This window comes from Hippopotamus amphibius, chromosome 4 (genome assembly GCF_030028045.1).
Source record: "Hippopotamus amphibius kiboko isolate mHipAmp2 chromosome 4, mHipAmp2.hap2, whole genome shotgun sequence".
NCBI lineage: Eukaryota > Metazoa > Chordata > Mammalia > Artiodactyla > Hippopotamidae > Hippopotamus > Hippopotamus amphibius.
The window spans coordinates 96,116,483-96,404,840 of record NC_080189.1 but is presented as its reverse complement, the minus strand read 5'-3'; the positions used below and the strand labels follow the sequence as shown (position 1 = coordinate 96,404,840).

Genomic DNA, 288,358 nt, shown 5'->3' with positions numbered 1-288,358 from the left:
AAATTAAAAGAAGAATAGATGTGATCAAGATGTCTTTCAAATATGTCCAAACATACGGTTCCTTGAAACTATCCTTAAAATCAGTATTTTCAATATTTTTTACTGATTGGCTTTTAAATCAGATTTTTTTGTGAAATTTTGAATAAGAATTCAACCAAAAACTTCAGCAAATTTTCCAATACTCATTATCAAATTTTAATTTACTTTCAAATTATGTTTACTTTCCCAGTAAGAGATGGATCATTTCCATATTGTATTAGTGTGCTAGGGCTATACAGTATCACAGATGAGGTGCATTACGCAACAGGAGGTTATTTCCTCACAGTTCCGGATGCTAGAAGTCTGAGATCAAGGTGTCAGTGGAGTTGGTTCCTCCTGAGAGCCTTGAGGAAAGCAACTCACTGCTTTAGGGCTCTCTGCTTGGCTTACAGATGGCCGCCTTCTCCCCATGCCTCACACCATCTTCCCTGTGTACGTGTCTGTGTCCATATTTCCACTTATAAGAATACCCGTCAGGTTGGATTAGAACCATCCTAAATGTCCTCACTGTGACAATCACCTTTGCAGTAAACCTTTCTCCAAATACGGTCACATTCTGAGTGACTGAGGGTTAGGACTTCAATATAATTTTGGGAGTGGGGGGTGGGGGCACCCTTTGGCTCATAATGCATGCCTAATTCACAACCCAGTATTTACAAGACTTTAAGTAGCAATAAATCCTTTGAATTAAAAAAAAGCAATAGATAATCTCTTTTTGCTTGACATACAGTGGCAGTTTTATTTTGAGCATTTAGCTCTTTTTTTTCTTCCCCTCCTGAATTAAGTTCAATGGTATGGAGTAATGAAAACTAAGAACTATATTTTCAAAATCTTGGTGTTATTTTCGGAAAATAGATATGTTAACAAAGCACTCAGTAAGCAGTGTCTATACAGTGTTAATTTTCACACTAATTACATCCGGGGTTTTCATCCTTTGAGATGAGCAAACAAAGTTGAAAAGAACTCAAAAGTTTGGTCTTAAAAGTGTGATAACCTAGATGGGTGGGATGGGGGGGAGGGGAATGGGAGGGAGGTCCAAGAGGGAGGGGATATATATACACATATGGCTGATTCACTTCGCTGTACAGGAGAAACTAACACAACGTTGTAAAGCAATTTTACTCCAATTTAAAAAAAAAGCAACTGTTTCTTACTGCAATGAAACAGCCAACATCAGCCAAGGCAACTACAGATCCAGAGCTGTAACTGTCAGTTTGGAGTTGATTTTGGAACATGACCAATCTCCAACTTCATTCCTTTATACTAATTTATCAGTCACACCCAAGTGCAAGATGCAAGGCCTTATGCTTAGGGCCACACTATTACCTCCACTGAGCTCTGATTTCCAGGCACAAGTTGGTTCCTGATCGCCTAGAAATAACTTTTAGCCTTACTGTTTTAATTCATGGAATTCTACTAGTAATTATGTCTAATTAGAAAAAAAATATTCCTGAGAAAAACAGCATATTAATTTATAAATCTTGCCTGAGATGAACTATTTTGGTCGTAGTATGTCCTTGCCTGACAGAATATCTGATTTATGTGAGGGTAAGGCTGCAAGTAGATTCTGAGCATCTACAAAACAAGAGAAGAAGCAAAAGTAATAGCAAGAAGGAAAGGCCAAAAAAAGGGGCTAAAATCTTGAAAACACAAGGTGAAATCCCAAAAATGTACTTTTTTTGTCACATTAAAATTTATAACAGATGTTAAATGGATATTTTAATGTGCACATTTGTGTAAATATATACATATAATATATATGGTTTATATATTATATATATAAATAAAAAGTGAGTCAAAGAAAATTTAATTCAACTTAATCATATAATAAGGAATAGTACACCAAAGATAAGAATGAGAAGACTGTGCATTTTGTTATATACACTGATTTCAGAAAACTTGAAAATTGTTAAAGGGAGGGGAAAGGTTATTTTTTTATAAGAAATAGTTCATGTTAACTTTAAAAGCCGGTCAGCCTCATTGAAATGTTTTGCATTTTAATCCCATCTAAGCTCCTTATTCTTTGACTTTGCATGAAGTGTTTTTAAACAAAATATTCCCAGCAGTTAACCAAATGCCTATTTTCGGGCTTGGATAATTTTATGAAAGAGAACATTTATCAGAGCACATCTATTCCATCTATTACTTTGTATCCCTACACTAAGGAAATCCCAGTGTCATTTAATTACCTTCTGCATTTCTTTGAGAGTTTAAATGTGAAAGTGAGATGGGAAGACAGACAGCTGAGGAAGAGTCACCATAAAAGAAGACGCAAAGCTAAATGCAATAAACCTAATCTTGAACACAAATGCACACAGCTGTGCAGTCCTCAGGCACCAGAGAACCTGTCTAAGTGTAATGCAATAATAAGGAAAAACATCCATGTTCTCTAGAAAAAACTTCTCCATTTCTTCCTTTGCTTTCTTACATAAAGAAATCTTAGATCACAAGATCTAATATGTATTTAGAAGTGCTTCCTTTCTTTGAATGATCCTTCAGCCTTGAAAGCCCAGATGAAAAAAAAAAAAAAAGGATGCCTAATTCTCATTCCAAATGTTACCTTATGCTGAATTATTTCTGTGGCATACAATACTCAAGGATAATAACTGGACAATGAATTATGACAACTTTTTAGAAACTTTAAACAATTTCTGGAAGATCTACATTAGTAATATATAGCCATACAAATATAACCTAAGGTCTATCATCACTTCTTCTTTGACAGCACTTCCCACATAATTTAACATACCAAATAAACTTAATTAGTTTAACATCTCTCCTTTACAAGGTGAATCATAAATCCTTTGAGATTTTCCAGGGGCCCTCTTGGAAATCTCAAGGTTACTCTGAGGTCAAAAAGATGCCATTTAGAATGTGATTCTTCAAAGTTGTCAAAAACATCAAAAGGTGTGAATATTTGACTAAATAGGATCACCCAGTTACCATGAAATAATATTTAATTATTTGACCAAAATCATAATAGAATATTTTATAGACAAATACAGAAGTTTACATAGTTGTGAACAAAACTTAGCTCTTTTAGTATTCAGAAGACTGGGCTTCCATAAGTAATCAAAAACCTAATTAAAAAAAAAACCTTGAAGAACAGTAAATTAATTGGTAAAACAAAATCTTTGCTGTCCAGGTAGATTACTTACAGGGTAAAGAAAATTTATTTTCTTTGTTTATAATTTCTTGTTATGAGCAGACCAATAACCTGATAAAATGTCCTTTTAATAGAAAACCAAACTCTAATTTTGCAAGTGTACTTTTGATATTAAAACTGATTTTTTTAAAAAACTTAATCCATTCCAATTTTAGCAAGCTTTACCACATATAAAATTCCTTTCCCAAGATTCCTTTTCCACAAAAATTCTAAAACTTTTCTTGTATCCCTTCAGTTTTTGTCCTCTTCTGTTCATTATGGAGCAATCAATCATTCACTTAGGAGAAAATCACTCTTTTTTTCTTTAACAAAAAGGCATCTCGATACCTCATACTTTTTTTTTGCCAAAAGCACATCCTACTTTCCTTGCATAGAGATGTTTCTCTATTATTTCTAGTAGTTTTAACTACATACATTAATTACAATTCTGATCCCTTAGAATCCCTAATTCCTACTGAAAACTGAGGTAAACAATTGTGGACTACATGTTACACTAGCATTCTGTGGATTGACAAAAGTTATAAATGCATTTCATAATTTATAGAAATATGTTCTTCCTCATAATAAGCTTTTCACTGGCACAAAACATGTTTACTAATAGGCCCAAATATCTTTAGTCCCTCTATAAAAGGAAGCCAATAACGGATAAAGCTATGTTCAGTAATTTGTGTTTCAGTATCTTATTTGTAAATGATCTAAATATTCAATGAATATTCATCACTTATTTCAGTACAACTTTATCAAGTTGTCAAAGATTTTTGAAACTATTTTTAAGTAGACATACTATAAAGTATAACAATTATTGAACAGTTCTTATATCTATTTGACTTCTTTATCTGAGTTACATCTCTGACTTATGTTTAGATTACTCATGAAAATTTCATAACTATCATCTGTTATCTTTCTTTCTGACAAATTGTTCAATAGATATAATGCAAGCTTATTTGACCTTTAGTAAATCTAGGTAGAATAAAAGTTGCATATCTGCATTATATTCAATGCTGGTAACTCTAAAGACATGACTGTTTTAATCGAACCAACAAATTTACACAAGCTTTTATTTCTGAAGTTCATCCTAGATTACATAAGCTTGAATAGACCTCTTTACAAAAATGCACTGAAAGGTTAAAAAAAACACACATTTATAACAAACATACATAGTCATACATAAATATACAGACAGATGCAAAAAGAGATCTTATAGCTTTTGTTTTAAATTTTTAATCATGAGACAGGTAAGATAGTAGAAAACTCACTAGTTAATAAAAGAAAAGCTGGATCCAAATCATGTTTCTGGCAGATGTCATAAGTTAAGACTACCTGCTCAGATAGCTTAAAGCTTTTAATAAATTTTTAAAGTCTTTTAAGATTTTTCATTCGCCCAGTTTCCAAATAGCCTTCCTTTTTTTTTTTTTTTCTTTTTTTCTTTTTTTTTCCTTCTGATAAGAATTACCTCCTGAAGTTTGCATTTGAAACAGGTGCAAGTTCCTAGAGAAGACTGGGTAGAACATTTACATCTCAAAGGTACAGGGAGGGACTTCCCTGGTGGCACAGTGGTTAAGAATCTGCCTGCCAATGCAGGGGACTTGGGTTTGATCCCTGGTCCTGGAAGACCCCACATGCCATGCAGCAGCTAAGCCCATGTGCCACAACCACTGAGCCCAAATGCCACAAGCACTGAAGCCCAAGCACCTAGAGCCCATGCTCCACAGCAAGAGAAGGCACCAAAATGAGGAGCCTGCCCACCACAATGAAGAGTAGCCCCCACTCTCTACAACTAGAGAAAGCCCGCAGGCAGCAACGAAGGCCCAACTTAGGCAATAAATAAATTTTTTAAAAAAAAAGGCGCAGGGAAAAAAATTTAAGTTCCTCCAATGACTTTTGCTTCCCAAATCCCTACTTTTACAATACCTGAAGTCTTTATAGATGAGTGGGAGAGGCTCTGTGATTGGTTAGAAAGGATTGGTGGGCTTTGAATTGCTTCTAGAGATGCATTTCTGTTCTCGTAAAGATTCAATTTACAAGACAAATACAGTTGTTTTTAATTCCTCAAGTAACTGGGTTGCAACCTGAGTGACATCAAAGGGCTGATTCACCATCCATCTAAATTATCTTCAATTTGCTTCTTTAGATCAGGGAGAAAACCTTCAACTAAGATGGAAATCAAAAGATCTCTGTTCTAGATTTAGAGCTGTTTGGAATGTTTTTCTTTCCCTCTGGGTATATGGTTTCATTTAGTTTAAGGTAGAAGGCCTGAAACAACGTTCCTATCAGGCTCTGAATATCAGTTTCTGACCATAGAGCTACTTAAAAACAAAAACAATAAAAACAAACACTTTCAAGTATCTTGTCAGGTTTCAGCTGGTACATACAGTAAATATTACTGGCAGCACTGAACAACCGCTTGGCTACAAGAAGTATCCCCAAAGAAGGTGCAGAATATACCACCCTCCCAAAATCCAGATCCATGCCCAAAGATAGCAAGAGTTAGACAGTTCCCCTGAGAGCTAGCAACAGCAGGTAGGACCCCAGCTGCAAATGGAGTGCAACCCACATTTCTGTCTGGCCATATCTGGGGGGCCCCCAACCTCATGGTTGCCAAGCCAAGTACTCAGGACACGAAGACAAACAAGGAGACAATAACTATCCCTGGGAGAGAGACAATAACTATTGATAACCAATGGGTCTGGATTTAGAAACAAAGGGACAGCATGAAATTTTACCATCACCTCTTGACTGGGGACTACAGACTGGGATCCCAGAGAGCAGACTTGAGTTAGAATTCTTATCCTTCACTGGCTTCTGCCAGTTTTCCCAGGATTCCATCTGCAGAAGCCTAAGATTTAAAGTTGAGAGTGTAGCTCCAGTATTTACCAGAACTAGTCAAGGTTTCTATTTATTTTAATCTTAGTTTCTCCTAGGCTGTCTAAGGGAATAACTAGTAGCAGTCTATCAGAGAATCCCTCAGAGTCCTATCATATGGGAGAGTAGAGTATAGGGGTATCTGGAAGGCCACTAACTTTTTGGACTTTTGGGACTTCCCTGGTGGCCCCGTGGGTAAGACTCCATGCTCCCCATGCAGGGGGCCTGGGTTCAATCCCTGGACGAGGAACTAGATCCCTCATGCATGCTGCAACTGAGAATTCTCATGCCACAACTAAGGAGTCTGCATCCCGCAAGGAAGATCCCATGTGTCGCAACAAAGACCCAGCATAGCCAAAATAAATAAATAAATATATATTTTTTAAATTGCAATTAACTTGGTGGGCTTTTGTTTACAATCCTGTGGTCTCTTCAGAGTGAAAGGCAATTCAGATAGAGGATTAGTAGATTGTGAGCACTCAGATAAAGGAGGATAGAGGGGAGTAGCAGGAGTCAGGTCAGTCTTACAGTCTTTTGTTTTCAGTACCTCTTGTGTTTTTAATTTTTATTAGCCCTTTGCAATGAATCTTTTAAGAAGCTATTTTGCAATCTTGAAGCCTTTTGGAGGCTTCTGCATGGTAATGGAAATAGGTACCCCATTCTGTTTCTTTGATTTGGGAGCCCTTGCTTTCGAATGGACTTCCTCGATCAACAATCTTACATAATTGGAACATTCACCATAATGGCCATTGTAATTCTAGGCTGTCTTGAAATATTGCCATTTATGTAGATATCTAAGCCATCCAGGATCACAGTGCTTAGACATAAACTAAGCAGGTGTGCCAGAACGTGGCATGCTCAATTTTTGAAACCTGATGCCATTTTTCAAGTCTTTGGTCTCTCAGAGCCAAACTAACACCTAAGAGGGATGTGCCACTGGGTTGGGGATTTTGTTACACAGTGTGCCTTGTTGCATGAAAATTTTCTTGAGATTGGCAGGTAACCTAGTGTCTATTTAACTCATTCTGTGACCAACTTATCCTAGCATTGGAGTCAGAATTAGGATCCAGTGCTCTAACAGCTTTTAAGTGCTTGATCTATGCCCATCAATTTTATTGCTTTGGAGAGTCCCATTAGCAACAGATCTATTGTTCCTTTCACGAGAAGATTTCTTTATAGTGGGGGATACCATAATGGCTTTTTTATTAAGATAAAATTGACATATAACATTATGTTAGTTTCAGTTGCACAATATAATGATTCAATATTTGTTTATACTGAAAAATAATCACAATAAGTCTAGTTAATACCCATCACATACATCGTTATTTTTTCTTGTAATGAGCATATCTAAGATTTACTCTCTTAGCAACTTTCAAAAATACAGTAGAGGGCTTCTCTGGTGACACAGTGGTTAAGAATCTGCCTGCCAATGCAGGGGACTTGGATTTGATCCCTGGGCTGGGAAGATCCCACATGCCTCGGAGCAACTAAGCCCACGTGCCACAACTACTGAGCCTGTGCTCTAGAGCCTGTGAGTCACAACCACTGAGGCCACGTGCCACAACTACTGAAGCCTGTGCACCTAGAGCCAGTGCTCTGCAACAAGAGAAGCCACCCCAATGAGAAGCGCAAATGAAGAGTAGTCCCCGCTGGCCGCAACTAGAGAAAGCCCATGTGCAGCAACAAAAACCCAACACAGCCATAAGTAAATAAATAATAAAATAAACTTAAAAAAAAAAATAGAGTATTATTAACTATAGTCACCATGCTGTACATTACATCTCCAGGACTTTTATTTTATAACTGGGAATTTGTACCTTTTGGCCCTTTTCACCCGTTTTGCGCACACACATACACCCAATCCCCCACTCACGCCCCATCCCCTGCTTCCCCACGCCCGCTTCTGGCAACCATCAATTTGTTCTCTGTATCTATGAGCTCAGTTTTTCTTCTTGTTGTTTTGTCTTTTGTTATAGATTCTGCATATCAGTGAGATCATAAAGTGTTTATCTTTCTCTGCCTGACTTAGGATAATGCCCTCAGGATCAATCCATATTGTCACAGATGCCAAGAGTTCATTTTTTTTATGGCTGAATAATATTCCATTGTGATATATATGGTGTTGATATATATATATATATCACATATATCATCTCTCTCTCTCTCCCCCTCTATATATGTAGGGGTGGAGAGAGAGAGAGAGAGATCTTTTTTATCCATTCATCCATGCATGGACACAACATTGTTTGCACACTTTGGCTACTGTAAATAATGCTGCAATAAACATGGGAGTATATGTATCTTTTTGAGTTCAGGTTTTCATTCTCTTCAGATAAATACCTAGAAACGGCATTACTGGATTATACTGTAGTTCTATTTTTAATGTTTTCAGAAATCTCCATATTATTTTCCATAGTGGCTGCACCAATTTACATTCCCACCAACAGTGCTTGAGAACTCTCTTTTCTCCACATCCTTACCAACACTTGCTATCACCTGTCTTTGTGATGATAGCCATTCTGACAGATGTGAAGTATCTCACTGTGATTTTCATTTGTATTTCCCTGATGAATTAGTGATGTGGAGCACCTTTTCATGTACCTGTTGGCCATCTATCTGTATGTCACCTAATGGCTTTTAATAGTCCAACTTTTGTCTGCTTAATTATGATGTACCATTGATCAAAACAATTTCTTGTCTTAGTTAATTCTCCCAGGTCCCCCAGCAGTTTGTACTATGGACTTACCTCAAGGTTTTGGTGAGTCTCTTCATGGCTGTCATGTTATTTTCTTTAGATTGAGGGGTACCCATTTTTTCCCTTGTTAAAATAATCCCCCCTAATTTAACCAGACTTATTGCTTCTGGCTGCCTGTGCATAGTTCCAGAGACCTGTCAGGACTGCCCAAAGGCATTTCCCTTATAGATGAGTTTGACCACAAACCCAAATGTTATGGCCCAGTAAGTCTCACCACCAAAACCTGCAGTCTCTCACACCCCAATTTTCCCAAACCATGAAACACCTGCAGTCTTTCATGCCCCGATTTTCCAAACCGTAAAAAAACTGGAGTCTCTCACACCTTAATTCTCCACCCGAAGTGATCAGAACAAACTCGAAGAGCTCAGAACACAAAATAAGAGGAGTTTGACCGGAGATAAGCTTACCAGAGATCCCAGAGGGTAGCTGAAGAGGCAGCGAACAAAGAGGATTTCCTGGATACCGCCACTGGCATCTAGGAACAGTCCCAGCAGTTTCAGAAGCTGTCTTCAGGTCCCGTCTCATTGCCAAAACTTTCAAATGACAAAACTAAAACAATGTAGTAACGAGTTTGCTGTCCTTTATGCAGAGGAAGCTCAGAGCATCACAAGCAGTGCAGAGCTCTCGCCAAGGGCCGCTGGGTAAGAATGAGTTCTACAGGACGTTAGCGGCAATGGTCAGGCCACTCAAAATGGCTATTCTCTCGCTCTCTGTACATCCCCTGCCCGACCAATGCCTGCTTCACCTAAATCCTACAGTGCACCCCTGGCGTTCCTACGTGCTTGCCCCAGGCCCCAGATGGTAATTATCCTTATCAAAGGGCCGGTGAAGGGCGTGCTCCTCTACTGGTTTCCCTGGTAACTGATGAGCCCACCTGACATCAGTTCCCCCACTCCCGCAAAGACTGTCCTGCCCACGGGTCACTGCACATGGTGGGGTGTAGCTCCAGCACCTTGCTTAAACCATTGATGTCTCTGTCTCTGACTCCAGACTCTTTCTTCGGTCTTGAGGCCCAACACAGGGCTTAATTGGCTAGGCTAGGAGGTCCTAGTTTCTAGAATAAGGTAAACCAGCTGAAGCTGAGTTAGAGGCTCATGATTGGTGTTAGGTTTCCTTGGCAACGAATGAGGTAATTTCTATAAGTGTAGACTTACCTTTAGATTTGTGATGTGGTCCTTATCACTGGGATAGCCTCCATTTTGTGGGTCCTGATATAACCATTAACTTTATCGGAGGTCTTATGAAAAGTGAGGAGAGGTTGTCAGATAGACAGGAGAGGAGAGGCTGGGGGCCAAGGACACACTTGATAGAGGGAAAATGATGTGCACCTGAGGATGCCCCAGGCATCCTCTCCCCATACCTTGGGCTACACAAAAACTCTCCCATCAAGCTTAGAGCAAAGTAAAAAGTAGGGGTGCAGGTTTGATGGCATTGATGAGCTTCAAGGGGTGATAGGTAAGAGGAACTGAAGAGAAGAAAAAAGAAATAAATAGAAATAAATGCCTGTCAATCTGATAGTAGAGTTTCTGCACCTGCTTAGCTTTCTTTCTTTTTTTTTTTTTAACTTATTTTTACTGTGTGGGGTCTTAGTTCTGGCATGTGGGACCTTCCTTGCAGCATGCGGACTTCTTGGTTGCAGTATGCATGCAGGGATCTAGTTCTCCCACCAGGGATTGAACCCAGGCCCCCTGCCTTGGGAATATGGAGTCTTACCCTCTGGACCACCAGGGAGACCCCCCTGCTTAGCTTTTTTAAGTGCCGATGTATCTGCATGTATTTAGCTAAAGGACTTTCAAGATTGTTATCACATTTATGTAGCATGATGCTTCAAATAGGAAGTGTTCTCCATGGAGCTCACCAATTTTTTCATGTTGGCGTATTGATAGAGTAGGTTATTATAGAGAAATTTCATATTTAAAGTGTTTCTCTCATGTAAGAGAATACTTAAAAATAGTGAGTTAAATTATTAGTCTCGTTAATAGCATACTGATGTAGAGACTGAGGGAGATTAAGATTCCTAATCCCTGTATTTTCAAAATATGACTATTATTTTAAAAGTTCTGTCTTCTTTACATACAAGCTTAAAAAACAGTATGGAACAAACAAAAAAAAAAGAAAAAAATAGTATGGATTACTAAAAGCCATGTTCAAATACAGTATAATAATAATGATAGAACAATTTAATGATGTGCCCTTAAATATAATAAACTATTCAGAAACTCATAAAGTATTGGGTTGGCCAAAAAGTTCATTTGAGTTTTTTTCTGTAAAACGTTTTTTGTCTTGTTCCCACAAGTTTTAAATAAGTTTACAAAGTCATACGCATTTCACTGGAAAATATGGTAATTTTTTTTAATATGAATTATTTTACCCCCAACAGTTGTTTTTTTATAGTAACTGGTTACCCTAAAATTTTTAACTTAAAAATCAAACTGAGACAATTATAGAAATCATCCAGAATCAAACCACAATTACCTAAACTACTTAGCTAACTAGTTATCCTGATAGTAGACTTAAAATTTCACTTTAATTGGGTACCAAGGGCTAGACTCTCAATTTTGTTTAAAAAGAAATGTACATGAACGAAAATACCACACAGTGGCATTTGCAAATAGGCATATACAAAATATAATATATACAACCATATGTTCTGCATTTAATTTATTTTACAAAAGGCTAGAATTTTTAACGTGTGCTACCGTCACATTTACTTGCAGTTTTCTGCTAATCGTGGGAGATCCTCTTCAAAAGACTACAAAGTATCACGAGGTGCCTCGAGTTGTATTTAAAGGGAAATTAATTCTCTGGAATCTGCATTTGTCTTTTTAAATGACAACAGACTTGTCTCAAGTGTGAAATCATAAATTTAAAAGTTAAAAGGCCTCTGGGGTGCAGGGCTAGCAGTTGTCTCCGGATGAGGAGACCACTGACAACGGCAACAGATGACAAGCCTCAATACGTTGTTGTGTGTGTCCACGTGAAATTTGTGGAGAGAGATTTTAATTCTCTTCCTCTGTGGCTGACATGGTTTGTCTTCTAGAAGAGAAGCCATTGTTATCAGTGTGTAACTCAAGTCTCTAGGATGTGATTACATACTTAAGGCATGAAGCATGAGCAATGCTTTCAACAGTCCCCAGGGACTAGCTTAGGCCCTTGTGACTGATCAACAGGGGTAACTGTACTGGTTATAATCCTCACATTACATTCCAGAGGGAAGTCATCACTGAACCCTTAGTTTAGTAAGTTCTGTGATTTGTGTCAACAGTGAAGACATACTGATCTTCACTGGACAACTGTATACAGACGTATCATCTAAAATGCTTAGCCCAGGGGGGTAAGAATGTATCTTGGTCTCACTATTCATTCAGCGACAGCTGACAATTTGGCAGCAATCTATGTTATGCTAAGATTTCCTAACACCCTTCCTTGTATTCCTTGTATTGTTTCATAGGAGCCTGCTTGAGGAGTCACGATAGTGAAAAGCATCCTTTGAGAATCAATTATTAAAGCAATCATAGGGTATATGTCTATCACTAAAAAAGAATCTCGATGCTGTTATTTCTGTGTGAATATGAGAGGAATATGGGAGAAAAAAAGTCAATGCCTGGGTAAAACTTTCATAGACAACTGAAAATCTTTGTTTCCACATGTTTGAAATACATGCTTTTTCTCCTGCTGAAAGGGTATCACACATTGCCTTTGCGCATTTTCTAACAACCGATGTACAGTTCAGAGATGTATCACTTACAGCTTCTCCTAATAAGGACAGAAAAATCTGGAACCATCTAATAAGCATAGAGAATTAAATAACTTGTTGCCATATGCAGAAATTTACAGTCTGTCTTTGCATAGTTCAGTCTTTTCTCTTTACTGGATCTGCCTGTGGAAATATGTTAATCTGACTGTCAACATCATGTGTTTGTTCTGAGTCACTGATTACTGAATGCTGAAGTGAGCATTTTGTTAGTGTGTTTTCCTTCTAATCATGCCAGTGTTTCAATGTTTCACTGTTTCCAACTGTGCTTTCTTCATCCTTGGTGGATATAATCTGCCTCGTGTTTATTCAAATGCTCTCTTTCAATACACCTAAAAAGTATCACTATAATATTTTAAGAACTTAATTCATGTCACATAAATATTAGTGTGGAAAAAAAATATGGCACTGCTAGTTGTGAACAAATTCTATCTCAAGCCTCACAAATTCGTACCCCAAGCTTTCTCATTTCAGCTATTTTTTTACTGTCAGTAGAATTGGTTTATTCTTTTATCTAGGTCATGAGCTTACATCATTAGCATAGCTGAGTTTCATTCTAATCAACTGCTCAACAGAGTTATTACTGCATTATTAATATTGAAATCAGAGTATTCAAAGCAGCTAGGAACTCTCCAAACACTTAAGGGGCACAACAACATGTAGATATCCCAAGAAGATCAAAAAACCCATATTAATTATGCTGCATTCATTTAGACCACCTCGTTGCTCTACCCACACAGTGTGGTACGTGAATGAGAAAAAAAAGTAAAAGAATAGAAAGAAAGAAAGAAAGAGAGAGAGAGAGAGAGAGAGGAAGGAAGGGAGAGAGAGGGGGGGGAGAGGGAGGGAGGAAGAAAGAAGGGAAGAAAGAGAGGAAGAAAAAGAATGAAGAAAGGAAGAAAGATAGAAAGAACCTTCCAAAAGCTAAATAACTAAATGGTTAACATTTATTTAGTGCTTAATATATGCCAGAAATGTTCTACATGCTTTGTATGAACTGACTCATTTAATTCTCATCACAACCCAAGAAGTAGGTTGCAATTATTCCCCTCACTTAACTAATGAAGACATTGAGGCCTAAAGATGTTAATTACTCGAAGATGGCAAAACTAATAGGTAGGAGAGATGGATTTTGAACCCAGGCAGTCTGACTCCAGAACCTAAAATCTTCACCACTAAGTTATATTGCCTTTCCAGTATGATCTGAAAATATAATAATAGCTGATGCATTCACATAGCTGTTGATGTACATGTTTCTAGATAAGAATGCTGGAAAAGTTCTCAATTGGGAGAGTTTCCTTTTCACCAGTCCTGCACTCAGTGGTAGTAGAACCTCAGGTAAAGTTGTTGCTATTACTTAACTTCTAAGCCCTTACTCTTCGCCTATCAAATCAGAACTATTAATAGCACATTATTAATATTAATATTTGCATTTTTACCTCATGATGATATGAGATTTAAATGGGATAATACACATAAAACAACTGAGCACAGCACCTGCCACAGAGAGAGTGAACTGCAACTACTTCCAATTTTGAGTGATGGATGTAAAGTCTGACGTTAAATACAGAATTTATTTGCCTTTGTTTTCTGTTTGTGAGTCTACAGTTCTGCCAAGTAGATTACTTTGAGCATAAAACTTTTCACTTATTCTCAGTACAGCATAAAAAATAAAATTAGTAACAAAATGTGTGCTTATAGTAAGAATTGTAAAGACAAAAAGAGAAAAATATCATGGAATTTGAAGTTACGAGTAGAGTTGGAAAAAATATATATATATCTTCATTTTAACTAAATTTTTATTAGAAAAGATATTCATGCCAGATTTTATGTGAAGTCTTTGTAGGAAATATAGGTTAAGGAGCTTATGTGGTTGAAAATTTTAGATACACAAGGCTGAAAAAAGCTTTGAAAATAACTAAAGAAGAATCTGCTCAGTGAAGCATGTAATGGGAAAAGGAAAAAGATTTTACAGATTTTACTTTGTTATAACTCATTTTCTTGTGCATAGCACATCAATATCCCTCACTTGCCTTGCTCTAACCTGGGGAAAGCAGTGAATCCCATAGCAAACGCTAGAGATAAACTTAGTAAAATTTGTTTAATCAAACTACTTAATTTTTTTTCTTCTGCCCCTGATGTCTTAATGTTCCTGGTGATTTACTTCCCAAGATGTCCACTTCATATTGTTTTTGCTGGATTATTGGAATAGAGGACCCTTTCATTGTTGTTTGCTTCACTTGAGTTGAGATGGAATGGTTCCAGTTGTGTAAACAGCTTTTGGTGATCTTCCAGCCTTCTTTCCAATGCCCCATGGAGATGCAGTTGATTAAGCAGGGCACAGCGTGGGCAGGTGCGGCACACAATTCCCCCACAGTTCTACCTTCCCCCTGTGGGCTTTATGTCGGATTCTAGTCCTAGCTCTTTATGGGTTCAGACAACTAATCATAATTTACTTTGAGGTGATTTGGGTCATGTACACAAATTGCAGAGAGAATTAAGTTAATAGAGTCCTTCTATTGTGTGCCTGGCCAAAGCCAGTTCTCCAGAGAGCAAAGACTAATTGACTAGGTACCTTATGCATCATATGCTCAGAGTGAGGGACCTAGAGATAAGAGCAGTAAAGCAACTTACAGTATCCAATTAACACGGAGGATTAGGCTCTCCTTCTGCCTGAAATTTATCAGCAGAAACAGTTTTTATATCTGATGGAATTTCTTTACATGTTTGCCTTTTTTTAAAATGGGAGGACTGTAGAGATAGAAAAGGATTTCCTTGGTAAAAGAAGTATTTCCTATATCACTTATATATTAAGATTTTCATCTATGAATAATTGTTTTCATAAATCTTATAAAGACAGTTACCAAGAGCTAGAAATTTGTCACCCACATATAAAATTTTATTAATATACAAAAATTATTTTATTGAATTTAAATGTCGAAAAGAAGTTTACATTAAATTTTATTTGTAAAAGTTGTACTTGAAGAAATTTATCTTAATTTCTTTTGGACAAGTAGTGCAATTTTCTTAATGATTTTACATGATAGAATCTTCTAGAAAAATAATTATGGACTATAATAAAATTTAAAACAATCAAATACTAAGCATTTAGCTTTCTGTTTCAAACAATATTCAGATTAGGCCTACTGTCATAATTCATTGGGAATTTTTCTGTAATTATACAACAGCTAATGCATGTTTAGCTATAATTAATATATCAGATATTGAATTAAAATTTTAAAGTGTGATATTAGGCTTCCCTGTGCAATACTATAATGTATAGAAATTTAAAGATGTTATTTTAAAGTATGTTCATCTTTCCTGTGAAGAATGATCAAAAAATCATGAGATTTTCCCTATGTTCATTAGAAAAAGATCATTTAATTATCTTCTTTGCCTTTTTTTAGACAGTGTAAGTTATTACTAGTGTAAGGAATTAATTTAATGAAAACTGTTTACACTGAGCTATATATATAAACACTATTACATATTCTAATAACACTAATACATATAATATATATTATAAATACATATTATACACAGAATAGACAATATATTGTAATAACACTAATATATATGTCAGTGTCAAAATTGGGTTTATAAATCAATTAGTATATTTTAAGTTCACAAATAAGTTTTAAACATCAATGTATTTATAAGTGAAATCAATCACACCAATTTAAACCATTGCTCTTGGTACCATGTTCTATTCAAGTTGTTTAGTCTTATAGTATGCCAGACTTAGCTTTTCTTTTTTCCTACTCTGAAATAAGGTAATTTCTGTATGTTTGCAGTGAATCAGGACCTTTGGACACCACAGACAAAGTTATATATTTCCTCCACCCTACTAAAACATATGTATTCCTCTTTCATTTTACTGTTAGAATTCAGAGCAAGGAACAAGAGAGAAGGTCAAAGTTTCCATTCTCTGTGATACCCTTGACCAGAGGCAGAAGAGAATATTGTTAAAGAAATTTTTGAAAGGAGTCAACTTGTCCAGAATGTTTTCTCAGAAATTCAGCCTTAGAATTTCTGTCCTGTATAAATATCCCATACAGACACTAAGCCTTTCCCCAGGACATAGCACAGAGTTTTCCACATGCAACGTGTGACAAGTCTTCTTTATAAAGTTTTTTTTTCAACATGAATCTTTCTGAATTTATAACACAGAAGAATAAGACTTTATGGTGGTTTCTTGGGAGAGTTGGAGGAGAGTAGATTTTGCCAATGTTCATTTCCTATCACTTGTATTAGATAATGTGTTTCTTTGAGGAACCAAAGTATTCTTTAATCCTAAAATAGATTAGCACAGCATAATGGACTAAGAGAAATAATGCATTAGAAATCTGGGCTCTACAATAAGTTCCTCTACATTTAGGTCATTTAGGCTAATAAAATATTTTACCATTAAGTATTTATTTCATTTCCTACACACAAAAATAGTGACAAAAGGGTATATTGCAAGAACAGAACATGAAATTTCTTATAGGCTATACTTCCCCTCATTATTTATGTTTTGGTCTCAGTAATTGCAATGAGCTTTTAGATAAGTACCTCAACTTCAGTGAATTTGGCTACCAAACTAAAATAAATAACAAGGGTGCCTTTCTGGCAATCAAATAAAACACACTAGTAAAATAATCACTTTTTTATTCTTCCATTATAAAAATATTTGACTTTCAGTGAATATTTGTTCTACCCACCAAAGACCAAATTTCTACTAAAATAAAAAGAAAGGAAGGAAGGAAGGAAGGAAGGAAGGAAGGAAGGAAGGAAGGAAGGAAGGAAGGAAGGAAGGAAGGAAAAGAAAGAAGGAAGGAAGGAAGGAAGGAAGGAAGGAAGGAAGGAAGGAAGGAAAGAAAGAAAAAGAAAGAAAGAAAGAAAGAAAGAAAGAAAGAAAGAAAGAAAGAAAGAAAGAAAGAAAGAAAGAAAGAAAGAAAAAGAGAAAGGAGCTTCCATTGCCTTTAAAAGTATTTCCATTCAGTTCTTTAGAGTATTGGGGTGACAGGAGATGGAGAATTGACCTTTGAAAGGGATCAGTTTTCTTTATAACAACTCAAGAATCTCCAACATTTTTTAAAAAAACAACCAAAAAACATGTTATTCAGTATATTTCACAACCTAGCACGTGCTTGAATGACCCATGACCATAACAAAGCATTAGAATTGACATAGCAAGGAAAAAATATTTTTGAAAAGAGGTTGTTATCAATAAGCAAAGAATTTTGATTTAAAGAAAATATACTCTGAGTAGTAAGGGTTTCAGGGAAACAAACCATAGTTGTGACTTCCTGCAGGAAAGGCTTCCTACTTACTGTTTTGTTTGGTTCAGGACTTTTTCTACTTACATCTTCTTTACACATCCATAAAAATCTAGAAACAAAGTAGACCTGATAAAACATGTCAATAAACCATCAGGTTGTTGTCTTTATGTGGAAAAGAAAGCGTAATGTAATTTTTTCGGTGTTTTGAAAAAATTTCAGAAGTTGGAATATAAATTTCAGAAGTTGAAAAAATACAAACATATGTACACACAGAGCACACACATATATTTGTCTATGTATATATAATGCAATGAGATGCATATAATGTATTTAAAATTAATTTAGAACCAAGTATTTCACTTTTGTTGTAGAGCAGGGATAAGCTTTCTATATTCTGTTTTCTTTCACTGTCTATCCCTCTTCTCCTGTTCATTCTCATTTTCACTGAGAAAAAGAAAAGCAGATTTAGACTGACAATGGTTGTACATCCCTGGGATCAATAACACAATGCTTGCCTGCAGTATTCGTTCACCCAGAGCCATTTTTATATGACTTTTCAACTGGCTACAGGACTGGAACTTCAAAATTATGAAGTGTCAGTATTTGTAGGAGACCCATCTAATATTGATACTATTTGGGGAATGTGATCTGACACTTTATCGGATATGCTGCTGCTTTATAATAAACTGTGCTCTACCTTATGACTAGTGCCTTTATGTCAGACCACTCCTTCTACACGTGTGGAAAGATTAGAACCTTCTTATAAATGCTGGAGTTTTCCTGAAAGAACCAGTTATCAGTGTAAAATGTAAATTCGAAAAGGGCAAATGAAGGCCATTCCATTTTGTGCACCAGCATGTCCTCAGAGCCTGCTACAGTGTCTGACACATCGGAGGTATTAATGGATATCTGTTGACTGAATAATAGCACATGAAGATTAAAAAGTCCACTGGGTAGTCGTACTCCATTTCATTGTACTTGCCTTTGCCCATAAATATCTTAGTTATGATAGGCATTTTATCTTTGAAGTTATGCTCACATTAAAAGCAGTGTAACCAGAGCATCTGGGATGCTGTCTCCCGGGCTGCAGTCTTCATTTTGCCCCAAATAAACTCAATTTGCAACTCTTAAAAAAAAAAAAAAGTAGTGTAATCATCTAGAAAATAGTCATATTTCTACCCATTGTTCAGCCAAGTAAAAAAAATCTGACCAGAATAAGAAAATTCAGATATCAGTGTTGTTGAGAGTCACGGTAAAATTATCTGGGTGGTCATCCTGTTACTTTTGAGTTCCTGCTCTATAATTTGAACAATATTTCCGGTACAATTTCACCATAGCTATGTGAAAGCTATTCTAGCATTAATTTATTTTTTAAAATTAAACCATAACTGAACTAGAACTGCTTTTTAACTGAGTTCCATCTTATGAGTAGTTCCACAATGTTAAAAAGTGTACAATGTTAGTTAATATGTCATTTTTATTAGGGTGGCCCACTGAAGAAACTTCCTCTAGTAAGCCTACAAACTGTATATTTATTGGATAAAGATCTTTCCCAAGATATTTTATTTTGCAATGTTTAAACTGTAATGTATCATCCAAGAAAGAATATTTTATTGTTGCTTGATTGATCTCTGTGCTTGGATACACTGGTGAGCACCTTTCCTTTGAGCCTTAGTAATTAGGGGAAAAAAGACCTCACTATATAATCAGCCCCATTAGACCCTGATTTCCAAATTAGCCTTCTGGAACTCTAAATTCTGCTTAGCGATTTTAAGATTTTAGTTTGGTAATTTTGGCTGACATTCTATATGAGCTCTACAAAAGAAACGCATGGCTCCAAAACCCTCCTTTTGGAGACCACCAAGCTAGAATCTGCTTACAACTTAGTCCCAATAGAAGTAAATAACCCTGTGTTAAGATTTGTAGTTTCTTTTGGAGCTCACAGCTCTCATATGTTTCTGGTTTACATAACCACCCATGTCATTAGAAATAGTGAAATACAAGGTTAAAATACCCAGAAGTGATGAGAATTGTAGTCATAATAGAATCATGATATTTTTAGGAACATGTCAAAATTCAAATGGCAAATGCAGAATTTTAATAAGGTAAACCTCACTGAGTGGTACCATGACTATCATAGCAAATCAGACTCTTTTGAAAATGTTTACATTAACTTTTCATTGCTATCAAATTTTGTATTGCTATCTAAAATTCTGCATTAAACTTGGAAATATATTCTGTTCTACATTTCACAGTAGATTTGTCTACATAAATGGAAACACTAGGCGGATAGAGTAAGTAGTGAATTCATTTCTTTCATACTTTCCTTTTCCCTGCCTGTGGTTTAGCTTAGTAAAAAACCCATCAAATATCATACATTCAACTAGATCTGAGAAACATCTCTCCTTTTTTCCTACAAAAGACTATTTTTCTGCTTGCTAATGGGTCACTTTTATCATCACTAGTGCAAAAGAATTTCAGATAATTTCCCTGATTTTGTTTGTGGTTTCTCTGTTGCAGGTAAATATTACCTTATTTGTGAAATGTTTAGTAAGAGCTACCGAAATCATCTTTTTCTTCATGTAGCTATTTAAGAAAATGTTTCCCTTTTGCAACTCTAGAATTTGCTAGTTTTATTTTTTTCCATTTTATATTCTTTACTTAAGAATTTGCACTTTGAACAGGGACTCAAAATGCATCCCAAACTTTACAAATTGACAAAAAACAATAATCTAAAATAATCTTTGGCCCTTAAGATAGGAAGAAATATGTGAGATCACTGAATATAAACCTCTGATATTTTCAAGTGAAGAAATTCACTCCCAGAGAGATGACATGCCTAAGGTGTCAGTGAGATATAGGAGGAGGTACCCTTTCAGATACAATTGGATAATTTCACAACATTGCAACTGTTCCATTTTTATAAAGTGCAACTTCATTTCATTTCCTCTGTCCCTGACCTCCTTAAAATGACTACTGAAGTAAACACCTGTTTAAAGTATAGAATAGCCAGTAGATGGTGTTTTTACCAAGGATCCCAGAAATCTTGTTTAAAGATGCTTATCTAAGATCTCTGCATGTGTCTGATAGCAAATTGCTGTTTTCCAGCAAAGGTTAATGGGTACCTGTTTGGACAGGAGCAAAGCACAATTTTTTTTTTTTTTTCCTCTGAGGACAAATGTAAAAGGTGCCTAGAGAAATCTATGAAGGCTGTTTCCAGACTTGTGCAACACATTTGATTAATGGGAGGTAAGGTCTCTGGCCACTGGGAGAACAATGGAAAAACAAAGGAGCATAGATTGAGTCTCAGTTGACGGTTGCCAACAAGAGTTCTTGTTTTATTGCTGCTCCCCTACTTCTAGTGCAATGACACTGACATTCTTAGCCACCCCGCCCCTTTTCATGACTCTAACTTTCAGCCTTTTAAGACTGACTCCAATGACAAAAGGAGCTAAGTGTAAACAGAATTCTTTCCTTACACACTATCTAAAGAGGAAAACGGTGTTTCAGTGTAAAATAAACAGAATATAACTATGACATTTATATAATTAAGACACAGTTATTAATACAAGGAATTCTTATATTTTTAGGTGGTATCAGTTTCTCATTTTCAGTGATTTAGACCTATGCTACCTGGTAACCTGAAATTAGGAATTAGACAGACATGAGTAGGTCATGTATACTTAACCATTTCTGATTAACAATTACGATAGGTTAAATGTCATACCTTTAGAGTTTATGGGGAGGAAATTATTCTCACCTTGAAGACATTACACATTTGCTTTGCTTTATTCTTTGTCCACTCATTCAAGTAACATTTATACATGACTCACAAAAGTCAGGTGTTGTGTCAAAAGGATAACAATTCTGTATTTCTAGTCTTGACTTTTGTCCTGAAGGCCAGCTGAAAAAGTTCAAGACATTTCCTTTTTAATACACTATTATCAAAAAAAAAAAATACCCTATTATCTTCCTTCTGGGTTTCTGATTTCTGTAATGATACTTCCCTTAACTTACTTCTAAGATGTAACTCTTGAGCCGCCTATAATTTCTGGCTTCCTACCTTCTCCCGTAGTTACTCAGTAGAAAAGTGACATCTTTTTCCTCTCAAAATAGTTGTATTTCGAGGACTGGTATTTCAGACATCATTCATAGACTCCCTTATTGACCCCCTTGCCTCCTCTCTCACCTTCTCTGGGCTAATATACACTAAAGGCTGATGAGTCTTCCTCGGACACTCTCCAATCCTGTCTCACACAGATTCAATAATTTCATTTTTCTTTGCTTGAACAAACAACTTTAATAGCTTCACATTAACACCTAACTAAAATTTTTAGACTGACATCCAGTGTCCTCCCTATTTTGGCTCCAGTCTTATCTCACCCAGCATAACTTAGGTTACTCCCCTAAACAGACCTTTGGCTCCACCTGTATAATCAACCTTCTGAACTCTAATCTTGCCAACCGCATTCCTGATTTCGGGTCTAGTGCTATACTCTTATTTTGGAAAGTTTTCAACTCTCTTCAACTACTTAAAATTGATCTACATTACAGTGTCCACTGCAAGGCCTATGAGAATTATATTAAAAGGATAATTTTTATTTTTAATTAAAATTTTTTTAAAAAAATTTTATTTAAAAAATTTTTTTGGTCATGCCGTGCGGTTTGTGGGATCTAGTTCCCCAACCAGGGATTGAACCCAGCCCCAGAAGTGAAAGCACCAAGTCCTAACCACTGGACTGCCAGGGAATTCCCTAAAAGGATAATTTTTAGATTCAAACTGTTTGGGTTCAAATCCACACCCTGCTCAGCAGAGTCTAAATTAAGCTGATGTGACAATTTCCACCACCACAAGGGGAAAGTTGCCTGAGATGAGGCCAGTATAGATAAAAGCAGAGCCTGGAGGTAGAGAGATGAGTCCTGATGACTTCTTCTGAGTGACTGCATTCACCATAAATACAGATTTATAGCGATTCTACCTGCCTAGATGTTTTTGGTTCCATGAATTCATCAATTCCTTTTTTCCCTTAGCCAATTTCAATGACATTTCAGTCATTTGTAACAGAAGGAGTCCTAGCTAGCAGTCCTTATCTGACCATTGTATTTTTTCATCATGCTACATGGAAAGTCAAACTAAAATAAAAAGTGTCTTGATACTCTCGAGTTATATCCTTGACCTGGACACCCTATAACCTTTAAACATTGTTAATTTCTGTCACCTCAGGATTTCTTTTTCTTACCCAGGGCTAACTAGCCCTTTGTCTTTCCTCACACTGTCTCAAAAAAAAGAATCTTTAGGCTTAACTAAATACACTTATGCAAATCCTGACATCTCAGTGATCTTGATAAGAGTTTATAGAGATTATTTTGTTAGAATATGTCTTTTTTTAAGGGCATGAAGATAAAAACACACATGTAAAATGGTTTTTAAAGAACCTGAAGTACAGTAAACAATAAAAAAATGCTAAATATTTTTGTAACTATTATTATTATTAGGAATTCCTTCACTGTGTCCCTATATTAAAAACCTTCTAAGTGGACCAAGATTTATTTTGGAGAGGATTGAGATACTTAAGAATATTTGAACCAATACTTTATAATAATTTTATATTATTTTATCTTCTGAATTATTCATATTTTCTAAATTAACTCAAAGTAAACACCACAAGTGGGTGTTAGTAAATTCACATCTGAAGTTAATATTTAAGTCTCAAATTGGAGAAAGCACTTTTTAAAAAAAGTTTACTTATTTTGGCTGTGCTGGGTTTGTCGCATCATATGGGATCTACATTGTGGCATGCATGCGGGATTTAGTTCCCTGACCAGGGATCGAACCTGGGCCCTCTGCAGTGAGAGCGTGGAGTCTTACTCACTGGACCACAATGGAAGTCCCAGAGAAAGCACTTTTGCAAATGGAAATACTCTATGCATTAAGATGTATTAGTGTAAATGTACTGCTATTACTGAGTGAAAATTTGCATTGACTCAAGCGGAATATAAAGAAATCAGCATTACGATTACAGCTTAGCGGTTACCATCAATAGCTAGGGATGATGTGAGATGCTGAAAGTACCATAAAGATGAAAAACATGCTGGTGAATTGGAATGTGACACTACACAGGAAGTAAGCAGTGACATAACTCAACAAAAGGCCATTGGGAGGGAAAGAAATTGGTGCTGAAGAGGAAAAAATGATGGTAATTTACCAACATAATTAAAATTTCCTTTGTGAAAAGTAATTGCAAATAATTCACACACCATGCATGCAGCAAAAGATTCCTGTTTTGTCCAATGGAAAGAGTATTCACAGCTAAGACCTGAAGAAGATAACAGTAAATAGTAGGCAACAGTCAGTGAGCAAAATCTGCACACCTCTTCCGTCACAGTGAGTTAGACAAAGGACATTAGGAAATGTGGGGACTTCCCTGGTGGCGCAGTGGCTAAGAATCCGCCTGCCAATGCAGGGGACACAGGTTCGATCCCTGCTCCAGGAAGATCCCACATGCCGCGGAGCAACTAAGCCCATGGGCCACAACTAGTGAAGCCCACGTGCCTAGAGCCCGTGCTCCGCAACAAGAGAAGCCACTGTACTGAGAAGCCCACACACCGCAACGAAGAGTAGCTGCAGCTCAACACAACTAGAGAAAGCCCGTGAGCAGCAACGAAGACCCAACCAGCCAATAATTTATTAATTAATTTTTAAAAAATGTGGAATTTGGGGAGTCTGTAGAATTTTACTTATCATATACCACTTAATACTGTTTTGGTTCATTTGGGCTACTATAATAAAATACCACATATTGGGGTGCTAGTAAACCACAAACATTGATTTCTAATGGTTCTGGAGGCTGGGAAGTCCTGGATCAAGGCACCAGCAGCTCAGTATCTGGTAAGGACCCCTTCCTGGTTCATAGCTGGTCATCTTTTAGCTGTGTCCTCCCATGGCAGAAGGACTGAGGCATCTCTCTGGAGCCTCTTTTATTAGGGCACTAATCCCATCTGTGAGGACTCTACCCTCCTGACCTAACCAATACCCAACAGCCCCCCCTCCAAATACCATCACATTGGGAGTTAGGTTTCAACATAGGAATTTAGGGGAGACAGGGGAAACATTCAGTCTATAGCTCTTACCTTGCGGTTACTATATATTTTCCCTTGTCTATACATCTTTTCTGATTATTTCAGGTAAGAGCAAGAGAGCTTTGACAGCCATGCCTGTCCCATATTTCAAATAGTCCTGAGAAACTGAGACGGGTGAATGAAAATGAATTATAAAAAATTCTTTGGTTGCAAATACCAGAAACTAATTCCTGCTAACTTAAGCAACACAAGAATTTACCAGGTTGTAAACAGGCTCAACAACAGGCTTCCTAAACATCAAAAACAGGGAAACTCCTGTAACTTAAAAGGCAATATCATCAGGCCAACACCCTCTGAATAAATCCTACCCAAGTATTTTCCTTTCTTGAGCCACGCTGCTCAAGAATCAAATTCCAGAGTCTAATTGACTTAGCTTTTGACAAATGACAAATCCTTGGCCAGGAAAAAGAAGGGTGCTTTGCTTCATATTCCCAAGACTAAATCTAACTATGATGAAAGAGACCAAAAAAAAAAAAAAAAGTGCTGAGGGCAGCCATAAATGCATTAAGTCATCTACCGAGAGAACTCATTAAATAGATAATTGATCCTAGTGCTACATTTAAAATTTTTTTATGTGAAAAACTGTAATATCTCAAGCTGATTTTACCATTTCTTTAGATACATATATATGTTTTGGGTGAAAAAGTATTCAAGGAACAATATTGATGCGCTCATTGGTATAATAAAAAGTTGTCCAATTTCAAATACAAATTTATAGCTTTTAATAAAAAACAGCAAGCTTCACTCCTTCTGAGTTTTAATTTCCACGTCTGTGAAATGAGAGATTGGGACTAGATAATCTCCAACTCCTACATTCTTTAAATCTATGAAGAAACCCACTGCAAGCCAGTCTCAATTAAAATATTTTTCAGAGATGTTTAGAAATTAAAACTTACCCTTTGATATTTTGGCCTGTGATCCAGAGTGGCTGGGTTTAGGGAAATGGGTCATGATATGAACTCTTTTCCCTGAAGTTAGGAGTAAACCTCTGATGTCTATTCTTTGTTCTTATTAACTGAGTAGTCTGGTACAATTCATAAGAGCAAAGTTGTGAACTTTCTGAAGTAAGTACAGTTAGGTATCTTGAAATTAATGAATAAAAAAACAACAATTGATATTATCAGATTTTAGCTACTGCTTTTCCTCTTGCTAGAGTTCCCTATTCCTTACTTTAAAGTATGAACAAAAAATAGGAATCTGATTGACACAGGCACTAACACCAGAGATAGTCCCTTATATTTCTCAGCAGATATTAAACAAACATTTTTTTAAGCTCTTTATTGGAATATAATTGTTTTACATTCTTGTACCAGCTTTTGAGGTACACCAACGTGAATCAGCTGTTATTTATACACATATCCCCATATCCCCTCCCTCCCGTGACTCCTTCCTGCCCTCCCTGTCCTGGCCCTCTAAGGCATCACCCATCATTGAGTTGATCTCCCTTTGTTATACAGCAACTTCCCACTGGCTATCTATTTTACAGTTGGTAGTGTATATATGTCTATGCTACTCTCTCACTTCATCCCAGCTTCCCCTTCGCCCCCCCGCTCCCCCAACCCCGTGTCCTCAAGCCCATTCTCTGCATCTGCATCCTTATTCTTGCCCTGTCACTGGGTTCATCAGTACCATTTTTTTTTTTAGATTCCGTATATATGAGTTAGCATACAGATGTTTAAATGTTTAAACAAACATTTTTGATGGAAACAAATCCTCATACATGTTTGTATGATGTCAGGTCCTATAAATAAAAATATAACAGAGAACTTAACGCATGATAATTATGGTTTAGAATACATACTTTAATAGAGGATGTCTTTGGTTTCTATTATTCCAACCCTTATAAGGAAGCCAAAATTTCCAGTGAACCTCCAAGACAAAGAAACTGTTTTAAAACAGCAACAAAAAGAGAAATACACTTGATAATAAAATTTTAAGTAATATGTTAATGGCAATATTTGGTGGCATTCCAATTTCTGTGGCCTGTGTAGTTTGAAGTTTACAGACTTTCAAAAGCATGGTAGGGCTGCAGGGAAGGAGAGGGTGGAGGAGGAGAAGAGAGAAAGTGAAAGGTTGAGTACAGTGAGGAAAAAAATAAAAGCCTATCATTTAAGACTCAGTGGCTAAGTTTACTTACTTCTAGTTTCTCCAGTCAATCCAAAGCAAATGAATGCATTTTTAAATTAGCTATTTACAGTTTGTGATGAAAGAAAGTAGAATGTGTTAAACCAAATAACTGATGATTAAATGCTGTCAAATCAGCATGGAGATGTCTTAACCCATTAGTCATTATTCATTTATTATTGGGTAAATTCAATTCGACAGTACATTAGTGAACTCTTTCTTAAATGTGGAGTCTACTTACCATAGGTCTATTTTCTGGTATTTAATTATTTTTTATTACTATATAGGTACCATAACCACCTGTCATAACTTTGGGAAAATAGAGAATGAAAATAAATTGAAATCCATCACTATATTATCCTTTAATTCTGTATTAGTTTACTTTCCTCTGGCTTGTCCTTCGTATGTATACGCAGCTCATAATTTAGCATGTGAATTTTTGGAATGCTAGTACTCTCACTTAACACTATAAATAAACATTTTCAAATTATAAGAATGGAAAGCATACCCACAATATCTAGTGGCAACATAATATTCTGTCCTGTATCAGATGTCCCAAAATTTATTTAACCACCACCAATCTTGGACTTTAAAGCCAATTTCCATTTTCTTTGTACAAGAATTAATATCGTAATGAAAATTACCTCAGTATATTTTCTTCCGTATTTCCTTAGGATAGTTAGGACACTTTTGGATTCACGTGGTAAAGAATACAAATATTTTTATATCTCTTGTTTCACATTCGCAAAGTGCTTTCTGAAAAGGCTGATTACACTCCCGCCAACAATACGGAACTTCATTTTCCTCTGACAATCTAATGAATGAACATGTGGGTACTTCATGGTTGTTTTGGGTATTTCTGAGCAACCTTTTGTCCCCCATATTTTCACTACTTGTTACTAAGTGTTCTATTTTCTGATTTATTACTGCTTTATTACCACTCCTCATTTATCGAAGGAGCCTTTTTGCTGACTTGGGGGCGCTTAAAATCTGTGAGGTAAAACAATGGTCTCAAATCGTGATATGACAATCCCAATAACATTATCGGTCTCCATAAGAACGTATACACACTTACCTTGTCCTAAACATGAAGTATGGGATGTGAATGATAGCTTTAATCACTGGGAATTAATAAATATATACAAAAATATGGATTGCACATGTGAGTATACGCTCTTTACATTTGCTCTCATATTGTAATATTTCAAATAAAGAAAATGTCACACAACAGGAACGTGAGATAGGCAGACGCGTGTGTACATATGGTTATAGTAGATTTCAAAGTAGATGGGTTAGTAAGAGGAGAGGTGGGTCTGTCAGCGATAAACTATCTTCCATAAGGAAGAGAAACACTGTTGACTCTGCCATTGAGAACCAGGGCTTACACTTCCGTTTAAGAGACACGTAAGTGTGCGGTTATAACTAGGGAGCGCTGGTTTTGTTGTGACATTGTTCAGAAAAGGGTGTGTTCGGTGGCAAAGTATCTGAAAGAAAAATGAAACATCTAGTCATCACTCAAAGTTGTTATTTTATCAGCATAACAGGCAACAACTTGTTTCACTAATGTGTTTTTAATGGTGTCATAGGGCTCTGACAAGGCTTAATGGTGTCGTTCGGGTGCAAAAGGCTTTTCTATTGTTAAGGATGAAGCATGAATAGTTAGTTGTAAAAAATTTGTGGTATGCAAGGTGTGGCCCTGAGCTGATCCCATACCCAGCAAGTCTTTGTGTATCTACACCCACCCGGATGGTATGCATGGGGGGAAATCTGTTTGTGGCACTTACCTAGGAATCCTCTTGCTTTATTTAATATTCTGCTAATTACTTTTACCTGTGCTCAGTAATTGCATTGGCAGCTTTATCCATCCAGGATACCCAGACACAAATATTTTCAACAAAATTTCCTAGAAGAGTAATAGAAGCTCTTTGGGGGTTTTCATGTTAGAAATCACAGTTTAATAGTCTTTCCTTCTAGTACTAGAGAACTATATGATTTAAACAATCTAAACAAATTCTGACCTAATATTGAACTTAACAAAAAAAAATGCCTAGAAACGTCCTTAACAAGATATTCTAATGTCTAATTAGAGAATGCCTTATAAAGAAATTTTCATTCAGATTTAATTAGGCTGCACAGATTCACACCTAATGTTGTAATTAACAATTGCAGAAGCTTCCATTTTCATATGAAGACCTTTAAAATACTTTCATTCAATTCCTGGAAAGTACAAATCATTTTTAAACATAAGAATTTCAGCTTCTCCTATTTTACCTTCTTAATACTGTTTTTTCTCCATATTTTATTTTATGGTTGAATATTTTGACCCTGTTTTTCTTTTCTGGTTTTTAAAAATTAAACAGATAATTGGTTTAATCATTTATTATAAGCTATAAGCTTTTTATAAGTATTAGAAGCATAGAAAAGTATCAACGAAGTGAGTTGACTTGAATAATCTTCCAAATTTCCCTGCATCTAGCCTCATGCCCTGAGGATAAAACTTCCATTATTTATTGACGTAGTTTTACAATTAAAGGCCTACTTTCAAAATGCAATACCTTTAGGCTTTATGTTTTTTAAGGCATTAAGATAGTAGTTTATAAAGACTAACTCTACAACTTACTTCCAAAAACCCTAGGGGATTGGGGAAAATACTTTTAATTGGGAAGACATGAAGAAAGAATCACGGGACCCCGTATTATGCTAAGAGACATTCATGAGCTAAGGATAACTGGAGAGCTAAAGGCAGCACAAGGTCATTGATCACCGTGGTGAAGAGCAGAGGTCCCCAACCCCCGGGCCGCGGACCAGTTCGGGTCCATGGCTTGTTAGTAACCGGGCTGCACAGCAGGAGGTGAGCGGTGAAGCGAAGCTTCATCTTCCGCTTCCTATTGCTCCTCTGCCGCTTCCCGCCGCTAACCATCACTCGCATTACTGCCTGAACCATCCCCATCCCCCACCAAGGTCCGTGGAAAAATTGTCTTCCACAAAACCTATCCCTGGTGCCAAAAAATTGGGGGACCGCTCGTGAAGAGGAGAGAGGTCATGCCAAGATAAAATGGGACCCAGAAAAAGTCTGCTGATTTCATATTTTTCCAAAGTTGTCTGTGCATATTTAGTCACTCATAACTTCAACTCTACTATAATCCTGCAGATAGTCTGAAGAGGTATTTTCATGTAGTAAATGTAAAATGCTATTCTTCATGAATAAAGAAGGCACCAATAAGTCTACAGAAAATAACATTTGAATTGGAATTTGTAAGTAAAATTGTATTGTCCTTGTGCCTAATGCCATATATTACCAACAACCAACTGGATTTAACGGTTGTGAATAAGGTCTACATTTTTAAAATGTAAACAGTCAATGCTTTATAGAACAAGTAAATGTCTCACTATTAATCAATATTAAATTTCATCAAGACTTCTTCCTCAAGGGAAATTTTTGATTATCAGATCTCTTTCTCACTGATGACACTTTGTACTATTTTGTTGCAATCTGGCAAATATTTGAACACTCGTGATTATTCTTATTTGGTGTATTTAGACAATGAACAGCCTTGGTACATGCTTCGAAGAGCTTATCCAGAAGAGAAGACACACAGGTAATCAAATAATTTCAGGTACATTTTTGTAAGTACTGAGATGCATAGAATACTATGAAGCACTTAGAATTCTTCCAAGAAGATGAGATACTTTGAGTTAAGGTGAGCCAAGAATGGGAGTGATGAGGGAGCCAGGTTTGGACTGTAAAGAGTTTCAGGTAGAGATAGAGCAAAAGGGACAATGGTACAGACATAAGACATAATGATGGGTAGTTAGAGGGTGTTCAGTATTGTTGAAATGTAAAAATTGATCAGGGATACTTGGGATAGATGAAGCTGAATCCAGGTGTTATATGTCATTATGCCACCTTGACCGCGAACTAGTGATCGTTATGAAGCAAAGGAACAATGTGGTCATATACATTTCAGATATGATACCCTGGAATAGTGTGAGAAATTAATTTGGGGAGATCCTTGGAGGGGAAAGAACAGAGGCTGGGAAACTAAAGGTGTGAAAAAATCCACAGGAGAAAGATTAGGGGCCTGAACTAAACATATGCTTTTGGATACAGAGAGTGGAGGGACAGATTTACAAAATGTGTAAGGTATGGTTCACAGAACTCTGTAACTGATTGGGTGGCAACAGATGAGAGAGTTGGAGGAATTTAGGGTGGCTGCCAAGTGAATGGTGAAAACACCATCCAAAACAGGGGATACTAGACCAGAAGTGACATGTTGCATGTGAGGTGTCACGGGAACTCCAAGTACAGATAACATTAGGCGATGGGTTTTGTGAATCTGGATCTCAGGCTTCCTGACTATTAATATCTGCTTCCTTCTTCCATACTGCAGTATTATAACCTTTTTTTTTTCTGAGCTTGTCCTTGTCACTATTTGCCTGGCTGCCCTTCTCCTTATGGTTTCGTGGTTGTACTGTAAAGTCTCTGAGGATAGAAACAGCGTCTTATTCATGTTTCTTCTAATAATTAGCACAATTTCATGTTCTTTTTGGCACTCAAAATATATTAAATCACTCCTTTCATTTGTGAGACACTGAGGTTACAAAGATGAAAAACAGGCACAGTCCCTGCCCTCAAATGGCACACAGCATCACTGTACAAACAGACAAACACATAATTACCTTTGATACCTATAATATTGAAGGGGCCACAAAAGCAAGGAAGAAGTAACTATTGAATGGATCTTGCAGAAAGTAGGAGTGGATAGGGATTTTTTGAGATGAGTTTACTGTGCAAAGCCCTATAGGGCTGCTGCTTTCAAGATGCCACTGATGCTGTAAAATGTAAAGCCTAAATGAGTAAGCCGCCTCATTCCTCCATAACACACAGCCACTCCAAGAAGACATAAGCCTATTTTTTCCCGCATTATTAGTTACAGCTGACACTGGCTCAATTCCGTAATATCAGATGTGGATTTCAATTGTGCTCAATTTTGTTCTCTTATTCCCTGGGTCTTGCCCTACTCAGCATGGTCAAAGCATACTCACCAGCACCTTGTCCCCATACTAATCCACAGACGGGGGAAGATAGAATATAGGGTAATTTTCCTTCTAAAAGATATTACCCTGCAGTTGCCCACATAAATTCTACTCATAGTCCCTTGCACAAATTTATTCTCAAGACCAAAATAAGATAAAAGGGAGGACAAGAAACAGGTTTCTAGCTGGGCTGCCATGTGTTCTGAAGAATCATGTGAGTTATATTATCAAAGGGAATGAAGGAAGAATAGATCATAGGGGGTTATATCACCTTCTCAGCCATAATCACTTAATCCCATCATCATCATACCCAACTGAACCATGATTATCAGAAATTCTATCACATCTATGAACTCAAATTGTTCATCCTATTCTCTGACCCAGTAATTTTATCCTTGCAGTTCACTTGCTCTAGTATTCCTCGCTAATACAGTTCTTCAGATGATCCATGACCTTGAGCTCCCTTATTTTTTTTCATTACCAGCAGCTTCCTCTTCTCTTTTCCTTGACCAGCTTAGAATTCTATGATCTGTTCACGTAATCTTGGCATGAAAATAATCTTAGTTCCCCTGTCTTCTTCTAATTGTATCACAATTACATAACAAAAGTCCAACTGCACCTGAGCCCATTTATCCATCTCCTCTGGGCCTACATCTTAGCCTTTAAACATTTCTGGAGAAAAATTAAGAAACACAGATGATTGACTTCACTTTATTATCATAAATTTCATGCAGGCAAACAATACCAGCCAGAGATGCTACTATATTTTCTTTGTAAACTTTTACATTCTCAGGCTCTAAGATGAATAGGGGATACTTCCTCTCCCTGCAAACTTCTTGCACCTTCAGGGGCACCACCCTGAACAATTCCAAGGGCTTAATTCACAATGAAAATGATGTTCAACCTTGAACACTCTCCTTACCCAACCTTGTGGCTAATGGCCTCATACTTCAAACATGAATTCCGCCATTTTTTTCTAAATGAAATTTATTTTACTTTTTCAATGAATTTTATTATTTATTTATTTATTTATTTAAGTTTGGCTGTGCCACATAGCATATGGGGTCTTAGTTCCCCGATCAGGGATCAAACCCATGGCCCCTGCATTGGAAGCACAAATCTTAACCACTGGACCACCAGGGAAGTCCTAAATGAAATTCAGAAGTCAGCCTACAGCTACCAAGGTTTTCCCAAGAGAAAACAGCGCTCCGCCTATCAAAGGAAAGTCCAGACCATGCACTTTTACTCTAAACTCCACTGCCTGCAAACTTCTCAGGAGATATGTTCAAACACTTCCCAGAATCTTCAACTTCATCCTCTCTAATGGTGTAGTCCCATCGGCATACTCTATCAGCTCTAGGACATACTATGTCTTCCTTTCCATCTGTATCATCCTCCAGATACTGCTCAATTTTTCTGCTCTCTTTCTCAAAAACTCCTAAAATTGAGTTCAAAACTTTCAAATTTCCAGGTATAAAATAAATGTCATGGCAACGTAATGTACAGCATGATGACTATAGTTAAAAAACACTGTACATCTTGACTCTATTTAACAATTTCTTGTTCATTCTCTAACACATTTAACAACTTCTCTCATTTGTTCTTTAACACAATCCAGTCTAGCGTCAGTCTTTATAACTACACTGGGGTCACAGTCTCCAGTGGTCTCTATACCACTATACCACATTGCCAGATTCAAAGGACTTTATTTGATTATCATCATACTTGACTCGGGAATATATATAACAGTTTGACCTTTTGCTCCTTCTTGAAGTTCTCTTCTCTCTCATATCAAGCTCTTTGAATTTGCCTCCAGCTTCATTTGCTGGCTCAATCCCTTTTTCTCAAATTATACAAAGTACAGTCTTAACCTCCTCTCATGTCTATTTACAGTTCTCTACCTGGGCAGTGATGATATTCCCATAGCTTTAAATAGTTGCCTCATGCTGTTAACTGACAATTTTACTTCTTTGATGAAGATCTCTCTTAAGAGAGCCAAATTTATATAACTAACTGTCCCTTTGATACTTTGAGTGGGATATTTTAAGGGAAAATCAAAGTTAAATTATCCAAAACAAAACTCTTGATTGGGCTTCAATCAGATTCTTCTCTGTTCCTCCTCATCTGAGTAAATGCTGTTATAGTTCACGTATTTACAGTATCCCTAACTGAGAGTAATTTTTAATTTATTTCTTCTCTTACCACCTCACACGTTCTCCTTTATTTCCTACATATATAGCAACATAAGGCGTTTTAGCATCTACCTTTCTTTGTAATATATTTTGTACCTATACATTTCTATCTTTGCTGCTAATAGCTCAGCTCCAGCTCTTTTCATCTCTTGCTTGGCCTACTTTTATTTATTTTTAAATTTATTTTATTGAGATATAGTTAATTTACAATGTGTTAATTTCTATTGTACAGCAAAGTGATTCAGTTATACATATATACATTCTTTTTTATATTCTTTTTCCATTGTGGTTTATTACAGGATATGGAATACAGTTCCCTGTGCTAAACAGCAGGATCTTGCTGTTTATCCATTCTCTATATAGTATTGCTTGGACTATTTTTAATCACTTTCCAACTGATTTCTCATTTCTATGTTTTCTCTCCTCCCATTCACTCCCCACACAGCAACTAGAACATCCACTAACATATCAATCAGATCATACCATCTTTATGCAACTCCAGTGTAAATTATGGACTTTGGTTGCTAATGATGTGTCAGTGAGGATTCATTTGTAACAAATGTACCACTCTGTTGGGGGATGTCGATAGTGAGTGGAAAAGATTGTGTGTGCATGTGCGGGGGACAGGGGATATAAGGGAATTCTCTGTACTTTCTGCTTAATTTTGCTGTGAACTGAAAACTGCTCAAAAAATAGAGTTTATTAATTTTTTAAAATTAATACTTGTGCTACTCAAGTTTCAATTGGATTATATATTTCTTAGACGCTATGGACATTTTATTCAAAGGTAAAGTGGTTTGGTGAGACACTCAGCCTCTTATAAATACCTCTTAGCTTTTTACATATTAGATAAAGGTATAACCACAAGACAGGAGAGACAAGATAATGTAAATTGATTTTGACTCCAACTACTAATTTAAAACTCCTGTAATCTCAGCCACAACACAATACTACCTAAAGCCAAGTAGCCTCAAATCAAAATGAGTTCCATTCCTACTCTATGCTTAAACCTAAGCTAAAGGAGCTTACCACTTCTCTGATACGAAAGCCCACATGGGTCTCTGCATCACCTATAAGAAACAGGTACGCGTGATAGCATTAAGTCATTAAATCACAAGTTAATAATCCTTCAAAATTACTTTTGCCTCTGGCTTTATATTCAATTATAAAAATTATGTTAAAAAGTTATAACTCTGAGAGAGAGTTAACCAAGTTCACTAGGCCTTCAAACCAGCTGAATTAATCTTTTTCTTTATATAATCCCTTAGATAATTCAATTTTTATTTAATTTACTAAAGCCATAATTTCTCCTGGGTGTTATTTCAGAGAATTTTTCTGGGGGAAGAGAAGTGAGTGTTGAATCTTAAGAACCTAATAAAGAAAATTATACTTTTGACTTTGGTTTCTTTCAGTTATGAAGTTATTTCTGGGTTCTCCCTAAAACCACATACTAACACATATTTACTCATATGAGTACATGGGATCATTTTATATGGAAAATTGGTAAATCCACAATTGCTCTTCAAAATTGCCGGCTAAAGAAGGTGTGATGTTTTCAAGGGACAAGGATGAGAGTGGTTTGGAGCAGGGATTTAGAAGAAGCCTATTATATAACATCTGACATATGTTCATTTGTTCAATTTTGTTCAAATGAATGAGTCTATATAACAGATAATGAATGAGTCTCTATGATGCATTATGATTAACTAAAGGCCATACTTTATTCAGATTTCCTTAGTTTTAACCTAATGTTCTTTTCAATTCCAGGACTCATCTTTTTGACACCACATCACATTTAGTCATCACGCCTCCTTAGGTTCTCTTGGTTGTAGTAGTCTCTCAACCTTTCCTTGTTTTTTAATGACCTTGACAGTTTTCAGAGTTACTGGTCAGATATTTTATAGAATGTCCCTCAGTTGATATTTGCCTGATGTTTTTCTCATGATTAGGCTGAGGTTATATGTTTTGGGGAGAACGACCACATAGGTAAAGTGCCATTCTCATCACATCATCAATAGGTTTTAAAGATTTATCCATACTGAAAATGCACAGCTCTTCAGCTTGTATATATTAACTTTAATTGTATTTGTATATCAATATTCCAAAATGTATTTAGTAATTCTATCATTAATGGAGAGTGAGACTACTTCCAACATTTCAAAATTGCAAACAAAGCTTGAATATCACCTTGTGTGTGGTGAGATTCTCCAGCATATACAGGTAAAAATAGAGTATGTGCCTTTTTATCTTTGCTACCTTTTCCTTTCAGAGTGATTGTAGAAATTCATACTTCATAAAAACAACAGTATATAAGGATGTACTTGCTCTCCATACTTGCCATCATTTGGTTTTGTAAGGTTTTAAAATTATCGGCACATTATGGATGTGACAAAATCTTTCACTGTTCTAATCTGCATTTCCATGATCATTACTGAGTATATTTGTAAGCTGTCTGACTAATTGGTTATCCTGTTTTATTAATCAACTGTTTAAAGCCTTTGACAATTTTGCTATTGTGTTAATGGTTTCTATTCTTTTTTCATTTTATTTTCTCTTATATTAATTATCTTAATATTTTTGTTTAAGCCTCTGACCATCTTTCAGTTTTGTTGATTGTCTTTATTCTTTTTCTATAATATTTTCTTTTTCATTGTTACTTTAAATGTTTGTTAAAGAACCTACTTTGTGAGGTTATACTTAGCCTTTTACCTATGCCAAGTAATAATACTTTATTTATGCATATAGCAAATACCCTCTCCCAATCTATGGCTGGTCCTTTCTTTTGTATTATGATTACTTGAGATGCATGTGTATCTTTTATTAAGGTACTCAGGTTTTTTTTGGATTTTCAGTTTGTGTGCTTTGTGTCTTATTTAAGAAATCTCCTTGCTTTAAGATCATAAAATTATTTTTCTTTTATAACATTTAAATTTTACTTTAAAAAAATTATTTATTTATTTATTTATTTATTTATTTATTTATTTATTTATTTATTTATTGCCTGTGTTGGGTCTTCGTTGCTGTGCGTGGGTTTTCTCTAGTTGCAGCAAGCAGGGGCTACCCTTCATTGTGGTGCGCAGGCTTCTCATTGGGGTAGCTTCTCCTGTTGCATAGCACGAGCTCCAGGTGCACGGGCTTCAGTAGTTGTGGCTTGCGGGCTCTAGAGCGCAGGCTTAATAGTTGTGGCGCACAGGCTTAGCTGCTCCGGGACACATGGGATCTTCCTGGACCAGGGATCAAACCCATGTTCCCCACACAGGCGGGCAGATTCTTAACCACAGCACCACCAGGGAAGTCCCAAAAGTTTTGCTTTTAACATTTATGTTTTATTTACCTTAAAATATTTTTCTGTATGATGAGACAGTAAACTATTTTTTTCTAATTTTCTCAATTTTCAAATGTCTATGTGTAGAGCTCCACTTTTGGGAGTGCGTGGGGGAATGTGGAGCACAGCTTGTGTACATCACCTCTGTCAGTGATTGTACCCTGGGCTGCAGGCTGTCAAATGCTTGTCATATATTTTATCTGTTGTTATAGAGTTTATGATGGGGGTGGCTAATCTGATACCAGCTACATCATTGTCATTGATTGTGGGAACTGAATTCAAGATGTCTGTATTTAGAAAGGTTACCCTTATATTTTTAATCTTCATGCTTGTCTTAAAAGAAAATAAGACACTAATCAGTATCTCTTCTTTTTCCAAACAATATAATGACTGTAGAAAACCTTAATCCCAATTGCTCTTGTCATCTCATATCTGTAGTTTTAGTTTAATATTATCTTGTCATTATCATTATTGTTTGACCCAACTCATTGTTATTTAGATAGTCTCCATTTTGTTAGTTTCTTAGTTCATCATAGATTCTCACATTTATTTCTTTTCCTCTGAGATTACTTTTATCTGGCAATTTTCCATGAGGATCTGTTGCTGGTAAAACCAGTATTTTTTTATCTGAAAATTTATTTCACTCTAATTTTCTAATGGAATCATAGTTGGAGTACTATTCTAGTTTGTCAATGATTTCCTCTCAACTCTCTAAAAGTGTTTGTTTAGCTTCTATCATTTAAGAAATTTAATCTCAATCAAATTTGTGTTTCCTTTTCTTTTTAGATATCCCTTGTGATTTGATTATTAAAATCTTTCTTCTCTCTTTGATTTTTAACTTTTTCCTATGAAATGTCTAGACATAACTGGGTTTTTTTTTTTTTACTTATCTTTTTCATTGCTCTGTGTGTTTTCAAAATCTGAAGATACATATCCTTCATTGATTACATTCTCACCCATTAACAACCTGAATATTATCTTTATTACATTCACTCTGTTTTCTCCATCTGGAACTTTTTTTAGTTATATATTAGGCTTTTTCCTTCTGTCTTCCAATCTTTTATTTTCTCTCATACTTTATGTTTTCATGCCTATCCTATATAATTTCCTCAGATCAATCTTCCAGTTTTCTAATGTCTTCTTCACTGTACTTAATTTGATTTTTCAAATTTATATTGAGTTTTAAATCCAATTAATGTTTTATAATTCTGTAAATTCCATTTGGCATTTATTTAAATCTCTTTTATTATATGAAATATATCATGCCTATAAAAGAGCACAAAATCTTTATCACAGTTTAAAGACTAACCAATATAGCCAGAAGGTTGCTTAAGAAATAGAAAATTTTCACCCTACAGCTGATCAGAATCACACTGTCAAGATTGGGGGTGCCAGCAGCTCAATAAATGTCTCTCAGCTGGAAAAAAAAAAAAGAAAAAGGAAATGGAAAATTTTCAGTAAGTTTGAAGTCTTGTATATGATCATTCCTAGCCTCTTTCTTCTTACATCTATCCCCAGAGGTAATCACTATCTTGATTTATATTTTAACTTTTAAGTAAATGAAATTACTTTAAATGTGTCCTTCAATTATATTCCCTACTTTCAATATTCTTGCTTTTTAGATTTATATATTTTGTTGCAGGCAACTATAGTTCTTTTACTGTTATATTATGTTGCATTTACACACTTTGTGTAGACAGGGAATTGAGATGTTTATATATTGGGGTTCATAAAAATAATGCTTATGAGCATCCTTATACATGTTTCCTGGGTCTTAGATACAAGGCTCTCTAGGGTGTCTACCTAGGAGTGGAATTTCAGACCATAGGAAATACTTATCTTCAAATTGACTAGGCATTATCCGTTTTCTGTAGTGCTTGTAAGGACATACTTGCCCATCTTCATTTTATAAGCATTCCCATTATTACATATCATCACCAGCACTTGGTATTTTCAGACTGTAAGTTATACAAATTGGACATACATACCTACTAAGATATATCTCCTTGTAGTTTGAATTTTTATTTCCCTAGTTACTATTGAGGCTTAACGTATTTTCCTGTATTTGTGTGCCATTTATTTTTCACCAATGAGGAGAGCACTTATTACAATGGTACCTTTACATAATCATTTGAAGAAAATGGTTCACATTGTCCTGTGAGAAAACCTGAAGGAGGATGAAGTGCCTGGAGGCCTCTTTAATCTTCTGTAAAGTTATGAGCAGCTCTGCTGTGTGAAATACTTCCAAACGCACTCCTGCTCTCACTTGTTGAACATGACATCTCATCTGAATGAAGTGTAACTCAATCTGCCATGAATAATCTTACCTTTGTTGTGTTTAAAAATATGCTATTAGCAAAGCTTTCCCTAAGCTGTTACCACAAATTATAAAAGTGAAGAAGGCTCCTATGTAAAGTTTTCATGACCAAAATCAAAATGTGCATTGCAAAAATAAACGTACTTATGACAGAGATAAAGTTGACACTGAATCTTGAGTACTGTTATGGAGACAAATAATGGATATATTTATTAACAACTACTCCAATTATACTGTTTTTTTAATCCATATTTTCTACACCTTAGATTTTTATGTCATTTTTTATTATGTTACCAAACCCTACTTTCCAACAGATTTTATTCTTCTACTTTCACCTGGTTGTTTCAAATTATGACACGGTCAAAGGCAAGTTAACGAGTCTAAACAGTATATATATATGTTTTGTTATTCTGTGAGAAATATTTTAATTATAACTTTGGTAAAGAAATCTTTCTAAGAGAAAAGATAATGAGAAATAATCTATAGCTTTTAAAATAGTATTTTTGTTTTACTCATTTACCTCTTATAAAAGAAAAACGTTATATAAAAGAAAGATAATTACTCACTTATTTAATCAGCCCATTTTTTAAGTTCTATTTCATTTAAAGCTTAACTGTAACCTAAGTAAGACAAATGTTTAAGATTCATCTGTGTACCAAGGATGGGAAACCAAATGTTACAATAATTTCAATTTAATTGAATGTGAAGTAAACATAAGTAAAGAAGGTATTCTACTAGTATTGAGAAAAGATTTTTTTGGAGAAAACCAGGCATTGTAACTATTAAAGCTTTTAGGATATTTTCTTTCTTGATGCTATTTCTTGAAAGTAGGCACACGGATATCTGAATGGACAATATAAGGCTACGCTTAGAAAGCTATATTTAAATTTCCACCAGTCCTTATTTAGGGCACTATACGAGATTTTTCTTTTTTGTATGTCATAATGTAGGCACTGCATCTCTATCCTGTCTCAGCAGATCTGCTTGTTCTTGTCATTTTCGTTCTACATTGGCCAATGATACACCCTTTTTAACTTTATACCATTCCATATTCCATCACTGTGCTTTTGAATCATAATGCTTGTGTGCCAGGGTTTTATATTTTTCCAAAGTTCACACTTTGGGTTCAGTGTCTCCATCTGCCAAATAAGCATTTCCAACATACTCTGTAAATTGTAAATTGTTGCTACATTCCTTAAAAAGAAAAGCTGGCCTCTCAGTGCTTCATTTCAGTAATATAAGAGATAGTGTAGATCACCCAGGCTTTGGCCTGGAAAAAAAATAATTTAGGTTTGAATGTTACCTGAAATGTACTCCTCCACCCTCCGCCATTTGTTACTTCCTATTTCAGACCACCAAATACTTCTCTGGGCTATTCCAACTTAGAGTTTTGCAGTTAATTGTATTACCTACATATGGCTTGCATCAAAATAAAGAATGTTTTATAAACATAAATATAAGAGCATAAAATTATCATTAAAAAGAGAAAATATACAAGTATTACAATCAATAATTGAATGATATATACCCTAAGCTTATCATATCCCCATAACTTTATTAGTACATTACTTTCTTGAAAGAAATACCTATACAGAAAATGAATGCTGCTAACTATTATTGCCAACAGCAGATTGCTCAGATATGATTTACACAATAAGAAATTCTGAAATGGCAAAGTCTTCAGTGGAAGGATGGTAGAATAAATTCAGAATACAGCCACTTCACACTCTTTTATACATAATGCACTCCTAAAAAAAGAGCTACAAGTCAAATATTTAAAACTTTTTATAGACGTGTTTCATTTAGAAGATTCCATTTTTAGTTAGTTAAAAAAAAAAAGGATTATAAAATCCACTAAGTATGAGTGCAGGTAAAACTGGTGAAATTTGAATATTGCCAGTGGACTAAACCAATGTCCATTTCTTGGTTTAATTTTGGAGTAGAGTATTGCAAAATGTTACCTCTGTGGGAAACTGGGTGAAGAACACACTGCATTTCTCCGTACTAGTTCTTGCAACTGCATGTTAATATAAAATTATCTCAAAAATAAAAATCCAGTAACCCTACCTCTTTCTTCAGACACAATTTTTAATTATATACCACTAATATTTTGTGCCTATTCTTTATCTGGGATACTTGACTCAAAACTGCTAGGTTGACAGGCTTAAGTCAAATTAGAATGCAATTGACAGTCAAAGGTTCACTCCTTTTAAAATACCTAATTATTTACAGTTTATCTTACATTCATTTTATGAGACTTACTGTCTTTAACACTAGTGACATCATATTTCTTTCATAAAAACTCAGAACAAAGCATTAAAAACATAAAATATTTAAATCATTAAACCAACAAATGCACAGTGTTCTGATAGAGTTGATGACACTGTAAAAAGGAGTTCTTGGGTTACAGACAGTATCAGCAGGAAATAGTTTGTGAAATGTTATGAATGAATCTGGTCGTAGTAGTTTGATACGTAAAAGCCAATTAGAATTGTCCCAATTGACACCCCCGAAAAAAGTGGGGTGTCTGAAGCCATGTATGAAAATCTGGGGTAAACGTTGTGGAATGACATGAAGTCTAAAGGGGTGGGGCAACCTTAGAAAATCTTAGTGGTACAAAAGGAACTCATAATCTAAGATGTTTTTAAGAAGAAATTGACTAGCCAGCTCTCCCATTTCCCTCACCTGCTCTCTGCCCTGCTCCCCATACTGACTTCACCGTTTGTGACAGCACTCCCTGCTACTCACAGAACAAACAGATGTCTCACACAGAATTGTGCCTATATAGCCACATTTCCATCTTTTGGAACACGGTTAAGTGTCTCTCATTATTCTGGGCTGATTCCTCCACTTGTGCTTCAAACTCATGGACTCCCTTTCTTCTGAAAAATTTTCTATCAGTATTGTCTTCTCTTTCACCCATATCATGCATGTAAGCCTTTCAATTGACTCCTTGTCCTCAACTGATACCTACTCAGACGGCTTCTATCAGAAAAACAAACCGAAAACAACAAAATCCTTCCTTTGAATATATATTCTCTTCTAAACATTACCTTCCTTCTCTGAGAAATGCCCATAAAATTAAGATGCCATAGGTATATGGTTAGCAGACTTAATCATCTTTTAAAAATAATATCCACTCATTAGTTAATTAGATTCATTCACAGGGAAAAATGAATTTTTAAGTCATGAATAAGACAGGAGCACTCTCTTTGCTTTATAAAATACCCTAATTCCAACACAGTAGAACACTCAAATGCTACTAGACAAGAATGATTTCCATACATCCCAAAGAACTCACAACAGTAAGCAAATTTGGAAGAGAAATAACACACACACACACACACACGCACACACACAAATATATATATTTCCAATAGTAAGAGAATTGTGATGATCCCAGACAGGGAATTTTTCTAGAGAAGGGAAAATAACACTGTTGTCCACCACTATTATTTTCCTCTTCCTTACTATGCCCAAAGGTGCTTGCTGAGAGGCCCTGGGGCAGTTATGGCCTGTCTGTCTGAAGACTTTGCTGAAGTTAATGACATACACACCTGTGCCAGTGCCTATTAAGCTGCCCTAAGCAGCTGAGAAATTCCTTAGGCATCAGTGTTTATCTGAGCCCCTGAAGGCTGCTTGAACAGAGGGTGTCTCTGCTAGATCAGATCTATGATAGAGAACCAGACAGCGATGCACAGGGACTTTCCCCCCACCCCTTATTTTTCAGACCTTGTTTTGCCAAGCTATAAATTCTAGAGGAAAAATAAAGTAAAAATGCCATTTACCTCATTATCTCCTAGAACTGTCAAAATCATTTTAGTTATTTATTAATTTTTTAATTGACATAGAATTGATTTACAGTGTTGTGTTAGTTTCAGGTGTACAGCACAGTGATTCATATATATATATTCTTTTTCAGATTCTTTTTTATAATATATGTATGCTTTTTCAGATTCTTTAGTTTTTTTAAAGAAAACTATTTTATGATCTTTTAACACAATTTCTCTGAAAATAAAATTTATGCTGGATAATTATCTCTCTCTATCTGTGATTAAGGGGAAGAAGTTTTAACTTTATAAGACTTTCGAGAGTTTTTCTGGGTTCCTCTACGCTTAAGTCACATAAATGCAGCCTTCAAGCAACTGTCGTTCGAGATAGCTGAAATGTTTGCCAGTCATCAATTCCAGTGCTGTAGATGTTTGCAAGAGGACCACTCCTCTCTGCACAATCTTTTAGTTATCTTCCAGTTTCTGCTTCACAGTTTCTTCCTTCTGGATCTCAGCAGAGTTGAAGGAGGATATGCTGGTGATAGCATGATCTACTCCCAGGGAAGTTTTGGGCTTATATCTCTCTGCCCTTTTCTAACACTTTACTAAAGCTTCCAGCTTTCTCTTCTTTATCACAATCTTCAGGGCATGTCCAGGATCATTATGAAGACAACAGATAAGTGTTAGATAGTAAGCCCTTCATCTTGGCAGGTGGCCCTACTGGGCTCTCTCAGCAACCACATCCTCTCTGCTTCCAGAAGCCTGAAAAGCTTCAGTTGAAGCTTTTACTGTTTTCCTTAAACACTTAAGAGAAAAGCTGTAGACAGCGTTCCTTTTTACCTCTAGAAACTTCATGTTGTTACAGCGAAGAACAACTTTCTCTAACATTTACCAATATACAATTATCAAATTAAGGAAATTTATGAAATACTATAATCTAATATACTTTCTTCATTCAATTTTTAAAACAGATGTCCCAATGATGTTATTTATAGCATTTTCCCCTGATCTGGATCCAGTTCAGACTCTTGCATTGCCTTCGGTCACCATGCCATTTCAGTCTCCTTTAGTCTGGAAGAATTCTGCAACCTGTCTTGTCTTTCACAACCATGATATTTTTGAAGTACAGGTCTGCTGTTTTGTAGAAGTAGGAGCTTTTATTGTCATCTTTATCCTTGTTACTTTATCTCTTCTTCTATATCAGCCATCTTCACTGGTAAAACTAGCCTCCCCCACCATGTCCCATCCAAGATGATTACAGATGTCTTTCCTTTCTTCTCTCTACACATCAATATCAATAATTGAACAAAGTTTGAGAGGGTGAAGGTTGCACAAAGGGGATATAGGAAGCTTACCGTATCTTACAAAAACAAAACTGGAGTGTCCACTTCACGGAAATTACTGACTAATTTGGAATTGCCGGGATTGAGTTCTGAGTGCTCACAACACCCCAGGATGGATAATTCTAGCAGCCCTTTGAAATATGTTTCTGGAGTTTAGGAGAGATATTGGCCTGGAAATGTATTTGGAATAAATCTACACAAAACTGATAGATATAGAAAATGGAGCAAATGTTACAACATAATAAACAAGTTGTAGAGAAAAGAAGAAAAAGTAGAATTCTGAGAGTGTCTACAATTAGGGCAGAGAGAGGAGGGGAACCTATGAAGACACAAATGAAGAAAAGTCACAGTGAGAGAACTAGAAAAAGATTTATAAGAACAACTACCAATATATCAAGGAAGGAGCCCTCCTCAAAGGGGAAAGAAAAGGTGTAAAATATCACAGGAACAGAGCTCAAAGTGTTCGAGGGCTGGAACCAAAGCACACTATTAGGAGGAAGTTGTTCTTGTTGAGTTTGTTGCAACAGGACATGAAAGGAAAGCTGAGTGGGGATAAGAAAATTCAAGAGGCAAGTAGAGATTACTCCTTTGTGCCCTTTGACATTGAGAGGAAGGAGAGTGGTTTAATGATGACAGGAGAAAGTAAAAGGTTTGAGGGAAGGTATTTTGATGTAGAGGTGAAGTGAGCATGCATGGAAAGTAGCAGCCAGCAAACAGCCAAGGAAGAGAGGAGAGCTGCCAAATTCAAATTCAAATTCAAATTCAATGAGCAAAGGGACTCAGCATTTTAATAGGAGCTTTAATATTCATAAGAAAAAGTAGAAGATGGACACGGAGAGAAGATGACAGATACTAAAACATCTCACATTAGATGACCTCAGTTTCTGCAATGTAGAAAAATGATATATTGATTGCTTTAGCAGCATAGGGTATAATGACAGAATATAAAAGTGATCCGAAGTACTGCTGGTAATTCAATAGGTCGTCAACATTGAGGACCCATGGAGGACTGACTCCATGCATATGCACTGAACCCAAAGAGCTGCCCAAAATTAACAACACAGAATATGTCGTGTAGAGATGCCCAAGGTTCTCATTTTGGTAAAGTAAGTGAAGGAAATGAGAGATTCTTAGGGTTCAAGCAATGCCATTGCTGAAATGACTGATCATCATAGAGACACGTGATTCTGGAAAGGCTATAAAAAGCTTAGTGAAGAAAGGCAGAGTGAAATGCAGAGGAGCCTTATGCTGGCAAAAAACAGGCTGAAGGATTGGAGGAAGTGAGCAGGAAAAGGAGGCCATTGATTAAGAGGCAGAGATACAGATGGATAGTCAAAGCTGTTTTGTTGTGCAGTGATCTGGAAGTACCAGTGGGAAGAGCAAAGTATACTGATTGCATGTCAATAAATGAACCACAGAAACAGAAGGGGTCTGAGTTTTGCCATTCACGATAACTAGGTTTTACTGAAAGCAGTTAAGATGAGATTTTTCTTGAAAAGCAAATGTACACTGATGCTTGCTTACATTTCAAACCAGGTTCCAAAGAATGGGGTAGAAAGTAAGGAGTACGCTGGCAAAGTGGGTAGTTGGAAAAGAATGATCAGCAGGAATAAGGGAAGAAAAGGATATAGAATTAGGTTAGATCAGAAATGTTGGTTAAGGAGAGGGGAAAATTCTAAATATGATAAATATGTAATCGGTTATTGGAAGAGTTTTTATATTTAATCATTTCCAGTGTTCCATTTGGAACACTAGCATGATAAAATAGGACTATAAAATTTTTCTCACTTTATTTTGATTTTTCATCAAAGACACTTAGATATACTCACATTAAAGTTGGACACATTATCAAACAATAAATGTGCTATTTGGAGTTTAGCAATAATGCTTTTATTAAAAATAATTATTTTATTAAAAATAAGTTTTTGTGGATAAGATCCAATGGGGTAGAAATCCTAATCCCACTGAATGTTCTTGAATATGGAAACTATTTTTATATGATTTTATTGAATCAAATACTCAGTTACTGGAGGATGTTTTAAAAATTAGCAATGAATCAAGACGTATTTAATAATGCAGCATTTTAAGTATATTTTTAAAAGTATTTGTGTACTCTGACAGTGAAATGCTGGTTGACAAAATCATTCTAAGACAAAAGGATTATCTCATAAACCAATATTTTTTAAAAGATGTTTATCTTCTGAAGGCCAACTATTATATGTGATTTCAAGACTTCTAAATTATGGTGACATATTTTCTTTTTATTAAACATAGAAGGGCTCAATTTTATAACTGAACTCTCCTGTTTCTTATAGTGAATAATGCTTGGATTCAAAAAGAAATAAATACAATGGAAACAGGAAACACAGTTTTCAGAAAAAAGTTGATAAATTGAGATTTTATTTTATTTAGGAAGTAAACTGCATAAAAAAAAACATTGAAACTGTCCAGGGATTCCTCAGCTCCCTTTTTTTTTCACTTTATGGAATCCCTACAGAGTATGTTTGGGCCAATATGTTGTGCCAGGTAAGGCTTTGTATAAAGTGGACAACCCAGTTGTCCTCTAGGATTAACAGCGCTATAAACAAATGGGTCTCAAGGCACTTACTAGGTTTAGTTTGCTGTTGTTTGCCTCTGAACCTAGAGCAATGAGTTGCAAAGTAGGTATGTGGCTTCCTCTCTCTTCATCCTTCTCATAATTCTCTCATCTCTGCTCTCATAAACAATGGAATCACAAAAATGGCCAAAAAAAAAAAAAAAAGGAGAATAGAAGAGGTAAAATTAAACATCAGAAGAATATAGTATCACTAGGCCCTTTTGAAAAACAACTGTCCAAGATATGTGGGTGGTCAAAGAAAAGAAAAGAATCAAAAGACTGCATGAAGAAAGAACAGAATTTCAACTCTGCAGCCTGGAAGGCATCAATACCAGTTATCTGATGAGATTTCCAGATCCTACACTGGAAACAAATACTGATGTGTACCAGTAGGTTTTCTGTTAAATCTTAAATGTCTGTCTGTCTCTGGCTCTCTCTTTTTCTCCCTCCTTCTACCTCCCCACCACTTCTCTCTATATATACATGTATATATATAGATATGGATATAGATAATCTGGTTTGTTCCATTTTTGGAAATACACACTGCTTAGTTGATGATAATAATGTAATTAAAAAATGAAAATAAAGTCATCATTCAGAAAATTGACATTTAGTGTAGAAAAATATCTGGATAATTATATTTTTCGTTTTATCTGGACATGCTGAAATTATTTAGACACAAATTTGTAACATGCAGGATACATACTAACTTTTCATGACAAATGTTTGACCAGAAAAAGAAAAGTAGATACCCCCCAAATACCTATCAGTATGAGAAACATATCAAAAACTCAAAGAAACATAGAAAAAAGTCAGTTTTAAGTGAACATACTTGTTACTTTCCTGTATAAAATTTATAAAAAGTATAGTACAACACTGTGTCTATGACCAATTTCATATATTATAACAAACATTAGAAATGAGTGTTTTCCTGTGTCTGTATGCCAACTTGATTAGTATGAAAATTAACAAGGAATGCAAGAACAATATCTTAATTTATAAATTATTTGATTCACATATCTATTGCCAATGCTGACATTTGTTTTTAATGTGATTTGCCTTGGAAAAATATATTGTGATCACATGCAAATAAAAGACTTTTGTATTATTGCACAAAGAATCAGAGAGAAATTACACTTATAAATAATGAGGTCTTAAAAATTTCTTCACGACAAATTAGGTAAACAGAACCCTAATTTATGAAATTCATCATTTATGTGTTTTCTACTAAAGGAATACCAAGTTTTTATCTATAAACTATATATAATGTAAATATATATATATTTACATTATATATATTCATTACATATATTACATATGTTTCAAATTAAATGTCATATGAATTGACAATGTTTTAAAGTATTTTTATTGTGTTCAAACAGTTTCAGCCCTAATTCCTATACCTTCTAGACAGAACGTTTACAATTTTTAAAGATTTTCCAAGAGGATAAATGCTTTGCAGTAAAAAATGAAATACAAAGGATAAAAAGAGTCAATTAACTCAATATCATTTTTCAAAAAAATAAACTGTAGGAAAGTATCTCAATTATTGTTTTTACAATCATATTTTATTATAATTTGAAAAAGCACAAAGGTCATTGTGCTTAATGCACACGCCTTATAAGGAACCACAAGGTTTTCTCCTTTGCCATCAGTTATCCGCTGATGTCTAGATAAATCTTTACAGTACCATAAATTTCCAAAATATAAACTCAATAAAAGGCTACATGTCATGTACTTTGAAAACATCTGTCCTTACCGTCTATAGTATTTCTGTACCACAAAGGAGACCATGTTTAACCTTCACTTTAAACAATACAATTAATTTGATGCAAATCAAAGACTTTTCTTGGATATGAGCAGAAAAAAAAATAATCAGTATCTTAGGCTTTCAATGTTGAAACTGGAAAACTGCCTTTCCCTTCTTGTAACCATTTCATCAAAGCAAACTATGAATTCAAAATCCTTCTTGCTACCACAACTACCACAAAGCCTGCAAATATGCTATCTGGGGTCCTTCCACAACCACAGAAACTGAAAGAATATTTGATATCATTTATAGTTTAACTCTATATTTAAGTAAAGAAAGAGGTCATCAAGTATAAAATGTGTCTCATTTAATAAGAATGTGAACTAGTTTTATAAAAATAAGGATACTGAATTATCTCTGGAGTGAAGCTGAAAAAACTCCAAGTTATTACCATTTTCATATGCAATATGAAGTTGCCATTTTAATTTGTCAAACCTAAAAAAAAATAAAGGATGGAATGTCTATATCTTAGGATTTTTTGAAACTGAACTCTTGATCCCACCTCTTAAAAAGAATTATGTTTAATAGACTGTCGTATAAATCCAAGCTGGTAAAGAGTATTTACAGCAGAAAGAATGAATAAAACATATGAAAGCCATGACATTTTAAACAGACTTAATACTGTAGACAAATGTATTAATAATGCATTTGCAGAAAAATATGGGAATTTGGGAGGGGCTAAACAAAGATCCTGACGATGTAATGATAAATTGGTGAAAGAGAAACCATAAATGTAATTCAAGGAAAATTTCTACTGCTTTTAAATCAAAATTAGTACAATGTGGAAGTTTATAGTCCTATTTGTATAGTTTTGTATTTGTATTGTATTTATAGAGTATAGCAAGTGAAACTTCCCAGCTAATATAGTTAATATCTTGATTCAACATGAAATCATACAATCTATTTTTGCTTGTTTAGAAATGCATACTAACATCAAAAGCTTAAAATATGCCAATGCAACTTGCTCTAGTAAAATTCAAGACATACCTGGCTGTGAAATGAATGTTGATGTAGCATAAATGTATTAATTGCTGATGTTTGTCTTTAATAGCAGTCTTTTTTTTTTTTCACAATTTTTTAGCTTACAGTGCTTAGGATAACTTCACAGTTATATCTTTCAGACAAAGTGAACATAAAATCCTGAAAACAAAACAGTAGCTATTAGACGTGTTTAATATGAGGTCTCTGTGTTAGATTTAAATAAGCTGCTGAGCACAGTAAGCTTTGTGGGACCCATGACTTCCAGCCTCTTCTACTAAATGATCCTAACCAGTTACAGAGAATCTTCTGAGAATTTACTCAAAAGATGATGTATACTCATGGGAAACATAATTTAAAAATTAAAGAAGAGTATAGCCTAAAGTGCAAAATGTCTCCCACTGAATTCCTCCTTTATTCCAGAGTCTCCAAGATCTATATTGTATTTACATACATTTCCTTGAATATTTAGTATTGCCACTGTATATACATAAATATTTTGCTTTATACAAATAACTCTCCTCAATCATATTGTTTGCATAAAAATATAGATTAACCATATGTCCATATTAGTAATATAGATCTCTCACATTCTTTTAAACAACTATGTATTTTTCCACTATAGTCATACATTAAAATGTATATAATCATTCATGTAGAAATGGACCTTTCATTTGCTTCTAGTGTTTTCTTATTACTTTAATGATGAAATGAAAAGGCTTGAACGTATATATCATTGCAACTTATTGGAGTACATTAGTAAGATAAATTTTTAGAAATAAAACTGTTAGCAAATATTGATTGAAAAAATAAATTTCATTAAAGATGTCTGCAAATCAGATTTCCTCAATCCGATGTCGGCAAATTTATTCAATTGATAGATTTTTTTTAAATAAATTTATTTATTTATTTATTGGCTGCGTTGGGTCTTCTTTGCTGCACACAGGCTTTCTCTAGTTGCAGTGAGCGGGGGCTACTCTTCATTGTGGTGCACAGGCTCCTCATTGTGGTGGCTTCTCTTGTTGTGGAGCACTGGCTCTTGGTGTGCAGGCTTCAGTAGTTGCAGCACATGGGCTCAATAGTTGTGGCTCATGGGTTCTAGAGCACAGGCTCAATAGTTGTGGCACACAGGCTTAGTTGCTCCGAGGCATGTGGGATCTTCCTGGAGCAGGGATTTAATCCATGTCCCCTGCATTGGCAGGTGGATTCTTAATCACTGTGTCACCTAGGAAGTCTGATAGATTTTTAAAATAAACACAACTAAAGAAGAAATGAGTTCCTATTAATATTGATGTTATGGATTGAATGTTTGTGTCCCTGACCAAGACTCATTCATATATCAAAGATCCAAACAACACTGTGGCTATATTTGGAGATGGGTCTCTAAGGAAGTAATTAAAGTTAAATGAGGTCATAAGGGTGTGGCCCTATTCCAGTAGGATTAGCATCCTTATAAGAAGAGACACCAGAGAGCTCACTTGCTCTCTTTTCATGCACACAACAAGGAAAGGGCACATGAAGGCATAGCAAAAAGGTGGCTGTCTACAGGTCAGAAAGAGTGCTGTCACCAGAAAGCAACCAACTGACACTTTGATCTCAGACATCTAGCCTCCAGAACTGTGAGAAAATCTCTCTCTGTTGTTTAAGCCACCCATTCTGTGGTATTTTGCTATGGCAACCCAAGCAGATGAAGACAATTGACGTTTTTGTCACAATTTTTCTGTCAATTAGATTGAATAATTACCTCAATCAAAACTTGCTGATGGTTACCCAGGAAAACTTTTAAACTTTCAGTCTGACTAGATATGATTTGTTAATAGCCAATTCAGTAAAAACTATATATATGACATATATACATATACATATATATATATAGAAAGAGACATATATATACACACACACATAAAGATAACATAAGTGGTAGAAAAACAAATTCATGTTTCAGGAAATGTAATTCACTACATATGGTTCATGTTCTTTCTTAGAAGGCATTTGTCTTTTTACGAAAATCCTCACACTCAAAAGTGTTTATAAAAACTAAGAAATGAGAGGCTTTTCTAAATATGAAAAATAACAAATGAAAATAAAGTCGTAGTATAAAGGAAGAATCATTAAATGCATGTGTATTTATAGTCAAATGATCACTATTTCATTGAATGTCTATTAATAAGCTATTATTTCAGCATCCATATAGAATAGAAATCATTGCTCACGCAACAAAACATTTTAGAAGTAAATTGAATATATCTATTCATTATATCCTCACACTTCTACATCACTCCCCCCTTCCCCCCCCAATAAAAATCACAAGCTGGGAGTAAGATGAGAAAGTATTACTACTGAAACTTCACAGATGAGGAAACAAGCTCAGGGAAATTAGCATAAAGATATGAACCACATGAAGCTTGTGTTCTTTCACCTGCAATGCACTCTATTCTTTCTTTCATACACCTTCATATATGTGTTGAACAAACATTAATGCATTTCCATTCTATGTTAGCACTGTGTGAGAAAATAATTGAGGGAGGAACACAGTGGTGTGGAATTGGAGGAATAAATGGGTGGTGTAGGCAGGGTAATAAATGCTCTGACGGAAGTAGGCCCAGAGAGCAGGTAATAGACAGCTGACAGTCTGGAGAATATCAAAGTCTTCCAGAAAGGGTGATGCTTGGATTGCTATTAAAGGAGCCATGAGAATTACCCAGATAAACAAGAAAATGAGAAATCTAAAACAGTTCTTATCAGACTTCAATTTCCAATAATATGAAAATGTTGGATAGCTTACTGCCTCAAGGCCCTCCCCATGAGAATATATGTATACAGATAAATACTTGTATCCATATATTAACTACATTAATATTGACATACTTACATGTATATAAATTTCCATATCTATAACTATATTTATATACACACATATTATATATTTACATTTGAAATCATTTCTAAATCCATAGTTATTGAGGCCCATGAGTTCACTCCCCACTTACAATCACATTACAGGGTTTATTCTAGTTTTCTATTTGTAACTTCCTTCTCTGAGAGTGGGAAACTGAGGTCTCATTATTCTTAATTAATTAACATAATTAACTCATCCTGCATACTAACCAACCTCTCATTACCATAGCTACCCAGCTACTCAACCCCTATGTGGACACCTTGTTTATCAATTCTCGCACTAGGATAAACACCATCTTCAACCCATTCAGGTTTTAATATCCCATACTAATTCACCCCACGTATAAACATCTCAGCCTACTTGGGCTCTGAAACCCCACAGCAAGCCATCCCTCCACAGGGATGTCCCACACCAGGCCACCCTATCCCTTCACAAGTTGACTGCCTCATTCTGCTTTTTCTCTCAACATCCCTCACCAGGCTGCACCTCCAGGTGAGCTCATAACTTGTTCACTGTACTACCCTCCCACCTTTCCCCAAAGGCTATAGGACTGTATCATTCAGGAAGAGAAAGAGGAAGGAGAAGGGAAAGGAGAAAGGGAAAGAGGAAGAGTCACAAATCATAAGAACACAGCTTGCTCTTTTCCCTTGGAAAATCAAGAGCAGGGATTCTCAAAAAGGAAAAACTTCAGATTCTGTGGTTTGAAATGCACAGCCAATATATAATTTGGAATAGGAAACAAATGTATTGTTTTCACTATATGAACTACTCAGAGTGAAGCTGGACAGAATCTTGAAGCTGGATAAGGATAGGATCTTGTGGTGAGGGGGAAAGGAAGTAAGACTTTGTATTTATCGAAATGAAGCATGGGTTTAAAAATATTGCCATAGAGGATAGGCATCTTAGTGTTTAGGAAATACGGGTTTTGCTGGCTTTATTCCAGTCAATATTTATTAGCATTGCAGGCTGAAAGATAGTTAGAGGACCCTTAAATCATTCAACACCAGGAAATCCTCAATTCCCTTAAATTCGAACTCATAATACATATATTATGTTTAATATCATTATATATGATGTTTAATATCATTATATGTGATGTTTAGTATTACATATAATGGTTAATATCATTATATATAGAATGTTTAATATTATAAAACTTCCTTTACAATGAAGTAGTATTAGGGCACTTGCATGAAAATCTATTAGAAAATCATTAGAAAATGATTAATTAGAAAATCTAATTAGAAAAGCTAATTAGAAAATCATTTTCTTGTTACTTTTTAGTTTTTAATGAATATTAAGTATTCAAACAAATCAGAAATCAACAGAGTGGAAAGCTATAGTGTCCCCATTACTAAAGGAGGTCTTATTGATAGAGTTACATGATGGGGGGTTAATTCCATATATTAGTTAGTGACCTAACTCCTGCTTTGGGGCCACTTGAACATGTTTATTTCCACATATAAAAACTGTAACAGAAGGGCCACATCGTAATGTTCTTCTTCAGCTAAGAAATAATTGAAAACTGCCTTTAAGATCTACAAGATGTCTTTTGAATCATCAATCTCAAGAAGTTACCTTAAGGAAAATTTCCTAAGAAAATCAGAACATGTACAATTTTTAATTATAGTAGTATGCTATATATGAATTTAAATGGGAACCACCTGATGTCCAACAATACAGAATTGGGTGGAAAATTATTTCACAGTGATAAAGTGGGATATCATATAGTTTTAAAAGCTATTTGAAGTAGATATCAATTAGGAAATAATTGTTTTATATGTTTTTGAGTGAAAACCTAGTATATAGCAGTATATATTTTTATATTAAAATTAACATAGATATGCATTTGCACATAGAGAAAGGCCCGATTGGGTATAGATCAAACTACTATTATGTACTGGAGTTTCAAATGGTTTTACTTTTATTGTTTTCCTTCAAATTATTCTTTTGTCCATTTTTTTCTCCATTTCTTCAACAAATATTTATTAACTCTATCGTGTTCCAGGATCACTTCTTTCCTTGAAATAAAGATAATATATCAAGACCTTAGTATCCTTCCTAGCTGAGTACATACGTCCCATCTCTTCTTATTTATAATTATCCAAAAAGGCACCTGAAAAAACAACCTGGAACACCTCAAGTTATACCCTGAGTGATTTAAGCCTTGGAAAACATTAAAATCAAACTTAGCACAAAGCAGATCTTTGAATTTGACCTTTAAAAATAAGAAAATTCACTTAATAAAGGGAGAAACTTTATCTCTGAGCATATATGAAAATTCTCTGCCCAGGAAACTGTGAAGTGTATTAGCCTGAATTGTAGGTACACAGTGGATGATTTAAAAAATCAATATATCTCTTTAGCCATTGTATTAAAACCAAGGAAATAAAATTTTTATATCCTGATTTCTAGCATAAAAAACTCTAAATGCTAGAAAAATGTTATTCTACCTATCTAGTTCAATTTAAAACACAGTGAATTTGATTAACTACATTTATTTCTAAATTTACTTTGTGTGACCAAGTAGATTAATTTGAAACACCAATGTAATGATTACAATGTAGGAAGGTGATTACAAACTACAGAAAAACAGTCTTTTACTTTAATGTTCCTGTTAAGCACAGAGAATTTCAAGACTAGTAGCTATTACACCATTTACTTTCTATAAATTGGTGTAGGTGTTTGTGTTATAAACAATAACACATTATTAAAAGGAGTTAAGGATGCTGCAGTAGCTTGCAAACCAAGGAGTGTGACTTCATGAGAAGCAGCTATATCTTCTTTACGTCGATCCAGAGCACTAAGCTGCCTAAACAAGATGAGGGCAGTACTGGTACTGTTTACATTCTTCTTTTGCTCTAAATTGGGAAAAGTCAATAAACATCAGCTGAGATTTAAAGAGTTACTTTCTCTAATCTGTACTGTATCACTTTGAATTTTGACTGAAATAAACATTCTCCTGAAGTACTACTTTTGGATTATGATAAGAGCAGTTTTGCAAACACTTCTCCATATCATGGACTACGATCACAGAATTTTCTGGTCGGATGCTGTGCCTCTCTCTAACACAGAACCGTGAGGTCTACTTGTGAAGTGTTACCCTCACCCCTACAGTAATGTTACGATGAGATTGCTCCACTATCTGCTATATGACAGCTCAGCTGCTGCAAGCTTTTATGACCTACCCAACCCCTCATCTGCAGAGGATACAAGAGGCTTTTTCAATTTCCCCTCTCTATCATCTATAGCGGTTTGACTTATGTAGATTCAGACACAAATGCAGGTATTGCTGCTTTGGCTCCTGCTGATGACCAACCTACCCCGGGGGCAGCAGTACGTAGGAAAGTGGCAGTAAACAAAATCAGCCCAATTCTGTCATTTCTATGATGTTTAGAAAAGAGACAGATGCCTTGTATAAAGGTCGTTTGCTCTTCAGGCTGGGGAAACATAGAAACTCTAGTTCTACGTTGATTAGTTGGAGGGGTCCTTTTTATTATGCTGTAGGTGAAAATGTGAATTTGTGTATTTAGTAAGACATGATTGAGCCTGTATGGAAACCAGTCAAATATAATAGTTGTCTGTGGTATAATAAGAGGTCCATCACATAAATTGCTAGTTATAGGTAGAGATTGAATAGTTTTAACATAAAATAATGAATTTCATTTCACTCATGTTCCTGTTATACTGAAACAAAAACCATAGCAAGCAGAACTGTTTTAGAAAATTTAGATTGTAAGGTCCAAAGCCTGATATGAGCCCAAAGTCTACTATGTGTCCATTAGGAGGTGATATTTGGAATGACTAATTTGTAGGCAAAGTGAAAACTCGAGAACATTGAAGCACTTTATTTATGTAGTCTTTCACTAGAGATGGATAGCTGTCTGTACAAATCTGTGTCCTTCTGTTATCACAGAAAATTTCAGTCCAGTCCTCCTTGCATCTAGAAGGGGCTGTATGTTAATCTGTCCTCATGAAACACAAAAAATCAAAGTGTGCTTTTTACGGACCAGAGCACTTAAAAAGAGCTTGTATTCTCCACTTTCCTTTTCTTTTCTACCAGCTGGATGCACAAAACTCCAGGCTTAAGGGATGAAGGAGCCACAAGATAGAAGAAGCCTGATTACCTAAAAATCCACACAGAATAAAATTGCCCACCGACTGGGAACAACTGTATCCAGCTGATTGACACGTGAGCCACAATTAATTGTGTTAAGACACAGAAATTTGGGAGTTATTTAAGAAACCACCATTACACTAACAAATACAGTTCTCTATAATAGTCAAATAATGATTTGGGGCAGGGGAAAAGGTAGAGTACTGGAAAAAAGAGGGAAGGGATGAGTAGAGGTATGACTGAGTTTTTGCTAATGTGTGAACAAAATGATCCCCTAAACAGTGATCCAGCAAGTACTGGATTAGTTAAAATGTGCATATTCTCCTTCTGCCCATCACTTTAGGCAACGTTGCTGCTGCTTTCTGCAAGTTTTCTGGGCCTCAGTTTTCTTAACCACAAAATAAGAAATTCCACTGGGTGAACTGTATACTTATTGATTCTTTCAGCTATAACACTCCCACTCCATATTTCCACTAACACACGAAGCAATGTACTCTGAGTTACAAGGCGACCTAGCATTTCTCGGAGATGAAGAATTGTGCTATAGAGTAACGAACACAGCGCCAGTCACCTACCAGGATTCCAGGGTTTCCTCTAGCTGACGGCAGGTATTTAGATGAGTTACTTACATTTTCTGGACTTCCGTTCCTTCACCTATAAAGTAAAAATAAAGGTAAAATTATCTCTAGGTTTCCTTTAAGCTCTAGTATTCAGCAATTTATAAACAGTCCAATTTGTGTGATTTTTATGGACATGAAAAGCCAGGCCATTAGTGTGCTTCTGAAGGAAAGGGCATAGCTTTCCCTATCAAGTGCTATCAAGAAGTTAGGCTAAAGTCTATTCACCCGTAAATAATTTTTAAGAGACCATGACATTTGCATCAGCCCTTTTCTCACTTATCATTGTGGTCTTAGGAAATGTCCCCTGAACAGCAAGGCAGAGGCTGCCGAAGTGCAAGTTTATAGTTAGCTCCCAGCCCCTAGGTGAGGGTCACATTCCTCACTGATGATGCTCTCCCAGTGCAGGAGCTCCTCTGGGGACCGAAATGCAGGGCAAGGCAAGGCCTTCCCTCCCGTGAGGCAGAAAGGAGGGCTACTCATGTCATGACTAGCCAAGGGGGGGAAGATCAACATTTTCTCAAACTCAGCTTTGAAAGCATCCATTAATGCTACCCATGTCTTTACAACAGCTCACATGCTCCATACACAGAGAAGTGAATCAACTGAATGCATCTTTCAAAAAATGTCAGTGGAAAAGAAAAAAGAGGGAAATGACAGGTCAGTGTAACTCTTAGTTATTAGTCGGCCTCTGTGTGTGTGTGTCTGTGTGCGCACAAGCGCGGGTGTCGGGAAAGAGAAAGGGGGCCAGGGAGAGACTATTTATTAATACAGGCATTGCATTGGAATAGTTAATTTCTACCTATCTCCAAGCACACACCTTAGGTAATTTTTCTCCATTAATTTGAAATTTAAATACAAAATTCCAATTTTATCTCTTGCTACTTACAAAAGAGCTTTGTTTGAATAAAATGTCAACTCACTGTCAAAAGGATAAACACAAGAAAATGTTTAGCTTCTCAGGGGGTGAAAGTGGTAGCAAAATAAATTTGAGAGATAAAGACTTTCCGGTTTTTTTTTTGGTTTTAAGGGTGTGTATTCTATAAATGAGAACACACATTAGGATAATTGGACTAGTAACGTACACATCTTGAGAACGGACAACTAAATTTGATTGGGGATTTCTAAACCTCACTGTAACCTTAGCAGTTTTATTATCTGCAATGATTATATTTGTTTGCCTCTGCTTCATGCCTTCAGGAAAGACTTTCTTGATGGCTATTAACCTACATGTGATAAATGTGAGGAGCATAAAAAAGAATCCAGCTTGAAACTTTATAATTACAGAATGTGGTTTTTGTAAAAAGGGAATTTGACACTTAAGTCAGCGCTATTATTTCTTTCCTTTTTTTCATGCTACCCATGACATTGACTGCTAAGTTAATTTTAATATAGATTTTCTCTCCTGCTTTTTCCTGTTACCTATAACATTATTTGACATTCTACTTGAGGCATCTTATTTGTCTGCATGTGTTGTGTATATGCTTCATGTGAGTGACATAATATGAGGAATTGAGCTGTTACATACTTAGCTATTTGTTTTATATTTACTTATTGAGAACACCAAGCATCATAAACTATCATTGATAATTATCAGATGAGAACATCTTGACAACCATCTTGGATGGTATGATGTAGAATTTAAGAACACAAGGTCTGACACCAGATAGAAGTTTTCAAATCCTGGTCAGTATGTGGACTTTGACATATGATCTATCCTTTCGAGGCTTGTTTTTCTCAGGTGTAATGGGAGGGCACATTGGAGTCTTAACCATTAAAACGATGCAGTTTCTACTTCAAGAAATAGAGTGTTATCTGCATTTCTATTTTACCTCCTTTTGCACTTAATTTGCACTTTAGTCATATTCTTTATTGAGTTGCTTTTTACTCATATTTTCTTCTCTTCCTAACGTGGGTATCTTCTATCCAGAATGAAACTGCCTGGTTAATCAATGGGCAGTTTAGACCAGGACTCATCATTTCTTCTAAATGATGGTTAAATGAGATCCATGCTAGTTTTGACTATTTCTCTGCTGGGGTCATGATATTGGAGTGCAGGTCTGCTTGAAAAGATCTGAGGTCAAGGCCCTCTGGAGTCTCCCATCACTTTTCTATCTGACCCTGACCCTTATTAAAAAAGAAGTGTATTTTGCTGCTGTGACTTATTCACTGCTCTGACCCAGTTGTCTGTTGAAATCTTTGTCCTACAGTTTGTGCAACATGATTCTCTATAATCCAGCCTTGGCCCCTCTGACCTGAACCAACTGATTGTACCATGAGTTTAAGTGATCACTCTACTTGGATCAAAGAAGGAAAGAGCTCCTTTCATTCTGTGTCAATACCGTCTCAATAGTTGCCTTTCAAACAGCACTGTCTCTTTATCAGGCAAAAGTAAAACATTAATTTTAAATTTGTAGTCTCCTTTAAATGTGACAAAGCCCATATATATCTACTATCTTTTTTAATTCCTTCTAAGAAAAGGACAATGCAGATAAAGCAGGTATGTTATCTTAATTTTACACACAAGAAAGCTAAAACCCAGAGAGCTTAAATGAGTTGCTCAAAGTTACAGAGTAACCAGTGTGCAGAACTGAGACAAAATCTCAGGCTTTTTGAATCAGAAATCTCTTTTTCTCTTTCAATAATCATATGACTGACTTGAGCCATTCAACAAGTGTGACTCAAAATGAGGAAAGACTAAGTGCCAATAAACATTTTTTGTTTCTCTTTGGGAGAAGTGTGGCCAGAAATAACATAATGATAAATTGAACGTAAATTTATGAATAGAACTTTGACGGGAGAGAAAAAAAGATTGCCCCTGAAACTCTGCCACCCACATGTAATTTTTATTGAAATGTTTCTAGGCTGACTTGTTGATATAGCCAAGAAACCAAAGTGTCACTAAAAGAGTGAATTGTTTAGGTACATGGCCACAACACATGGTGTCCAGATCTGACTCAGAACATCTAGGATATATTACTAGTTGTTAATGTAAAGACTATTGCACCTGAAAGAATGACATTAAGTAAATAAAAAAATAAATTTACTGGTTTTTGTCTTTAAAGTTAGAAGCAAACAAATATATTTGAGGGAGAGATTACTGATAATTTGCTAATGACACAGCAGATAACATATTTAAGCCTTGACGACTTAAAATTTCCTATTGACAAAATTGGGATACTATTGATGAAAAAAACCCATGAGCCAGTTGTGGGAGCCTTTAAGCGTGTTCTTTATTTCTATACTAATAATTTATAATTTAAAGTATGTTACATTAGTTATTTATTTTTCTTACAAATTTCCTTTGATATGGTTAAACCACACTGCTAGATGTGATATGGAATACTTTGCATGTCTAATTATAGAATTATGCAAATCTCCCACCAGTATTACTACCTCTCCAACGATAAGGATATATTTGATCCTACTCACATCATTGAAAGACTTCTATAATGTGGAATAGCTTTCCTGTGAGTGCATACCTACATGTGGTTGCGTGTGTTAGGAGTCTGTGTACTTCTATTAGGAATCTTACCTACAAATGGATATTTTAATCTAACTAATTATTTTACTAGATATATTGGCTCTATGAAATAAACTGAAATTCCATATAATTATTATATGACAAAAGAATAACTATAGAATTGGTAATATATTTGTGAGCAAATAAAAATACCCTTCATCCTGTATTCACAGACCAATGTGTAGCAGGTATGAATAAAGTACTTGAAATACAAACATGAATAAAATATGATCAGTGTCTATTCTGAGCTCTAATTCATTGAGGTCATTGGCCAAGAGGCCAACATAACCCATTCTGCTATTCAGTAGTAGAAACCTCTGCATGCCCCAAAGGGCTCTTTTCTTTCTCTCTGGGCTCTAGAGAATAAGCCACTTCTTTTCCTCTGGCAGCTGCTACTACAACTCTTTCCCCTAGGGTTCTTCACCACCAAAGCCTGGATCTACAGAGGATGTGGCCTTCTAAGCTGTATACCTCTTGCTTGCTACCCCTTGAATGTGAACGTGGAGCCTCTTCTACTTACAGTTTTACAATTAATCATGATTAAGAAGCATAGAGGAGACTTTCCAAAATAAGTGCATAGACAATTCTAAAATCCATATATTCTACTTCTCAATTTCAAGTGTATTTCAGAATCACTTCATATTTTAAAAATGCATATCATGGGGTCCACCCAGGACCTATTGAATCAAATCTATGGTATTGAGTGCCTGGGAATTTCCATATTTTAAACAAGTCTCCTGAGGGATAAAATCTTTAAAATCTTATAATATAGCCTCTAATTGTAGATGGTAAATAAAATTCTAGGACATTGGTCTTTAAAGTAGGGTCTTTAAACCTTACTTGCTCGTGACAGGAGAAACTTTTATGTATATCTAAAGTAAATAGTTAAATTATTTTCTTAAAGCTCTTATTGAAGATTATACTACTAATACAAACAAATGAAATACAAAAAAGACAGCAGAGCTGACATATCTTCCCCAAGTATAAACCCTTTGAACTGTACATCATGAAGTAAAATCAATGATGATCTCATCAGATATATCAAGCAATCATATAAAAGTATCCAAAATTTTCAAGACTGTGAAATATGGAGTCAAATCAAAGATAGTCAATGGTGTACTTCCAGTGAAAAACTAAAAAGTACATTAAAATATTATTTAATAATTATTTTATTCCTAATTCCTATTTTATGAATGTTTTATAATGTGCATAATATATTAGTACAGTAGTAAATGTACCTCATTTATAAATGTACATGTTGGGATATGTTCAGATCAATTTTACTCAGAAGTGTTCAGTCACATCATCAAAAAGTTTACAAACAATACATGCTGGAGAGGGTGTGGAGAAAAGGGAACCCTCCTGCACTGCTGGTGGGAATGTAAATTGGTACAACCACTATGGGCAACAGTATGAAGGTTCCTTATAAAACTAAAAATAGAACTACCATATGATTCAGCAAACCCACTCCTGGGCATATATCATATGATATCGCTTATATGTGGAATCTAAAAAAATGGTACAAGGAACTTATTTACAAAACAGAAATAGAGTTACAGATGTAGAAAACAAACTTGTGGTTACTAGGTGGGGACGGGGGAGGGATAAGTTGGGAGGTTGGGGTTGACAAATACATAAAATAGATAACTAATAAGGACCTACTGTATAGCACAGGGAATTCTAGTCAATACTCTGTAATAACCTATATGGGAATAGAATCTAAAAAAGTGGATATATGTATATGTATAACTGATTCACTTTGCTGTACAGCAGAAACTAGCACAACATTGTAAATCAACTACACTCCAATAAAAATAATTACCTTATGGTTCAATTAAAAAAAATAATGAAGTGTGCAGTCAGAAAATTCTATAGACCAAATGTAGAGACCTCTTCTTTTATCCAATTAAAGGATTTTTTTTCACAAAGTCTCCACTTTTCATGCATGAAAGTCAATCAAAGAAGAATCATTGAATGCTCTTTTATCTTAAATGAATAATTTGTGTTTCTTTGGGACTCCTACCCAGATGACACTATTTGGGCACTCAGCCATGGCCAGGAATAACTTCCTTTTTTTGTGGACAAATCTGTAAATGGCAAAATAATTAGCTAAGTAATGATTATTATTAAAGCATACAACGCTGTGAATGCTACCGCTGATTGCTGAAAATGGTGAGACCACAGATTAATAGCAGTAAATGATAACAATAATAATTTAATGACAGCTTTATGGCAAGCATTGTGCTAAGAGTTCATCAAAGGCAGTTATTTCCTCTATGTATAAATGCAGTATCAAGGAAACTAATCGCTTGGTAGAGTTGTAAAAGACTTCATAAGTGATATCATTTTTACTGGTTCTTGACAAATAAATGGGTGTGTGCTTAGGCACCTCTTGGCAAGGTACATTCCTGGACAAAGTAGCACCACAACAAAAGAGTCCTCACAGGTTAGTTCCTAGGAGTTAGAACACTCTCATTCACCCATCCTCTATTTTACTGGCTAGGTCTTACTCTACTTTGTGATACTGACTTTTCTCAACTTATCAGTCTTCCTTGTCTATTGACACTGTTGCATTCAGTGTCCCAGAACACATATCTTAATTTCTCATTTAATTATTTGTCTGTAATCTCCAAACCTTATTTTCACTAGGCTATAAGATCTGTGAGAACAAGGACTGTATCTCTCTCACTCATTTTTATCTTTCCAGTCTAGGAGTATGTAAACATATAGTAAGTATCAAATAAATATTTGTTGAATGAGTGACTAAATATATTAGTCTGGCTTGATAACAGGCATATGCAATTATCACCTAGTGGTATCTAGACACAGTAAAAATAAATACTAGTTTGGCCTAAGTTTTGAAGGCCTCTAAGTTAATAGAAGGCACAGCACTATGGCTAAAGAAGTATAGATAACCGGGAGAGAATAAAAAGGTACATATCAGATTAAAGAAATTGGTCCTGAATCCAAGGTGCTCCAGACTCCAGAAGCTTCAAGAAATGCAGGCAATTTCTTGATGCTTCTTTATTTCTAATATGAGAATAACAATAACATCTTTCCTAGGATCTTCACAGAGGTAGATGTAATATGAAATTAATGAAGCTTATGCTTCAAGGCCTATGATTTGCACGGGTACTTTTCAAGCCCTAGTTAATGAGTATAGGACAATTGAGAGTAGTTACTATTCACTGTTAAAGAAAACCTGAAATGTCCTAAAATCTTACAGCTTTTATATGAAAAAAAATTTAGTAGAATTTCCTGCAATAATCCCAAATGTTTATATGAACTTGGCTATAACAAGTTAGAAAGCTAAAAGGAGCTTTCCTAAATGATCAAGATAAGATACAAATTTTAATAACCTCGATAGAGAAAAGACTGATTTTTTTCTTATTCTTTTCATGGAAAAAATTACAAAATTATTGTCATATGAACAGGCCAAAAAAGAATCATAGGAAGGGACTCTCCTGATGGTTCAATGGATAAGACTCCACACTCCCAATGCAGGGGGCCTGGGTTCAATCCCTGGTCAGGGAACCAGATCCCATATGCATGCCACAACTGAGTCAGCATGCTGCAACTAAGAGTCTACATGCTGTAACTGAGAAGCTGGCATGCCACAACTAAGACCTGGTGCAGCCACAATAAATAAATAAATAATAAAATAAATTTAACAATATTAAAAAAAAAGAATCATAGGAAAATGCGTATATGTGCATTGTCTGACCAGTTCTTAGAATGCTGTATTTGGGGTTATATGCAGAAATAACTATTTAAATCATGATTATAAACAATATATGTTCAATTAAAAGAATTTAATAGAGGAACAATCATCTTATTCTCACAAGAGTAAAATTAAGTAACATCTTTCTCTTTATTTGTCATTTGTTTCTTCCCTTCCCTAACAAATGATACTAGAGAGGTCACCCTAGGTACAATTCATAAAACACGGCATTTTATTATAAAATGTATACAACTAAAGCATATTTTCTAATGATGACCAGTGTTGGAATGTGAAAAATGTCCTGTTGCTATCAATGTACAATGCTGACTCAGTGATTTTACTCTAAAGAACGGATCATGTTTGTTAGAGGAAGAAAGTGCCGACTAACCAAAACAATGTGCGTATTCGATTACTCTTCTCATTTGATATTTGACAAAATAAAATGGTACCTACCCAAACCACAATGTCAGGTTACGTATCCAACTGAGTTTTGTTTATTTGAATCCGTACACAGGATTATGCACGTATGTGGGTTTATGTTCCCACAGCCACAGATGGTAGCCACTGAATGCATGACATTTTTACATGGAGGCACATGTTTTCAATGATGCTAAGCTTAATAATTTATGTATTTTTTTATATAGCCCATGAGACTGAAAGGCAGCCAAAGAGAGCCACATCTAGAAATGCTGCTGATGTAAACTAAATTCAGTTGAGTATAATGTTGTGCAAACAAAATGAAAATGAAAAATAAAACGTGTATCAGATGCTGTTTTAGTATTAATGAAATACTGTGGGTCATAAAGGTGAAACACATCATGTGCTAATATTAAAGGATTAAAGGGAGAATAGCTTCTGTTTAATGCCCCAGAATACTCTCTTCTCTTGCCTTCTTGAAAGATTACATAGCACTACAGAGGAGAGCATTCTTTATCCATCTGTGAAGAAATACAGACTGTGGCAGATGCAGGAGAGCCATCAATACACTGAATAATTAGAAAATAGCTCCCTAGAGAGACAGAATTAAAAGGGTTACTGTTTAAAAAACAAATACTTGCTCTGCAATTACAATAAAAACAAAAAACCTTTCTTGAAACTTACTGGAGAGAAATTTTTTTCTTGAAATTAATATTTAGCTCACCTGACAGCATATAAATGAAGCGAAAAATGTCATATTGGAATTTAGCAGACTATACTTTCCAAGGAATTTCAACTGTTAAAGCTTAGTATCTCTTTGGGTACTTTCAGCATTTGTAGACATTATTCAAAAGTCTGGTAAAGTCTTTTCCCATGCTACTACTGCAAACAGAAACACTTTTTAATTCTTTATATGTGTGTTTATAAACTAAGTGCACTATTAATTAACTGCTTACTAATAAAAATACGTTGTAGGAAAGACAATGACCATACTGGTGAGTCCAACATATGCTGACTATGATTCTTTAACACCAGTGCCATAAATTGCTAAACATCTGGGAAAACTGATTGTATAATAATACTAGTATTAAAATGTCTAAATGTATTCTAATATATTTTCCTATAAACTGATAATTTATAACTTCTAGGATAAATCTGAAAGGCTAGAAAAGAGTTCTTTTAAAATTTGACAAAATAAGCTTTCTTATGGGCAAAATTGAGACAAGTCATGATTCTGCCGAATGCGCTGTAGAAACCATTATTTCATGACATTTCATTTAACAGATATTTTGCCTGAAATGCAATTGTATGGTATAAATTTGCTATAAATTAAGTGTAAATGAAAAATATCTAAAAACAGATAATAAATAGTGCATGTTTTGGAAATAATAACATAAATTCATAAATTAGAGTGTGGAAGAAAATCTTGTTACCAAACCTGAAGTTTTAAAATTAAAAATGTTATCTTTGAGAAATCATTGAACAAAGGTTAATTTACTCCAACTGTACAAATTTTTGATATTAAAAGAGGGAATATTTTTCAAATGTCTAATTACACAAACACACCCACACATGCACACACATATAATACACAGACTTTTTTTTTTTAAAGCTTAGCCCATAACAAAGCTGCAAATTGGAAGAGACCACACAGGTACCATATTTCTCAGAAGAAGAAACAATTAGCTCTGAAATCTGCTTCAGGGAAAGTACTAGTTTAATAGGTACACACTGCTGTTCTGAGGCTGGGGATTTTCCAGCAAGCACCATTTTTGCTCTTTTGAAGTGTTTTGATGTTAAGAATCCAACTATTATATGAAAGTAAATGCTCAGGCTTTCTATCTTTCCCTAAAGGTGTGGGCTACATGAGTCCTCTCTAAAAAAAGATATCAACAAAGGAGAAGACAAAGGGAAAATTTTGAATTCAATCCAAAAAGGCCTTCAAAAGAGATTAGCAAGCAGCAGCAGAGAATCAGAGAACAGAAACAGTCTAATCAATGTTTAGAATTGGGCTCCATTTCTCTTTATATTTTCATCCATTTTTAGGAACTCATTTTTGTGGCTCAATTTTTTAGAAATTCCTTAAACTTGCTTTTAGGCCTATTCATCCTCCTTGGTTAAGAGCATTGATGACTGCTGTGCGTGAGATTCTGAGCTGGGACAGTAGAGAATCATGGAATGCCCTACTTAATTTTTCTTAGCATCATAAACCTTGCTTCCCAACACTTATCGCAGTGCTAATTTTACATTTATTTGAGAGTTAATTTAATAGTATCTGTCTCTCAAGTAAACCAAGAGTTGAGAAATTGTTTTAACTCACCATCTATCTCTAGCATCTGCAGTACTAAGTCATAGTAGGCATTGAACATAACATTTGATGAATGAATAAATAAATAAAAGTGGAGGTGACTCTCACAAAATCCTTTGGCCTAATCCTACTGAAGACCATAGTAAGTAATAAACCTAATACTCCTGTGGATCATATGTTGACTCATATCTTATAGTATCTGCAGATCAAGCAAATTAGATGGAGTAACGCTAGGCATAAGTTAACTTAGCAGGGGTTTTTTTTGTTTTTTGTTTTTTTAATTTTTTGCCCTCGGTTTCTTTAGAAAAAGTTTCCATCTCTAAATATTGTCTCTTTCAAAATAAACTTTAATGCTATTGAATGTTTATTTTTAGATCTATTGTAAATGTGCTAATTAATTCTTCAAACTGGTTACTAACGTAAAAGAAGATATAGTCCGTGATATAATTTTATTCATTTCAGACTTACGCTTTGCATCTAGTTACCTGGAATCTTTCATCCTTGTACCTTTCCTATGTGAATCCCTAATGATCCTAAAATGTTTATGCACATACGGGTGATTTCCAATTAACTCTGGAGTGTCAGATGACTGGGATTTGAGATATTTACTACAAGCATTAACTAAATAAAAGAGGAGTAAGCCTATATTGTATCGTTAAGGTAGTTTAAAAATAACTTTTCAATTTAGAAATTATTTATGTTATGACTACGTAATTATTAGCCAATGTTTGGGTAGGTGAGAAAAAGGTGTAGAAATATATGTTTTATTATCAATAGGAAGGTTTATGAAGTATTCACTAGCATTTGCTAAGAGAAGTTGTGGTATGTGATAGAATTAGCACAAAATGGATTCTAGTTCAGGGTCATCCAAATAGCTAATGGTGCAACCTTGGGAAAACCATTCTGACTCTCAGTTTATTGTCTGTAAATAAGCAGGTTGGATCAATAAATGCCAAAGCTAAAGTTCCACAGTTTTCTATAGCAACAGCAGGAGTTATCATTCTAGTTCTGATATTCTTGCAAATTGTTGAATGGAAAACCTGAATACATTGTAAATAGTTTGCCAGGTTTAATAACCAAGACAAATATTGAGAAATTTCGCAAAGAGTAGTTTTTTGTTGTTTTAAAGAAAACTTATTTTAGTTGACCTTGATGAGAATTAAGTAGGTAGACTCTGCATGTAAAATGTTTAGAGCCTTAGAGCTCAAAAAGTAGTTGATCACTTATTATTGGAAAAAGAAAATCTTAGTCTATTGAATTGAACAGCTTGAGTTTTAGAGTTTGTACTGGTTGGTAATTTGATATTAAATTTTTATTTGGGAGGAAAAGGAATAAATTATTAGAAAATGTCAAAGGAAAGGTGGGATAAGGAAGATAAGATGGAGAGATGATCAATAAAGAAGGATAGTTCTTCTTGCTCGTAAAAGCTTTTAGGTAATTGGTTGGTGAGAAACAGAGCATATACTCAGCGGTGACACATTTTGATGCGTTCACCTCTCCCACTTCCTCTCCCTCCTCCTTTCAGAGGCCTTCTCCTCTTCATCCTGATTGACAAATGCCTACCTAGCACTTACCAGGGGACAGACTGTATGCAAACTATAATGACTGATTTGCCCAAAGCTTTAGTACCATCACACCAGTTGTACTTATGTGTGTACTGGTGTGTGTATGTGTGTGTGTGTGTGTGTATTATATCTAAAATCTACACTTTTCTACATTACAAAAAATAAGTGGTTTTCTCACAGGCCCAGTTTTGCCATCAGTCATATCAGCAGATATATTTCTAGTTTGTTCTGTTGAAGAAAGTTAATGCTCAGACTACTCTATGCATTCATTTTGACTGATATATTTCATTGTTACTACTTATTAAACTGAAAAGTGGACCATACATAGTGTTGATCTGGGGTTAGATAAGACTAATAGGGTATAAAGAAGTCTGATGGAGAGGAATAGACCAGTAAGGGTGTAAGAGAGCCAATTGCCCTTGACTATATTCAATTAGGATGTTCACATAACTTCTTATACTTGTCTTTCCTCAGATGTACTGATCTCTCAAAGTCCAAAACAAAATTCCCCTCTTCCAAGTAACGTATCTAGGTATTTATAATGACGTGTGGATTTTCTTTGCTGGTTAAAGCTGTGTGTGTGTGTGTGTCTGTGTGTGTGTGTGAGAGAGAGAGAGACAGAGAGAGAGAAGGAGGAGGAGAGGAAGAAGGATACAGTTTATAAGTGTCTTGGCTTACTTACTTTCTTTGCTACTCTTCTCTTCTCACATTTCCCAGTGGCAGTGTAGGGTGAGATGTGATGGAATAGGTGAGAATAAGGGGAGCTTATCACCTTCTCAAAGTCACCACTGTTGTTTCTCCAGGCTCAGATTTCCAATTTTTTTGATACTGTACAAAGGATATGCTGAATTTACATTTTGCAAAATGCTGAATAATCAAGTAGCAAAATCAAAATTAGGCCTAACCTAAGGCCAAATCCAAATCTCACCATCATAGAATGAACTACAAAATTAAAAAAAATTGAAAAAATATTTAAAAATTAATTATCTCCCCCTAAAGATAATGGTTATTTTTTTTTAAGTTTGGCATTATAAAGCACTAATTTTTTTAGCATGGTCCATAACTTCTTTGTGCCATTACCCTACCATAAATTTGCAATATCACATGGATGCTCAAATATGATGCTTGTTGGCTGCTGTAATGATCATAATACAACAATTAAATAAAGCAAGGAGTGTCTCAACTTGTTTTGACACATTATATGTTAAATTTTTTTAATTAAGTGATGTTTTACAATTGATGTAGTTATCAGGTAAATGTAATTATGTGAATCAAATGTTTACGATGTTTTGTAATTAATAGTTACCAAACTTTCTTTCATAAATTACTGTGTGCAAGTTTGAAAATTGAGTCTGAGTAAATTAGTATTCATTAGCATATTACTTAAATGAAACTACAATTTTGAAAGACAATGCTCACTCTATTCTGAGGTCAGTGAAAGAATTGAAGATATTTTCACCTAACTCAGATGGTAATGCTATGACTAACTTATTATTTTCCTTCCTGTAGTGAATGACCAATATAAAGACCTATCTCCATGTTAGTTCCAGAATTTGAAGACTGGTAAAGGTGAATTTCATTGAGGCTATCCACAAATATAATAATTTTTAATACTTAAAGTAAATACTTACTTACTAAATGTTTTCACAAAGTTAACATGATTTCCCTAACTTGTGTTTTTATTTATAAATGCATGTACAAAGTTACCTGAAAAAAAAATCGTTAATCCTTGGATCGAGATATAGGGCAAAAGATCAATGTAATTGGCAGGCAAAATAAAAATAAATAACATTTCTGAATTTCCACCTGGATCACTACTTTCACTGAATATACACTTTGTTGAAGACCTTTCTTGGAATAGAATGATTAATAGAGTCTTCACAGCAGGGATCACAGGAAACATTTGCATTCTGAAAGAATACCATTTGGATTTCTTCTATAGCTGGTTTCAGCAAACTGTTTTCTCTGCAGGCAATCATTGGATGCTATTAAGTACGTGCTATCTGAAAAGTACTGCATTAAAACATTTGTTGACGCATCCTTTTCAACATGAAAGCTGCTACTCTACCTTGGTGGAACATCTTGCATAAATAATGCCAAGGAAGTGATAAAACCTCTCCTCTTTTATGGAGTTAGGCTGAAAGAGAATTATAAGAACACCCCATTATCTTTCTGCTTATAACCAGTAATTTTGTCACATGTCACTTTAACCACTTTCTAAACATATAATTAAAGGATGTGAAATAAATTACGATTATGATTTCTCAATTAATCATAACCTTCACTGTGTCTTCTATTATCTATGACAATTGTAAAACAATTACTAAATTTCCAAGCTACAAATATTATTAGTTTTGTGAGATTAAGAAATCTGTTGGTAAGGAAGTAAAGCAGAAACAATTTATTTAAAATGATGACAACATATTAACCACAGAATCAAGCAAAAGTTCTGCTACAACAAAAATTATGTGGAACTAGGTATGTGGCACGTAGCACTTCTGAATCGAACGCTAAGTCTGAAGCTAAACTTTAATGACTACATAACATATGGAGTCTTTCCCTCCCTCACTCCAGGCTAGTGTCCAGACTTATCTACATTCTGGTGAGGAAATGCTGTCCAGATGATCTTCTGGACATCTTCTCCCAAACTGGTGATATTATTTTAAGTATCTGAGTATCTTCCTTCAATCTTCACACCTGGAAGAAACCTCTTTAGAATTTAAGTATATGTAACAAGGGTAAACTTTTAAAAGCTCTGCATGTGCCTCCCTTCCACCTTTCTGAGCCGTTGGCCTTCTCCTGGTTTCCCCACACAGTCTGTTTCCTGGCGTCTTGGAATTTGTTCCAGAAATAATGCATAGAAAAAGAACGATATTCTGCATGTGATTTTCAACAATGGGATTTTGCAGCAAGCAATTGTTTCGGAATGTAGGATTTTCCTGAAAGAGAGTTAATTGTCTATTTCCCCCTCATCCTTTAACATGTTCAGAGCCAAGCCTGGCTCGCTGAACCAAAGAGTTTTATACATAAAGTTATCCATATTTGGAAATAAGAAAATAAGGAAAATCTTGGTGCTTTCTAGCCAATGGTGATTAGAAATAAGAATAGAGAAAGAAAGCAGAGGCATGAATCAGTCAAGTGTATCCCAATGTAGGCCTGGAGAGGGGAACATTTGTTAGATAAGGCAGCGTGGAGGGAGGCTATGCCTTCAACCAGGTACCAATGTGGGAAACTCACATCATCTTGGTGGTCTGTCTGAAAAAGGCCCTGAAATGTGACTTTTCTCAGAAACTTTTTCTCTTGGTACCCAGTTTAAAAGACATAGGTAAGAGCCTGGAGAGACTGCCAAAGTCAAGCTGCTACACAAGAAACTGCATTGATTGCTGCAGAGGAAATCACCTGAGTTGAGGCTACACAGGCAGAGGCGCCAGATCTCAGTGTTTCGTAGAGCCAGTGAGAGCTGAGGTAAGCCTGGGACAGTCAGGAAAGGCTACCAGGCCTGGTGAAATCAAAAGATCACTAGTTGCCCCAATCATGGACTTTAGTGAAGAAGTCAACTGGGCAAGTGAGTGACACTTGGGGTGTCACTCACTTGTAAGGGGGTAAGAGGGATGCTCTGGAGGGTAGAAAAAAATGATGTCATGCTCCAGAACTTTGGTATTTCTCTGCTGCTTGTGTGGCTACCCAAGCACCAGGCCATGCTTTTAGGGAAAGAAGCAAAGGCAGGGACAAATTATCCCAGAGTTTGGTCACTTGTTTATCTCAAAGAGATTGAAAACAATATAAAAAGAAAGTCTAAATTATTGATTTTGGCTAAGATAAGTGAGGGGAAAGGAGAAGAGGAGAAAGAAAGGCGAAAGAGATGGGGAAAAGAAGAAAAGTAAAAGGAAACTTTTTTGTTTTAATTTCCTTCTGATTACTGATGTTACAATTTATTAGAAAGTTTCAAAATACCTTTGAGGTTTTTTTCAGAGTCTAGAGAGTACCAAGAAAAACTGTAACAGTGAATTAAATTCTTACTGGATTGGAAAGAATGAAGCCAGGAGTGTTAATAGGGGAAAAGGATGTCAGAAGGCCAATGCCTACGGTTAAAGGAAGAAAATACTGAGTGAGACTGGGGAACTGAGCCTGGTTCCAATGAGCTCCTCACTTCCAAAAGCCTCTATTCAGGACACTCAGTCTCCTCTTAGCCTCACTCCTGTGCATGAAGCCTCTTTTCCCCAGTTATGTTAATAATCAGTCACATAGAAGGGAGAAAGCACTGGTACCCATCACTGCTAGAAGCCTTCTCCTTATACCATAGTGAGAGAACTAAATACGCCTTCTCCATGGAAGTGTTACATATTACATAGTAGGTTTAGGTTACATTGCACTGGTTTAGGTCTGGGGGCCACTTCTAGGAAGAATTGACTTCTAAATCCAACAAAATTAATAAATGACTTTAGAAGGCTATTTTGAAGTGGCTGACAGTCTGTTTTTACCATATTAGATCAAAAGCTGTCGTTTGAAAGGGCTATTCATTCAAGTGCTTTGGAGTAATAGTCAGTTTTAAATGCCTTTAGCAAGTTGGAAAAGTCATTGCCTTCAGATGACTAACACGGGAAAAGTCAATTAAGTAATAGTCTATTCTAGTCTACCAAGCTTCTTCCCTGCCAATGCCAAAATATAAATTTATTTTTCAAGAGCTCAAAGGTTTTAAGAAGTGTTCTGTATTATGAATTAGTTATACAAAAAAATCTTTATTGTTAAAGACCTTTTCTGTTTAATGTAGATCACATAAGACAAACAATTTTCAACTATTTCTCTCACCTGAATCTTCTTCCTGTGATTCTATGGGTCATACCTTGAGTTCAGATCCTTATTACCCTGGAATATTGTAATTATCTTTCAGAAGGACTTTTGGCTTCTAATTTTCCCCACTTCTAACACATGCAATTGGCAGACTAGGTTTCTTAAAGCAAGGAGCACTGACATTGCTACTGTGTTCAAAGCTTTTTGTTTGTTTGTTTTGTTTTTTTCCAATATCTTTCCTGTTAAATTTGTGAAGTCCTAGCTTTCTTAGTCAGGCACCCAAAACCTGCTTTGATATCTTGCATATCCAGCTTTTCATTCTGGCTTCTTACTTTCCACTTTTATCCTTATTTCAGGAAAATTGGACATTTTCATATTCTCCTTAACACACTGCCCCCATTCCCACATCAGGACTTGGTTCACATGGTTTCCTTATGAAATAGCCTCACTTTGCAGCCTCTCCCACTCACACCACCACATTTTCCAGGTGCTTATGTTCTGCTCCATCTGGAAGGACCTCACTCAAAAGCCATCTTAACTACAGTCTATCCATACACTTACTTTATAATCTCTTCTGTACAATCTTAGGTTATATGTTTTCTCTGAACTCCAACGGAATGTTTTTAGTCTTTTTTGAAATATCTCTTTCTCTCTTCAAAGGGTTAGGCAAAACTAGAGTTTTGGTTCATTTAATCAGCCCATGAAAACATATGTTATATGAACATATTCATATTTCCAAAATAAATGAGGCTAAAAACATACACCATGCTGTTTTTCTTACCAGCACACCCCCATTCTTCTGGATATCTATTGCATACTTCCACTCTCTCCTCATTAAACTCACTCCAATCTTCACCTCAGCTACTGGTCTACATTAGTAAGAAGAGAGGCAATAAGAGAACTTCCTTACAGCCACATGGATGGACCTAGAGATTATCACAGTAAGTGAAGTAAGTCAGACAAAGAAAGACATATATTATATGATATCGCTTATATGTGGAATCTAAAAAATAATTATACAGATGAACTTATTTACAGAACAGAAACAGACTTACAGACATAGAAAACAAATTTATGGTTACTAAAGGGGAAAGGGGGGAAGGATAAATTAGGAATTTGGGGTTAACAGATATATGCTACTATATATAAAATAGAGAACAACAAGGTCCTACTGTATAGCAAGGTAACCATATTCAATAACTTGTAATAACCTATAGTAGGAAAGAATCTGAAGAAGAATATATACATTTTTAATATAGGTGTATAACTGAATTACTCTGCTGTACACCAGAAACTAACACAACATTGTAAATCAACTAAACTTCAATAAAAGTAAAACGAAGAGAACTTCCACAAGCTCACAACAAATCTTCTACTCAGTAACCTGTTTCTGAGTATACATAACTCTGCCCTGTCTCATTTTGCCACAAATTCTCCTTGCTCTTATTAACAGTAACTTTTTACCTTGGGTACTAGACCTTGTTTTCTCTTGCCTCTGTGCCGCCATTATTCCAAAGGTTCTCTTCTAATTCTTTGTATCTATACTATATAATTTCCATTGGTATAAAACCATAAAGTAATTGTTTTTATGAAAAAAAGGAAAATCTTCTGGGTTTCTGTGGAATAATGACAGCAACCAACACTGGAATCTTTCCTCACAACCTCTCAAAATACGCATATGGAACAAGAAGGGACGCACGTGAAACCACCCTTAATGCATTCCTAGATCTTAACGAGGAGACAGAAAATACCACCATCCTTAATTTACACAGAAGTAAGGAAACAAACATCCACAAATGAGTAGGACCAGATCTGGAAGCTAAGCGTGAGGAGCAGACTGAACAGAAACAAGGAGAGGTGGGGGCCAAGCAACAGCAGAAAACAAAACGACCCATGTGAGAGAGGGTCCTACACTTAGATACGGAGAAGAGGTCACAGCATGGGCTGCTAGGGAATTATGAAGAAAGGACTTAAAAATGCAAGTTGAGAAACTAGCAGTTTGAGAAAGGCGAGGCATAGCTTCTGAGAGAACGGGAGGCATTCCTTGGGGTGCTGGTGGGAAAGAGCATACAAGTGGTAGACACTAAACCTTCTATGGAAAGAGAACTGCAAAATCAGAAGACTTACCAATTCTTCTTTTCCCTTGAAATGAAAGAGCCATCTATGAATAAAACTGCCTTTAACTGTACTCAAAGAGCTTAGAAACTAAGAAATGTAAGAATCCACATCCAGGGGCTTCCCTGGTGGTGCAGTGGTTAAGAATCCTCCTGCCAATGCAGGGGACACAGGTGCAATCCCTGGGCGGGGAAGATCCCACATGCCTGCAGAGCAACTAAGCCCGCAAGCCACAACTATTGAGCCCAAGTGCCACAACTACTGAAGCCCATGAGAACTTAATTAAATTATCTTCACTCTTTGAATTTTATTAATATAAATAAAGCTATACATTTTCTTCTGATTATCACTTTAGAGCCAAATTCTCAAAGCAAAAGTTAAAAAAAAAAGGAAACCCTAAAACAATAGCAAGAAGCAAATAATTAATGCATGGCAAAAATGAATTAATTTTAAAATAGAAAACAGTACAATTAATAAATGAAAAGGTTGTTTTTGACAACAATCAAAATAATTACTAGCCCACCTAATCAAATCATAAAAGAAAGAAAACATAAACATAGCAATAAATTGTAATGTAAAAATCATTGAAACAAAAAATAAAAATTAAGTGACTGTTCAACTCTATGCAGATAAGTTTGTAAGCTTAAATGAAATAGATAATATTCTAGGAAAACACAATTTACCTATATTTAACCCAGTAGAGATAGGTTAAATTTCAATAGAAGGAAAATGTTAAAGATTTCTACCAACCCTTCATAGACCAGATATTAACAAGTATATAATAGTACTCATGAATAATCTGAGAGAATCCATGTTGAAAGTTAAGGAAACAATAAAAGAATTCAGAAAATTAGCAAAATATAAAATTAATATGTAGAGAGCAGTAGCTTATACATATATTAACAATACCCAGTTAAAAGATATAATGAAAGTGAAAGTTAATTTACAATATCAGCAACAATGTAAAATATTTAGGAGTAACACTAAGAAATGTACATGGCAGTTCCCTGGCAGTCCAGTGGTTAGGGCTTGGAGGCTTTCACTGTCCCAGGTTCAATCCCTGGTCAGAGAACTAAGATTCCGCAAGCCATGCCTGGTGGCCAAAAACAAAACAAAACAAAACAACCAAAATAGAAAGAAATGTATAAAACCATATGAGAAAAGCATTAAAACATTATGGAAAAACACAGAAGTAAACTTGAACCAATAAAATGATGTTGTTTGTTATTGGTTTGGAAGAGTCAAGGTCATAAATAGTCAATTCTCCTCATCTTGCATGATTATTTCCTATATGAATCTTAAAAGCAACTTGTTTACCTCCATAAACAAGATTAACTATGAATAATTCTATGTGTCTGTCTTCTTTCACTAATTATTGCTTTTCTGAAGTTAATGTACATTGCTGCTATAGTTGTAGTTTATTTTTATTGCTATATAGCCTTGCCTTGTGTGAATTGCCCACAGTATATTATCCATCCTATTGCTGAGGATAGTTTGTATGGTTTCCATTGTGAGATTATTTCAAATAATTTTGTCATGAACATTATTGTACATTTACTTTGATGAACATATCTATACATTTTTCTTGGGCTCAATCTATGCATAGAATTGCTGGTTATAGAGTATGCATACATTTAGTGTTCGATAGACAATGTTAAAGTTTTCCAACATGGTTGTAAAAATTTACACTTCCACCTACAGTGTACAAGAGTTCTGATCCTTCCATCCTTAGCAACTACTGGCATTTTGTCCTTTCATTTTGGTCATTCTGGTGCGTATGTAGTGGAATCATATTGTGGTTTTAATTTGCATTTCCCTGGTAGCTGCAGAAGTTATTGGCCCTTTAAATACCCTCTTTTATGAAAAGTCTGCTCAAGTCTTTAGACCATTTTGTACTACTTCGCCATCTGGTCCTTGGTTAGATTTAGTCAAGAGAAAAATTTGCAGAAGATCAATACCGAAAAACAAGTGCTTTGTGCTTCTGGGTCTCAAAATGAAGCAGGTCCTGGTAGTTTTTGGCAATTGCAGGTGAAAAAAATAACTGAGTCAAAGTGTTTCTAACTCCAACATTGCAGAGATAACACCTTAGAGCAGACCAGTCCTGGTCAAGGCAGCACATCTTAGCAGATCCAATATGTACTGGAAGATCACACCCAACAGAGATTGCCGCTTTAGAGCATTAGTAGAAGCTAATCTCTGGGTCTCATTCTTCTTCTCCTTTTCCTCTTCCAGACCCTCTCCTTTCTGTTGTTGCTCCTTCCAACATTTTTCATCCATTTACCTATATCCCAATTCCCTATCTTAAATGCTTTTGGCTTGACAATTAAATGCTTGGATTGGTTTCTGTATTCATACCTGGCTCATGAAGGGCCTGAGAAACAGAAAAACAAAATGATATATTCAGGCATGTTCATGAAGCATTGTTTGTAATAGCAAAGTACTGGAAAAAAAACTGGCTATCAAGATGAGAATGGGTAACTCATGATGTATTCACACGATAATATAATTAAAAGCAACAAAAATGAACAAAACAACAGCATACACAATAGGGAAGATGAATCTTCGATACTGCTGAGTAAAGAAAGTATCAGAAAAAATCTATTTTTAGGAAGTTATTATTATTTATACAAAGTTAGTAAGAACAACACATCATGTTATATATTGTTTAGAGGCATATACATAAGTGCAGAAAAAAAGAGAAAATAAGCTCTAAATTTAGAATACTGTTCATTTCTGTGTGGTGAGCAAAGGGATGGAATCAGGGAGGGACATGAAGAAAATTTCAAAGACAGTCATCATTTTCTAGTTCTTAGGTTTGCTGGCATATTCTTCAATGTGAGTTCTAGATTATTGGGTGTAAGCGTGTGTATGCTAATTTTTTGTATTTCAAGTGCCACACAACAAAAGTAATTCTGAGAAAAGAAGGCATTTACTGTCCACTCAAGTTTGGAGCCAAAAAACAAAACGCCCATTATATACATGATTATATATCTAAGTCTATTTTCTGGGCTCCTAATTTATTTTATTTATTTGTTAACTGTTATCTAACCAATACCTCACTGTTTTAATATCATAAGCTTATAATGTTTTCATAGGTAACATTGGCAGATCACCATTTTTAATATTGGACATGCTATCAATCATATCATACTTACAATATTGACTTTCATTACTGTGGACCACTTGTCTTTTATTCTTAACGAGTGAAATATTAATTTCTTGATACATTTTTAAATGGGCATCATTTTGTCTTTTAAAACTCGTTCCACTCAGAATTGGAAATTTTAAATATAGTAGAATTAGAGATAATTTTTAAAATACACGTATTATCACAGACTTTTAATGTAGATTCTTTTGGCAAACACATGAATAAACTTTGGAAAGTAAAACTGTGCTTGACATAGGGAAAGATAATTTTACTGAAATGTCAGGTAGAAAGAGAATGCAATTTGTTAATAGCAGTATAGCGGTTTATTATTATTCACTAAATTAAAGCAGATAAAATTAAAACCTTCAACTATTTTATGAATGCATGTTCCTTGCAAATGACAATTCCAATAAAGTATACCTGTGCTTCCAGGGTCAGAATGACCATTGAACTAGATAAACTTAAAGCTACAGGATTCTGTTTTAAGCTTGTAACTTAGAAAAACAATAGCTCCGTGTTAAACTGGGCATTTTGGAAAGTTGTATTTGTTCTTTCTGATAAGTGAGATACAATGCAGTCTATTTCAGCAACAACTTGCTAAAGTAAGGGTGCAGATTAGGAAATGGCCTACTTAATACACAAGCAGATGCAATCAAATGGAAAATATGTGATCTGTCATTTTTTGTATATAAAATAATCATAATGTTAATCATAATTATTAATATTATTATTATAGGGTTGGACTAAGGATTTAGCGTTCTGGCCTGTTGTAAACCTTTGACATTCACTCAGTTGCTAAGTTATTTAATTGATAGTTACATGAAAGTCACTCTCTTGATCAGCAGAAGTCATTTCCCACTAAACCCATCTCCACTCTGCTGTTTTAGGACAACATGGTAGGCTTTTTTTTTTTTTTGTAGTGAAATTAATTATATCTGTAAATCATAGGATGTAACACATTTGTTATATTTTCATTTCTGAAGAAACAAGAGGAGAGAAAAAATATGCAGAGAATGAAAATCAAGATTCTCTTAACTGCTTTATTATACGTTTTACTTTTTTAATGGAAAAATAAGCATCATTCCACAGCTAAAGAAATATTAGAGGCATAAATACAGTAGGAAAGGAAATCATGAATTTTCTCCTATTTGTGGAAACTGACGGTTTAAGTTTGTCCAACATAAACCTCACTATTTAGGAAAGAAATTCTATCTAATGCATTTATTGGGAAGGTATTTTTATAATATCTGTAAGAACCTGTGGGTTATTTTGGAAAATCTTCCCCCGTTTTTAGGGATACTGATTTCGTTGTGGCTAAGCTGCTGCTGTGACCTTGAACAAAGCAGAAGTCTTGGAATGCCATCCTGTTGTCTGCGCGGACCTGTTCTCTCTAGTTACTGCACAAAGGAATAGTTTAATTCCGCTTGGAATATAGGTATGTTTGAGTTTCAGGAAATAATAGAGCACTGTTGATTGGTTGTGAACTAGAACAAATAAGCCACAAGAGGGCATATTTTTCTTAGTTTCATCACCCTTAAATAAATAAGGCTTGCCTCAATTAGGTATCATAGGAATCCTTCCCCCTCCCCCATTTTCTTAGAAGAATACACTCTGTCTAAAGCATGATCTAAGGGTGGCGTGCTGGTGGTACAAGGTATTAAGAAAAGCAAACTTAAAGATTTTTTTTCTTATATGATGTATAGGAAAGTTGTTTATTTTTCCTTAAAATCTTTCCTTGGGGATGGTTTGTTGATATAAGAACATTGTTCAAAATAAAAAACAAAGAGTCATTTATTTGATTTTAAACCCCTTCATTCTGCAATAGCTCTGTGGAGTCCTATATCAGACACAGAAAGCCTTTCCAGCCTCTAGTGAGTGTTCATAGTCATGGAGGTTTTCTTTTCTGAGGTCTCAGGACTTGGGCCAAAGGGGTTGGGCTGTGTTTTTATTTTTATTTTGAAGTGCATTCCTGCTGAATTTAATTATTCACCACACCCCAACCCAGCTAAGTAAATATAACCTTAAGATTCTGGCTTGGAAAGGTTTTGAAAAATAGCTGATTTTTTTTTTCTTCTTCAGAAAAAGGCTCTATAGCAGGGTGCTGTTTTGCAGAGGGCATCGAGGCAGGAGTCAAAAAGTGGTAGGTGATAACTCCATCTTTTTGGCCTTCTTTTCCTCATGTATAACATGAGGGCCAGAAGGGCTTCGAGGCCTCTTCTAACTCTGAAAGTTTATGATTATTTATGATGTAATAAGAGTTTAGAACACAAAGACATTACAGTTTCACATTCCGATTAACTAACCATAAACTATCGTCTGTCTTTATTTGATGAGGAGAAACAGGGATCTGTTTACTCCTGAGAGCGCTATGCATGTGCAACTAATCCTGCATTAAAGATAAAAGTCAGGTGTGTTCTTTTCCACTACTAAACATGATACAATGATCTTAATATGTAACTACCTAATGATCCAGTGATGAGTGAATTGTCATGATCAAATGAAACAGATGGGAAAAAAAATCTGCAGTTTATAAGGGGAAAATATCTGATAGAAAAGTAGGAGGTGGGTGAGCTGCTTTCAACTCATGCCATCACTTGTTTCACTTAGACACAAACTAGCATATATCCTAGTTTTCTTATATGAGTATAACAACATTTTTATCTGTTGGTCCCGATACGTTAATATGTGGGAAAACATTCATAAAGTAGTATTTATTATAAGGCAGAGAGGTTTTATGTCTGACCACAGTACAGAAGTGAACACTAAATGGCTTGGGTTTCATCTCCATTTTCTTGTCTCTGTGCAAAGAACTTTGCAATCTCTTTTATCTATCTTTTTTTCTTTTAAAGTCACCAGATTTCCATATGCTTTGTGAATATTAGGCTGTACACAAAACCACCTTCTGCTGAAAGTGTAGTCAAATCCTCTGAAATTCTACTAGATTTAAATTCTGGACCTGGTAATTACCTTTCTCCTGTCTTCTGGGCAGAGGTAGCTATATGTGGAGTTGGAAAAGCCTAGAATATACCTATTCTATTCTTTCCCATCTCTGCTACCTTCCTTTATGGCTCCCAGCATAGATGATGATTCTTGAAATTCTAGAATTAGCACTTTATTCTTTGCCTTCATTCAGTATTAAAATATAATCCTTTGCGAAACAGTGTATTTGATACTATCTAACACACATCTACTACCATACAGTAAGAATGACTTGGATTCAATCTGTGAGCCCTAATGATGATGGGTGAGGGGTGGTATGTTACAGAGGAAGAACCTGGACCCTCAAGACAAGTTTACTTAATCAACAATGTTTCCAAGCACCTGCAGAGTATTTTGTTTTTCCTTTCTTTCTTTTTCTCCCCTCAGATTAGAACAGGCATAGCAGCAACAATTAGGTAATTCTAAATGATGATACACACATCTCTTTCAGTGTAATTAAGGATCACTTACTGAATCCTGAATAGTCACCCTTGAAGACAAGCTAAACTGTATAATACACATTAAGTTTTAACAAAACTTAATGTAATATAGACTTTTCCTACTAGGTGTTATTTCAAGGATCAGATAGGGTATTAACCAACACTATAGGACAGATTACCAAATTGCTTTTGGTAACAGTAAATTTCAAACTCCTAAAAAGAGTTATAAAACCCTACTGGTGGGATCCTGTAGAGTTAGTAGAAATTTCAGAAATAAATTCAGTGACTAATTATTGTCATCACATCCACTGTTTTCATCAACTCATCTAACCCCCAAATATTTGCTAAGCACCCACCATATGCAAGACACTCAGAGAAGTACTGTGAGGATTACAAAGCCCTGGACACAGCTGAGGCCATTCATCACAACTGAGCTGTGTGGTTGACTCTGCCTGCTGCGTGTTCAGAGTAATTAAAAGGAAAGAAAGCACAGAACCCAGTTTCCAGATGTTGTCTTCTCGTGGTATGTTCAGTAAATACAGTCTAAATTTGTAGTCAGGGTACTTCAAACCAAATCAGTTCAATACAATTCACAGGCATTGTTTTAGGAGCTAGGGAAACAAGAACACAAAACAGGCAATGCACTTGTATGTGATGCAGACAAATGCATAACTTAATATGATATAACATGAAAGGGACTTATTTAGTAGTGAAATCAAAGTGCTTTGGAAAAACAGGAGGGAGTGATTAACTCTACAGGGGCTTTGTGGAAAAGGTTGAGACAGTAGCAAAAGGGAGATGTCATTTGGCTTGAGTATATTAAGCTAGGATTTTAGACAGGAGGGGAAAAGGGGAAATCCAGAGTTAACCACAATTGTACTTAAATACAATATTCTGGCCAACAAACTGACAAAATTATTAGAAAATTAATAAACAGAGTAAAAATCAAAAACTATTTATCACGAACCCACCATGTGCAAAACCCTAAGCTATGTTGTGGGAGGCAAACAGGTATTTTGTCCTCACAGTGAGCTTGCAATTTGGGCTGGGGGCAACGACATAAACAAATAAAATATAAAAATATTTTAATGTGCAACAAACACATCGAGTGTATAGTTAATTATAAAATGCGTGGTATAACACTGAATATAAAGCATTATAAATGTGGCTATAGGCTGGAATAGTCTGTAGGGCTTTAAATTTCCCTGTAGCCAAAGAGGAAAATTATGGGGTTGGTTGGTTGACAGTCAAAACCAAGGTTACAGCGTTGGGGCAGTATGAGACACAGGAAAGAACCTTGGTCAGAGTTAGGAAACTTGAGTCCCTCCTGAGCTGGCTCTGCCACCAACCATCTGTAACTTAAAATGACTCATTTAGCTTTGGTGGCCCTCAGCTCTCTACTGCACAGGGAAGGCTGAATGAAGTGGCTCCTCCCCCAGACCAGTTCTTCCATTGTTGCCATTGTCTGCTCACTGCCCCCAAACCAAAACCCCCCTTGTCATTTGCCAAGGGAGCTCAGGGACCTTACAAGCTGTGCTCTTAAATCAAGCTGACAAACGCAGGACCCCGCGGCTGTTTTCTACGGCTCCACCCCAAGTCAGTTTTGTGTTTGGGACTAATAAGTGCAAGGTGTGTAACCACGGACCTAGAGTTCCAATCACAAAAGGATTAACCATGCAGCCAATAAGGCCCCAGTTCAGGACTCATCACTTGCACAGGCCCTTTCCATGTCCCTGAGGTCAGCCTGACAATGAATTCATGTCATATGCTTTTCTAAAATCTGTAGAATTAAGCTATTTCTGTAATAGTTTTCTTAAAGAGGATCCCACCTCCAAATCGTGTGAGTTCCAGGCTCCACAAAATGTGCATTCACCCTGGTCCCCATACACTTCCAAGTTTTCTATTGTGTGACCAAGGTGCGAACAAATCTACAAGGAAACCTAAGGCAGGAATAAGTGACATAATCCTGCTGGCCTCGTATGAGGTAAAGCGGGGAAAAAAGACTTACATCTTGTGTGTGTGTGTGTGTTTGTGTTTTGTTTACCTTCTGCTTGGTCCTTCTTCGGTGCCAGCCCCTTAGTGGAGGACTGATATCTGTCGCTCATCCCCCATGCCTGCTCTTTCAAGGCCAGCAACAGTGGATCGGGGTTTTATATACTGCAACACAGGTACTCTTTTTGAGGCTTAGAATTTTTGAGACAACGTTTGTCCTGTTTCTACGGCTGGGAGTCCTTGGAGACTTTATGGTATAGAATAAACAGGCCCTAACGCCACCCGGGCGCGGGCTCAAACATCAGAAGTTCCTTTACATACAGAGTGCCCTGTCCGGAAAAGCATCCCCCAGCGCGGCCGGAGCTGCATTTAATCCACGCTGCTGACAGCCTGCGCGCAGACGGGGATGGACTTTTGCACGCTGGGGAGGACTGGCGTGCGCACGGGGAAGGGGGGGCCGAGGGCTGGGGGAGGAGATCGGAAGGGGAGAGGTAATCCCCGGCGTTTTGAGCATCCCCTTTTTAGAAAGACCGAGTCTCTCCCGGGACAGCTGCTGCGGTCACACCACAAACTTAAAAGCCGCCCTCCCTCTCCGAGCGTGCCTTTCCTCGCCACCCTCGCCTCCCCACAGCTCCAGCTGGTGCCTGGCTCCGCGCCGCTCCCGGCGGCGCGCTCGGGGGTCAGCAGCGCCCCCTGCCTCCCGGCCTGGCCTCTGCGACCGCAGCCTCCGTGCTCCGCCAGGGCCGCCGGCGGCTCCGCGGCTCGGCCAGGGCTGCCGCTCAGAGGAGGAGGTCGCGCCGGTGTCCCGGGTCGCCGCCTCGCACGCCCACCGCCTGCATCGCCGTCCTCCCTCCGGGAAAAAGCAGCGGGCGCAGAGAGAGGGAGAGAAGAGTCGGCGGCAGGTAAGGCTGGATTGGGGCCGGGCGGGTCACCTGCTGCTCCGGTGGGAGGGCGCGTTGGGGACCACGGGGTTCAGTAGGGGTGACTGGATTTGGGGGTGGCCGTGGGTCCGGAGTGAGGATGCCGAGCGGCCGGGAGATAAGGAAGCGTTCTGGGGGCGGAATGAGCGCTCCGGAGCCGATGGGAGTGGGCGCGCCCGGGGCCAGACGGCGAACGGGGCGCCGAGGCGCTGACGGTCCGGGCGCGCGGCGCGGGGACAGCGTGGCAGCGGGCGCAGCCCCCACTCGCCGCCGCCGCCGCCGCCTCAGCCCGAGCTTTCCGCGCCGCGCAAAGTTTTCCTCCCGAGACGCGCCCGGGAACTTCGCGCGCTCTCCGGCTCCCTCCAGGCCGCCGGCGGCCGCGAGCGCGTCTGAGCGTGCCCCCCTGGCTCCGCCGGAGGCAGGTTCATTCGCGGACGCGGCGGTGGGGACTGTCTGACCAGGACTTGACCGAGGGCGCCTGCGCCCCCCGCTCGCTCCTTCTCCCCGACGGGCTGGGGGAGGGGACGGGGAGAGCGCGGCGGTCGTGTGTGTGGGTTGTGGTGCTTTCGGGGAGGGATGGGCGACGCCTTTTTTCCCTGTGAGGGAACCGCGACGCTCCGTCTGACGGGAGCGTGCATCCTCCCAGACGCTGAGGGCAACGTTGGAAGCAGACACCAGCCTCAGAGCTGGCTGACTGCGAGAGGCGGTTCCTGCCAGACGCACTCTTGTGGGAGCGCGGCATCCTCGGTAGCCTCGGCTTGGCTCGCTACGAAAAGGCCCGGATTTGACTCCTGCTGGGAACGTAGCCGGGGGGATTTAACCCCCGCGGCTGTTTCCCCCAGGCCCCCCCACGGCGCGTCGGGAGTTGACGCGTTCCTGGGCCGTCCTGGCAGCGCCCGGGCCGTTTCTCGGCCCCGGTTGATTCATCCTCCTTCCCTCCCGACTGGAGCTGCGTCTCGTGGGCTGAGTGGCTTCGCTCTCGCCCCGGCGCGCTGGCGGGGCGGGGGGGACTTGACGGGAGGAGGCGGCGCCGCGCTCTCGCCACCGGGCTGGACTCGAGGGGACCGGACGGGAGCTGCGCGCCCCGCGGCTGGGGCCGCCGAGGTCCCCGATTCCGACTTACGGAGATTGGAGTTAAACAGGAGAACTTTTCGCCGTTTAGCCCAGAGTGAAGCCGTGATAAAAGGCAAATGTCTCCCTGAGGACTTTTCTTTCCCCACCAAAGCCCCTCTCATCCTTCCTTAGCTTGTCAGTGCCGTTTGCAAAAGAAGGGAGGGGGAGCGGGGACTGAAAGTCTCAAATTTAGCCGAAAAGGTTCTCCTCCCGTGGGGTGGGGGTGGGGGTGTGCTCACTGAAGGATGGAAAGGGTTGAGGGGAAGGTAGAGGAGACGGGATGAGACCCCCTCCTGGGTCTGGTGCTGCTATTGTGTAGCCATGGCAACCGCCAGGGCGAGAGCGGTCAGAGCCTTCCGGGTTCTGCACGTGGAAAGAAAAATGTGAAGGGTGGGGAAGGGAGAGAATCACATGTCATCACTCCACTGTTGCCTGCGCTTCTCCCGCTGTTCTGAGGCCAGAGAGCCGGGAGGATGAGCAGGAAGGGTCTGGGTTGCATGTGAGCGGCCCCAGCCAGGAGTTGCTTGAACTCTGTCTCGCCTGGGAGTCAAGGAGGCTCGCCCCAGCAGCTAAAGCTGTCCAGAAGAGACATCGTTGACAGGCTACAAAGTGATGGTTCAAGTCCGGGAGATGGGAAAAGGCCTTGGCCTTTGAAAGAGAAAAGGCCAGGAAATACAGGAAGGTGATGTGGGAAGAGATAAGAATAGCATCCAGAGGTAGCTGAGGGACAATAACATGGTACTGATCTGGACTGCCAACATTTCACATGGAATTTGCCCATTTATGAAATGGAAAATTGGTGGAGAAGGGAAGGGACACTTGTCAAATACTTACTGCATCCTAGGTACTTTGTACATTATCATGATTAATATTCTACACAACACTCTGTGAAGTTTTATTATTATTATTATTATTTTTAGATTGAAAAAAACCCAGACACACAGAGAGTTAGAAATGTCTGCTGTTGCATTTTGGCTTTTGCAATTTTAAGAAAAATCATAATTCTTAAAAGTGGTATTGGTAGTTACAGGAGTAGACAAAGCAGTTATTCTTATTTTAGAGATGAGAATAATGAAATGTAAAGGTGGTAGTTGATGTGTCCAAATACAAGCTAGTAAGGGCAGAGCTGAGACTGGAACTGTTTAACCTGGATGTAGGTCACCTTTTAAGGACTTCAGGCAGCTTTCTACAACCCCACTGAAAGGGAGGGTCTTTCTGAGATCAGTTTGATGCATTATCTGTATATTATAATTTACAGGGGAAGAACCCCAAGAATTTAAATGGGATCCAGGGTTGAGGATGGGTATGGGTCACATCAAGTCTGTAGGCCAAGAATCTTAAGTACATGATATTAATAATCTATATTTATACAGGTCTTACTGTACTTATAGGAATTATTAGTGCCTTCAGTAATATTTATAAAGGAAAAATGAAAACAAAAGAAACATATTTTTCAAAAAGTAACACCGTGGCTGGGCTGAGAAAATTTCCTGAAATTAATGAAGTTTTCCTTAGTCTACTTATTGCCTTCGTGACCTGAATATCTACAAACTTACTTCATATTTCGGCACCACTGTTTCACCATTGTAAGAGTCTGTGGCCCATTCACTTGGGAAGAGTAATAATTTGACTCCTGTTACCCTCCTGCTGACTCTCTGAGAGGGGAGGTCAAGGGAAAATGTTTGACAATGCAAAGTGTTTTGGAATTGTCAGGAAACCATAACCCACACCAGCAGAAACTAAGGGTAAAAGATAAAGAAATAATTATGTACCTTTTCTTTTGCCTTTTTGCAGAATTTGCTTTTATAGTTACGTCTTAGTTGATGAATTAGCTTTATAATTTTGCATGGGGAAAATGCACAAAGATAAACTGTATTTTTAATCTCTTTTGTGTGGAGGGGGGAGGGCTGGTAAGGGTGGGAGTGGGAATTATTTTTGGTGTCAAGGAAGGTCAGGAATATAAACAATTACAAAGGCAGAGGAAGCACATGTACTGTTTCCAGTGACAGGCTAACAGATCAAATATAGGTTTGAACTTGAGTCACCAAGCCGAATTACTCTCACATCTTTTCTTTTCCAAAACTAGGAAATATATTGTTTGGGGTCGGAGTTAAATTAAGACAGGATGTTTCATGCCGCGCAGTTTTTATTCCTCATACTATGTTCTTGTTCCATTGGTTGGGTATTTGTTAACTATTAAAAAGTTGATCACAGACCTGAAAGTGTCTCTGAAGATTCCTCTGGAACTGGCAGGTATCTCTGTGGCCCAGTGTCTGTTTTTCTGCTTAGATGGCGTTACTGGGTTAAGTCTTTCCCATTTTTTTCGGTATTTGGAATATCAAGTTCTCAGTCTCAAGGGGAAACATTCCGATTGGTGCTGATTTAATGAGTATTAGTATGTCTTCAGATTCTTTGTTATAGCTTCATTATTTTAGAAGAAAAAAAAAACACGTGACTGAAATTTTCTGTTCTGTCTGGGAAATATAATGCTTTGATGACATGTTCTTTGGGGAGCATCCTTGTCAATTCATAAATGATTTAGTAAACCATGAGTAACCATTGCTCTGTTTGAAAAGTTATTCTTTCTGTATCTACCTGGAGCTATATAGATAACTAAGTAATGTAGTAAATATTTCAAGACTCAGTAACATATTCCTTGAAGGGAAAAGATACATCCACATTTGTGAAATAAGTAGTAATAACAACAATAAAAATGACTGACCATGGGCAAAACTTGTTCATCACATACCTTGCTACCTCAAAACTTAGTTAAAAAATACTTCCTTACTCTAGGAAATCTTGGCCAAAATTCCTTTGTATTTTTATGTCTCATCCTGCCTTTTAAGCTAATATTCAAAGTTTTCAGTCATTTGCTTTCTTATGTTATTGTTTATGATTCGTAACTAGATCATAAGAGTCTCGAGGGAAGGATTTGTCTTCTCTTTGTATACTTACACTGAGAAGAAACTGCAACACCTTGAAATTATTTTGAGATTTAAGTAATAATAATGAGGTGTAGGGCTTCCCTGGTGGTGCAGTGGTTGGGAATCCACCTGCCAATGCAGGGGGACATGGGTTCGAGCCCTGGGCCGGGAAGATCCCACGTGCCAGCAGAGCAACTAAGCCCGTGCACCACAACTATTGAGCCCACATGTCACATCATTGAAGCCCAAGTGCCTAGAGCCCGTGCCCTGCAACAAGAGAAGCCACTGCAACAAGAAGCCCATGCACCACAACAAAGTGTAAACCCTGCTTTCCGCAGCTAGAGAAAGCCTGTGCACAGAGACAAAGACCCAACACAGCCAATAAATAAATAAATTAATTAATTAATTTAAAAGATATAATGAGGTGTAGTTAAATTATTAGACATTTACAAATATAAATTATTAAAGACAGAGTTAAGTACTTCAAAATGTTGAGATGTAATGATATTCTGCTCATATTTAGATTTTAAATGATTTTGGTGACAATCTCATCATTAATATTTGATCATTTATCTCCATGTTAATAATAATATTTAATAATTTCTAATAGTCATGAACCAGGATATCTTTAACTAGCCTGCTAATCTTTCACTGGTAAATTTAGATAGCTCATTCTTTTGCCATGCTCAATGAGCCACAAATACTACCCTCCCATAAAAATGTATAAAATAAGTAGAATTAAATTACCAAGTGTTCACAGAAGAGTTTGTCTCTCTGCGTCTGTTATGCTTTTAGGTATATCGAGTTTTCTCATTCAGCAATTAGAAATGACGTACTATATGTCCCTTGTTTCTTCTATAGGGTATTTAACATAATAACGTCAACATTTTGTGTTTTTAGTATGTTCTACTAGTTAATCACAGGAAAAAATGGGAACATTTGCTGTATTTTTCTAATTAAGTAGAATTAAGCACTATTAAGTGGGACTATACTAAGAATAAAGTCAAATAAAATAAGCAAAAAAGTCAATTATTAAGCATCTTACAAGAAAAATAGTATTATACTTTCATGGAAAATAAATAAAATTGTATAGATATATAGACATGCCGTTATTCACCTACCATCAAATAAATGTCCAATTTACTTTTCCTATGCTGATTATGCATTTTACTTGGTCTTTTGTTTTAGTAGTCTTTTATAGATCTTAAATGGCTTTTAAGGATTATATTGTTATATTTGATCCCAGAATAAGCCTATATAGCTGGTACCTAATAACTGAGTTAAATATACATAGTTTCAAGCATACATATATTAGCAGAAATTAGACTAATAAAATTGCTCAGTAGAGATACTGTCTTTCTTTATGTTAGTGAAGAGACAGAGAAATAGTATAGTCTATGCATTTAATATCAGCATGTGTGAACTGCTTAAAACAATGTCCACCAAAAAATACCCCCTTATTTACAAAGTCCCATAGAAGACATTAAAAAAAGAAGTTATTTATTTATTTATTTATTTGGCTGCATTGGGGCTTACTTGTGACACGCAGGATCTCCACTGCGGCATGCGGGATCTTTCCTTGTGGCGTATGGGCTCCAGAGCTTGCAGGCTCAGTAGTCGAGGCACGCAGGCTTAGTTGCCCCTTGACGTGTGGGATCTTAGTTCCCTGACCAAGAATCTAACTCATGTCCTCTGCATTGGAAGGTGGTTCTTTTTTTTTTTTTAAATAAATAAATTTACTTACTTATGTACGTGCTTGTTTGTTTGTTTGTTTGTTTGTTTCTGGCTGTATTGGGTCTTCATTGCTGCATGCGGGCTTTCTCTAGTAGCAGCCAGAGGGAGCTACTCTCCGTTGAGGTGTGCAGGCTTCTCAGTGCAGTGGCTTCTCTTATTGTGCAGCACAGGCTGTAAGCATGCGGGCTTCAATTGTTGTGGCTCAGTAGTTGCAGCTTGTGGGCTGCAGAGTGCAGGCTCAGTAGTTGTGGTGCACAGGCTTAGTTGCTCTGCCGCATGTGGGATCTTCCCGGACCAGGGCTTGAACCCATGTCCCCTGCATTGGCAGGAAGATTCTTAACTACTGGATCACCAGGGAAATCCGTGCCTTCATTTTAAACATGTTATATTGATAGCTGAAGCCATGCCTAAAGATGTCATAATCTCAAGTTATGTCTAAATAATCTGGTTTTCTTTGATGGAATGTACAAAATCAGTGTTAGGCTTTTCCTCCTCCTTTTTTTTTTTTTTTATCCTTCTCATGAAGATCAGTCCATACATATGACGTTCAGGCATTTCTTGTGGTTTGGTATTTGCTGTTGCTGCTTTCAAATATGGTTTTGCTCTTTGTATCTAAAATGATTGTTCTATGAAAGAAAGAAGTGTTTTTCTAAGGTAAAAAATGAATACTATTTTTACTTGGAGGAACACTTTCAATTTTGAAATACAACACTTCATTTCAAAGATAACTATTTGGAACTCTCAGAATTCTCAGTTTACTTGTAATACTAAATAAGTGGTCAGTAGAAGTTGATACAGATTTGCTTTTCCTTGTTGAAATGGGGTGTATATTCTTTTAGAGTTTTCATTTTTATAGTAATGATTTTCACTACAGATATAATTCATGATCATTGCTGAAAAACTAGTAAATACAAGTAAGCATAGATTAAGGAAATGTTAGTAAAAATTTATCCATAAATCTACTACACACAAATATATATTAATTCTTAGCTTAAGCATGAAATTTATTTTAAAAATAAATTTTGTATTTGACAGCTAGTGCCTAGATCTCATTTTCTAATATTATTCTCCAGTGAAAGGAACCAGGGATCCTCCGAGAAATAGCTGATTCTAGGACTGGGGCAGGAAATGTATGTGAGCCTATATCATCTCGTGCCAAAAAATAGACAAGTGTTCCCAAAAGCCACATACACTCTCCACACCACACACGCACAATGGTAGGTGTAGGTCAAAGAGACATAGGAGCCAATTGAAAAAGCTCCCAGTGGCCAAAGCTGGAGTAATTTAAGAAAAAAAAAATAAGCTAATAACCTGGTAGAACCCAAGGTAGAAAATAAATATCCATGAGACCATGCTAATGTAAGTAAATAATGAATAACTTAATAAATGAAGGAGAAGAGACAAGTCTCCCATCCAGTAGAATTTCAAACAATTTATGTAGATACGCTGCCCGCAAGGAAAGGGAAGATATAACTCCTTACTTGTGAAATGAGCTGAGTATGGTCACTTCCTCCAACGAGTACTCAGTATGGAAAGAAGGGAAAAGGTACTTTAAAGTGAATAAGCCTAGCAGGGACTGTGTCAGCCAAGTGATCAGGGTCAATCTCAACAGTCCTAAAGCATGTTGTTAATATGTGCCCTTGATATAAGGGATGAAAAGAACACTTTCCCTCTCAATCTCTCTCCCAGTCTCTCTCCCCAATACCTGTAACCCCAATAAAACCAGGAGAAAAAACATCAGACAAATTCCAGTAGAGGGACAGTCTACAAATATACTTGACCAGTACTCCTCAAACCTGTCAGGATCATCAAAACCAAAGTAAGTCTGAGAAACTGTTGTAAACGAGAAGAAGCCAGAAAGACATGAGCTAAATGTAATGTGGTGTCCTGGATGGGATCTGTGAAAAGAAAAAGAACATTAAACACTAAGGACATTGGAATGAACCATGGACTTTAGTTAATAATAAAATGCCAATATTGGTTTATTCATTGTAACAAATGTCCATACTAACATAACATGTAAAAATAATAGGGGAAACCGGATGTGGATTCTTGGGGAACTCTTTGCACTATCTTCTCCATGTTTTCGTAAATCTAAAACTGTTCTGAAAAATAAAGTCTATTTTTAAAAATTGTATTTGAAAGCATATAGATTAACCATGGTGAGAAACTATATAAAAAGTGAACCTTTCTCTGATCAGAAAGGTTAACGTCATTCAATTTATTCCCCTAGTTCAAGGTGCAACTATTCTACCTTTTTTTTTCCTGTTGATGCTAAATGTAATAGTTCTCATTAGAATAAACACGTATTTTGAATTAGTTGTACTCATAATTACTGATTTTTTCAAAATAAAATGTATTACTTGGATTAATAAAAATTTTTAGATCACCATTGAGGTAGTTCTCATGCAAAGACAGCTATGTATCAGTCACGTCCTATAAATCAATCTTAAATATTAGAAGAGAAGGCACACTTTTTTTCTACTTCAGTCTTTGCTATTTTATTGACACGCTCTATCTTCTGAGCCAGATGTCTTCAGTTCTTCATGATGATTGTGCTTTCAAAATTCTTGCCAAAACGGCTCAATGCTTGTTTCTCCTCTTTGAATCTCAAGGACATCTGCTACGTTAAGTATGTGAAAGATTATTCCCTATCAAATGTTATATGTATAATACATATATCATTGCTATTTTGAAAATTACAAATATACCTAAGAGGCTACTGCATCCCCTCAAATTCCTAGAAGCTGAGACTTAGATGTGTTCCAGAAATGTAGCTATGGGCTGCCATTTCCCTTTCTGTGTGTGTGAGTGTGTGTGTGTGTGTGTGTGTGTGTGTGCGTGCGCGCACGTGTGTGTGTGTGTTTTCAATGCTTTCCTTCACTTTATATATATATATATATATATATATATATATACTTTCTCTATATATATGAAAATCACATATTATTCCTTCTATTCCCTGTGTTACAAATGGTTGAGTATTTTTTAAAATTCTGAGTTTTATTCTCTTTCAGTAAGCTCTTTTGCTTATAGTTGGACCAAAAGTCCTGTCATTTCACCTTTCTTATCGAAGCTCTTATACATGCTAATGTCTTATTTTTTATCTCATATTTATAATTATTTAACAATTACCTGACTCTGCTTTACAGTTAACTGCTTTTTTTGTTGAATTTGTGCTCTACTGTGGCAGTTGTTGAAAAGTTTAAACATGCTTGTATTTTTCCCTGTTTTTAGTTTGTGTGAGTCATAGCACACAAAAAACATTTCAAGAACTTGTTTGGGAAAAGCCATGGAAACCAACCCCAGAATATGTGACTAAAGGGCCTCTTTTGGGTGATACCCCACTGAACTTCCTGAAATAATGAAAATATCTGAAAAAGACTCAGATCAATATGACTAGTATGCTCTGGGCTCTCATTGGAGTCTCACATACAAGGTCTTCATTTTTGTTACATAGGTGAATTGAATACAGTTTTTTAAAAGAGAGATCCTGCCTATGATAATTTAACTCATTTGAAAAGAGGAATGGGACTTCCCTGCTGGCACTTACCAATGAAAGGGACATAGGTTTGATCCCTGGTCTGGGAAGACCCCACATGCCGCAGAGCAACTAAGCCCATGCGCCACAACTACTGAGCCCACGTGCCTAGAGCCTGTGCTCCACAACAAGACAAGCCACCACAATGAGAAACCCAAGCGCTGCAATGAAGAGTAGCCCCTGCTCGCCACAACTAGAGAAAGACTGCGTGCAGCAACGAAGACCCAACACAACAACAAAAAATAAGTTAATTAATTAATTAATTAAAAGAGGAATGAAGAAATATAAAATTCTGACCAAAACCTTTAGAAATGCACATACCTAATTTGCATAATAGAGATAGTGCAATTTACATTTTTGCATGGACTCTCATTGTCTCCTTTTTTACTTCCTATCAACATACTTTCAAGTAATTGATGACTTATAAATACATAATTATAACTAGAGTATTATTTTTTTAAATCTTTTCGAATGAAAAGAATCATCTCAGATCTCATCAGTTTTGAGGTTTGACAGCTTATCAAAAGACAAGTTTTTAAGATAGTGGTGAAATTGTATACTTATCAACTTTACCCTTGACATATATTCTGATTCAGAATTCATTCTTTTGGCCACACTAGCTTCTGTCTTATAGCTTCAAATTGAATTAGGGAGTTATAAGTTGCTCTCCAAGCAGGTTGGTAGAAGGTTAAAGTAGCCAGACTATTCTGTCTGCAAAAGTATTCGCATCATGAAATAGTATAAGATGAGTTATGTATAATTTTAAAATGGGAAATTGATATAAACCAAGAAATTATTGTATCAACTTATGAAGACTTTTATCACCTGTGAAGTAGCTGTTCAAAAGCATTTGTACTGGATAAACAGATGGGAAAATAACATTTCTGTTTCTTTGGCTTGATTCACATTTCACCGAGCTGTGGGGATTGTTGTCTTAGACTACACTGTGATGAGGTCTGGCAGAGAGTGTTCATTGTTCAGGTTTTAAAAAGGGCAAGTTTTTGGCAGAAGTAACTTACATAGAAGAGGAATGCTATGCTTGCATATGTGCACTCAATAAACCCTTCAGAGAGCTTGGGCTGAGATACTGGGATTCCTCACTTCGCCCTACCCCCAGTGTCTGGGTGTTGAGTGGTTGGAGGCCTTCTTTTGTTGTGTCAATATCACATAGGCCTTTTCATAGTTCAGAAAGTGGTACTTTTGATGCATATATCAAAAGTTATTAGAGTACAGTGAATAGTCATTCATATCTTGTGCACTTTCACTTGGGACTTATTAAAATAAGAACTACATTCAGATCTGCTTTCCCCTAATAGTTATCAAACACATAACCATCATCTTCTCGAGAGCCACCAATCATTCTTTTTATATATTTGTAACCCTCAGTTATTTCTGTGAATTAGAAATGACGATTTAGACTTTCCTTTTTTTTCCCTTTACTTTATTGTGTACAGGCGGTATTAAAAATTGTGCTTTAAGTGGATAATGTATTAGGATGAGCAGAAACAAAAAGTCTTGTAAATTCCACAAGTTAATAAACAGGACAAACTAGCATCAACCACATGGGCCTACAGTTTCTGTCCTCTTTCCTCAGGGGGCTTTGCACTGATTTCTCCTTTCACTTGAATAATTTTGTCTTCTCCTGGCCCCCAACCAAAGCCCACTTCTCTAGCCACCGTCACATATGTCCATTAAATCTTGCTTGGAAGAGTGTTTTTTATTCAAATTCTGCTCTCTTCTCTGTAAGATCTTTTTCAATTTCAATAACTATTACTCTTTGTCTCTTACTTGGACTGTTTCTCAAGAATAAGGACCAAATGGTTGCTACCTTGACATCTTTCTTCATACTTCCATGCATATTACCAAATCTTGTACATAGTAAGTACACAATCTCTAATACTTAAATATAAATTAATCTATTTAGAATCCCTTACCTGTTTTCTTTCTCTTGTGGCTACTTTAGATGTGTAATTCCTCATAAAGTTTACTTCACATATGCATTCCTTCATTGTAAAGATTATTTCACATATTCATATTACTTCTTGATGCCTTCCTATCTTGAATTCCCTTTTCATCTTTTCTTTAATTCAAGAAGTATTTGTTGAGTGCCTGCCATGTACTGGGCACTATAACGGTCACTGACGAAATACAGATGAGAAACCTTGGCTGCAACCATGAAGTAGATGATCGTAAAAGAACTCTTTATCATCCTAGGTCAAATCAAATCTCTTTGTGATATTAAATCCAAGAAAACAAAGGGCCCTATTCATAGTCTTGGCCTTTTCTCTCTGCACCCTTTTCTTTAATTATGCATTCTTCTTCCTTAACCTCTGCTTTTATCAGTGTGGAGACTGTGCTCAGAGTATTATCCCCATCCCTGATTCCTCTCTTGGGTCCCAGGTACATCACCACACCACTGCAACACCTGTGGGTTAGTCTTCATTGCTCCACACTATATCCTTATGAAGGAGGTCACTCTGGTAACTGAAAGAGTCTGATTAATGTAACTTTAAACTGAGGCTTTCAAGTGTGGGGGGAAATGTGGTGCAATGGTTAGGACTATGACATAAACATACTACTATGTATAAAATAGATAACTAATAAGAACCTACTGTAGAGCACAGGGAACTCTACTCCATACTCTGTAATGACCTATATGGGAAAAGAATCTAATAAAGAGTAGATATATGTATATGTATAACTAATTCACTTTGCTGTACACCTGAAACTAACACAACGTTGTAAAATCAAGTATACTCCAATAAAAATTATTAAAAAAAAAGACTATGCCCTATGAAAGCAGACAGCTTGAATTCAGATCCTGGCTCTGTCACCTCTGAGCTGTGTGATTTAGACAAGTTACCTGACCTTTCTATATCTGTCTTCCGTCTTTTAACTGGGGGTTCATGAAGGCACATAACCTCATGGGGTTACTGTGATGAATAAATGCGTTAACATAGGACAATCAAAATCTGTATGGCGCATGACAATATCTGTGTGTTATCCTTCCGTTATCCTACGCAGATGATGCAAATTACACGTCAGATTCTCACACCACCTACACACTGTTCTACTGCCTTCTTGTTCTTTATGTGCTGTTACATTCATCCCATTCAGAAAGAGTCCTTTGGTGACCTCCTTCAGGTATATTCCTGGATAAGAGAATGACATTTTAGGATTGGCTATTACTACCTCCTTCTTTTGCACAGTAGTGTGTCTAAAGAGACATAATTTGGGGGCACACTGCAACAGACCGTGCTATAGGGATGGGAGGGAGAATCCAGGGCAAAGGAACCCTTCAATACTAGCTATCTCAGAAGCAGCAGCTAGTTATAGAGGCTAAATAGTAAGTAATAAAATCCTTTGGTGCCCCATCTAAATTTCCAGGTTGATTTTGTAGCATCCCACCATTCCTTAAGCTATCTACTACTGGATTTATAACAGTGCATATTTCCATGCTCAAGTGCTTCATCCCCAAATAAACAATACAGATTTGTTTAACAGCCTCCACATCCCCCTGCCCCTGACTTTTTTTTTTTTTTTACCCAGTGCACAGATATTTCATTGGCCCTCCAGTGTGGGCTTACTGTCATTCTAATGCCCTTGCCCACAGCTTGCTTCTGCTGTTTGATCAGCACCTTGTCCCTGTACCTCTGCTAACCAGTTATTGCTCTTGAAACCTCATATTAAATGCTCTTACTATTGTGCGGTTTCAAAATATTCTATTTTGGTCCCGTTTGTAAGGAGTGAAGGGAAACAAAGTGACCCGATTCACTACTCATCCACTAGAGGATCTGGGAATTGGCCCAGTGACAATCTCTTGTAGTGCAGTCTCGTGTCCAGGGACTAGACTTTTTCTACACTCTATACCATTGCTGAACTTGCTGCCCTCATCCAACTACTGAGAGGTCCCTGGATTCTTGCTCCCTAAATGTTAGGCTTCAGGGGACCTTGCGAGGACCTTCAGTACAGCACTATGGAATCAAGTTGCCTAAGAGAAGCATCTCTCGAGGAGGAAGTTTAAGAAGAGCTCAGAGATAAATGGGTAGCTCCTGCATCCAGATATAAGCAATCTAGTACACAAAGAACAGCTTAGTCCCATGCTGCCTCACCTTCTTGGCAGTCCTCTGAAATGTAACTAGTGGAAGCAGCAAGTATGTTAATCAATGATATTTTCCAGAAATTGAACTTAAAGGTCACTCAGCTTCTGAGCAAGTGGAAGTGAAACTGAATAATGTTCTAGTTATTTTATGGGAAAATACTTTTCTAATGCTGTTCTTGGTGTTGTTTCAGATTAGTCTATTCCCGTAATTTCCACTTTTGTTTATGAGTGCTCATCAACATACTTTATACAAATAACTTATAAATTGTATTCATGTATTTTAAATTATGTATCTTACATATATCATATTAATAACAATATGGAAGACCCTATGTCTATTTCACAGAAAGTGAAATGTTTCAGAGAGAGGATAAATAGGATTTACTTGAAATAATTTCACTTGCAGTGCTCATCCCAGGAGTATTAAATATTTTCCTGTGGTTGCAAATAGATGTAAATGGATGTAAAATGTTTCATCTCTACCTGTCTAGATAGATAGATGTATAGATAGGTAAATCCTTAATATGTGGCATTTTCTATTCCTTGAGTTCTTAAGGATGATTTTATTAGAGCACATTATGAGGAGGAAACAATTTTAAAAACTAGAACCCAGAGTCAGTTTGGTTTGTTTTGTTTTTGTAAATTCACTCTTATTCCTGTTGGTTTTTTATTACTTTCATGAGTAAATATTTATAAATCTCTTGGCTTGTCTCTTGATGAGATTTTTAAATAAGGGAGATAATTTATATTGCTTTTCTAAGTATTTTGCTGGGGCAGGGGAGTTTTTTTTTTTTTCCCAAATGATTACTTTTAAGTGTCATTTATGGATACCAGCCAGGCTAATAGTGGTTTTCTGGGTAGTTCCAAGGTCATTAAAAAAGTGTGACCTGGGCCAAGGTCTGTAGTTCAGGACTGAAGATGGGAAGGTGGAACAGTCCCAGGGTTCTTGTGTATGTTGGTCTTTGGGGGCCCCTATGATTCCTGGGTTGTATCTGACGGCTCGCCCCTTCTCTAGCTCTGTCACTGGTTCCCCTTTCTCTTCCTCCCACTAATTGCACTTTGCTCAGGGTTCTGTTCTTTTCTCTCTACAGACTTTCCTCGCTGATCCATTCACTCTCCTCATTCCCGTTATTATTTAGATGAGAAAGACATAAATTATCAACCCTAACCTCTCTCATGGTCTTGATCCCTCTGCCAGTGCTTTTTCCAGTAGACTCTAGTCTAAGGCAATTAATCATCCACTTAACAAGCAGTTTAAATTCTTGTTATGATCTCATCATGTACTTTCTTCCATTCTGGTTGTGGTTTTTGTACACACAAGTGTTTACACTATCTCGTGGTGGGAAGGGAGCACGCTTTGGAGTCACAGTTTATTATTTGGGAAAATTCGTTGTTCTTTAACTCAGCTTTGATATAGTCATATATTGAAGTGGGGTAAATGATCGTTCTGTATACGAAACACATGTGAGTATTAAATGAGACAATGTAAATAAAGAATCTTTCCCAGTGCCTGACACCATTGTTGTTTAATAAATCAACACTAATAGTTTTATTTCTTCTCACCAATATACATTAAACATGTTTTACTGGTTATAAAAACTTTGAAATGCCAGGAAACAGACTTTGGATTTTGTTCTGTAGGCAGTTGGGAGCCACTAAAAGTTTTTAAATCATGAAATAACCCAAGAATTAGTATTTTAGGAAGATGAACCTAGGAATAATTTTCAGAGAGACAAACTAAGAGACTCTTTGTAGATAAAATCGGGGCTGCACTAACACGGTGATAAGAATAGAAAATAAAGGTACTAGAGAAATACGAGGTTATCACATCAGACTTTTACTGTTTGTTATTTGTGTATTTCGTGATTTTGCCCTGTTACATAGTCAAGCATTATTATTATAATGGGAACTTTGCTCTCAGCCTGACTCAGAACTGTTTTATATTCCTCTCAGATCATAGATGTGTTAGCATTAAAACTTTTTCATTGATGTTATGCTTTTTGAAACCAGTATATATTGTTTCCAGAATTAACAATGCAACAAGTAATATCTTCCCACATAGAAGGTCTGAGATCAGACTTGATCTCAGCAGGATATAAAACATGTCATGAATTTTTTCCTGTTAAAGGAAGTTTTAAATATTTCAGGTTACTAAAATAATCTTTAGATACAGAGGATGGAGAGTTTGTGTAGACAGCAACTTTCAGGCAGATATCACGACACTGGAAATATAAGCCAATGACGATCTTAACTAAATATTTAGTTTGTGAAATAAAATAGTGAATCCTCATTTTATTGTCATGTATGTTTAGCATTGAGTCCAGTATTTCTCATGCTGTTCATCCTTTTGTCTTTTTTTTTTAACCTCTTGGTATCCTGTCTATTTTTCAGAAACTAATGCAAAGCTCACGTTCTTCATCAGAATAACAATTTATAAAACATAAACAAGTTCAGTAAATTATTTTCCCTGTCATACATATTTACATTTCATAATAAATTATTGTAATTTAAAATACATTTTATACCTTTAGCAAACCATCAGCTCATAGGGTAGAGATGTTATGTCCTCATCTGGTTCATTCTCCTTGACACCTAGCACAGCAATCAGTCTTTGTTGATTTGTAATTACAAGCAAAAAAGTAATTAAAGTAGAGCTGTGAGCATCGAAAATAAGATCCTGAGTCACATGTAGCATCAGCAAACTATTATTTTGTTTAAATGAGTAATGAAATAGGTTCTTCGGCTATTCTTTTCAGTATTAGTTAGAATCTGAAAATCATAGAATGATTTTTCTTCTCTCAATCAAAGACATCTAAAATAAGTCTCGTAGATAGCAGTAGTTATTTAATTAAAAAATATGTTAGGTGGTAGATGAACTTTCTGTACCATTAAGTTAATATGCTATGGAAATGGTCTAAGTACTCTATTTTGCCTCCTTACTGTCAGTTTAATTTGGCTTTCGATTACCTGCATTTGAAAGAGTGTTAAGAACAAAAATTACTGTGTGAAAGTGGCAGACAACCTGTTAGTTTAGGAAATAGTACTCCTAAAGTTCAGTTTTATATTCTAAGTGTATTGAATTTGTGCATATCCAATATGGAATTTTTGAATTTCTCTAATATGGGTGTATTTTGTTAAAACTTATTTAAGAGAACTAGTACCTGAGGGCTTTTGTTTTTTTGTTTGTTTTAATTGCATCTGGGAAATGGAGTGTAAGCCTGATAAATTATCAGTCTCAGGATACCTATTTTGAAATGCCTATAAGTAAAAAAATTATAAATAGCAAAATAATTTTTTATCTCATAGACTCAGTGATATTTCAGAATGAAAAAACAACCTGAGAGGATGAGTCCAACTTCTTAATTTTACAGAGAGGATTGAGGATGAAGTAATGTGAGTTCTTCCTTTCCTCCCTTTCTCCCTTACTTCCTCCCTCAAACATGAAAGAACAACTTCTGTATTCAAAGATTGGTGCCAAATGTTTGGAGAGGAATGGCCCCAGGCTTGGGTAATTCATGATCAATGTCTGTAAGACACTAGTGGTAGTGTGTTCATAGGCACACAACTGAATCATCACAAAGCTGAGATTATAGCTGAAGTCTTTTCGCTCCTAGAAGGGCAGGCATCCTACTTTTTACTGATGTCGACAGATGATTTAGAAAATAAATTTAATGTGTTCTGTGAGAATTGTTGACACTTAGATCCAGGCAAGGTAATGACTGATAGTCACATAGTGACAACCATTTCTGAAAGAATATATTAATTTTCTTATCTGATAATCAAAAAGTCTGTTCTGGTTATGATCACCAATGCTATAGAGCTGCCCTTGACCTGATCTCTATCTACTTTCATTATAAAAAAAAAAAGGTACATTTATAAATGTGTTCCTTATATTAGTGCTGTAGAATTTACAATGTATGTATCCGTGTATACATACTCTTATGCATACGAGGGTGAGTCAAAAATTATCCGCACTCTGGCTGTAGAATTTACTTTAACTTTTAGAAAAGACAAATACATCATTTTTCCTCATAATCTCCTTGCTTTTCAATACACTTTGTCCATCTGTCGACAAGCTTTTGTATTCCCTCATTAAAAAATGTTTTAGGCTGAGCTGTGAGCCATGAACGCACCTCTGTCTTCACTTCATCAGAAGTGAATGTTTGTCCTCATAGGACTGCTTTCAGGGGATCAAACAGGTGAAAGTCTGATGGAGCAAGATCAGGACTATAGGTGATGTTCTTTGTGACAAAATACTTTCTCCGTACTGAGCACAAAGTCTTCAGTAAATAGCAGCACCAGATATATCCTCCGACGACAAATAACGAATCACTGCACGCTGCTCTTCTTTCATGCAAATCACAAGTGGGGCATCTGTTTTTACTCACACTGCAGTTACAGATGAACTAATGTTACACATTCACACCTGCACAGCAGTGACTGGGGAGACATAGCCTTGAATGGAAAGCGCTGATAAGACAGTGCGGCCAACAGAAGTTTTAATATAACCAGAGTGCAGGTAATTTTTGACTCACCCTTGTACATACATATGCATATATCTGAAGGGGAGCAAATATGTCGCCCTCCAAAACTGCCTCTTTGATATAAGGATTATCTTGACCTTGTTCTTTTTAAGAGACAACAAGTATAGGAGAAGCTCTGAAAATCCAGTAAAAGTTACCCTTTTGTAAGAGAAATTTACATTTATAAAAGAAATATCATTTCTAAGGGTGTCTTTCACTCTGTACCAGGAAGAGAAGGACGCCTGAATCTCAAACTCTTTTCACTGCAGAAGGCAGACTTACACCTGCATAACAACCATACCCCTGTCTGGTAACCTCCCATAACTGCCCTCCCTCACCCCATATCTTTCTTTTGCCTTTAGCTGAAGAAGGTATTTAAGGTGGTAGCTTGGATCATTTTGTTGAGTTAGGCAGTTTTCCTGGGTATCTTCCATGTATACAGGAGGTATACATGTCATTAAACTTATGTTTGTTTTTCTCCTGATAATCTTTTCATTATGGGGAAAGGGGGCCATCTCAGCCAAGAACCTCGAAGGATAAAGGGAAATTATTTTTCCTCCTCTACAGTGTGTGTATATATACGTGTGTGTATGCATATGTATGTCTGTCATGCAACATGTTAATCCTTTAGGATATGTGTTATATATACTATATATGGTTACGTAAATATAGTGTATGTATAGAATATAATTATATGTATATATGTGTATATATAGTACATATAAGATTAACATGTTAGATGATAAAACATATAGTGATAATAAAGTTTTGGAGAGGAAAAAATCAAAGCACCGAGGCAAAAGATGGATATCCTGCTTTCTCCTATAAAGCAGTTTTTGTAACAGTAAATAACATGAAAGCACATGCTGACTGAAATTCTCCTCTTCCGGCTGTAACACTCATTCCTTGAAATTGCCTGTTTTCCAGTCTGTATGGTCTATGAAGGCAGGAATGTATCTGTCTTGATCACCATGCTCTCATCATCATGCAAATAAATAAGTATTAAAGAAAGGAATGATTCTTGTATAGGATGAATGTCTGTGAAGTGTCCTTTGTGATGCTCTCACTGGTTTATGACATTCAAGGAGGTTCTTCCAGACAACCTGGAAGTCTTTGATTTGCTTTCTCTTATTCGAGTTTACACTGTGACTTACATTGTTGTTATCTGTCAATTTTTGAGTAACCTCATCATTCAAAAAACCTAAACCAGAGGTAGTTTTATTTGAAGGCAACTTACACTCATGGACATTCTATAACTTCTTTGTAAAGAGAGGCTTTTGGTAGTAACTCAGCTATTTTAAAATAAAAAAGTAAAAATAGATCATACTTAAACATTGTTAAAAGTCGTTGAGTAGTATTAATTTCAGGTGGTCTCGGCCCGGCAGCGGCTTGAAGCAGGGTTTTGGGCTCCCGGCCAGTAATTGAGGTCGGGATTGAGGTCAGGTCGTAGCGGTAAGAGCACTGAATCCTAGCCACTAGACTAGTGGTCAGTGACAAGGCCCTGGCCCTACGGCTTTGCAGAAAAGAATTCCCACAAAGATGGAAAGTAGTGAAACAAGTAAAGTATTTATTAGGAAAAAAAAAAAGAGCAGAATACGTGTGGATAGACACAGGGGCAAACTCAGAGAGAGCCATACCCTCGTGGCAGTTTGAATCACTTTTATGGGGCAATTCTTCCGTGTTTCCTTTGACCAATCATTTTTATTTGCCTGGTTCAGAGTCTGTATTTGGTGTATCTCAGGATTTTCCCATGTGCGTGCGCGCATCTCTTAGTCAAGATGGATTCCACCAAAGAGGCCTATGGGTGGGTTTGGCCACTTGGCATCACTCCCCTTTTGACCTCCAAGGAGGCTTTCTATGCATGTGTGGTCAGGGGAGGTCTGCTGACTTGGAGAATGAGGAATATGTGGTCTCTTCTCTTCCATCTGGGCAGGGCCCAGCCTCCTCTCTCAATTGTCCTGTTATTCCTGTCTCGGAGTATGGGTCCACAGGGAATGAATTCAGACTGTTTGTCCTGGGGGCCCATCTGTCTCCTGCCTCAGTATTTTCTGTTCATTACCCTGAACAATTTGTTGTGAGTAGCTTGTAGAAAGGATGAAGCTCTTTGGGGACGGGTGCCTAACTGCACATCTCCCTCCACCAAAATGCTAAGTAATAGATTATGTGGGCAAAAAAGGGTCTTTTCCACATTTTTAAAATATGAAACTCTGATACAAAATGCTGTCAAACCATTCAACTATAGTGTAGACTTTAATCCAAAATTAATGTCCTTATCAAAAGTATTCATGTTAATAGTATCCTTTGCAGTTACTGGTTTGTTGTTTATAGTTCTTTGTCTGTGGGAGGTGGCCTTATGTAAAATGTTGCCACTTTCCATTCATCATCTGGGTGTGAACAAAGAAAAAGATAACATTTTTACACAATATCATGCTTTCTGGATGTGCTCACTTTTAATAATAGAAACCAGAAGAAACATTTCCCAATGTATTCATCAAAGTTCTACCAGGAAGCAGATGTGCAGTCTTATTTTTCTTAATCATGTATTTATTTATTGCATTACATCTTTCAGTTGTGAATATTTTCCTGTAGAGGGAAATTCCATCCTTCCTGGAATAATAATTCCCTAAATTTTATACGTATTTTTTTAAACTGATGAGTTGATGTGAAAATACACTGTCCCTTCTTAAATATATTGATCGTATCTCTGTATAAGGAGAGCTTGAGTGCTTATAACTCTTCCTGAGGATACTTCTCTGGTATAAAAAAAAAAAATTCAGGGAATTTTGGGGGGAGTTAATCATATTTCTACTAAAAGTCAAACAAATGGATCTCCAACAATAGAATCAGCTTCATGGAAAATTTTAATATCATCTAAAGGTGAAAATTTATAGTAACTCAACCTCCTTTCATTCTAGCTCTTTCTTTTCTTCACTCCCGTTGAAGAAATCTGATTTGTCCCCATCAGAACATCCCAGCCTTGACTGTCCTCTCTCTTTCCAGAATCTCTTGGTTTCATTTATCTATGTATTCAGCCTAGTATCTCCAGATCAGGCATTTCAAACAAAAATTTTCAGCCTGCTGTAATTGCTGATGTAGTTGATATAGTTTCCTCCATAATGATGGATATGCTTGTTGCGGCTCTTTGATCTCCACATGGGTTTCTGTTCATCAGGGTCTAATGAATTACATGCTCATTCACAAGCCCATCCTTGCTGGTGGATATTTCTCTGGACCAAATAATTTCTGTTGGTCTCAGAACAATGTTCAGGCAAACTCTTGACAAATCTGATCATTTATACTCACATTCACAACACCTATACGCCATCACTTAGACTATGGTATGATCAGTTGTTTTGGCCATAGTCTATTATATGCTACACCCTCCTGTACAAAACCGCCAACTCGTGTTTCTTAACCTCTTTATCTTCCTGGCCTTCAAACATAAAATGTGTAAAAGAAAACAGGGTTTTATTTGCTTAACCTCTTTATTTCTTTTGTCACCATTCAACTAGTAATCTGGATTTAATTAACAATCATCCCTGATGCAACGTAGAGCATGTGCGTTGGGTTTCTTGACCTGGGTTCCCATCTTGACTCTGTCACTTATTGGATTGTAGCTTTGGACATCTAATTTCATCTTTCTGTGTTAGTTTCCAGAACTGTAAAATGGAGTAATAAGAATATCTAATAGGATACTGTGGGGATTAAATCAATCAGTGAGTTCGCAACTTAGAATAGTGTCTGTTCTTTAGTCATCCCTGCATAAATGTTAGCTGCTGTTGTTATCACTTTCCTTTGCGTTTTATTTCCAGTTAGTTCAGCAAGTTTTCTTAAAATTTCCCTCTTTTTATTCTCACTGCCTACATCATGATTCAGACCTTCATGATCTTTTGCCTGTATTATTTTAATAATCTCCTAATTCATATTCCTATTCTCATTTAATCATAAGCTCTAGCTCTAACTAACTTAGAATGTTGCATTCCAAAACCTCTGTCTTGGTTAGGAACACTGTATTTGGCAGGATAAAGATTTTATAGAAAAATATATAATCTATGCAAAACTAAAAATGGCATTAAGTATTATGAATATGTATGTACGTGCGTGTATGTGAACTCTTGTACTAAATAAAAGTGAAGGCAACCTCATTCTAACCACATTAGATACTCATGGTTATTAAACTTCCTTATGTTGCTAACCATCTTGTTGGTACCTTCCTTGTTGGTTAAAAAACTACTGAAGTGTGTGATATGCTTAGGTATATATTTATATAATTTTCTGTTAGGGAGACCATATACCTTTTAAAATTTGTGAACCAGTTTGCATTTTCCCTAGATTTGTATATGTATTTTTTCTCTACCGTATCATCTCTCTATAAATTGAGACTCCTTATACCACACACTTATTCCTGTTTTATTCGAGAGGCATAAGGAATAGTTGATGCTCTTTTGTTTAAAGGGAATGACCAGAAATGAACTTGTGTTGTGAATTTTTAAAAATTGCTGTACATATGCATCAAGTTACTGAAAAATCACAAGTAATGAAACCATTGTGGGTAAGACATGATTTTCTCCAGATAGTGCGATCCTTTCAACACCAACTGTACTCTTATGCTACTGTTATCATCCATTCCCTGCCAGAGTGATGGCAGAATCCAGTTTAAGTGCTTTAAATTGGGACGATCTGGATTTAATCTAACTTTGCAGCTTAGATCACACTTAGCCACACTTATCTTAGCCACATGAAATTATAACATCACCTCTTTTCTTATGTTTCTTAAAATATTACCCACTCTCAAATTCCAGCTGAAATGATATCCCTAGTATGAAATTTTCATAGACTCTACTCCATTCCCCTCCCATCTCAGTTAAGAAATAATTTTTAACAATTTAGTTCATATTTTATATCTCTTTTATAGCACTTACCTCCTGACTAAATTATAGATATTTGTATACATGTTTTAAGTACAGTTATCCCCTTGAGTAAAGGACCACATTTTATTGACCAACTACAAACAAAATACAGTGGAGTTGGATCTTATACAGGTTCTAAGTTCAGTATTTAAAGTTAAAATTTCATCTTTTAAATATTATCCAGAAAATTCACTAAAATAGTACATAAAATGTATTATACAGCATTTGTGTGTCACATTAGGAGCTGACATTCAGTCTCCCAATAATATGTAACACTGAAAGTTTTCCTTCTACGGTGGATCAAGTCATTGTTTCTTCACTTCAGCACAGATGAAGTAATTGGCTTGTATTTAGAGGCTGTGTTGTCTGAAAAAAATCCAGGCCTCTTTAAACATGAAAATCAAATACAGCTTGATGAGATGTTTATACCATGAGAACTGAGAATGACTAAGGGAATTTCTTTTCTTTCCCTCGAAATTATTTTTAAAAAGCTAAGTGGTCTAAAAATCCTTTCTATTTTCTTGGTTTTCCTGAAATTTGGTTGCCACTTTTGCAAGGGCTTGGATCGGTAAGTAGGTAGATAGGTAGGTAGATAGATAGATAGGTAGATAGATAGATAGATAGATAGATAGATAGATAGATAGATAGATATAGATAGAGGTTTGGGTAAAAATATACTAGTTTGGAGGACTATATCAAATTTTAAAAATTCTGTGCATCAGAACAAACAACAGAGTGAAAAGGCAACCTATGAAATAGAAGAAATAATTGCAAATCATGTATCTGAAAAGGCTTAATATCCAGGATATGTAAAGGACTCCTACAACTCAATAACAGCAACAACAAAAAACTGATTCAGAAATGAGCAAAGGATTGAATAGATATTTATTCAAAGAATATTTAGAAATAGCCAATAAGCATATGAAAAGATGTTTAATATCACTAGTCATTAGAGAAATGCAAATCAAAACCACCATGAGTTACCACTTCACATCTGTTAAGATGGCTAGTGTCCAAACAATAGAAAATAACAAAGGTTGGTGAGGATGCAGAGATTTTGGAATCCTTGTGCACTGTTGGTGAGAATGTAAAATGATCCACCTGCTTAGGAAAACAGTATGGAGTTTCCATTAAAAAATTGAAAATATAATTACCACATGATCCAGCAATCCTACTTCTGGGTATATACCCCAAAGACTTGAAAACAGGCTATCAAAGAAATATTTACACACGCAAGTTTATTGTGACATTATTCATAATAGCCACAAGATGGAAACAACCCAAATGTCCATCAGTGGCTAAATGGACAAATTATGGTGTGTATATACAATGAAAAGTGATTCAGCCTTAAAAAAGAAGGAAATCCTGTCACATGCCACAACATGGATAAACCTTGAAGACATTATGATAAGTGAAATAATCCAGTCACAGAAAGACACATGGTGTACAATTCCACTTCTATGAGGTATCTAAGTAGTCAAACTCATAGAAGCAAGAAAGTAGAATGGTGGTTTCAGAGGCTGGGGGAGGGAGAAATGGGGACTTGTTCGAGGAGGATAGAGTTTCAGTTTTGTAAGATGAAAAAGTTCTGGAGATCCTGTTGCACAACAGTGTGAATATACATAACAATATTGAGTTGTACACTAATAAATGGTTAAGATAAATTTCATGTTACATGTTTTTTTCAAAATGAAAAGTGATTTAAGAATACTAGCTTAATTAACTAGTTTAAATCTAGGATGCTTGCCATCATATGATGTAGTGGCTCAGTTCAAATTATTATTCAAGAAGGGTTTTACAATAGAAACATTGTTAAAAGAGCAAGCTTTTACTCACACCTTCAAGTTCAAATCCGTGCTCTGCTACTGACTGACTATATGATCTGAAACACTAGTTTAACTTTTCTGAGCATCACAAACTAATCTGGATTAAAAATATCTACCTGCAGAAGCTTGAAATGAAATGCATTGAGTTTAGCACATAGTAAACATTCAAAAAAGGTTGTTTATTATTATTATTGTTGATGGTTCCACTTAAAAAACAAACATTACTTACAATGCAAGTTCAAGGCTTCTTTGTTAGAACAGACATCTGTGACTTTACTCATTTCAATTTATATTTGGAAGATAGGCAGGATTTTTTTTGCCTACTATTTTTGAAAGGGCATTCAGACTTGAAATGCTTGATTATTTACTTGAATCTGAATTGAAACACTTGGCTAGTTGAAGGCAATTCTGGGAATAAGAAAAAGGGCCCCTCTCTGAATGATTGAAGCTGGATTTCTGAATTGGGTCTTTCAAAAATAATAAGGTTCTTTGCCCATTTTCCATGAATTTACATGTTTCATAGAAAATTGTTTTGGATCAGATAAATTTTTAAGTAACATCTTTCATTTTTTCATTACTTTAAAAAATGCAGCCTTCAGTAATCTTAATCGTTCTCATTCTCTTTACATCCTTTCTGTTGGACACTTGACTCTTTCCTCATTTATTTTCCTATCATGTGTACCATTTTTATAGCCTTTGTTTTTTTCAGATTCCATTCCTTATTTTTCAAGGGTGATATATATACTCTCATGAATTTTTAGAAATTTAGCTTTATTTTACTATTCACTTTCTCACAAGCACTATGTTCTTTGCCTTGCAAGAATTTTCTTCCTAAGTTATGATTCTTTTGTGTGTTGAGTGGTATTATTTTCTGCTTTACACAGATGAGGAAACTGAGGCATAGAGAGATTATGTAACTTGCCCAAGTTCCCGCCTACTAAGTGTAAAGAATCGGACGTGGACCCAGGCGGTTTGATTCCAGGGCTCAGGTTCTCCAGTGCTAGACAAATATTACCTTATTTTCTTGGAGAGGCACTTTCAAAGGCTGCCTTATCCCCCCTTTCCTTTATTCTCTATATGTTTTACATTCCTACTCATTTCTTTTAGAAATTTCCCCCTTCCCTTCAAAATGTAGATTTACGTTTTAAGATATACTGTTTTCCCTCTCCAGTTGCTGCCTTTCTTACCGCATCTTTGTCCTTCCAGGTCACTAGCTCACTCCTTGGCCTCTGAACCTTTGCCTTGTGATAGTCGTTCGCTGACTCAGTTCCTTTACTTCTGTCTTCCAAGGAGTCTGAGCGTTTTAAATGTTTTTTTTCTTTTAGTCAGTTCCAAGATGATGTTTGCCTTTGGTAAGTGTATTTTCTCTAAGCTACTGGAACCTTCTGTTCTGCAGATTGCTTCTTGGTGCATTTGAAACGAAGTTGCCAAGTTTCTTTTTGTGCAAATGCTCACTTTTCAGTTCCTGGAAACTCGAGTTTCCACTCTCTCCACATTTTTCTTCTTCAAGTTTCACCTCTCTCTCTCCTAGTATACCTCTACCATATTGTTTTCTCTCCACCCTAGTTCACTTCAGAATATCCTCTTGTTCCGAAGGCTTCAGTCGAGCAGAACCTTCCACTGTCTTTTTTCTTATAGTGGCAAGAGTTGTATTTTAATCAACTATGATATGTCATTCTGTGAAAACAAATGGCTACACATTATGGAAACTTCAGCAACCAAGTTTGGTTATTATTTTTTACCTATCTACTCCATCTGTTTCTTTCATTTCTCTTATAAGAACTGTGCCTTAATGATTCCCAAGAAACTCATGATGAGGATGGGGCTTTACACAGAAATCACTCTTATGTGAACTCTAAGTGCTTATTGGTGCTGTGATTTTGCACACGAATCATGTAAGAAATCCAGGGCAGTGGAAGGATTACTGGGCATGCAGTCAGAAGATGCCAGTCTTTGCTGTTGGTGGTTCTTCTTGTCAACTTTATTTTAGCTTCTACAGTATTTCCTCTTATTCTCGGCTTTGTTATTTGTAAAATGGAAGATTAATAATACCTAACTCCAAAGGTGAGGTTCAAATGAGACAAAAAGCACACACGTGTTTTACAGTTTGGAAATAGCTATACAACAGTTGCAATCGATTATCATTAAATTGACTCTCAAAGCACAGAGATGAAAGTTTGTCAAACACGTAAAAATTTAAATGAAAACGAATGGAAAATATGACCAGCACTGTATAAGAAGTTCATTTATTTACTTTTCTATCGAACATTAGGAGTTTTCTTAAAATTGTGAAATCTGCACTTTGGGTTTTATTTAATGAAAGAAAACTTCTACATAGCCCTATGAATATTTGAGTGTGTGAGGGTGGTGGGTAGCATGTTTTGCTGACCCAAATATCGTAATCCAAAAACAATACTGTGCGGGTAGTTCACAGTTTCTTCATATGATAGGATGCTATTCCAGTGTGATTCGTAGGGAAAACACAGATGGCCTACAAGGACAGGCAGCAGCACGTATCATTACGGATGAAGTTCCACCTGGGAATCCTTTGCTTCCTTCTGGGAGGAGTCATCTCACTCCCACAGGAATGGTGATTTCAAGGTTTTATATCTACCCACTTGCCGAATTAAATAAGTGACTCATTTACGTTTTAATTTTTAAACATACTGTATTGCAAACCAACACATAGAATCACTGGAAGCCATATTATAAGGATTTATTATCCTATTTTATTCCCTTCTGAAAACTGCTGAATTACTATACCATTTCAAGCCATTAATTAATGAAGACCTTTGTATGAACCAAATATGGAGGATAAAGCTACATTTTTCAGTTCTTTTGAAAATTGAGCTTGAACTGTTAACATGATTCCAGTTTTTTTTATTCTGTTGATTGCTTTGTCTTCTAGAATCGTGGTAACCATCTGAGTGGTCAATTGCTTGTATCTTACGCATACAGACTGATATCAGCTGTTTCTCAGGACGTGCCTTGCTCCATACCAGGTGAACAGCTTTTTTGCTTGTATGTTTTTACTTCCCTTCTTAATTTTAGGGTTGCCTTCTTTTCTCTCTTATTGCAATTATTCTCTATAAACGTCTCCCCTTGGTACCAGGTTAAATAATAATGTTTTTCCTCTAGATGATTTATGTCCTTTGCTGATTGTAGATAGCTACTTTGCCCAGCCACTTGTTGCGCTGCCAGGATGTGCTCATTTAGTGCTTTAATCTTTTATCATAAATCATTTTTCTCTGAATCTTAATCATTCTTCCATCATATCTCTGAACTCCTTCCAGCTTCTCTGCACCTTTTGGATAATGAGGTGCCTGTTTCTGAGCACCGGGTGCGGTCCCATCAGTCCTGTCTAGAAGGGTCCCATCACCTCCAGGCTGCTGCAAAACCTTCTTGTTCCCTGAGGTGCTCATTAGGGAGATGATGCCTGTCTCTACAGGTAGAGTCAAGCATGGCTTCATCTGCCCTGTTCTCCTGCAGCTCCCATCTGGCTAATTCTTTTTCCAGAGTGAAAAATCCCAATTTCCCTCCCCCTTTCTCCCTCATTTTCTTGCTCTCTCGCTCTCACTGGAAGCCTGTCCCTATTGTTCTTAATTGTTTTTATTTTACTCATGCTGCCTGACTCATGACCTAATTCATCTGTTTATTTCCCCACTTCTCTCTTTTTCTTGGTCTAACTTAACATCTCCCCAGTTCCACCATTTTCGACTTGGTGCTAATAACAGTCTCTGCCACTCTGATTGCACACGCATCCATGTCTTAACCAAATCAACTTCTTTCACTCCTCCATGGGAAAAGATACTCTTATTCCCTTATGTTTATCTAATATCTTTTTTTAATGTCATTTTTTAAGGAGTCAATAAGTAGTTTGGCATTATTCTGTTAGGCTTGAAAATTTAGTTTTATCACAGTTCCTTAGAGAATTGAGCTATCCATTATGTTTAATATTACTGTTTGCAACTTAATAAAATGACATTTAGTTCAGTTTTTAATCCATAAATTATATGTTTTGGGGAAAGATACGATAGGTATAATGTCTCTAAATAGTTACAATGAAAATCATGGTTTGTGTTTCTTAAATACTTGTTAGTCCTTTCTTCCTTTACTCTATTCTTCCCCGCCTTTCCTGCTTCCTTCCTCCCAGCACATGATGGTTCCTGAAGTCCTGGCGTCTGCAGGATAGCGTGAGGGAGAGAATGCAGCACCTGTGACTCTAGACCCTGCTCTAAAAGTGATGAACTGTGTGTAGCCTCATCGAATCACTTACATCGTCACTTGTGTTCTCATATATAACAAGAGCTGGCTTCCAAAATGTGATGATTAAGTGAGAATAAGGCAGCATTTTATTCACAAAGTATAGGGATATGAGAGAGAAATTCCAAAGAAGTTTTGGTCAAATAGAGGAGGACCTCGAAAAGTTGTACATGAAACAGCAAAAGGCTTCCCGTTGCTTGCCAATTGAATTTTACCAAAACCTTCAAGAGGATGAATGTGGTTTGGGTAAAAATGGAGAACAGAAGTGAGGGAGGTTGGGAAAGTTGCTAGGAAAATATTATAATAGTCTAGGAATTAGGTAGTAAAGACAGATAAAGATTAGGGCTTGGGGGAAAAGTTGAATCAGGTACTGTGGATTTGGGAAACAAGTTTAAAATCAGTGGCTGGTCACCAGTGGTTGGCCTGGGTCTTACCACCTGGACTAATGGCTAATCCAGGCTCCTAAACACCCCTCTGAAACTTGCTGAAAGGGAGTATTTGGAGATGGTGGCGAGGAATTCTTACAGTCCCCTCAGTTACTTCATATGCTTATACCTGGTTGCAGAATTTTCAGGTGAAAGAGCCGTCATTGTCACAATGTTAATTTGAGGGTCTAGTGTGACTAGGAAATGGAGTAACCAAAGGGGGTTAATGGCCCAAGAGACTAGGATCATGGAGGGAAAGACCAGTGGCTGCCGCAAGGATTGATGTGGTTAACCCCGCAGGCAGACACAACAGGCACGGTTGGTGGGAATGGGTGAAGAAGGAATTCTGAGCTTTTGCTTTTAGTAGAATAGAAAAACTTCTGAGTGATATTGCAAGTCAGTGTGCTTTAGGTAACTAAAGTGAAAAGTTGAGAACAGGGTATTGTTGGGGAAAGGAACTACACCTCTGCCAGCAGAGATTGTGTTGTTTTGTTCTCCTGTGTTTTCCCCAGATAGTGGTGATGCATTGTAAAGCTATACGTTAGTGCTTTTCATTTACTTGTAAGTATCGGGAAAGCAAAATACAAAAGTAGAGGTGGCTGATCACCTTCACGCACAGGACCCAGACCTCAGAATATTAGAGTGAGCACTTTAGGTAAAATACACAGGGTTTAGATAAGGATCAAATAGTGGAGAAAAGATGCGTGAATTGTACAGTGAGGCCTGTTTAGGGACACCAAATTGTTAACTTCTTCGTAGAAGCATCTATGAAGGAACTTAGTCTCACTTAGGAAAATGAATTAAAAATCATTCTGTTAATATTTTGAAAATGACCAGAGTCTTTTATTCAAGTTATTTTCATTCAGTATACTACACCAGTATTTCAACATTAAAATCAAAATTGTTACTTGTTTGATATTAACATAATGTATTTACTGCCAAGTTTTTAGTATTGACTTTCTTTAGCCATCTAAGCAAATTTGAATGAATCTCTGTTTCATAAAATGAAGAGAGAATCAAAACCCAGATCTTTAAAAAAAAAAAAAAATGGACTTAAAAAGTAGGCTTGTGTCCGGATAGTGAGATTTTCTATATCTCAAAGTGGCATTTGTTCCTAAAGCATGTCTGCTTCTCTGCACAGTGACTTACTGTATTTATCTTTATAAAGAGTAAACTATTATGCAAACTCACTTCCATTTGGGAACCGTAGTGCCAAGTGTTAATGGCATCATTATTCCAAACAAAATGTGTTTGAATCATTATTTTTTGTCATAGGTTTCATATAGGAATTTCCATGAAGGGTTTATAGTCTATAAGATATTCATATGGCATAACTATTTTTTTGTTACTATTATGCTAATGATTTTCTGGGTAGACAGATTGGCCCTTTAATTTAAAAAAATGTCAACTTCTAAACTTTTGTTAGCTATCTTTTTGAATGTATCCCTTATACCAATGGAATGTGGGTAAAATATATCAGTTAATATCTTTGGAGGGAAATTTAAACAACACATGAGGGGATACAGTTTGCTCGTAAGTTGGTAAACATCTTAACAATTTTCAACATTGAATTAAAATGCCATCAAGACCATAAAAGTTAAATAAATACTTGTTTTTCTCAAGAGAGAATTTTGGAACTTTGATACTCTTGAAAATCCACTTGTTCTTTCAGATTGGTAGAATCAAGCTCTGGCATTCTATGAAATATGTAAAAGTTGGAGACTGCTTTGTTATATTAAGAATTACTTATCTTATGGAATAGTATGAGATATAAATATAGTAACACCTTATTTTGTCTACATGTAGCACTTCTAAGCTAATATATATATAATATATATGTCAGAAGCAGGTGATTAAAAACTACCAACCTTAGAAGAAAAATCAGTATAATTGAATAAGTCCAGGTAAATTGGGACTTAAAAGCATATCGGGTAAAATAAGGGGAATTGTATATGTGTGATGAGTCCTATTGTTCATTCATGATATCATCAGCTCAGTGTTAAATTGTTGTTGATTAAGGTACCTCAGGTTTTTTTTTTTTTTATCCTTTTTTTTTTTTTTTTTTAATTTTTTGGCACACGGGCTTAGTTGCCCCATGGCATGTGGGATCTTCCTGGAGCTGGGATCAGACCCGTGACCTCTGCATTCTCAGGCAGATTCTTAACCACTGCGCCACCTAGGAAGCCCCGGTACCTCAGTTTTTTAATGAGAAACCAAGACTGTTTACTTGTGCTATGATAGGTGCCAAGACCACATTGGTCATATTAGACTCTTGGATACTTTGCATTCTATTAAAGAGTTAACTGCATTAGAAATAAATACCTAAAATAAAATAAAGCATTCATATCTGTAAATATGATATACCTAGAAGGTAAAAAAAGCTATAATTATATTATTATGCCTTTCAAATAATAAATGTTTCACAGTCACTAAATTTATAAATGAATCATTTACAAAATGTCTTTAATAAGCACCATCAGTAGGGGTTGCTCACTGATTTGTCTATAATTAAAGATTCATGTACTCTTGCATATTACTCCCTTGCTGGAAATACATTAAGTTTCAGTATGACTAAGTGTTACCAGAAATTTAATATGTACCCATGGAAAAGAAATAATTAGTTGACCCATCAGGGAGATTAAAACTAACGCTGTTGACTCATGAGTACTAAGCTCTAATGGACAAGTTACTAGCCTCCTAGTGAATTAGTTAACAGTGAAAAATGTATTTGATTAATTATTATCTCTTAGCAACATGTTTTTAAATTACAAGAGAAAAGAAAAGTATATCATGCTAAAGTGTTTAGAGGTGAAGTGTATTGATAGCTTCATCTCACATTAAAAATTTTCTTAAAAAAATCAGATGGCTTGGCAGGATGTATAGATATGTGACAAAGCAAATATAGAAAAGTGTTAATCATTGAATCTGGGTATGAGTGTATGGATGTTTGCAGTACACTTTATGTTTTACAAATATTTAAAATTTTTTATAATAAAAATTTGGAAAAACATTTGCAACATAGACTATTACATCATTTTTGAAAGCAATGTGATAAAATATGAAGGGAGCTGCCAATAATAACATGATATAATTCCTTATAAGTAGAAAGACACACTGTGTTGTATTTCAAAATATGAAGTATATTTTTAAAGTAAATTTGAACTTTAGCTAAATTCCTTTCAGTTGTATGTATTTTTTGAAAAAAGATTTTACTCTTTTCTCTAGATTATGTGTTTAAGCCCAATTATTTTTTATGGTTGTCTATTATTCAGGGCTAACCTAAAGTTATCACCTTGTGTTATATTTTCATCAATAGGCTTATTCAGGTTTATGGTTCTCTCTGGTACATTTACAAAGTGCACTTTATACTGCACTTCTACTTTCCTATAAACAAAGAAACAATCTGTCCTACTGTATTTCACATCATTGCCATCCCAACCATTACTTCATTTGCAATAAAAAGCACAAATAAACTGGGCAAGTGCATTTCATACATGTTCATTTCTAAAGTGTTAATGCCTGCTCTGCCTTGTCACAGAGGAAGTGGCAGACCCCCCACATGCTGGGATTTGTGTACCTCTCTGTCCTCTCATCTATTAGTCCTTCTGGGTTTTTCTTCGATCTTTTATTTAGTAAAATATTTAAGCAGTCTATTCAAGGCCCGTGTTATCAGCCACTATGAATTATCAATATCTGAGCTTTAATTACTGTATAGCCTAAGGAAATGGGGCATAGGGAGTGTTTGGAACTTAGACGTTCTCCGACGTCTGTAACATCTGAGCACTTTTCAGTTCAGCAGCGCTCGGGAGATAGGAGGCCAGGCAGTCAGGAGCAAGCTGGAAAAGAGGGGCAAGGTAAGGGGCTCTTTGGGCTGAGCTGAGAGAGGGAGAGGAGACCGTCCACATGACAGTTTGCCAAGGCTAGCAGTCTTTGGATAATCTATGTCCATACCACATGCAATATTCTTTACAGATATGATCAGTTCAAAAAGACCTTGGGTTACAAATGATAGTTGAGTCTCTGCCATATCACTTGACTATTTTTCATTGAAACAGAGTGTAAAGTCATTATGATGCCTTGGGTCCTACCAGTCACTTAATTTTTAGTGTCATCAAGAGTAGAAATTACCTGTCAATAATTAGTTCTCTCTCTCAGAATCAGGGTCAGAGCTTTCTGTTAATTGTCAGTATGGACAAGTGCAAGTGTCCTGATTTCTGAGGCTACTTGAATTTGATTTGCATGGGCACCAAGAGCAAAAGATTGACAACTATGCTAGGGCTTTCTACTATCTTATTAGTTTCATAGAATAACAAAATTTACCATGTGGGCGACAAGCAGTTGGTCAGTTTTTCATCTGAATCAATATTTGTATTTGTTTTCTAAAATATACTTTTTATAGAAATTGTTTTGATAGATTATCAATATATATTTCAAGGCGTATCAGTAGTGCCTAATCTTATCAATGCTCTTTTATTATTAAATTATTACTGGCTCCATTAATGCTCTGTTGTTTCACTGTTTTCCAGACATTATCAGTAGCTCTGTTTACTTTTACTATATTATCAATCATTTACACACTTCTTCAGTCTGAGGTTGTTTTCGTCCTTGCCAGCTTGTCTTCTCCACAAACCCAACATAGGTTTATGTTGTCCTCATATTACACTACTGTACCTTTTTATGCAAGAATATGGATGTCTTTTGGCTACCAGATTGTTTAATTTGTTCATCTGAGACCAAATTTAGTTGCAAATGTTGATATCTCTTTCACTTGCTGATGGTGAATAGTGCATATCCTTCCATATGCAGCTTTGGCTTAACAATAATCAGCAAGAGGTCGATTCAGTCATTACTGACTTGCACATTTCAGTAAAACTTGTCCAGCAGGTGTTTGAAATAATCAAAACCTAAGATCAAAAAGCACCCTCTCTGTGTAAACAAATACTTTTCTACAAGTAAGTGTAGGTATAAAATAAAACATAAAACGTAACAAGGACGAGATCAAAGTGAGGGAAGCAGGAAATTTTAGAGATGATATTTTCCTGTATTTTATTGTCAGGCCTTAGCAAACATACAATAGTAAACGTTTGGTATAATTAGAAAGTAAAGAAAACCATTCTGGACATGTAACACATTTGTAACAGGTCTTCTTTGCAAATAGTTTTCTGGACTTTTTCATTGTTTTTATCCAAATGAGCTTAGAAAACATGATTCTTTTTAAAGAGGATCTAAAATTTGTGAGTTTATAATGTGAATTACAAGTTACTTACCATCTTTTAGGAAAAGTCTAACATAAAACCTCAAGATGGCCTAGAACCTTCAGTTCAGTATAACTGAATATGAAATGTTAAAGCAAAAAGCATTATGTGAGATGCTGTGAGGATGCAGAAAGAATGGTATTCAAATAAACTGTGATAATTAAATTAAAAACTGCATGTCTGAATGATCATCACACATACATGCAAATCAATAATAAAGTTCAATTTTAATCAACATTGAAATATATTCTAGTCTGATTATTAAATCTTCTGATGAACTACTTAGAGTTGATTTTAAAAATAATCTATTGCTGTTTGTTAAGAACACTGTTTTGTTTGCTTGTATGTTTGCTTTGCTCAGTTTTGCTTTAGTTTGGGATTGCAGGATTTCCAGAGATTGTTTATATATGTGTTTACCTGGTTTTATTGAAGATTCCTAAAGTGAAGAATGAAGGAGGGAAAGAAGACAGACTATGCAGAACAAGAGAGGGAAGGAGAAAATGAACAAACCTCAAGAATAACAATTTATTTTCTGTATTCAATTTTTACATAGGATTTCTGTGGCAATTTCCTTATGTTGCTTTACTTGCCTTTTAGTCTCAGTGATATCAGATAACTTCTGATTTCCTAGGGGTGTGTGTGTGTATTTCTTTGTTGCAGGTAATAGGGCTACTTATTTATTTTTTTAATTTTTATTTGCTGTTGGAGTATAGTTGGTTAACAGTGTTGTGTTAGTTTCAAGTATTCAGTATATATACATATACATGTATCTATTCTTTTTCAAATTCTTTTCCCATTTAGGTTATTACAGAATATTGAGCAGCGTTTCCTGTGCTATATATAGTAGGTCCTTGTTGGTTATCTATTTTAAATATAGCAATGTTTGCATGTCAACCCCGAACTCCCACACCCTTCCCCACCCTGGTAACCATAAGTTCATTCTCTAAGTGTGTGAATGTTTCTGTTTTGTAAATCAGTTCATTGTATCATTTTTTTTTCAGATTCTGCATATAAGCGATATCATATGTGTCTTTCTCTGTCTCACGTACTTCACTTAGTATGATCATCTCCAGGTCCATCCATGTTGCTGCAAATGGCATTATTTCATTTTTTTAATGGCAGAGTAATATTCCACTGTGTATATGTACCACATCTACTTTATCCATTCATCTGTCGATGCACATTGAGGTTGCTTCCACGTCTTGGCTATTGTAAACAGTGCTGCGATGGAGGTTTCTTAAAAAACTAAAAATAGAGCTACCATATGATCCAGCAATCCCACTCCCGGGCATATATCCAGAGAAAAACATGGTTTGAAAGGCTATGTGCACCCCAGTGTTCATTGCAACAGTGCTATTTAAACATTTATATTGCTTTGCATTTGAAGAAAGTTCAAGGTGATATTAAACTTTTAAATATTATAACTGGGTTAAATTATTTTTAAAATTCTAGAAACATTGTTTTGAAATATTATTTTGTTAATCCCACATTTACAATGAAAGAAACTCAGAGGAAACAAAAAAACAAAAATAACACCATCACCACAGAGGGAAGTCAGTGTGAAGAAAGTCAGCTTTGGACTGTCTCCAGTGGGGCTTGATTTTGGTACCACAGTAAGGACTCTGTTATACCAGGCTTCTACCTACCTGGTGAACTTAGACATAAACTAAAAAAACAGCAACATAGAAAAGCTTCAGTGACTGTAATCTTCTGACTATAAATCTGGCAAGAGCTGGAAAATACAGAAGAGTGAAGGAGATATTAAAATGAAGCCTGAAGAGTCAAGCAGTCAATTGGTTAGTATGTTGCGTAGCAAATTCTGCTGCAGATATGATTTGGTGTGAGATGCTACTTGCAATGATACATTTTTAAATTTCCTAGAAAAGCACTTAGAGTGGAAATTTCCAAAGCTTTCCAGTTCCTAATACCTTAGCTCAGTAACATTTCCATGGTGCCACTAGGCCAACAAATAAACAAAACCCAAGAATTCTGTTTATTAAATACTTGCAGCCAAACTGCTTATTCGTTCCGGCCAAACAACTTCAGTATTTATATCCTGACAGCCTAAATTGGAAGAAAAAATAAATTAATATTTTTATTTTATTCTTAACCACAATTACTCATTGATGGTGTGTGTGTGTGTGTGTATGTGTGTCTTGGGCACAACTTCTCAAACCTTGGAAACAGATTGAACACTTGCATCCTCATTACCTGTTCCATATGGATTTTCAGGAGGTACTTGTTTTTTATCTCATGACCTGTTGAAAACCCAGCTTTGCATAGCTATGATGCCCTTGAAAGGAATGTTGCACTCTTTAATGTTGAAAGTGTGAAATACCTTGACTAGTAATTTGTAATGATACAACATCTGTGTCTGACAGATGTTGAATGCTGTTCTGTTTACCTTGACATTTTAAAGTATCCCACAGCCTGCCCTATGAGTTCACTTAGCACTCCAGGGTGCCTTGGCACACAGTTTTGGAATCACCTAAACTATTAGATGCGAATGTGAATCATAGGCCCTGAATCTTAAATCTGAAAAGTCAGAAAGCCTCTGCCAGAGTGAAAGTAAATGGAAAGTACTGTAAACAAAGTATTCATTATTCCTTAATATTATCTTATTCTTTAATCTCAGTGTTTTCTGGTTTTCTCAGTATAGTTATCACAAATATTTCTCAGGATTCACAGCATAATTTTTTGTGGCTTTGAAAGTTTGATGTTAGCATACACAGTGGCTGTGTGATGCAAATGTTACTTGTATGTTTTGAGAAAATAATATTATCAGCATCTATTAGGACATTTTCAATTTTGATATGGCATTTTAAGAGTTGGACTAAGTGTTTTTCAAAGTTTCCGAGTACACATTTTTCCAACTACCTTTTCTCAACAGTCCATGAGATGTACGAGAGGAGACTTTCTATCTTCTCATGTGTGTATCCTAAATGCACACAAACCCTGGGGTGCTGTAAGTCAGGGGATTTGAACTAATTTTCCATTTTATCTCATTTTTGCATTTCAGTAACCCAGTTAACTATATAAACATTGTTTCCTTTTAAAAACAAATATTTTATAGAAATGTGTATTTACTCTCAGCTAGGGAACTCAGTGGATCTTATCTGGATTATTAGAAGAAATCAAATATGAGAATTTTTAAACTAGATGATATTATTCATTTCCTGAACAATAAACTATGAGAACCATCAGTGTCCCCTACTGAAGGCTCAGAACTAAAAACTAAAGCAAGTTATGTTAATGTGAATCATCAAGAATATAAATCAAATTTTAAGTGAAAAGTAAAACAGAAAATTTAATAATGTAGAGCTCTTCTTTCATATCTCGGGCAGGGCTAATATTGATCATTCGTGGGGATACCTTATTCTAGTCACTGACATTCTTACGATTTTGAATTAAAATTTTGAGCCATTTATTTTTTTCCCATCTGTTCATTTTTAATCCTAATTTCCTACCACTTACTTTGTTAATAAAATTTCTGTTCCTTTGAGTAGATTAAGTCATCATAATCTCTGGCTTTCGTAGCAGGGGTAACTGGTTTAAATTTTATTCACTGATTGAAATCATTTCTCAGTGATTTCATACTAGACAACTGGTGTTTGAAGGAATGAAACCCAGAACTGGTGCCAGGCAGACTGGTTTGTCTGAGACCTTGTGAATTCTCTCAGCTAAAAAACTAAAAATCTACAGGAAGGGGACTTCCCTGGTGGCACAGTGGTTAAGAATCTACCTGCCATTGCAGGGGACATGGGTTCAGTCCCTGGTCTGGGAAGATCCCACATGCCACGGAGCAACTACTGAGCCTGTACACTCCAGGGCCTGCATGCTGCAACTACTGAGCCTGCATGCTGCAACTACTGAAGTCCGCACACCTGGGGCCAGCACCTGGCAACAAGAGAAGCCACCTAATGAGAAGCCAGCGCACTGCAATGGAGAGTAGCCCAACTCTCCACAACTAGAGAAAGCCTGTGTGCAGCACCAAACACCCAGTGCAGACCAAAAAAAAAAAAACTACGGGGAAAAGTAGCAGAGAGTTGGTCATATGAATGAAGGCTGTATGGAGGTAATGGGAAGGGCATTTCACCTACGTTATATGTGCAGCACTGACTCTGGTTGTTTCATATCCAACTACAGAGCAGAAAGCTCTTAGCTTATATTGGGATGTGCAGTATATAGGTAAGTGAAATATTAGGAGAAACTAATAATATGTAAATAATATGGTACTAGAAGAAAACAATAATTTGATATTTTTAACTTCATAAAATCCTATCACCTAAATGTTAGAAATGTAAGTGTGTATATGTATATATACATATACATATGTGTGTGTGTGTGTGTACATGTGTGTTTCTAGATGTTGCCTCTAAATGGATTTTGATGTTATATTTTTCGTGATGGGTATTGAATTGCTTTCTAGCTAGGTAGCTAGTCGCAGGTCTGCAGATACAGGCATATTTACGAATAGTTAAAAATAGGGGTGATTAGAAAGATTGACAGAGACTCTATCCATGTGCCTACAACTGTGAGTGAATAATGTTAACATTGTGGTGTGCAGCATAATAAACCCCTTCGCTGGAGCAATGAAAATGTTTGCCTAGTTCACTCACTTTATCCTGATTGCTGTACCCAAGTGCCTTCTTCTGGACTTTCCTTTCCGGAGGCTCTTTCCTTGCAGCATCCTCCTTAAATTTGCTACTGCTCTGAGCACCCACACTGATTTACAACATACTTTTTAAGCCTGCTTCAAAAGTCTGCTGCCATGTTACCAAAAGTATCTGGAGGTTTTGGTTTGCATACGTATACACACACACATACACAAATATACAACATGGGAAGAGACTGGTTCTTGCTACTCCTCCATTTCTTTTATCTGTGAAATCTGCCTCTATGCTATTTTTTCTTTTGAAAATATAACTAATTTCTTTTTATAAATACGACATGCTATCTTAAATGCAGAATTAAGTAACGGATTTAAAACTAGTATGTGTGAAATGTGATGTCGTGTGTGTGTGTACATATATATGTTGCAAAATGGTAAACTACTATACTAGTATACGGTAGATTGAATTATCCTTTTATACCAACCATATTTTCTATATGTGGATGTGTTTTGAGTCTCTCTTTAAGTTTTGAATTCAAGTCATCGAAAATAACTTTTTTTTTATTGGAGTATAATTGCTTTACAATGTATTAGTTTCTGCTGTACATAAAGTAAGTCAGCTATATATATACATTTATACCCTCCCTCTTTGACAGTCCTCCCACCCCCCTCACCCCCATCCCACTCATCTAGGTCATCACATATCACCAAGGTGAGCTCCCTGTGCTATACAGCAGGTTCCCACTAACTATATGTTTTACATATGGTAATGTATATATGTCAGTCCTAATCTCCAAATTCGTCCCTCTCTCCCCTGCCCCCCACCATGTCCACATGTCCATTCTCTATGTCTGTGTCTCTATTCCTGCCCTGGAAGTGGGTTCATCTGTACCATTTTTCTAGATTCCACATATACGTGTTAATATGTTTTTCTTTTTCTGAGTTATTTCACTCTATATGACAGACTCTAGGACCATTCTGACTTACTTCACTCTATATGACAGACTCTAGGACCATCCACATCTCTACAAATGACCCAGTTTCATTCCTTTTCATGGCTGAGTAATATTCCATTGTATATATGCACCACATCTTCTTTATCCACTCCTCTGTCATTGGACACTTAGGTTGTTCTCATATCCTGGCTATTGTAAATAGTGCTGCAGTGAACATTGGAGTGCATGTGTCATTGGGGTACGTGTGAATTATGGATTTCTCAGGGTATATGCCCAGTAGTGGCATTACTGGGTCATATGATAGTTCTGTTTTTAGTTTTTTAAGGAACCTCCAAACTGTTCTCCACAGTGGCTGTATCAATTTACATTCCCACGAACAGTGCAAGAGGATTCCCTTTTCTTCACGTTCTCTCCAGAATTCATTGTTTGTAGATTTTTTGATGATGGCCATTCTGACTGGTATGAGGTGATACCTCATTGTAGTTTTGATTTGCATTTCTCTGATAATTAGTGACGTTGACCATCTTTTCATGTGCCTCTTGTCTGTTTGTATGTCGTCTTTGGAGAGATGTCTATTAAGGTCTTCTGCTCATTTCTGGGTTGGGTTCTTTATTTTTTTGCTGTTGAGTTCCATGAACTGTTTGTATATTTTGGAGATTAATCCGTTGTCTGTTGCTTCATTTGCAAATATTTTCTCCCATTCTGAGGGTTGTCTTTTCATCTTGTTTATGGTTTCCTTTGCCATGCAGAAGCTTTTAAGTTTAATTAGGTCCAATTTGTTTATTTTTGTTTTTATTTTCATTACTCTAAGAGGTGGGTCAAAAAAGATCTTGTTGTGGTTTATGTCAAAAAGTGTTTTTCCTGTGTTTTCCTCTAAGAGTTTTATAGTGTCCGGTCTTGCATTTAGGTCTTTAATCCATTTTGAGTTTATTTTTGTATATGGTGTTAGGTAGTGTTCTACTTTCATTCTTTTACATGTAGTTGTCTAGTTTTCCCAGCACCACTTATTGAAGAGACTGTCTTTTCTCCATTGTATATTCTTGCTTCCTTTGTCATATAGGTGTGACCACAGGTGTGTGGGTTTATCTCTGGGCTTTCTATCCTGTACCACTGATCTGTATTTCTGTTTTTGTGCAGTACCATACTGTCTTGATTACTTCAGCTTTTTAGTATAGTCTCCCCAGTATAGGCCCTTCTCTCTGCCAGAGATATTTTATGATTTTTTTGTTATTAAACATACTGTATTATCATGCTTAGTGAGAAGGTTGACTCATGGTAACTTCCTGTTGCTTTTATTCAAGTTCTTTCCTATGAGTTGTATTTTTAGTACTCCGAGTGTCCAGCAAGGTAGCCAAGGTAGTTTTTGAAATGCCAAGTTTCTCTGTCATTTTGGGTAGATTGAGTTTAAAAGTGTTTATAAAATTGCGGTGGAGAAATGCGGTTTCTTTGTCATTCAGTTCTTAAATACCTTTCGAGCTAAAAATAAACAATAACAATAGCATAAAATATATCAATATCTTCTGGTTATATTATATTTTGATTTAAGAAATGTACTTTTGTCTGTACCCTCAAAAAACAATAATATGTTTTTCAGATCATCACACCTATGTCAGTACTTCACAATTTGTATTTGGCTCCATTCATTCACTTACTCATGGTTTCTTTCATTCTCCACAGTAAGTTGCACATGCCTTATGTATCAAGCATTATGCCAGAATAGGAATTAAATAAAGGATAAAAAGTAGAAGTCTCTATCCTCATAATTCCTATACTTAAATGGAACCATTCCAGGAAGAGGTTAAAAATTCGCAAGATAGATTATTATGATGTCATTTATATTCAACAGTTCAGAGCCTTGAAGCACTCCTAATGAGGTTTCATGAATTATATTTTTCCTCCTTGCCTTATAAACAAATAAATTAAACCAAACTAAACACTAATAAAAGCCAAGCTAGAACTGTGTATATTAACCAGCTGCTCCAGGATTTCCCTCCAAAACTTATTTGTTCTCCATAGTTAAGTACAGTGGCCACCAAAGCTAGGCTGATTTGTTATGACAATTTTCCCATCTTTGAGGTGTTAATCAATGGATTGGCATTAAAGTAAGAACCCATGGTGAATCCTAAGCAAATCCTGTGAGACATTACTATCTGCTTTATGTTAATCAGATGTTTCTGAGTTGTGGTGAAGAGCATAAGGAAGATAAGAACAAACAGCTTTAATTTTGGGCTCTAAACTCACTTAGAAGTGTTGGATATTGCAGACTAGCTCTTTAAAAAAAGCTTGGGTATAAATACTTGGAAATCTTGCTGAAGATCTTCACAGAAATTCTGGTGTTTGTGTAAATTGTGTTCATTTTTCTGTCACATCAAGTCTGAAGTGAAAAATATATCTCTACAGTGGGAATCCCTTCCCCTCTATTCACAGCAAAGTATGTTTTCTGCCTCTGGGGACAAGGATAAAAGGTTCAGATTTCCACATCTTACAGAAGTTTAAAAGCTAGTTTTAATTTCACCTTTATTTTATTATTTTATTTTAATTAATCTAAATTTTCAAAGTGGTACTCCACTCAGTTATTGGAAAACTTTTAAGTTTGTTTGAAACATCTACAGTACATTCAATCTCCTTTATCAGTTGTAAATTTTATGAAATCTCAATACAGACCAAGTATTTCTAATGTAAATTTGACATTCAGTAGAGAAATGCTGAAAGTGTAAAATGTGCAGCAGGTTTGGAAGACTTAGAATGAAAACTATAAAGCATCTGATTGATACTTTATCTATTGATTACATGTTAAAATGATGATATTTTAATATATTGGATTAAGTAGAATATAAAATTGGTTTCATCTTTAGTTTTTACTTACGTGGCTACAAAAATTTTTTAAAGTGTATGTCTTGCATTATATTTTTATTGGACCGAACGAGTATATATTTTAGAACTGATATTAAATATAATATTACATATATCAACATATATATTTTTATGTTATTTTTATCTCTGACCATCTTGAAATTACTGTGCTAATAAAATTAACATTTACTTTAGAACTTATATGTCAGGTACTCTGTTAATCACTTTACTTCTATAGCTGACTATATATGAGTGTACTGTGTCATGTCATTTTCATACCTAATTGCGTGTATAATCATGATTGGTGTGTAGTGGGTACCCATCATCATTCTTGTGAGTAATTTTTAAGATGCTCATATTGGAAGTAATTTTTGCCTCATAGGTAAAGGTGTGAGAGGCAGCGTTATTGAAAAGAGAAGAAAAGTTTCAGCAAATTGCTTGAGGTAGACTTCCTCTTAATGTTACTTTTCCTAATTAAGGTGGCAACGTCTTAGCATCTGGCATTCCCAGAGAAGATCTTTTCACTTCATGGCTCAAGAGAGAAATATTCTGGAAAAAAATGTATAAGATGCGTTATATTTATTTTGGGAAACTATCACTCAGCCAAAAAGAGAAAAGGTTATTATGTTCACATCATATTGCTTGTCTGGGAATCCTTCTAGTGAGAAAATGAACAGAGCCATAAAATTAAAGAAAATATTGACAGGGTTTTCAGACACTAAGAAATGGCATCCCCTCCTTCCTTTCTTATAAAAAATCTCTTCCTGGGATCTCTAAAACCAAACAAATATCAAAAGGCTTTATTCTTCTTTCTGAAAGTTGTCTACATCCTGTTCTCTGAGATCCTTGACAAATGCAAATTGGGAAAATGCTGTATTACCATGGAGAACGATTAAATAAAAATAGGACCACCATGAGACAGATTCCTTATTTCCCTGATGTAGTCTGTGTCTTTTATAAATAAATTATGACATCTTCAGAAAGTTTGTATTGTGGAGTTTGAAATAAGGATGCAATTTCATGTCTTGAAATAAATTTTGACTTTTAAGTAATAAAATTCATATGGAAGTAACTCTAGTTGATACTGAAGTTGTGGATGAAACTAAGCACTTTCTCAACATTTTGCTAGGCGTTTTTGGCTTAAAAATCTGTTATGTTGGTAAAGAAAGGACTTCTTATGCTTTAAGTAAACCATTGTATAATTTAAAAATTGGGGGAGAAACACCCAGCAAATTGTGTTTTTTAGTGATGTTGATCTATCATTGCTTAGAAATCCTTATATACCCAAACCAACTAAAATTCATTGCCAACTTCCCTATAATTCACAGAAACACATTGTTTTTTTTTTTTTCCTTTGCTTTTTTTTGGGGGGTGGGGTGGCTGTTAAACAGTACATTAATGTATTAAAGCTCTGTTTAAATGCATTTTTTAACTCTTTTCCTATTCTCTATTTTTGAGTGCAAAGTGCATTGCACACATCATAAATTAATACTGAGAAACCCAAATTTCCCCCAATAGGGTCTCTCAGTGACCACTTTATAAACTAGGCCCTTGTTTATTCTGTGTGTGGCCACTTTGATTATTAGTAGGAGTTACACTGACTGCCTTTTTGCAGATTTATGAGACTTGGCAAAAACCTTGAGAAAACAGAACCCTGCTTCTCTCAATGGAAAACATTATTAGATACTAAATAAACATTAATTTAGGTAAACTGGTACTACTCAGTCTAACAGGAATACACCCTTAGTTACATTTCATTGTGATGGGTGAAAGAATACAGGAGGGGAAATTGCTTTATAGAGATCACAAAGAAGGGACATTTATTTAAGTGAAAGCCCAGACTTTGTTCTTGAAACACCTTCCTGTTCACTCATGAAGGACTGTTCTCCTCTGCCAGGCAGATGTGTATCACACCCTTCTCCCCGTGGAGAAGGGTCAAGAGAACACTCAATCTTTTTAAAATTAGCACAGAATCCCTGATAGCACAATGATTAATTTTCTCTGAATTCCAACAAAAGCTTTTTCAAATAGGCATCCTGTGCAGTTAGTTAACACATGGTTTCCAAATAACTTAATAACTCTTTATGACATTGAAACTTAACAATGAGGTGAAAGTGTTTTTAAAAGGATAACTGGAACCTATCTCTTGTCAATAAGTTAATGTCATGAAAAAAAAGCAGGGATGATGTGTGTGCCAGCTTAAAGATGAGAGCAGCACAACAGCTAGGTACAGTGTGTCACACTGAATTGGATCCTGAGTTGGATGAACCAATTGTAAAGAACTATTCGGGGACAATCCTAAAAATTTTAATATGGACTGGATATTAAATAAAATGAAAATTTATTGACAGGCAAAATGGAGGTAATTATAAGTTTACAAAATAGAATATTTGATATGATCTTGTACTAAAATATACATATGGAAGAATATGGAACGATAAAGAAGATTCAGCAGTGGTAATCTCTGAGTGGAGTGTGAATAGAAATATGTCTTTATTTTCTTCTTTTTGAGTGTCTGTGGTTTAACTGTGAAGAGTGCAAATATACTACTTTTGTAATAATTACAATCTATTATTAATAAAATAATTAACCAGCAGTAAAATTTACCTTGATGTTTACACTAAAATATTGTGTATTGTAAAAGAATGTAAAAAACCCCTAGACTTTAGTCCGTGCATTGGGTTATGTCTTTGTTTTGTGGTGTAGAATCCCATAGGTTGTTTTAATGATATTAAATTTGTTTCCCTTGATAATAAACTAGTCGGTACAAGAACAACACTGGAACTTTGCTAAGAAATATCATCAAGTCTCTTTCTCCACAATAAGAAGATTAAAGCAGATTTTTTTCTTTTTTGAGAATTCTAAATGCATTTTGAAGTTTTAGGGTAACAAAACAGAGGATATTGCTGCAGTAAAAGTTTTCAAACTCCTTTCAATCCCATCTCTGGTCATGTTATACATTCATTCATTCAGCATGAGGCCATTCCCTCAGGAAAACTTCTTGAAACTTGGATTAAATAGATTTGGCTCTTAATAAGGATGCAGTCGTAATCAGAAACTGTTAATAATGTTTTCATGTCTTGCAAGTTGTAGACTATAGATTATACAGAATAAATGACATGACAGAGTCAGGAAATAAGAACTCTGTTGTAACAGGTAGAACCAAATTGTGTGCTGATGTTTGAAGTAACATCATGAAGAAGAGTGTCTCAACTTCTTTCTTTTAATGTAAGATATCTTGTACACATTAGAACAGTAAGATACCTTAAAGACCGTCTTCACTAATCCCTTCATTTAAAGATGAGAAAACTGCAGTTCACAAAGATAGAATAATTTGCCAACAGTCACACTGATATTTATTGGCAGAGCTTAAGGCAGAACTTATGTGATTTCCAACATTGTGCATTTTTAGTTTGTCACATTAAAAAGCTTTCCCTATTTGAGGAAGGGGAGAAAATGCAGAAGTCTTATTTAATAAATTAATATGCATTAAAGAAACTCATATTGAAGTTACAAATGAAAGCTTGATGTTAAGCTGATTTCTCTTGGATGACCAAATATCTCCCTCTAAAAATTTAAGAACAGTAATCTTAAACACATTAGTTCATTTCCATTGATGTCATGTGTTTATTTTAGCCCATTATATAATATATAGTGTCATATAATATCATTCAATTTAATTAGTTCTCATGTTCAGAGAACATGTGACTATGGTAAGACTTACAAGTCCAGGAAGTCAGGTATTACTCATCTCGAGATTGATTGAACATGAGTAGGCTGATTATATTTTTACTCTGATTTGGATTTCAAAAAGAAATCCGAACGTTCTTCAGAAACTTGTTTTGAATTACTCTTCTCAATTTTCGTGTCAACTGAGATATTTTGGTTTGTAACCACATCATGAAAATACATTTGGACATTTTAACCATCCTACCTGGTATATCAAGAAAGGAAAAATGCCAGGTGAAAAAGAGAGGTCAGAAGCTACTTCTTTCCACTTCAAAAAGAAAATCATTCTCCTTCTAGTTAAGGTGGAGGAAACAAGACTTTTGCTGACCCTCTATGCCCAGTGAGTAGAGAGCTCCAAATGAGAATTGTCACTGCTTTGAATGCAGTAACTGTTTAAAGAATAGAAATGTTTTAAATGTTCACAGTAAGCCTACTTAATGTCACTTAAATAAGTTGTCCTATTTAGACGGCAACTTCCCCTTCCCACTTTGTAATCTCGTCTGTTTTACTCCATAGCAGTTTCCACATTCTGACACATTATATTTCCTTTGTGTTTGGTTTCTGTTCCTTTTCCTAAAATACAAGCTGCTTGAATAGATTCTTTTTTCTATGTTCCCTCAGTATCTGCAGTGCCTGGAAAGGTGCTTGACACTTTGACCCTTAGGAGATGCTCAATAAATATTCTCTTGAAAGAATAAATCAATTAATAATCATCCACACTAGTGATTCAGTTATTATTTTAAATCAGGTAAAATAGAATATTTGTCTCTTTATGTTAACAAATACTATAATTTAGAAATGTCATCTCTTATAAATCATGTCTTATAAGTTTAATTTTACTAATATATCAGGAAATAATTTTCATATAGGTACATTAAAATTATAGGACACATTAATAGTAGCCTGTAGTAATATTTTAACTGCTGAATAATTTCAGCATAGAAAAAATGTTTTACCTGTTTTGATAATTCTTACTTTTTCTGCTGTGCTCATAGTTTAACTCTTTGGTTTTGACTTTCACTGGGGGAGGAAAAAAAGATGGTGATTAAGTGTGTTTGTTGTTATTGTTCGGTGGTGAGAATAATTGCTTATTCTGCAAAAGAACTGTTAAGTTACAGTGTTTATTGTTTGTCTCATTTTTTGATAAAGAAATAGAACGTATGCCTTAGTCTAGCCACAAAAAGGAGATAATTCTATGGCATTTCATGAATTCTAAGATACGTATTTTTTCCTGTTTTAACATCTCTGAAAACAGGATGGATCTTACAAATGGTGGCATATCATAGTTTGACTGGCAACAATTTTTTTCTTGGTGAGACCTAAAATACTGATGTACAGTATAATATGACAGCATCTTCAGTTAAACAAGGTATAATAAATAATAACTCACTTTCATAGAAATGTTTTCACAATATACTTAAAAGCATTATTCTTAAAAAACAGCATTCATCTATAGACTCTGTAAGAAATTTCGGCAGAAATATTGTCTTGTTACATTGATTTCAGGTTGCTTTAAGTCTTAAATTTAAAGCATTTGCTGATGTAAAATATTTTCATTCTTAAAAGCATATAAATAGATATCTGTTTGGATTAGAGTTGATATTTTTATGTGTTGCGCAACTCAGTAGCATTTCCATCTAATAGTTAATTCTCAGATCTCACTTGTTGACATATTGGTAGCATTTAACACAGTGGCTCTATCACTTCATCTTCCCCAAAGGATCACAGGCAGATCTAGAGCTCCACACACTTGGTTTTCCTCCCCTCTCACTAGCAGCTTTTCCCAGGGTTAGTCGCTGATTCTGCCTCATCTCCCAGACTTTTGAACATGGAACGTACCTGGGCTCAGTGCCTGCACCTGTTCTTTTCTCTACCTGCCCTTGGCCATCTCACCTCTAGTAAATGTCATCCACATGCTGAAGACTATCCAAGATGTACTTCCACCCCTGACTGCTACCCTCACCTTCTGGACTTTAATGCAATGCTGTCTTCTCAGTGTTGCCAGGTGGATGTCCAGTAGGCACCTTTAATGTATCCAACACCCAAATCTGGATCTTCCAGCAAGCCTCCTCTCGAGCACGCTCTCTCACATTCCATATCTAGTCTCTCAGTTCATGGCATTAACTCTGTTTTCATATAGCGTGCAGAAACTGACCATCACTTTTTGCCACCTCCACAGCTAAAATTCTGAGTGTTTCATTCACCGAATTTTGACTTTCTCCAGATCTTTGCTTCAATTTAACTTTTCTTTGAGGCCTTCTGTAAGCATCCTCTTTAAAACTGCACACCTCAACCAGGGGCATTCTCTATTCTTTTTTCATTTTTCTTTTTTGTAGCACTTGTTACGGTCTGTGTGTGTATGTATTAACTACTCTCTGCCTCTCTGTACCCATCAAGCTCCATTGGGAGCAGGAACATATCTATGTGTTTCCATGTTTTATCCCCAGCACCTAGAAGACTGGTACATTGCAGATCCTCTATAAATAATAATTGAATGAATTTAAAACTATCAGCATTTCCACCATAAAAAATGCTCCATTCTGGCCCTCCCTCTCTCCCTTCCTTGCTCCCTTCCTTCCAGGAACACATATCACTTGACCTGTGTTTCAGACTTGTGGCTCATAGAGCATGCACTTTAGTTAGCTGTGTGTCCAAACTTTCGACAACTCTTCATAAAAAGCAGTTTTTGAGTTCTCTTTGCTTCTATTATAGTTCAGCAGTTTTTATGCAAGTATGAATTATAATATAGCAAATTATTGTACATTATGTTGAATACCTTTTAAAGTAATTTAATATGTTATTTACACAAGTTAATTAAATGACGATGGGTACAAAGTAAGTTCTTTAACAATATAAAAATATCTCCTTAAGAAAATACATTTAAACGTAAATTTCCTTTCATTCTTGAAATTCTAAAGCCTCCGAAGAAATTCTGCACTTTCAGAGAAAGTAGAGATTTGCAATAACTATTTATTTATAACAAAAAGCTTGTAAATAGTTACTCATCTGAACTTAAATTTAATTAATGTTGAAATTCTTATATGTACTTCACGTTGTCTAAGCCCTTCTTGATCTTCCTCTTCTTTATATTTTGCCAAATAAGCTATAGCGAAAACATTAATGTGTATAATGTTACTATTATATTGCTATTTAGGATAGTACCAGAATAATTATTTACTTTTGATGATAGTATAATTGATAAATCCTGTGAACAAATATGATCCATTTTTAAAATCTAGCCCTGATCATTTTGCTAATGGTTTCTCAGATTGACAAAAATGATAAATCTAGCGTTAGCTATTATGTCTAACTTTTTACAAAATGAAACTCCAATTACTTAGGTTAATAATTTCCTTTCTCTTATTCATTTCACAATTGTTTAATGTCCTTTAGCAGAGAAATATACCACATTTGAGCATGTGAGTTTCTAGTAACTAGATTTTCTAATAACTGACACTGCTATGTTACTCAATTCTATTGTTCATTTCACTTACAAATTTATGTTGAGACATTTAATACTATCAAACAAGTAAATGTATTCCCTTTCCATAAATAAATTTATTACAAATTTCTCTAACATTCTTGTTTATATTTGCAGTATGTTTCAACCAAAGCAGCCTAGCTATTTCAAGATGCCCCTTCATTTTCTTTTCCACAAATGTCCAGCCGTTTCAAGTATGATTAGAGATTATGCTGACAATAGTAATTATAAAAATGAATTCCTGTATTTTGACTTTGCATCCTATAGTCTTTTTTTTGTGAGAAGAACAAAAATATTTTCAAAATGCAAGTAGTATAGGTATCTTGTTATATCAGTGTCCTTTGGTGAAGTAAAATGTTTTCACTTTTCAAAACTTTATAGACAAGCAGTTAATTTGAATAGCAGGTTTGTGTATTTTGTGCACCTGTGTTGAAACTTTGCATGGGGCTTTGTTCCTGCCTGTCTTGGAATTCTGGAATGATTGTGTCTGTGAGACACTTGGTTTTTCTTGAGTAAACCTGATTTTTTTAAATCACTCTGAAACATTTTCACAAAATCATGCTCGATACTATACTTAGTATATGCCATGGATATGGGGATAAAATCTAAACATAGAGGTTAGCACTCATTGCTGATAAAGTTTCCTTTCAGACTGTATGGCTTTTTTTTTTTTATAAATTTATTTATTTATTTAATTGGCTGCATTGGGTCTTCCTTGCTGCACACAGGCTTTCTCTAGTTGCAGCGAGTGGGGGCTACTCTTCCTTGTGATGCATAGGCTTCTCATTGCGGTGGCCTTTCCTGTTGCAGAGCACAGGCTCTAGGCGCATGGGCTTCAGTAGTTGCGGCACATGGGCTCAATAGTTGTGGCTCAGGGGCTCTAGAGCACAGGCTCAATAGTTGCGGTGCACAGGCTTAGTTGCTCCATGGCATGTGGTATCTTCCTGGGTCAGGGCTCGAACCCGTGTCCCCTGCATTGGCAGGTGGATTCTTACCCACTGTGCCACCTAGGAAGTCCTGTATGGCTTTTTAATTTTGGGAAACCGGAGGCAGTTCATCATGACTAGGTCTGGAATTCTGGAATTTTAGACTTAGAAAAGACCTTAAAGTTCCAATAGTTCCAGCTTCTGTGTTTTAAAGAAAAGGACAGTAAAACCTAGAGAGGTCTGTCTTAGTCCTTTTGAACTGCTATGACAAATGCCACTAACTGGGTAACGTATGAATAACAGGAATTTATGGCTCACAGTTTTGGAGGCTTGAAGTGCAGGATCTGGGCGTCAGCATGGTTGTCGTCTGGTGAGAGCGGCCTTCCTGGTGCGTAGCCAGCGCCTTCTGCCTGTGTCTTTACGTGGCGGAAAGAGTTAGGGGTTCTCTCTGGAGCCTCTTTTTATAAGACACTGATCCCATTCATGATGGTTCACCCTCGTGACTTAAACACCTTCCAAGGTTTCCATCTACAAATGCCATCATCTTTGGAGGTGAAGATTTCAACATATGAATTTTAGGGGCGGGGGTGCTTCCCTGGTGGCGCAGTGGTTAAGAATCCGCCTGCCAATGCAGGGGACCCAGATTCAATCCTTGGTCCGGGAAGATCCCACATGCTGCCGAGCAACTAAGCCGATGAGCCACAACTACTGAAGTCCGCGTGCTACAGCTATTGAGGCCTGAGAGCCTAGAGCCCATGCTCTGCAACAAGAGAAGCCACTGCAATGAGAAGCCCATGCACCGCAATGAAGAGTAACCCCCGCTGGCTGCAACTAGAGAAAGTCCATGCACAGCAACGAGGACCCAACACAGCCAATAAATTAATAAATTAATTAAATTAAAAAAAAAAGAATTTTAGGGGGGGCGTAAACATTCAGACTGTAGCAAAGTCACATAAATAATCTGAGAAGAAAAAGCTTGCTGGTGGCAGAACCTGGCTTCAAATTAATATTGGGAATCCATGATGATACTACTTTCTTCAAACTGATGGTCAAATATATGTTTATACCATGATGTTCTCCATCAAAGACCATTCCATTATTACAAGAAGATGTTGGTCAGTTATGGTTGCTGTTAAAGAGAATGAAAAATTCTAAGAGGGTGAGAATGAAATATCTTGGTTTTGCCGCTTGTATGAGGACTGTGTTGATTACACGAAATATGATTTAAAGTAATGTAGTCATTCAAAGAATGTAGTGTTATCATATAGTTTGATATTAGCTTCCCATATATTCCAATGTTAAATGCTTTATACGTCGGTTTACATATTTACTCCATATTCTTTTCTTTTAACTTTTAATTTATATTGGAGTATAGTTGATTAACAATATTGTGAAAGTTTCAGGTGTACAGCAAAGTGATTCAGCTGTACATATACACCTATCTATTCTTTCTCAAATTCTTTCCCCATTTAGGTTGTTACATAGTTACTCCATATTCTTTATGTATTACATAGGCTTTCTAACCTAATGTCATCTGTATAAATATGTGAACACAAAATGAAAAGTACTATAACTGCTGTGATATTTTGGTACAAGGGTGTTTAGTGATCGCATATCCTATATTTTTATGAACATGAGTGCTGTTATCTCAAGTTAACTCATAAAATAACTCCATGATGTACTTTTCTTGTCACTGAGTAGAGTTACACTGCATTTGTCGTGTTTACAGATGCATTTTCTGTCAGCCATGAAAGGAAATTGTGTTTTATGTTTTTCATTCTTTCTTTTTTAACTTCTAATCAATTCCAGGTTGATTAGCATTATCAGACTTTTGATCCAACTTTGTTAACAGCTTATTAACTAGTACTTAAGGGGTAGCATTGAGTTTCTTCATATACCCCTCAATATTTTCTTTTATTCATAAAGCATAACCTGTCTTTCTAATTCCTTATAATACTTAGGTTCTCGATAACAAATTTGCATGTGATTTGCAGGCTATTAAAGATAATTATGTAATTCTCTTAGAAAATTTATAGAACTCTGTATCTCCCAAATTCATTTAGTGTTTAATAAGTCAGAAGAGCCAATTTGTTTTTAATGTTTTCCGTTTAATTTGTTCATTTCTCATCTACCTAAAAATATTTATTAAGTTTCTACTTTGAGCCTAGTCAGCTTCTATGGGCTATTTAAGATAGATTTAAAAGAATATACATTTTTTGTGTTTAATCATCTTCCAGTATTTTTGGAGAGATAGGAGGCGTATATAGTTCAGGCCATATACAAGAGAATTTGACTGCAAGTCAGTTTGGTAGAAAAAAAATGTGCCATAGTGATCGTGATAGATAGTGAATGTTTTGACTTGGACTTTATCCATAAATGCTTTTTGGATGAGACTGGATCTGGGAGAGCAGGATATCATGTGCAGGGAGAAGGAAATGAACATGGTTTGGATGGCATGTGTTAGCTGACCATCTTGACTGGAACAGGGAGTACACGTTGAGGAACAGAGAGAGAAAGTAATTTATGTGAGGAAGGAACTGGCATACCAAGCGAGAGAGTTTATATTTTAAATTAGAGATGGCATGATTAAAGCAAACACTTTATGAAAACAAACAAATCTGGAAACATCAGGCACTCCCAAGGTTAGAGTCTACAGCTGGGGTTCAGAACGCCAATTGTAGTAACCCAGACATACAGTAACAGCCACTCAGGGCTCACTTAAATGACCTGGAAATGGAGTAGAAAAAAATAATCGTAGACATAAAATTACATGTGTTACTAAATAACATAACTGACACAGATGACGGCTTTGTTTGGTAGTTAAAGAATAGATACACCCTCAACTTTTCTTCCCATAAATATGTTACTTCTCTATTTGATAAAGAGAAATTTCTTGATAAAGAGAAATTAGAATAGATCTGGAAGCAGGCTTTCTGATAACTGACTGCACTAGATACAATCCAATAGCACTGATCCTTGAGAAAGCAAGATTGAAGTAAGTTGAAAAAATTAACCTTTTTTAAGAAATAGGTTTATGTATATTGTTTGGTAATTATTTTCAGAATGGTTGTGTGCACTTTACTAGAACTACATAATATCCCTGTTAGGTTGATGACATAGTAACATACTAAATTTACGTAAAAGAACTCTATCACGTTACAGCGTGATTAATCCTTGTTCATGTTTCTCTGTGTCCTTTATAAAACAATAGGTGGAGAAATTGACATATATTAAAAAGTCAGATTTTAATAGTAAAAGTTATGTGACCAAAGTCTATAAATAGCAAAATATCAAAAATGTTTCCCCCAGTTGAAAAGCTCCCAGTTAATGCACATTCATTTTTAGCAACAAGGCATAATTTATCTTCCAGTGGTAATGATTTTAATCGTTTTTATAGTATTTGAAGTTAAAAACATGATTATAGACAGTTGTATAATTTAATTTGTTTAAACATTATCATAAAATACCATTTACGGATTATAGTAATTTTTCTTGAAATATATGAATTTTCAAATCTGTACTAGGTAGCTGGATGATATATGTGCCTGTTTTAAATGGTTCAGATGCAATATTTGAAAAATCAAAGTTGCATGCCTACTCTACACTGACGCTTATCACAGTCCCTGGCAGTCAGCCCTTTTTGAGTGAATAAGTAAAATAGTACTTATTCACTTAAAATAGTAAGTTACATAGTAACTTTCAAAAAGAGAACTCTTTATTAGAGCAATGCAATACAAGAGTTTTATTGAAGAGTGCCTGAAGAACTGATTTTTTGAAGTGCCAGGGATAGGAAGATATCTTTTTTCTCATCATTTTATGATCAGGAATTATTTGCTGTTCTTTGACATTCCGAAAGATGCATGCATGCACTATTACAATTGAACTTCACATTCTTTCTTGCCCAAGACAGCAATAATCTTTACATTTCTACTTTTCTCTAAGTTGCTTGCATATTTTACCAGTTAGACACTGCCCTTCAATCCCCTTTTAATCTGGATATGCATTTACTTAGGAAAACGTTTGTGCTGTGAATGTTTTAGGACTATGGTGGTTGTAAAGACAGGATGAGTATTTAAATATCTGCTTAATTTCTGCTAAGTTCAATTTTGTGCTTTTTCTTCTAGATAAAAGTCAACAATTAACAGAAGGAGACAAAGGGGAAGTATAAAGGTGATAGTAAAGAAAGAATCACATTAAACTATTTTCTTATTACAGAAGTTTTCCCATGGAGACTAGAGGGGATATAGGGGGAGTTGAAACTTAACAAAATTTCCCAAATTGCTGATGGGCCTTCGCTTACTTCCCAGTCATAGGTACCAACAGGATTCATTGGCAGACAACACCCCGTTGGGGGAATGGAACTATCTTAATCTGTATCAAGGAATAATCATCATAATGACTAATGTTTATTTCATACATACTATGTGGAGATTTCAAATGTGTACTATTTCAAGTCAAATAACAAAGTTGCCACTTTTCCTAAATTTTGAAGAAATTATTGTCCAGAAAGTGGTAAAACCAGAACTCATGCCCAAGCCCACCTGACTTCAGATTTCAAACTTTTTACTATTTTGTGACCCCTCTATATAGAGGGCTTTTCTGCAGCATACTCAAGTGAGATGAGAAAAATGTGATTCTGAAAACTCTTGAAAGTTACCCAGAAGTACTAAGAATGTTCCTGACCGAGTCAGCCATGCCTCATATTTTCTGTAGATGTGAGTCTTTGCAGCAGACATGTGGTCATTCTATTTTGATCCAGAGTTTCTCTGTGTTTCTGGTACTCTTAAGGCTACACAGGCTTTTCAAGTCTTCATGATAGCACACACAGAGATGACATATGGAGATTTTGGCTGCTTCATCACCAAACATCATGTAAGTGGGCTGGTAAGGGAAAATGGAAGAGATTGACTGCTTCTTTCATTTATTTAACAAATATATGCTTATCTCCCACTCCCTGCCAGACACTGTGCTAGACTTTGGGGATACAGTAGTGAATGTGATTCATGTCCTTGCCTTCGTGTGGCTTAAAAGAAGTAATGTGTCTGCAGATGGAGATGACACTTGTTCTGGAAGGTACAAATGCAAATCTTGTGAGATGTAGGGAATAGCCTAAATATCATTTGGAAACATTTTTTAAACTGTGATTTTACCGTACTATAACAATTCACTCTTTTGAATACTTTGAAAAAGTACAGCAGTTATAATTTAAAGCTGAAATTCTTTATGTGTATAAACTCTTTTGGCTCTTATACTATCCAAATAAGCTTGCAGAAGTAACAGAAGTAACTTTAGGTTGTTTTACCCTCAAAACTGTTTCTAAATATTAATCTCAGTTCCAAGACTTTTGTCAGACATGTTTAGTAATCCCAAATTGAATATTCTAAAATAAAAAGCATTTATTTTTCACTTGGCCTTTATTATTATTTTCTAAAAATTTCCATATCCAATAAAGGAAACTGTGTACTTTTGGTTAGGATTTCATTTTGGCAGTGCATATTGCCAGCACTCAACAACCTGGAAGTTCAGAGAAAATAATGTATTATTATTCCTGCAGTGTGGAAGCTTATCTGATTGTGCATGGAAAAAAACTTACATTGTGGGATGAAAGTTGGGAACTTTAATGCCAAATTACACAAACACATTTGCAAGCATGATGGGAGAACATGGGAGTTTCCAGGTTTCCTTTTAAATTTCATACCCACTTAATATCTTTGGAAAAATAGCTGCTGTCATAGTTCATGCAAAAATGGAGGAACTTTAACATTTTTTGAGAGCTACCTGTGTGCCGCACAAGGTCGTAAGTGCTTTCCATGCATTGTCTCATTGTATTCTTGCAACAACCATATTTAATAAGAACTGATAATCCTGTTTTATAGTGAGGAAACTGGATTTAGAGAATGTAAAGCTGATAAGCAGCAGACCAGAGATTACAACCCAAACCATCACAGAACCAGGGCCTAAACTCTTAGGCTGTGTTGCCCCTGGGAGATTCAAGAATTTTATCATAGTTGCTAAAACACATGGCAAAAATAAATGAGGTTAATTATTGAGGATTTTGAGAGATTACCTAAAGTGAATACTGTATTATAAAATCCAGACAACAGTGCTAGTTTCACTTGTGAGTTAACTTCAGAGGTTATATCGTAGAAGTTGATATATTTTCTCTAAGAGAGAAATATGTAAAAAAATAAAAATGAGCACACGTCTGTAGCTGTGTGCTCAACTTAGGAATCTCCTGCTTATTCTAACTGGTCATTTATTTTTCATCTATCTATTTATGTATTTACAGTTACTCTTTTATTGTGTATAAGGTGCTCTGCAACTAATTTCTGTGAGATCTCAGGGAATCACTATGTTTGGTTGCTTAAGTCTGAAAATGAATGGGTTCAAATGTGGAACATTCTATTATTAGGAATCAGTACAATTAAAAAATAACAGCATCGTGAAGGACAAAGAAACTAAGGAACTACTCCCAATTAAGGAAGGTTTAAGAGGCAGGGAGACAAAAGGTATGATCCTGGCTTGGATCCTAGACCAGGAAAAGGACATTAGTGGATCAATTGGCAAGGTTTAGATAAGGTCTATAAATCAGTTGACAGTATGATATCACATTTAATTTGGGGGGATGGTCATTTAAATGCACTTTTTCAGATATAGCTGGTAAGGATGGGATTAAACACGGCCCAGAAACTGTTATTAAATTTACACAATGTTATATGTCAATTATATCTCAATAAAAAAGTAAAATAAAAGAAACCTGATACTGGTAGATAGGGAACTAGATAAGGATGGCAAGGAGGTGGAAGGGGGAAATTGGATGGCCAAATATTCAGCACAGGACTTTAATAGAGCAATAGTTCAAAAAAAAAAAAAAGGTAAAATATATTTACATAAGAAAGACCAGAAGGGTGTTTAGAAATAACAGTTAACCTGATAAAGAAGTTGAAGTTTCTGGTACCTTATCAATCTCACTTCGTAAGACCGCAGCCCAGTGCATTCTTCACAGAGCCATATTGCTCATGTCCTGGGCAATTGCAAGCTACTTTTAAAATATAAATGTGTTAGTCCAGGGCCTACTCTCTTATATGTATTAAGAGAATGTAGGTAAAAGGGATTAATTAAGCTTTACCCATGAGCTTGTTAACAAGGTCCACACTATGCTTCCATATTGCATATCTGGTGTAATTAATAGTGTTTCTGAAAGAAAGTGTTATAGAGTCATACTTGAAAATATGATATCTTCATATGAAGGTATACATAAAGTTTCAAACTTGTGTTAATTATAAAATACTCAGTCATTTTACAGTAATGCTATTTGGTTTATATATTATACTTATTTTTAGTTTTATTAGTGTCTAATCAACATGAATTGAAATATGCATTTTGAAGATGGTAAAGCTTATGTTATACAAACATTAAATGCTTATGCAAATACATATTTTAATAATCATTGAATATGGAAGGAATTTTTTTAATATATGCTTTTAATAGTCCATCTTAGGGTGAGTAGATATATGAAGATATTCTGAGATGTACAATAGCTCTTTGAATATGTGGGAGAGGCAACCTCAAATCTGGTATGCTGTAAATACAGCAATTTTGTAAGCTGTTATAAATAATACTTGGCATGTTTGCAGATCTGAAATGGTTTAAAATGTAATTGATTTTTTTACTTTTTAACTTAGCTAAACCTAATTCAATATTAACATAAAATCTAATTTTGCCTTACTTTCAATCAGGAGATGCTGCTTTCCTACTTTCTCGGTTATTATATTCAATAAACTAAAACTTATTTTTGAGCTCATGCTATATATCAAACAATGTTTTGCTACGTTATGATATATTAATAAGGAAGTTAGATCAACCATGTTTTGTAAGCTGTTGTGAATTTCAAAATATACTGTATAATAAAATAAAAACTTTAAGGTAAGTAAAAAAACTTGTGAAAAATTGATCTTGGATAAAATATAACTTTTTAAACATGACTATTTTTTCATGCAGGAAAATTCTTTTAATTAACTATTTAATACTTTACATATGTCAGAGGATGAGAGCAGCTTATAGAATATAAAGCATGTAAACTTCTTAAGTAGTGTCATAATTAGAAAGAGTAATTTATTTAAAGAAAGTGAAAAAGAACACTGATAAGAGTTTGTGAAAGATCTTCTTACCCATTTTGAAAATAAAGGTGAGGGGTAGGAATGGAAAATAGTACACTGAATTAAATAGGATAGATGGATAGATGCATAAAAATTAAAATGTGTGTAATGTATTAAGATCCAGTACAAAGGATATATTGAATTGTAGCATACGTTATTGCTATATTTTGAATATACCACTGAGTATAGTATATCCATGATTCAGTTATACATATATACATACATTTTAAAACTATTCTTTTCCATTATGATTTATCATAGGATGTTGAATATAATTCTCTATGTTATGTAGTAGGACCTTGTTATTTATCCACTCTCTGTATAAAAGCTTACATCTGCTAATCCCAACCTCCCACTCCATCCCTCCCCAAACTCTCTCCCTCTTGGCAACCACCAGTCTATTCTCTGTGTCTGTGATTTCATAGATAGATTCATTTGTGTCATATTTTAGATTCCAAATATGTGATATGATATTTATCTTTTGCTTTCTGACTTACTTCACTTAGTATGATAATCTCTAGTTCCATCCATATTGCTGCAAATGGCATTATTTCGTTCTTTTTTATGGCCAAGTAGTATTCCACTGTATATATGTACCACATTGTCTTTATCCATTCATCTGTCAATGAACATTTAGGTTGCTTACATGTTTTGGCTACTGTGAATAGTGCTGCTGTGAACATAGGGTTGCATGTATCTTTTTGGATTACAGTTTCATCTGGTTATACGCCCAGGATTGTTGGATCATATGGTAATTCTATTTTTAGTTTTGTGAGGAACCTCCCTCCATTACTGTTTTCCATAGTGGCTGCACCAACTTACATTCCCACCAACAGTGTAGGAGGGTTCCCTTTTCTCCACATCCTTTTGAGCATTTGTTATTTGTAGACTTTTTAATGATGGCCATTCTGACTGGTTTGAAATAGTACCTAATTGTAGTTTTGTACATCATTTAATTTAAATGAGTAGCATTGGAAGCACTCCAGACACAATTGTATCTTATCCTTCATGACAAAATTCAGACCTCCACTGATTGTCCCCACTTGAGCCATAGAAATGGGGTTTGTTTATTTATTTACATGGCCATTTGTTTGCTTTGGTGGTAACCTGTGATTATTTTCTTTATTTGTCTTCATACTTTTGGAAATTATGTAATAGTTTCCTGAGATTTCTTTATTTTACAGGTCTTATAAACTCCAGGCATATGTTCAGGTCATTATTAAATGTCTTTAAAACCGGAATTTGCTTTTGTACTTAAAAAAATCTTAATAGAATATTAAATCAAATATAGTAATTTAAAAATGGCTAATACTTATTGATCACTTACTGTATACTGGGCATGGTGTAGTGCTTTGCATCATAGTTTATAATCCTTACAACAAATGAGTTAAATACTACTATAATCTACTGTTTCAGATGTGATAAGTGAGACGCAGTAAGGTTAAGTAACTTTCCCATCAATAAACAGGAGGCAAGTGGCAGACCTGGGCTTTGCACCTGCGTGCTCAAGCGTCATGCCGCTCTACTTCTGACATGTCCTGGGGGAATTATGGAAGGTATAACTGGGGATGTTTAGAACTGTAGGTAGAAGAAATTTAGCAATGCAGTCATATAAGGGTACAAAAATGAAAATTATAATATTAGTTTATGTATAAAAGTTATAACTTTCGTTTAAAATTATTTTTAGTGTTTTAATAGAAGAGCTAAACCAAACGTGAGAGTATTGACTGGGTCATAGTCTTGGGAACTTTCGAATTTCTGGTAATAGCTGGTAGATCATCTGTGGCAAAATTCAAAGTTCTATTACAGATAACTGTCTTCAGAGACTTAGCCCTTTCCTGGGCTAGCAGCCCATGCAAAGAGCATGTGCAAACTTATCTCGTAATGTTTGCCTAAGAAAGACACAGTAATCATCAGTTGTTGAATTCAGTTGCGAAAGATAAATTTTAAAATGTTAATGACTTTCACATTTAATTACATTAAAATTATTTATCTATTTATTTAATTTATTTATTTATAGCAGAGTTGGGTCAGTTATCATGAAAGTCAAATCTAATGTGAAGACTAAGTTTCTAAATTCTGCATGTGACGCTTAGTTCCTTTCATACGCTGCCTATTTTTATTCCCAGATAGTGTTATGTTTATGAAGTGAATTATTTAAACTCTTCTTGCTATGCAGATAGAATGCCTTACATTGCTAGAAATGTTTGTTTCCCTTAGGCATTTCATTAAATAGTGAAGAAAGAAAGAAATTCTGTTCATGTGTTTAGCACATCCTTTTGCTTTTTAAAAAAGCTGTTTAACTTATCATAAGTGTTTTGATCTCAGAAGTACCTGCATTCCTGGAGAATTTATGTGAATATAAAGTTCAGGGTCACATTTTTTCCTGCTATGTGCTGTTTTTCAGATTAAGAAGTTTGCTTTTAGATATTGGAGTTGCTGGTAATTTGGTTGGATTTCTTGGTCTGTTTATTTAAAAGTGTTAGGAGTTTTAAAGAGAATCCTTATAATTGTCCTTATATCATATGCCTTAAAAACATAATTTAATTAGTTCATTATTATTTACTAGTTTCCAATAGTTACAACCTTAAGATTCTAAATTAAATATAATGTGTACTCATGTTATAATTTAGCTTTACTATTGGAACTTCTTTACTATTTCCTATAATTTATAATATAATTTATAATATAAATTTCCTATTTTATAGTATAAATTTATACTATAAATTTCCTATTTTATAGTATAAATTTATAATATAAATTTCCTATTTTTTATAATAGGTTGATATCATTTTTACAACTTGGCAACTAATAACCTCTGTATATTGTTTTTGAGGACATGGTGAATCTCCTGTTTCCCAGTCCTGTAAAGTATCCATTAAGCAGTTAAAAAAAAAAAAAAACCTTTGTTTCCTTCCTGTGACATAAGTAATCTTTTCAATAAATATTTTTAATTGGAAAATATAACATACATATGAAAACTGTAAAAAACAGCACCACCATACAGGTCAGGAGATTAAAAAGAAATTCTTAACTGTACACGTTTGTCTGTCATTCTTATGCTGATGCTGTGCTCCTCTCTGTGTGTCTGTGCACTGCTCCATCCTTATTACAGGTGCTGCTGAAGTAAGCACCATGAGAATACTTTTAAGTATAATAAGATACCTATGTTGCTTTGAAAGACAAGCTACTTGAGGTGCACGATTATTTCTGCTGATACAGAGACCATGGGGCCAATAAATTAGTTTGTATCTAGAAAATTTGTATCATGGAAGAGTCAGTTTTTAAAAAGATTTAAATCCATTCATTGCTCACATAGCAGAAATAGTAGATCAATATTATCAAGTCTGGGAAAATCTTTATTGGGCATATAACTCAATGTCTAAATTAATAACTAAATGTGTATTTTAGGAAAGATAGTTAAAACTTTTGGATATTTATCAGAACATGATTCTGTTTTGATGATAATGATATTCCTAAAAGATAAAAGGAATAAAACAGAGAAACTTCTCAATAATAGACACATGGTTAACTCTTTTTATTTCAAGAAAATATGATTGCTTTGCCTTCTTAGTTATAGTAATTCCTACTCTGCTTTATTCAATATTTCATTTACTTAAAAATCTCTTTTTAAACTGCAGTGGGCACATATCAGAATATTTGTGGTGTAGGATGTTAAGTTTTAAAAAACAATCAGTTTAAATAATATACATTTATATTTTGAATACAAGAGGCAGACATTAAAATTTGACGAAATACCCTATAATTCTCAAAAAGCATATCAGAATTCCAAAGTGTGAGGGATAAGATTATCTTGGTCATGAAAAGATGGATGGATCAAAATGCTCTCTAGAAAATGAGGATTTGGAAAGAAAACTCTTAAACCTTTGAATTGTGGATTAATCAAATTTAAAGAGAAACCAGCTATGATTATGCTGTTGCTTTCTGACCCTACAAATTGATAACTATTAGTGCTCTGCTGTGAGTAGCCAATTAATGTGAAGTGTAGGCTAAAAAAGATGGCTAGCAAAGTCATTTAGAGTCATGTTTTATTAATTTTTTCTGTGTTAATTATTTGAGCAGTTTGGACTTTGGAGGCACTTGATTTCTCTAGGACTTCTTTACAATGTAAGCATGATTTTGCTGTTACTCTCATGTTCAGGAAAAAAATGTAACCCACAATATTAAATCTAACAGGTTACACGTTTATGTTCTGAAATCTCACTATTCTATTTTTTTTTAATTGAGCTCGATTTATTAGAGGTAAGATCCTGGAGAATTTTAACTGGCTCTAAGTACAAGGCTATAAGGTATGCAAACTCAAGTAACATGTAACAGTCGTGCTTTGTTGAGCAGTGATTTGTACAATATACTTTCAGTGTATTTTAGAAATACAAACATTGGATTTAAACCACTACAAAATAAAAATGGAACTACTGTGATTTTATTCTTACTGACAAGGAGTTTAGTATGTAAATCTCTTTTTTCATGATCTCTGAAAAATCAGATAGTCTTCCAGACTCCGTTGGAATACATCAATTGATGAGGAACTCATGACATCTGAAGGTAATGAAGTCCATTAATGGACAGTTAAAATTCATCAACCAAAAGTTGCTGCCCTATAAATTTCCTCCATTGGCAATAATACTGTACATTTCAGCAGTGATTGCATACCCTCGATGGTACTAAAGAAGTAGAATATCATGTATATTAGAAAACACACAAAGCAAAATTGAGAAAGGACGACATAAAATAAATGTAAATGAAAATTTTCGCATTCCAAACACCATTCCAGTGAACTTTCATTCATCCCGCTTTCATTTGCTTTGATGTCACTGCACTTGATCAATGGAATATAAGATGTCCCTCTGCAAACATAAAGTTTCTCCTTGTTTGTCTATGTTGTCTCCGTTGTTCAAGTTTATTCGATAATTTCTACTTGGTTCTTTGTCAATATGTCCCTGCTAGGAAGTATTGTTACTAACAATTGATCAGTCTGTGTACTCTATAGAAAAATGATCTGGTCAAATCATAACTCAAAAATACGAGTTATAGTTAGGCTAAAGTGAGTTTATATTTGTAGTATACTTTTAATCTGGGGATGGTCATAGCTCTTTGTGTCTCGTGAGTTAGATACAAAATTCTTAAGTGACCTCACGTGCACCATGAAGGTATGAAGAACAAATAGCTCTTTATAAATTAAGAGATCAAGGATTCTTTTTCTTCCCTCTCCAGCCTACACACACACACACACACACACACACACACACACACACACACACACACACACACACACACACACACACACACACACACACACACACCTGAGAAAGGATCCTAAGTCTGAGTTCAAGGTTTTCAGGTGTGAAGACTTACCATGTATGTTAATTCTTGTCCTATGCATAGAATCTATTTTTTGGTTATAATTATATGTTCTTGCCTTAATGACTTTTGGAACAAATAGATATAGATAAATAAGAGGAATCAATAAAATTCACATGTAAAATTTTATATCCCTTGCTCCTCAAATAATATTTTTGACAATTTACCATCCATCTACTACGTTCTGGACTCTTTGTATTCCTCTGGGAAATGGCACAAGGCCTTCTTGAGTGTGAGATTATGCATTTGGATCTCTGATTTAGTGGAACAGTGTGTAAAAATCTCTCATAATCAGAACACTCCCCACTCCCTATTGGCTCTATGTCTGAAGATCCCCAAGAGTGCTGTTTGTCCCAGTGAACATCTGGAACAGATTAGGTGCAGTTAATTGGGTCCAGGTCTAGCTTGTTACAGACAGTAGCATGCGGTATAACCTATGCAATTCACCAAATCCACCCACTTTAGGTTAAATCACACCTACTTCTCTCTATAATTCCTCCCAGATGCGGGACACACACACGTGTAGGTACAAAACACACACACACGTGTGCACACACACACTAACATGCATTGGAAGATAGCAAAATATCAATAGATTATTGGAGAGGTTGTTGGCAATACATTCAACTCTTAATTATCTCAAAAGATTAACTGTTGAATTCAAAGGCTTGTTGGGAGGAAAAACAAAGAATCAGGAGTAGCAGGTTACAGAGGAATTTTTTTATAGGAGAAAAATATGTAAAGTTAAAAAAAAGTTCCAGGAGGTTCAGAATTTTTGTTTTATTTTGTCCTTCACCCTTAACAAATGTTTCAGCACGTGTGGGCACTTACCAGGATGTCATAGGAGCAAGGGCAGCAGTGCTTTGATTTTTAACTTATTTAACAATATTAATGAGTCAGGTTACAAGGAACAGTATGACTACTGTTCACTGGAAACCAAAACATCAATCTTCTTAACTTATAGTGTTGGAGGCACAGGGCATGTCTTAGCGATTAATGACCAGTTGGAGGAGTAGATATCTCAATACATAGCTAAGGGCCATTAACCCCAACTGGTCATTAATTTACAGGAAATGTCCTGTACTGAGGTCATTATTGCTAATAAAATGCACACACAGAAAGTTTCCTCTCTTTCTCCTGTGTACATAAACATACATTCACATTACATGCATTGTTACGTCATAAAAAAAATAGTATCACACATGCCCAGAAGCTCAGAAAAACTAAACCTAATGAGAAATTTAATATACTTAATCTCTGCATGGACTAACCTTTTACTCTTTTTGAAGGGTACGGGTAGGTGGAAGGATACATGTTTGTGTGGCAGATACCCATGTCTGCTAACATGGGGACTTAGGGAAAAGTGAAAGGAACAGGCAAATGAGATTAGAGAAGCACTGATGAGTATGGTTGAAACCAGCACATTAGATCTAAGACCAAAGGCAATGCGGAATAACAGCATCGCTTGAGACCTAATATTGTATGTTAGGTACCAGAACAGCCAGGAGGCACATTGAAGCCTTAGGCCGAGTCCCTCTTTGGTTTCCTCTCTCTCTTACGCCCTTTGATTATGCTACATTCTCCTGCCCTTCTCACGCCTATCGTGCAGCCAACTTTTTAGGAACCCTTAGCTAGGTATCAGTGTTATATGGAACTGTCTCTTTTTTGCTTTTTATTCTCCTTTCTCTGTCCTCTGTGAAACTATCCTTGTCTTACTTAAAGCTATGTGATACTCCTTTGAGCTGCCTTCCATGGCATCTTATAAATATCTTGATTTCAGCAATTATTTCATGATAGTTTGTATATAATCAACCGCTCCTTTCAGAAAAGAATCTTATCTTTCTTCTCACCTTAATAAATCATTGGAGATGAGTTATGGTGTTAATCACCATAAGTATATGTATAATATATTTTCTTAAACATATATTCTTATTTGCAAAAAAACAGTACGTTTTTAAGGAGAATCTGTACCTCCAAGAATGCATCTGTGTTCTCCTGGTGTAAATGTAAAATTGAAAAGTTGCAAAAATGCATTTCTTAAGACAGTGACTCATTGAAAACTCACATAATTTAAAACCAATCCTGATAAATTTTTCTGTAGATCGGTTAAGTGACTATTTTGTGCCAATAGGACGTGCATTGTCCTACTAGTTTTGAAATAATATTTTTTATTTTTTAAGAGTGTTTTAAATATGTTATTTACAGATGGACTTTATTAGTGTTTTATTTTAAAATGTATATTACTGAAAATTTTTAAACTAAAATTTTCATTAAGGACTACTGATAGTATAGATCTTTTTGGTCAGAGACATTCCTGTTTTCTCTTAAATTATATCATTAGGTGAAATCATCAAGAAATGTCAAATAAATGTGAATAAAATATGTGTGACATTTGGTACGATGTTCTTAAATGAGTATCTAATAAATCAACTCGATTCTTTTCATTTGTAGTAATCTTCTAAATCAAAGAATTAAATATGCACAGTTTATACACAAAGACAGAATAGTTTGGTACTTCCTACAGGTAATTCAAGTCACTGAGAAAACATATTTTATTAAGCATTCATGTTCAACATTTCATGAAGAAACAACATACAATTTGTAGTCTATTCTTAGAATGTTTGTCTTGTAGAAAAAATTAATATATCCCTATGTTTTATTTCACTTTCCCAGAATGATCTTAACTTCTGAGATTTAAGGTAAATTTAAGGAACCTTGATTCAAAGTCATTGAGGCATTTTAATAAAGAGTTGATCTTCCATAAGAAAAATACTCTTATTAGACCTTTTCTTAAAACTAAGCTATATAGACATAAAGTATTTATCTTGATAATAAATAATTAGAAAATTACTAAAGCATAATATCTTTTTATTATGGCTAAAGCCATTACCAAGAAATTATTGATACTTGAAGCAGGTACCACGTCTGGAATCCTCGCCAGAACTAGGCATAGCAAGATCCTTTCTGATCCTCTCTGGGCTATTTCTTAGAAAATGTCGAGGAGAAGGAAGAGGAGTTGAAGACTGCATCAAGAGTTGAAGGTCACTTGATTTTGCCATAATGCAAAGCACCTAAAGACATAAGCTAAGAAGGCTGATTCTAACTAAAGTCCAACAAATGTTTTGATCCATCTCTTATTTGCCCCATGACCTTGAGAGAATTATCAAACCCTGTACCTCAGTTTTCTCATGTGTAAAATGAGAAAAATAATTACCTCTCTTTCTTGACTGCCATTAGCACTGATTTAAAAAAAATGGAGGCATATTAATATTTTTAAGAGTTTATTTGAGCAAAAATCAGTTTGAATTGGATGGCACCAAACTGGAAGTGGTTAGGAGCACTCCACTGATAGGATATTAGGGGAAAGACTTACATAAAGAAGATTTCAGAAACAAAGAAGGGAAATCATTTTATTGGCTATAGCTTAAAGCCTAGTTAACGGTTCGATTGATTGTTCTTAGTGTTCTGAGTTCATAGCTTTGAGGCATTTACAGGCTTGGATTTTGTTTGATTAGGTAGGCTATCATGGCATTAGAGCCACCTCAGTCTAATGACCTACTTATTTAATTAATTTAGCAGCATTGTCATTTAATTTATGTAACACATTTTTAAAAAAGTATTTGGTTCATGTAAATACTCAACGAATATTATCTGTAATTATTATTACCACACTTAATTTGAAATATGTGAGTTTTGATTTATTCCATGTCTTAACAGAGACAACCAAGGTAGCTTGTTTATGGCAACCTAGTTAATAACCACCTCCTCTTGTAAACCCTTTAATTTTACAGTTTGTTTTTATAGTCAGTGCTGCTCTGTGTGGAATAGTATAGGGTGCAGGTAAGATTGCCTTGTCCCAGGCCTAAAATCTGTACTAGTGGCCCTGACCTGATCATGTCCAGTTGTCCCAAATTTAGGTAAACTTTTAAAGTATTTTTTTTGTCAGAAACAAAAGAACTCTCTCAAAATGGCAGCTTTTATTAAAGTTTGCTTGAGGGTCTTTTCCTTTGAGGGTGATGTGGGGAAAGAGTAGGCTTCTATCTGATCAAGAATTCATCAAGTTACAGAAAGAATTGGTTACTCCTGTATTTGCATTAAACAAAACAAAACAAGACAAAAGCTTCAGTAGAAGAGATGCTAATTAACATAAGTAGTTGAATTTTTAGTTCCGCACTCATCTTGTCTGAGTAAAGCCACATCTGAATTTTAATACTCAGTTCTGATTCATTTCCCTTGCAACAATTTGTAAGAGCAGAACAAGAGAGAAGGAGCAAGTATTTTTTTTTAATCTACATATATTCAGAAAATTATAATCTAGTAAGTATAGGAAAATCTGCAAACTGCTATATTAATGGTTCTTTTCTTCTTTTTAGATTAAATTAACACTGCTTGAAACAGAACATTGTTTTCATCATGATTGTTACTGAAGATGAGAGACCAAAGTCCAGAAGTCACGATTTTTACCTTTTTCATGCCTTGATGATGCTAAGTCTGACCATGCTGTTTCTTCCAGTCATTGGAACTGCTAAGCAAAATATTCCACGACTCAAGCTAACCTACAAAGGTAAATGTGTCAGTGTTTTCCAGATTGTCTTTTATTTAGAAAAGCATACTGACTTCAGTGAAATGTTTGTAGTATTAGTATCAGTTAATAATAATATTATAGAACACAAAGCCCAGTTATTTATTATTCTTGGTGAAGAAAATAGATGCAAAAACTGTTCACGTGCACTTTTCAGTTCATGATTTACAATTTTTAACTGCTGATGGGCATAACGAGGAAATGGTGGTCAGCAAGTTGTAGTCAGTTTTGTATGAAAACAAGTCAATCCTGGGACTCCCCTGGTAGTCCAGTGGTTAAGATTCTGCACTCCTAATGCAGGGGGCCAGGGTTCTCCTTGGTCAGGGAACTAAATCCCACATACCGCAACTAAATATCCCGCACGCCCGACAATCCTGCACCGGGCAACGAAGATCCCGTGTGCCGCAACTAAGACCCCACGCAGTCACATAAATAAATATTAAAAAAAAAATCAATCCCTGTGTATGGTCAGGCCCCTGGAGATGGCTATTCTCTGGCCCTCTGTAAGTGCCCTATTCAACTAGTGCCTGCTTCAGGTCACCCTACTCACCTGACAGACCTTCCTACATGCTCGCCCCAGGCCCCAGCTAATGACTGTTCTAACTGTAGCTACCACGGTAGCCTGTCAAAGGGGTGGTGAGGGGCGGGCCCCTCTGCTGGTTTCCCTGGTAACTGATGAGCCAACCTGCCCTCAATTCCCAATAAAAGTGGTAACCTTCCCCTGCCCTTGGGAGCGAAGCCTGCCGCTGCTCTGTCCTGCCTCGCCGTGGGCTGCACACATGGTGGGGTGTTGCTTCAGGACCTTGCTTCAGACAGGTAAGCTCCCCCAAATTGATGTCTCTGTTGCTGACTCCGGCCTCTTTCTTTGGTCTTGAAGCTGGGCAAGCAGAGGCCTTGTAGGCCTGCAGGGTACAGCCCAGCACCCTGAAAATAGAACAATCCTTAATTCCGTACAGCTGCTACTAATTAGTTTATCCTTTGCATTTTTTAAGACAGCATCTTCAAAAATATTAACTAACTAAAATAGCTTGAATATCTCAAGCATATACATAGTTTATTGTTTAAAAAAGTCTATGTGAAAGGCTTAAAATATAGAGATGAGAAAACATTTAAGAAATGAAAGCTACTAAGCTAATTGTTTTTAAATGTTTAAATTAGTATAAAAGCAGTTTATATGCTAATTTGTAGTCATCATGTTTATATGTAAGTATATATATCTATATGTATATATAGAGAGAGAGAGCCAAGTTTCATGCTGAAAAATTTATTCCTTTTTTTTTTTTTTTCTGTGATATCCCCTTGGCTTCTTTAATACCTTAAGTAATGAGAGGAATGTCGGGGACTCAGACTCCTTTATTCTGAACTTGGCAGGTAAAAATTATGCTGGCAGTTTTCATCTTTAAGACAGCTATTTTCAGCTCATTAAATATCAATAATAAAAGCTAATTTGGTGTCTAAGCCCAAGTGGAATTATCTTATTACAACCATTACACATTTCATATTTTGGTATTTGGAATTTATATCTCATGAATTAAAGAGTTAAGGTAACATTATTTTTGAGTTTTTATATTCTTCTCGAATTTCTAGAACAGGTAAAACTAATCTGTGGTTAAAAAAAAAATCAGGACATTGCATTTGTGTAGTTGGGGAGGGGAGGGATCGAATGAAAAGGGATATGAGAGGAAACTTTCTGGGGTTATGGAAATTCTCTCTATCCTGATAGAGATGTGGATCACCCAGTCGTGGAATATGGACTTTTCACAACCCATCACATTACACGTCAGATTCGTTGGCCTGTTTTAAAAATTTACCTTAAGAACAGAACAGAAAACAAATATGAAAGGCCAAAAAATTTAAAAAAAAAAATTAAAAGAGAAAGTTTGAAAATAGATTGAATGGGAAAAAAAGGAAATACTACCTGGTTTCTGTGATATAGGGAATAACACAGGAGCATTGCATTGATGAGTGTGGGCAGTGCAGAATAAACTAGACTTGGAAAGAAACTAGAATAACAGTTAATAATTACTGAGGAGTCATCGTGAGCAAGGCAGTGATGTAAGAACCGTGTGTGAATTATGTCATTTTATCCTCATCACCACCCTGTGAGGTGGGGATTATTGTCATCTGCCTATAAGTGAGGTTACTGAGGAACTGAGAAATTAAGAAATAAAGGTCTCAAATTAGTTGGGGGCTCAGCCCCTGAGTCAGCCCCATGCTGTGGAGAGCCTGGGAGACTAATCATAATTCTCACACCCTAGAAGAGAGCAGCCGTTCTTCCCTGAGGCACCTACGTACCAAAGTGAACTTTAAAGTCCACAGAAGCATCATGCTGATACATGACTAACTGATTATATGATTTCAATTGTTAAAACTAAATGGAGTTGAGGAAGACCACACACCCTTGGTGGCCAACAGAGATTTACAGACATTGATAATCTTATGGGAGAAAGTAAGATTGTCATTGTGCTAATTTGTGTTCATAATCAAAATTTTATATGAGTGATTGTAAAATATTAACTCAAATGTGGTAACTGGGTCATTTGGAAATAACAAGTTCCTAAAAGTAAAAAAAAAATAAAAGACATTAATTTTATATAGCTGCTGCTAATTAGTTTATCCTTAGTTAGAGGGTGGTTTTTTTTTCATATGAATCTCTGTTTTTGTACTTGGAATCAACCGTATAAAAGTTCAAAATCTTGTTTTATTTCTCTCTCTATAGATTCTCACTCCTCCCAGCACCTAGTACTTATATAAAAGGAGGACTGGTATAAATGTTAGATTAAATGCAATAAGAACTATTCTTTTGATTGATGGTTCTTATATTTAGCATATTTTCCAAATGTTACATTTTTTAGGTATTTATCTACATGGAGGTTATCTATTGATACATGTCAAAGTCAAAAGCAGTAGCAAAGATTGAATGCAGGGAAGGAATTTTAAAACTCTCAACTTACTCTCAATACACACACACACACACTCACTCACTCACTCACTCACTCGAGTACTCACTCCCTTGTTCCCCCTCTCTCCCCCTCCCCTTTCCTGTAGGGCCCTGTGGCTGCTGTTAGCCTTTCATTTCCAAATTGTATGCTAATAATAGTGCTCTTGGCTAGGAAGATTACTGACAATGCTTATGAAGTATTCCTCTTTCCACCTGTGAGAACTTGGGGACTTTGGAAATCATCAGTTCAGCACTATGAAGTCTGCATTTCCCATCCACTTCGAAGAATTTCAACAGTCTCCCTACCCGCCTCTTCTCTGCCATATCTGAGAGTGTAAAAGAAAAGTAGTTCAAGTCCTGCATAATAGTTTTTAAAAGTAGCCTATTCTTGAATAAACAAAGTTATATCATAAAAATCACTGCTAACTTGGGGTTATGATGGGGAAAATTCCTGCCTCTGAGATAGTAATCACAGCTCTCCCTTGGCATTTTCTTTTCCTCTTATGACTGACTGGTGAGTTAAGATCAGCTAGTACCACCCATTGCTTAGCTTTGAGGGAATCTAAAACTTCATGGTTGTCATTAAAATAACTGCCAGATGATGACTTACAGGGGTGGGATAGGGAGGGTGGGAAGGAGTTACAGGAGGGAGGGGATATGGGGACATAGGAATAAATACAGCTGATTCACTTTGTTGTACAGCAGAAACTAACACAACAGTGTAAAGCAATTATACTCCAACAAAGAGCTTATTAAAAAAACAAAACAAACAAACAAAAGGAACTGCCAGAATGTGAGGTTAGAAAAATCAGTCAAAATGAAAATTAATTGTATTTTCAAAAATAATTCATTTTTATGGGCACAAAATCAGCTTTGCTCTCCATAAGCTTCCTTAGGTGTAGGCCAGAGACGCAGCCAGTATCAGCAGAGTTAGCTACTTTGAACAGCTGCAAAATTATATTGAGGGGTTTCTTAAAGGCCAACAGAAATATAATAACCATTTTATCCAAAGAATGCTCTTTGATAAAGACTTAGCTTTGAACCTCTGAATCCACAGGAGCTTGTTTGGTTCTATTGTTGCGTAAAGAGATTTCCCCTCGGTTGCATATTTTGAATTCTTGCACATTTATGCATACTAAATACAGTTTCTTGAGTAACAAGAAAGGAGCCTTGGAGGTCAGGATGTTCTCTGTTTCTGGATTTCGTGTTGTAAGGATGTATGGCTTTACAAGGTGCGCGTCTCACAGTGACTTGTATATTTTATACTGCCGAGGTAGTAAATATAATTTTTGAAAAATGACCAACTTTAGTCTTGCCGTTAATGTAAACATTTTCTGTGTTATAATCATCATGAAGGAACTCATATGGGTTAAGGATATTTATACCCAGAAATCATTAGCATCTGCAATGGTATTTGGAAAACTCCTAAAAATGAGGTAGGTAATATAGCTAAAGAGGAAATGGACAAAAACTTTGAAAAAAGAAATGTCACTGTCCCCTTTGAATTTCTTTTCCAGATAGGGAGGCAAACATTAAACAGGTGGACAAACAGATGAAGGTTATCTCAAGTAGTGGGACATGCTATCAAGAATATAAAACAGGAGATTGTGTCCAGGACCCTACTTAGACTTTATGATGTCTAAGTTGTAGGACACTATGAAGAACCATTGCTTTTATACCCATTTTATAGATAAGAAACATGAGGTCAGAGCCCGAAGGCCTTGCCTCAAAGCAAGAAGCTGTTAAGTGGTAGAACTAACTTGTTTATTTTCATCTCTCTAGTTCCAGGCCCCTGTTCTTGCCACCTTGTGCCCTTGAGGGAGACATTGCATGTTCAGGAACACAGATATCAAGATATAAAAAAAAATTACAAGGTTCCATTATTACATCTTTGGCAGTACGCTCTTTTCAGTAACTATCAGTAGTACTAATTATTTTTTGCTCCTCTAAAACTTACATGTATTTCCTTAGAAAACTTGAAATCACCTGTAAAATTTTTATCTGCTATTGTATAACTAAATATCAATGTATTTGATAGAATAGTTGTTTATTTTGTTTGAATTTTCTGAGGAATGAGTGAATAAGTCTATATATTTTTCATTATTTACAGATGACTATTTAGCTGTGAAATGTGGCATGTCTCAAGTAGATTCATGGCTATTTGACTCACCTAACATTCTGTTACCTCGATTGAGTGTAGCAGTGAAGAAGGCAGGTTCTGAAACCAAACTGCTTAGGTCTTAACTGCTGTTAGTAGTTGTGAGATATGTGGATGTTTAGTTTCTGTACTGCAGTTTTCTAAGTGCATTAATTTATTTAATTCTAATAAGGGAGTTGTCAAGGTGTCTTGATCGATGTGAAGCACGTAAAACAGTATTTGGCATAGTAAACATTTAATAAGTGCCATCAATTATTATTTTTGTGAAACATTATTATTTTGCTAGATATTAACGCATGTTCCCAGACAAGAGTTTTCCCTATGTAAACAAGTTTGAAAAATATTACATAGTTTCCTCCTGGGGATTTACAGCATATATGAAAATTGCTTCTGTTTACTCCCAAAGATTTTTTACTAGTTTCCCTCAGTCCAGTACCACCCACAGATTGTGAATTTATTGAAGGTACTTTCCAGTATTTTTATCTTCGTGGTCTTCTAGTAGTTAACGAGCCTTTAGGTCATTATTGACCTTGATAAGATTAGTGTTTTTGAGTGGTTGGTAGCCTTCAGAGTGGGTTAAAAGGAATCATAAAAGCATTCAGGAGTTCCCTTCTGAAGTGGACATTTTTGTTGTCAAATCAATGAGAAAAGAAGATGACTTGCTCTGAATATCTCCCCTTAAGTACATAGTAAAGAAGCATTATCAATCTTATAGTAAGAATTCCCATATATTTTTTTCTATAGAGCAAGTCATTGGTGGTTTAATTTTTAATGCACTCACTTTTTTTCCCAGACATATTTTCTCTAAACTGAAGCTGTATGTGGGATTGGGCTCCCGTAGGTTTAAGAGCTCAAGGATAATATTATTATGTATGTGATATTCAGCTGTCAGTGGTTAATAACAATAGTTTCTGATGCCCACTCTTTCCAGCCACATTTTGGCAACAAGGGGATATTTTAGCAAGTAGAAGAGACAAAACTCCCTGGCATCATGTAGTCTATATTCTGATACAGAAAGGTAAACCTTACATGAGTACGTTATACGGCAAGATAGAAGACTGTAAGTGCTATGGAGAAAAATGAATCAGGGATGTTAGCTAGAGAGTGGTAAGGGTGTAGTAGTCAAATATAGTGGTCAGGGCAGGTGAGAGCAGTATTCTCACAAATACTTAAATTATTGTTGCAAGTCATGCAGATACTCAGAAAAGGAATGTTTTGGCAAAAGGAACAGCAAGTGCAGAAGTCCTGAGATGAAAAGATGTCTGGCATGTTCAAGATCCTAAAGAAGACAGTATGGCTAAAAAACAGTGGAATGGGAGAAAGAAGAAAATTGATTAAATCAGAGAGTTAATAGGAGGGAAGAAGGATTAGATCCTTTCGCTGGTGCCATTGTTAAAACATTGGATTTTAGTCTGAGTGTTACAGGAATCCACTGGAGGATTTTGAGCATGGAGGTGAGACATGATCTGACTTTCTTTGTTACAGGATCACTCTGGTTTCTGTATTGTGTGTACACTGAGAGGGAGAGATCAGGGAAATAGGGAGGCAAGTCTGAGAAAATTGTAATGATCCAGGTGAGAAATGATGGTTTATGAACCAGACTAGTTACAGTGGAGGTAGAAGAAGATATGAAGGTAGAGCCAACAGGGTTTGTTGATAGATTGGACATGAAGTAAGAGAAGTCAAATTGACTCCATGGTTTTTTTGTTTTTTTGCTTTTGACCTAAGGACGGGGTTACTATTGGTTGAGATGGTGGAGATTATGAAAGAAGGTTGTGTGAGAAGATTAAGGGGACATATTCATTTGAGAAGGCTAATAGATATCTAAGTGAGATGCCAAGAAAGCATTTGAGTGTATCATTTCTGGAGTTTATGGGCGATGTCAATTGGAGATATGAATTTGGCAGTTGGTATATAGAAAATTTTAAACGCATGAAACTCTGCGAGATGATTAAGGGATATAGAAGAATTTGGAGGATTGAGTTCTGGGATACTCTTAAATCAAGAAAACAGTGAAAGGAGGACTGAGCATCAAAGTGAACTAAAACAAGTGCCCAGGTGTGTAGGAGAAAAATCAGCAGTTGTGGTGTAGAGGAAGTTGAAGAAAGTAAGAATAGGGATTCTCAGCAGTGACACATTCAGCTAATGTGTCATGAAAGATAAGTAAAAATTAACAAAATTTAACAACAAAAATCTGTTGTTGACCTTGATAAGAGCAGTGTCTTAAAGTGTGGGAGCCAGAGCACAACTAGGATGGATTCCGAAGAGCGTGGGCTTGGGAACTAGAGACAAGTGTAGATGATTCTTTCAAGGAGTTTTCCCTTAACGGAGACAGGGGCAAAAGTAGCTGGAAGGACAGTGAGATCAAGAGACTTGTTTTTTTTCATGAGCTAAACAACAGCATATTTGTGTGTGAATTGAAATAATCTAGGAGAGGAATAATTAATGATTTAGGAGAAATGTGGGATAATTCATACCCTATTGAAGAAAATAATGACTCAATTTTTTTTTCCTCGAAAATCAGGTTACTTTTAGAACATATGTTAATAAAAGTGACTTATTTTGCATGATAAACTCTTACTTGGTTCATTATCAGTGTAACTGTTGTCCAGGTGGAAAGAGAGGTTAAGCAGATATAAAAATATATTCAGTTTGATATAATGATATAGGTTGTAAGTACTAATTGATATGTAATGATTTGGAAATAAAACTTCAGAAAGATTAAGTAATAACCTCAGAGTCACATAAGTAGATTATTAAAAAGCTGATCCAAGCCTTCTGCGTTTCATTTCAATAGTGTTTGTACTACAACTTGCCTGTATTCAACACTATTATTTAGTAATAATTAAAATCTATTTAAATATATGTAGAGCACTCTTCTAGACATTATTGATCTGTAGAGGTTCACAGAGTGGTAGAAGTTATAAGGTAACATGATGTAATATTGCCATACAAAAGTATCATGTAGTAAGTGTTCCTGAAATTAAGAACATACATAAAAATCACTGAGGTCTATGTGGTCAGCAGTGTCCTCCTGGCAGGGCAGGGTAAAGGAGAGCTACGTCATGAGACACTTTAATTGTGTCCTGGTTATGCATAAATATGGAAGGAACTTATGAGGGCATAACTTAAGTAAAGGCAAATTTTTGGGGGGATTAAACCCAGTCAGCTATTTTTTTGGTTAAAATAGGTCTTTTTTTTTGAATAAATCATATACTATATATGTGGTTTACTATTCTATAAATTATTGAGGAGATAAAATTTTTATATGCAATTGCTTGTTCTATGACTTCAGTTACCTAAAATTTGGCTGTAATTCATTGGGTCTTATTAAAGGGATTTTTACAGTGAGATTCTTTCAATATAAGTGTAAAAATATAAATTTACTGATATTTTTTAAATGAATGTCATTGGGTCTTTTTAACAGAAAATTTGATGAATGACTCTTAAGAACTTGTAATATACATTTTGCATTATTCTGAGTCCTTTAAACATGTTTTAATCCTATTAATTGAAAAGAGGCATAAATTAAAACTAAAGTGCTTTTTACTTAGAAAGAAAGATACTCATAGTGTCTTTATACATACATACATAAAGTCTCTTTTCACTAAAGCCACAGTGAGCCAGACACAGTCTAGAAAATAAGATAAATATTTCAGTAATCCCAATGGAATGGTATAGTGGAGGAAGCAATAGAAGTGAACTTGTCTGTGGGTATGTTCCACAAAAGCATTAAGTAGAATTGTTTTGAAAAAGAATCTTTCTTTTCTAAGTAATGGTAAATCTTAAAATACATATAGCTGTAATGGGTGATAGGGCTTAGAGTTAGACCTATATAGGTTTTAGCTCTTTCTCTGGCATGTACTGGTCTTACACCATTAGAACAGTTGTTTGCTCTTTCTGAGTTTAGGTTTTCTCATCTGGAAACTGGTGATAATCCTTCTGGTTCTCCTTAAGGATCAAATTAAATAAAAGAGGAAGAGCTCCTTGGATGTTATAAAGCACAAAATGGATATTATGGTAGGCTTCAATGAGAGACCAAACACAATATATTACTGAATTAATTGAAGTAAGATGTGAAGAAAATTCAAGGTCTTTAAAAATATAATTATATTTACGCATCTTGGATACAATGCCTCTTGCCACACATAACAGGAAATTTACTTAAAGTCAATAATAAATCATAACTTGTCATCTTTACATTTTCCTTCCGGGTTAATGCATGTTAAATGAACATACTTTGTATGAGAAAATGGAGGGGAAAAAGTTTTATATGTCATTGGTTGAAGTAGGTCATTTATCACTTATAGTAATTGTCAGTCATAAGTTAATCACATTGGTCAAATCTGTACATCCCTAACTTATTCTAACAATGTAGTATTATAGAGGAAAAATAATAATAATTTGGCTATTTTGTGTAAATTAACACGTCATCATGTAAGGGTTTGAGAGAAACTGTAGTGTGGGGAAGAGAGTTGAGCACTTTGAGACAATTGGGGCAACAATGTTCTTTAGCTTTTCTACTCCAGCTGTGGTTCAGGGACCAGTAGCACTGGCATAATTTGGGAGCTTGTTAGAGATGCAGAATCTCAGGTCCCCTCCCAAACTTCTCAGTGAGAGTCCATTGTTTATCAAGAATCCCAGCTGATTTGAATTCATGTTAATCCTGAGAAGCAGTGCTTTAGAATGTCTTATTTCTGACCCCTTCTCCCCCCCCCCAACAACCCCCGGAGCCCTTGGATATCACAATAGGAATCTCTTATGATTGCAAAGCATTAGAGCCACAGTTGGGTCTCCAAATGGCACATTAACCTCTCTAAATTATTAATAAGCCTGTAATAAATCCTGATTTACATGGAAGATAGATAAACCATCACAAACAAGAATCACTAGTTGGAAAAACCATCAGTTACATGTTTATTACACTTATGTGAAAGAAGAGGTGATGAATTGCAGCAAAAATTTAGACATTATTCTTATCTGCAGGGCTTCTAGTCTTTTTAAAGGACAAAATAACTGCAAAAAGATTAATGCCATAGGATTAGGGTAAATAAAACCAAACATTCAAATGGATTTTGGAGGAGGTTGAGTGTGAAATTGAACTTTGAACATTGGAAGAAGTTTCGAGTTTATTGAACGAAGTATATGTTGGCATTGGAGGATTTTGATGATGAAATTATAACTTGATTCTAATTTAGGGGAAAAAACAGGATAGACAGCGTCATGTGGGAGGGATTGGGGGGGGCAGAGAACAAGGTTGTTTAGGAGCCTGTTATAGTAATTTTGAGAAGCAATAATGTGGCTCTTAGCCTGGCTGATGATAGGAATACATGTTTGAGGAAAAAGAATAGAAAATTTGCATGAGGAAATCTATAAGGCTTTAAATTTACCAGGATGTGGTGTGAGGGAAATGCAATAGACTTAGAGGTACCAATTATTTAAATAGGGGAATAAAACAGTAAGGGAATAAGGACAAGGAAATAAAAATGATTCCATTATCTTGAGCCTGGGAGCTAGGTTATATCATTAAAGTCCTTATAGTCAGCAGGACTAGGTGGTTGGGGGAAAGATGACAGTACCAAGCAGGCTGTTGGAAATTCTGAACTGTGACTCGAGAGAGGCAGTGGGGTTTTAGGTGTCTATTTTGAAGTCATCAGCAGAGAACTAACAATTTATGGGAGAAAACAATTTATGGGGAACTGTAAATGGAGAACATTATCTCATTGTTTATGCCCTGTAATACTGCCTGAAATTAAGGAGGACGTTATTTTATGACTGTATTTTGAATCTCCCTCTTGGAAGTCTGTAAGTATATTCTGATGCAAATTCTCTGCATGTCTTCCTTGGGTAAGCTAGAAGACCCTTTCTGGAGAAAACCTAGAGAATAGTTGCATGGATAACTGACATCTGTTTGCTCTGAATGAAAAGCCAAATGGAAATTTTCCTGAATCAATGGAAATTAATTTTCAGATCAGATGTCACACTGAGTGCCCGGCATGAAAAATGAAAAACAAAACAAGACATATTCAGCCCAATTATTTTAAATTTTATAATAGCAAGAGTGAGGAGGTGACAGGAAAAACAGAAGACATTGAAAACCTTGGGACACTGATGGCATGAGACTTCTAAACCATACATTTGGAAGCTGGAGGGTAGTATGTAAATGTCACAGCTCTATGAGCATAAAAGCTGTTCAGCCCAGAATTGTATAGTTTAGCCCAGCTATTAACAAAGGTAAAGACATTTTCACACATGGAAAATTTCAAAAATGTAGGTCATAGTCACTCTTTTTTAGGAAACTTCTGGAGATGTGCTCACCAAAATAAGAAAATAAATCAAAGCAGAAAGACATGGGATCCAGGAAAGATGGGGTTCATAACAAGGAGAGAGGTAGAAGGAAGTTTGAGAAAGCTATTATTCCTCAGGCCAGAGAACAGACAGTCCAGATTGGAGCAGGAGGAAGAAAGGGCCTAGGAGGGGATGTTTCCTGGAGGAAAACAAAAAACAATCTGACAGAATTTCATTTGAAAATTGTATGGAGGCATTTTTCAGAAGGTGTGGAAAGTTTTGGTCATAATCTTAAGGAAGTCTAAGCAAATGTCACAATTGGGAAATAATTAACAAAAGCAGCTTTTTTTTTTCAAGAAAGAAAGTATAATCAGAGAACCCTACTTTTCTAAGTAGGGAAGAATATTTACCTTGTGATAATAATGGAATGATTAAATATAGCTTTCATAAAACTGGACATACAGTAATGTCAGGAGCTTGGTTGGAGGGAAAGAGTTGGCATAAAAAAGCTAAAACTCTCAACTTAAAGAGGAATTCAATGGAAATGTTTTGAAAATGATGTTTGAAAAGATAGTACATACACATTATTTGTATATATGAAAGTAAATAGATAATAAACTACAAAATAGGTTAATATGGGATCTCGATTGGAGGTGGACAGAGAATGGGAGAAGAGACGGATGGGCTTATAAATGCTTCTTAACATTACTTTTTGATATGCATATACTTTGATCAATATAATTAGTTTAAAAAATAATATCATTATAGAATATGATTATATTTAAACTTATTCTTAACTGCTCTGCACATTAACTTGTGATCTTAGCTTGAGGAATTATTTGCTCTTGTCATATTTGTGTTGCTATTTAGAATCAATAATTGGTGGTGACTTTTCCAAGTTTTTTTAAAATTAAATTCACATACTAAATTAAAAACAAACTCATTTTCATTTCTGACATGGTGTTTGGATTTTCAATATTCCTTGAAATTTGAAAAGGGAGAATTTCTCAATACCTTGAAGGGAATTAAGAAAATAATTATCAAAGTAGAATCTATTTTTCCCAGAATTATCCTCTCAACTATTTCTGAGGCAGTTTATTCTATTATTGCATTGTTCTTCTGGAAATGTATCTGTTATTTATAACGTTAGCCTTTTTTTATAGGTCAGTGGGAAAATTTATCATGGCCAAGCTTATGAGAATTTAAAACGATTCATTCTTACCCAAAGTAAGGATTTAAAAGGGACCCATAATCGTAAATTATGAATCTCACATGTGATGGATTATGTAAAGCGTCTAATGTTGAAAGCTAGCCAAATAAGAATAAACCTGTGATTTAAAAGCATGGATGTAGATGAAAATGTGATGGTGTAAAATTACCACACTTCTATTCCACATCCTGTCCTGGCAAGGATGTGGCTCTGATGATGTAATAGGCTTTGTTCCTAATTTATGTTTCCCTGTGTGGCATCATCTGATTTATTATTGATACAGATGATGTTCTGTCTGAGACCTAATGAACAGAATGGTTTCCAACATTCCACTGCAGATGAGCAAATGAGAATTTGCTTTTTTTTTCTTTCTGATTTGAACTTGCATTTGCAAGGTAGTGGTTAGACTTTTCACCTAGGAAAATATAACGATAATATAACATATGCCTATAATTTAGTCTTTTGTCGGGATTTCAGGTTTAAATGACATTTTTTATGTATTTGATATTGTTTGAGCAGTTAGCTATGGAGACTAAATGTACATAAATAGAGAATAAGTGGTATGTTTGATAGGTGGAGGTAAACTATCTTGGTAAGAACAAAATCTTTTCATATGATCTCAAGGCTCAGAAAGCAAATTGAAAGTCAGGTGGGGCCAGTTTAAGATGAGTTCCCTTTCCAAAGGTTAAATCCAAGAAAGAATTGTTGCCTTGCCTTGGACCAAAAGCGGGAGAAACAGATACAGATTCACAGAGAGCCAAAGGGACTTAATGAGCCACCACATTAGGGACTAATTTTCATTTTGGAATGCACAGTTTGCTCCCTTTGCTCAATTCCTGACCCCGACTGAGAAGAGGTTTTGGGAGTGGGGGGTGGTGAGGGTGTTTTGGTAGCCAGAACATTTCTGGGAACTATGGGACGAAGGAGTTCCATAGAAAGCATCTTGGGAGGCTAACAGTTGGCATGGAAGCCCAGGGCATTCAGAGATCAAGGGGGAGAAGCTGAATTTATGGGGAAGGCAGGAATAAAAACTCCTTTACTTCTTTATTTAGACAGCTTTGCAGAGAACACACTGGAGATGTGACTGTATTCAAGAAACCTCAGAACAGCCCTAGTGATATAATGGCTATTTCCTTGAGGAAAAAGAGAGGTGGGTGGGGCAAGAATTTGTGCTTTTGTGCTGAATATCCTGAGATGGTAGGGAAAGGTGATACGGTTTTTTTTTTTTTTTTTTTTGCAAGCACTGAGTTCTCACCACTGGACAACCAGGGAATCCCCAAAGTGACAGAGTTTTGATCTGGATTCATTTTGGCTGTAAGCTTTCTCTGCTGAGGAATTCTACTGGAAATCGACTTTTCTACTGAAATTTTATTTTCACCCCATGAAATTCTGCCTTCAGTAACTTTGATTTTCTTCTTTAAAAAAAGATCTTCCTGTTACGTGTTCTTCTTGAAAGGATGTGGGAAACCATTTTTTAGTTATGTAGTCTTCTCGTGAGAGAGATTGTCAACTCCACCCAGTTTAGAATTTCTGGCAATAAATGCAGGATTTCAGGGGTTTGGGATTTTGTTCACTTAACAGTGAAGCATTGAGGAAGTCTGTGCTGTTTATTCCTAAATTTATTAGATTCGATGTGACTGACCACTCCTTTCCTTTCTGGGCTGAAGAGGAAGACTATAGAGCATCAGGTCAAATGTTTCCTCGGGCTGAATGAACAATTATATGAAGCGACACTAAAAGGGAGAAATACAAAGAATTCTTTTCAGAACAAGCATTTATTTCAAATCGGAGCAGGCACTATGGGCTCTTCAGCCTTCCCCTCACGTGGAGGGGCATGTGGCGTGGGGAGGGGATTCATTGCTGCTGTATTCTGCCAGGAAGAGAAAATCGGTTTTGTGAAGCCCACTTAACCATGCCGGACGTCACTGAATTGGTAACAGGAGGCAGACAGGATTACTGAGAAGATCTCCCTTTAGCTCTAATTGCCTTATACTGTATTTCTGTTCTTCCCAAGGGGTAGAGACTACCTGCTGCAAGGAACAGAGCAATGGCCTGGAGTAAATAGATGAATGACAATTTGTTACTTGATACGTTGTCCGTTTTAACAAAGTTCAATGTTAGGTTCTAAGAACTCCAGTGTTGGAAGGTAATCAGTGACCACTGGGTTTCTCTACCAACCATATTGGCGACAGTTGTATTTGGCTTGCTAATGGAGACATAGAGAGGAAGTTCTTTCTATTTTACTAGTAAAAATATTTAACAATCTACTACTCTAAGTACTGTTGTCCTTTGTCACAAGTATATTCTCAGGACTTCCCTGGCAGTCTAGTGGTTAAGACTCTGTGCTCCCAATGCAGGGGGTACGGGTTCAATCACTGGTCAGGGAACTAAGATCCTGGATCCTGCATGCTGCACGGCGTGGCCAAAATAAATAGATAGATAGATAAATAAATAAATAAATAAATAAGTAATACATTCTCCTGCCATTGGGGGAAAAAGTCTGTTCTCATTTTTTGTTGTGTATGAGCATTTTCTCTCTACTAGGCTGTGAGGTCCATCAGAGTGGAACTTGTTATCAGGGTCTTTGCAGCAAGTGCAGAGTACCTGGTGATCTTAGATGAGTCAGTTTTTCACCTTCAAAAATCTAGTTTTATGAGGGCAGAGACTCACTTTGTTGTGTTAGAAATGAGAAGTTATTCTAAATATGTTGTTAACTCTATGTGGGAATCATACAAGTTACTTGCAACTTTTGGTGAGACATCAGGAGATGTTGATGACCTCTGGACATACTCTTCAGCAATGTACACACACGTACAAATACAGGGAAATACCATGCTGTTTATAGGCGCTTTGAACCTCAGAACCATCCCATTGCTCTGCAGGGGTTTATTGATCATAGATTATGAACATCTTGCCTGTCATCATTCAATTAAAATCCATCATGTGCGTGATTTCTGTAGTTAAACTGGTGGAGTAAATGATTAATTGTAACTTTGCTGCATTGATTTCGCAAATAATCAGCTGTAGATTTTTCAAAATGTGTTTATAGAACAAGAGTGGGAATTTGAGGGCCTGGGTGATTGAGTGAGATTACAAACTGAGAACAAGGTGATAGGACAATGAATTGCTAAAAGCGCAGTTAGAAGGCGCGATGATGGTGGCTTAGGTCAAAGGTTTAGGGAGATAGAACAGAGACTGCATTCAGGACCTAGAGGTCTGAGGAAAGGTGGGGCTGGTTATGTAAGTACACCACAGGCCCCCTCTGAATGGCATTTGTGAAGCGACACATTCACCCCACCACCAAAGGGGGAAGAAACAAAATGGAGTTTCTGTTCAAAAGGATTATAAACTGTGGACAATCTTAAAAATCACATGCCTGAGACTTGCCAGTTTAAGAAAAGAAAAAATAAAGCTTTGAAATATGTTGCCAAATTATTAATCTTTAAATTGCGTGAGTTTGCAGCCTGCACAGCCAGCATCCATATCTGATTCCTGAAATCCTGGGAGTGTATCAGCTTTAGGTGTTAAGATAGACTCTGGATTTAACTTTTTTTTCCCTTGGTTTTTGTCGATGATCCTGTGGAAACAAATGACTTTGCTTGGTTTGGCAGAAATGCAAGAAAGATAAGCTGCTTGGGGAAGAGGGAACCTGTTCCAATCCCTGTCCCAAGTTCTTTTCAAAATGTGTGTGTCAGCCTGAGAAATTTTCATATGTAATGCCTAAGTCTAATTATTTAGTTTGGCTACAGAGCATCGAGGAAGCATGCTTTAATCGTTTTGATGCTAACATTGTCACAAGGCAACGTTAAATCATTTTGAAATGATAATACTTCAGGTTAGTCACTATTTTTGCAGCTGTTTTTCCTTGTCAAATAGAATTGGTTATGGTAAAAGAAAATGAAGCAACGATGATGTCAACTTTATTTTCCTCGCTGTTTAAGTAGAGATAGAAAATAAGACCTGAGATTCTTAAACATCTTCCAACTCCCGTTAGCACTGCCATTGTTCAGGGACTCACCACCTTTTAGAAACTTCTGGTTAATCTTTCTGCCCCCATCTGTCCTGATCATCATCCATCCTGAACACTGCAGCCAGACTTATTTTTGTAACACTCAGCTATAGTCTCTGTCACTTTTCCTGCCTAAAATATTTTAGTGGCTTTCAGTTACCTACATAATACCCAAGCTCCGCAGCCTGCCGTCTGACCCCCTGATTACCTGGAGGCAACCTCACTTCTCGCTGCCCCCGCCTCATCTCTCTGTTCCAGCATAATGAACTACTGACTTCTTTTATAGGTTTTATATAGAGTTTAAAAAATACATTATCGTTATTATAATAGCTGATAGTTACATAGCACTTTCTGTGTGCAAGGAACTATTCTAATGCTGATCGTAGTTTACTCATTATTCCTCACACCTATGTGATTTATTGCATAGTTTCTATTATTATCCCCATTTTATAGATGAGAAAACCAAGGCACAGGGAGTTAAATTTCTTGTCTTAGATTACACAGCCAGAGTTGCAAAGCCAGGATATGACCCAGCTGATCGAACCTAAAGCTCATACTCTTGCTTATTAGGCTAAGCCATGTTTCATTTTGTAATTAACATTGCAATGCATAGTTCAAAATAGTTGATTATTATCTATGGACACTTGAAATAATATGGATTTATAACCTAAAACCTACTTTCCTCTATTAGTTGGGTCAAGGTATGCTCTTGGAAGTCCCCTTACATACTTTCCATTTTGCCTACTTCATTCTTGGTTAAACAAGGGGAAATCCCATGGAAGAGACAGAATTGCCTGATTGCATAAAGGTTTGTGTGAAATGTTTTCTTTTGTTAAGGCTTTAGATCATATTTGTCTTGTCTGTTCTCTTGATTCCATTCTTCTCTCTTCTCTTTTACTTTGCAATCAGTATGAAATATTTATTGGAAATCAGCTCTGCAAAAAGAGGCTTATTACTGCATTTGAAGATGCTAAAATATATTATCCCATTGTGTCTCTGGTCTGAAAAACTATTAACGTTTTATTTAACTTAGTAGAAAAATAATATAGAGTTAAGACTTCCATCCAGTGTGTACAAAGCATGATTGATAAATATTAATAAGACATTTATGTTTGGTAAATCCATACTCACTTGAGAATTCAAGTAGTATCATATCTTCTTCAGCATATGACCTTTTAGTTTGTTAAAACTAAGACAAAAAGTCTATCTTAGTGACTAGAAGAAATAACATTTAACCATTGTAAGTAAGTAGAATGATGGGAATTCTCCAAAACATGAAATAGTAAAAACCCACAGTTGATGGATGGAATATATAGGCTTTAAATTTAAGGGACTCAAATATCCATTTTACAGAGACTGGAAACTGCCATCATACATTTTAGAAGTACCTTGATGCCTGTTTCTGAGACATCATCTCTTTTTACTTTTCTCATCAATTAATAATGAATTGTTTGAACATAGTGATTTAGTTTTAAAGTCCAGTAACATGTAATGGACTTTAATAAGTGATGAGTGATATTATCTTATTGGTATCTAATAGTCAAGGGTTATAGAAAATGAGAGGGTATGATTAGTACTTGGGGTAAAATGGATTGAAAAGATTTGGGTTCCTATAAACTCAGGCCTATATTTATTTGTCTGTTTTGGGTTTTTTGGGTGTGCCACACAGCTTGCGGGATCTTAGTTCCCTGGCCAGTGATTGGACCTTGGTCCTCAGCAGTGAGAGGGCAGAGTCCTAACCACTAACCCTCAGACCTAAATTTAAATAGGAATCTGTTCATATCACAGGTATAACTTAAACAAAGAACTAGGCCCTATAATAGCCCAAAGATAAATGGAGACTGGAACTGAGGTAGTATTATCAGCTTTGCCACCATAGTTTTGAGGCATTAGGGCATATGGCTTCGTCTTGGTGGAATTAAACACTTTGATTTATAAAATCATGAATTTGCATTAATTCATTTTTAAGGTCCTTTCTTGCTTTATAATTCTGATGCCATCATTGGTTCAGAATCACATCTTAATCAGATCCATTGCTTCTTTGTTTACATCTTTCTGTGTATGTGAAAAAGGCACTGTATAATCTTCCAAACATGGGCCTCAATCTGAACACTATCAAAAGTAGAAGGGAAAAAAAAATGCCTGATATATATCACACACTTAGTTTGCTCCTTACTTTGCATATATTGATAATTTGATCAGTTTGCAAGTCTTACTGTAGCTAGATGCATTAATTTATAACTTAAGGAAAATAGGGTTGTGAAAAATTTTGCATTTATTGCTTTTGTGTTAACATGTTTTATATTCATCTTTTTTTAAGCTCTTTATTGGAATATAATTGCTGTATATTCATTTTTGATAATAAGAAACGTATCAGTAAAATACAAATATAAGTTGCATGTATTTCTAAGTGAGTATGTGCTAAAAACTGTATATTGTTTGAGTATATCTAAGTTGGAGCTTTCATGTTGTATATATGCATTTACCAAATGAAACAGTGTGTGTATGGAGGCAAATAAATATTTTGCTTATTAAGAATTTTTTTCTTTCTTTCTATCCTTCTTTTAATTTCCCATAGACTTGCTGCTTTCAAATAGCTGTATTCCCTTTTTGGGCTCATCAGAAGGACTGGATTTCCAAACTATTCTGTTAGATGAGGAGAGGGGCAGGCTGCTCGTGGGAGCCAAGGACCACATCTTTCTGCTTAGTCTGGTGGACTTAAACAAAAATTTTAAGAAGGTCAGTTTATTTCTCTATAGTTGACTGGATGCATTTATTTTCATCTATGCCCTTTTCCTTCTCTTTTGTTGTAAGTGATTCAGTGTCAAATGCAATAGGTCATTTACATGTCAAAAAAGAACATATTAAAATAACTTATTTCCTCTGATATGTTTTTGGATTTTTATGGATTTAAGTATATGTGCATGTTCTTTATTAAGAGTGAGTGTAATACTGAAACCTTTGAAAATCTGAATGAAAGGCATGAAAAGTTAGTAAATGGATACTGCTTTATATGACAGAAATGCAAAATTTGGGATTTAAAAGCTGGAAAATGAGTTATTCATGAAGTATTAACAGTTATATCTGTAACCATTCTTGTAAAATTAAATTTTTATTAATTTTCAATGAACAAATAAGCAAACTTTAAAAATGATAGTGGAACTCTGGTAGCGTTTCAGACCACACTGTTTTCTCCACACTCTCCTTTTATATCTGAACAAGTTTTCTTCTGTGGCCCAGTCACACTCAGATAGTGAAGATGAGTAAGGCCTCACTTATGGGCCCATTAAGAACACTCTTACCACTTAAAGGAAATATATACCAGTTATTCAAAACCCAAAAAGCAGTTGCTGTTATATCCTGCATTTTCAGCTAGCACTGTGATACCCAAAGGAAAGATTCCCACACTGTCTTTTAACAATTACTATTAGCCAGTAATTTAGTAAATATCAATATCTATGTAAACAGAAATGGATACCAAGACTAGAAGAGTTGAATGACTGATGAGAGGACATAATATATGACCTATTCTGCATCTATAAAGTACCTTTGATTGTTTTTTCTTTCTCTTCTTTTCAGAAGAAATACTATTGGAAAAGAAATATTAGGAGCCATTGCAAGCTTTCAGGTCACTAGTTCCCAATACTGAGTTAATAGAGACTTCTTCCCATTCAGAGTTATTTATAGGTTATTCTAGGACTTTGAAGCTTCATATAGCTTTCACCTATAATGACCACTTTACCTTAACCCTCTAATTTTGAGATGCTTTTAATAACTAAATATCAGTTGTTCAGTTATTTGAATATTATCAGCACTCAGGGCTTTCGTCTACGTAGGCAAAATATTTCTCACCATATGCATTTCTGTCACTTAATGAACACCTGCATGAGAAACAGTTTTTGCTCTTTTAATCATTTAACTTTTAAGTAGTACTTCCACACATTTTTGAGGTGCACCAAAGGGAAAGGAATAATTTTTTGTGTATGCTCAAGTATGATAAAGAAATCTTTGAATGCAAATGTGTATGCATGCATTTTGTGTAATCTGTGTTTATAGAAGAAGAATGAGGGCTAAAATATTTCCAGTAGCTGTTCTTGACTTGTGTTAATCCAAACTCGTAAGGTTATCTTATTTTAAAAAAAAAAATTATTCTTAAAAAAAAAAAAATTATTCTTATTCTGCAGCCTAGATATTATTTACAGCAAGGTGAAATACACAATTGATTATCTGCTAGAATTTGAAAAACTTGCCCTTCATTCTGCCATTCTAGCTCCATTCCATTTATTCTTAAGGGTGTGTTTTTTCATAGGAATGTTTAAGTACTCATACTCATAGTAGATCCTATAGGTGGTATCAACTAATATCTCAATCATCAGTAAAAATCTTAGTAGGGGAGGACTCTCTTTTATGAAAGAGGCCAAAGAAAATCCTGCTCTACTTCACAGTTTTGCTTTAAAAGACACTACATAGCTAACAGAGCATTTTTCCAAATATGTCTCAGTCTTAGAAAATAGCAAAAATCAATTCATACTTTTAAGGGAATTTGTTCTTGTGCTGTTCTCTGCCTTCAGGGATTGGAAGAAAAAGTCCATTTATCTGAACTGAATGTATTAGATCATTGCTTAAAATAAATTCTGATAGCTAACTTCCTTCTGTGGCTATTTTAAGCAAATCTCTCTTTGGCTATATTCCATGCTTGAAAAGTGCTAATATTTAATAAAATAAATGTTTATAAAATATTGATTTCCCATATAATGTTACTGAAATAAAGTCATTTGAACACATTATAAAATTAGGGTCTGTGCTACAGATTTTCTGCCTAACTGATATTTCTTTATCTTTATAAAATGAACAATTCATAAAGGGGATACACATGCAAAGGTAAGAATTTATATTTATGTAGGTATCCACCTTTAAAATGTATATAAATCACACCAGTGCTAAAAGGTACTTACTCCCCAGTAGCAAGTAAGTGTCAAGATGTAGTAGTTTAGCAGTGTTTAGACCTACGTGGTTTGCATTGGCTCAGTGCCCCTAGGCAAAAATCCAGACTCCTCTGTGGAAGAAACCACACATGTTCGGACTCTGGGGCTGAAGGATGTCCTTTGTATTCTTTAGAGTTAAAGCAATCTACAACACATAATTGAGTTATGAGTGACTGGTTGGGAATTTTTTCCTCTGGGAAATTAAAAAAAAATTTCTGTAGAAGGTATTCAATTGAAGTCAAGTTTAAGATATATGTTTATTTGAAGTTTTTATACAAACAAAGGCTGTGCGTATTGAAAAATAGCCCTTGTCATTTCATATTTGCCACAAGCCTTTAGAATGGAATCACTGAAAGTAGTAGCAAAATTGTTGACAAAAGCAATTTCATAATAAACATTTAATAATATCTTTCTTATTATCTTTACTCTGTTCAGACTAGATTTTGAGTCTTCTACAATGAACAGGGCAGGTATATGATCAAGAAGCTTTAATGAGTAAATGGCTGTAGAGGGAGAAAATCAAAAATTAGACCTTTCAGGGCATTTCCTCTATTTAGAAAGTAAAAAGTAAGTAGGCTGAATTTTTTTTTAACTCTAACATTTACATAAGAGAGATAAGATTCTGATCTTTTTTTTTTTTTTTTTTAATTTCTACAGGGACTTAATAGACCTAAGGGCAAGTATAAGCATCACCAGGGATGTGATGCCTCAGAATTTAAGTTGGCTTTTTCTAGAGTTGGATCATAAAGCCTGTCTTTAGTTCAGGAGTCCTGAACCTGTGGATTCCTCTCTGGGACTGGTTTGGGACACATAATGCACATTGATTCGACATTCCCTTCCCCCAGCACCAGATCAAAATGGAGCAATCAGATCCCTCCAGAAGTGATCCCATTCCAAGGACATGAATCTGGAACTGTGTTGAACCTCTCCCAACAGTTTTGCTGTAGGTTGAGATCCCCCAGAGGCCAACATGAGATGAAGATTAGTTTACAGGATATTTGTAAGGGAGTGTTCTTGGGATTAACACATGTGAGGGCATCAGTAAGGAAGTAGCATTAGACAAGGGGAGAACCGAGCTGTGACACAGTCCCAACAAAAGCCTCAGCTGACAGATCACGCTGGTAAGGTGGCATGCACTTCAGTATTTTTCTCTAGTGTAAGTGATGACACCATTATTCAGCTGGGTTTATCTTACAAAAGAGAATCTCCATTTTCTCTCCTATCTCATCCATTCACCATGACCATCCACGTTATCTCTTAAAAAAAAAAAATCTGATCATATTTCTTCCCTGTGTATACACCTCTGGCAGTTCTTGATTTCCGAGGAACTTGAATAAACTCCAGGTTTCTATTGATTTCTAAGGCCCTTCCCATCCATTTCCACTCTGTTTCCAGGCTCATTTTTATCCACTCTTCCTTGTTCTCTGACCAGCACTTTACTTTGTGCTTTCCTTTCTCTCTTTTACTCTGCCATGTTAGTTCTTTCCAAAATAAATAACTTTTAAAAAAGTATTTACTACTTGCTCTTTTTGTAAATGAATTAATTTATTGGCTTTGTTGGGTCTTCGTTGCTGCCAGCGGGCTTTCTCTAGTTGTGGAGTGGGGGGCTACTCTTCATTGTGGTGCCCGGGCTTCTCAGTGCTGTGGCTTCTCTTGTTGCAGAGCACAGGCTCTAGGCACATGGGCTTCAGTACTTGTGGCATATGGGCTCAATAGTTGTGGTGCACAGGCTTAGTTGTTTCACGGCATGTGGGATCTTCCTGGACCAGGGATCAAACCTGTGTCCCCTGCATTGGCAGGCAGATGCTTAACCACTGTGCCACCAGGGAAGCCCAATAGCTTTCTAGCTTTGTGCTTTTGCTGCAACTTCGTGAAATTGCCATTCACTGTCTTGCTCATCTTACTCTTCATTTTTGAAGGCACTTACCTAATTTTACTCTTTTACCACCTCTTGCTCTCCAAGGCTTCTTTATCCTCAGGAGACATAACTCTTCTTTGTGTTTACTAGAGCATTTTATATATTTATACCGCTGTCAGGTGCCCTATCTGATAAAACTAGTATTATCCATTTGTGTAAATTTATCCCACTTTTAATTATATACTCCTTGAATGAGGGATCTATTTTTCTTCTGATTCTCCTTTAGTACATAGTACAGTGTCTTATACTTAAAGGATACTAAATAATGTTTCTTCATTTTTTATTTTTTGAGTTGGTAATTTTATCTTTTCCCCTCTTGAGTGTGAAACCAATATATTACTCTTTAATCAGTTAGTATGCTGTCAGCTTAAAAGATACCTTACTTGGGCTGGTAAAAAATAAGGAAATTTATTATACTATAGAATAAGAATAATGTCCAGAGTTTGAGTGGCTATGTAAAAGGTAATGTTATCTTCTTAACAATGTTGTAAATGATCTAGTTCTTTCTGTCTCTTCTGTCTGCCATTGTTGGTGTTGGCATTATCCTTAGGTTGGCAGCAAGGTGGCTGTAATAGTTTCACGTGTCACATCCAGACAAGGAAATGTAAAGGAATAAAAGACCGTTACTTACTATGTCTCGTTTTTAGGAGCAAGGAAACCTTTTAAAGAACTCTCCTTCACATCTCATTGGCCAAAAATGTGCCAATTCCAATTCTTACATTTACTTGAAAGAGTGGTGGAGAAACTATGATTTGCTTACGTCCATCAGCTACTTTAGATGGAAGAAGTGTTCAGGAATCAATCATGTTGGTCACTACACTGAAAAGAGAGGGAGGAGAAAACAAGTTTTCAAAAAAAATTATTTGCTTAGGGGACTTTTTTTTCTTATTAATGTAGATTTCCTGAGGCAAACATAAAAAGTTTTCTCAGACAATCAAAAAGAAGAGTGTATATTTTCTCTTTGGAAAAAATTATAAAGATTAGCTAGTTCTACAAGGAAATTATCTGGAAGGATTTATTTTTCTTTCAGGAGATATCTTGGGAAGTATTCATTGCAAGTAAAAAGTCCTTGAAATAATTTATTTTTCTCCGCACAACATTGTAAAAATTGAAAAATCTGCTAACCTTTACAAATACTTTTCTTGCTTATGTAAGAGTTCATTTGCCTCTATAAAACTTCTCTGTGATTCTTTATTTAATCTAAGCTTTGCAAAATCTAATCTGCTGCAGATTTCTTCAAATTTGCTGATACTCTGTAAATTTTCTCCCTTCAGTATTTTTTACTGTTGTTGGGGGTGACATTGTCAGGAGGGCATACATTACAACTTAACTCAGAGATTAAAGACCACATCCTTATTCTGTAGTACTAGTTTTTAGCATTATCCACTAAATATTTAATGCACGGAGAACATTTTTTTAAACTTTTTTTAATATAAATTTATTTATTGATTGGCTGTGTTGTGTCTTCGTTGCTGCCCACGGGCTGCTGCAAGTGGGGGCTACTCTTCATTGTGGTGCACGAGCTCCTTATTGCAATGTCTTTTCTTGTTGTGGAGCACGGGCTCTAGGTGCATGGGCTTCAGTAGTTGTGGCATTCGGGCTCAATAGTTGTGGCTCATGGGCTCTAGAGCACAGGCTCAGTACTTGTGGCCCATAAGCTTAGTTGCTCCGTGGTATGTGGGATCTTCCTAGAGCAGGGATCGAACCTGTGTCCCCTGCTTTGGCAGACGGATTCTTAACCACTGTGCCACCTAGGATGTACGAGAACATATTTTTAAAAAATCAAATAACTAAATATGACTTAAGCATCATTGAAAGTATTTCCTAGCAGAATTATATCTAAAAATGATGCTGCTTTGATTGATTTGGTTTTGTCAGTCTCTGGGATTGAAACTTATTATACGTGTTTGTAGAAGTAAAACTTCGAACTTTGGATAATTTTTTTCTTTTGTCCTACTTTAGTCAGTTTTTTTTGTGTTTATTTTTTTTCACAGAAAAATTTGAGTGTCTAATATTGGCTAAGAATGTCTAACAGAATATAAAACTCAGGTCTTGGCATTGCTCATGCCCTACTTAGGAAGACAAGACATAACACAGTTAAAATAAGACAAGTCAGAAAATCTTTAAATGTCCAAAATAATGAGACAGATCACATAGTAGGAATTCAGGGAGGGGGAAAAAGTGCATGTGCATGGGATTTGAACTAGTCCAAAATGGATGAGTAAATGTGAATTATTGTTAACAATTTAATTAAATCTTTAAATTTAATTAAGTAGTTTGTATTTGGATTTGGAACGTAAGGTTTATTATTTCCTTGTTCAGCTAGGATGGGGGAAAACATGATTGAGAAACGGAGTAGAAGAGAGTCATTTCTCCCCTCCATGTGTACATTTTCTATAGTTTGAGTTAAAGAAACTAGATTTCCCTGCCCTAACCCTTGACCTACCCCGTCTCTGGAGTCAGAGGAATTTTGATAGTCCTTGAAAACGGTGGTCAACTGTAGACAGACATTTACATCCATTTATCATTCATTTATAAGTGATGCATGAGAAACCTGTTCAGTGTAGACATCATAATAATGAAAGTGTTTGACCCTGTACAGTATGGTTTGAGGACCTGTGGTTTCTAAACAAATTATCCTAAACTACATGGCATCTGTCACTGACTACAAGTGAACATTCTCCACCTCAGCTGGCCTTAAGTAGTCCTAGCAATAATTCATATAAAACCCAGAGCGCTCTCTATGTAAACTTCAGGAGTAATATATACAAGCTGAAAGTCTCTCCCTCTCTCCTCTCTTTTTTTAATGGAGTCATAGTTGGCAGTGAAAAAACTGTCCAATACTCGCTGTTTGGTTATGTTATTTAGTTGGCTACTTGAGTTAATGAATTGTTTGGATCCTTCCATCTGAAAATGTTACTCATTCTGGAAACAGTTCAAACCATGCTTAGGCGGAGTGAGTCTCTAAACCAGGATGTAAGCAAACAGGTCACAAAGGGAATGATTTATTAAACTAAGTACTGCTTTTGTATCTATTAATGAAGCATTTGTTTCTTGGTTTTCTTTCTTTTGTCTTCTCTCTTTTTTTTTCAAGTGGGTTATAGAGGCAGATGAATAGAGCAATGAGAAATAAACTTACTCTGAGACTACAGTTATTATTTATTTTACCTACTAATCTAACAGCAACTATTATGTCAACTCACAGAGTGTGATAATAAACAACTTTATTTTACCTTCCACAGTCCCTTTCAGTCTGCTCTGTGGGACTAGGTCTTCTCCCTGGACTTGTTTGATGACTCCAGCAGGTCGCATGGCTTTCAAGGTCACTCTTAGGGAGTACAGACCGTTGTTATCCAGCAATTAAAAGGTCCAGTCCAATGTGGTAGAACGACCAGCGTCATTTAAAATTGCAGCTTCGCTTGCTCTACCTGTCCCCATTTAAGCACACCATGGGATGGAGGGCAGGTTCCCGAGCAGGGAGGTGTTCAGAGGTTTCTCCTCCCCATCCTTACCTAGCACTCCTCTTTTTCCCTAAGCTGTCACACTCAACGTCTGACCCTCTAGTGTCACATCAGGAGAAGAGAAGGGGAGAGGGGTTCAGGGACGTGTCTTTGCCACTGTCAGAGGGACATCACTTCTCAACTTTCTGGTCTTGTCAGACATTTAAAGAAGGATAACTTTCCTTTCATTGGCACCTCTGTGAGTTTCTGGAATTTCCTCTTTCTGCAGTTCTTTCCCCTGCAATTTTCTGCATAAGCGTGACTGCATTTCTCCTCTGACTGGTGTGTCCTCATTCTTTATCCTGAGACAGGATGCACTTCCACCAAGTGTTAACTTCTGAAGTCTTCACTCAACCTTCTTGAACAGGACCTAAGGTGACCTCATGCCATCCCATTTTTGCACAAGCATGGCTCGCATCTATTGTATAGGAAGCCATCTTGTGTATTTTCCTGGACATACTCTGGAAGATCAGATTGATATCAGAATAGCCACTGAGCCTGGCCTCTGTTTCTACTGCAGCCTGTCAGTCTCTCGCTCACCCTTTAGACATTCGTCCACAGTGTCCCACAGATGGCATGTTCAACAGCAAGTGCTTCTGGAGGTCCCTTCAGAGGCCCTTCACTGGCACCTACTCCTCACCCTGGGGCTTTTAAGACACGTGGCACAATTGTCTCAGACAAAATATACTTCTCAAGGGAAAGGAAAAAACTTTGTAACCTCTAGCGTCCAACTATTTTATAGCTTGAACATAGATGAAATCATCTAAATGATTGTTGGCCACCTATTTTGGAGATTTTTGCCTCTTGAGCTAGCATCTCATTTAAATTTTTTCTCAGCTAAAATTTCTTTTTGAACATCTTGCCCTGCTATCCAAGCCATAAAATGAGCTCTCAGAAGAATATTGTTTTACCTCCAAATGTAATGGGGAAGCTCATTGTATATCGTTCCTGATGTATACCCTCTAGAATCATAGGAGTAGCCAAGTGGAGAATGTTGGTATCCTCAGTAGTATTATTTACATTTTGCATATTAATAGCCTTATTCCAAACATTTGCTGTTTTATATCTTGTTTCCCATGTTTTAAAATAGTTTTTCTGTTGGGTTCTAGCAAAGCTAAGTCATACCTGAGAATCTAATAAACGGGAGTGTAGGACGTGCAGTGATCCAGTTGTAAATAATCTAACAATTAATCTTCAAATGGTTTACTTTCATTTTGAGACAACACTTAGTTTTCTTTTTTTCTTTTTATTTAATTAAAAATATTTTCTCCTGAAACTGATATGTGTCAGAATTAAGTATTGTACATAACATGTTCAAAGAATTGCTTTGTTAGCTAATCAAAAGTGAAGATCATTAACTGGGCCCCAGCAGAAACCTATTAGCTAAATTTACAGTGTAAGGCAAAAGCAGTATAATTCTTAAAATTTTTATGTTTAAAGTAATTGATGTTTGTTTTTAACGTAAAAAGCACAGAATAATGTCTCTGGCAGAAAAAAAGGAAGTTTTCCTATGGGTTTTAAAATGAGAAAGCAGTGTATGAAAGCAATATAAATTTTATAGCCTACCTAAAGAGAACTCCATATTTGTATGGAATAACCTGAGACAATTTCATTTCACCTTACTAAAATTTAGGTCCCCACATTTAAGAACTTTAATTCTTTTGGTTATAACCAAAAGACAGTCAGAACTATTTAAAAGGAATCATTGAATAAATTTAAAGACAAAACACTTAAAAGCTAGAACTTGGACACTCTAAGAAGCTTAACTTTCTTTAGCAGATTGTTAATAGAGTCCTTCCATGTTTATAAACGTAACAGGTTTTTTTTTTCTTCTTTCTAGCAATCATAATGTAATTTTGTGTTTTTCTCCTTATTTAACATGAAAATGAGTTATGTGATTATAAAAATTAGTCAGATTACTTGAAATTCATCAAACTATGCTCCTATTTTAAGCACTTTGATTAGAAAAATGACTCATCTGCATTTATAATTTTAACTATAATAATTTTCAGTGGAATATTAAAACGCCCTTTTTTTCGTGTAGTATGAAAGGACTTTGTTATTTCCCTTTCCTTAAGGAAGTCTAAAACAAGAGGGTTTTCATACACAGGGATCCTGTACTTGCTTGCTTTATACTGAGTATAAGCAGAAATGCTTTTATAAATCAGCGTGACCTTCTGACTCTAGTTCATTAACTCATTTCATGGCTGAATAAGACGTTCTCATCTAACGTGTGACCCTGGAAGTCTGTTATTTAGGGGGAAAGACAGAATAAATAACTTCTCATTTAAAATCAAGTTATTGATAAAAGAAAATTGCCACTCTTTATTCTTAGTTCATACTTGAAATAAAGAAAATATAAACCCTTGGAAACCCCATGGACATCCCAATAAATTAAGTCTTGGTATAAGGCACCCTGCTTAGTTTCATGGTGATTAATCTGCCCTTATTGCTTGCGGAGCACATGCTGTCTAGTAATCACAGAGGTGAAACAATCGCCTCGTTCATGTATGGGCTGGCTCCCCCGCCCGGTGCTGATGTGCAGGTCCCATCTGGTCACTGTAATCGACTGTCAGGATGCTGTCAGACTGCTCAAACTTATGCCAGAACTCTGACAAGAACTCTCTCTGTCTCCAGTTTTAAAGGAAACTTTGCAGATCACTTTTCAGTAATTTTCGAGTATGTATTATGTATGTGATGCTATGGCAGGTGCTAAAGAGGGTAGGAAGAATACGCAGTGTCCGTTGTCACTTAGTATCCGTGGCCACTCAACTTTAATGAGTCATATACTTCTGTAAGAAGATAATGGCAACTGTGATTTGTATTCCTTGAAATTTTGAAATCTATTCACAAGCATAATTGTACCACAAATTCAAAATTACCAACCCGTTTGTGGATTTTTTAAATTTCCTTTAAGTTTGTATGATACAGTACCATTTCTCTCATTTCCATGCTGTACATATTTATTGAGCTCCTGCTATTCCAGGTAGAACAAGCTTATTCTGCGGATAATGCTAAGGTAATATTTGAAAGTGCAGCATTAGCTGCTAAGAAGTGGTGCGGTAGAAGACTCCAACTCACGTCTTCCAATTCCACTGCAATTCATTGCTCTTTATGCCAGGAAAAGGTCCCAAATTAAATCTACTTGCAGAAAGAAAGGGGCAGGTGGATGTGGTAAACACGAGTGTATAGGATTTCAGAGGTTGGTGGTGGAAGAAAGTTAAATGTAAAAGAGGCTTTGAGCTGAGTCCTAAAACAGGAAAGGGAGAGACAGTTCTCACCCAGGACTTCATGAAGGAAGCTATGCGGGCAGATTAGGCCCAAAACTTGAGAATTTAAACTTCCTTTCTGTAACAGTTTCTACCCCATCTGGTTTCAGTTCTTACAAGCTTTACCGCTGGCTCTCCTGTCCTTATTTTCCAGTACTTTGTTCTTCGAGCTCAGATCTGCTACCTCTCTCTGTCCTTGGAATCCAGACTCTGGAGTAGTCTTTGCTCTCTTGGTTGTTCAAATCCTGGTATCATATAGCATTCAGAACAGCACTTTCCCAACTTTTTTACACCCATTCAAAAACTTGAATCCAGTTCTTTGACAGAGATGGCCACTTGCATTTTTAAGGCTGTGAATTTTTGTCTTTAATTAGGTTTTATGAACAAGTTGTAACTTCCTCTTGTGTATTCCATTAAGTTGTTTTGGCGCTTCTGAACTAGGCCAAAGGGCAGTTGACTGACCTTGCACTTGCTAACTTGAGTCAATTAAATTGTTTCTCCAAAGATGAAACAAAGCGCAGATATAATTAGAATTTCCTTAGGATGTTGTTATAAGGCCTTATCATTATTTGAATGTTTCTGTAACTTGCCTAAGATTAAGTAATTAAAAATAAAGTGCCTGACATTTCACCTTATGAAATGATAACTTTTAATGAATTATGTAACTTATGAATGAAACAGTAATTGTTAGAGACATTGCAGCATTTTATTGTGAGTTCCTCCTGCCTGTTTGTATTCAAAGTGAAGTAAATACACTTCAAAGAACAAACTACTTTGGATTTTGGATAGAGATAAACAAAATCAATATAAGATAACTAGATCATAGGTTGTATTTTTAAATGCATGCAGCTCCTACTCTAGTTTCAGGAGGAAATTAATATTAAATCTCTTTTGAAAAATGTGCTCAAAATATAACTTTATAGCATATAAGCATATGTAAAGTGATAATGAAGACGATTTTTATTTCATCAGAATGATCTCTTTTCATACCAATAATCTACATAGTGTAACTCTGAAGGAAACAGATACATATTTTTACTCTTTCTTTTTTTAAAAATATGTAACCCTTCATGAATTCACATGTCATGCTTGTGTAGGGGCCATGCTTATCTTCTCTATATCATTCCAATTTTAGTATAGCTGCTGCCAAAGTGAGCACTACATATATATTATTAGAGGTTAGTATTTGATCCTTCCAAGTATAACAGACAAAAATTAACTTTTTGGAAATGATCAATTTCAATTATGAAATACTATGAAAACAACATAGACATACTAACATGATTAAATCAGTAAATTATTGAATATGGAAACTGACTTAACCAGATATTCTTGTTTTAAAACATTAACCCATAAATTATCATCTCCAAGTGGAGACATTTTATAAGCTTCTCTTCTTTCCCACATAGTTTGCTGTTAGCAACTTGATCTCTAAGATTAGCACTTGAATTAAAACCAATTTGCAACCCCTAATTAATTTGTAGTGGTTAAATTAATAGTTACACCCTAGATAATTATGTCGAGAGAAATTCTTGGGCTCCTCGGAATCCACAGAAAAGATCTGTTTGATTTCTGATGTCTGTCCTGCATGTGGATGGAGAGAGCGGCTTTCTATATATTTAAGATCCTTGATGTCCGGGCTTCAAGGTTTCGAAGACAACTCCCAACCAAAATGATAACCTTAAAAATTGTATCTGGTACATCATATGATGTTGGTTAAGAACTAGTGTTCTGTGGGAATATTTCAGGACAATTAAAATATGGCATTTGTGCAAGTAGCATCTCTGGTTCTGGTATGCTTCTCTTCGATAAGTGAAAGAAAAATATCTGCGGGTAATTTTCTGAAGGAGTAATACAGCTGCGTCAACTTTTAGAAATAGTGTTGTGTTTTGCTTGTCCTGCTTAATGGAACTTTTAAATATGGCGTGATGCTGTGTGTTCAAAGCACCGCAGTGCAAGGAAATGTGCATGTCATCTTACTGGTGACAAATTCAGAAAGCAATGAGAGTAGTAATAATTGCTTCCTCAAAACTGTCCCATTACCTAATGATCGAGAGAGCTTTTTAGAGATATTGTGGACTTTGTATTTTTAAGTGTGAGGTGTGATTTCTGTCTGAGAGTGAGGCAATCTCAAAGTGTACTACCTGGGCTACTGAAATAATTTCAAGATATCATGTACCTCTTGGGCTTTTGTGTAAACCATGCTAAAACTTGAGACTATCTATGAAATACTCTATACCCAATCAGAATTAACATCTCTATCTCTCCCTCTTTGTATCTGTCTTTCTTTCTTACTGTTTTGCCCGCCTACACACATAGACACGATTTGACTAGAAACATATGGAAGTGGTGGAATGCTTTTATACAGATAGAGATAGAGATATATATGTCACACCATATATGTCACTTCAAAAGATTATTGAAAAACAAATATGTTACTTGAACATATTTCTGCCAACCCTATGTAAGTATAAGAGTATGTGGAATTTTTGTTTTTTGTTTTGCTTTATTTTTAGATTGAATTATGTGAAATTGTATTTCTTTACGTTGTTTACCAACAAGGGATCAAAAAGAATTTTTTTTTAAAAAAACCCTTATTCCATGACTAGGTGGCAGTAAATGAAAATCTCACCATAAATCATAATTAAAATGATAGCTTTTAAATATTGGCACAACTACAATGATTTTTTTTTTCCTTTTAAGTAAATTTTTAGAGTCTGGAAGACAATCAGATATCTCCTACATTGTTATTATTAAGATAATTCTATTTGTGATTCCTAAATTCTTGACAGTACTGTGTCAAAATAAGCCAATATATAATCTCAATAACTTTGGTTTTAAGGCTTGAATGTTTCCTTAAGAAGTAAAATTGGCTTTGTGATACTATCTTAGAATTCCAGTGCAATAACAATAGTGATCCAAGGATAATTTCTGTTTTTAACAGGTTTTAGACTTTATGGGATTGAAGGTGCATGAAGAAAAGTGAGATAACGTTTTTGGGAAAAAAATCTCCTTTGTAAACAGACTTTAGAAGATTTGTTTAAATTGGTTTTGGAAGTCCAACAAATTCTCAGTACTTGAATATCTTTGTATAACATTTACCCACTAATCAGAAACCCAGTTCTTGGAAGCTTGTCCTTTTAGTTTTACTGCTTCATTTACTAGGATGACACAATTCAATTACAATGGTATGACTTAAAGTTAATGACTGAAAATGTACAACAAAACCATTAAAGCATCTTTTAGAAATTTGTATCCCTTTGCAAAGAGAAAAAAGAATCTGCAATTACTATTTTAGTGTCAAATCTTCAAGACGAAATCAGAGTGGAAACTATTAAACTAAACTATTACGGTAGAGTTGAAATTATTAAGAGCATGTAATTGAAAACAATGGCTCAGAAGTCAGGACTGGTAGGGACTTCATTTCCCACTCAATGCTCCTTAGGGCTCCCTGAGAATCGTGGCTCCATCCTATGTGCTCTCTTCTCACTGTGTTTATATCTCCAATGGAAATGCACTTACCCTTTCTGTTTACAGAACTGTCTTTCTGACTCACATCTTAGCACCTCAGTGCCACATCTTGCCAGCTATACAGAAGCCCTTTCATAATTATGTGTCTAATGAGCAAATGATTAATGAATAGTAACTACTCTGTGCTAGCCTTGGAACTTTCATTTAGATTTCAAAAATGATAGAAAGATTGCCTCCACATATTTTCAATCTTTAAATAACTCCCTCCTTTTTGAAGTTCCTATAAACATATTCAAAATTAATTTTGGAAACATCATTTGTCTCGTAATTGACTTCAGCTCAGTCACCCAACACACTGGTTAAAGGTAAAAACATAGAACCCAGTGGTGTTCTTTTTCCTTTTTAAGTCACACTTAATGTGAAAGAGTCCTGTATTTCCTTTTCTTTCTTTCTTTTTTTTTTTGTACAGGATTAATACCAATAAGATATTCAGGTCTGAACAATCTACAAACATTTACTCTACATTTATTTCTCAAGTGTGACTAAATCTGACCATCATATAAAACAGAAAAGAGCAAGATCTGACATATTGAAAGGATGCAAATAAATATTAATCTAGACTAGAGACCAAATAAAATGAACTAGTGATTAAACTAGTTGACATATCATGGACATGCATTCTATGTACCATTTTCATTCTAATGATACAAAATTATCCTTTGTATAGAATCACTGTAATATTCAAGAATCAGCAAGTAGAGACTTGCAGTTTTGCAAGATGAAAGAATTCTTGAGATTGGTTGCACAAAACGAATATTTTGACAATACTGAATGTATGCTTAAAATGGCTAAGATGGTACATTTTATGTTATATATATCTTACCCAATTAAAAATAATAAAAAAAGAATCAGCAAGGAAAAATTGAGAGGATATCTTGAGCTCATAAGTTCAAATATGAAGCAAAGATTCCATAAATTCAAGATGGCATTTTTAAAGGGGCAAAAAAGAACACTCAATTCAGTATTTTTGCTACCAGTGATTAAAAGCAAAAACAAACAATAAATAAACAACTTGCAGAAATTGTCAAATTTCATGACAGCTACAGTATTTTATTTTTGCTATTCATGTATTCATTTATTTAGGACTTCATGATTTCAGGTTGATGATTGACTATTGTCAATTGGCCTATGTATAGCCCACTTTGATTCATTTATTTACTAACTTACATTACTTAGTTGTTGTTTTTTAAATATTTATTTATTGGTTGATTGCATTGGGTCTTCATTGCTGCGCATGGGCTTTCTCTAGTTGTGGAGTGGGGGCTACTCTTTGTTGCAGTGCACGGGCTTCTTATTGTGGTGGCTTCTCTTGTTGTGGAGCACGGGCTCTAGGTGCATGGGCTTCAGTAGTTGTGGCATGTGGGCTCAACAGTTGTGGCTCGTGGGCTCTAGAGCGCAGGCTCAGTAGTTGTGGCGCACGGGCTTAGTTGCTCTGCGGCATGTGGGATCTTCCCCGCCCAGGGATCGAACCTGTGTCCCTTGCTTTGGCAGGCGGATTCTTAACCACTCTGCTACCAGGGAAATCCCTTAGTTGTTTTTAATTATGTATGAAACACCTGAAAATGCACCATCCAGAACAAAAGCTAAAATCTGTTAAGCTGTTTCTTACCATCAATTTAATCTTTTTTTTTTTGCCAGTCTTGGGTAACCATCTTTCTGAATCCTATATTCATCACTCTTTTGCTTTTCTTCTTACATATTTACTATATCTACCTATATACCTAAAGAGTGCCTTTTATCTTAGTTGTTTTTAAGGTTATTCTAAGGAGATCATGCTGTTTGTGATTTTGGGGAATGTAGTTTTTTCACCTAATAATGAATTGCTAAGGTCCATTCATGTTGCTTTTCATTGCTGTAGTCCATTCATGTTTTATTGCTGGCTACTGTTCAAAATTATGTGAAAGTATAATTGCAGTGATTTAAACCATTCTGAATAAATAGCATCTTTAGGTCTTCATTGTGCACCACATCCAGGTTAGCTGGTCACCTGAGCCTGCTGCCGGCTCAATGACCCTATCTATGTACATCCTTTGATTATAATTTGTAATTGTTAAAATGTGCTCCAAAGGAACAACCTTACTTCATTTAAAAATCTCAGTAATGTCGTTGTATTTGTCTATGTAAGATTGCAAGTGCCATTCTATGTTCTTTTCTTTATTCAGAGACATAAAACCCTAAAATTTCACTATGAAGAGAATATCAGTGGCTTTTAAATCCTTTGTTCATTCCAGGTTTAACAAGTCTCTTTCAGTGTATTCCCTCAGGATATTTTCCTTTTTCCTCACCTATTAAAATATTTTGTGCTAACATTGGTGAGAAACATCATAAAAGTTTGTCAGGGACTCTTGGAACATATAAGCTGCTTGACTTTCTTGCTTCTTCTTGCCCATAGCTTATCAAAGAGCATTTCTTTCTGGAAGCTAATGGAGTAATGTAACTATTTTGGGCCTTATTTTGAAAAACTTCCTGGAAGAATTTCTAGTGTGTTAAAAACAAAATAAATTATTTGTGATAAATTCAAGACTGTTAAAGCATGACTAAAAGTGACCTGTCAAGGAGTCTGTTGCCTTTGTCCTTATGCATTTGCCCAGGTAACATTTTTTATGTAGTGGTTGAGGGCCCCCAGTTCAAAGGACAGACTTTGGGTCATATTTTGGCTCTGTTGCGAACCAGCTTCATGGCCCTTGACTTGTTATTTAATGACTGTATGAAGAAATTTTCTGACCTGAAAATGGGGAGAGTAGGGACAGCTATGTTATAGGGCTGTTTGAGATTTAAATGAGATAATGCTTATAGTCTTATTTAGTGTTTAACTAAATATTGTCAACAAATTCGTCCTGGTCTTTGACTTGGGTGATAACTTATGCTCGTGACAAAGAGCTGTTTCTCACACCTTATTGCATGTGTTTACAATGCACTGCCACTCTGAGCAAACCCAGAAAAACTGGGTAAAAAGAATCTCTTACCTAAGTGAACGCTAACCTGAAATTCTGTTGACGTCACAATAAGACGTTGTGGCCTACTCAACATGATTTATCTATTATTAAATACATTGAAAAAGAAATTCAAAGATTAACAGGTAGAAATGGATGATTCTGCCCAGGTTTTTTATAATCTTTTTAGGGTGGCTTTGGAAAATATTTAAATCTCAGAATTCTTACACCATAGCTAACAACATGCTTTTGGCTTGATATCCACTCTTTAATTTCACACACTCACTTTCCTAATTAGAATTGTGGGGTGTTTTAGATATTCAGATTCTAACACACCTTGAAATGTTTTACAGATTTATTGGCCTGCTGCAAAGGAACGGGTGGAATTGTGTAAATTAGCTGGGAAAGATGCCAATGTAAGTATGAGACTTTAAAAAACATCTTTGTTAAACTGGTACTGATATGATAACAAATATTTATATTGGGTTTTATTGAATTAATGGCATTAGTGTATTATTTTTAAGACTACACTAATACTCTGTGTAAAGATTAATATGGTATAAAATATTTCTACCTTGCCAAAAGGAATGACATTATTCTCAGAAATTTAGAAATACTACACTTTCTGAAGTGTTAATTCTGACTGTATTTTCTTCACACACACACACAGAATCTCAGAAATGCATTTAAAATATTTAAAACTAAACCATCAGAAAATACTGTCTTTCTAGGATTGTGTATTTTTCATCTAATGCATGTATTTTGTGAAGGTACACAAAATCTTCAGTTGTTTTAGTGTTATAAACACAGTTGAGATTTTATTTAATTTGGGGTGAAATTAAACTTAAAACATCTTGTAGATGTTTTAAGAAATCTTCCAAAAGTAAACACTTTAGTGATATTAACAAAGATTGGTTGAAAATGAATAACACAGCATTCTGAACTAAGAACTAGAAATAATTTAAGCATAATGATAGGAAATAACTCGTAAAGGATAAATAGTGGGGTCCTCGTATAAACTTCTAGTTCAAGCTCCCTGAAGGACCAGAGAAACCCCTTTGACAGGTATAACTGCCCTCATCACCTTTGGGGTGTCTTGTCTGGATTGCTTTTGCACTGTGCAAGCTGTCCTCCACTTTCCCCCAAATTGTGTTGCCTGTTTTATCTCTAGCAGTGCTGTGGCTCTCACAGCCTCTTCTCATCTGAATGTTCTGATTCAGGCCAGATGCTCTGCGTTCTGCCCTGACTTCTTGCACTGTAATGATAGGGAGAATTACTCTTTTTAGGCAAAACAAATCACTTCCAGAATGTAACTCAAGATGAAAAAGTTCTAACTTTGGGCAGAAACATGGCCATCATGAGGCTTCCTTGGCAGCATCTTGGAATGTTTCCTGTAACCCCTATCACCCAGGAGTATTAAACTGAGCAGTGCCCTCATATTTGATAACAGCAAATAGTGAGTGTTATTTGAAAGCATACTTAGATTTTAAAATTCTCGCTTTATTATCATGATAAAGGTAAAGCAACATGACATATGTCACCTAATGAAATTAAGGGGAAGCTTAGAAGACTAAGTATCCAAAACAACAGGTTTATTCATTCATTTACTCAACAAATAATATTTATTTATTAATAATATTTATTAAGAGCATACATATGTGCATAAATAGTGTGTGAAAGCTTTCATGGATCTTTTAATCTAATGAAGGATACAGATATTACACAGAAGATAACTTATATGTGGCCACTGTACAGTTAGGCACAGGTTCAACATCTATAAACTCAGCCAACCATGGATCAAAAATATCTGCCCCCCCACCCCCACCAAAAAAATCCAGAAAGTTTCAAAAAGCAAACTTGAATTTACTGCTTACTGGCAACTATTTACATAGTGTTTCCATTGCATTTACAATTGCTTACATAGCATTTACATTGTATTAAGTATTATAAGTAATCTAGAGATGATTTAAAGTATATGGAAAGATGTGTGTAGGTTGTTTGCCATTTTATATAAGGGACTGGAGCATCCCCGGATTTTGATATCTGTCAGGGTCTTGGAACCAATCCACCAAGGATACCGGAGGATGACTGTCCTACAAAACAACATAATCAAAACAAAAGAAAGGAACTTTTGGTTATGCCTGATTTTGTATTCCGCTAGTGTTAAATGTGATCTTTTCAGGCACATTTATGTTAGCAGAAATGTATCAGAGAGTGTTTGCTTCAAATGCAACAGGAAACAGTTTTTACCATTTATTTTACTAGAAATGAAAGAGATTAAACTGATCTAGAATTTATTCTTCCTCCCGTGTCTCTAATCTCTTCACCCTGTTCAGTGTCAGGTGCCCTGTGAGCAGGTGCCCAGGTCTGCAAAAGTAACAGTACTTTTTTGATCTCATGGGAATAAAAGATGCTTTGGTTTTGATCTTTCAAAATTACTTTGTTGCATAATAGTAGAAGCATGTCATACACAGTGTGAACACTTTTATGTTTTGTGTTTCGCCAGTGTTGAGTGTATGATAAAGAGGCAAGTAGGAAAAGGGTTTTAAATTTACTCCAATAAAGTCATGTCAGTTTTCCCATGGGATAGATGAGGGCTAAACACACATGGTCAAACAATCAGTGGAGTTTTAATTGTGACAGTGTTCTCCTTTCAGTGTGTTCACTAATTCCAGTTATATAGTAACTCAGTTGCCCCTTTTATTAAGCTAAAGCAAAGGGTGATAAACTTTTCTGAAGGTGGTATCCTAGAGAGCACATAAGACCCAGTGTGTGAAACCTATTCTTCCAATTCAATTGTATTTGAGAGCTGGTAGTCACCTCTAACTTTAAGTATACCTACTGTTAACCTAGGATTAGAGATTTTGGGAGCTTTTCTCTTTTTACTGAAGTCTGTAAAGTTTGCTGTTGAATTATGTAGGGATAATACAACTCTTTGTCTCCTTTTTAATTTGTCCCTTTAAAATAATATTGTGTTTTTTTCCCTTTCTTTTTTTTTATTAACTGGCACCATGGGGTTTGGGACCATTGAATGTAAGGGCTCTCCCAGGGACTGGGTAATGAAGGCAGAAGATCTCTGGTTTCTCATTGGTGGTTTCATCAGTGATACTGAAATATATGACACAGAGATCAAATTTCCTGAGCAAAGCATTCGATTATATGGCCTGATGCTATAAGGACAGTTGTGTAGAATATTTGAAGTTGGAACTAATCTAGTAGATACACATCTCATATATATATATATATATATATGATGTGTATTCTATATATTATATCATATACTATATATATATAGTATTTTAGAGTTACTGAGAATAGCTAACATTTTTATAACACTTACCACGTTCCAGGAACTGCTTTCAATGTGTTATGCCTATAATCTCGTTTAATCCTTACAACAATACTGTATGTTAGATTTTATTATTATTCCTCATTTTCCAGATGAGAAGACTGAGGCCAAAACAATTAAATGGCTTGCCCAATATTACATACCTAGTAAATAGTGAAGCCAGGAATTAAATCCAGAAGGCTTGCCCCACGATCTGTGCTCTTATAAAACACTATAATCTACACATTAAGGTCTGAGTTCTATGTGTAAGGGCTAAAAACTGTATCCCTCAAATCATTTCTTTCTTCAGTATCACCATAATACAGATCCTCATTTTACACCATTACATAGATTCTGGCCAACCGAAAACTTGAAATAAATGTGTGGTTTTATTAACATCTTTTACTACCCTTGGCATTACCCTTTCTCCTCCTTTCTCTCTAGTAATTTTTACCTACATCCCAAGAGTGTGTTTAGAATTAACAAGTGTTTGGAAAGACTGTCCCTTTACACGAAGGTACTATATAACTGAGAAATAGTGACTTATTGACCATAATGAAAGTTAGCTAATTGGAGTGGGGAGGGAGGAAGAGGAAACAAGGAAGAACTATTCCACTTTCTTGAGCACCGCCTCCAGTTTAATCCAAGGAAGGGAAGAGGTGACAGAAAGCTATTTGGTCACATTTCGGTTTTGCTTAGAATATTATTCAAAAGAAAGTCACTAAAGAAATGTCTGATCCTGCTATAAAAGAGTGGGGTAAACCCTCAGTCCAAGCAAAAGAATGCACGGGGTGTGGGCAGCCTGGAGCGTTTGTCAGCTTAACTGTAGGGGCACAGAACCCTGTCAATAGAGACATTCCATAGGGTTAAAGGAGCTCTGACGTTCTCTGATTATATTCTTTTTTTTTTAAGAACATCTAAAAGTAAAACAAAGTGTTCATTGTAGAAAGTTTGCAAATTATATAGAATTCATCTGTAAATACTTCTTCCCCCATGAACATTACCCAGAGATAGCTGGTGACATTTTGATGTTTATTCTTCTATCTTATCTATTTACTATTTTTCAGAATGAAATCATTGTATACATAGTCCCTTAGAACATTTTTTTTTTCACTTCGCAGACTGCCATGAGCATTTTCCCATGTCGTTAAATTCCTTTTTATAACACTACTTTTAATAGCTGCACTGCATTCCTTTATATATTATTTCATCAATCCCCTATTGTTAGAGTTTTGGTCTATATCCAGTTTTTACTAATGTAAATGATGCTGCACATGAAAAACCTTATATATAAATATTGTGAACATCTTCAGTTATTGAGTAGAATTACTGGTCAAAGGATATAAAATCTTTTATATACATTGTAAAATGGCCCTCCAGAAAGCTGATGCTTCTTATGCTTTAACCAGCAGTGCGTGCTCCTAAGAGGGTGTATTTCCCCATACCCTTGCTAATGTTGGAGGCAATACACAGTTACTGTTTAATACGAATACATTAATAAATGAAATAAATGTAGTTAGCTTTTGCCAACAAAAGAAAATTATTTTTGTTGTTTTAACTTGAAATCCTCTCATTACTATAAGTGCTAAATATTTTATATAGTTGTAAAATTAGGATTTACATTCATTTATTATTACTTTCTGATCCACTCACATAAAAAACATTCTTTCCTAGTTATCCTGTTTGATATATAGATCTTTATAGGCATACCTCTCAATTTTTTCCTTTAAAATGTTTTTCTTTGCCCTTCTACCACAACTGATTTTTGCTCTGTAGAATCTCCCCTTTTAGATGTTTCATTTTTAAGAGAGAAATGTGATACTGTATTTAGATTTTCATATACTTATTAAAATATTTTCAACATTTTAAGACCTAAACAGATATCTTTGCAGACTGAATTCTATCAGAAGTCTGCTAGACATAACTAAGATGTAGCACAATGGTAGGCATTGGCGAAAGGTCAAAAAATATTTGAGGATCACAATATTCTGCAAAATATGCTCAACACAGAAACAGACCAGGTTCTTAATCATAAGTGTCTTTTCATATATAACCTCAGTAACGTAAAATTAATGATTATAAATCAGTTATCAGAAATACACATAAAGCTATATTGGATTTAATTGGACTATATGTAAGGTTAGAGAATTACAAGTCCTTCTGCTTTGCTAATATTTTTCCAGGTATTAGGGGGAAACTAAAACTCTGTTACTACATAAACTAATATTGTGATTTCTCTAAGTATTGTTGTTTCATGTCTGTTTTATTTATTTAACTGTATACCTATATATAAGGATATGTATGAGAGGTAAATATTGAAACAAATAATATTATTTGAGCGAATTAGAAAGTTGGTACTTGTCTTTAATTCTGTCTGTCTCTTTCTTGCAGTGGAGAGTTAAGGTGGGAAGGAGAGTAGGTAGGAAGCATAGGGAAGGAAGGAAAGATGCAGTTCTTTTCCAAGGTTGAGTGTATTACTCACTGAATTGAATTGCTTGGTCACGGGCAACAACCCTTGCCATTGTGGGCGATAGCTGATAAATTAGCCAGCTTCCAGGGAAAGTTAAAAAAAGCTGCTTCTCGAATTTATCTTTCTTCATGCCTCACAGAATTACACCACCATTAATAGCCATGCTGGTGACTAAGTGAATTAAATCAAGTTAATTATTGCTAGTGCTATTTAAGCAAAACTTTGAACCTTTATAAATGAAAAGAGAAATCATTGTAAAGGCTTTTGCTTCACTTCCAGTGTTTGGCTGAAATGTCCACCCCAGGCAGAATCTAAAATAAGAGACCTTATCTTTTAGAATCTCTGTTCCAGGTTTCTTTCCTGCAGGCAATCAGTGCCTTTTCATTGCCTCCAGGTTTTGTACAGAACTGCCCTCCATCAACTTCACCACAGAAAACTCTGAGCAGGTTTTTTGTAAACTGTGTCAGGTAACTCAGGATACATTGTTCTATTCCATGGCAGTCCAATCTGAGAGAAGAGAGGAATTTCATAAATAAATCCTTGGTAACATCTCACCAAGTTAAAAACGAGGATAATAGGTTACTTTCCAGGGCTGCCTGCATTTTAATAAAGTACTTCCAGGAAAGTTAAAGGATGGGAATATTTTAGGTGTGATTCAGAGCTTTTTCTTTATCATCACTCAAATTATATCTCCTATGTGTATAGAACTTCACTCTGGGCCTTATTTGCCTTTTTAAACAGTGCTGTGTCTCTCACAGTCCCTAATCTTTCTGACTTTATAATTTATAATCTAGAAAGGCAGTTGTTTTATTTCTTTACACAAATATTTATTTCACAGTCTTGTAAAATTACTGTGTTAGTCGGCTTGGGCTACCATAACAAAATACCATAAACCAGGCTGCTTAAACAACAGACATTTATTTCTCACAGTTTTGGAGGCTGGGAAATCCAAGATCAAAGTGCAGGCTAACTTGGTTCCTGGTGAAAGTTCTCATCTTGACTTGCAGGTGGCTGTCTTCCTGTGATATCTGCACAGGCAGAGAGAGTGAGATCAAGCGCCCTGGTCTCTTCTTATAAAAGCACTAATCCTATCATGAGGATCTCCCTCTCCTAACCTCTTCTAAAGCTAATTATCTCCTAAAGGCCTCACCTCCTAATACCATCACCCTGGGAGGTTTAGGGTTTCAACCTATGCATTTGGGGAGGACACAAATACTCACTTCATAACAATTACCATCTAAATTCTATGACTCTTCCATAAAATGGAGCTTTTGAAAAAATGGTGAAATCACTGGCAGTGAGTCAGTCCCACCTCACTCCAGGCATATGACTGTACTCTTCCCCTCCCTGTGTACTGTTCCTTGTGTAGATTTCACCCTGCATAAATCTCTTCATGGGGAAAAGAACAATCAATAAAAGTCCCTTCAGTCAGCATGTGTGAGCAAAATGAAGGCTGGAGAATATTAAAATCTCTTACCCTAGCAGTGAAGCCGTCATTAGAGCTTATCTGATGATCAAATACATTTTTAGTCTTTTTTGCCTTGGCTTATCTCATATTACTGTGTCATTTGTTCAAAACCATTAGTAGGGCATATTTACTCTCTGAACTAGGTTTTCGTTTGCTGTTGTCTAACATGATGTAAAGGAACATGAAGCTAGTTCTCTTTGTGGCCTTTGTGTCAATAGCAAATAAATTCTCTTCATCAAACACTTTAATGGAAGGGTAGAAAACACATAATATGATTTTGTTAAACAAGATTTTGTGCCAGAAAATTGTCTTAATGAATAGAAAATTTTCCGTTCTTAGAAGTCTACATATAATAATTAATAATTACCTGAGAACATATACTAAACATATATATTCAGGATAATAAAGATGTCTGCAGTGTGATTTGCATATCCTCAGATATGACTTTTTTTTTTTTTTTTTTTTTGCAGCATACAACCTATGCAACCATATGCAGTGGCCCTGCTGTTGCTAAAGAGTGCTAACTCTTCCTACCTGATAAAGAAACATCTTTCCCTTGTGAGGCTAGCTGAGGGACTGAAACTGCCCTTTGATATAGTCTTAAGCAACTGCTTTCTTTATAAGGAAGCAGAGAGCAGAAAACTCAATAAGTTAGTTCTTTACAACATTTTTCTGTAGCAGAATGTGCAGATTTTATTCTCTGGGATCTACAAATTCTTGAGACAAAAGATTGCCAGAGTAGCCGGGACAAAGGAAGAACTAGGTACTAGGAACTCTGTACCACAGATATGCAGACATAGCAATTCATTCTAAAATCAGAACAGCCACTGAGATATTGATTATTTTGTATAGATCAAAATCGGGGTATGTGATAAACAGTTTTTAAATGTCATATTCTTTAATCCTCATAACAATCATAATCCTATCAGCTAAGTTGTTCACCTTTTAAAATTTTTATTGAATTTTAAAAATTATCCTACTAGTTAGGTCATTATCTTTTTTATTTTTATTTTTTAATATTTTCCTCCTAATGACCCTAACAACAACAGTGACCTGACAGGTGAAGGACCCATGGCCACTCGGACAGAGAGAAAATGGACTTTTCTCTGAATCTCAGTGGTTTCATAGATTTCTAACCTCCTTAGTAAAGACTGGCCCATCTGCTGGGTAGAGTTGATCTAGCATAAAAGTAAACTACTGCCCACTGTTTTCTCAGGAGTCTTTGGTTTCAGGAATCATAAAGCCATGGCTAAGAAATTGTTGCCAATAATTATGTAAAGATAAAGGATGACTTACAGGAGGTGAATTGAAAATAATATAACAAAAATGACTATTGTGAAAAATTGAGTCACTATTTACAAGTAACTGGGGGATAGAAAATAATTAAGTTATAAAGATATACGTTGTAAAGAAATATTTTTAGGCCTAAACATTTGCAAAAGAGGCAGAAATGTAAGTCTCTTAAAATTATGAGTTGGTATAAAAAACAAGAGATTCTTGGAATAAGCAGGAATTAAGCTAAGTCTTAAAGGCTTTGTAACATTGAAAATAAATGGAAATAAAGTAGTAGGGCATTCTGGAAAATAAGAATGACATAATATATAGGAAGACAAATCTGTGTTGAGTGTTTCGTTTAGTGTAGGCTGAGACAGTTGAAGTTGCACGCAGTAGAATCTATACGGGATAGACATTGTGGGAACATCAGAACGTGATGGGTTTGGTTCTGTAGGAAATCCTTGGAAGAAAGTATGGATCCCTCATTCATATCCTGCTTATGTTCATCCTCTAGGCCCCACTGAGTCCCACTACAGAGATGTGCATTCTAGCACTGTGATTAGTTCAAAACCTTCAAACTTCAAAAAGCTTCAAAGTCACTCATTTAAGCCATAGTTTCTAATTTGTTTTGCCTCCTTTGCTAAGTCAAAGTCAGGTGTTAAACATTTCTCATAAATCTTCTTTACTTTAGCTCTTACTTTTGATGGTTAATCTACTTGGAAAACAGCTGGTATGAATGATAATCTTTCAAATACCTGAATTGTTATGCTAATGCTTTTACTTTTTTACGCCCAATAGACGGAATGTGCAAATTTCATCCGGGTGCTTCAGCCCTATAACAAAACTCACGTATATGTGTGTGGAACTGGAGCATTTCACCCAATATGTGGATATATTGACCTTGGAATCTACAAGGAGGTAATGTAATGAAATAGCATGAAAACAATTTACTAACTTGTTACTTGTTACTTAAGGTAGATTTAAATATAAAGGTTGAATCGTATTCTGTATGAACTGAATAAAAACTTATATTCCCAACCACTGTATGAATTGCCTTTTTGATTATACACTTTATCCACCTAATAAAAATTTCTTCTATTAAAAGTTTTTTAGTGACATGATTAAAATTAATAGTGTAAAATGTTGAAAGTGCTTGTTTTCTAGGCTCTGTGTACACTTTTATTTTCTATTGAGTTTCCTTTATAACTAAGTCTCTTTAGTATGTTGCTGTTGGTAAAAATTCATTTCCCATAAGACCTTACGACAGAATGATATCTTATAAATTATTTAATTCTTCCCACCCAACAAATTCGACCTGTTACTTTAGTTTACGATAGTAGACACTAAATACAGATAATTTTAATGATTTTCTTAAAACTGTATAGGTGTTATCATACTAGACATATTCTTTTCTGCCAGACCAAACTGACATAGTGGAAATGTGGGACATATTAATTAGGAGTGATGTACTCCAGCTGTCAACGAGCATGTCAATAAATGAGAAACATGCAGATTACAATAATTTAATCAGCGACTAACATGTTAGAATGCTTTCTTTGTGTCATGGACTGTGCCAGGCACTTGACATGGATTGTTTTTTGGAATTTCACAACAGTCGTAATGAAGTTGGTACCTTTCTAACACCCAGTTTGCAAGTTAGTAAAAACTGAGTCTCCGTGGAACAAAATAGCATGCCTAAGGTCACCCAACTAATAAATGGTCTAGCACGGAGTTGAACCAGCATACTCCATCTCTAGAGGAAGTGTGCCCACGTGAGCTTTAGAAATATGTACTCTAACTCGTTTCTTTCTGCGGGTTGATGGCTCACACTGTCATCTTCATGTTTCTGTATATACTTCTTGTGAATAACCACACATACTTGCAGGGTAATTGGCTGCATGTTTGAAAGTAAAGTCTGGGCTCATGGTACAGCTTTCTTTACATTGATTTAACTGATGCAAGCAGAGATCAAACCCACAACTGTGGCTGGATAAATTTTTCTCTTTAACCAACTTGTCTAACCAGCCCAGACTCAATGGTTTGAAAGTAAAGCAACCCTGATGGTTAAATCTCTGAACCACTAGGAGACTTGGCAACTTGAATCCATCATTCTTTGTTGCTGGTGTAATGTTCTCTTGCCTGGCTTTGATGAAGGGTAATGTATAACAGTGGCTCATAGCATAGGGTGTAATTATACGAGATAGGCCCACAGCTTGGATGTGTTGTGAGGCCTGGGGCTAAAGGCCAGACTCACAACCTGCTGAGGGATGCAAATACACTTCTTTAACTCCTAAAAGTCACAAGTGCTGAAAGGGAATTTAGAAGGAGCTAATTACTTAGCTTGAGACTGTCAAAAAGCCCTGGGGCAGTCAAATTTACAAGTTCTGTGAATAAGAGAATTATAAGTGAACAGGGGTATTGAGCCTTGTGAGTTTACCACTAGTCAGGAGTGCAGGTAATTGTATGGCAGCCCTGCTTGAAGACTGTTCACTTCTGAAATGAATTATTAGCCCAGGGTTCACTGTCCAGTTCAGAGGAAAGGCACTCCCTTTTTCAAATAGATAAGGTTGCTTCTAAGGTGGCTGGGAAGAGGGAACAGCAACAGATAACACGGATGGAGGAGAGAAGCCTGCAAAGCCCTCTTCCTGGAGACCACAGTTGTGTGGCTGGGGCAACGGGAAGAAAAGAGGAAACAGCTAAAATGAATCCCAGATTTCTATCTTTGGCAGTGAGTTGGAGAGCGGTGTTATTTATTGAGAAGAGAAGAGTAACAAATTTGTGGGGAAAATGGTGAGTTAGTTTTGTACATTCTGCATTTGAGAAATGTTCTGTAGGTCATGCCAAGTGGGCAGTTGGATCTGGATTTCAGGACAGAAGTCAGGGCTGTTGACAACACCTAGGGGTTTGAACATGGGGAGCCAGAGTTTGAATTATGGCCCCGGTCATTTACCAGCTCCATGGTCTTCTGCATAAACTTTCTAAGCTTCTGTTTATTCAGCAAAATGATGACAATAATAATAGTAACTCACACAGTTACTTTAAGAATAAAATGAGAAAATGTTTGCATAGGCTTTGGCATGGCGCTTGCTGCATTTCGGTCACCTAATACACAGCCGTATTAGGCAGCAACAACACAGAAAGGCAAAGAGGCAAGTATTTCAAAAGTATCTATATAAATTTTATTTAAAAGCAACGTCTGTGGGAAGTTGCTGTATAACAAAGGGAGATCAACTCGATGATGGGTGATACCTTAGAGGGCCAGGACAGGGAGGGTGGGGGGGCAGTCATGGGAGGGGGGGGATATGGGGATATGTGTATAAATACAGCTGATTGACTTTGGTGTGCCTCATAAGCTGGTACAAAAGTGTAAAGCAATTATATTCCAATAAGGAGTTTAAAAAATAAACAAAATAAATAAAAATAAAAACAATGTCTGCAATCCCTATCTATGTTATCTATCTACTCTGTAATACTGGGAGTGCCCGATAGTTGTTTAATAATTCGATTGGAAGTATGTTCTTTCTCCTGGAATCTCCCTTCTACTGCTGCAAATCTCATATTTAAATATTAATATAGTATTAATAATATTAACAATAGCTTTGCCTAGTTGTTGTGATGATTAAACATTTCCTATTCTTACCTTCTTATGTTTTTACTTCAACAGTAGTTCTCTGTGCAGTTTAGATGGGTCCAACAGTATTTCTCTGTGTGCAGTTTAGACGGGTACTTTTTGCGTAATCAATTAGGCTTAAGGAATTTAATGGGGAAAATCTTATAAAAATGAAGTTGTCTCAAAAGTTAAAGTGTCATGTCATTCAGTTTATCTCAGGAAGTCCATTTAATCGGCCGTTATTTTTTACCTCATTTTCCTGTTGGTGTCCTTAACTCTGGCTCAAGGACACTTGCTTTCCTGCTCTCCCCTTTCTCTAGGAGATTGTAAGGGGGACCTTGTCCTTACCCTCCACAAATACCAATTTTATGGGCTTATCTTGAGAATTTAACGAAATGTTGCATTTTGACAACAGAAGTCTGTACAACTATGAGGGTTTATCTAGGACTTTGCGTCAGCTATGACATTGTCCCAGATGTTTTCTTCTTTCTTTTTCAGCTTTTTACTCTAGTCTTCTGGCACAGCAGGATTTCGTTTACTTTTTCCCTTTACAACGTCCCATTATAGGCTTTCGAGTCAACAGTTCTGTTTGACCTGTGGAGAATAATGTGCCCTTAATGATATTTAAACATTCTTAAGAGCCGTGATCTGTAGGTGTTTTTTCCTGACATATCTCTAGCCCCATCCACAGTTGGGAAACATGCCCTGAATGTGTTCTCACTGGACTTTTTTCATGCCTGGGCGCCACATCACAACTTGTCATTAGCTGAACTGTGCTAACTAAACATCCTTGGGTTTGATCATATTACATGATCATGGTGAGTCTCTAAATTAATTTCAATGCAATTCTAAATCCATGAGTTTGAAATCCTGAGACTAGGTTACTTAAGAGCGTGAACTTTGGAGACAACCCTGAGTTCAAGCTCCTGCTTTGCCTCTTCCTCGCTATGTGATGCTGAACAACATACCCCCTTTGATTCTCAAAATTCCTCTAGTAAAGCTGGAATTCTTAAAGTAGCTACATCTGTAGGTTTATGGTGAAGATTCAAAGAGACTATGCACATGAAGTTCCTGGCCCATGGGTAGTACATGTTAACTGTTAGGTACCATCCCTCTTACTATTAAAGTGCATTTATTTAAAACTGAAATTCTGATTGTTAATCATGCTATTTAAACTGGTGCTACTATTTTTAAATAAGGCGGTGGTTACTGTTGGTCCTGTGAAAAAGAAAAAGATCTGAAATGACACATCATACAGTAATAATAATCGAAGTAATCCAGTTTTCTCTATCCCTTTTGCTTCTTTGCTTGCTTTCTAGATAGGTGGCACTGAATGACCCCTTTTAATTGCGTGTGTGCTCTGATATAACTTTGTAGATACGCCATCTAGAGAGGATGTCTGAAATGCTGAATTTGTCTAACTAGTGCATTTGCAGGCTGAGTCATCAGTCTTTTTGCTGGATGGTTAGTGTTGTCATTGTTATGAAACACTCAAGCTCATGGGGCCGCATTCATTATACATTCATATTTTTCTTGGAAAGTTCAACTTAAGATGTTTTTGTTTCCTGAATATTAAAAGTCTGCCAATGCCATTCTGTCTGTGGCCACTATTATACAAATAGATGTTTCTGCCAAAATAACTATGTGGCTTTAATGTGCACAGTGTTTTCATAATAGTGAAAATACTACAACAGAATTTTTTTTTGCCCACATGCATCAACAGCTCTGAAAGGGAACTGCCTGCCTTGCAACGCTTTTATGTCACTAAATTTACAAAATATCACAAGGCTTAAGTAATTTGGTATAGTGGCAGATGCTTAGGTAGATAGACCATAATAGTTATAAAAGTATAATTATTATAGTAAATTCATTCCTTTGAGGAGGAAATTGACTTATTTGCCTCAGTCAATTAGTTCGTAGGCTTAAGAAACAGGAGTGCTTGATGGTGATTTTGATTATGATACTGGCCCAGGCTAAATTGTTTGATGAGGATATTACTACTTCTGGTTGAAAAGCTCACTCTTTATTATCATCACTACTTTGGGCAAACGGAGACCAAAATATGGGAATTGAGTCTTGCCAGAAATAATATTTATGGAAGAGTGAAGAAGCCCAGCATGATGTGCAGGCTATATGCTTGGTTTTTGTTGAATTAATGAGTTAGAATTTAGTTCTTATCTCCTATGTTCTTGCTGATTCTATTTTTTTTTTTTAAATCTCACTTGTGTTAATATTTCTCATAACAGGAAGTTATGTTCAAACTAGACACGCATCATTTGGAGTCTGGCAGACTGAAATGTCCTTTTGATCCTCAGCAGCCTTTTGCTTCAGTAATGACAGGTAAGAGTGGTGATGGATAGTTCCTGCTTTTAGGGGTTTTTCTAAAAAGGTGTGTATATTCAACCACATTTTCTTAATGAGTTGAAGATTATTTTGGATTAATCGCCCATTGGCTGTTTGGTTGTAGTTTTTTTGTGTCATGTCTCTCTATGCTTAGCTCCTTATCCATGAAGTGGGGCTCCAGTAATCCTTAACATCTGCACAGTTACATTTTAAATGAACTTCAGGTTGAATTCTTTTTAATACAAATACACACTCACTTGTGCTATAATTTTACATGTAGATGTCTCAGATTTTCTTATATTTAGCTATGCGCCTATTTGGTTCACTATGGCAGTTAAATTTAGCAATTCCTTGAACATAATATGTTACAAAATATGTTGAAGGTTTGAGTGGGGGGATTAATAATAAGACATAAGTGGATAAATTAATAAAACAAATAAATCAGACTGTAGAATACAGATAATACAGTGCTATAATACCTCTCCCCCCAGTTTCACCATAACCTGATTACATTAATGGAAATGTGAAATTTTTGCCAGCACATTCAGTCTTCACTTGCTTTGTATACATCTTAAATTCTCTTACGGGAGGACCGTCCTATGTAAAGAAGGCAGTACTGTGTGGTCTGCAGTCTTTTCTGAGGAATGTCGGCATGACCTCTGAATTTCAACCATTATAAGGTCTCCTTTTGTCTTGGTTTGGTTCATGACTTTAGTCTCTTTTTATTTAACTTGTCCATCAGATGTTTGAATAGACGATCAGAGTGACACACCATGACATTTTAATTTTCACTTAGTGAGAACTAGTGCTCTTCCTTTGAAGTGAAAGTGTGTGTGTTTTTGTGCATTTTGAACATTATGTGACTAATGTTCAGTCATTATCCTCAGAAAATGAGATCGATGATTTGTGATTCTGATGTGTCAAGTAGAGTTGACACACCTTAAATAAAACACAATAGACTGTAGGCATTGGTGACCCCTCTTAGGAACCCCTGAGTAATTTAAATACAAAGAAGACAGTTTTGAAGCCTTCATATACAGATCCAACTTTTATGTTGAAATATACCATTTTTTTTTCTGGCAAAATGTTTGAATATTTATAATTTTATGTTTCGAATTAATGATATGTTTCCTTGACTCTTACCAAACTTTTTCTATAAAGTCTTTATGGAAATAATGACTTTTTAATGTTGTTATTTTGTTCTTCTATTTTTAAAAATTTGCCCCACAATGAAATATTGCCTTCCACCATATATAAGAGATGGAATCAGTACCATGTCTACATTTACTGCATGTAATTGGACTTCTCTCTTTTATGTGTATGCGTGTGTGTTTCCCCCTCTTTAGGAAGTTGACTGTTGGCATGAGTATTTAGGTTGGTTGTCTCAAACAGTTCAGTAAAAGTCTTATTTCCATGGATGTAATCAGAGGATTTTGAAGGTATCTGAATCACTTATGCAAAGGCAGAATTTTCAAGATAATGTTTCTGAGGAAAATTGAACTTCGGTGATAAAACAGTATTTGTAGTTGTTATATTTAGGCATTTAAAAAATCTAAATGCTCTGTAGAGATTAGCTATTTTTTAAATTTTACTCCATTAAGTGTAACCCCAAGTAGTTGAATATAAATATTTCTTGAAACAGAGGCTTGGCTCTCAAAGGGGTAATACATTCCACCGTAGGGACCGTATTCTTCCTGCCACACCCTGCCCCCCACCACGTGCTAACTAGCATTAGGGAAGATGGATCACCGTTCCCCTTTTCCAACCCCCATACTTCCCTCTCCTCTCACTCCTCTCCCTTCTATCCTTTCTTCCTCTCCTCCCCTCATTTTGCCACTCCTCCCCCTTCCTCATTCTTTCCACCCTCCTTCCCCTTCCCCACCTCTTTCTACCTCTCTCACCCCCCTTTCCCCCTTTTCTTCTCTCTCTCTCCTTCTTTCTCTGGTAAAACATGGATAGTCACTTTACATAAATAATAGGACAAAGAAGTTTGGTATGCAGTAATGGCAACATCTTTCCCTTTTCAGAAACTCCTGTTTATCAGAACTATTAGAGACATGATTAGCTACAAGGAATGCAACATGTTATAATTACAAAGTATGACTTCAGTGCTGAAAGCTCCCTTTCAGCAGAGGTTAGGCAAAGAAAAGCTGTGGTCACTGAGGTTGTGCTGGTTAAGTAAATACTAATTACACAATTCATTCCTCATTATGGCGTTTACTTTCTAAATATTTTTTTGTGTTGCTACAAAGAGGGACTCCTAATTATGATATATCTTTGAATTATTTGAGGGGAGAGGGGAAAGAAGAGGAGCTTAAACAGACACTCAATGCATGTGCAGTTATTAATTCAGAAGTCTTTGGCCTTTTTTATATTCAAGTATTTAGCATCAACTCAGCAAAGTTCATCGAGTTATCTTTTCTCCAACTAAGCAGATTTTTCAAAATTCGAAGGGGAAATTTAGGAAACAGTATATTCTGATGTTAAGCAATAAACATCTTTGGTTTCACGCTGAGAAATGAGTCTACTGTCAATAGTGTCTGCTGGTAAACTCTTAGAAGTCCTGTGTATTCTTTTCTCCCTTGCAGATGAGTACCTCTACTCTGGAACAGCTTCTGATTTCCTTGGCAAGGATACCGCATTCACACGCTCCCTTGGGCCTACTCATGACCACCATTACATCAGAACTGACATTTCAGAGCACCATTGGCTCAATGGTTAGTGATTTTTGCACTTGTGATTGTTTTGCCTTTGCTTTTGGGTAGATAAGAAACTCATGATTATTCATTCAGATGTGTTTTGGAGCATATAAAATACATTTGAAATAGTTCCTCATTGTGTTAGACAAGTCTCCAGAACCTGTTGTGTATATAATAATAATAGCTGACATTTATTGAGTGTGTGCTATTGTCCTTGAGATTGTTCCACGCTCTACTTGATTTTTTAAAATATTCGCAATGATGTAATGTGAGGGAAATATTATTATTATGTGCTTTTTAAAGATGAATAAACAGGGGTAGAGAGAAGTTGAGTAATTTGGTCAAGGTCTTAAAACTTGTCAGTTGCGGAGCTAGGGTTCAAGTTGGCAATCTTTCTCCTGTAGTCTGTTTTTTAATGGCTAAGCCAAATACTGCCTATGAGCATAATAGAAAGGGGTTAGATTGTAATGCTAACGTCTTTTGTTTAAAATAAAAATTCTATTTTGGTTAAAACATGTTTCCAAAATTTTATGCATAGTGCTATTGATATTAGTTTGATTACTTTTGTGTTTAGGGGTCATACAATATTCTGAGTTTTCAACAACAACAAAAAGACCTCCTAAATGAATGTATTCCTAAAGAAATAATGAAAGCCTTTTTTTTTTTTAATTTTCCTTTTGCCCCACTGTCTTACAACAGGTCAGGTTTTATCATGATTTTCTAAAGTTTTCTAATTAGCATAGGACTTTATTTCACCGTATGGCAGAATAACTGAACAATGCTATTTAAGCAGGCACACAGCCTTTCTCATTCCCATCATAAATATTGGATTTTTGTGGAGGAGACCTGGGTAGAGATTTCCTAGGGGCTATCTCTGTATCTCTCAGTATCATTCAAGCTGTGACAACATAAACAAAAGGGAAAAACACTTTTAAAACATTTCTTTAGTCAAAACCTCCAGGTTTGTTTGTTTACACAACAATGTTATCTCCATTGACCAAAAGATAACCCTATTAATAGAGTAAACAAATTTAGAATATCCCCAACTAAGTGATCACTGTTCACTTCTTAACACTCATATAAGGCAGGATGGTCTCCTTGAATATTGTGAGGTTTTTGTGGCAATAACTTGGTTTGAGAGTGACTCCATGGATTTTACCAGTAGGAAGCTTCATTACCTCTTTAGGTAACAAGATATTATGGCTTCAAGATGAAGTATAGATTGCATTTCCCAGTCTTGGGATGGCAAATGTCATCATATTGCCACTCATTTAAGAGATTATTCTATTTTTCCTTACCTGTGACATGTCCAGAAGAAGTAAACAGGATTGCTAAAACAGTAAATGTGGGAAATATTTATTCAACTATTATTTGCCTAACATGCCGTTCTTAGTGCTATGTGAAGAGAATTACAAAGTAGGAAGCCTTTGTGTTGGTTCAGCATTCTCTTAATAAACAACTTTTAAGGGCCTATGGCATACTGAATGTTCTTCTGCCCACTGGGCCTGCTGAGATTATAAGGGAGGGTCTCTGACCTCATAGATGATAAATGCCTGGAGCATTAGAAGAGAGTGGGTGAAGGGGCTGGAAAGCTGTAAATATTTGCCTGAAACTACTGTGACATTATCTATTATTTAATTCTTTATTTTAATTTTAATTTTATTGAAGTATAGTTGATTTACAACATTGTGTTAATTTCTGCTGTACAGCAAAGTGACTCAGGATATATATATCCTGAGGTTTATCACAGGATATTGAATATAGTTCCCTGTGCTATACAGTAGGACCTTGTTGTGTATCCATCCTGTATATACTAGTTTGCATCTGCTAACCCCAAACTCCCAAGTCCTTCTCTCCTCCACTCCCTTTCCCCCTTGGCAACCCCGAGTCTGTTTTCTGTGTCTGTGAGTCTGTTTCTGTTTCTTAAATATGTTCATTTGTGTCGTATTTTATATTCCACATATAAGTGATATCATATGATGTTTGTCTTTCTCTTTCTGATCTACTTCGTTTAGTATGACAATCTCTAGGTCCATCCATCTTGTTGCAAATGGCATTATTTCCTTATTTTTTATGGGCTAATATTCCACTGTATATATTTACATCTTCTTGACCATTCCTCTGTTGATGGATTTAATTCTTTATGTGTGTGTATCTTTTTTAAAGGTATAATTGACATTTAACATTATATTAGTTTCAGATGTATGATGTAATGATGCAATACTTGTATGTATTGCAAAATAATCACCACAATAAGTCTAGTTAGCTTCTGTCACCACATATAGTTACAGAATTTTTTTTCTTGTAATGAGAACTTTTAAGATTTACTTTCTAGCAACTTTCAGTTTTCAATACACTGTTATTAACTATAGTCATCATAATGTACATTTCATCCCCAGGATTTATTTATTTTATAACTGGAAATATGTACCTTTTGGACCCCCTTCACCAATTCCCTAATCTTAAAGGATCAAATCTTTGTCTTTTATAGTGGTAAGTGATAATAGCAGGAAGGGAAGACTAAAGGAGGAGGAGGACAGAGAGAGAGGGGGCCATTGCACCAAAAAAACAGGAAAATGAGGATGGGAAAGGGGGACGTGAGAATATACAGCAACAAATAACTGAAATAAAAGATATTTGCTTGGGAATAGAAGAATCCAAGGATATGAGGAAGAATTCAAGAGAAGATTTTGAATACTGGGAAAACGTGGCAATTAAATAAGTCAGTAGAAAGGAAGAAATTGAGGGAGGGAGAAAGGACACATAGTAGAGGTCAGTGGATTGAGTGCAGGCAAATGAAGTGGACTTAGGAGAACTACCATTTGTGGCTGTAGGACGTGTGAGGCAAATAGCTGAGTGTTAATAGCAGAGGGACCGTAGAACCTGATCTGCCCTGGACATTTCCAGTTTACCTTTGCTGTTGCTGAATTCTCTGAAGTATCCCAATTTAGACAAAAATTATAACTCTGTTTCTGTGGAACTGAATTACCTGAGTTTAAATCCTGGCTATCACTTCTTTGTGACCTTGGTCAAACCTTTCTTTGCGTTTAAATTCTTTGTCTAAAACTTTGGCATAATAATAGTATCTGTTCCCAGGATGTTAGAAGAATTAAATTAAATCCTATAAGGAAGTCTGATGGAAGGCAGTTGTGAAAGCAATTCAGTGTCAATGTTACCATCACTGCCATTAACTTATTATCATTATTCCTAAAGGTGAGAGATGTGGCAGGCGGTACTAAAGCCCTGGACCAAAAAGCTCAGATTCTCTGACATCTACTCAGCATTTTTAAGTATTGACCACCTTTTCCTTCTCTCTCGCTCCAGGTCATAATTCTGTGAGCTCATCCATTCTAATAGCTTTCTGTGCTCTTCTATGTTCTAGTGTTTCCTAAAACTGTATTTCCAACGTTTTCTTGTAACTAAGTGCCCTTAAAAATATTTATTTCTGTGTCTTACATTTTCATCTCAGATTAAACAAAAGGAACTAGTTGCTTAATATGGGAAAAAAGATATCTAAGCCTTGGCCTTGATTGTACAACTAAAGTGCTTTGAGATTTATACAAGTTGTCTAGTGATCTTTTGCTTGAGTTTCTTCAAATAAAGATATAAATATAGATATAAAAAGACTAATTGGACCTAAAATCTAAAATCCTGTGAGTCTAACTTAAAATTATCTTGTTTTCCCTTTCTAACCTGCCCTTCAATACCTGTTTCCTGATTTTTATCTATCTTAACTTTCTTAACTTCATCCACCCAGTTACCTTGAAGTTATCTTTAATTTCTTCCTCCCCTTTATCTCACTTTATCTAATCTATCACTAAGAGCCTTTACTTCCTTCAAAATATCTGTTGACCTTGTTCTTTCCATGGCCACCATCTTTCTTTAGGTCTCCATCACCTTGTCTCTGGTTTATTGCCACTATTTTATTGTTAACTCATTTCCCTATCTCTGGTCTCTTCTGCTTCAAATTTATTTTATATGGCAGCCATCCTAGTCACCGTATTAGGCACTGTTAAAGTATTATCTTATTTAGTGATATAATTTTGAGAGAATTACTATTTCCAGTTTATAGTTGGGGAAAGCTTAGAAGTCAGATAAATGGTCCGTGGTTAGACAGTTATTGGAAGTGAGAGTGAAACTCAGGTATGTCTCTCCAGCTCTAGACACTTTATTCTTCCCGGTGTGTGATACAGTCCATCAGCCTGAATTCTGCTCTTGTGATTGCGCATCCTCTGCTCTCGCAGCCTCACCGCAAACATGGGCCACATCTCAATGCCAGGCTGGGCAACAGCAAACTGAGGATGTGGGTCTGGTTATGGAGATCGTGGCAGACAGAGAAAGTGTGGTTAGGCAAGCAGTAGGGAAGACCTAGACTGTTAGCTGTAGTCATTATTGCGAACATTTGCTGAGGGACAGGCTGGCCAGAATCAGAAGAGCATAATGCTTTAGGAGACCCAGTCAGTCAGGAGCTTCTTGGTCCATAGAAACTAGGGCAAAGCAAGGAAGAAATGATAGAAACTATCAAATTTGAGATTCTTATAATGAGTAAGTACCTGAGGTGCTAAGAGAAAAGATTGACTTTCTTTTGGAGCATTTCTGTTCTCTATTCTGAGAAGTGGCCATTTTCCGGATATAGTCAGCCTAGGTGACTATTAGAGGTCCTAGAGGTCAAAGAGGGCATCCGGCTCCCCACAGGAATGTGAGGAGACAAAAAGCAGTGATTGCTGAAGGAACTGTGGTGACTTGGGGGAATATTAGACATTATCTTATTCGACCTTACATTCCACAAATTGAGACTCAGTGTGAAGAAGGGATGTGTTCAAGGCCAACCACCAGGCCCATCCTTCCATTATAATCCCAAACTTCTGACAAGGGTATTACACGATGTCTCCTGCATCTGGGGGCTTGACTGCCATTTTGCTGACAATTATGGGGATAAAGGCTCTGATTCTTCCTTAAACTGGAGCTGGCACAGCACAGTTACTGATACAGACTATTTGCGCTAAAGCTGCACTGTCCAATGTGGTAGACACGAGTCACATGTGGCTATTTAAACTCAAATTAATTAAAATTACATAAACTTAAAATTTGGTTTCTTAGTCACACTAATTACATTTCAAGTGTTCAGCCACATAGCCTAGAGGCTACCTTATTGGATAGCACAGATATAAAACATTTCCAGTCATCATAGAAATTTCTATTGGACAGCACTGGTCTGAAGTGTACTTTTTCTTAATTATGTATAATAGCATAATCACACAGTACAATACATATCCCATATAACAGTGCAATCCACAATCACAATGCAACACGTGTAAATTTTCTTTACTACAGCATGTAGATGTGAAGCTCGCTCCCGGGTTTTGCACAATTATTGCCAGGTTGAAACAATTGACAAGTACTTAATATTTCAAATAATGGGGTCAATGTCAATGCCTAATTAGTTTCTCATATATGTTATTACATCATTGTATTATTTACTTCTGGTTAGACAGTTTGAGGATTTTTTTCTGTTAAATTTTGCATTCTGTACTTTTATTTTTAGTTAAAAATCCTATCTTAACATGTCTGTAATGAACTAAACTCTTGTACATGTAAATAGATATTATGTTTAGATTAAGTGAAATACAAAAATTAAATTTGCAGTTGAGTAGTTAACTTTTTTTTTTTAATGAATTTATTTATTGGCTGCATGGGGTCTTCACTGCTGCAGGAGGGCTTTCTCTAGTTGTGGCAAGCAAAGGCTACTCTTCATTGTGAGGTGTGGGCTTCTCATTTTGGCGGCTTCTCTTGTTGTGGAGCATGGGCTCTACACACATGGGCTTCAGTAGTTGTGGCACGCAGGCTCAGTAGTTGTGGCTCGCGGGCTCTAGAGTGCAGGCTCAGTAGTTGTGGTGCACGGGTTTAGTTGCTCTGTGGCATGTGGAATCTTCCTGGCCCTGGGTTCGAACCCATGTCCCGTGCATTGGCAGGCGGATTCTTAACCACTGTGCCACCAGGGAAGTCCCAAGTATTTAATTCTTAAGATGAAGATTTTAAATAATTAACCTTATAAAAAATATGGTTCTACATGAATCATTTTTATCACTGAACTGCGTAGGCAGTTTAAAATCCTTGATGCTTGTGTGTATGCCATATTTGCTCTTTGTCCTGCCTGAATTTAACCAGTGAGATCAGCTAATCTCTTCAGTTACCAGCCCTAGGATCCTCGTCAGAGTTTCTTTAGGACTTTGCCTAATCCAATGCCAAAAGACATAGAAGTACGAATCTTGATGCTTCTTTGAGAATCGAATCTGCCTATTAAATACCTCACCAGGAGGGTGAAAAATTGCACAGATGAAATCCTATGGCAGTTCTAGAAGAAGACTTAGATAGTTGCACACTTTTCTTTATCAACTTAATCTTAGAACATACCAGGAAATGGGGATATAGATACAAGTCAGAATGGTTACTCAAACACAGCTGAGTTTTTATGAGAATGTTGGGATAAAACTAAGAAGTATGACCATTTGGAAAATGAAAATAAACCGTGATGCCTCAGATGCATGTGTTTTTGTTTTCTTTCCTGGAGTAGATGAGAACTTTTGTTTTAAATTTTCATTTTTAACATGTGGAGGTAGTTTTCATTTGAAGTTTCTCTTGGAGTACTGTTGTCTATAAATTTTCTTCCACACAGAAGGATAACATTTTTCAAAAATGGTAGGAAAAAGATATTACAAGAAGAAATAAAGGAAAGTAAGGAACTCACTGTGTATTAAGTCATGGTTTAGGTGTGCTCATCTGGGTAAAAAGAGCTTCATAAGGAGAAATGAAAGTGATGAGCATTTCAGGCCATGTGGATTTATGCCATTTTCATTTGGATGCGTCTCTTGGTGTCATGCTAAAAGTTCATTTGTGGAAATGCATGTGTTTCAAATGCCAAAGGGGAAAAATGTGCTCTAATAAAGCCCAGGTGTCTGTTGGTATGATTTTAAATTATTTAATTCAACTATGCATGTCATATACTGATGAAATGATATCTATTTTTATGCAAAGTTGGCAGCAAGTCAGAAAAGAGTTTCTATCATAAAATAATAACATAAATGTTCTAAGACACAGGACCACAGTTGAATCTGCAAGAAAGAAAACTCTATTCTTGAAACAGGTATTTATATTTTAACTCAAAATTACTTATTTAAATCACAGAATAGAGTACTATTGGATTCTCTTTCTTTATAATTAGATTTCTTCACATAATAAATATTTGGCTTAAACACTTCCACCATTTAATTTTCTTTCAGTACTCCTGAATAATTTTCTTGTAATACTTGGAAAAGAACCAACATTTAAAAGAGTCCAGTAAAACCAACAGTCACTGAATAAACACAAGACCATCTATGTTATATATTAGTTGAAAGTTAAAAGAAAAGTATCTATTCTATTTTGGAAAAGTATCTATTCTATTTTGCCCCATTGATATTATAATGAGATTCCTGGAATGGGGACTTTTGACCATTTCAAATGGCAATACCTGGCAACAACACCTGGATAATGTTTCGCATAGCCAAAGTGGGGTTGTTCTGTGTATTTCTACAATAGACTGTGAATTATCATATTTATTTGTATAACTTTTAGGCTGAGTACATTCTGCTTTGCTGTAGAGCTCTGTTACTCTTGAACTCTGCAAACGAGAGACCACCAATCCACTCATGTAACTACTTCTCCCATCTGTGTGTCCAAGGAAAGCTTTACAAGCAACTCTCTCCCTTGCACCGGACTCCTTTTTACCTGTAATGGTTTTCTGTTTCAGATCACTGAGATCTTATTCTCTCTGGAGAGAGAAGACTGCAAATTTTGTTCCACTATGTTATTTTTAAAAGTATAAATTCAACTCAATCATGAAGTAGTTCTGATATTAAAATTACAAGGGTCATCGTGCTGCATGGATAACTTCTACTTAAGATATATTTAAGTGCTATGATAAATTCTACTGGTATCATTCCCATTTTAAGCTCACATATTTGTTAAGATAAAACAAGCCCATCACATTCCTGTAATTTCTGTACAGTTTGTTTTATCCCTTTTTTTGTCCCACTCTCATTATGAAGACTTTGTATTTATCGTCAGTCTTCACTCCTCCTGTCCATCCATGCATCTGCATTACTGCCCTAGGGTTAATGAGTCTATGTCCTTTTCTGTATACAAAATGGTAATCTATGACTCTTAAACTCAGATTCTTGTAAGAATCACCTATAAGGTTTTATTTATTTTTATTCATATATTTAAAAAACACACATGCCACTGCCTCTGGAGGTTTGCATCCAGGTCGATGGCATTGAATTGGAGGCATCTATAAATTCAAAAAAGTGCTATAGATTATTATAGATTATTATTATGGTCTGTGTCTGTGGGAACTCACAGTTGGTTGTCTTCTAATCATTGTTGGCAATCTCCTCTCAAGTCATTGGAAACATCAGGCCTGGGCTTCTTCTTAGCCATATCTTGGCCATATATTAATATTTTCTTAATCCAAATTGTAATTGGTTTGAAGCAAAGAGTCAGTTCTTACTCACTTTTGTATTCTTTGATCCTAGCCATTTTTCTTGTTCTAAGTGCCTTGAATATAGTAGTAATTACATATATTCTTTGTTTTCATGAATTTGCTGAAATCCTAATGCTACATTTGTAGGAAATTTTATTTCCACAGAGTTTTATTTTTTTATAAAGAAAAAATGATATATTTAAATCAAAAATTAGGAGTGTTAATTTGTGACTATAAAAGAATTTTAACCTTCCTCAAGGATTCGAAACTAAGTGTTTGTGATGTATCAACAATTTAAAAGAGGGGCTGGAGGGAAAAACAAAAGGCCTTGAGTGGAATTGTTAATGGACCTTGCTAATGTAAGATTAATTGGAAAAGAAAAATTTTAAAATCCTGTATGATTGTCTAAAATCTAATTTTTATGTAATTTAGGACCAAACCAAAGTGAGATTATTGAGAGCATAAAAATCCAGTGGAGTTCTAAATTCTAGGGAAAGAAAAGGGAAATAATAAAGAACAAAAGGGAGGAAGTTCATGCACATATTACCCCCACCCTTTTCCTCTTAAAGTTTCCCATTTAAGCAAAGAAGAGACTGGATGGGAGACCCAGGGTTGACCCAGAGAGGCTGGGGTGATAAAGACTGATCTACTCATCCCTTGGGCTATTGACCAACTGTTTGACATTTGCAGGGCAATGGTTGTCAATACTCCTGGGGTATCCAGCAATCAAAACTCTAGAGACAGCAATGCTAATTTTTTTCACCTCCTACTTATTATATTTATTTATTTGAGGGGAAACTTTTTTGTTCTCTTGTTTCCTACTTCTACTTCCTAAAAAGTGCTCTGTGCTTTCTTTCAGGCATCTTGTATTTTCCACTTCATTGAAGTCCTTCATTCCTCAATAACCATTCTTTGTCTTCTTTGCTTTAATCAAAATGATTATTTCTGAACTAGTAGCACCTAATTATAGATCGGTTACCTGGTTAACTCCCAATTATATAAAACCAAGACTTAAAAGGCCCAGTATTTTTTAAACAAGGCATTGGTAACCCAAAGTGGCTTGTCATTGATGCAATGCCAAGGAGTTAATTGTATTGCCATTATTTTTTCACTTGATACGTGTCATGGACATCTTTCCATGCCAGAACATTTAGAACTACTTCATTTTTAGCAACTACATGTTATTCTAACAACTGTATGGATGTGCTGAATTCTCCATCATTCTCTTGTTTGTGGTTCTAATAATAATCATCATCAACATCTCAGACATCCTTTTAATAATGAATAGCATTTATTAAACCCTTATTATGTGTCAGGCACGACTGGATAGTAAGTGCCTTGCATGTATTAATTCACTAGATTATCTTATCAGTTACCCTACTAGGTAGATGATATTGGTAGCCTCATACTAGATACGAGAAAACTGGGGCATAGAGAAGATAAATAGTTTGCCCAAGGTCACCTTTCCAGTAAGTGGCAGAGACAGGATATAAACTTGGAACGAGTGTCTTCAGAGCCAACACTGGACTCAACCCAAGCATTACTGGTTGTTTCAATTTTTTTGGCAATTACACAAAGTGCAGCAAAAAACATCATAATATATCAAAATTTGGAATGTGTTTATAGTTTTTCCTAAGCTCTTCATAATAGACATTGCAGTTAAAAAGCAGTGACTCCAGTCATAAAAAAAAAAAATGTAAAATCATAGAATCTCCACATTTGAAAAAAGGACTTTCTATGTAATTTAGTTGAATTGAAACAATTGTGAATCTCAGCCAGTCATGTTCTTACCTGGGCCCTGGAGTCCTAAAGAAGTTGTTCAGGACCTCTTTGTGCTAAATGCATGTTCCTACTTTGTATCATGTTTGTGTATATGTCTCATTTCCCACATTTCATTCATGTGTTTATTTTTAATTCTGCTGCTAATTGTTTTACATACAAAAGATACCAGTACTACCATGGCTGAATTATTTTAGTATTCTAATGTATAGCTTCTTTTCTTCCAAACAGGAGCAAAATTTATTGGAACGTTCCCCATCCCAGACACCTATAATCCAGATGATGATAAAATATATTTCTTCTTTCGTGAATCATCTCAAGAAGGGAGTACTTCCGATAAGACCATCCTTTCTCGAGTTGGAAGAGTCTGTAAGGCAAGATATATTTATTTTACTTAAGGCATATGTGTTTGTGTATGAATAATTAACCATGTAATGTTAAAGTTAATTCCAATATTCATAAATGGTAGAATAAATTCATATTATCTTATGTGTATAATCTTTGAGATCCAAAAGTAAAAAGAAAAAAGGATTCAAAATTTTCCAATATTACAAATTGTTTTTTCCAGTCCCTGAGCTGTTCCCCAGATTTGAGTTAGATCTCTTTGCCAGTTCGTTCCTTTTATTGGCAGGCTATCCCATGGCCAGTTATTTCTGTTCCCAATACGATCACTGCATTGTCCTGATCCATGGAAGTTAAAATGTTTTGTACATTAAATATTCTTAATTTGAAATTGAAAGTAACTTATCATACTCACTAGGGTTCCTTAAACACTAATAGAATCATATCCCATATTTTTATCAAAACATGTCACATGTAAAATTACGTATCTTTACGTGAATCAAATACGTTGAAAATGCAGTTACATAGTCTTACTATTAAAATACTTTCTAGAGCATTAATCTAGATTTGGTTCTGAGAGAAAAATGGGATCAGAAGGAAAAAAAAAACAAACCAAAAGGCAAAACATTTACTTTGAAGAACACTGCAGTTTGCTTTTTAATAGTGCCATTTTGTGTAAATTACAGCCACAGAAACTCTATGAAACCCTTCCACTTTGTGCCTTCAAAGTTCTCATTTCAGTGAATACAAGCTTTGTACAATAAAAGTGCTACTGGAATCATACTTTTCACTATATTCTTTTGTTAGCTGGATTTATCTTCACTAAAACCACTTTTCTTAAATAGCCAGACACCTTCAGCATTAACTCAGTTATTAAGAGGAAGAGCTGTTAACTTAATAAATACTCTCAGTGGGAAGTTTTCTTTGCTCTTGTATAAACTTTTCATTTTCTTCCATCTGAGCCTATCACTTTTTTGTCTCAATCTGTGCCCTCGGGCTTTTGAACACTTCCAGGGACAGAAATACAAACCGTCACTGCACTTAAAAGTGCTAACGAAAACATGGCTTTTGAATAAGACCCAACTTGTGAGCACAGATCATTCTTTACCTAGTGTCCTAGCCAGTAATGCCGGCTCCCACTGATCCCTTCACCCCCAGGGGACAGATTCTCTCAAAAGCATCCTCATTCTTTCAGAGTCTAAGAATTCACAGTCATTTCTCCTGAAGCCTCTCACTGAGAGGTGAATGGCCATTGCTTGGAGTAGTCCTAGCTTGTGAGTGTACTGAAGCATGCCTTAGAATAACAGTGCCCCAGCCTGGAAAGCTATTCTGTGGATGGACATCATTTGTATAAATGAGCCATGTTAAGTATGTCATAAGAGATTTACAATCAATTAAATGTATTTGAAGAGTCACTTTGTGATGAGCACATATAATGTGTGGGTTTTATGAAGCAGTTCGACGCTTATTTCTTGATAGGTCAAATGCATTGGATAGAAATTTGTTTATCACAAAGTAATGTTTTTACCCTCGTATTAAATATACTGAAAGTTAATTTTAGAGATGGAGAAATATATTAAAGAAAAATTTAGTTGCTCCACTTATAAATTTGTGTTATAAAAATATAATCTAGACTTTAAGTGTCAGCCGTGGGATATTTTATTTAAGTTATAAACAAACTCCTGTAGAACTGAAAAGACAGAGAATTGTAGTACGTAAGTCTTCCCACCACAAAAACACTCTGAGGCCACACAGCAAGATTTTGTCATGCTATTGTGTTTGGATAAAAAGCTAACAAATTGTGAGATCAAATAAGGACTTGTGATGGATGAATTTCCTTAAAAAAAAAAAGAGAGAGAATAGAGGTTCTTCTTAAATTGATGTATCTCTTACTCAATTCCTGTCTTCAATTAGCACCCTCTTCAGAATTTCCCACTACACATATGATCCACTGGTCAATGTTTACAATCTTTGGTTCTAAATGAATCTTTGTTCATTTCTTAATTGTATCCCGCCCTGCCCAAGTTTGTAACTTTACTTAATAGTTTAGGGTTAAAGTATGGTAAAAAGTGAGCACTCCTAAGTGGAGATCAAAAATGACTTGAAATCTTTAAAAAAAAATGTCCTGCAAAACAATAACAAGTTTAACTAAAAAAATAGCCTTTCAGCATCATCATTATTGCTGTTATACATTATTTTCACATAAAAAATGTTCCTGTGACATTTTTGGGAACATATTTTTTCCTCTCTGTTGTTTCATTTTTTTATCCCCATGAGGGTATTATAGTATTGTTTTTGTGTTTTCAACAAATAGTAACATAATGTACATCTATGCTATGAAACAAAATTAAGTTCAATAGATATAAGCAAAGATCTAAGAAGGAAGAGAACATGCTAGAGAGAGTTAAAAGTAACCGCATACACAGTTCCAAGTTTACAGTGCTTTTCAGTAACATGAGAGTCCTTTATACTATTTGTTCCACCAGGATATTTCCACAGTACCTATTTATTTGGAAATATTAAGGTTTTTTCTTGTTGTTATTATTGTTTGTTTTCATTTTTACCTTCAGCCCAATGGAAAACTGTTGACAATTTAAGAGCTCCCTACCTCTTCAGCTACTAACGTAAAAACTTATTTTATTGACCTGTCAAAGATACTACTCTTAGAATGAGTAGTATATAGATATTGGGGAGGAGGGAAGGAGGTTTTGGAAATAAGCAAAAATTACACAAAAATGAACAAAATTATTTACAGGATAAGGGTGAATCTTCAGTTTTGTAACCCAGTCATTCATTATTTTATCATTTCATTATTTCAACAACAACAAAAGAAAAGTTCTGCGCAAAGTGCAGTACACTAGACACTGGGAGGTAAGTAAACCACTGTCGCTTTTCTTTAAAACCTTAGAGTACAGTGAGGGTAATAGGGATATAAACAGATCATCACAGTATGATGTGATCGAGGTCAGGCTGACGACTCCACTTCAATGAAGCTCAAACATCGAGTCCTACAGGGGTAGGAGGACTACACCAAGGACAGGAGAGGAGAATAGGCATTTCAGGCCGCGTTGTGACAGAGTATATTTTGTTTACAGAACAGCCAAATCTTGTTGTCAGTGGAACTCAAGGGATGGTGGGGACCAGTGTTATTTCATAAATTGTGGGAAGTTGGAAGATAAGCAGTATTATTTTCATGTGGAGTATGATTACATGTCTATCGTGTAGATAATGAGAAGTTATAAATGTTTTTAGGAAGAGAAGTGACTTGATAGGTATTTAGCAATTAATTATTTGAGGAATGCATCATGGATGGAGAAATATTTGTGACTGGAGACTTGTTAGGTAGTTCCCTAAAGAGAGCAAGAATGAAGACATACAGGTAAGCTCAAGAGATATTTCTAAGATAGAAGGTATGTGTCAGTTTCTAAAAGGTCCTTAATTTATTACCACTCCTTTATTAATTGCCTGGTGTAGACAAGTGCTGTCTAAAAGAACTTTCTGCAATGATGGGAATGTTCTGTATCTGTACTCTACAGCATAGTAGCCATGTTGACCTGTTACTGTTGATGTATGACTAGTATGACTAAGGAACTGAATTTTTGATGTTATTTAATTTCAAGTAATTGTAATTTAAATGGCCTTGTGTGGCTAGTGGCTACAGTATAAATATAGACTACCAAACCATTCCTTTACTTAACACATTTATTGGTAATTAACCCTGTGCATGGCATTGCTAAGCAGTAGTCTTATCGACGTTTAAAAAAAAAAGACATCATACTTGTACTTCCTGAGCTTATAATCTAGTGCATGATGTATGCATTAAACAAGAAAGCACACAGATTGACAAATAATTGGAAGGTGTGATAACTGCTATAATGCAAAAACCAGAGGGTGCAATTAGGAAAAATAGGTGGGCTTTAGATTGTATATGGAAGGTCTGTCTCTCTCAGAAAGGAACTTTTAAACCAGATGATAAAAATGATTAGGAAACTGCAGGACAGAGGTGACGGGGAAGAATATTCCAGGCAGAAGCAAAAGCGCCTGTGAAATCTCAGGTGGGTAAAAGCACTTAGGGAATAAAAAGAGGTTTGCTGTGACTGAGCAAAACAAATAAATGGAAGATTAGCAGGATAGTGACTGTTTCCTTTTAAAACGTGCATGAAATTTCAACAGTCTTCAGAAGTCTTATCTCCCCTGATCATAATTAGGACTGACGGATACTACAGGTACTGATTCCAGATGTATATGAAAGGCTGCAACAACTTCCTGTCCTATTAGATGCTCCATGCATTTGAATTCTCCCTTATTCCTATTCCAGAGACCTTGATGCTAGCCCTGTAGACAAAACACTCCTATACTCTTAGTAATTGTGGTTTCTGGAAGATAAAGCAGAAATTAGGAAAATGCACAAGGAGATACATTCTGATATTTAAGATAAGAAACACCAAAAAAAGTTTGTGGGCATAGATTTGATATTTGAACATATTGAACTTGATATGGTTGTGGGTTATACTGCCATAATAACCGGTTGCAAATATAAACCTGAGACTCAGTAGTTTCTAGACTCATGAGTGTGGAAATCACCAGTGTATTGGTGGTTCTTGACGTCATGGAAATGTCTGAAATTGCCCAGGAAGATGTGTAGTACAATATCAAAGGGCAAGGACAGAATCCTAAGGGACAATGACGTTTAAGAAAAAGCAGAGGAAAATGTCCACAAAGGCAATTGAGAAGAAATAGTTTAATAGCAGGTGGAGAACTGGACAAGAGTACTGGCACAAGTCAGGGATAAAAACTGTTTCAAGAAGAAAGCAGTTATCAGTGATGTCATACACCAAAAGGAAGTCAGGTAGGATTATGACTAAAAATCAGGTATTAGTTTTGGCAGTAAGGAAATAATAACTTTTGCCCAAATGATATGAATATTCAACTTGAAATCAAATCTAGACTTACATCTCTGCTCCACTTTTTTCTAGCTCAGTTTCTTAACCTAGAAAATGAGGACACCCATCTCTTCCATGGCTATTTTACCAGGCAAATGAAAGGCTTAAATGAGATTGTATGAATTTGGATGTTGACAGATACAGAGGAAAGTACTGGAAAACAAGGGCTATTTAGATAGCTTTCTATTTTCAAGCAGCTAATCATCTAAGAGACTGACATGTAAATAATGTGAGTACATGATCATACTACCCTAAGTTACGTGTCAAAAATCATGTACACACACTTTTGAAGTCAGATCAATTAACTGCTTAGGAGTGAAAGAGTGGTAGTATGTGTATATTGAGGGGGCTGGTGGTAGTCAGAGGCGGGCCAGTTACCAACGGTTACTGAGAAGAGATGGTATTTTATTAGTTTTAAAGGTTAAAATTATTATTACTTTGCCATCATTTTTAGCAATATTTGTACTTTGAGGATGGAACTTATTTCTGGATAGAGTCAGAAGAATTTGGAGACATCTTTGGTGAAAATTATGTGAACAATTTGAACAGTGCAAATTTTGGACAAGAGATAGGAACAGAGAGATTCACTAAATAGCAAAGAAACTGACCTAGAAGATAATTTCACAGGGCTCTATTAATTATTGACAGCCTCACGAGCATAAGTACCTTCATCCAAAGAATCTCTTTCCAACTCAGTATGTTTATCATTATAAATTGCAGAACACATTTACTAATGAATTTCAGTAGTCACTACTTTCCCGTCAAACTACTTCTTCAGTTTTCTCATATTTAAAATAAGGTGCTTAGTCTAGAATGCTTTCTAAAGTCTTTGCCAGGCTCTATAATTCTTTTATTTGAACAGTCAATATTTTCAAGCACTAAATGGTGCACCTTACACCCTGGACTGCTCTCATCGATGGTAAATTGCACAGATCTTCATGGAGAGGTAATAAATGCTAACTGAAAGAGTAGGTGAAACAGCATGTAATAAACCCTCTGAAAAGATTTGTGTCTATTTACTTTGCAAGTTAGTCCTTTCTGATACTATTTATGTCTGTGTGATGTTTATTACCGTGTGTGTGTGTGTGTGTGTGTGTGTGTGTGTGTGTGTGTGTGTGTGTTTCCTTTCAAAACCCACCCTGTAAGGGAATGTGTGGAAATACCAGTCACTTCAGTGGGGCTTGCAACTTTCAGCCTCAAGTTTGTTTTGCCTTATTTTTGGATTCTATTCATTTTTGGAAGCGTTGTCCATTAGCTTACTTGTGCTAGCCCACTCCAGATTCCAGCTGCAGGTTATGCCAGTTCTCTTTTTGTTCTGCAGTATTTCCTTTTGTCCATGGCAGGAATTCAGTTAGGATGGACCTTTCACAAACTTGCCTGGGGGTCTAATTAATAGCCCTTTGCGTCAATTCTACTTGCATTGTCTATTTTGATATATGGTCCTATTTGGACAATTACTGCCTTTGAAGATTTGTGTTTTTAGGCCAATGACACTCTCTGTATTTATTGATCTCCACCGAGTTGTAGTTTTTTTGCTTACTTTCAGCTTGTCGCTTACAACCTAAATGAGAGATTTAGAGCCTATGAGTTACAGATGTGCTTTTGCTTCACTTCCATCTGTTTTCCTGTCAGAAATTCCTAGGCAAGGATTTATACTGTTGGCTGTAGCTTTTTAATTTTTTTTAATTTAATGAACTCTGATCCTACCTGAATTAGACTGCTGAATGTGCCTAGATTTGCCTAAATTTAATCTGTTAAATCTTAGACACTGAATTCTTTAGCACAGTGTATTACCCAAGTCCTGCATTTCTAATAATCTTTACAAGTTTTTGAAGTAGTTAGAAAAACATGTTCTCTATTTCGATTCTCTAATGGCAAATCAAGAACAGTCATCTCTAAACACTAGAGTTCTTTTTCAGAAAAAAAAAAAAACCTTTTTTTTTGCCTTGAAAGCCTATTCAGAAGTTATTCCTTAAAAACCACTGTGTTCAATACCTGCCATACAAATTTTTTGTTTGTTTTTTCTTCTCCGCTTGGAGATGCTTGAGTTTGCCTGGTTTTGTTTCTTCTACTACTAAAGTATTTCTTTTTTTTTAAGATATAATTTTATTGAGATATAATTGACATAAAATAGACTACATATATTTAAAGTGTACAATTTGATATTTTTTTCTTATCAGTACTAAAGTATTTCAAGATTTTTAATAAATAAGTAGAAGACATTATTTTCCTTTTTTGCTTTTATTTTTAGTGATCATAACTTTTTTTGCATCTCAATGGAACAGTTAAATGAAATATACTTATAACATTTCTGAAGACTCATAGGTTGAAAAGACAAGTACAACATAGTTCTCTCATTTGATTCAGTGAGTTTAACTTCACTATCTTCCATGAGCTCATTTCGTGTATTAAAATATCCTCCTTTAAGCTGTTTCTCTCCGTATAACAATGTATTTTAATATATATGGCGTGTCCTTCTAATGAGCCTCCTAGGAATCTTATTCAGGGTTTGACTTTTTGTTTCTACCACGTGATGACCATAGTTTCAGGCATCTAAATAGGACATCCTGCATTAGGATCCTCTTTGTTATTAGTACTGACTTATACTGCCCATGTAGACCATCTGTATTAAGTTTACAGACTTTCTAAATTCTGTCCCTAGAAATAACTCAGTGAAGATTGAGGCAGCCCAGAGAGAAGTACATTGAACAACTGCCCTGAAAAGTCAATTGCTGTAATCTTGTCTCCAGAATTTCCTAGTGCAAATGGGTCTTTAGGTGATTTGAAGATATATCTCAACACAAGATTATTTAAAACCTGCAAGGTACAGCGGTTATTATAAATGACAAATCAGATAAATAATCCGAATAATGTATTGAAATACAACAGGCATGAAATCAAAGACACGAAAGGATTTAATGGCTCTAATCTTTTTTAATGTGTGAAAAAGATCAGTAGAAAACCTGTGTGTTGGTCTCAATGTGATAGTTTCGGTTTTGGGAAAACAAATGTTTTGTATTGTGGTATTTGGATCACACTTCAGAAGAAAATGGGTAGTGTTCGTTCAAGATAAAATCTCCGAGATTAAATGTTATTGATGAGTAGACTGGGGGAGGAGGGTGCACAAACATGCATAGATCATGGTTTTTAAAGTGTTCAGGGAATTCCCTTCTCTTGTCTGCACAAAGATGCAGAAGACGCATTAGGCAAAATAACTAAATTTTAAGCAAAAGAGAATTTGTAACCTCTGACTTCACCATCAAACCTTTTTTTCTTTTTTTAAGTGCTTAAGGTATGCTTATTTATTTGAAAAGCCTGGTGTTCTTCAACTTTAATTAACATGGTTACAAATTTCTGAATGCACAGCTCTTTTAATAGAATATACCATGTTCACAAATGTCTTGGAGATTTCACTGGTTTACAAAATCTTCACGATTTAAGAGCATTGGAGCTAAATGTCAATTATTATACTTTCCAAGAGCTTCTGTTTCTCAATACAAAGGTGAAAATGACAGTATTTATAAAGTGCTAACAGATCCTTGGAGAGGATGGTATATAGAGATAAAATCACATTTAACAGATGAACCTAGCTTAGTGACCCAAAGGTCAAAAGATACACTCAATAAAAGTTCATGTGTGACAGCTTGTAGCTACTCGACATGTCTATGTAGGATTTATAAGGACTTGAGTTTGCTGTGACAGTAGAAGGAAAATGGAATCACCATTAACCTGCCTCCTGACTGATCTCCCCATGAGGAGATACCAGGATTAGAAGATCACAGTATTTCGTAATATGCAGCCATCACCCAATCAAATGATTCAGAGATACTACATTTTAAAGCTGCACAGAGATTGTAAATTGCGTTTTTTTCATTTTTAAAATTTTCTATTTCCATTAATCACTTTAAAACTAAGAAATATTGCAAACATATAAGAAGCTATAAAGAATGAGAAAACAGGCACCCTCTGTGCTCACCACCCAGATTGTACACATGTGGTCAAGCTTGTTTACATTTAATTTCTTTGGTACTTTCATCTGCATCTTTGTGTAGAGGATGGCAAGGCTTTTGGCAGTCTGACCACAAAGAAGCTGGGATAAATAGAGTGGAGACACATAGAAGTGACCAGTGACTAAAAGCTGCTGATTTTGACATCTCAATAATATATCTATAGTGTTAGTGAGACCGTTGTGTTCTTTAGAACTTCACAAAAATAAGCAAGGAGGTGACAATTTAGTACAAAAGTGGTTACTTCCCTTTCAGTCCTCTTCTGGGCTTAAAGTTCTCAGGGGGGATTTTGTGGATTTGCAAACAAATCCAGGGACAGAGAGCTGGTCCACAAAGTCAGTCAACTGACACTTCCCTGCAGGAGAAATACAACTCCTTGTGAATTGAACTTTGCCATCCCAGGTCATGCTTCTGGATGTCTGTAAGAGTTACTATCCAGTCATTAAATGCTTATAATCCATTCCTGAGAGCTATTATCCCAGAAACTATACTTGTTTTCCCATTGACAGCAGGTGGCTTTCATCTTTGACCTGGATTTTTGTGTTTGTTTTTTATGTTTTTATTCCTTGAGAGGCCGTGCATAGCAGCTAGATGAGTAGGCGAGAGCATTTAAAGATTATTTTGTTCAAAGGATTGCAATTTCCATTTGTCAGGTTGAAAAAAATATGCAGGTACACTATAAATTCCTTTTCTTTTCAACAAACTTGGAGCTAATAGAATAGTTAGAATTTTTTCATGGTTTGTCTTAAATATCTGTAGTAAAAGCAAATAGAGGGACAGTGTTTGAAAATGAGCCATTTCTTGTCACATTTATCTAATAGTGTGTTGAAAAGAGAATGAGTTTGCTCATTTTTATGATGAAGTAGTAATGTGTACAATCGTTAAAGGAATGTTACAGAGCAAGTATTTGATATTATCAGTTTATTCACTTAGCAAAATAATTTGAGCAACTGCTCTGTGCTAGGGGTAAAGCAGTAAACCAAACATGGTCCCTGGCATTATATTCATAATAGTTGATCTATTTCTTTGTGCATATTGAATCAACACTATTTTTTAGTATTTATTACTGACTCAAAATATACAAATATAAGCAATGAAAATTTTATAAATATTATAAATATGTAAGAAGATGCATTAAAATAGATTTTAGAGTTCTGCTTAGTGCAGCTAGGGCTCTGCTACAATAAAAACATGTAGAGGCTAGGTATGAGAATTTTAAAAGCTATAAATCAAGGGTCATGAGCAAGATGAGGAGATAACTTATCTTGTATTTTTAAATTTATTTAAAAATCTCTTTCTTTCTGAATAATGCCAGCTAACACATTTCCTCACTGGACTCTTACTGTACATTAACATAAAATTCATTATTACATTAGGAGGAGGCATCAATATTAACATCTGGATTTATAAAGTGACAGAGGATATTAGCAATAAAAATAAAAGTCACGTCTAGAAAAGTCTGCCTTTGCATTTGCAGACATCAGAAATCATTCAATAGCTAGCTGAAGTACTACTTTTATTATTGAGCAAATGATATTCAAATAACAAAGGCACCAAATATAAATTTAAGAGCAGTTACGGACATGTTTGTTTCTAGAGGGTTATTATATAAACTGTATTATGTATTCATTTTCTTTCACGTCTTTGCTCATTACTAAATCTTTTAGTAATTCTTCATTGTGTACTAAATGACATACAGATGCTTTGGCCTGGTATCAAAGCCTTCCTTGATCTTACCCCAGTTTACTTTTGTAACATTTTTCTCTATTTCAGTTTATCCCGGTCTTCATCTAAACCAAATTTGTCCTGATTCTCCATATATGTTCTGTGTTGTTTCACCACTTGTTCCTTCCTCCTGCTTTCCAGCACTCAGCATGTTTCCTGAACCAATCTCTGCATGTGTGAATCCACCTGTAATTTTAGACCGTATTAAATCTAGTGAGGTCCCTCCTCATTTTCCCAACAAAGAAATTTCAGAGAAGACTCAGATTCTTTGGCCTTTATCTATACTTTTATCTATACTTTTCTAAAGACTTTTGTCAATTTTATCTCGTATTTTTAGGTATTCACTAATTATTCAATATGTTCTTAATAAATACCTGACAAGCAGGATGTTAGTGGCATATCTGGAGTAGATGTTGGATCAAAGGAATAAGAGAACGCATTTTCTGGTGACAATTAAAAACTATTAGAAAACCAATGAGATGTTATTTTGCTTTTTATTATCACCATATGCTAGCAATTCTAAACAGTATCAGTGACAGAATACTACTGCCAGGAAAGTCTTTTGTTTATCCAAGTTCTAAACAATTGCTGTGGTTACCATTGTGTTTCTATTGTGTATATTTGTGTGTACATGAATATATATAGTCAGTCCCCAGCACACATGAACGCAGCTACACGTTTCAAGGGTAAGTTCACATGCAGTTGGAGTTATTTAAAACTTATGACAGTGAGACAGTGCAAACTATGCGGTATAATTATTTTAAGTGCAAATTTGAGTTCATACTAATTATTGAGTTCGTATTTAAAATTTTAAATTCTTCTTCCTTTTAAATTGTTTCTTGTAGACCTAAAGAACAACTCAAGCAAGTAATAATTATTACTCATTTATACAGAGTACTTAAAATACTTCTGTTTCTTAGCAGAGAGAGATGTAAAACACCATTCACTCTGCGTGTCACGGTACACCCTTGGTGTTAGGTGTTAAGGCTATAAAGACAGCTATGGTCTCCAGCCTCAAGGACCTTGCTTGCCCTCTTAGCTCTCCCACAAATCTAAGAGCCTTCTGAGATCTGCTGTGTTCTGTCATTACATCATCTGAAAGTTTGGATTTCCAGTACCCATGTTAATACTCAGAGGGATTGCTTTCCCTTGCTCTCCCTTCTCTCTCCTCCTCCCCCTTTCTTTCTTCAAAAAGAGCAACTATTTATATGACTTTGAATTCTCCTGTTAGAAGTGGTCATTTAGATGTTTTTCTCTAATTTAATTTTCAGAGATAAAAATCACGGGAAGCTAGTCCCTAGCTATTCAGACCTGAAATTTGACAGTGAACTATTTATTAACTTTGCATGAAGGACAAAACTTTTTATAGAACTTAGGTTTAAATGGAAATATATTAATGGAAATAGTGGCTTCATAAGTAATTTATGAAAGTCAAAATTAAGTACTTAATGTATTTATACCATGAAACAGCCTTATTTACTTATTATAAGCATTGCAGATCTAGTTGAGTCAAACAAGAAATTGTATTAATTTAGTGTTCACAGGGACATATTAAATTAAAAATAAGAAAAATATCTTTTTATGGTGAATTATGGAGCAGCCTAACCCTGTTTATTCTACCTAATTGATTTAAATGCTTATGTCTTGCTAAATGTCTAAAGAGTATCTTTTTGCATTTTTTTAATGAGGTATAATTGGCATACAACATTATATTAGTTACAGGTGTACAACATAATGATTTTATATTTGTAGATACTGCAAGACGATCACCACGGTAAGTCTAGTTAATGTCCATTGCCATACATAGTTGCAAATTTTTTTACTCTCTTAGCAACTTTCAAATATTATTTACTATAGTCACCATGCTGTATGTTACATCTCCATGTCTTATGTATTTTATAACTGGAAGTTTGTATCTTTGGACGCCCTTCCCCCATTTCACTCACCTCCCACTAGAGAACATGTTTAATGAAATATTTCAGAATAAAATAGTGTGGAAAAACATCAATTAGTATTTAAAACAAGATTGCTTTCATGTGTATGTTATTATGTGTATGTTTATGTTGCCTTGTGTTTAATTAGTAGGATACTAAATTTGGGGAAGGCTATTTTTAGGTCTATACCAAGGTATATTTCTAAAGGATGCAAATAATTCATCTAAATCATATGCATAAGGTACAAATCAGTGCTAACATTTTTCGAACACAAGTTGCCTGGCCTTCACTAAGCACTTGACAAAAATTTTTCCATTTAATCATCAAAACAGCCATACTTCAAGGCATTAATCATATTTTGCCAATGAGAAAACAGAGAGTTGGAGAATTAAATAACCTTTTGTAAGTCATAGAGCAAAAACTGGCAGATACGGGCGTTGATTCCAAGCCTGCCTTATTTATTGTTGGCTTGCACGCATCTGCTCATTCAGCAGAGCTATGGTGTTTACATTGCACATTTAACCGTGAGAAAAGCCTTTAAGGTCGAAGGACAAAACTGCCTTTTTCCTCCTTTGAAAGTTCAAGGACTTAAATATGCAAATTCTCTGTCTTTGTAGGCAATGACATTAATAAGACACTGCCTATGATAATCATTTATTGGTGATAAAATCATGTTGGTAAATCTGTATCTTTATTTTTTTCCTTTTTTTCCCCTCTCAGAATGATGTAGGAGGACAACGCAGCCTGATAAACAAATGGACCACTTTTCTCAAAGCCAGATTGATTTGCTCAATTCCTGGAAGTGATGGGGCAGATACCCATTTTGATGAGCTTCGTAAGTCATGTTTCTTTTTTCTTAAAAAAAAAGTCTCACTAATTAAGTAATTCAGCATTTATTTTATTTTAGCCCCAACTGCCTGTTTATAAAGCCCAGGACAGCTTGCAGGATAAGTTCCCACACACAAAGAACTTGGAGGTGCTCTAAGTGTGGGTGTACGTTGTAATGAAGCAGTGCCCCTTTTGTGAGCATCCTCAAAGTTAGGAGGGAAACAAAACTGCAGCAACAGACAGAAAGATACTAGCTCTGCGATTACAAAGTCCATCCATTCTTCATGTGGTCTTTTATTTGGAAGAAGCCCCTGACTATAGGTAGCAAGAATGTGGGTTCCTTATTCTGTAGATGCCCTCTGCTGGAGAGCCCTGGAGATCTGGTGAACTCAGTCCCTCTGTCTTAATAAAAATGATACTCTGCGAAGCATTAGATTCTTCTCTTTTGTTTCCCCTTTTTACTGCTCTCAAAGCTAATTCTGGAAGGAATTTTTCAGTTGTATATAAAGTTGGTATCACTAACTTTTACTTTTTGAACTTCTTTTTGGTTTTGCCATGCAGTGTAAAAATGATGATATCACGGAATGATTTTTGTCAGTATTGTACTTACAGGATTAAAGCATATATTCAGTATTCATGGCTGATCTCTCATGCTGTATGTAAACATGCTCACCTCTTAAATAATATTTTAAAGAATATTATTTACATATACTTTAGTATCAGTGTTGCACAGGTAATTACACAGGCAATACTGCACAAAGAATGAACCAGTCTAGCTATTTTCATATTGTTACCAAATAGGTCATTGAATTACTAGCAAGTTGACACAATTACAGGACAGCACTTTTTTTTTTTTTTTAACACTGGAGGGTAAAAATAACCTGTCTTTAGTTTCTATTCTATATGAAATCACATACTTGTAATTGGAAACATTCATGGAGATTATCAATTGAATCATCCCATTTATAGGTGCTTGAAGTAAACCTTCGAGGTTGAATGTTCAATTCAATGTCACATAGCTAGTGAGAGCCTGTCTTTTCCCCTTAATTTCTTACGTCATAATGTAATGACTTTCACTGTTATCTTAATTTTATATACTGTTTAGAGTGTCAGGAATATTGCATTATGAAAGAAAAAGCAAAGGTGATACTGAAAAATACAAATATAGAATCATTATTTTTTTCCCATTAATAGAAGACATTTACTTACTTCCCACAAGAGATGAAAGAAATCCTGTAGTATATGGAGTCTTTACCACAACCAGGTAAGTTAAAAAAAATGCTCATAATCCTTCTAGAGAATTGTTGTATCTACATAAGGAAATAGTTATACAGTATGTTCTTTTTGTCCCTTCCTTTCATGTGAAAAAATACACATTTAAAAAATTTTACTTTTTCAAGTATTTCCTAGAAATCTTTTAATATCAATACGTAAAATTACCCTGTTCTCTTTACGCCAGCAGAGAATCCCCTATTTTGACTACCACAATGTATTTAACCAGTCTCCTGTACATAGACATTTCCATAATTTCCAGTCCTTTGCTAGTATACATAATGCTTCAGTGACTAACCTTGTGCATACACTATTCCCTGTATGGGCAAGTATATCTGTGAGCTAAATTCCTAGACGAAAATTACTGGATACAAGTGCACATGCATATATTAATCATAATAAATAGGTCGAGTTGCATGACGGAGAAGTAATACTAACAGAATACGTCTTAGTCATCGTCTAGGCTGTAATCATGAGATGACACTCTTGACTTTCAGATGTCTTCACAGGCTCTTACTTGCACTTCCCCTTTACTCTACAAAGATGGGGCTGTGTTTATTATCACCATATCATCACTGCTCTACTAACTTAGGCAAAGGAAGTTTGTATTACATATACTTGTCCAAAGAAGAGTAGCCAATAAGTAGTAATACTGGGACTGGGACTAAAGGTGTTTTCCTAATTTCTACACCTGTATGCTTGTCTTCTTTCTGCATAATACTGTCCTGTACTTGTCACTGAATCTCTGTGACTTCTGTAAAAGTTGTCCTAAGCAGCCATGAAGATTTCTCAAAGAATATTTGGACCCCACTTAATCTTATTTAATATTAATTTTATTTAATTCAGTAACTTACATTTGACTCTGTTCCATGGGCACTTTTATTCTTGTTACCTACTAGTGCCTATATTACACTCTTTGAAATACTTTTCACTTTTTCCATAGTGCTGCTATCGTTATCAATGTATATTGATATCAGTATTGGAGGAGTTGGCAGTATTGGCATTAGTATTAGACAAATGGTCTTACTGCCTCTTTTTGAATAAATTATTAAAATATTTTGTGGGCAAATTATAATTTATTTTCTGAGACGTTACTGTCATTTAGTCCACAATATCTTAGTATAAACTCAGATATACTATTGGTTCAGAATGCATCAAAAAACAAAATACTTTTTGGTTCATTATAAGCTATTGAGTGGAAATATATAAATATGAGAATAGAGAAGATATTAGGAGTTGCTATTTCAACTCAATCTTTCTGCTAATTCATATTTGAACTAAAAAGGTGCAGGAAGAGCACGTGCCTGTAGTTACTTAAGTTAAGTATCTCAGCCCTGGTTCTCTTGGCATCTTTCCATTCACAGAACTTTCTTTGAAGTCACTGTGTGTTTCACACACAGGGCATAGATAGGTGCCAGAGAAATGTAGCCCCAAGATAGTTCTCTTTCTCTCCTACTGAGTTTTTGCCCATCCAGAGTGTGAAGTTACAAGTCAGCTCTTTGCTCTTGGTGTACTTTATTATTTGATTTTTAATGCTGCCCTGAAGACTGAGGTAATGTTGGGATGCAAGTCACATCCTTGGTCCAATAAGATGTAATTAACCCGCAATAACAACCAATACCATTAAGCATGATGCTTCGTTCCTTTAAAGTATCGTAGGCAGATCATGGGATTTTTATGGGGCCATCATTTCCCTTCTTAGCAGCTGGTTTTCTCCTAGCTGCCTGTTTACCATCAGCTCCCAGTGCTTCACATTAATGTCTTTCCAAAAATTATTAATGACTGAGTTACTCGTGTTAGAGGATCCTAAGCTCATTTGTGAAGTGCTGAGGTAATAAGTCTCTTAGAGTGTAAAGGGTGATCTTGTTTTTAAGAACAGGAATCACTGAAAATTTAAGATTCAGAGAAAATGCCTTTTAATTTCTGGAAACAAAACAAAGATGAAATATCTGATGGCAGTGCTAACAGTTTTCATCATTAGTTTGCAAAACTGTGTTGAATTCCCATGGAGCTTTTCTGCCTCTTAATTGGATGTGCCCCCCTTCCTGTGTAATCATGATTAATTTTAAGCACCAGATAAGTTATATACATAAACTCAGAAATTATAAAAGGAGCAAAATAGATTATTTCAGTGTTTTTTTAAATGAATAAAAATTATATGAGGAAATTATTACTAGCCAGGGTTTATGGACATTCACTCACTTTAAGAAAACAGATAAATATTATTTACATGTCTAAATATTCCTTTTTAAAAAAGTAGGTAATGTAACTTAATTTTGTAAGTTCTTTAGAAGGCATTATGCTATAATGACTTCAAACAAAATTCAAGAGCATGTGAATAAATATAATACTCTTTCCTGCGTATTCCCACCTATCCTCTAGTTTTTCTAGGTAATTCCTATTTGTCCATCAGATGTCAACTTAGATGCTACCTGCTCCCTGAAAACTTATCAGACAGCCTTGTATTGCGTACCCATCTGTGTGTTTGCTTCATTTACTATAATTACCTGTAATATAACTGTTATCAAACCTTATTCAGTATTATTTGGCTGTAAGCTCCTTGAGGACATACGTACATTTTGTCCGCAGCACCTGTCAGAATGTCCCATGTAAATGTGTCCACAGCACCTGGTTATAGCACATGCTCAGTGAATGCTCACTGAATGGACCAGTGAATGACTGAATCGTGTTGCTTTCTTTCAGCTCCATCTTCAAAGGCTCTGCTGTGTGTGTGTATAGCATGGCTGATATCAGGGCAGTTTTTAATGGTCCGTATGCTCATAAGGAAAGTGCAGACCATCGCTGGGTGCAGTATGATGGAAGGATTCCTTATCCCCGACCGGGCACAGTATGTATCCAGCTTAATAATCAAAGTATTTTAAATCCATATTCTCCTCCTAATTCTATTATATAAACTATGCTATTGACCACAGCAACATGCACTGTGGTTTTAAAATAACTGTTTATTTACAGTGATGTGTTAGTATGTCTGGCCTTCATTGGAACTTAACATTTTTCTTTTGAGTAAGAATTTTAAGTACTGTAGGAAACAATGGGCTATATTGTAAGGAGCAGACTACCCTGAGAATATAATGTTTATCCTCAACATGTCTATAGAATCACCAAAATGATTTAGTATCTAGAATGACACATATTCCAAGTTAAAAGTAAATGCCAAATAAGTATTTATTCCTCACATACAGCTCTGCATGTAGAGTCTTCTCATCCCCACTTCTACCTTAAAAAGACTACATCAGTTATAGTCGTTCATTTCAACGGTCTGTTCTTTGTTCTGTGTCTTCTTTATGGTGTTGCACCTTGGAATTATGTGCATATTTTAGATATGGAAAAGACATAGAAAGCTCTGAGTCCAAAATTCTATTCAAATAGCATAAATCATGTTTAGAGCAGAGATGAAACAAGAAATGTGTTTTAGTCTCTGCATCTGTTTTAAAAAAAACTTTGCAATTTAAAATCTGTATGTGCATTATAAATAGAAGGCTTTTGTTTTGTTGATGTGATTAAAACAGTTTGTTATTTAAATATTTTAGGATTAGTTAATCAACCTAATAAAAGGTAAAATGTCTTTTTTGAAAAAAATTAGGATTCATTATGAATATTTCTACCAAGAGCTCTAAAATAGTCATCAAAATCCCAGAAAAATCATTGATGTAACCCATCTAATTCTACTGAGTTTTATCTTTTCATATGTTTGTTCTTGAAGAGGAAACAGCTGGCAGCCAGCTTTCTGAACTCTCTTTTCATCTTCCTGTTATATAATTTAATTAAATTTGGGAAACACACTTTACAACCATGTCTATTTTCCCTTTCATAACTCCTCAATATAAGTATGTTTCAGGGATGTTTCTGAACTGATTATGGGGTAATCACAGCTTTGGTGGAAATAATTTTCTGCAAGTGATATTATAATTTTCAGTATTCACTTTTTAATTTTCTCTGAACATTAAAGCTGTACTTGCTTGTTGCTTTATTTTTTTTAAACAGTAACATAGGGTGTAGGTAGTCTTAGGGTGTGAAGGTACTCTTCTAAAGGCTTTACAGATATTAATGTAATCTTTATAATGACTCTAAAGCAAATGCTATTATTATTAATGTTATTTTACAGATGAGCTATCTCAGGCACAGGTAAGTGCAATAACTTGCCCATGGTCATGAAGTTAGTGAGTGATGCAACTGAGTTTTAAACCCAGAGCTTGGCAGAGTCCAAGCTCTTAGTCCTTGTACTTTGACACTATATTAAAAACTTTTTATGCTAAATTATATCTTTTTTTCCCTTCCATGGAAGATCTTTTAGTGAATATACATAGTATATATAATGATTATATATGTGAAGTTTATTTGAGTTTTGCGTTTTGTTTTGTTTTGAGGAGGAGGATGGTTAAACTTCCAAGGGCTCTCTAGCTGGGGAAATTTTACCATACTAGGATCCTGGGGTTAAGTATCATAGACTGATATTCTGAGTTGTTTCTACATATGTTTGTTCAAAAAAATAAAGACTGTGACCATTTAGGCCTTTAAAAAAAAATCTTTAATTATCTGGGTGTTACAGAAGAAAGAATTTGGGACTGAAATCATCTGCACTGATTACAGAAAATTATTTGCCTACCTATATACAGCAGTTGATGCTTATAATACTGAGAAATTGAAGTTAATTATCAAAATCACCACCTGCCGGTGCATCCAGATCACATTGCTTTGTGATGACAGTGTAGATTGGAGGTGCTGCAGAGGTGGCTGTCGTCACCACTTCCCTGCTCCTGCCTGAGAGAGTTGTGAATGTTGGGGGAGCCTGAGGGCAACTCCCACCTTACCTGACTCTCCTCAGAGGCACACGGGCACTTCTCTGACATGTGAGTAAGTGACCTCCCCCCCCAATAGCAAAACATACATGTCAGTGAGTAGGGTTTTCATCAATGAGGAAAGAAGCACCTCATTATGTTAAACAGAGCAGTCTTTGCTGTTGGAGTATTCAAAAATACAAAGTGTTTACCCTGTGGATACTTTCTTGAGGAGTTCAGAATTATCTAGGGAGTAAGCTGTATCCAAACTACCAAAAATACGTTTTTTTTCTTTTTAATAATTTAGATAAAAGGAAAAATATTATCAGGAAGTGCTGTTTTACAAAGTTATTCTTTTATCCTTTCTAAGCATCGCTATTTTCCTATGCTTTTGTAAATGTTTAAACACATTTGCATCTGAAGCTAAGCTTGGAGAATTATGCCTTGTAAATAATCTTTTATCCATAGCCCATACTCAGGCCACTGTTGGTAACTGAGACAGAAAGACAAAGTCTCCCTTAGGAAGACTCCGGCAGAACACTCTCTTTGATCACGTACATTATGTTCTTTTATAGAATTTAGGGAAACGAAAATATATCCTACTTACTGTCAGATTATTTATCTTGCTTTATAGTTTCAGTTAAAGGGGGCATTCTTTCTTGTTCTAAACTAAGCTCAGATTGTGTCTACACTGGTTTTAGATGGGGAGCAACCAGATAAGCCAGTTTAAAACATTTATTTATGTAAAATAATATTATTGAGATATTTAAAATTTTTTTTTATTGACCATCTTTTTCCAATTGATTCCGTGTAAGAAGATTGATGACCACGCCCCCTGAAAGGTTTGCAGTAGTATCGAGAAAGCTACTGTAGCCAAAGGGTATCAGTTATTCCGAAGTAACTACCTACTTTTGTACTCTCTTTGAAATCTATGTGACCACATTTGAAAATGTCTAAAATCATACGTAAATGTGTAAACTTTTGCTTCATTAATTCTTTATTTTTTAACTGATATCTTACTTTTTACTTGCATACAATGCTATTAGTCAGATTTTCCACATTACATTTTGTATTTGGAGGGCTGGTGCTGAAGTTAGGAATATCATCTATTGGAGATGAAAATTTGCTATGCAAATAAGCTTTTCATAAAGGTTACCATTTAAATCACTGTGTCATTTAATCACTGAAATTATATTTCACAGTGTATCAAGTAATGACTTGTAAAGTTTGAGAAGTTAAGAACCAGAATGCATGAGAGAGGCTACATAATTGACTCTCATTTTATAGAGGAGGAAACTTATGCCCAGAATAATAACTTTCTCAATATCATATCACCAAACACGGCAGCGTGAAGAGGGCTGTTAAAGTTTTCTGACCAGCCTTCTTTTCTTTACTTTTTAATATTTTCTAATATTCACCTATCCCCTAAATTCAGCTGATTAATACTACTAAATGCCCTACCTAAAATTAACTGCATTTATTTTTATGTATTCTCCTGACATACTTGTTTATAGGTGTGTGTTTTTTTTTAAGCAGCCTAATTTCAGTAATTTTTGTTTAAGTGAAGCTATGAGTCTTCTTATTTTCTACAAGCCTCCAGCTCAGAAATTTTAGTCAAAAACCATTATATATATATTGAACCCATTTCATGATCTAGACACAGTAATAAGGACTTAAATATTATCTGTGCATTCTTACAGACAACTTAATAGTGTCGATATTATCCCAATGTTATGAATAATAAAAAGCCCAACGAACCTAAATGTCCATCAGGAGATGAATGGATAAAGAAGATGTGGGGTGTACATATACATATATATAAAAATTCCATATATATATGGACTATTACTCAGCCATAAATTTAAAAAATGAAATAATGCCACTTGCAGCAACATGGATGGACCTAGAGATCATCATACTAAGTGAAGTAAGTCAGAAAGAGAACGGCAAATATATGATATCACTTACGTGTAGAATCTAAAAAAATGATACAAATGAACTTATTTACAAAACAGAATTAGACTCACAGACATAGAAAACAAACACAGTTACCAAAGGGGAAAGGGGGGGAGGGATAAATTAGGAGTTTGGGATTTACAGATACACACTACTATGTATAAAATAAACAACAGGACCAACTATATAGCACAGGGAACTGTATTCAATATCTTGTAATAACCTATAATGGATTCTGGAAAAGAATATATTTATATAAATATAATTGAATCTTTTTGCTGTATACCAGAAACAAACACAGCATTGTAAATTAACTATTCTTCAGCTAAAAACAATAAATAGAAAAAGCCAATGAGGGCACACACATGCTCATCGTGACATAGTTTGTGAAGTGGTGAGACTAGGATTAAATTTAGAGCCACACTAACTCCACATCAAACGCTGTGAACCTCAGGCCGTTCTTCCTTCAAAGTGATAAAATCAGATAAGCAAACAGAACCTTACATTGTTTCTCCAGAGATCAGGGAACACATCTTACTTTAATCAAAGCATTGCTGAATAATTTGCTTTCTGTGACATGCCAGGATCTTTATTCTAAAAGCCACTTTCCACTTAAGTTAAAAATTTTAAATAGATTATTTTAAAAACCACCTCTGCACCTACATTTTCTCATCCTCGTGGCTGTTAAGCTTGAATTCTAAGTTGTTCTCCCAGCAGCGCCTTCTGTTGACGTTATCACTCCGGTAAATAAACACCAGAACTTTCTGTGTGCCACAGCTACCTAATTTTTTTAGTTTGACAGACTTCTGTACTTCCTGTGATTAAAAAGTCAGATCTAAACTCCTAGCCTTTGGTGATATCACTACTCTACAATGTTAATAAGCCTGGAAATTCAAGAATGCACAAGATTTGCTTACAGAATTCCTTCACTTCAAGTGATTCTTCTGCCCTCTGGTGTCCAAACAAAGTCTGAACAAATTATATTGTGTTCAGATGGGCCTTACTGAAGCTGGGTCTTGCTAATGAGTTCCAAGTGAAATGTAATATGGAATAATCTACCATCAGAGATAACAGATCAGATTCAGAAACTAAACTGAGATCGGGCCAAAAATAACAGAATCTGGGGAAGATCTGTAAAGGCAGAAGATTTTATTTTTAACATTTGATTTATTATTAAAAATTTATAGTTTTATTCTGTGTTGATAAGTTTTTATGATTTATGCATAAATGTAAATATTAATACGTTTCTTTGAAAGTGAGCTTCAGTTTTTAAACCATTCTCTTATCAGAAAGGTGAGAATAAAGGATTTTTTGAAAAAAACTTACTGTAGTAAGAACACTTATCATGAGATCTACTCTCTTACCAGATTGCTACGTGTACAATACTGTATTATTATCTGTAGGCGGTAATGTTGAACAGCAGTTCTCTAGAACTTACCCCGTGTAACTGAAATTCTATACCCACTGATTGGTGACTTCCCATTTTCCACTCCCCTGAACTCCTGGCAACCGCAGTTCTATTCTCTGCTTCCATGAGTTTGTGTTATATATATAAGTGGAAATAAGTATTTTTTTGTCCTTTGTGACTGACTTATTTTACTGTGTAAATGTCCTCCAGGTTTATCTACGCTGTCACAAGTGGCAGGGTTTCCTTTTAAGACTGAATAATATTCCACTGTATGTATATACCACTTTTAAAAATCCATTCAGCAGTCAATGAACATTTAGGTTGCTTCCATATATGGTATGAAGGGTTGTCAAAAAATTAAAAAGTAGAACTACCATACGATCCAGCAATCCCGTTGCTGGATATTCATCCAAAGGGATTGAAATCAGGATCTTGAAGAGGGATCAGCACTCCCATGTTCATTTGCAGCACTATTCACAATAGGCAAAATGTGCAGATTTTGAGGATAAAACATTAAAGAAATGTTTTGCTGCTCTTGAGTCATTTTCCCATAGTTCTGAAACAATTTCTAAACCTCTAATTTTGTAAAAATAACAATTCATTTTTAAATTCCATTTTCTCCCAAATAGTTACTGCTTTTACTCTTAAATGTTTCAGCTTTACTTTTAAGAACCCAAACTTACATGTGAATTTCCCAACTAAGGCTTCATTTTTTGGAGCAAAAAGAGGTAGTTATAGGTACTGCCTTTTCATTTCATAACTTGATTTTACTATGTGCACACTGGTTAATGATAAGTACATTAAAATTTCCATTAATATACTACCAACTGTAAAATAGTCAGTGGGAAGTTGTTGTATAACAAAGGGAGTCCAACTTGAGGATGGAAGATGCCTTAGAGGACTGGGGCGGGGAGGGTGGGGGGGACTTGGGGGGGGGGAGTCAAGGAAGGGAGGGAAGATGGGGATGTGTGTATAAAAACAGATGATTGAACCTGGTGTACCCCCAAAAAATAATTTAAAAAAATAAAAATAAAAAAAAATTTCCATTAAAAAGCTTAAACATGAGCAAAACCCATTCTTTCCTTGTGCAGAGATAGTAGAACGAGGTGATGCAAATGGTGACTGGGAATATCTGTGAATTCCTTGGTTCAAACATTTGAAACGAAGCCATAGTTCAAGGGACACCATGATATGGTAAAAAGCTTCCCTGGCTGTATACTAAAGATGTGCTCTCTCACCCCAGCTCTGCCTCTTACACTGTCCGACACTGGACACATGGAATACATTTGCTTATTTTCACCTCGAACTTTCTAATTGTTTTTGTTGGTGGTGGTTTTTCTTGTTTCCTCTTACGTCACATAAACTAGCCAAACCACAAAGCTAGCCTTCTTCTTCCGATTTATTGACCCTCTATGGTGTATTTCTTTTTTTTTTCCTTAGATCTTTATTGGAGTATAATTGTTTTATAATGTTGTGCAGTTTCCACTGTACAACAAAGTGATATGGTGTATTTCTGAGTATAGATAATATGCCCTTGTCCTTTTAGTGAGAAAAAGAGAAAAATAATGAGCTGTCTTGTAAAGAACTAAGAATTGTTTAATTTTAGGTAATCCTGAAAAAACACCTCCCCTCTCCAATTCTATTTTAGGAATTCAGATCTCTAGAAAAAATTAAAATCCTTTTTTCTGAAGTCATGTTCATATATTAAGCAATTAGCTATTTCATTTAACTGACCCACTACAAAAGCGATGTTAAGTGACTTTTCAACTACCATTATATGTAAAGTAATGAAATCTCTTCCTTTCTATAACATTTCAAGTCTCCATCTAACTGAAAAGCCCCACCATGTACAACTCCTCATGTGGGTTTTTCTCTAGAGGAAATGAAAAATAAAGGCTGAACAGTTTTCCCTCTTTGCAATAGAGCATTTACTGTCCCTTCTCTGCTATGAGGATATGTCAACAGTCCTTCTTTATTTCCCACCAAATTATTCACTTTCTAACATGTAAAAGACACTGAACGATCACAAAATTCTTTTCTATGGCCCCTGGAAACTTCATCCTACCAGAAATGCTGCCAAGGACCAGCTGTGGGTCGTGGCATTTCCACCTGTTCCAGAAAGGCATTGTTTACTCTAACGTACTTAAACATCACAGCCTTAATTGAGGTTGACTTGTGATTTTGCTTCAAAAAAAAAGCAAATCCTGGAGATACTGTGTCATATCACAGGATAATAATACATAATGACAGTAACTCAGTGTTTATAGCAGACTGGATGTATGCAGTGGTACTTCACTTAGAACTAGAATGACTGCGGAGAAATTCCACCTTGTACCTTGGCCCACGTCCTCAACAGCAGGGGTTTGAAATAAAACATGGAATTCACGAGTTCCTAAACTCTTTGGACACCCTGTTTTCTCCTCCTGATCTACCTAAGATATTTGGCTCAAGTGATGACAGACTCCTGTAACACATTGTTTCCACAGAGAATCAGAGATGATTCTCAGAATTGTATGTCTTCAGGAATCTCCTAAATCAGATCTGAGCTGTAACCCACACTGGCCCCATTAACTAAGGGTTTTCTTGATTCTTTTTGTAGAAAAAAGATATTTAAAGATTGATTCAAAGATAAGGGTGCAAAAAGAAAAATATTTCAAAAATAGTATCCTAAACTGCCTTTAATCTGTATAGTGTGAGACTTTGAGAGTCTTAGCAAATGGGGTGGAAAAAAATAATGGAAGAATTCTCTCTCAGTGTCACACTTTCTCATTTATGCACCTGAAGAATATGTCTAAAATTTTCTTGCTATTTCTTTTGTTTTAACGAAAGCCTTCCTAATGAATTTAAAGTCTGTGGAAATCTTTGGGGAAATCTCATGGGTCACTAGCTCATAGATGCCTCTTTATCATTTGAAATTCAGTTTTATTTTTTCATTCAACATTTGTTCACTGCATGGTTTTCCACTTATTGGATAACAAACTCTTACTTTATCGCCAGTTCTAAATTACCAAGAATATCTTTAATTCTAACCCTTCTAGGTTTTTGATTCTAGAAGGGAGAAGCAGAGGCAGTACTAGAATCTGGGCTTCCGGACTGCAAGTTCCTAACTCTGATAGACTGAGGAGGGTGTATGACAGAACATCTCTGCCAGTTTCCTTTAACTGGATATAGGCTGTGTTTTTCTGAACCGGTGAGAGGCAGCTGATTCTAATAGCAAATCAATCTTTTCAACTGGCTTTCTGCCTTCTTTTCCACAGGGCCAGCATTCGCTTTTAAAATGAAGCTCTCCAAATCCCAGGCTACTTACTACGTTCAATCATGTTTTCATTTTTCTGGTATAGAAATTCTTCCAAAAAGGAAGAGAACCTTCAAAAAAAAAAAAAAAAAGAGAGAGAGAGATAGATTTACCTGTATATTTATACCTCCAGCCCTTCTGATTCATACTGAATAGTCTTTCTTTGCCCATACATATTATAAACTGACTCTTATAGGAATAAGCAGAGGGATAGGACAGCACCTGTAAAATTTGCATGTTTTGTTTTGTAAGTAAAAATCAGACTTCTTTACACATTTAGCTTATTTTTCCCATTTTGCTAAAAACAAAAGCCCAGTTCAGTCATTCCTCCTGCCATGTCTTCCCTCGAGCTGGTCATCCCTCTGATTTGTTTAAAAGGAAACTGCAACCTGTAGAGAATAGCCCGAAGCAGCAGAGGGAGAAAACTTGTAACAGCTGTCTGGGGCCTTGCCAAGGGGCAAAGTTCTCTCATTGGATAAAATCCATTTTTCTCCTCTTATCCATTGCTTCCCACTGCATGACTGAAGGCCCTCTCCAAATACACAGGCGTGCCAAGCATAACATGATCACACCTAGTCAAGGCGGCAGCCGGCCATGGGAGATAGACAGGCATGGAGCTGGGGCTTGTTGCTCCTGGGTTTACGCTTTCATCTCAGAGCTGCCTAGGCAGCAGGTCCATTTCTCTTCTGCTCTTGTGCTGGTATTGTTTCAAGCAAGATACAGACATTTTAGAGTTTGGGTAATAGCTCTCTCTTTTTTTTCCCCTTTCATATTTTAAACTGTCTTAGAGTTCTTTTTAAACAGTAGGTGGAGACACAGATAAGTTCCCTGATTTCTTTCTTACAGTCACAGGAGCTGAAGTGATAGAAGTCAGGCAGATGCTAGAAACTGGAGGCAGGAATAAATGGCCCTCTACGGCATATGAAGATGACTGTGTCAACAAGTACAATTTACAGTACACACACACACGCAGAAAAATTCGTTAGATTTTTAATACCTGGGATGTATAGCTGCAGTAGGAAAATTCTCTAGGATTTGTGGAAGGAAAAGAATTGAATGTGGTTATTTAGATGGAGCATTTTCCCACACTTTCTCTGTTTCCTTTATGGAATCTTTCTCTCCTACTTTTCATTTACCTGCATAAGATGCTTGGCATATCCAGTTATTTTTAGATCTGTGTGAGATGCAGCTACATGATATCAAAGGAAAAATTCCACTGGTTTTTAATGTACTAAAATAACAATATTTGGTTCAAGCTGTACTATCTTAAACCTCAGGGAGTATCTCTACCAAATCACTTTCATTTGTGAAAGCAGAGTGGAGACGCAGACCGGAGAGATCACACACAGCAACCTAGAGGATAGAGATCTTACCCAAACACGGGCAGCACGCCATGGGGAAAAGCTACCACAGGAAAAAAACACACTTTCAAAGATCATTTTATAATAGTCAATAGAAACCAGGTTTCCCCTCGCTTCTTTTTTTCTTAGATTTTATTATACTTAAACCTTTTTGTCAGAGGTGAGCAATGAGGACAATTATGTTTCTTTGATAAATGTTCATAGCTTCATTCACCTATACTTTCTCACATTAAAATTTCTTAACGATTTGAAAATTTGATATAAAAAAACTAGCTTGAACGGCACGATGTTATTTCTTTTGAAATATTGGCTACTGCATGACTGTAGCTACAAAGTCAAAAGAGATGTTTTTCTTAAGTTGGAGGGCTGTTTCAAAAATGTAATGTGTAGGCAGAAATCTTGCATTTGCTTTGATTTTAATGATAGACCCACCAGATAGTACTGCAGGCATTATAATAAAGCTATAAGCCCACCATGAATGGCCTTTGACTGAGTCTTAAACATGCAGCCTGTAATTAGGCAAGAGCTTTGTATCATTTGAGCTCCGTATCCATTTTGAGTTACAGCTTAATCTACTTAATATAGGGTTCCTTCCATTATCGAGTTGACAGATTTCACTTGGCTGAAAGCAAAGTGCTAGAAACAATGACTGAAGATACAGACTTAGATCTTTAGACCAACATCCAGCTAAGAATATGCTCAGTACCAAATGGCTAACATTCTAGGACATTGCTAACCTCTTTGGTGCAGACCTGGGACATGTCAATAAAACTGATCAAGAAAAGATCAGTTTCTATTCACATGCAAGATTTTTATGAAAGATAAATATATTCTCAAGTTATTTATAGAAAATCATTAACAGATTTTTTTAAAAGTACAACTTCTTTGATATTTCTTGTAATTTAGTGAGCTGTTTTGATTTGGTTGCTGTAAATTTGAGGTCAGGATCATTTATTGTGACTAACTCCAGTATCTTTAGTTCCCTGAGAGTGACCCTCATGAATGCTTTGACTGAGGAGTACGATTTCGAGCCTTGACAAGATTCTAATTAGTGCCGGCTATAATGGCTCCATTCAGTGGAGATTATGTTCCCAACTTGTCTAAAAAATAAAACTGGGAGGAAGCCGCACTTTCTTATAAACTTTCCTTAATATCACTCATTTTCTTTTCTAGGCCTAACATCATACAGCTAAACTTCTCCATTCCAGAAGAATGCATTAGCCAGTTAAGAATTCAAATATGGTAACAGCATTGTTCTCGCTAACTTCCTAAAGTACAATATAATAAAATCATAAAATAGATTTAGTATGTGGGAGGAGAATTATTTGTTGAGAAAAAAAAAAAGTCAAGTTATGAAGTAATTCCCCTTTCATGTTTTTGCATAGAAGCACATCGAATTCATTTAATTTGTACCAGTATGACTTTTTTACTTTTACCACCAGGGGGCAGGGTATGCTAACTATTGAATTAGTGGATGCCAAAAAGCGATTTTAAAAAGTGAAAAATTCTGAGGGTTTCTCCACAGATTCTTTAGGGGAAGAGTTGTTGAATTGCCAACAGTAAATTTTCACCCCAGTTATGAAAAACTAGATAATTATGATGTCAAACTATTAAAGCTCTTTTTACAGGTAATTTTATGACATTGATTTGTTCCATTGTATTTTTTAACAATCATGGTTTTAATTTAAAGCTGAAATTTTACATTAATTAAAGAAAATTGAAAATAATTGTGTTTATAGACAACTTTCTTAATGATTGCAATTCAAATTTCATGTACCTTTGTAAGAAAAGAACTCACTTTGGAAACTTTAGAAAATACAGGTACATGGATATAATTTAGAACTTTTTTTGGAGAAACATTGAAAGCTTTAATAAGCAGGATAACTTGTTTCATAAGGTTCTCTTTGATGATCATTAGCCATTCCACTTGCCAACAAGCAAAGACAGTTGTCTTTTGAGATCTGAAGCTAATTCAAGAAAACAGTTCAAAAGACAATAGAAGTATCTAGCGTGGGGGGTTTGTATTCAGTTTTCTGAAGTCATACTTCTTGGAAGAAAAGATATGGATTGGAATTTCAATTTTTACTTATGCCAGTTCAACTAAAAAGAGTATTTCAAAAGCAAGAGCCCAACTGGACATTGATAAAAGATTTAAAGTATGTGCACAACTAACATTTTATGGAGGTATAATCGACATATAACATATTAGTTTCAGGTGTACAACAAAATTCGATATATGTATATATTGAAAAATGATCACCACAGTAAGTCTAGTTAACATCAGTCACTACAGATAGTTATAATTTTATTTTCCCTTGTGATGAGAACTTTTAAGATCTAAGCAACTTTCAAATATGCAACACAATGTTAGTAACTGTAGTCACCATACTATACATTACATCCTCAGGACTTATTTTATAACTGGAAGTTTGTATCTTTTGACCCCCTTAACCCATTTTGCCCATCCTGCACCCTCTATTTCTGACAACCACCAATCTGTTCTCTGTACCTTTCAGCTCTTTTGTTTGATTCCACATATGAGTGAAATCATACAGTATTTGTCTTTCTCTGACTCATTTCACTTAACATAATGCCCGCAAGGTCCATCCATGTTGCAAATAGTAAGATTTCATTTTTTGTGTGGCTGAATAATATTTCATTGTAATAATTAAGAATATTTTGAAAGCAAAAACTGGATTTAAATACACTCAAGGTAAACTGCATTTATTTACATCTGCATGTGATTTCATATTGATCCTGTTGACCATTCCTTTAACATTATCAATGATAAGCCTTAAAAATTTTATTAGAAGTGAAAATTTCTCAGGTGCGTGAACAGTATCTTCACTCCCCTCCTCATTTCTTTTCAGTGTCCAAGCAAAACCTATGACCCACTAATTAAATCCACCCGAGACTTTCCAGATGATGTCATCAGTTTCATAAAGCGGCACCCTGTGATGTATAAATCAGTATATCCAGTTGTGGGAGGACCAACATTCAAGCGAATCAATGTGGATTACAGACTGACGCAGATCGTGGTGGATCACGTTGTCGCAGAAGATGGCCAGTACGATGTGATGTTTCTTGGAACAGGTATGCTAGAGCCGGGTTATGCTTTCTTACAAATGAATTTTTCATTATTAGACAAACGAAACAAAAAGTTTACTGGCCAAAATCAAAATGAGTAGCTATTAGCTAATACCTAGTCAGCATGTTTTTAACTTGCATAATGTGTGCTTTTAACTGACGATCATACGTATCGCCCAGCCTCCATTAGTGTTATGCAAGATTTCAAAATATATTACTATATTATGACTGCAATGTGCCTGCTATAGATGAGGTGCTCAGGACATATTTGTTGAGTGACTATGGACTAAAACAAGTAGGCAAAGAAATGTTTCTTTATTTTCAAACTCCACATTTCCCTCTCTACAGAGATATTTGATAATCCTACCCCAAAGGATCCCTTCACCCAGTTTTGAGAGTCAGTGACTTAGTTGACGTACAATGGCTTTTCAAAGAAGTTAATCATTAATTTGTAAAGAATTTAAAGTAGAAACTACTTGGTGATTATGTTTCCTGTCCTTGAATTTTGTGGATTCAGGATCACTTTCATTATTAGAGCCCATTTTATTTATTTTTTTGACTGTCAACTCACTAATTATAAAATGATCACCTTTTTCCCCCCTAGGGAAAGAAATATTGCTTATTTGGTGCATCTCAAAAAAAAAAAAGAGTAATATCTAATAATGTCCTGCGAATTCTAATGGCAGAAAGATAACATGTATCATTAAAACAAAAGCACTACATCCTAGATAATGTTATGCAATTTGATGGATCAAGCATTGCATAAAAATAAAAATTTGATGAGTTTTTAAGAAATGGACTTTTTAGGGAAATAGGTTTTTAGGACTATAAAACAATTTTAGAATAATTTTGTTTTTAAAAATATATTGGTTTTACACAAGTTAAGTTTATTAGGAAGCGTCTGTGTGACAGACGCTTCCTAATAAACTTTAAGACTCAAAAGACTTTCAAGAATACCAGTTGTCAAACCCGATTATTGCAGATGGTAGTACCCAGGTAGGCCCAGGGAAAAAAGTGATGCTTTCAAGACTACAGAGACTACTACTGAAGCGTTGAAACTTAAAATAATTAGTTTGTCATTAATTGTAATGAGCTTGCCCCTTAAGTGCACTGCCCATCCGAAGCTCATTTCTAGTTCTTCAACATTTCAGTGTCGGAAAAGACATTTAGCCACTAGGTGGTACTACCTAACTTTTACTGAGAAAATTATAAGGATACTAAGATAGATTGATTTCTGATTATGACATTCAGAAAATGTGTATTGAAAATTTTTCAGAGATCCTAGAGTCAGTTGCAAACAATTAAATAATCCAGATTATTTTGTACAAACAGGATCATTACCATCCATGTTAACATACTCCAACCTGAGCACTCAGAGTGTAAAAGCAACTATTTTTATTTTTATGTATGTCAGTCTATATATTAACTTCCAAATGGGATTTTTTTCTTCTAAAATGTTCTTTTGGTCATCTTTCTGTAATAACATGCCACCTTGTGGAACTGCAATATATTATTAATCTTGTGATAATAGTTTAATTCTTTTAAATTGAACTAAAATAATTTTAGACAAAACTTTTTTCTAGCCCATTATGTTTCTGTAAGTAAAATACATTTTATCAGTGAGCTACCACTTCCCCCATGTAGACAGCCTCAATGATTTCTTTTGCATTTGTTAAGATAATTTTATATATATATATATATTTATCTTTCATGGTGAATTGGATAAGTACTGAATAAATATTTCTTACATTGAGAGATAATATATTTGAACCTTTTAAATTAAGTTCCAAAAATGTTGTTCCTGTTTTGTTATCACTTCAACTAATTTTTAAAGGAGACATCTATATTCTTTGTGTTAGGAATATACTGAGTGTCTTTTTATATTTTCTTTATAAATACATGTTTTATGAGCTGAAAGCAATAATATTTCAGAAGGGGAGAATCATCTACATTAAGCTTCACTTCTTGCATGCCTTATTTAACCTGATTTCTTGAAAGACATTGAAAAAAAAATGAGGGGAGCCATGTGAAGGTTGCTAGGAAAATGCTTAACTAAACACTGAAGTAGAAACAGCAGGATCATGGGTAATATATTTTTTCAGACGTTGGAACAGTCCTAAAGGTTGTCAGCATTTCAAAGGAGAAGTGGAAAATGGAAGAGGTAGTCCTGGAGGAGTTACAGATATTCAAGGTAAGACTTAGGCCAGAGTTCCGGGAGAGCAGTTCTTACACAGGACATGTTTGCCTCAGTACGTCATCACTTTTTCTGGAGATGTCTTTGCAGTTAGCTCCTTTATTTTTCTTTTCCTTAAGTGAAGGAAAAAGCTTTAAAAGCACCCAAGAATGGGACTCATTTTCCCCTGCAGAACATCACTGAACTTAGGGGCCTGGGATTGCCCCTCCTGACTGAGGTCTCTAGGCACGTGGTTCAGACAAATCGCCACAGTAGATGAAAACCTAGGGTCTCTTTTACTATCCAGACGCTTTGCTACTTTATACATTTTACTCTGCAATTTTTCCTCAGTTGAATTTAAGAAAACTGGAAGAGTGTATAAATCATGTGTCCCTGCATTTCTGTAAGGAATTTTTTTTTTAAGTTGCTTGATAGTAAGTCTTTATGTATGCTAAATTCCCCTCAACCACCAAAAGAGTGAGTAGATCTAAAATAATAGCTCTCCAGATTTGGGGAATGTCCATAGACTTCTTTGTTTTTTTAAGAAATTTTATTGAGATATAATTGACGTACAATAAACTGCATATATTTAAAGTGTACAATTTGATTTTTTTATTAGTAATGTATATATGGCAATCCCAATCTGTCTTTAGACTTTTAAGAGTAGTAAATTTGAATTGTGGCATTCTTTGTAGATCTTCAATGAAATTCAGTTTAAAGTTATTTTCTAAAATGCAATTAGAAATAAAATCGCATTTCTTAGAAGAGCTTTTCAAAAATATGCTGCATCTTTTATAACATTTTTGTTGTGACAGTTTATTAAAATAGACTGTTTCCATGTAAACATCCATTGCCTTAAAAGAGAGTAGAGCCCTCTGCTGTGAGGGGCTCAAGTTAATTAACACGCTGGGTTTCACAGGATCCTGTTTACACTGTGATGATAATAGTGGTCCTAGAGGTAACAAGAACAAGGCCTGCTATCGCATCTACCAAAAACAAAGTCTTGGGTAGTTCCTGAGGGAAAAGCCAATGTCAAATATAAGTGTGAACCCAGAGGCCAAAAATAAAGCCCCCACAACACATATAGGCACCTTAGGCTAAGTCTACTCAGTGGTTGTTAGTGGTCAAGAGGAATTGTTTGGATTCCACTGTTAAGATTAAATAATGAACCTGTTTGCTTAATTGATAAAAAAAAAACAGGTATTGGATAGAACTTTCTCATTTAACATTTTTCTTTTCATTTTTTTCATATATTTTCTTAAATTTTTATATCTGCTATTGTTTATTGATTAGTAAATATTGACTGCTGAGAAATGGATAGTAATATATAGTGAGAGGTAAATGATAGATTAAAAAGGATGGAATGTTTGAAAATTTTTTTGTTTGGTAGCTATTGTGTCCGTGTTTTAAATTTCATATTACATGCATATATTTCTGCAAATAAAACTTTCATGTCATGAAATCATGTCATCATGTCTTGTAGTGTTTTATAAAGAATACGCTCATCCACGAGGAACACTGTAACTTTTTAGAATTTTACTACTTGAATGAATTTTTCAACTACTGATCTACGTAAGAGCAGAAAGAGGCAATAAATAATTATGGAGATGTTCTTGTCAACACTAGTTTGAATTATATGGAAGCAGTTAAGATAAGCAAAGTCAGAAGAGAGAGAAACCTGGTGGGTAACTGGGAACAATTTTCAATGCAGAGTGTCTCCTCATACGTTTAGGTAATTTTCCTTTAATAAGATTGAAAAGTAACTATTTTGATAAGTTTTATTAAGGTTGAATCACTACACAAGAGAAGGAACTAGCAAACATTCAGCTCTTTTTCTCCTCTATATAACAGAGCCTTGAAGTTTACTCCAGTTATCTTTAGTACAAGATAAAACAAAATATTTGCTACTGTAAAAGATTGTTTGTGCTTATCTTTATTAACAGTTAACTTTTATTTTCAGCATTCGTCAACCATCTTGACCATGGAGTTGTCTCTGAAGCAGGTATTTTCTAATTTTTGTGTAAAAATTAACCACAAAAGGAAGATTGTTTGAATCAAAGTTTATTTTAGGGAAAATACACTGAAACTGTAAGTTAAATTATAAATAGTGTAAAAAGCTTTAGATTATTTCTTATAACTGATTATAGGGCATTGTTTCAGCCTTGCCTTAGGAGACATGGAACCCAATTTCATTAACTGAATAATACATTCTCCCCTTCCTTTGGCTCTTGAAAATTGAGCTCACTTTCCTAGTCTCATGAGAATGTCATTCTGTCAAGGCTGTAAAGTAACTCATGTAGAATACTAGCCCTAAACATTAAAAATGGTTTTTAATCTGTGAGTCTAGGAGTTAGACTATGGACTGAGATGGCAAACAGCCCAATAGTCAACCCCAACCTTCCACTTAATATCCAAATCCCAGTTTATTCAAAAAGTTCAGACCTGCATTCCCATTTCTGTAGGTCCCCCTGATATTTAAGAAAGACATGATAGATAATATGTCAACATTAAGGTGTTGCTAAAGTTGTCTTAATCTGCCATGCTTAGTGTGATACAAGGATTATTAGGGAAAAGATCTAAATAGATTTCTTCTTCAGTCTTTTCTGTTAATTTGTTCATTCATTCAACATTTAGTTCTTGGAGGCCTGCTGCTGTCCTTGGAGAGTATAGAAACAGACGGGTGGCATAGCCCTTAACCTCTAGAAGCTCACGTGGAACTGGAAGACAAAGGAGCACGCTAACACAGTAGAGCAGTAATGGAACCACGTACTAGGGGGACAGAGAGGAGAGGAATTGGTGTAAAAGGGAGCCAGGGGAGCAGGGAGAGAGAGAGCACTAAGGGACAGGCAACTCGAGCTATGAAGGATGTTGCCGTTAACCAGATAAATAAAAAGGGTGGGATGGGGAAGCATATGCCAAGAAGAAGAGGGGAACATCTGAAAAGCTGTGAAAAGTGGAAGACTGTAACTTATTCTAATAAGTCTGTGTACAATTAGCGCAAAGAGCATACCTGCGTGCAAGTGGCAAGGAGGCTAGAAAGGAATCTGGGGAAGTGAGACAGAAGAGTAAACACGTCCCTGCATGGATCCCCTCCTGAGAAGTTTAACAGGTTTATCCAAGACAATGAAAACCTGTAAAGATTTTAGCCAGGAAGGTGTCATGATAAGCTTTTCCTCTTAGAGCAGTCTGGTGTGGCAGTGTGGAAGATGGATTGAGTCCTGGGGTCGAGGTAGGAGCTGCTGGAAAACAAGGCTGAAGCCAGTGGAAATAGTAGGACACTTACAAGTGATCCAGGAAAGAGACGATAAGGACTGAGACAAAGGCAGGGGCGGTGGAGAGGGAGGAGGGAATAGATGAGGGAGCTCTGTACGAGAGGACAGAGAGATAAGGCTGCCAACTGAATGAGAGTGAAAGAAGATTCAAAGACAACTCCCAGACTTGTGACCTGGGTGACTGGGTGGTGTCTCTTGGTCAAGGTAGGGTAGGAAGAGTAGATGTAGGAGAATCCGTGTATGCAGAAAGAGTAGATTTAGGAGAATCCGTGTGTGCATGTTTATGTAGTTTTCGAGGTAACTTTGAGTTGTTGTACAGGAAGAAGAGTAAAGATGAGAATTGAAAAGAGAGAAACACAGTGTTCAGTGCAAGGAGAGGAACCATCAAAGGAAATAGAAGTCTTAGGCAGAACTAAAGAGGGAGAACAGGGAGAGGGAAGAGAGTTTCAAGGCAGGTTTAGTCTTACTGGTATCAAACACTATAGAGAATTATATAGTATTAAAATACTAAACAATGTCCACATGTAGCCTCTAGGAGGTCTTAACTGACAGTTTAATGGGTGGTAGGGGTATAAGACAAATTTCTATAGGTTGAGTTCATGTATGTTATTTGTGCCAACATCTATTTCTTGGGGTTTTTTTTCCCCTCCATTTAAAGTCTGGCAGGACCACTAGACCTGACCGTCAGTTACCTGAAGGCACAGGCTGTGGCTTATTCACTTGTATCATTCCTCCCCTCTGCCTCCACCACATACCCTCAAATGGATACATGCAGGGAACACTGCATTATTTTCAGGACTTATTTTCAAAATGTAATTGTATTTGCCGAGTTTGTCAGTATCCTGCAGGCTTTCGTGTGTGATACGGCATCCCACAAGCTTCCTTAATACTTTCTTCTCTGTGTTACCAAATACTTTCTCTCTCACTTACAACTCATCTTCCTTCAGAGATCCTTACTTCATTAGCAAATGAAATGGTTAGTTGAAACCACAAGAAAGTTTTATAAACCCCTTTTCCATCATCTCTTATATAAGAAGTCATGGCAGGAGAAGACCATCAGTGTTGCCTATAGCATCTGTGCTTGATATAATCTACCAAAATGTATTTTCAACGATTGAGAAAGAATTTGACATCTTAATTCCTCAGCCTAGCAGCTGGTTTTTGACCTTCTTAAATTACTGCCAAGGTTACTCTAGCTCTATAGAATGCCATCCAATGCATTATCAACATCTTCAAACCACCATCCAGGCAGGGGTGGAAGACTGACTTATTTTACTCTTCCTTATGTTTCTGTGCAAGTGTTTATAATGGGCAGGGCACCTGAGGAGACAGATTTAGATCTGTGATGTGGTATTCAGGAAAGGGAAGTTTGTAAGACTAGTCTGAAAGATGCTTCTAATGCATTCGTTTTGCCTGATTTGCAGCAACAATTGTACATTGGTTCCCGAGATGGATTGGTTCAGCTCTCCTTGCACAGATGTGACACTTATGGGAAAGCCTGTGCAGACTGCTGTCTTGCCAGAGACCCCTATTGTGCCTGGGATGGAAATGCATGCTCTCGATATGCACCCACTTCAAAAAGGTGAGAGGCACATCAAGTTAAGATGAAGCCTTCCTTTTTACACAATGAATATCTCACACGAATACCTTCTCTTGTAGTTTCAAGGGGAAACATATAGAAAACATGGTCTATGGTAGGAATATTACCATCTAAATGTTTTACAGTTTTTCATAAAGCTAAGTTTTGAAGGAGGATAAAATAGAATGTTCTGAAATCCGGAAATGTGGAAGTCTTACCAAACCAGGTTTGTTTGTCCGATGCACAGCAAGCCAAACGTGGAGATGCCAAGATTTGCAGCAGAGAATGGGTCTATTCACAAGGCATTCAAGCAGGGAGATGGGAAGACAAGTCTCAAATCTGCCTCCCCGAAGGCAAGGGACTCAGGATATTTCCGGGATAAAGCTGAGGTGTGGGGAGCCTGGGGAAAGGTAATTGGAGATAAGGAAAGGGTGAGGTAATCATCGTTCTGTGCAGATGAAACTAAGCTACAGGCTTCTTGCTGGGATGTCTGCTCTGAGGGTGGAGTTTTTGGCCTCTGATGGCAAAAGGTCACTGGACACTGGCACATGCCCAGAGGGAGGGCCAGTGGTCCTAACCAGTCTTAACAGGCTAGAGCACAAACTGGACACATTCGACTCCAAGTTCCTAAACAACTTGGGCAAACATCTTATTGTTTAGGCTCCCTGAGGCTTGGAGGACATGCTCATTTTTGTAGCAACAATTAAAGCAAGCTTGATTAATGAAGGCAGGTTACAGGTTTCATGAATTTAACTGATGATAATCCTCGGTTTCAGAGCTTTAAAAAATTCTGATAAATTGCTTATATCCTTCTCCATCTTTGTCAAAAAGCGTGAAAAGTTTGCTTTCTTTACTGCTTTATCCTTTGTACATTCCTCCTTTCTTCCCTTATTTCTAAATAGGTATATACTTGTAGTTACTGATTACAAATAATGTATAAATATATGTGGTTGTACCAGTGCAGATTATATATGGCCCACGGCACATCCCAGTGATTCTGTATAATTTTGCTCTTACTTCAGCTTGGCCAATTTCTGCCACTCAACTATGCTTAAATATCAAACTGTGTCCTACTGTTTGTAGTTTATTGGTTTATGTGCTCTTAAAAATAATGCTAATCTGGGTCAACAGTACCCAGCTGGGAATTTATTTTACTCACACATGGGCAAAAATATACCACAAATTATATGTTTGATATTCATTTCAGCACTGTTTTCAAGAGCAAAATTATTGGAAACAATCTGAATGCTCATTAATATGATCGATGGTGGCTGAATACATTAAAATATCATTATTTTAAACTGTGGTTTATAGTAACATTATTTTCTAAAGTATTGCCCAAAATATATTTTCTTCTAGGTAAAATATTGGCAAATTATATATGGTACTTTTTTTCATCTTTAGGTCTTAACAAAATAAGATAACAGGTAAGCATATGTTAGTCCCACTACTACATATGCACTTTTATTTTTTTGAAAGTTCACTGATTTGTCCTATTGTGAATTCTAGTGGTCACAGAGTGACTGTATGGTCCAAAAACAGATCTGTTCCAAGACCTTTTTATATTCCCTGAAATCTCTGAATTAAATGTAAGTGGGGAGGTACCATTATTTCAAGTTTAAAATAAAAAGTCACAACATTTTTGTTGTAGTTTTTGCAAAGAATATACTCATCCTAGTTAGTCTTTGGAGAGTGCTTTTCTTTTCTAGAAGCTAAGAAACAAGAATGCTCATTAGTTGGTAATGAACCTTCAATTTGATGAATTGATCCTGTTCCTTATGAAGCCAAGATTTAAAAACATTCTTGACCTTATGTACCTTATGCCATCATAATTTTTTCTTCTTGTATTTCCCAAGACTGTATCTCTGATCTTGCAGACATGCCACTGTGATGTTCTCCCTTACCTAACATAATGTCCACGTGAGCCAAAAAATGTGTATGATAGATGAATCTTCCACAGGGCTGTCATCCGGTCAGCATTCCCCTTAAGGAACACCCTACATATCACAGACTGTTTACTGTGACATCTGTGATCTCTGATGTGGCAACATAAAATAGCCAAAGCAAATGAAACTGTACCCCGAGTTTAAGACTTATTTAACTTAGATGTAGCAGATTTTTTCTTTTTTTAATACAATAGTTACTATTTTCTCTTAAGGAAAACATGTGACAGTAATATACAAGTCCTTTATTTTATTGTTATTTTCATTGTCACTACTATCAGGGAAACACTGTGAACTATGTGTCAGTAGACAGAAATAACATCTACCCATTCATGCCTTATCAAACTCGTGCTTCTGTTTCAAATGATAACTTATTGTTTAATCATGTCAATATAATAATGAATCTTCATACAAGGCATTTTGTATTTGTGTGTACTTTGTTACCCACTAACTAAAGCTCTTTTATATCTTACTGCTTTTCCATTGACTGAGTGAAAAAAAGAAGATATGAATAGTTACCACCATTGGACGTGTATAATAACTGGATTATATTTATATTCAACGTGTTCCATTGAATAATTTGTCAAAAGTCAGAAAAAAAGAAAATTGTGGTAGTTAAGTAAAATTCAGATCATCTTATTACCAAAACAGGATTTCTTCTGTTAGGACTCTACCACTAGTAGTATTGGAATTAATGTTAGAGTGATTGGAATATTGACCTGCATTTAAGTTGAGCAGTAAAACAAGCATAGTTGTGCTTCTGATACTGTTATGAGTGTTAGAGGTAGATTTTGTATATCTCAGACATCATGCGTGAAGTTCTAAACACTTTAATCCCTTTTCCATAGGCGAGCTAGACGCCAAGATGTGAAGTATGGGGACCCAATCACCCAGTGCTGGGACATAGAAGACAGTAAGTATACGTTTAATATGCTTTTCTCCCATTGAAAATTTTAAGCCTGGTCTTTGTGTGTCTTTTTTATTATAGGACTTAAAATATCTACTCATTTTGTGTAATGCTTGTGTTCTGGAAAAGCAATAGGAGGCTTTATAAATCAACCCCCTATTCATGTGCCTTAGTGGATAATTCTTTGTTGTATTGTTATTTGTTTCATATGGCTTTTAAAATTCCTGGACCTTTTTTTTTTCCTTTTTTAATGCCTTATCCATCCTTGTAAAGTTTGAAACTGCTATTAGAGATAAAGCAGAATATAGTACAAAACATATGGACATTTAGAGTAAACGCAAAGAGATCCTCCCGGAAAAGTTTGCTGATAGTGCTAGAGTTATTAGAGAGAAATTTTCGGTAGCCTGTGCATTATTTGTATTCACTTATTAATTTCTGTATCCATTCAATCAGTAAATATTTATTAAGTGACTTCCACGTGCATATAATTGTCCCGGGTCTACTTTGAGACAAAGAGCCTCCTTAGAGAACTTACAGTTCTTTGGGGAGATGTCATAAGGCACAATTAGTGATGTGGGAGTTTAGCAAAAAAAGAGCTCACCGGAGACTGTATTGTTCAGAGAAAATGTCATCGTATGGAAGATTCTGAAAGTCTGAATGTGAGAAGGGCAGAGTGGAGAATTGAGAGGAAGTCTGTTGAGTGATTCTGATAAGAGAAAAACTCTGTAAAAGTATATATTCCAGAGCTTTAGTTACTTTCCACTCTCAAGGTCTGCCTTCAGATAGAAAATACATGTGCATGCGTACACACACACACACACACACACACACACACACACACACACACAAAACCAGAGGAAGAAATGAACTGCCTTCCTGTCATCACATTGTTAGTAACCATGTACCATTGAATAAACAATCCAGATTTCATAGTCTATAACTGGAGGTCTGGCAGAGTTCTCAATTTAAAAACAAAACAATTATTTCTAATTTATAATATCATTCTTCTGAAAAATAAGCTCTAGTCCAGAATAGTACATTTGTCTTCTTGTTCTAATGTGTAGGTGACCCACTGTTATGTCCGGTGTTTTATTTAGCAGTCATTACTGTGTGCTGTGCATACAGTTTTCACATGTGCACATGAGATTAGCAGAGACTGTTTTAGGTATTGAGGATATACTAATGAAGAAAAAAGTAAACAATCTGTGCATTCATGGATCTTATATTTGTGCTGGGGAGGGAGCAGGCAACAAACATTAAAAACAAGTAAATATATGTGATGTCATATAATGATAAATGTTATAAGGACTTATAAAAACCGTTACCATCTCCACTTCATCACATCCCATTCTTGCTGTAACCCCTTGCACATCGCCTTTTCTAATCATCACCACCACTCTGACCCAAGCTATTTTTTGTCAAGATCACCAGTGGCTTCCTCCTTGCCAAATCCAATGGCCACTTTTAGGTTCCCATTTTTAGTTCTTCTCTAGCTCCCTCCTCCCTGAGACTCTTCACTTGGCTTCCATGCAGTGATGTGCTGGAGCCGGTTCTTGTGGCCTCATGACAGCTGGCTGTTTACTATGTAGGAATTTTGTGAGCTGGTTTTAAACCATTGGTAGCTTGAATCAGCCATGGTGGGAGTTTTTACACCAGGAAAATCGGCAAACACTATAAATCAGGGCTTTTTGTTTTCAGAGATGGTCTCTGAGCACGCCTCTGCTTATTGGCACCACATGGAAAGCTTCTGGTTTTTCTCTTACCTTACAGGTTTCTCCTTCTGAGTGTTTTTAACTTTCCTTTTCATCCTACCATCTAAACATCCAATCTCTGTCTATTCACCCCTTAACACTACCCATTTCAATACTGTTAGAGGCAATTTTTTTTTTTTTAGTTTTTTTTAATTGAAGTATAGTTGATATACCATGTTGTGTTAGTTTCTGGTGTACATCAAAGTAATTGTTATACATACATATTTATTCTTTTTCATATTCTCTTCCATTAAGATTTATTACAGGATATTGACTATAGTTCCCTGTGCTTATACAATAGGACCTTGTTGTTTATCCATTTTTATATATAATTGTTTGCATCTGCTAATCCCAAACTCTCAATCCATCCCTTCCCCATCCCCCTGCCCTTAGCAACCCTAAGTCTGTTCTCTCTGTCTGTGAGTCTGTTTCATAGATAACTTCATTTGTGTCGTATTTTAAATTCCACATGTAAGTGATATCACATGGTATTTGTCTTTTTCTTACTTTGCTTAGTATAATAATCCCTAAGTCCATCCATGTAGCTGCCACTGGCATTATTTCATTCCTTTTTTTTTTTGGCTGAGTACTATTCCACTATACACACACACACACACACACCACATCTTCTTTATCTCTTCATCTCTCCATGGACATTTAGGTTGCTTCCATGTCTTGGCTATTGTAAATAGGACTGCTGTGAACATTGGGGTGCATGTATGTTTTCGAATTATAGTTTTGTCCAGATATATGCCCAGGAATGGGATTGTTGGATCATATGGCAACTCTATTTTTAGTTTTTTGAGGAACTTCCTTTCTGTTCTCCATAGTAGTTGTACCAGTTTACATTCCCACCAAGAGTGTAGGAGGGTGCCCTTTTCCCACAGCCTCTCCCACATTTGTTATTTGTAGCCTTTTAAATGATGGCCATCATGACGGGTGTTACGAGGTACCTCACTGTAGTTTCGATTTGAATTTCTCTGATAATTAGCGATGTTGATCATCTTTTAATATGCCTATTGGCCATCTGAATGTCTTTTTTGGAGAAATGTCTATTTAGATCTTCTGCCTATTTTTTTTCATTGGGTTGTTTTTTTGTTGCTGTTATTGAGTTGTATGAGCTGTTTGTATATTTTAGAAATTAAGCCCTTGTTGGTCATCATTTGCAAATATTTTCTCCCAGTCAACATGTTGTCTTTTCATTTTGTTTATGGTTTTCTTTGCTGTGCAAAAGCTTGTAAGTTTGATTAGCTCCCATTTGTTTATTTTTGCTTTTATTTCTATTGCCTCTATAGACTGACCGAAGAAAACACTGGTATGACTTAGAGAATATTTTGCTTACATTCTCTTCTAGGAATTTTATGCTTTCATGTCTTATACGAGTACGTAAGTCTTTAAGGCATTTTGACTTTATTTTTGTGTATGGTGTGAGGGTGTATTCTAACTTCATTGATTTATAAGCAGCTATCCAACTTTCCTAACACCACTTGCTGAAGAGACTGTCTTTTCCCCATTATTTATTCTTGCCTCCTTTGTCAAAGATTAACTGACCATACGTGTGTTGGTTTATTTCTGGGCTATTCTGTTCCATTGATCCATATGTCTGCTTTTATGCCAGTACCATGCTGTTTTGATTACTATAGCTTTGTAGTACTGCCTGAAGTTTGGGAGGGTTATGCCTCCTACTTTGCTATTTTTCCTCAGGATTGCTTTGGCAATTCTTTGTCTTCTGTGGTTCCATATAAATTCTAGGATTCTGGTTCTAGTTCTGTGAACAGTGTCATGGGTAATTTAAAAGGAATCTCATTAAATCTGTAGATTGCTTTGTGTAGTACAGCCATTTTAACAATATTAATTCTTCCAATCCAAGAACATGGGATATTTTTCCATTTCTTTAAATCGTCTTCAGTTTCCTTTATCGATGTTTTATAGTTCTCAGCATATAAGTTTTTCACCTCCTTGGTCAGGTTTATTCCTAATTATTTTATTTTTTTGATGCGAATTAAAAGGGATTTTTCTTTTTTTGTTTTTTTACATTTTCTCTTTCTGCTGCAACCAATTTCTATTTGTTAATCTTGTATCCTGCTACCTGGCTGAATTTGTTTATCAATTCTAGTAGTTTTTGTGTGACGTCTTTAGGGTTTTCCATATATAGTATCATGTTGTCTTCATACAATGACAATTTTACTTCTTCCCTTCCAACTTGGATACTTTTATTTCTTTTTCTTGTCTTCCTGCTGTGGCTAGGACTCCAGTGCTAGGTTGAATAGAAGTGGTGAGAGTGGGCATCCTTGTCTGGTCTGGATTTCAGCAGGAAGGCTTTCAGCTTTTCACTGTTGAGTGTTATGTTGGCTGTGGGTTGGTCATAAATAGCTTTTATTATGTTGAGGTATGTTCCCTCTAAACTCACTTTGATAAGATTTTTATTATGAATGGATATTGAATTTTATCAAATGCTTTTTCTGCATGTGTTGAGATAATCGTGGTTTTTGTCTTTCTTTTGTTGATTTGGTGTATCACATTGATTTGCATATGTTGAACCATCCTTGTGACCCTGGGATTGATCCAATTTGGTCATGTGGTGTGTCATCTTTTTTATGTGTTGTTGGATTTGGTTTGCTAATATTTTGTTGGGAATTGTTGCATCTATATTCATCAAAGATACTGGCCTGTAATTTTCTTTTTGGTAGTGTCTTTGTCTCATTTTGGTATTGGGTAATTGTTGCTTCATAGGATGACTTTGGGAGTGTTCCCTTCTCCTCAATCTGTTGGAACAGTTTGAGAAGGATTGGTATAATTTCTTCTCTGATTGTTTGGTAGTATTCCCCAGTGAAGCCTTCTGGTCAGTTTTGGTGGTTGTATGTTTCTAGAAACTTGTCCATTTCTTCTAGGCTGTTCAGTCTGTTGGCATATAATTGTTCATAGTATTCTCTATCAGAAGCAATTTGACTTTCAGATTTATAGTCCAGTTCTGAAGTCTTGCCTGTGTGCAAGACTTGTATGCTTCTGTGCCTACCCAGGAACCCCTCTCATATGCCTAATAAGCATCTCAAATTATATCTGAGAAAGAATTCTTGTTATTTTCTCCAAAACCTATTTATTCTGCAGGCTTTCCCATATTAATAAATAACACCACCACTCACCCAACTGCTTGGTCAAAAAGCAGCTAGGAGTCATCTTTTATGCTTCTCTTTCTTTCACATTTTATCACTAGCCTCTCAGTACATCCATTTGGCTCAGTGGTCACAACTGCTACTTCTCATCACCTCCACAGATGCCGTCCTAACGAGACCCACCATAACTCTTTAGTCGCCGCTAAACTGGTCTCCCTGCTTCCATGCTTGCTTCCCTTCAGCCTAGATCCCACTCAGTAACTAGAGTAACCTCTTTAAAAACATCACTCCCTTATTCAAAATCTTTAAAAACTTCACTCCCTTACTCAAAATTTTCACTAGCTTCTTAAAGCAATTACTAAAAGCTCCACAGCCTTTACCATGGCCTGCAAGATGCTACTTGATGTCGTTCCTAACAGTTTCTCTAATCCTCACCTCACTGTGGCATGGCTTGCTTACTGGCTTTCTCTTTTTCAAAAGCACCAGTCTGGTTCCTGCCTTAGCCCTGTTTGCATCTGTTTCCTCTGTACCCTAAGAACTCTTCACTTCAGGTGTCCACCTGGCTCCATCTTCACATTATTTAATCCTGTGATTGAAATGTTAATTTCTCAGACACACCCTTCCTAACCAACCTACCTGAAATTAGGCTTCCTTTCTAAGCCTAATTATCCCTAATCCGCTTTCTTTTTACCTGTAATGCATAACACAGTCAGATACTATATTCTTTATTTATTCACTTGATTTTGTCTCTGTCACTGGAATATAAAGGTGGTGAACTTGCCTGTCATAGTCACCAGTATATTTCGTGCACTGAAAGCAGTGCCAGTATGGTAGGCACGTGTAAGAATGTTTGCGTTATGCACAGATAAAGGGAAGGGTAGTCAGCTGGATAAGCACTTGAGCTGTGCCTTAAGGAAATGAATCAAATTTTACTGAGTAGATGAAGTAAAATTACTAAAATCAGAAAGAACTCGCAGAGGTTTCCTTAAGTTTGTGATGATCCCTTTGTTATTCTGTGGAGTTCATGTTTACTCTGTAGGTGATTAGCAGCTATTTCGTATTGCTAAGAAAAGCTGTTTTTTTAAAAATAAAAGTTATTTATACCTGTTTGGTGACTGATTGGAATAGGAGAAGCCAGAGACAGAGCATCGGTTGTGGGAATTAAAGTAGAGGTCATGAGGGTATGTACAAACTAAACGTTTTCAATCTTAGGGGAGAAAGGGGTACATTCGAACAATAGTTTTTGGTAAAGAAGAAAGGAGATGACTTGCTTATAACCCACCATAAATATGTGTTGCATTGACTTCGTCACGTCTTGAATATTCGCAAATAGATGTTTCGTTTTGTCCTTCCTTTGTTCATTAATTGTTATATACTGTGGTACGGCATGATTACTAATGATATAAAATCAGTAATTCATGTAGATGAACAGTGTTTAACAATGTTAAACACATAATCTCGCTGCAGTGACTTTAGTGACATGTAATATATATATTATAAACAAATATTCCAGATATTTCTCTATGAAAAATATTTTTTGCCTGCAATCTGGAAGATTAAAATATCTTTAAAATTATTTTACACTTAATGAGAAGATATTCAACTATTTAAAAACATTATCGTATACAACTTTTGCACCTTTAAAAATGGATAGTAATGGAATATTATACATAGTATGTGTGTATATATGTGTGTGTATATATATATACACACACATACATACATATAGATTTAAATTTAAAAATAGAAATTTTAAATTCAGAGATAAAACAAACATTATTGGAAGCAACAATAAATCAATTTCCAGTCAAACTGATGTAGGGATGACTTTGTTTCAAAGGGTCACTGTTTCTACTGATTTGAAGATGGATCTCATATAATCAGCTCACTATTTCCCTTTTCCAGTTAATTTGACTAATTTATCTTTTACTGAATTGACCGATTCTTTGGTGGAATCCGTCTAATTGGGTTTCTCCCGAGCCCTTGCCCCATCACCTAACAATCAGCCTGCTTTGTTCATGAACTCCCTTTGCTCAGGAAAATGGTATCTGTTACTATGAAATGATGCATGTCTTTCTCCTCCGTGATCGGCACTGGTGATCTTCCTGTGCATTAGGAATTTATTAACTGTGAAAATCATGGCTATAATCTGTTGAATTGGCAGAGAGAGTGGATAGATTACAGATTTCAAGTGGAATCCACACATTTTGAAGGTTAGGTAAGGTTAATTCATAATGGGGTCAGCATGCTTGACTTAATCACTGTTGGTAAGACACAGATAAGTTCAAAAGAAGTTTCTTGAAAAGAAGCCTAACAGTTGGATGCATGTGTATTCATGTCATTCGCTGATAATTCTGTGTGCTTAGATTTAAGATTCACTTAGGTCCCTTAAGCCTTACTCTGGTTTATGCCTAAACTGCTAAGTAGGCCCATCTGCAGAATTGAGACATCTGAATATATGATGAAAAAGTGCATGTTTGGGCCAGGCTGAGAAGCCGTCATTTTTTATTTGATCAAATTTGAGCTACAGATTTTAGATCACACATGGGACACAGCCTTTGGCTACTCTGGAAGGAATGTATTTCAGATGGTGCAGTTGATTTACGAGAATAAGGTGTCTGAGACACTGATCCTTTAGCCTCCCATTAACTATCTTATAGCAAATGCATATTGGGCTAAAATATCCCTCTTTGAATAAAAGAGAACTTTTTTTGGTAGATAATACAGATAAGGTCCTGTTTCTGAGTATTAGAGCATCTAACTAATAGCATCATCATAGAATTTCTTCAAGCATAGAGCACTGCACTTACTTTTCTGACATCAAAATGTCGTATGGCGATAACATATGGTTATATGTTACATGGTCAGTTCTGTGGGCCAGTTCATAAAAGCACTTCTCTTTAGAGGTAAAATTGCTCTTCAGAAATATCTACAGAATTGGTTATATTTTATACAAATTAAAAGGTGTTAAAGTATTAAAAGATGTTGAGATTTATTCAGTTCAGCTCAAAGAGGCTCAATATTTAGAGTTAGATCTTGTGAATTCTTATTTAAAAAGAGAAATTGCAAAAAGTTAATATATTGATGAAAGTAAAAATTGCAGTGCAGGGACAGAGTTTAAAAAAATCAATCTATTAGATAGTATTTTACTCTCAGGTAATAATATTATAACATGAATTTCCTTTCTCTGTAATAATATGTATGAATCTTTCCCCCATGGCATCTGTTCTAAATCAGTCTATTTTCCCATTGCTTTTAAAATCGGGTCAAGGTTAATCTCCTATTCCATGTTTGCTTTCCAGGCATTAGTCATGAAGCTGCTGATGAAAAGGTGATTTTCGGCATTGAATTTAATTCAACCTTTCTGGAATGTATACCTAAATCCCAACAAGCATCTATTAAGTGGTATATCCAGCGGTCAGGAGAGGAACATCGCGAGGAGGTAAGTAATAGTCATCAAAGAATGCTCACCTTGAGGGAAACAGTGTAAAACTGCATGCAAGTTTAGGTTGTGAGAGGAGATGTTTTAGTGCCAAATTGAGCTCTTATCACTACTTGGTAACAAGGAAAAGAAAATTTTATACTCTCTACCACCCAAAGTAACAATGCCTTTGAGATAGGAATAGGCCAATTTAATGCAAATGTGTTAATAAAATACATTTAAAAGCAGATTGAATTTTAAAAATTTACATGATTCTTCTTCAACTTTTTATTTTTCATAGATGATCTATATTTTAGAACAATTCCCTTCAAGAACAAGACTTTCCCCCAACAGTAGAACAATGACTAAATTCTAACTCACGTTGTGTTCAGTTTAGATCATAAAATGAAACGTCAAGTTGGTACAAAAATGGAAATCTGTTTTATCATATGAACAAGTTGTATAAGTATCTGTACATCTGTACCTTTTTAGTGTAGTGTATTAAAATGAAATCAACAGAGGGAAAAGTAATATGGATGCTCTACTCATCTTTTGACAATTTTTTGTTTCAGTTTTTTCTGACATACATGTGATGAAAACACATCACAAAGGTTTTCTGAGATAGGTGGGTTATATACTGAATTTAATGAGTTTGGGTAGTCTGAGAAATCCTATATTAATATTATTTGAATGTCATGAAACAAAGGTTAAATGACAGAATTTTTATATTTCTATTCTAATGCCTATGAGAAACCAGTGATACTCAGTCTAGACTTCTAACAGTCCCAGTATTAAACTAAGGACACTGTAATGGTAATGGAATGAACACACAGTCAGAATTAGATACGTTGTGTAATGATTCTTTGGTAATATTACTGAGGCCCTGTGGGCCAGAATTTTCTAAGGTAAATAAAATAAATGCAAAAGTTACTGTCAAAATAAAACGAGAAAACACATATAAGAATGTGAATTTCAAGCAGGCGATTACTCAAAGGGTAAAATATGCATATAAAGTTGCAGACACTCTACTGGGAGGATGTGTGAAATAGGAAATAGCATTGATGATGTGCTCACCCTGACTGCGGAGGGTTGGTGAATAGGTGGTGACTTCTCCAGCACTCAGTTTCTCTGCCATATAAGTAGGTGGACTAGATGTTCTCTAAAATATGTCTCCTTGTGAAGTCTGTAAATATTTAATGTGGAATAGTGGTTCTCAACTTCAGGCAGTTTTGCTTTCAAAGTGTTCACATTTAGCAATACCTGGAGACATTTTTGTTGTCACGACTGGGTTGGGGGAGGATGCTACTGGCATCTAGTGGGTAGAGGTCAAGGATAGTGCTAACCATCCTGAAGCACACAATCCTTCATAATAAATAACTATCTGGCCCCACCCAAATGTCAGTAGTGCTAAAGTTGAGAAACCTTGGAGTCAAAGAAGCTAATTTTATGATAAGTGATTAATTTAAAGGTACGTTCCACTGTTACATTAAGAAAGTATCATTCTCTATGTCTAAGAATAATTTCTCTATCAAAATATTGACCCTCCACATACTTAATACTAAGGGAATAACTTCCTTCTTTATGTCAAATTTCTCTGTGAAAACGTGACGCTTCACTGTTACTGACATCCGTTAAGTTCAAAGAATATGGCATATCTATGCTAAATGTCTGAGTCTCATTGTTTACCAATATAGATTACAGTCTTATCTGACATAGAAGTGATTTAATTTCAAGATATAAAGCACTTATTTTTTACCCATGAAATACTGAAAGGACATTGTCTGGATTTTTTTAACATGCAGATTTTTCTTTTAGTTACATTGCAGTATTTTACTCTTGACTATCCCGAATGACTATTTTTAATTTTATAGTTAATAAAGTTTGAGTTTCTTTTCAGTTAAATATAATTGTTTAATAATGATTTTTTCCCTCTATGACATTTAATCTGACTTTTAAAAAATATGGAACTCTGCTTGGGGTACTCTTCCAGTCATAGATACATACATTTGCCTGTGCACATTTGCATTCACATCTTTCATGTTTCCTAAAAACGCTGTGCGTTACTTTAATGTACCTTTTAACAGTATATCATACAGTCATGGTGGTACCATGCTCTGTAAATTTCAGTGGAGCAGAAACAGTGTATTTATTGAATTATACTTAAAAATATTTTAGCTGTAATGTTTCAAATGGTATTTTCATCTGTCTTTGTAAATAGGTAATTATACATTGTCCAGGATATGCCATACTGCTTCCTGAGCTGAGGAGAGGGGCAAAATCCAGACTAGATTTGAAGTATTTTTCCCAGCAGGATACCTTCTGCTGTTTACCAAGAAGGTCACAGTTTGCCATGTTTCCTTCACTCAAAAAAAAAAAAAAAAAGCCTGAGGGAGGGCCCGGGCTCTCCTGTGGCACAGAGGCTGTCACCAGGTTAGTCTCTGCCAGGAGGAGAACATTTCCTTGCTGAGTTGTTTCACAGTTGGGTGCTGCTGTTGAGGTCATGAGTCAGCTATCTGCTGACTTTCTTATAAAGCTGTTCTTGAAATTGATGATGTTTATGCTGTAACTAGCAAGTTAATCGGCAGTCTCTAAGCTTCCGTTGAACTTCTGAGATCTGAATAAATAATAGAGGCAATACCTTATACCATTTGCAACAGTAATTTTTCGGTGGATTTTTAAAATACTTTTAAAACATCTCCAAATATTTGTATTTTTCCATCTGCAGGTCTTTGTTTTATTTTTGTTGCTTTTATTATAAAAGCAATATAAATGGTTTTGAAAATAAGGTAACATAAAAAACTATGAAATCACTAAGTACCGATAAGCACAAATACTATTTTGATGTCTATTCCAGCCTTTGTTTTCAGACTTACCATTATACTATTAGCACTTTCCCCTGTCATTCAATTTTAATAACGTTTCCTGTTCCACACCCCTGCCATCCTGATACCACAGTCATCCACAGATGTTCCATGTTCATGCAACCTCTTAAAAAAGGAATCCAACTTTCCTTTAGCTAAATCTTCCTCTACTTCTTTATTTTCTTAGGACAAATTCTTTTTTTTTTTCCCCTCTTAGATAGATACTGTATCTCTTTTATTTTTTTTAGGAACTTTTATTGAGATACAGTTAACAGACAATAAACAGCATATATTTAGAGTGTACAATTTGGTATCCCAATCTCCCAATTCATTCCTCTCCAACCGCTTTCCCCACTTGGTGTCCATATGTTTGTTCTCTACATCTGTGTCTCTATTTCTGCCTTGCATTTCCTCTTTCATAGTTGTTAGCATTTGCCTTATGTATTGGAGGTGCTCCTATACTGGGTGCATATATACTTATAATTGTTATCCCCTCTTCTTGGATGGATCCCTTAATCTTTATGTAATGTCCTTTCTTGTCTCTTGTAACATTTTTTATTTTAAAGTCTATTTTATCTGATATGAGTATTGCTACTCCAGCTTTCTTTTGGTTTTCATTTGCATGGAATATCTTTTTCCATCCCCTTACTTTCCGTCTGTATGTGTCCCTAGGTCTGAAGTGGGTCTCTTGGAGACAGCATATATATGGGTCTTGCTTTTGTATCCATTCAGCCAGTCTGTGTCTTTTGGTTGGGGCATTTAGTCTATTTACATTCAAGGTGATTATCGAGATGTATGTTCCTATTACCATTTTCTTAATTGTTTTGTTTTTGTTTTTGTAGGTCCTTTTCTTCTCTTATGCTTCCCGCTTAGAGAAGTTGCTTTAGCGTTTGTTGTAGGGCTAGTTTGGTGTGCTGAATTCTCTTAACTGTTGCTTGTCTGTAAAGCTTTTGATTTCTCCATCGAATCTGAATGTGATCCTTGCCTGGGTAGAGTATTCTTGGTTGTAGGTTCTTCCCTTTCATCACTTGAAATATATCATGCCACTCCCTTCTGGCTTGCAGAGTTTCTGGGAGTTCCCTTGTATGTTATTTGTCGTTTTTCCCTTGTTGCTTTTAATAACTTTTCTCTTTCTTTCATTTTTGTCAGTTTGACTACTATATGTCTTGACATGTTTCTCCTTGGGTTTATCCTGCCTGGGACTCTCCGCACTTCCTGGACTTGGGTAGCTGTTTCCTTTCCCATGTTAGGGAAGTTTTCAACTATAATCTCTTCCAGTATTTTCTCAGGTCCTTTCTCTCTCTCGTCTCCTTTTGGAACCCCATAATGCAAATGTTGGTGCGTTTAACATTGTCCCAGTGGTCTCTTAGGCTGTCTTCAGTTCTTTTCATTCTTTTATCTTTATTCTTTTCCGCATCAGTGATTATCACCAGTCTGTCTTCCAGGTCACTTATTCGCCCTTCTGCCTCAGTTAATCTGCTATTGGTTCCTTCTAGTGTATTTTTCATTTCGGTTATTGTGTTGCATATCTCTGTTTGTTTGCTCTTTAATTCTTCTGGGTCTTTGGTAAACTTTTTGATCTTTGCATCCAGTCTTTTTTCAAAGTCCTGGATCATCTTCACTATCATTATTCTGAATTCTTTTTCTGGAAGGGTGCCTATCTCCACTTCATTTAGTTGTTTTTCTGGGGTTTTAGCTTGTCCCTTCATCTGGTACAAAGTCTTTTGCCTTTTCATTTTTTCTATCTTTCTGTGGTGGTGGTTTTCAGTTCCACAAAACGAAATACTGCTGATACTGCTTGATACTGCTGTCTGCCCTCTTGTGGAGGAAGCTATCTAGGAGGCTGGTACCTGCTTCCTGATGGGAGGGACTGATGGTGGGTAGGGCTGGGTGGGCGGAGCTCAGTAAGGCTTTAATCTGATTTGGTGGGTGGAGCTCAGTGACACTTTAATCTGCTTGTCTGCCAATGGGTGGGGCTGTGTTCCCACTTTGTTGGTTGTTTGGCCTGAGGCTACCCAGCACTGGAGCTTACAGGCAGACTCTGGGAAGGCTCACGCCAATGAGCACTTCCCAGAACTCCTGCCACCAGTGCCCATCTCCCCGGTGAGCCACAGCTGCCCCCCACCTCTGCAGGCAACCCTCCAACAGCAGCAGGTAGGTCTGGTTCATTCTCCTATGGGGTCACTGCTCCTTGCCCCTGGGTCCTGGTGAGCACACTTTTTTTGTGCCCTCCAAGAGTGGAGTCTCTGTTTCCCCCAGTCCTGTGGAGGTCCTGCAATCAAATCCCGCTGGCTTTTAAAGTCTGATTCTCTGGGGATTCCTCCTCCCATTGCTGGAGTCCCAGGTTGGGAAACCTGACGTGGGGCTCAGAACTGTCACTTTAGTGGGTGGACTTCTGCAGTATAACTGCTCTCCAGTTTGTGAGTCACCCACCCAGCATTTATGGGATTTGATTTTAACGCGATTGCACCCCTCCTACCGTCTCATTGCGGCTTCACCCTTGTCTCTGGATGTGGGGTGTCTTTTTTGGTGAGTTCCAGTGTCTTTCTGTTGATGATTGTTCAGCAGTCAGTTGCAATTCTGGTGCTCCTGCAAGAGGGAGAGGACAAATTCTTAAATGTAAAATAAGTGAGTTAAAGACTTTAATTATCTTACAGCTTTGGATAAACAACTGCATATTGCTAATTGCTCAACAAAATCACCATATTGGTAAATTGCCTTACCTATCATTTGCTTGGTTTACGTCGATGTATTCATTTAAAAATTATTTTAACAAACCCTTCATATATTATAGATATTAACATTTTAATGTTATGCATATAAGTAACTTTGTATTGTTTTATATCTCTGAAAATTTTTGTGTTCCTAACACACAAAAGTTTTATGTTTTATATAGACAAATCTATTGATTTATATGATTTCTCACTTGTGCTTAGAAGTTCCTTCCCCAATGAAACAGCAAATATATATTTTCAGTCATTTTATCATTTTATTTTTACAGTTACAGTTTACATTTTATATTTACATTTACTCAGATATTAAATTAATCTAGGAATGAGTTATGTATTCATTTGATTTTTTTTTTCTTTTAAATAATGAGCCTGTTGCCTCAGCAGTACTTTTATTTTTTTTTATTTTATTTATTTATTTAATTATTTATTTATTTATTTATTATTTTTTGGGGGGTACACCAAGTTCAATCATCTGTTTTTATACACATATCCCCGTATTCCCTCCCTTCCTTGACTCCCCCCCCTCGAGTCCCCCCCACCCTCCCCGCCCCAGTCCTCTAAGGCATCTTCCATCCTCGAGTTGGACTCCCTTTGTTATACAACAACTTCCCACTGACTATCTATTTTACAGTTGGTAGTATATATATATATATGTCTGTGCTACTCTCTCACTTCATCTCAGTTTCCCCTTCACCCCCTGCCCCCTCCCATACCTCGAGTTCTCTAGTCCATTCTCTGTATCTGCGTCCTTGTTCTTGTCACTGAGTTCATCAGTACCATTTTTAGATTCCGTATATGTGAGTTAGCATACAATATTTGTCCTTCTCTTTCTCAGCAGTACTTTTAAATAAGTCTTCTTCTGTGTTTGTTGAAGAAGGGAGATATTCTTGAATCCCTAGTCACTTCCAAGACACGTGCAGTGCTTTAGCTATGAAAGACCTGACAGGTGAATTATCTGCAAAGGAATTACCATTAGGCTGCTATTATCAGAGAGTGAAGCCCCTGACCTTTACCTGCTGCTTAGTTCCAAATGTCCTTTGTCCCTTTCCATGTTTCTCTTTTCATTTTAAATGAATTGACCTTCACTGAAGATCTACATTTAATAATGCCAAATATATTATCCTTGTTCACATTAGGCAAATGGATAGTCGACCCCAGTTCAAGCATGGTTTTGATTTGTAAAGCTGAACAGTTTTTACTTGTCACTTCTAGAGTGGAGAAAATTCCATGAGTTTAAATCAGTGACCAGAGATTACATTATCTCTTTGTAGAGGAGCTGGATTTTCGAAATTGAATGTGCTGACATTTCACTGTTGAAATGCAGTCTGCATAATGCATCCTATTCCTGCCTGGAATGAAAGCATTACAGAGAATGAGAATGTAAAGTAGGCAAATATTAATCAACCGCTTAATTTCTGGGTCACAGATTTCGATCTCTAGATTGCAAAACTCCTATGAAAATATATCAATTCAAAATGTGTTTTATTAGAGATACAATTTCATGAAAGGCATATTTTTGAAATTTTAGGAAGAGAAAAAAATCACTTACATGATCTAATAGATGTTAGATAAATACAGAAAGAAATTCATTAAAGCAAACTGTTTATCTGTAAGTCAAAAACCAAAGAAAGAGTAAGCATTTCATCAAAGAAAGGAAAGGTGAAGGACCATGATGGAGTAATGAAATGTCAGGTGTTTATGAAATCCTGAGTCCTGTAGGGACAGAAGTAGACTGGAAAGGAGGGAAGTGGGCCAGACTTCAAAGTAAAATAATGTAAACAGGACACAAAAAGAGAATAGCAAAAATAATGATGAAGTGTTGCATAATATGTGTGAAATCACCAAGTCATCGTTCCTTCCGGTCAGAAGCTTAAAAGGAACAATAAAAAGTAGTGACTCAGAGCTGTGACAATCCCTAAAAGTGACACTAAATGCAGTTTAAACATTAATTAACAAGAATATCAGCTAGGAAAGAAAAATCCAGAGATGAACTGAAACTAAAGTCACCCACTTTGATCGTCATGCTAATAACCACAGGCCATTTTCCATTAAAGAATTATAGAAATAAAGGCTTCAGAACATTATCTCTCCAGGAATATGCAGGAGTTTATGATGTTGCTGATACTTCACACTTAACCTTCAGAGAGATTTTTAACCCTCCAAATATACCGTATGCTGTGTCACCAACTTGATAAATGGGAGACCAAGCAGACAAGACAAATGAGTAGTCACAGGAAGCAGAGCAGATAGGGACCAGGACCTAGGCTGTGGAGTTGGCATCTCAATTTCATTATTTAAGATGTATTTAAATTAGAAAACAATAATTCCTACAATAAAAGTATTTAAAGGAAAAAATATACAGTAGGTGTTAAATTTGAGATTGATATTTCTGTTTAAGGCTGATCCTTTAGAACTCTACCAATTCAAATTCACTTGTATTTTAGGTAGGAGATTCCTATAGTTTCTGAGAATGTAAATGAATTCAACATTAGTTTGTATTACAGTAGCATTTTTAAATGTCTGGGCCTTTAGAATAAATCCATTAGGAAAAAAAAAATACTACACACCAACTCACCAAATGGGCAGAGTAAGGGAAACAAACAAACCCTTGATGGTGTGGATTCCGTGTAGAGCAAAGGCAGGCCTGGAGACCATTCAGCCTCATTAACCAGAGATCTGAGCTGTGACCTGCCTTTGGCCTCGTGTGGTACCCCGCCAGCTGCACTTCTCTGGCACAGAGGGTGGTTGGCCATATACTTGTTAGTTAACTGGGCTGGTAGCCAGAGATGTTTCTTTTCCTTTTCTCATATTTCCAGAATTGGAGGGATTTTTTTCCCTACATATTTTTCACATAAAGATGCAAAGTATAGTCCACCCACTGTGAATAAATTGAATTTAGCCGTCTTTATACCTCCTTGATTTCCATCAGCTCGAAGTCTACAATACAGGGGCAGATGTGTAAACTGGGAAATCTTCCAGACCTCTTTGTTGTTGTTGTTGTTATTCTGCTTCATGCAGAGCCGCTCAACAATACTCCACTTTAAACAGGGCTCTTGTGTCGGTAAACATGCCTCTAGTTTATTGAAGATAGGTTTGCCATTCACACCAGACTGGGGGCCAGGCAAGCTTAAATGTTTAAATTGTCTTTCAGTACTATTGCTTCAAAGGGCAAAGAGCATCACATTTCAGGGGAGGTTCTTTTTTGTTCATTGGGCTTTCTCACACTTGAAATCGCATTACTATGTTATAGTATACCGAGGTATGGCAAATATTTCCACAAATGACATAGTCTAAAGTATCATATAGACACACAGTATCAAAATTCAATCCACAATAAAAAGAAATTCAGCTTTAAATGTTGCTAACCTTCTGACTATATGGTCCTACTCAGTTACAGTCCTAACATCCAAAAGGCTGCATCGTCCATGCCTTTCCACTTGACTTTTAACAAGTCACCACTTACAGTTTCCATATGCTACTCAGATCATTTATTTGGCAATATCTAGAAAACAGAGTAAATTCCTTTTGGAATAATTGTTCTCTTCTACATTATAGGTAGTAGTGTGCACTACAGCACTTTTTCTATGCAATGACTGTCAGTGTCACGTTCTAGCTCTGAAATTCAAATACAAATTGGTATTCTTAGTACACCAATTAGTATCTGAAATCTCTGTAAAGATGGTTAGGTGGTAGTTTCCAGGTTTACTTCATTAATTTTCGCAGGTTTTTATTCCTATCTATAGACTGGGAGAGAAACTAACTATATTCCAAAGGCTCAGTTGGGTGTAATAAGATGCAAACATACATCTTTGGGGGCTGTTACTTTAGTGGAATTTTTTCACTCTCTTCGACTATGGCTGACAGCACTATGCTTAATGATAGAGAGACAGCGAATATATCTTTTAGGTTCATCTAAGTAAAACTATGTAGCCTCTTTGCATTTGTTCATAGCCCTCTCTGTTTCTCATTTATTACCTACGTTTTTCCAATTCTGCAGTTGAAACCCGATGAAAGGATCATCAAAACAGAATATGGGCTACTGATTCGAAGTTTGCAGAAGAAGGACTCTGGGATGTATTACTGCAAAGCACAGGAGCACACTTTTATCCACACCATAGTGAAGCTGACTCTGAATGTCATTGAGAATGAACAGATGGAAAATACCCAGAGGGCAGAGCACGAGGAGGGGCGGGTCAAGGATCTGTTGGCTGAGTCACGGTTGAGATACAAAGACTACATCCAAATCCTTAGCAGCCCAAACTTCAGCCTGGACCAGTACTGCGAACAGATGTGGCACAGGGAGAAGAGGAGACAGCGAAACAAGGGCGGCCCAAAGTGGAAGCACATGCAAGAAATGAAGAAGAAACGAAATCGAAGACATCACAGAGCCCTAGAAGAGCTTCCTGGAGCTGTGGCCACATAGTTTTCTATTTAATTTAAAGAAAAGAACTCTTTACTTGCAAAAATACTGTCTTCTGTTTTATTCATCCTTATACTAACTCATAAGAGCTTTCCATGAAGTTTTGCTAAAGCACAAGAACAGTAATCTGAATAAGACTGTATATGGTGGATATGGCATTAGTAAGGGCAAACCATTCATCTGAACCAGTTTTCCAAGAACTAAAATTATACCTGCAAAGTATCAGAATTATCCTCAAAAGAGGGGCTTTACATTTGTAAATGTTTTATGTTCTGAGTTTTTGAATTTATTATCTCATGTAAATAATGGAGCTAAGAAAGCGTCAACTTTGACATTGTAATAAGGTGCTTTATGTCCCTTGCATGGCCTTTAAGCATGGAGTTTACCATGCAGTTGTGCTTTATGTTCTTATGAACAGATAAATCATTCCACTCTAGAAACTGGCTACCTGGGGGTGGGACTGGAGGGAAGACACAAGATACAGTTCACATCATCAACAGGAACTTTCCCAGTGAGCCATTCACTCTGGGTGCATGGTTTGGGAATTGGGAGAGGTGTTTTACTCCTTTCAAACCCCAGGGGTTACATTTAGTGTCCTGCAGCCTTGATTTACTGAAGGGCATAAATGTTCCTCCCACGATTCCTTATGACTTGTCAGGATAACAGGTTCACAGAGAGAGACTGGTGCTCAGTCATGTGTCTTTAGAATATATGCTGAGCTTTACAGGGACAGAATCCTTAATAAATATTTTAATAGACTATGGGAAAGCATTTTAATAAAATGAGGGAAACATCATGATGTATACTGCATGCTAATGGAAAGGCACGCAGATGGGATTTGTTAAGAGAAAGCCATAAATTCTGGCTTTGGGGAAGACTCATATCCCCATAAAAAGGAAGAACAATTACAAATACAGTGGGTGAAATGTACTGTAGCTTTACTTACTGGAGTATAAGTAGCTGCCAATTTGTAATGTATCTGTTAAAAAAAACCTCTAGATTATAACAAACTGCTAGCCAAAGTCTGAGGAAAAGTAAATTTTCTAAAGGATCACGGAAAGAATGAACACAGATTTATTTACAACCAATGGGATTTCAGAATGTACTTCCTCTTTTTTCTAAAAATTCATTATACTCTATAAATTATTTCTATTTACTGCCTTTATTCTCTCCTGAATATTGGATTATTAGATTTTATTTGAGTGAATAGGAAAAAACAATATATACATATATAGAGAGATAGAATTAGGTAGACTACAGTGGTGGGGAGTGGGAATACTATATATTTGCTGAATAACAGAACAAATGCAAAAAATGTGACAACGGAAAGGGTTAAATTAACTCTTTGACATCTTTTCTTCGCACAATCTTTTTGCATTTCTGAGATTATATGCTGTAATTCAAGTAGCATTGTTTTAGTAATTTAATAATAAATAAGCCTACTGCATGTAAAGAAAACAAACTCACATTAACATAAACACTTTTTCACATTTCGTTAGCACTTTCAAATGTTTCCCATTTGACCTTCCCTCTGAATATGTATGGTATGTTTCCTGCCTGTTTAAGAAGGACTCACCTTTCCTTCATTCAACACAAAACCCTTAGCCTTCTTCTGTTTTGCCTTTTCACGCCCTTTTTAGTGTGAAATGAAAAATCAGTCACTTCCCCACATGGAAGGCAGTTTTTCAGAAAACTAAATAGCAGACATTGCTTGTTTCTCATGCATTCGACGTATCCTGAAAGTAAAAGCCTATGAGAGCCCATGTGATTAGACGGCAGCTTATTACAGAGTTCAGTATCATGTCTGTGGCTGGCTTTATGTTCAAAACGTTCTATTTTACATTCATTGTATTTGCATTGCTTACCTACTCAAAGTGGTCACACTGATCTATGAGGTTAAGTCGCCTTTTGATATGATACTCATCAATATTTGTAGATGTTTTACTATCAGGAAAACTTAAGGAGGATAGTGTTTTTTGGTTTTTTTTTTAAAGTGAACCAGAACAAATCACTCTATTAAAAAGTAATCCATAAGAACAGTTGCAGCAAGATCAGACTGCTAACAAGAGTGTTTGTAACTATTGATTTGCTGGCTTAAAATGTTCCAGGAACTCATAGTAAGCTCAAACATATAAGTAGGGGCATGTTTTTTAAAAGATTTCCAAATATTTGTACATCAGACAGTAATGATCAAATTATGGATGGCTTTGGGAAAAATTATATGACACTCAAATGTTAGGATTGACTTGTGAAAATAAATTTGGTTTTCATCAAAATATGAACGTCCAAGCCACTTTTTAATTAATTTGTTCTAATCTTAGTTATTTGGAAAAAAACTGGGGGGACATTTTTAATTTACAGCTAGTATTCTGGCTGCTTTGGATTTAAAACTATTAACTTATGATAATTACTTAAATTATATTTGAAATATTATTAGTAAAATAAGTCATATAATAAATACACCATATGGGCAAAGATTTATGTGTATTTATAAAAATAGAAGACATCTAAGCTACTATGTTTAATTTTTTAAACTTTTAATTGCTTAGAACACTTAGAGGAAAAGTATGGATATATTAAATCTAGAGATGAGACGCAACATATACTTCCTCCCCACTGAAAGTTTTTACCAAATTTTCTTTGAAATAATGAAAAATAAAATTGTAGTTAATAGCTCCAAATATATCTGCGAAGAAATCAGCTCTTCATAAAGAGGTCTTAAAATGTCTATGTCTATTCTTGGTTTTATTTTTTTTTTCCCATTTTGAATACACATCTCTCACTTGCATATTCTCACCTGCATTTCATTCCAGCTGTTTATGCCACTAAATGGACTCCTGATTGTCTGCATTCACTTACATTCAATCTGTTGAGAATTTTAAGGGTTTGTTTACAAATGGATAGTCTAAATAATTAATTTATGTAGAACCTATTTTTTTCCCTAAAGAGCTCAAAACACTATATTCACATTATCGAATAAACATTTTTGAAAACCAACCAAACTATTTAAGAAATGGAAAATAGTCATAGAGAAATTTAGAAATTTGCTAAAGCCACAACAGTAGTGAAAAAATTATAATTCACACCATACCTCATCAATCTGTTGGCCAAATACTGCTTATTTACATTTACGATATGCTGCCTGCAAAATGGTCTTCCTCTTGAATTTTTCCTTTGGTCTTTGTTTCAGTTCTTTATATGCTATTATTTTTTGTTTCTGCTGAATTGTATAGACTCAACTAAAAAATAAGTTTACAGTTGCCAGTGCCTGTTTTTCAACATTACATTGAAAATTAAAATTTCAAGGACAATTTGATAGCATCCAGATGTCTACAAAATATTAAATTGAACGAGAGCGTTAATTAAACACTGATATTTTAAACGTAAATATGATTTTTCATATAGATCATAAATACAAATGGAAATCAGAACTGAAATAGCTTCCCTTTAGAATTTGTCTTGGACAACACGTTGGAATGCATTAGCCTTATTGGGAATGGATAGTTTAGAAAAAAAGAGATAAGTGAAATGTTTTTATAGAAAGAAATATTTTTGTCTCACAGTAAATGACCACAGTATTTAAATAATTTAATTTACATGTGAGGTTAAAAAAAGAGATCTAAAATTCCCAAGCTGTACACAATGATAGTGCAAAGACAGGAACATGCACATGACTTATACCTCTCATTTAAATATTTTGTCATATAAAGTATTTATGGTAAGTTTGATATAGGTAATTTTGGGGGAAGGGCAAAAATCTGTCAGTTAATTGTGTAATTTAATTCTTAATAATTGTAAGTGGTTAACAATTTATAGTTTTGCTATTTTAAAAGAAATGTAGTCTTGTAATCTAAAATAATTGAAAGTTGTTAAATGTATATTTTGGTTGTATTATAATAAAATACAAACATTAGTGTTCTATGGTTATAAACAGAATGTTGGTTTGTGTGCAAGTTTTGTTTTCAAAGCCCAAGCATGGTAACCAAATCTTATACATAGAATCACACTAAGTCACATACCCAAGGAAAATATTTCCTGACAATTTTTAGTAGATAAATTTTGTACTGTGAGTGTGCCATTACTTCCCTTATGAAAAAAAGAATGTTTCTCTCCCCCAGTTAATACAATTACTATCATTAAGCTTTGCTGTGATTTAGACTGGATTAATATTACTACTGCAACTACTTTTAAGATTTTCAATTACCATTGTATAAGTGAAATTAAAAATGTCATCTATATGTTTAGCTGTATGAGTATAATTTTTTAAAGGCATAAGCTGAGGTTTTTGTGCCTCATAAAGATCTTTCTTGAATTTCTTTTAGAGAAAATGATAGTTCTTGCTAATTTGGTACACACATGAAGGATATTTTAATTTGCAAATAGATATTATAATATCTCCTCAAACCTGGTAATGAAATAACTTGTAGGGATGTTGTATAGAAAAATGTCAAGTTTTCTGAGTGCTCTGACAAGCTTCAAATATGAGAATTTATAGTAGTGCATATGTATATCTTTTTGAAGGAAAATAATGTATATAGTGTCCTCTTAGGTAAATCATGTCCAGGCTGCTACTATAAATAAAAATACAACAGAATATTAGTAAATTAAAAAGTTTCAGTTGTATTTGAGTGATTCTCAAGACAAAAGAAACAAAGTTTAGCATTTGAGAATCAAAAGCAATAACCACACAACTTGTTATCTGCATTAACATGATTTGCTAGTCCAGGAAATTCTTGCCTAGGAAGATAAAGCTGCGAATAATTTTACTGTTTGTTTCAGAAGCTCATATACTTTTCATTCAGCAATGTCCAATGAAGCTTAAGATGCACGTATTGCAAGAACCAGCTTTTCACAATTAAGTATATACCCTTGAGGACCTTCTCCACATGTGCAGTCATAGACATTTTTAAAAACATTTATTGTAAGATTAATTATTATAGAAAAAGAACAATTATAAAAGAAAAAAACAATTTATAATAGAGAAAAGAACAAATGTTCTACAAAAGTAGAACAGATAAACTGAAGTACAGTCACTAAAGGAAAAAAAAAAAGCTGCATGCATCAACATAGAAAAATCTCAGAAAAAATGTTAAATGAATAGAATCAAGGAGTATGGTGGCAGGAGTGGGGGGCTTCCCTGGTGGTGCAGTGGTTAAGAATCTGCCTGCCAATGCAGGGGACAGGGGTTCAATCCCTAGGAGGATCCTACATGCCGTGAAGCAACTAAGCCTGTGCGCCACAACTACTGAAGCCTGCACACCTAGAGCCCGTGCTCCTCAACAAGAGAAGCCACAGCAACGAGAAGCCCGCAACGAAGACTAGCCCGAAGACTAGCCCCCACTCTCTGCAACTAGAGAAAGCCTGCATGTAGCAACAAAGACCCAACACAACAAATAAATAAATATATTTATATATATAAAAAAAAAGGAGTATAGGGATGCAAACAGGATTATACTGGGTATATCAAGTTGAAAGAAGCAAATGATACTGTTTATGGATACATTCATATGTAAGCAGGAAACACATAAAAAGCATTTCTGGAAAGTGTTTCCAGAAATTCCAGCACCATATTCAGAATATAGTTTTCTCTAAGAAATAAGAGAATGAAGACGCAGGGAGCTATGACTTTGAATAATGTTTTATTTCTTAAAAAAAATCTAAACTGAGTATTATATTTGTATTATATTACATATATTTGTAGGAACTAGTATATTTGTATTAATATTTCACAAAGTTGGGCATTGGATTATAATTTAAATATATTATTCTCAATATAATTCTGTGTGCTTGAAATATTTCATAACAAAAAAGTAGATGAAAGACCCAAACCTCAATAAAAGAACAAATTACTCAATAGTAAAATCTAAGATGAGAAAGAAAAAGAGAGGGAAAGAAAAAAGAATAACATATAGAAATATCAGCCATCATAATAGTTGCAACCTTCCAGTTCCACTGACGCTTACATTATGGACTTTCTTGGACACCCTGATTATTTTAAAAACCTGACAGCTAGGACCTTGTTGGGCCTCAGGGACCCTGGAATAATGTCTGTTTTTCAAAGTGATACCTTATTGTTATGGAAATGCCTAAGGCATCTAGGATATCCAACCGTGTGCTTAATATGCCACAGGACTCCAGACAGCTGAGTTGGCCTTTCTTGGACTGAACACTGTTCAAGGTTGATACTTAAAATATAGAGTTTCTTCTTTCTGGTTTACATATCAAATTTATAAACCAACTCATGCTCTTTAGGTAACCTGAACAGGGAAGAGAAATATTTATATCTTACAAAATGCCTTTAAACGATTCCACGAATCATTATTTTCTGTAGGAAAAATCTATATCAATATAATTCGCATTTTTAATTGACTGTGGATGTTTTGCTCATGTGTTACAGATAGGCCAAAATTTAGCCCAACATTTTTGCCCTTTGCAAATTCTCAATTTTATTGGGTCCTATTAATGAGGGGCTAGTATATTTAAATGTACACTGTAGAAGTAGAAGGGGACGTATTCAGAGAGTATTAATTTAAAGTACATAAACTTCCATGAGAAGAAAATGAAACCAATTTACCAGCTAGGAAGTTATCGTTTAGAGTCCGGAAAGGAGTTGTTTAATGGGCCATATCCCTCTAAGCTTTTAATATATTGAAACAAATTACTATTGGGTAATTATCTCCAATTATTGAATTGTGTTGTAATTGCAGCCCTTTCCTACAGGTCATTTTTACTATTGAAAAACAAATAAAAACTTAGAAACTCCTGTGGTAATTTGTGTTGTTGGAGTTAGTCTTCATAGACATTTGGAAGGAGTCTTAGGTTTCAGCACCCACAGGCAAAGTTAAGTGTGAGAATAACCATATCTTATTCAGGTGTGGACATCACAGAAAGCTGGCTCAGAAGGCAAGGATCCGACTGTTAGGAACTTTATGATTAGACTAGATAGAGATTTAATCCTGCAGACAGGGGGAGACACTTTGGTGTTTTTAAGCAGAGATATGATATAATGAGACTTTCATCAAATATGCATTTGAGAAATAAACATAAAGTGAAAATGACCCCTTAATTTCTATGTTTTGCAGTTGGATGGATGACAGTCTAAAAACAACAGCAACACAGGAATTGTAATGGGGAAAAAAGGAGGTTAGGGTGGGAAGATCACAGTTTCAGCATTGAACACTATGAGCTTGGGATGACTTGAGGAGTATACGGCAGGTGGTTTGATATATGCGTTTGATGCTCTGGAGAAATGAAAGCTGGGATTATTTTGTGGTCACTGGGATAGATGACAGAAGCATAGTAGGAAATGCAGAGAATATAAGCGAGCTGGGTGGTCAACTTAGCCTAAGTTAGTGTGCGTCCTGATAGGAGTTATTAATTTCTTTGCTCCTCAATGAGATGTCTCTAAGGTACCAAACAGCTTTAAAATTTATTTTCTTACATCTTCTACAAGAAACTAAGTTTCTGGAAGATGAAAATCTGTATTCTTAATAACTAGTGCTATCTCTAGCAACTACAAAAACAGTTAAACCTGTGTTGTGAAACAACAAAAGACTTTTCCTCAAAACTATTGATTCACTACTTAAGAAACTAGTATGAAAAAATTCCCCCAAATGGAAGCATTTTCTAAAATTCCTACCCCATGTGCTTCTTTTTAAATCAAATTGGTAAACTGATAAAGATCTATTTCCATTTTGAATGTTCATCTGTTTTAAACAAAACAATTACAAACTGGTGGTGTTCGCTTTTTTCCTTTGACTCAGGTGAACTCAGTGCCGTGTTCTACAAGGTTGAAACTGGTAGAAAGAAGGTCCGTATAATTTGTAATGGATGGTTTGTTTAAACACAAGGACTGAAGACGTCTTTGAAGAAAACTTTAAACATTTAAATTCATAGCACAGACAAGAATATAGATTTCTCTAATAGATATTCTTTGGTTAATAATATTTTAAATTATATTATTTGTGCCGTAGCACTTCCCTGTTCAATTTACATTAAAGAGCACATAAGTCCTAAATGGAATCTTCTTGGAAAAACATTCTAGTAGACCTTTGAAGTCCAGTGCTAAATGAGAGTAAACCAAAGTTATAACCCTGTTTATCCATTTTCAACCCTGTTTATATTGTCTCAAAACTGTAGATGAATTACGCATATTGGTTACATTTATACATTTTATCAATAAAATAGCAAAAGTTTATTTCTCTGAATTAGAACTATTAAGATGTATCACTTAAGATGCCTCATATATTTTAAAAAGTGAAATACTGACTTAATGAGAGTCCCCAGTTCCTGAGCGGTTACCTCAACCAAATTTTAATGACAAGGGAGAGAATCGTGTGTGAAAAGTGTGGAAAAACTTGTTTATATTTTCATCAGATTTCACCTATTTTGCATGAGCAATAATTGTGCCTTGAAATTATAAAGTGGACTGAATGATGTGTCATGGTATAAATTAATGCATTTTCTAGCTAGATTATAACCAGTTTTCAAAAAACCCAGGATGATACATGTAACTAGAGCAGAAATCAGCTTTTCAAGGTCCTGCTCCTGAAAAACAAGCATTCCTAGCCATTGGCAAAGCTTGTAACTACTTGCTTTCTTTGTGACTATATAAAAACAAAAACAAGCAACAATCTTTTCTTTTGGACACCTAATATGCATTAAAGCTATTCATAAATGCATTTATATAGCAGCATTTTATATTTCTAGTGAACAAATCTAACAAAAAATAACAATTCTTTTTGAGTGTATAGAGAGATGTCTGCAATTTATATGATGCAGATGTATATCTGGGGAATCTCAGTAAGAACTCCACACCAAACACATTTAGAAACTCTCCTCTGTTTTTCACTTTATCGCACCAAGGGAGTGACTAACATGAAGCGGTTTGTTGCATCTCTTGAAAAGATGGCAAATTGGATAAGGTTCGATTCATGCTTCTCAATGTCAGTATTATGCTGTGAGGGATGATGGGACCAAAGGGAAATAAGAGTGTGCTCAATTCTTGTATTATTGGTAGGAAATAAAGATATTGATAAGTGTAAGAAATCAGTAACAGTGAATTAATTGGAGTATATGGCCTAAGTTAAGGACGAACTCCACAAATATTAAAAAAAGAGAGAGAGAACTAAATGCCATTCCAAGTTCCCCATAAACAAGTGGGGATTTATAGCTAAGAAAGAGAGTTGGGGGCAGGAGATGGAAAACTACTAAGACAAAACATCAGTGGTAAGGAGACTCTGGCTAAACGGACTTGATGGGTCTCTTGCTAAAACTGGGTGATGCAGGCCCAACAAAGGTGGACACTGAGGTTGAAGATCAAATTAGTTGAGAAGCGGCCTTAGAGGAGCCTAAGGTTTGGCCAAGGAAAGGGTCTTTGTCAGTGTGGCATCCCCAAGCCCAGGATGTGGGGTAGTGGAGGAAGCTGGAATACACGTGTGTAGCCTGGGGTATTCACCTGCATCTGCTTGAGGCCCCCTGAAGTCCAGAAAGCAGAGAGTGTCATGGGCCTGAGGCCTCCATTTATACTCTTGCCCCAGACCTGCAAATAAAATGGGCTAGCCTAGGAATGTGGAAAAAATTAACAAGCAAATAAGCCAAGAGAAAGGATTTGCATGAACCAATGATAACATGTGTGATGCACTGTGGACTATAATCCACTCAAGCCTCTG

At 35.8% G+C, this 288,358-nt stretch overlaps 1 protein-coding gene and 1 non-coding gene across 8 annotated transcripts; one reads left to right on the top strand and one right to left on the bottom strand.

Annotated features, from left to right (window-relative positions):
* The first annotated feature begins 85,638 nt into the window (after window positions 1–85,638).
* SEMA3D (semaphorin 3D) lies at window positions 85,639–282,925 on the top strand. Of its 7 annotated transcripts, none has more exons than XM_057730876.1 (21): window positions 85,639–86,009; window positions 113,609–113,702; window positions 149,443–149,487; window positions 149,867–149,925; window positions 155,115–155,305; window positions 174,508–174,668; window positions 192,419–192,481; window positions 201,405–201,524; window positions 206,463–206,556; window positions 209,148–209,276; window positions 219,790–219,932; window positions 233,230–233,344; window positions 234,532–234,601; window positions 237,313–237,457; window positions 250,299–250,521; window positions 252,618–252,706; window positions 254,649–254,690; window positions 257,385–257,542; window positions 260,331–260,395; window positions 268,556–268,695; window positions 278,265–282,925. In XM_057730876.1, the coding sequence occupies exons 5-21, from the start codon at window positions 155,155–155,157 to the stop codon at window positions 278,688–278,690; spliced, it is 2,334 nt and encodes a 777-aa protein (XP_057586859.1). In that variant the 5' UTR covers window positions 85,639–86,009; window positions 113,609–113,702; window positions 149,443–149,487; window positions 149,867–149,925; window positions 155,115–155,154; the 3' UTR covers window positions 278,691–282,925. The 7 variants fall into 7 exon arrangements, with proteins under 7 accessions (XP_057586859.1, XP_057586857.1, XP_057586860.1 ...); XM_057730874.1 differs by having other exon boundaries at window positions 149,440–149,487; XM_057730877.1 differs by lacking the exon at window positions 149,443–149,487.
* On the bottom strand, window positions 186,654–186,760 carry LOC130852716 (U6 spliceosomal RNA). Its single transcript, XR_009053443.1, has one exon. It is a non-coding gene; the product is annotated as a U6 spliceosomal RNA (small nuclear RNA).
* Window positions 282,926–288,358: the final 5,433 nt, after the last annotated feature.

Coding starts and splice junctions, on each gene's coding strand:
- SEMA3D (XM_057730880.1), top strand. CDS start 155,155: ATGATTGTTACTGAAGATGAGAGACCAAAGTCCAGAAGTCACGATTTT. Junction 206,557..209,147: donor TTTTGCTTCAGTAATGACAG/GTAAGAGTGGTG, acceptor TCTCCCTTGCAG/ATGAGTACCTCTACTCTGGA. Junction 268,696..278,264: donor GAGAGGAACATCGCGAGGAG/GTAAGTAATAGT, acceptor CCAATTCTGCAG/TTGAAACCCGATGAAAGGAT.